We start from the raw sequence: 288,358 nt of genomic DNA on the forward strand, positions 1-288,358 counted from the left end.
CATATGGTGACATATACTTCTTATAAATTTGGAGATACTGCATATTAACAGAGCCTTCCAGGCCACCGAGTCCACATTGCCCAATTATACCCATACGTCTTTGGATTGTGGGTGGATATTGGAGCACCCAGAGGAAACCCACACAGTCACGGAGAGAATGTACAAACTCCGTACAGACAATGGCAGAATTAGCTTTCTTTGATAATAAATTTTCTTTGATATTCTTTCTGTGCTCCCAATACAAGGATGTGAGGGTTCACGCCTGAATGCTCCTTCTTCATTTAGATTGGCGATGGGCCGGAAAATCCATGTGTTAATGGAAGTGTTCTACTTCTTTAAGAAGACTATGGAAATCCTTTCCTGTGACAGGGCTTGGGGTAGTTTGTTTATTTTGGGATACTGAGGTCAAGCAAAGAGATAGAGCTTCCACCAATGACCAATTCAGACATTGGAAGTTTTGAGAAGAGGGGATTTCACTCAGGTTCACTGCCCATGTAGAAAAGGGAGCAGCAGATCGTGGCAGCATCATCGAGCTCTGACCAGTGACCAATCCGTGTTTGGGATTGATTAGCAAGAGCAGATTAAGGGAAGGCAGGTCAAGCACAGCGGCCATCATCTGAGTGGACAGAGTCAGACTGGTGATCTTGAAGCTTTAGCTCGTTGAGGCCTCAGCTCTGCGAGGCTTTAGTGAAAAGAAGCATCACCTTGAGAAAACAAAAAAAGAAAAGCTCAAGGTTAAGTTTTCTTTTTCCTTTCCCTTTTTATCTGCTCAGCTAGGACAGTAGAGATGCCAGGCAGGATAGTTGAATGCTCCTCTTGCGGGATATGGGAAGACAGGGAGACCTCTAGTGTCCCTGCTGGCTACAACTGCGAGAAGTGCATCCAGCTGCAGCTTCTAACAATCTATATTAAGGAGCTGAAGCTGGAACTGGATGAACTCCAGATCATTTGGGAGGCAGAAGGGGTGATAGGATATATAGAGAGGTAGTTACACCCAAGGTGCAGGGCACAGGAAACTGGGTGACAGTCAGGAAGGGAAAGGGGTAAGGAGCCAGTACAGAGTACCCCTGTGGCCATCCCCTCAACAATAGGTATATCACTTTGTATACTGCCGGGGCTGGGGGGTGACCTAACAGAGGAAAATCACAATAGTCAGGACTCTGGCACTGGGTCTCCATCTGTGACTCAGAAGGGAAGGCGGGGGGTGAGGAGAAGAGACACACTGTGGTGATAGGGGATTCATTATTTAGAGGAACGGTCAGGAGGTTCTGTGGGCAAGAATGAGATTCCCGGACTGCATGTTGCCTCCCGGGTGCCAGGGTATGGGACACCTCAGATTGAGTCCTCAGTATTCTTAAGTGTAAGGGTGAGCAGACAGAGGTTGTGGTCCATGTTGGTACCAATTACGTTTGTACATGGGTAGAACGGGTGACGAGGTTCTGCTTAGGGAGTTCAGGGAGTTGTACGTCAGGCAAAAGGGTAGGACCTCCAGGGTTATGATCTCAGGAATGCTACCCATGCCTCGTGCTAGTGAGACCAGAACTAGGAAGATTATACAGCTTAATACGTGGCTAAGGAGTTGGCGTAGGAGGGAGGGCATAAGATTTTTGGATCATTGGGCTTTCTTTGAGGGAAGCTGGAACCTGTACAGGAAGGTTTGTGACAAGCGGATAAGCTCAGGACATGGATCAACACCTGGAATTATGAACGTGTAGCCATTAGTGACACTTGGTTACAGGAGGGGCAGGACTGGCAGCTCAATGTTCCAGGGTTCTGTTGTTTTAGATGTAATAGAGTGGGAGGGATTATAGGAGGAGGGGTGCCGCTACTAGTCAGAGAAAATATCGCGGCTGTACTCCGTCAGGCCAGACTGAAGGATTCAACTAGAGAGGTTGTGAAGGCAGAGCTCAGACAAAGTTAGGAGCCAAAGGGTTGAGCATAGTGCAACGTGTGTCCTGACCTGAGTATATTTCAATGCAAGAAGTATCGCAGGAAAAGAGGATGAAGGTGAGGTAGCTGAGGCAATGTGTGGTGAGGAGAGTCTGATGACCAGGGCAAAATTGCAGTCAACGGGATGAGCTGCAATGTAAAATGCAGACAAAATCCAGAAGGGTGAATACAGTCCTGAAGGTGTTATATTGAATGTGCACAGTATACTGAATACAGTAGATGAACTTGCAGCACTGTTGCAAATTGGCACGTATGACGTTGTAGGTATGACTGAATCATGGCTGAAAGAAGATTGTAGCAGGGAGCTTAATGTCCAAGGATACACATTGTATCAAAAGGATAGGTAGGAAGGCAGAGGAGGTGGTGTTGATCTGTTCGTTAAAAATGAAATCAAATCATTAGAAAGAAGTGACAGGGTCGGAAGGTGTTGAATCATTCTAGTTAGAGCTAAGGAACTGCAAGGGTAAAATGAGCTTGATGGGAGTTGCATACAGACCCCAAACAGTAGTCAGGCTGTGGTCAACAAATTACAACAGGAGATAGAAAAAGCATGTCAAAAGGGCAAAGTTACAATAGTCATGGGGGATTTCAATATGCAGGTAAATTGGGAAAATCAGGTTGGTGCTGGATTCCAAGAGGCGGAATTTCTAGAATGATGGCTTTTTAGAGCAGCGTGTGGTTGAGCCCACTAGGGGATCAGCTATTCTGGATTGGGAGTTGTGCAATGAACCAGAATTGATTTGAGACCTTAAGGTAAAATAACCCTTAGGAGAAAGCAATCGGATTCACACAGAAATTTGAGAAGGAGAAGCTACAATCAGATGAGTCAGTATTACAGTGGAGTAAAGGGAATTACAGAGGCATGGAGATGATTTGGCCGAAATTGATTGGAAAAGAGCACTGGCAGGGATGATGGTAGAGCAGCAATGGCTTGAATTTCTGGAAACAATTCGGAAGGCAGAGGATATATACATCCCAAGGAGGAAGAACTATTCTAAAGGCAAGATTTCACAACCATGGCAATATCCAACATCACAAATATCAATCATCCCAGCAATATCCAACAAAGAATAAGGTATTAACAAGCAAGTAATCCTCCTTCTAGTAACATTGTTGGAAGAGCAAAAGTTGGTCACGACACCAAGGAAAGTTGCCCTGCAGATTTTATTATCTTAAACATTTACTTATGATATCAGGAAGGGTCTAATATCCCAATAACCTTGACAGTACAACATGCCCTCAGTTTAGCTTCATTGTATTGTGTTCTGGAATATCTAATTTTTATGACAATACAGCAGAGAATTAATGACTCCAATACAGTATATGCAGCATCTCAGCTCTTCAACACCTCTTATCCCAAACATAACATTTGAAATACATGAACCCATGACTTGGATGAGACTGCATCCAACAAATCATTGATATTGGGCTGGTGGACATCTCTCAAAGGTGAGATCTGTTTAAATAGATAAAGAAGTTATGAGTGGGATGCAATCAGCACCAGAGGTCACTCGTTGGTAATAGAAACATAGAAAATAGGTGCAGGAGTAGGCCATTCGGCCCTTCGAGCCTGCACCACCATTTATTATGATCATGGCTGATCATCCAACTCAGAGCCCCGCCCCAGCCTTCCCTCCATACCCCCTGACCCCCATAGCCACAAGGGCCATATCTAACTCCCTCTTAAATATAGCCAATGAACTGGCCTCAACAGTTTCCTGTGGCAGAGAATTCCACAGATTCACCACTCTCTGTGTGAAGAAGTTTTTCCTAATCTCGGTCCTAAAAGGCTTCCCCTCTATCCTCAAACTGTGGCCCCTCGTTCTGGACTTCCCCAACATCGGAAACAATCTTCCTGCATCTAGCCTGTCCAATCCCTTTAGGGTCTTATACGTTTCAATCAGATCCCCCCTCAATCTTCTAAATTCCAACGAGTACAAGCCCAGTTCATCCAGTCTTTCTTCATATGAAAGTCCTGCCATCCCAGGAATCAATCTGGTGAACCTTCTTTGTACTCCCTCTATGGCAAAGATGTCTTTCCTCAGATTAGTGGACCAAAACTGCACACAATACTCCAGGTGTGGTCTCACCAAGGCTTTGTACAACTGCAGTAGTACCTCCCTGCTCCTGTACTCGAATCCTCTCGCTATAAATGCCAGCATACCATTCGCCTTTTTCACCGCCTGCTGTACCTGCATGCCCACTTTCAATGACTGGTGTATAATGACACCCAGGTCTCGTTGCACCTCCCCTTTTCCTAATCGGCCACCATTCAGATAATAATCTGTTTTCCTATTTTTGCCACCAAAGTGGATAACTTCACATTTATCCACATTAAATTGCATCTGCCATGAATTTGCCCACTCACCCAACCTATCCAAGTCACCCTGCATCCTCTTAGCATCCTCCTCACTGCTAACACTGCCACCCAGCTTCGTGTTATCCGCAAACTTGGAGATGCTGCATTTAATTCCCTCATCCAAGTCATTAATATATATTGTAAACAACTGGGGTCCCAGCACTGAGCCTTGCGGTACCCCACTAGTCACCGCCTGCCATTCTGAAAAGGTCCCGTTTATTCCCACTCTTTGCTTCCTGTCTGTTAACCAATTCTCCACCCACACCAATACCTTACCCCCAATACCGTGTGCTTTAAGTTTGCACACTAATCTCCTGTGTGGGACCTTGTCAAAAGGTCCTGTGTGGGACCTTCTCATGTAATGCAGCATGAGGTTTAAAAAGAGCTTGAACGTTTTTGGTGGGCTGCAATTGATGCAGGGCCAATGAAAATAAGGGAGATGTAAGGGGAGTGGCCTCTGTTGGAGTGGGCTGGTGTTAGAGAGGTCAGGTGGAGATTCTAAGTAAGTTTCTAATATGTTTTTCTTTCTGTTAGTACATAGCTAATATGCTGAGAACAGGTCCAGAGGTAATGATGTGTTCTTTGTGTGAGCTAAGGGAACTCTAGGAGGCCTCCAGCTTCCCTGATAACTACAATTGCACAAAGAGCACTGAGCTGCAGCTCCTTAGAGACAGCGTTAAGGAACTGGCACTGCTGCTGGATGACGTTCGGCTCATACCAGTAACTGAGGAGGTGATAGATAGGAGCTACAGAGAGGTAGTCACCCCTAAGTTGCAGAAGGCAGGTATCTGGGTGACTGCAAGAGGAGGGAAAGGGAATAGACAGACAGTGCAGAGTAACGCTGTGGCCATTCTCCTCAACAGCAAGTATATCACTTTTGATACCATTGGGGTGGACAACCTACCAGAGGGAATCCGCAGCAACCAGGTCTCTGGCACTCTGTGTCTGACTCTGTGGCTCAGAAGGGAAGGGGGAAGAAGAGGAGTGAAGTAGTGGTAGGCGATTCCATTATTAGAGGAGCAGAAAGCAGACTCTATGGACATGAAAGAGACACCTGGATAGTATGTTGCCTCCCAGGTGCCAGGGTGAGGGGCATCTCCGTTCAGGTCTACACATTCTACAGGCCAAAGGTGAACAGCCAGAAGTTGTGGTACATTTTGGTACCAATGATATAGATAGGAAAAGGGAGGAGGTTCTGAAGAGAGAATTTAGCTAGTTAGGCAGAATGCTGAAAAGCAGGACCTCCAGGGTAGTAATCTATGGATTGCTGCCTGTGCCATGTATCAGGGAGAGTAAGAATTGGGTGACTTAGCAGATGGTGCAGATACTGCATGCAAATTAGTGCAGAGCGCAGGGTTTCAGATTTATGGATCATTGGGATCGTTTTTGGGGAAGGTATGACCTGTACAAAAAAGACAGGTTACAAAGGACCAATATCCTTGCGGGCAAGTTTGCTAGAGCTGTTGGGGAGGGTTTAAACTAATCTGGCAGGGGGATAGGACTGGCGTGATAGGGCTGAGGATAGGGCTGTTGATATATAACTAGATTCAGTGTGCAGTGAGACAGTGAGACAGTGAGGAAGGACAGGCAGATGATAGGGCAAAATTGCAGTCAGTGGGATGACTTAAAGTGTATGGGTCCAAAATCGAAAGGGTGATGAATGCAGGGCTGAAGTTGTTATCTTTGAACGCATGCAGTATACAGAATAAGGTAAGTGATCTTGTGGCTCAGTTGGAGATCAGCAAGTATGATGTTGTGGGCATCACTGAGTCGTGGCTGAAAGATGATCATAATTGGCAGCTTAACATCCAAGAATACATACGAGGGGTGATTGACAAGTTCATGGCCTAAGGTAGAAGGAGTCAATTTTAGAAAACCTAGCGCATTTATTTTTCCTACATTTACACACTTAGTCCAGCGGTCGTGGAGCATAGGGATCCCTTCGTTGTAGAAGTCAGCATCTTGGACCTCCAGAAAGTGGTCCACAGCAGAGTTATTGATAGGTTTGTGGCCTAAAGTAGAAGGAAATGAGGAGAAACTTCAAACTTTCTGCATTTTCACTCAGAGAGTTGAACTGCAAATGCATGTAACGAGAGCTGCATAACTCATCTTCTTCTACCTTAGGCCACGAACTTATCAATCACCCCTTGTATTGTGTTGAAAGGAGAGGCTTATAGACAGAGGGATAGCTCTGTTCGTAAAAAAAATTGAAATCAAATCTTTAGAAAGTGGTGACATACCAGTAGGATCAGAAAATGCAGAAGCCTTGTGGGTTGAGTTAAGAAACTGCAAAAGTAAAAAGTCCCTGATGGGCGTTATATACATACCTTGAACAGTAGCCAGGATGTGGGATATAAATTTCAATGGAAAATAGAAATGGCATGTCAAAAGGTCAATGTTGTGATAATCATGGGGGATTTTAATATGCAGGTATATTGGGAAAATCAGGTTGGTGCTGGATCCCAAGAGAGGGAATTTGTAGAATGCCTGTGAGTTGGCTTTTTAGAGCAATTTGTGGTTGAGCCCACTAGGGGATCAGCTATCCTGGATTGGATGTAACGTAATGATATAGATTTGATTAGGAAGCTTAATGTAAAGGAACATTTAGGAGACAGTGATCATAAAATGATAGAATTCACCCTGCAGTTTGAGAGGGGGAAGCTAATATCGAACATACCAGTATTACAGTGGAGTAAAGGGAATTACTCAGGCATGAGAGAGGAGATAGCCAAAGTTGATTGGAAGAGGACACTAGCAGGAATGATGGCAGAACTGTAATGGCTGGAGTTTCTGATGCAAATTCGGAAGGTGCAGGATAGAAGCAACTCAAAGATGAATAAGTATTCTATAGGGAGGACGAGGCAACCGTGGCTGATAAGGGAAGTCAAAGCAACCATAAAAGCCAAAGAGAGGGCATATAATCGAGCAAAAATTAGTGGAAAGTTAGAGGACTGGAAAGCTTTTAAAAACCAGAAGACAGAAGAGAGTTTTGTGGCTATTACTAAGGAGACGTTGCTCGCGAAGCTGAGAAGTTTGAATGTAGGTAAGTCACCTGCCCAGATAGACTACACCCCATGGTTCTGAAAGAGGTAGCTGAAGAGATTGTGGAGGCATTAGTAATGATCTTTCAAGAATCACTAGATTCTGGAATGGTGTCCGAGCACTGGAAAGTTGCAAATGTCACTCTATTCTTTATGAAGGGAGGGAGACAGAAGAAAGGAAATTGTAGGCCAGTTAGTCCGAACTTCAATGGTTTGAAAGATATTGGAGCCTATTATTAAGAAAGAGGATTTGCAGTACTTGGAGGACCAGGATAAAATGGGCCAAAGTCAGTAAGTTTTCCTTAAGGGGAAATCTTAACTGACTAATCTGTTGGAATTCTTTGGGGAAGTAATAGGCAGGATAGACAAAGGAGAGTTTGGGATGTTGGTTATTCAGAAGGCTTTTGGCAAGGTGCTGCACATGAGGTTGCTAAAGAGCCCATGGAATTACAGGACAGGTACGAGCATGGATGGAAGACTGGCTGACTGGCAGGAGGCAAAGAGTGGTAAAAATGGCTGCTTGTGTCTAGTGGTGTGCCATAGGGGTTGATGTTGGGACCACTTCTTTTCACGTCAAATGGATGAATGAATGAATTGATGGCTTTGTGGCCAAGTTTGCATACGATACAAAGATAGGTGGAGGGGCAAGAAGTGTTGAGGAAGCAGGGTGTCTGCAGAAGGACTTAGATCGAGGGAGTGGCAGACGCAATATAGTGTAGCGAAGTGTATGGTCAGTCACTTTGGCAGAAGGAATAAGGACGTGGATTATTTTCTAAATGGGGAGAAATTCAAAATCAGAGGGACTTGGGAGTCCTTGTGCAGTATTCCCTAAAGTTTAAACTACAGGTTGAGGGGTGTTAAGGAAGGCAAATACAATGTTGTCATTCATTTCGAGCGGACTAGGATACAAAAGCAAGGATGTAATGCTGAGGCTTGATAAGGCATTAGTCAGACTGCACTTAGATATCATAAGCAGTTTTGGGCCCCTTATCTAAGAAAAAATGTGTTGGCATTGGAGAGAGTCCAAAGGAGATTCACGGGAATGATCCCGGAATGAAAGGGTTAGCTTATGAGGAGTGTTTAATGGCTCTGGGCCTGCACTCACTGGAGTTTAGAAGAATGAAGGGATATCTCATTGAAACCTATCAAATACTGAGAGGTAGATAGAGTGGATGTAGAGAGAGGATATTTCCTGTAAGTGGGATCATATAGTGAGATTCTAGGATCAGAGGGCACAGCCTCAGAATTGAGAATGTGCATTTAAAACAGAGATGAGGAAAAATTTCTTTAGTCTGAGGGTAGTGTATCCGTGGAATTCAATGCCACAAAAGGCAATGCAGGCCAAGTCATTGGGTGTATTTAAGGCGGAAGTCGATAGTTTCATTATCCATCACAGCATTAAAGGTTAAGGGGGGAAAGCAGGAGAAAGGGGGTTGAGAGTGATAATAAATCAGCCAAGATGGAATGGTGGAGCAGGTTCGACGTGTTGAACGACCTAATTCTGCTCCTATGACGACTTATGGCCCTATGGTCTAAAAGGTTAGCTTTATTTGCCACATGTTACAACAATACATGCAGTGAAATGCGTCACTTGCGTTGGGGATTATGCTGGGGCAGCCCACAATTGTCACCATGCTCCCAGGACCAACAGCATTTTCACAACTTACTTACCCGAACTTGTTCATCTTTGGAACGTGGGAGGAAACCAGAGCACCCAGAGGAAACCCATGTGGTCACAGGGTGAAAGTACAAACCCCTTGCAGACAGTCGCAGATATTGAACCACAATCTGCAGCTGGCACTGTGAAGTGTTGCATTAATTGTGTGTCACTGGGCAAAATCTGACGGACTTCTACAAGACCCAGCTCGTTCCCCCTTAAGGAGACAGCGCAGCCTGCCATTGTTACTACAGGACAAGATATAAAGCAATTAAAGATTCTGCCTTGTGACTTAAACTCAACAGGCCACGCTGGGAACTGGTCGGGGGTTTCTTTATGCTTTCCAGTTTATGAGAAGCAAGCAGTTTTGCAAGAGTTGCACTGAAAGTGATATCAAAACGAAACTCTCACTGTGCTCTGAGTTGTTTGAAGAATTTTTATAGCAAATATCAAGTTTTACATCAATCCAGTAAAGAATTACTCATGCAAATTCAACCTCAACATCAGGTTTTCAACAACCTTTTAGCAAGAAGTGGTTAGAGACGTCACTGTGCTTGCTAGAATGTTGTTTCCTAACTGGCAATATATAGTAAAACGTCGGTAATCCAGCATCCTTAGGACCCTGATGATGCAGGACCAGCAGATTTTCTGCATTGTTGAATGTTGTGCCTAATGAGCCACAATTATTTCACTTTTTGAACATACTGTGTTACACAATAGCATGGTAAATTTTCCAGAGAACCCGGTGAATTTAAAGGGAGCAAGAAATATATCAACATTTGGGACCCCAGTTCTGGATGCAAACTTACTTACATTCTTAACTCTGAAGCTCCAAACCTTGACCCCACTGTGGACCCTGACCCATGTGCACTCTGAACCCTGGCTTCAGCTGCACACTCTGCTTTCTTTCTGGAGCCCAGTTCACATCCCAGACTATTGAGAGAGCCAGCTGCCAGTCTCCAGGATTTCAGAACGATGGGATGCCAGACTATCGGAGTTTCCCAGTGCAAATAAACGATTCCATTCATTATATATCTCTGCAGGGGTTGATATTCCGATAACTCATTGACACAAAGTTTCTGTAAAAAAGAAGAGCCAAAATTGTACTGGAGGAACCCAGTAGGCTGAGCAGCATCTGTGGCAGGAAAGCAAAAGTCCACGTTTCAAGTGGAAAACCTTCATCAGGACTGAAATCCTGCAACAATTCCTTCCCCCCCCGCCCCCCGCAGATGCTGCTCGGCCACTGGGTTCCTCCAGCAGGTTGTTTGTTGCTCCTGATTTCAGCATCTACAAGCCAACCTTCTACTTACCAGGATTCATCTTCTCGCGCCATCATTTCCTCCATTGCACATTCCAGATGAGCAGCTCAGATAAAACAAAGGAAGTTTTGTTTACATAGTGTCATAAAACCTTGAACAGTGCATCACAATACAGGCCATTCAGCCCACAATGTTGTGCTGACTTTTTAGCTTACTCTAACCCCTCCCTTATAGGCCTCCATTTTTTACAGCATAGAACATTACAGCACAGTACAGGCCCTTCATCCCAGGATGAAGGAGTGTAGGAATTGGGATGTAATGTTGAAATTGTATAAGGCATTGGTGAGGCCAAATTTGGAGTATTGTGTATAGTTCTGGTCATCGAATTATGGGAAAGATGTCAACAAAATAGAGAGAGTACAGAGGAGATTTACTAGAATGTTATCTGGGTTTCAGCACCTAAGTTACAGAGAAAGGTTGAACAAATTAGGTCTTTATTCTTTGCAGCATAGAAGGTTGAGGTGGAACTTGACAGAGGTATTTAAAATTATGAGGGGGATAGATAGAGTTGACATGGATAGGCTTTTTCCATTGAGAGCAGGGGAGATTCAAACAAAAGGACATGAGTTGAGAGTTAAAGGGCAAAAGTTTAGGGGTGACACGAGGGGGAACTTCTTTACTCAGAGAGTGGTAGCTGTGTGGAACGAGCTTCCAGTAGAAGTGGTAGAGGCAGGTTCGATTTTGTCATTTAAAAAAAATTGGATAGGTATATGGGCAGGAAAGGAATGGAGGGTAATGGGCTGAGTGCAGGTAGATGGGACTAGGTGAGAGTAAGAGTTCGGCATGGACTAGAAAGGCCGAGATGGCCTGTTTCCATGCTGTAATTGTTATATGGTTATATGATGCTGTGCTGACTTTTTAACCTACTCTAAGATCAATCTAAACTTTTGCCTCCCACATAGCCCTCCATTTTTCTATTGCCTATGTGCCTATCTAAGAGTTTCTTAAATGTCCCAAATATATCTGCCTCTAACAAGTCCCCTGGCAGGGCACTCCTCGCACCTACCACCCTCCAGTCACCTTAAAATTAAGCCTCCTCGTATTAGCCATTTCTGCTCTGGAAGATGTCTCTGGCTATCCACGTGATGAATGCTTCTTATTATCTTGTACACCTCAAACAAGTCACTTCTCAACCTCCTTCGCTCCAAAGAGAAAAGCCCTAGCTTACTCAGCCTACTCTAATAAGACATGCTCTCTGATCCCAGGCAGCATCCTTGAACATTTCCTCGGCACCTTCTCTACCGCTTCACAGCGTCTCCAAGCAGATTAATTTTGAATGCTGAGAAAGAGGGCACAGAATGGTACTAGAATCATTTTGGGGCTGCCCCAACATTCAGTGGTAACTCGGTCATGGGTCATCGACTGGTCCTTTTCTCTGCAGGCTGGACCCTGGAAAGTGCCCATGGATGGGGCCCTGGATATAGGGCCTACTGGGATTGGCAGCTCTCGGGCAGTTACTGCTTTCCCGGGGTGGATGCTGGAGAGGAAGGGAGGGGGTTGACTTTGTGAAGTGTGAGAGCGGGAAATGGATGGAGATACCTACATGGGGAGAGTTTTGTATTAGAGCCCAGTGTTTTGGATAGCGGAACTGGGGCTGCTGATCTGCAGGGAGGTAGGGACAGGATGTGCCAGGATCGGGGTGCACAGATTAGTGACAGAATGCCCTATGTTGTAAGTTAGTGATGGCAAGGCTAGAGTTGATCCAAGAGTCAGGGGTAGGAGACATTGACCTTGGTTCCAGGGGGGCATAGAATCTGGGTAAGATCGTTTGGGAGAGGACATAAGACTGTAGGTTAGAAGTCCTAACTGGTAGGACTTCCAAGTCAGTGCTGCAGTCAGAATCATGATTGTTCCAGGAGCATCCAACAAAGTGTTGCCTCAGGACAATGTGGACAATACACACACACACACGCACACACACAAAATGGCATCATTACCTGTGACCTTGACCAGGACTCACGCCAGTGTCACCAGGGCAGCTCATGATAGTGAGTTCCATGTGGAACTTCCCATGATCCTGAAATGGCCTTAAATGTGATGGACTCCAGTTGAGGTTCAATCTTTTAGTGTTGAAGAAACCAATGTCACTGATCAAATATCGTGGCCCTGGTTACTTTTGCAAAGAACAATGTGTGAATGAATGAGGTAGATTCCTTACACAGAGGGTGGTAGGTGTGTGGTAGAGGCAGATATATTCGGGACATTTAAGAAACTCTTAGATAGCCACATGGACGATAGAAAAATGAATGATTATGAAGGATTAGATTGATGCTAAAGTGGGTTACAAGGTTGTCACAGCATCGTGGGTTGAAGGTCCTAGACTGTTCTGTAGCGTTTTATGTTAATATTGAAATCAAACCCACATGAAACACTTCAACTGGCAGCTTGTTCCACACTCACACTATTCTCTGAATGAAGAATCTCTGTGTAGAGAACTTACCTCTGACAACCCCCAATGTATTACTCCAATCAACTTAAAATTATGCCCCTCGTATTAGCCATTTCCACCCTGGGAAGAAGTCTCTGGCTATCTATGCGATCTTTGCCTCTTATCAACTTGTGCATCTCTGTCAAGTTATCTTCTCATCCTCCTTTGCTCCAAAGTGAAAACCCTTAGAACACTTTTAAGAGAAATTTTGGTAAGTACGTGGATGAGAGGGCTATAGCAGAGGTGCAGGTTGATGAGACTAGGAAGATTAACGTTTCAGCATGGACTAGATGGGCCAAAGGGTCTGTTTCTGTGCTTGTAGTGCTCTATGACTCTATGATTCCAGGATCTTAGTTCTACAATATCTACTCATTCATTTACTTATTGTTGTTTGCCAAAGTGACCAGGGCCAACAAATTTAATCAGTGGCATAGGTTTCTTCAACACCAAATGGCTGAAACACAACTGTAGTCAGTCACGTTTAAGGCCATTTTTAGATTATGGTATCAAGAGGGAAATTTCGCAATGCGCTTACTGTCATGAGCTGCCCTGGTGATCACTGAAATGTAACCTAACATCATGCAAAGCCCAGTCACTAACCTTGTTCCAAAGTACACTCCAATCTATATCTTCAAATTTCAAAGTAAATTTATTATCAAAGTACATGTATGTCTCTACGTACAACCCTGATGTTCATTTAGTTGCAGGCATTCACAGGAAAATAAAGAAATCCAATAGAGTTTGTGAAAATCTATAAATAACATAGAATGACAAACAACCAATGTTCTTTTTTTTTGGCGTGTGCGTGCGAGTCTGTGCGTCTGCGTGCATCATCCGTGCGTGTCCATGCATGCGTGACGATGGGTTTTTCATGGCTTTTTCCAAGGCGCAGAGCCAGAGAGAGAGACTGTGTGACACGCCACTCCCCACACAGACATTTTCGCAGCATTTTCCCTTTGTTTTACGAGGTCGAGTTGTGGTCTCGACACTCAACCCGGCACGGATGGAAAGCGTGCTCGGGGTGGCGGACCCGACCAGTTTCGAAACCGGGAACCTCCGCTCCTGGGTCCGGCGCTGATGTCGTTGCGCCACCAGCCGGCCCCAGACAACCAATTTTCAAAGAAATAAATAATACTGAGCTGCAGAGTCTTTGAAAATGAGTCTGTAGGTTGTGGAGTCAGATCAGAATAGAGGTGAGTGAAGTTATCCACGCTGGTTCAGGAGCCTGACGGTTGAAGGATAATAACTGTTTCTGAACTTGGTGTTGTGGAACCTGAGGATCCTGTAGCTCCTGCCTGATGGCAGTAGCAAGAAGAGAGCGCGGCCTGGATGGTGTGGGTCTTGCTTTCTTGTAGCAGCACACCAATCATGAGGAGGGCTTTGCCTGAGATAGACTGAGCTGTGTCCACCACTTGCCATCAACTTTTCTGCTCCTGGGCATCGGTGTTTCCCAGCAATGTGCATTTCCAACTGGAGATACATGAACATTTCCAATCCGTTTTGTTAGGCCCTCATAGTCTGAGTAACATCTGATTAATAAATTATTGATAAAATTATGTCGTACATATTATATCCATGCAAAGCATGCTGCAATATACATTAATAAATGCAACAATATCTCAAGTTAAATAAGATATTACCATGTGTTTTACAACAATGCCTTTTTTCATAGAACGGAATCATACAACCTGAATTGTCTTGTCAGGCAACATCCATTTTATTGTATTTTATAGTGTAACTTTAATGTCTTAATCTTCGAAAAATGGGTAGTATGCAACATATTATACAATGTAACAAACAATATACCAACAAACTACAAAACTATGTCTTTTTATTTTTATCTGTCACTTCAAAGTCTGGAGGGCTTTATCCCTGGCTGGTTTATGGGGGTGTAAATTCCTTTGCATAACTCAGTTATTTGTTTACATACTTTGAGAGTTAAGCAGAACATGATCTATAAAATCATTACATCATGGGATGTGGCCAATTGGTCTGTCAAGTCCGTACTAACTTTTTATAGAACAATTCTGTCAGTCTCATTTCCAATGCCATTTCCCTGATCCCCACACAACTCCTTCTTTCCTCAAAGCCCTGACTGACATTATTTCTCCCAGCTGGACAGGAATCAATTCCAGATTATAACTAGCATCTGCATAAAAGAAACTTTCCCTCACGTCCTATATTTTACCCAACACCCAGGCCATGCTCTCTTCTTGCTGCTGCCATCAGGTAGAAGGCACAGGAGCCTCAGGACTTGCAGCACCAGGTTCAAGAACAGTTACTACCCCTCAACCATCAGGCTCTTGAACAAAAGAGGATAACTATACTCATTTCTATTTCTGCTGTTCCCACAATCAATGATCTCATTTTAATGACTCTTTACCTTATAATTCATTTATATTTGCCTGTGCACAGTTTGTTGTTCATTGACCCTGTTTACAGTTACTGGTCTATAGTTTTGCTAAGTATGCCCGCAGGAAAAATAATCTTAAGGTTGATGTGTAGTGACGTGTATGTACTCTGATAATAAATTTTACTTTGAACTTTTGAACTTTGATCTCTTCTAGTCCTTGAACCACACGCTGAAGGGACCAGGTTTTCTCTACTTACCCTGTCTGAACCCTTCTCTCGGTTGTCTCCTCTCGGACTTCTTTGCTAGGAGAAAATGAAGAGAAAAATTACATCTTTTCCAGAATAACCTTGGAAGTAAAACCTCCAATGAAATCCCAGGAACCATTTTAGACACTATTTCCTGTTTCCTTTCTAGGACCTTTACATCCTTCATAAGGTGTGTTAACTAAATGTGGACACAGTAATCCACTGGTGGTCTAAATATTTCAATGTGACTTTCCTGGTTTTGTATCCATGCCTCTGTGAATTGTATCTGTACTGAATAAGCAACCATGAGTAACAGGGCTGCTGTGAGGGACTCAAAATCATCTGGCCCTGCAGAGTACTTGAAGTTATTCCATTTAGTTAAGTATCCCTCTCCCTCTTTCAAAATGTATCCCTTCACATTACTACTAAATTTCAAATGCCACCTATCTGACCATTCTGCAAGCCTGCACATAACCAGCTCACTCCTGACCACATCTGCAAATTTAAAATCTCTACCCTGTACACTCACATGCCATCTATAAATTTACTGGTGGGACAATCATTGTTGGCAGAATCTCAGATGGTGATGAGAGGGCGTACAGGAGCAAGGTATACCAGCTGGTTAAATGATGTCGCAGCAACAACCTTACACTCAATGTCAGTAAGGCCAAAGAGCTGATTGTGGACTTCAGAAAGGGTAAACGAGGGAACACACACCAATCCTCTTAGAGGGATCAGAAAGTGGAGAGAGTGAGCAATTTCAAATTCCTCAGTGTTAATATCTCTGAGGACCTAACCTACTCCCAACATATTGATATAAGGAAGGCAAGACAGCAGTTATTTTTTCTTAGGAGTTAGAGGAGATTTGGAATGTCACCTAAAACTCTCAGAAATGTCTACAGATGTACCGTGGAGAGCATGCTGACTGGCTGTATCACCACCTGGTATGGGTGGGTGGGGGGAGGGGGGTGCTACTGCATGGAATCCAAGTAAGTTGCAGAGAATTACAAAACTGATCAGCTCCATCACGGGTACTAACCTCTAGAATCCAAGACACCTTCAAGGAGCGATGCCTCAGAAAGGCAGCATCCATCAGTAAGGACCCCCACCACCCAGGGCATGCCCTCTTCTCACTGTTACCATCAGGTAGGAGCCTGAAGGCACACACTCAGCAATTCAGGAACAGCTTCTTCCCCTCTGCCATCCAATTCCTAAATGGACCGAGTCTTTGGACACTACCTCATTTTTTTTAATATACTTTATTTCTGTTTTTGCACATTTTTAATATATTCAATTTATGTAATTTATTTACTTGTGTATTTATTATTAATATTTTATTTCTCTCTCTCTCTCTCTCTCTCTCTCTCTGCTAGATTATGTATTGCATTGAACTGCTGCTGCTAAGTTAACAAATTTCACATCACATGCCGGTGAAAATAAACCCAATTCTGATCCTTCGGCTTCTCCATTTTGAATTCCAACCTTACAAAATGATGATGACATGCACTGGATGGGCTGAAGGGCCTGTTTCAGTACTGTAGTGCCCTATGACCTCAAGACTATGATTCTTCCCTAGATGTTCTCCCACTAACGAGCAAAATACTGCAAACACTGAAAACCTGAGATAAAACACATAGTTGGAAATACACAACAGGTCGGGCAGTAGGTCGCCCATGGAGAGGGAAAACCGAGATAGAGCTTGTGCTATAAAAGTTTCATCAGAAGTACTTGCTTCACAAACCAGTCTTCTTCCCCAGAAGCAGATTCACCAACACTTCCATTGGTGGGCTGAAAGCACACTGTTCAAGAAAAGATTCCTGAACACATTCCAGAAATTAGTCTTCTCTTTCTTGTTACATTATTCCTGTCAATGGGGATCATTGAAGTCCATCATTCCTGAATATTTCTGTGAATTTCCTGCAGGTTTACCCCTCCATCTTCTCTCTTGCTATTTGATAGACTGCCTCAGTGGTATGGTGGACTCTTGCTACTTCTTAAATGCAGACAAATAAGATTCTGTCCTCAACCTTCTCGCTCAAGAACACGCTCTTTCCAGCATCATGGTATCTTTCTTAATCAGCACTACCACACTACCTCTACCTTTTTATCTCTGAAACTTCGCACCCAGGAGTATTGTTTGCCCAGGAGACACAAGAGCCGGCAGATGCTGGAATCTGAAGCGGCAATGATCTGCTGGAGGAACTCAAGGGTTTTGACCGGAAATGTCAATGATTTCTTTCCCCCTCACTGATGCTGTTTGGCCCATTCCGCTCTTCTAACAGATTGTTTGTTGGATTTTTCCCAGATGTGCCATTTTGAGCCATTCTTCAATTATACCTGTTATATTTTTAAATCACACACTTGTGCCTAAAGCTCATAAAACTTATTATGTGCCCTTTAAACTAATCCTCCTTCCTCTTTGGTTAACATGGCTGGCTCCCACCTATTGCTCAATAGCTTTCTACTCCAGTAGCCTCCTACACCACTCCTGTGTACACCCTATTTGTTTTTACTGATGCACGCTGGGGTCCTTCCCCTCCCCAGATTACTTGAAACACTCCCTAGTCAAGAGTATTTTGTTTTAAAGAGGGGGAAACTGTGATTTTTTTTTTGCAGAATGCTGTCACCAGGTTGAGTGAAGCCAATAACAAATAACTTGGCCCCAATTCTAGTACCACTGACAGCATCAAGTACTCTTAGGCCAAGTATAATCTGACAAGGTCAATAATAAACCATTTCCCTAATGTCAAAGTTTTCTCCATTTTCAACAGCTCGGATCCTTATTGCCCCTCCCAGCAAGATTTGTAGTTACTGTAGTTGGCTCTATATGATGTGCCTATCAGCACTAAGCAGTTGTTAATCTTGTCACAGTCGCTATGCACCAGTTAGGCCACATCTGGAGTGTTGCATGTTGATCTGGTCGCCTCACTATAGGAAGAATGTTGAGGCATTGGGGAGGGGACAGAAGAGGTTTACCAGGATGCTGCTTGGTCTAGAGGACGTGGTGCTATCATGAGAGGCTGGACAAACTTGGGTTGTTTTCTCTGAAGCGGCAGAAGCTGTGTGGAGATCTGATAGAGGTTTGCTAGATTATGAGAGGCATAGATAGAGTAGACAAGGAGTATCATAAGACCATGAGACATAGGAGCAGAATTAGGCCATTCAGCCCATGGAGTCTGCCCCACCATTCCATCATGGCTGATCTCAGATCTCACTCAACCCCATACACCTGCCTTCTCACCATATCCTTTGATGCCGTAACCAATCGGGAAACTATCAACTTCCACTTTAAATATACCCACGGACTTGACCTCCACCACAGTCTGTGGCAGAGCATTCAACAGATTCACTACTCTCTGGCAAAAAAAAAATTAAAAATTCCTCCTTACCTCTCTTCTAAAAGGTTGCCCCTCAATTTTGAGGCTGTGCCCTCTAGTTCTGGATACCCCCACCCAGGAAACATCCTCTCCACATCCACCTTATCTAGTCCTTCCAACATTCGATAGGTTTCAATGAGACTCCCCTCCTCATCCTTCTAAATTCCTGAGAGTACAGGCCCAAAGCTGCCAAATGCTCCTCGTATGTTAACCCCATTCATTCCCGGAAACATCCTCATGAACCTCCTCTGGACTCTCTCCAATAACACGTCCTTTCTGAGATATGGAGCCCAAAACTTGACAGTACTCCAAGTGCGGCCTGACTAGTGTCGTATAAAGGCTCAGCATTATTTCCTTGCTTTTATATTCTATTCCCCTTGAAGTAAATGTCAACATTGCATTTTTCTATCCTTTTCCCATGACAGAAATTTCTAATACAAGGCATGCATTGAAGGTGAGAGGGGGTAGGTGCCAAAGGGATGTGAGGGTTAAGCCTTTTTTTTTTTTACCCAGAGAGTGGTGGATGCCTCCAATGTGTTGCCTGGTATGGTGGTGGAGGCAAATATATTAGAGGCTTTTAAGAGATGTTCAGATGGGCACATGGATGTAAGGAAGATGGAGGGATATAAACCTTGTGTAGGTAGGAGGGATCTGTTTTTGGGGGGGATTGGCACAACATTGTGGGCCGAAGGGCCTGTTCCAGTGGAATATCATTCTATGTTAAATGTTAAACTAGTTAAATAGCTTGCTTATAAACCAATGACTCTAGCTCAGAAATGGTTTGACCACAAAGCATAAAAGCAGAATAAATATAAATATAAAAGCATACTTACAGAACACAAATGGCAGTGCATGAGGGGATGAAGGGTGCTGAGGGGCTGATGTGGATGTAATGATGGTGGGGCGGGTTAATGGGTAGAGATGATAATCAGCTTCACAGCTTGAGGTAAGCAACTGTTTTTGAGGCTAGTCCTGCTGCGGATTCTGCGTAGCCTCTTCCCTGATGCAAGTAGGGCAAGTAGTCCAGAAGCAGGGTGGGTGAGATCCTTCATAACTATAGATCATCATCAGAGCTAATGCAGCACAGTGCGACTGATAATCTGATGATTCTTTAAATGTTATGGTTATTTAAAAGGTTTTTTTGTAGTCAATAATTATCAGAGCTTTCTCATAGGAATGTCTGCTGAACTGATAAAAAGGCTCAAGATTAATTGAAACAGATCTGAACGTAAAAGTTACTTTTAAAATAGCGGAGGTTAATGTCATGGAAAGATAGTGTTTCAAAAATATGGGCCATAGTGTTTGATACAGTTGTTTAAAGGCTTGTGGCATGAAGTTGAACATAATTTGATGAATACAGAACCTATGTACTTTGGCTGTGAGGCAGGCAAACCCAAGGACTACTAATGGGTCCTGATGTAGGACCTTGATCTGAAACGTTGTCTGTTTATCCCTCGCTGAAGATGCTGCTTGACCTGCCGAGTTTCTCCAGCATTTTGGGTTGGTTACCATCAGGTAGAAGGTACAGAGATTTTCAGCATCTGCAAAATCTCTCGTGTTTATGGGTGGCAAAAAGGAAGAGATGAAGGTGCCCAGAACATGCCATGCTGCCTAATATCGATTAGATAAGGGAAGTTGTGCAAGGTATCTTTAATAAATTGCCACAATTAAGTTAAAACTAATGTCAGATATGTTACCTTAAGATATTACCTCACTTGAACCCCTACATATCCTTCTTGAATAATTGTAATGCCGCAATGCCAAGTAGATTGCTGGGCTACTAATTAAAGCAATATGATGTAATAAAACTCATGACTTTCAAGGTAATATGAATAAAAAGCTACTTAAGAAAACCACACATCTATTAAGTAGTAAAACTTTTATTAAATATAACAGTGGATCAGAAAGTACAAAATATTTTGCCAGCTATGTGATAGATAAACTATTGGCACAAAGTATCAAAAGCATTTGCCAAGAAGTACACTTTAAGAACATACAAAAACAAAACTTTAGTGTTTATATTTGGCTCAGCAACATTAGACATATAGTTTGAACCTAATATAAGGTTACTCAATAACCTTAAATTATTAGGATGCATCTGAATGTTACCAGTCTTCACTTTTAACTATGTACAAATCACCTTACATGAAAATGTGCTATAGATCCAAACCAAAAATGCAAAAAGAAATGTGTTCATTATTTACAAAATACAAGTTTTATAATAATAACATGTCAGTATAAACATCTTGCTGATAAGGTAATAGTCTGAAAATATTTAAGCTATGTATGGCGGTAAATGGAACAACCATATGAGGACTACACTCTGTAACTAATACAGCCACAATCACACAAACAATCTCTTAAGTGCTCGTTATGATCATTACGAGCATGGAAACCAACAAAAATAATATATCCTGATTTCACAATACTTATGATCACAGTGCTCTTTGCAAAGCTGGACCAGATGTGACCGTGGTATACCATCGACAAACATGTGCAGTTAAGTATCGAAGCTTTAATGTGTTGTTGAAATGAAAAGGCACAGCTAGTTCTTGATGTAACAGGAGGGCTGCCAGAAAACCGCATGCAATACTGAGGCATCAATTAAACATGTTTATTGTGGAACTGAAAGGAAATTATTGTAACCAAATGTTAAGTCCTCCAGAAGCAAATGTTGTAATAAGTTTAAGAAAGACTTTCTTTCAAAGTATTTGCCCATGTTTAATTTGAGGGCACTTTTAAAAGGAAAGTGAAATTTTCCAAAGCCTAAATGAGAAACAAAAGGCTGCCAAAGATTTCAAGCCAAGCTCAGGAGTTGAACAAAGAGCCAGAATTGCATTTCAACACAAATCTTATTAAAGCTTCACCAACAGCTGCAGAGGCAACAGGAGTACACTGAAGAGGCTTTATTACAAAAAAAAAGCAGAATGTTCATGGATGCCAACGTGGAATCTTGATTTCTTCCATTTTATTGTTCTGCTTCACTCTTGCCTCTTTTCAAAACTTGCCCTGTTTACTTGAGAGATTTACAGTTTAAATATTTGACAAAATGTTATGTAAAACCACAGAAAGAACCCTTACAGCTATATTTTTGTAACCTTAAATGCAAGGCGGGTGGAATCTATATATAAAATTATTTTCCTGTAATGCAGCTATTATGAATTACTATTACCTCGTCTATATACAAATCTTTAACACGTGTGGTTGCCGGGCATTTAACAAGTGAGTTTGAGACGTTGCCGCGGCAACGTTGAAAGTACGAAAACTGAATTAGAAATATTTACATTAAATTTTGAAATATTAAAATGGAGGCAAATGCATCACAAGTTATTTTGTAATTGGCTCTGCTTTTATCGATGTGAAAGTCTAGAGCTTAACAACTGTGAGAACAGCAATTATCTCCAAGGAAAAGGCGGTGGGGGGGGAGGTTGTGGAATAAGCACGGTGCACTATTACACAATGTAGAAATTAAACACCACATATGGGTTCTACGAAAGGATTCAAAAGAATCCAAACAGACATTTACAGCTGCGGAGAACTTCCTGTAGTTATTATGTCTATCCTGTTCTGGAACAAGAGCACAATTCTCAACACATCCATCATCTGACACTGTGAAAAATGCAGCAATAAGACAACCAAAGCAGCACATAGAACCTGACTACAGTTGCATAAATTAAGATGTAAATGTTTATAGTGAATATTTACACCCATTAAATGTGTCGCTATTCTACTGGTGATAGTGTTAAGTCACAGGCAAAAAGATTTATGTACAAAGAATATCATTACCACACTTAAGAAAACAAAACAAACTTTACGACTTGTAGATGATAACAACACCGAGTGTGAATGCAAGGAATACGTAAGCCAGTTGCTGGTAGCTTGCAGTCACCAAGTCTTAACAATGTAACATGGAATGTCCGGCTTATTGCTGTCTTCAGCAACGTTCACGTAATGAAATACTTATAGTTTTGTGCTGGGATGTAGAGAAGAGATTGGCGAGCTGGAATAAGCAACCTGCGGGTTCAGAGAACCCAGTGGATAAAGACTATGGTGCAAAATATCTCCATAAGTGGCCGCGACTGGGGTGGCAGCCGCAGACAGATGTCTGTACAACTGTGGGGATGCACCGGTCGAAGCCAGGATCTGTCTCTGCATCGCCGGAATCATGAAGGAATGGATCGCAAGTGGTTGCATGAGGGGAGAGAGCACAGCTTGATTCTTCAAGTATTGTAAGGGGTGGGCGTAGTCAACTGGGAAATGAGAGCTTAGGCCGTCACACATATCTTGCACCTGAGATACAAAAGCTCCAGGATACACACCCGGGAAAATTGGTGTTGGCAGCGGGAACTTGCGACCCTCCAGGAAAATCCCTGGCGGCAGGGCTTTGCTGCCTTCACCATCCAAGTCGAAAGTCTTTTCTTTCATCGTTGGGTCCTTGGAGATGGGAGACACGGCCCGGTGCTTCTTTTCTGGGCTCTCACCATTCCCGCTGTCAGTACACTCTCGGTTCCTCTTGATGGGCTTTGTGGTCCCGATGACCTGCGAGCTGGCCTTTGAACACACGATAGGCCTGACAGCCTCTTCCAGCTTCGCTGGCGACGAGGGAATAGCTTCACCGGTCTTGGCGCTGGCCACCATCGGCATTGGGGGGACTCGGCAAGCTTTGGGGTTGCAGTTGGAATGGGTTGGCTGTGTCCCCGCTGTCGTGCTTTTAGCATCCAGGGGCACTGATGAAGGAAGCGGTGTACCAGCCACATTCCTGGGCAACATCTTCTTCAACTTCGGAAGACTCAAGTCAGTGGGCTGCTCCTCTGCTGGGGATTTCACTCCAAACTTTTTTTCTGGTTGGTGCAAGTTTGAGAGATAACTTAGATATTCAGCATCCTGGTTTTTACGCTGCATAAACGATGAACTCTTATTCTTTGCGACATTGTGGTACTTTGACGTTTGGTCATTAAGGTGGTGCTCTGTGTGTTTATAAAGGTTGTGTAGGTGAGGAGAGGAATAGAAATCCACTAGAAAACTCGAGACTTGCGACGGCGGGCAACATTTCTTCTCAGAACTTTTGTTTTCATTGTCTGGAAGGTCGGAGGTGAAAGGGTAATGAGCGCCACCTTTGAACGAGTCTGAGCAATTGAGATGATGGTTGGGAAGGTAAGCGGTCTCCGAATCGGATAATTTATTCAAACTGTCATGCTTAAACGCTTCCCCTCGCTCATCTGAGCTTCTCTTGGGAACACTATGGGCGCGCTGGATGACAGACGGTCTATTAACGGCGGGCAGGTCTGATGAAGAGCCTTGTGAAAAACTACACTCAGTTTTAACCGGTTCCTCCCCGTTGTCGCCAACTTTTTTACTGCTCAGCAGTGGGGGTGGTGCTCCAATTGAATAGTTGTTGGGTAGGGTGCCACTGACTTGTGACAAGAGCTTCTTCTTGGCGAGCGGTGACATGATGCCGGGATGTCCTCGTGAGTACACTACGGGCATGTAGCTGGAGCAGGCGTCATTTTTCGTGGAAGCTAGCACCTCCTCTTTCTCTTTGTGAGGGCAAGGCGGCAGGTTTGAGTTAACTCTCTCAGGCTGCCGTGCGTGCTGTCTCTGGGCACCAGGCAGTGGGTTGCTCCCGGGACGACTTTCAGTCTCCTCCTTGCGAGACTGGTCAACTTGAACAGACAGGACTGTCTCCCCCTCTGCAGGGACTGCGTTGGCAGCCGTTTCCTCCTGGACGTCGCTCGCCGGGAGGTCGGGTGGGCACGGCGGTGGCTCGGGGTTTGGGCCGGATGTGGAGGTGTCCGTGCCCATCTGTCCCTCCTCCGGCCTTTGCACTGCTGTCGCTGCCTCCTTGCCTGAACTGGGCGTGATGCCACCATGTTTTCCGTCTGGCTGCTCGTCGCTGGCTTTGTCGTCATTGTCCTTGGGCTGCCCCGTTCTGGCATCGGCGCCTTCGGCGAGGTCACGGATCTGCTGCTCCTCCACCTCAGGGTCCAAGCTTGTCGCTACTCCTTCTGGCACAGAGACCAGCGTTTCTCTGGACACATCCATCTCCTGGGTACCTTCCGGCACTGAGGTTGCCTGGTTATTAAAGAAAAACAAAACGTCATTAATACAAAATCTATAAAAAGGAAAAGCAGATATAGATAAAAAGCTACCAGAGAAGTGAGACAAGAGCCTGAAAATAAATATTCAAAGTTTAAAAAACATCTTCTTCCCCTTCGCCATCAGATTTCTAAACTGTATGAACCTATGGAAACTACCTTACTATTTTTGCACTACTTATTTAAATTTTTTTAATATATATTTCTTATTATAATTTATATTTTGTGTATTGTCCTGCTGCAGCAAAACAGCTAACTTCATGACACACATCAGTGATAAGAACCTGATTCTGATAAAGACTAGCTTTATTTTTCACATGCACATCAAAACACACAGTAAAGTATTCCCTTTGCATCAAATTAAATCAGGGAGGATTGTGCTGGGCAGCCCGCAAGTGTCGCTACACTTCCGGTGCCAACGTAGCAGACACACGACTCTCTAACCCCATGTCTTTGGAATGTGTGAGGCAACCAGAGCAGCCAGCGGAAATCCACATAGTCACGGGGAGAGCGTACAAGCGGCGGCAGGAATCAGCTAATGTGCCGTAAAGTGCTGCTCTAGCTAGTACACTACCACACCATCCATGTACAAAGGATGGGCCCAGCAAGAACGTCCTGTGTCAGGAAAGAGAAAGAGCCATCATTTCAAGTCTGGGACCCTTTATCTGAACTGGGAAAGAAACAAATTTAAGGTGGAGGAGGGCAGCAATGAAACAAAGGGAATTTCGTTCACAGAGTGAAATAATAGCTAAGTTTACATAAATTCTTTCTTTCTGTTACAAGAAATGGCAATTTTTTGCCTGCCATCCCTTGCTGTATTTTCTACGTTTTCCTGTATAGTACTGTATACAACATTACACCGGTTAGACAACATTAGCAACAGTTTAGATTGAAGCAGTTTAATTGTGTTTCAACTACCCTAATACTTCACCCTAGGAAGGAAATTCCCTTTGTTCCATCCACTGTCCACCATTTAACTTGGTGTTCAACCTGAAATGTTAACTTTTCTCTTTCCACAAATGCTGCCTGACATGCTGGATTTTACCAGCACCTTGTTTTTATCTCAGGATCCCAGCATCTGTGATTTTTAATTTTTTTTATAGTTTAGATCAACTACTTGCATGTACACAAGAAAATCTGCAGATGCTAGGAATCTAAGCATTATTGGAAAAGAGTGAACAGTCGACGTTTCGAGCCGAAATGCTGCCTGGCCTGCTGAGTTACTCTAGCATTTCGTGTGTGTTACTGTAGTTTGAACCTTCCGCTTTGTAAAACATTTAAGAGGCTTCAAAGTTACATGAATGTTGTGAAAAATCGATAAAGAGACTTAGAAAGAAGGCAAGAAACCACAAGTGTGCTCCAAAAGGGTGGCTTTAGGGAATTGCTTTGAAAAACAAAGGGGAGCTGAGTATGGAAAAGTGTGTTCCAGAGCTTAAGCTGAAGGCAGCTTAAGGAAAAGACACTAGGTGACTTAGGAAATGGACAAGAGAGCAGTGTAGCAGGTAGGCAAAGTTTTTGTCTTGGAGGGTTGCACAGCTCTCATAATCACGCACCATCCTATTCCTCATCTTGATTAGGGAAGAGGAAAAGCTTCACTAAATTCTGTTGGATAATCCCAACACTTCAATTAAATGTACAACTCCACAATCCACAGAATCACTTTCACAGACTCATCAATCATGTTCTCATTATTTTTTGTTTTAAATTTACATGTTTTGTCTTCTTTTGCACATTGGTTATTTCAGTCTTTATTTATATACAGTTTTTTTCATAAATTCTGTTGTATTTATTTTCCTGTAAATGCCTGCAAGAAAATGAATTACAAGGTGGGTAATAAATTTACTTTGACTTCCCTTACGAACTCATGTGGCTTGTTTTTGCTAGTGACACTACCTGCCCTAAGAGCCAGCAGAAACTGTAACTTCTGTCTCAAATAGCTCAGCTGATCTTCAGTTCTTTAAAATGGAGACAAGTGTTCTGACATTTTAAAGTACACTATTTGAAATCACAGCCACATTTAAACCAGTTACTTTGCAAATAGATGGCTGAGGTCAGACATTTCAAATGAATTCTCTGTCTCAAGTACAATAGAAAGCAGAGACATAGATTTTAAACGGGTGGGACAAAAACAGAAAAACAATTAATCTGCCCAGCTGCTGGCTCATTCCCAATAACCTATTCAGAATGGTACAGCCAATATGTTGTGTGTGTTCTGGGAACCAAAAAGCACAGCAGAAGAAAAATAGATTAATATTTTTGTACAGTAACTCTGGATTACAGCCGAGTATAAATCAAAACATTAATATTTAGATATTCATGAAATATTTTACTTTCTATTTCATTTATGTTTTCATAATCCATCATCTCTAATTGCAATTTCAACATAATGGAACACTGCATTGTAAATAATTGTTGACTTTATAATATTGAAGGTTACCATGACTACAATAACCTACTTTCTTTGGCATTTTCCAAGGTTATTTAGCAGCAAAGCAGTTACTAGAACATGATATCTTCTGGCTATATCACTTCCTAGTAAACAACTGAATCTGTCCTCGTTACAATTAGTAGTTGGCAATTCTGTAGTTCTCAGCCTCTCAGTGTGAAGAATCACCAGTCAGCGGCTTCTGTCAGGGGCTAGCAGAGTGGGTGTAGAGGTCTGGCCTGGCCTCTGATGGGTCAATGTTGGGTCGTACTAATGGTTATTATACTAATATGTCATTCAGCACCATTGCCGTTGGGATAATGTCCCTACTATTCCCTGTCTCCTGATTACAAGCCCTTGCCAATTTACAAACGCCTGACTTAAACGAAGCCCACACATATTAATGAGTGTTTGGAAGAGCAGTGGCATGGATTTGCACTGATCCAAATCAGGGGGAGCTGCCCGTCACCTTCTGCCACATGGGAACTGAGATCGCAGCTGTATCTCCAACATGCAAACTCTTCAGTCCACAACCAGTTGACAGGAATGGAGTGCTGTTGTAACCTGGAGAGGGACTGTAGCAGCAATGACAATACCGACTGGCAGCTAATTAATAGAACAATACAGGCACATCAGTCCATGATGTGCTGCTGACCTCTTAACCAACTCTAAGATAAATCCAACCCTTCCCTCCCACATTGCCTTCATTTTTCTATCACCCTTATGCCGAAGAGTTTCTTAAATGCCCCTAATGTATCTGCCTCTACCATCACCCCGGCAGGGCATTCCACGCACCCACCATTCTCTGTGTAAAAAAAAAACTATCCTCTGACATCCCCCTATATTTTCCTCCAATCACCTTAAAATTATGCCCCCTCGTATTAGCCATTTCCCACCCTGGGAAAAAGTCCCTGGCTCTCCACTCAATCTATACTTCTTATCTTGTACATCTCTATCAAGCTGCCTCTCATCCTCCTTCGCTCCAAACAGAAAAGCCCTCACTCGCTCAATCTACCCCCTTTAGACTAATCCAGGCAGTATCCTGGTAAATCTCCTCTGCACTCTGTAAACCTTCCACATCCTTCCTTTGAGGCGACCAGAACTGAATCCAATATTTCAAGTGTGGTCTAACCAGAGTTTTATGGAGCTGCATCATTACTTTGTGACTCTTGAACACATCACCAGCTAGTCCTTCCTCGCAACCTAGTGCAGGAACAGTGGGAGTTACATTAAGGAATTAGGAGTTATGGGGAACAGGCACAGAAGAAGAGTGAGGTGTCGATTGAGGCCAGTGATGACTGTATTCAGCAACTGGATAGGCTTAAGTGGTCATGTGGCCTGCTCCGTTGCTATTTACTTGTAACTGAACGATAAGGTTCTATGTAATTACAAAGGTCAGAGAAGTAGCAGTTTATTATCACAATGGGATTTCCAGACAATGCAATACTTTCAAAGTGTGGGTACAACAATGTAGAAAAGAACTATTAATTTGCTGCTCACAAACAGATGCAGGGGAGGTCTACTTCATCCCTTTTCACACACTCTTCACCACCTCAATCAGATCAACTCTTCCATCTCAATTCCAGCTTCCTTACCCCAAATCCTGTGATCACCTCAGTATCCAAAGATGCACCAATTTCCATCTTGGATTGATTCAGTGGCCTGAATTTTGCTCAGTTTCATGCTGCATGTATGCCACCTGATGTGGAAATCCCAAAGCCAGATGCCAAAAGCTCCGGCTACACTTGACCATTAGGTTCAGTGTTGGGAGTCCAACACTGGACAAGAAGCTGGCTGGGATTCCCCAGCACCTAGGCTCTACAAGGCTGGTCACAATGACACCGAGCTGATTTCAACAAGGAAACACAAGACAGTTGGTCTTAGCCAACAATCCCATTTCTAGGATCTGCTCCCTGAAGATGCAGAGCTAGGAAGAAATATGATTAGTGCAAAGAACTGCTCCCACTTATTAAACCAAAGCCCAATGTTTGAGCGGCACTTTGGGATGATGTGTTTGGGGTACAAACTCCCTTAAAGATTCACAACTTTTTCTGTGGAGCAATTTCTACCATCTTAATTTTCAGGATATGGTCCTTAACTCGAGATCCCCAACTACAGGGAAACATCCTTCTTCACCTTGAGGTGAATTTTGTCGTTTATCCAGATCATCTCCCATTCTTCCACGCTTTGAGGAACATGGAGATATAGACCACTACAGTACAGAATCAGGCCCTTCGGCCCATCTAGTCCATGCCAAATTGTTATTCCACCTAGTCCATGTACTTATCAAAATTCCTCTTAAATATTGAAATCAAACCCATATCTACCACTTCCGCTGGCAGCTCGTTCCACACTCGCACGACTGAGTGAAGAAGTTCCCCAAAAGGTTTTCTTAAATATTTCACATTTCACCCATAACCTATGACTTCCCATTCTAGTCTCACCCAACTTCAAGCCTGCTTGCATTTACTCTATCTATACCCTCATAATTATCTATAGCTCTACCAAATCTACCGCATTCTCCAGATCTCCAGAGAATAAAGTCCTAACCTATTCAATTTTTCCCTACAAGTCAGGTCCTCAGATTCCAGCAACACGCTTGTGAACTTGCATTTACATGAATCCTGGAAAGCTGTATCTAACAGCAATCCAAGAGTAACAGTAGGGACTCAGTGCCCTCCATTCATAAACTCAAGAAATTCAAATTCAGCACTTGCCAGCATCACTGTAATCCCGTGAGAAAAGTAACCCAAAAAAAATCATTCCAACTTGTGCAACCAATGACAAGTACAGCTAGCAGCTGAATACATCAGTATTTGCCTATGTAGCAGAGGTTAAACGCATGTGTTTATCACGTCAATGCTGAAATGCATTCATCAGATATACAAAATAAACTCCAGCACTCTTTCTGACTTCTTCCCCCTTGCTTTCCAGTCTTGATGAAGGGGCTGGGCCCAAAATGTCAACAGTTTATTCCCCTCCATAAATGCTGACTGGCCTGCTGTGTTCTTCCAGCATTTTATGTGCGTGTTGTTCCACATATTAAAATAGAATCTACTTTCTTGATTTTGCTGTCTAACGTGACAAAAAAGGATAAGTTGACGAACAAATCAATGGAAGTACTTAAGCACAAATGAGTCAGCTCCCACTCCTAATCTTACCCTCCCGCATATCTCTTCCCCCTACATAATTTCTTCTTAATCACACCCATGCTATTTGTTCCTCTATTCTCAAGGGTAGTAAATTTCACCCTCTAACCACTCTGTGGGCATTGAATTAATTAGTGACCACATTATTTTCAAGTTAGTTGAAATATTTTCTAACTTAACAGATTATTTCATGAAATTAAAGATCTATATCAAGCCACTTCAGAGAAAGCAGCCCTGTCTATTTAGTCTTTCCTGAAAGTTATTACCTCTTGGTTCTGTTATCACAGACTTTCTGTAACAGAATGCTTGATGATCTAAGGACTGAAACCACACAAAGACTTTAGGAATCTTGGCCCCTTTCCCAACTCTTCAGTAACATTGTTTTTGATCCATTCAAACTATTGAAATCTTCACCACAGGAAAGTGTTGCAATATATTTAAAATAAAACTACCAATGACTAATTGCCTAAAACATGGCTACAGCAAACAGCAAGGATATGACTCAGGCTGTGTTCTAAAGAGGAAAAGGGCAGCACAAACTACTGAATTGCCTCATTAAATTTCAAATTAGTGTTGCACATTTTAATTAACATGTTGATAAAACAATACTTAGAATCTCCATAACCATTCTGATAACCAAATATCCTGTTATGGTATCTCATTCATTGTGGTAAGAATACTGATAAAGCTTACTATTTTTTGTTTGATAAATAAAATTGTTCCTTAGTCACCAGAGAAAACCACACGTCTTCCTGTAAAGTCCTTTTTTCTCCCCATTAAGTGACAAAAACCACAATGGCAGTTGGTCGTCATAACAACATATACAAATTTGGAGGAGAAACACTTGTCAACGTTAAAATAGAACTTCAGTGCTCATATTTGACATTTTAAGACGATGCACTTGGTCTGCCTGACTTCAGCTCAGCCTCCAGGTTCTGTTTTGACTACTCCCTTGTGATTTAATACCTCATTCAAAGCCCTCCCCTCAGTTACTGCCTCCTTATCCGCCATTCAGTGAACGCCTTAATACAACATTGGGTGTGAGGTGTCAGGGAGGGGCAGCACCTCTGGTAGGGGAACATGTTAGTCCACCTTTGGTCCCCACCTGGCACTCAGCTCTCACCTGTGGCTCCCCATAGCTGTTTTCATGTGACAGCGGCCACACCCCGGGCAACGGCTTTGACAAGCCGGCTAAACCAGGTGAGGGTAGCCAAAGGGTCTCAAACCCTCGGTGTGATAGGGAGTTGTCTAACCCAGCATGTGAAGACAGACTCCGGCGGACTGAGCGGACGAGACCAATGGAAGGTCCAACGGTCAAGAAGGCGACCTCTGCAAGCGTCGTGGAACGTGTGGGGCAGGACAAGACACAGAAGACGCCCTGGTCATCCACTGCGCCTAGTCCCATCTCCAGCCGTCTCGACTCTGTCTTGCCACTGGATCCAGATGGGAATTGGGAAGAGAGAGTGAGGCTGATGCTGCGCAACTCTCCCTCGCTTAAATCCAAATCACACGCTAGCCTCGACACCATCATAATGGTGTCGAGGTCCTCATCAACCTTGACGATGGACGAACGGTAATACAACAACAGCATTCCCACCACTTGAGTCTCAGTTACAGAGCTCACACTGGAAATGGCTCGTTGGGGGAATGGAGGTGGAAGGTCTGTGGCTTTGAATTTCTTAGTGTCAGCATATCTGAGGATCTGTCCTAGAACCAGCACATAAGTGTCATCACAAAGGCAGCACAGTAGTGCCTCCACTTTCCTAGAACTTTGTGAGGATTTGGCATGTCACCAGAAACTTTGATGATCTTCTATAAATGCTGGTTGCATCATGGCCTGGTATGGAAATAGCTCCGTCCAGGAACAGAAAAGCCTACAGAAAGTGGAGGATACAGCCCAGTGCATCACAGCCAAAGCCCTCCCCAACAATGAGTACATTTACGCGGAGCACGGGCACAGCAAAGCAGCACCCGCTATCAAGTCCCCCACCATCCAAAGCCATGCCATTTTCTCGCTACCACCATCAGGCAAGAGGCACAGAAGCCTTAGGTCTTACATAACCAGGTTCATGAGCTGTTATTACCCTACCTGAACAGGCATGGACAGCTTCGTTCACCACCTCTCTAAACAGACTCTGTGACACACAGATTCACTTCTAAGGGCTCTGCATCTCGTTCTCAAGTTTGTTTTTATCTACACAGTTTGTTTTCTTTTGCGCAATGCTCCTCTGTCAGCCTTTGTATGTCACAGTTTTTTGTAAAATTCTATTGTACTTTTTTTTCCTGTAAATGCCTGCAGGAAAATAAATCTCAAGGTTGTATATGGTAACATATCTATACTTTGACAACAAATTTACTTTGAACTTTATAGTGGAGAAGCCTGAGAGGGAACCTGATAGAGATGTGTAATATTATAGGGCAAGACATAACAATGTTTCTCTGGAGGAGAGGTTTTCTGGCCAGGGGTAAGCGGTCTAAAGTGGATACAACGACAATATTTTTAAAAAAAGAGGGTGGTTAGACTTTGGAACACACTGCCTGACAGGGTGATAGGGGTGGAACAGCGAAATATGTAGATGAGCACTTGAGTAACAAATGCATAGAAGGCTGCAATGCCAATGCTAGCTGATGGATTAGCATTGATGGATAATTGGTTAGCATGGATATGATGGGCCGAAGGGCCTGTTTCTGTGCTGCACAACCATTGGCCGGTGGGGTGCCCCAATCAGTATCCCCCACGACCAGAAGCTGGAAGTCAGGCTCCGATCGCCCGGTGTGAACGACAATCCCACAACCCTATGTTATTCCCATATGCACAAGTCCAGGTGCACAAAATCGACTCCCTGCGGCTGGTAAATTCCCTTAGAAAGGACGTGCACCTTGTAGGCCGTCTGTCTGCTGGCTGGCCTGTTAGTTGTCCCGGTTCATGGCATTTACTAAGAGAAGATATGCAAAACAGATCTACCATTTTTACTCACTGGATTGCAAAGAGAGATGAAATCAAAATCTGATTTAAAAACTACACACAAAATTGTTGGAGCTTGAAAAAGGACTGTGTTATTACAGAAAGCCCAAGATTTATAACTATTATGAATAATGTACCATACGTTTTGACCCTGAGACCTGTAACCCAAGTTGTTGTAACAGCATGCCCATGCAAATCCCAAGAGCCACAACTGTGACCTAAATACCCTGCAATGTGACTGTGAGCCAAGGTGGCACATCAGTGGTGAAGTGTACGCTAGGAGCCGGCTCCCAAGACCAGAGTAATGCATTACCTAGAACCACAGTCATAGAGTCCATTCAGCCCATCTAGTCAATGCTGACATATTAATCTGCCTCGTCCCATCAACCCGCATCTGGACCATACCCATCCACATACTTCCAAGGTTCTCTTTAAATGTTGATATCGAACCTGCATCCACTACTTCTGCTGGCAACTTGTTCCACACTCTCACCACCCTCTGAGTGAGGTATAGTCATTCCCCCTAAAACATTTCAACTTTCATCCTTATCCCGTGAGCTCGAGTTCTAGTCGCACCAAACCTCAGTGGAAAAAGCCTGCTTGCGTTTTCCCCACCTATACCACTCGTAATTTTGTATGCCTCCATCAAATCTCCCCTCATTCTCCTGTTCCACAGCTGTCTGACAGATCCTTCTGAGCTTGTCAATACGCTGCAACATGCCTTTGTGAAATCTGAATGGCAGCATTGTATAAGGACTTCATTTACTGTTGAATAAACTGTCAAATTAAGCAGCATGTTAAGACAGCCCTTTAGCTATAAGTCTGTTCAGCTTGAAATACACTTAGTAACTTCAACAGCATGTCTGAACTCTATTTTACTATTACAACTACATTCCTCCAACTCATTTATTTGCAGTTTTCCATCTCAATCCATACATTTCTTGACACTATTATGTTGAAGACCTACAACCACGAGACACGATCAATTTTCCAGTTACCTTTGCTCCTTCACACAATCTTAAAAGTTTCTTCCCCTGGTAGTTAATCTGATCAACCATTCTAGTTAGCCCCACCCCCTCTATTACCTCAGCCACTGCATTGTAAGTACATGCTAGGATTTACATACTAATGCATATTTAAGCCATATCTGTACTTTAACTTCTAACTTTATTTTTTTTGGTATAATTCTTTACTCTTTTTAATTGTTGAATGTTGTTTTCTGCTGCATATTACACCCTGACCAACACACCACAGTAAATTCCTAATACATGTAAATGTATATGGTGAATAAAGTTGATCCTTGATCTCCACCAGCTACAAGCTTCAGCAAAGTTAAATCTCTCCAAGTGGAACATTAAAGACTCAGTGACAGAGGAAGTGTCTTTAGAGGTGAGATGTTAGTATAATCAGCTGATCTCTGACATACATCAGTGAAACATTAGTAATGTCAGCTGATTTCTGACACATATGAGAGCTGGGTTCAGTCAAAGAGGTTGACTAAAGTACAGCTCTTTAAAAGGAACAGAAGGAGAAGGAATTGCAGGAAATGTAAAGTGGTGGAGAGATCAATGTGCTAACTAACCATTTAACAAGGCTCTAATATGAATGTTTCTTCCATGGCCTTAACCATCCACAAGGGAGATTGGTTATATATTGGGGGGAGGGGGGCGGGTGGTGGGAAGAGTTTTATCGATGTCCGCATAATGAAGAAAGGGTCACCTAATTTCAGACCCTGTTCTTCCCTGCTGCTTTTAAAAGACAAGAAAGGAAGAGTCTATTTGTGATTACTTTGCTCTAAAAAGTTTTATTCAATCTCTCAGGAAGTGTAGAATTGCATGAAAATACCAGGCAGATGAACAAACCATGGAAGACCAAAATATATTCTGCAGTGTTAAATGGCCAAGCTGGCTTCTGCATGCAGAACAACTCTCTCGAGGTCTGATATGAATTAAGTGAAAGCAATACAGCATGCATCTGTGTTTGAACAGGAACTAATGGTTAACATGAGGAAGTCCAGATTGGTCAGTAATGTACATTTGTATCATCTGCATTCAGGCATATCAAATGCATGTATTGTACATTCATAAAAGCCTTGAACAGTGTAGCTACAGCTGCACTGTGATCGTTTCTTAACTCAAGCTCTCTAACATGGCTTTGAGCATTAGGTCAGACATGGATGAGATTGCCTCACAGAATATGTTAGTGTTCTGGACCTCTTCAAAAGTGGCCTCTCATCTCTGAGGTACTGACAATGCCACATCCCGAAACGTCCTACCAAAGCTGCTACAGCCTTTGAATGCAAGTTTCTGGTTAAGAGAGTGAAGTGCAATTTTGCAGACTTATTCCATGCCGTGAGGCCAGACTGATACGCAGACCTCTAGGCATCATCATCGGTTCTGCACTCAAATCAGCATCATATTAAATCATTCTAAAAAAATCCTTGCAGACACCCTCCACCATGCAAACTACCTTTTCCAAAAGCTCCCTTCTGAAAAACACTATAGGGCTCTTAAAACAAAACCTTCACACCATCTTTAAAGTTTCTTCTCCCAAGCAGTTAATCTGATCAACCCTTTTAGTTAGCCACCCCTACCACCCTCACCCCATTACCCCAGTCCCCGCCCTGTAAACACTTTAAACCACTTTTTATAATGCTGTTAACAATGCAAGTACATACTGGTATTATGCACATTGTATTTCCATATCTGTACTTTAACCTCTAGCTTTATTCTTTATATAATTCTTTATAATTATTTAATGTGGTTGCACCCTGAGCAACATGCCACAGCAAATTCCTAATACAGCTAAATGTAAATAAAGCTGATCCTTGATACAAGTTGTGGATCAAAATGGAGAGAATGACAGGGCAGGAATACGACCAGTCTACAACTGCAAATGAACAGCCTACTGTTCAAACTGGCGGCAGAGGGCACTGGGTGGTGATGGGATTGTAATCCCCCTTCCTCCCCTTTGATGCTCACAACCCATCTGAGAAAACACTCTGTTCAAGGTCAACAGCTCACCCTCCAGAAGTGTCCGTGGGCTGAATTAATCTGCCAACTAGGGACGTTTGCCAGTCAGTCGCACAAGCTCCAGTTATTAAACATCTGGATCAAACAGACAGGGCTTGCACTGTCTGCCTGGCCCAGGATACAAAGGGCACGATCCTAGAGTGGGGAAGAGACACAGAGGTAGGAGATCTGCTGCAGAATGTGACGTAGCCACCAGAAGCTTAGCGGCCCCCTCCTGCTCCTATCCTGAAAGCACTCAGCGCAACTTTGGCGGGGGTTTATTGTTTTTATCAATGGCCGAGCTACCTTTGCTGAAGTGCAGCTATGAAGATGAACTTTACTTATATGTATTAGGAATGTGCTGTGGTGTGTTGGTCTTAGCATGACACACAACACAAAGCAACAACATTCAACAATTATCAAGAATTATATAAAAGTAACATTATGGGTTGAAGTACAGATATGGAATGAAATGTGCATAGATCTGTAAAAACCAGCATGTATTTACAATGTAAACAGCCTGATACAATCCTCCATATCCCTCCCATCCATGTACCTATCCAAGACTCTCTAACCCTCTACCCAGCTACATGTTCTAATACTAGTCCCAGTGACATAACCATACCGCATGGAAACAGGCCATTCAGCCCTTTGAATTCATGCCAACAATCAAGCCTCCAATGATACATTTGTCCCATTTTAGTCTACACATATTCTTTCACTCTGAGGTGGATGGCAGACTCTTGGGTGGGGTAGATTGGTAGGAACCACGGGGAGAATAAACAGCAGTGTAAAATGGTGCTTAATGGTCAGTGTAAACTTGACACGCCAAATGGCCCGTTTCCATGCGGACTCACCTGTTCACTGGAGTGTACTGACAGTGGCCAACTGGCCCAACAGCCTCACGTGACTCAGGAACGTGGGAGGGAGTGGGGGCACCCAGAAGGAACCCACACTCCTACAGAGAGAACATGCAGATTCCACGTGGACAGCAGCAATGGGAGGGATTGAACCTGGACTACTGGAGCCATGGCGGCAGCTCCACTGGCTCAACAACGCAGGAATACGACTGTACACCATTATGGTCCTGCAGCCGAACCATCCAAACACCCTCTCAGTGTTCAACGCAAGGGTCAGGGTTCTTCGTTATCAGTTCTGTGCCAAGCCACTAGGTGGGAGCATTCCACTGCTGAGAGACAAAAGCTACACTCTCTGTACACCCCTCCCTTTGAAGTACATGATCCTGATTGCAGTAGACTCTTCCCCATAAGGATTTGTACTCTGCTGCTCTGCCACTACGTTTGGAGGGGAAGTTATAACATTCATTAATGAACTCCTTGCCAGAAAGTGGAATCAGAAATTATTTCCGATCCTAGGCAGCTCACAATAAAGACATAAAAACTGGCTTCTAATAAATTGTGCAGGTACTGGAAATCTAGAAATCCAGAGTAACTAACACACACACACACACACACACACAAAGTGCTCGAGGAACTAAGCCTGTCAGGGAGCATCTGTGAAGGGGAATAAATAGTTGACATTTTGGGCTGAGACCCTTCACCAGGAATGGAAAGGAAGAGGGCAGAAGCCACAACGAGCTTCTAATACCTGTCCACACATGGAAAGACCAACAACCACTGTGACCTATAACTGCAGTGCAAACATGGCCGGTTGGCTAAACGAAACCCGTGTAGTGCCACAGGAATCCGCTGACGATGTGTGCCAAACCTCACAACAACGATGCCTAGGATAGCTGCAGAGATGGGGCAGGAACCAGAATACACGCTAAAGAGCTTGTTCAGCGGAGGCAGGCACCAAACGGAACAGCAGCGGCGTGTGTCGAGTCAGCTAGTAAACACACTCCTCAATCCATAGATCACGGATAAAACACTTCGAACCCCTCGCAGTAATAATGGCTTCAGTGGCAACTTGAAAACGGTGGGAACTTGAAAAGGAACGTTACCAAACTAAATGGAGACATGAGGGGGGATGACCAAATGAATAATTTTAAGGTAATTGGAGGAAAGTACAGGGGTGATGTCAGAGGTAAAATGTTTTCTCCCCGCACAGGGAGTGGTGAATATGGGGAACATTCTGTCAGGTTTGGTTGTTAGCGGCATTTAAGAGACTCTTAGACAGGTACATGGATAAGATATGTAGGAACAAAGAGTTACACTGATTTTATAGCTGGCTAAAATATCGCCACATGTTCTATGAAAAGGCAAGAGGCAAGCTTTTAGCAATAGTCTTGAAGATGTGTTAAAAAGAAAACCCAAAAGAGCAGGGAATTTCAAGGCAGGTTATTCCACAACTTAGGCTTACAGCTGATGTAAGCAGAGCAACTAATGAAGAAGCAACACATTGCCCAATACTGATGGCTAGTGGAAGTTGTGCACCATTTTGACTTCATTTTCTTGTTGCTGGACAATTCAGGGGTTGGCGGAGCTCAAAAAGATCAGTGAAATCGATGGGGTCGGGCCCCATGGAGGGCCTTGGAACAGAATATACTGAACTTGGAGCGAGTGCAAGGCAGCACTCTCAGGGATATTGGGTGACTAGGGCTTGGCAACTTTGTGGAGAACCAGCCCAGTCAGTTTCGCTGGAATAGTCGGGTCCAGACAACAAAGGAAGCCTGAATGGGGGAGGAGGGGTGAGGAGGAGAGGAGCAACAGCAGAAATGGCGAGAAGGGGCCGTGTTGGGCAGTTTCAGCAGTGACTGAAGCTCTAGTCAGGGTAAGTATGGTGCCAAGGCTGCAAACAGTCTGGCTTAATTGTAGATAAATGACAAACATACACGAGAGAGATCAGAATGGTGGCTGGCTGGACTGGACATCTCCAGGACAGGACAGTGCACGACTTGGAGGAAGCTTGCAGATAGCATTTCCCACCTAGCTTGCTTGACCCTACAACCATCAGGCTCCTAAAACCAGTACAGATAACTTCACTCACCTCAGCTGTGAGCTGCTTCCACAACCTGCAGACTAACTTTTGCACATTTTTGCACAGTTTTTATGCATAATTTTTCATAAATTGTCATATTCCTTTATTTTCATGAGAAAGCCTCCAGGAAGATGAATCTCAAGGTAGTATATGGTGACGTTTACGTACTTTGATAATAAATTTACTTTGACCTCTCAGTGATAGAGGTTTGAGAGATTCTGTTGGAGAGGCTGGACAGTGGATGGAACCAATTGGTAAATGATGTCGACAGCCATGAGACATAGGAGCAGAATTAGGCCATTCAGCCCATCGAGTCTGTTCTGCCATTCCTTCATGGCTGATTTATTAACCCTCTCAGTGCCATTCTCCTGCCTTCTCCCCGTAACCTTTGACACCCTGACCAATCTAGAACCCATCAACCTCCATGTTAAATATACTCATTGGCTTGGCCTCCACAGCCAGGAGACAATTACATATGAAAAATGAACCTATGTCACCTCTGGAAATCAACTCTTTGAACATGGGTCAAGTAGACCCTGTGGACCCCAAACTGAAGAGAGGTCAGGTTGCTAACAATCCATAACTCTGTCTAAAACCAGATGATAAAGGCATATAACCAAACAATGTGAAGCAGTATGCAATTGGTCACATGGATATGGTTTAATACAAATAATATAGCAACAGGTTGCATAAAGCATAAAACAATATCCTCCTAACCACATAGTGCATATGTATGTATAAGCGTGTGTGTGTGTGTGTGTGTGTGTGTGTGTGTGTGTATGTATATATAGAGATAAACAAACCATGTGACGCAAGTACACATGAAACCATGTGACCACAGTAAAACGAAAATCAGACCATGTGGCAAACACTAATGTGACCAAAGCACATTTGAATAGTACAGATTAAAGCATTTGGCAATACTACACACCAGATTACACAAGAGTTTTGCGCCAAACCAGGGAGCAACTGTGTAAATTAATAGCATGATTTGGCAAAGGCTGCACAGTTATCTACCACCCTACAACTACAGACTGGAGTAATTCCTCTCTTTGCAATGGAGTACCAATGTAAAAGTTGTAGGTTCCTTGGAAACTTATTCTTAACTGAAAGGAAAATATGGCCAAAATATCAATGCCAATAATGCTTGTGGTTAGATGAGAGTATCTGCCCAACACTTAATGAGATTGAATGGTTTCAATCCTGCCAATGCCACACCACTGCAGCTTAGCAGCCTTTGTACAAATGGCAAATTATAGAAACAAATGGGAAAGCTTCAACAAGTATCGTCTATTTCCAGCATGCTGAGCATCTCAAACTGAATACCCGGCATTTTCGAAAAGCATAGTTAACAGTGACTCACAATGTCATAACACAAAATTGTGAACAGGCACACAACAGAAAAGGGAACAACACTAACCTCACAGTTCTCTTTCACTCTCTGAGTAGTATCCTTTTCTTTTTTCCCTTTTCTGATTTGCTCATTTTTCCGTTTCGTTCCAGCTGCCTTCATCTTGCTCTCTGTCTCCTGGGGGCTGTTCTCCTGCTTCCGAGGCTTGACTGGAGGTAGAGGCTTGTCTTCTTCCCCTTTGATATATCTTTCGTATGGCAGGATCAGCCTACAACAGCCGTGAAGCACACTTGGTGAGAGAGAGGCTCAGTGCAAGCGTGCCACTGCTCTGACCTTTATTACAGAATCAAACATAATGGAAGGCTTGGGGAGAGGAGGATGCTTTCTCAGAGGATCACACCAGACTACATCGACAAGGCAGGACGTGCAAAATACTTAGCATTCTCTGTGGTTTTCCTGCATTTGGTCACCAGGAGGCAAAGTGATGGTGAAAAACCAATATCTGAGGCCACAAGGCGATTATCTGTTTGGTCAGTTACAGCCCTTGGGAACTGGGTAAAATTCAAGCACGAAAGATGGAGTGGAAGTGTGTGTGTGTGTGGAGGGGGAAGAATATGATAAAAATGTAATTTGCTATCCAAGGACTGTGATTGCTAATAAGTCAGAGGGATTAAAGTTCAACCAAAGCAATTATAAATATAACTTGCGTTTCAACAAGTCTGTCAGAAATCCGCTTTGCCTTTAAACCTTGCTCATCTTGAAACAATGATGTAATGATATATTACCATCTGGGAAGCTACTGTTCTTTTTTCTCTAACCTGCAAAAAGCTAACAATGTAATCTTGCAAATATTTTATTTCCAGAGCCTAGATATTACCAGCATGGATATTAATGCACATTCTCCTTGCAGAAGGGGGCCTGAACAAACTTTTATTGCCAAGGAAATGGCAATTTGCCAGCGATAAAGCTCCAGTTCAAGACCACGGGGTATATTTATCATTAGATGCCATTACAAGGAATGTTTAAATATCTTACAGCTGCTAAAACTGGAAAAAGTTTTTCTGAGTACTGGAAACACACACAGATACCAAAATACTGAGTATCAGCCAAATTCCTGGTCTCTGTAGTAATGTTAGAGTAACATTTATATAATGAATAACACATTAATATAGTGGATGGGAATTTAGCTCGAACTGTGTTCCAATTAAACACGAGATGAAAAAGAAACCCAAATTTATTGCGGTGATACCTGCCTCGCAGACAGCAAAAATACATCTAATGAATAAAAATCAGTGGGATATGAATGACGGCAAAGAATACAGGAGTGCGTTTGCAGCTGTGAGTAGGGGCGAACTGGGTGTGCACCTCCATTAACAGTCAACAGCACTGCAGCCTGGCATCGACCACAGCATTCATTTGATACTTTTCCCCCCAGTTTGCCCAGCCATCGGACACAATGCTTGTCACTAACTGTTCTTCCCTTTTCAATGTAGGGGAATTAACGGTCTTTTGGAAACAACAATGCTCCACATTCATAATCGGCTGCAATTTAATCAATTTGAGGTCATAAAATAAAAATTATTTTTAGGTGTGAATGTCTTTACACTGAGCAAGGTCTGAACCAGAATGGAAATCTTAAATTCATTGGGATCAGGCCTGACAAGATTAATGAGCCAACATTCTCTCTACTTTTCCATCTATGGAGATTTCTAAAAAGGTCTTTCTTTCCACCGTTTGTAATACAAGCCTATCTTCAAAATAAAAGAATAGCTCACTTTGTTTGCTAGCAAATTAGGTGCCTATGGTTACAACTTCCCTTTTAAATCTCTTTTAACAGTTCAGCTGGGACGCGAAACATTTAATTTTATTTTATTTTTCACAGAGCTCACAAAAACTGGCAATGGGACAAGGGTAAAAATACACTTAGCACAGCTGGCCTGGAGACCTCTGCCAGCTGCAGGAAATCTAGAATTAAATGTTCCTTGTATCTGTAAAGTCATGACTAAGGTAAAATTGGAATCAAAACACTAAGATTTACTTGTTCAGGGCTATCAGTTTTGCGTGGAAATCTGGATGATTCCATTGCTGCTTGTGAGAGCCAGGTCTGTCAGTAAATTAAGAGGGGAAAAAAAAACAGGCAACGGGAAAAGTCACAAAGTACAAACAAACAGAAGGCTCCTGGGATTTTTGACTTCGGGTTAAAAATTCTCATTGAACCGCTGGTCCTTAAGTGCACAAACTGCTTTCCCATATTTAGAAGGTTTGGTTAAAAAAAACAGCTAACTTTCTTCAAATATCAGAGCAAATTAATCAACTAGACCAAAAGGGAGTTTGCCTATGGATATTAATGTGCATATTACTCTAAGTGGGGGAGGATCTATTTGTGATTCGAAGGTATTCCATGCTATAACTTGAGACGCATTCTATGCCTGATCTTTTAAAGATAGGTTTTGTTTAGATTTCTAAGTGAATGTGAACATTATTTCTTTTTCCTTCTGCTAAACATTTTATCTAGGAATTGGAGGAAACAGTCTAAACACTTACTGGCAGGGTTACAATGAAAACAACAGCTGAACTTGTCAATATTCACTTTCTGCCTGTGCCTTTTCTACAGCACTCATTTGAAGGATTCGACATGGTTTTGCAATCCAACTACAGTCAGTTACAAGGAATTATCCTTCAGAGGTGCAATCATTGAGCCGAGATTGATTTCAAAGCTGATATTTGCTTGGTACAGACATGGGGTTTTATTTTAGAATGTGGTGATGGAATTTGGGGGGCGGCAGTGGAATAAACAAAACATCATTTTTTCCGGTTGTGCAGCTAACCATGACAGCAGCTGAACAAACATAATATATGACTTCACATAAATAGCACAAACACTCATTAAATTCTCCATAGTTGTAAACTTTCCCTCTGCCAGCCATTACACCAAGGATGCTGACAGTACACATCATATCATTATTTTCTTTTTTAGCTCCTGCTGAGTATCAAGAACAGAGCTCCTTTTGGTGAAAATTACTGTTCTACTGGTCCTTGCAACTGTTATTTTGTTGTTGCCTGAACTTATTACACAGCAACAGCTGTGTCCTTGTCACCTTGCACTATAATTCTCTTCTTGCATTGACATTTTGTGAATAGCAACAGTAACAGGTTCAGCACATATTACCACAGCTATAAAATTGGATGGAAATGAGTCTTTGCTGGCTGTGAAATCAATCAATTCAAGCTCTTTTTTTAAAAAAAAGCGAAGAAAATAGCTAAGAATCTCAGAGCTAGGAATTGATCGAAGTTATTTCGATACATGTTTTTAATAAGACATTATTGTATGCAAGTCTTAAAAATAAAATCAATTGCCTCACTTTATCTAATATACCAGAGGGAAATAAAATTATAGGAGATAACAGTATTATGCAAAGTGACAAAGATACGTTGCCCAGGTGGAAACAGTTGTTTGGTATAGAGATAAAAGGTGATTGCCCATAAATTCAGTGGCATATTTATACATGATCAACAGGGTGCACTTCCAGGCAATATACACTGCACAAAATTTTACTTAACTCCAATTAGTAAACACTGATTTAAGAGCCCCGTTCCAGTTCCTTCCTAACCCTGCAGCATATTCTAATTCTTCCTTATCTACCTGTCCAGTACTGTACCTATTTAAGTGCGTAGAGTCACAAAATACACTAGCACAGAAACAGGCCCTTTCATGCATCTCATCCGTTCTGAACTATTAACCTGCACAGTCCAATCGATCGGCACCCGAACCAGAGCCCTCCATCCCCCCTCCCATCTGTATATATTCAAATTTCTCTTAAATGTTGAAATCGAACCCGCATTCGCCACTTACGCTGGGAGCTTGTCCCTCATTCATGTTCCCCATAAACTTTTCACCTTCCACCCTTAACCAAGGCTGCTATTTCTCGTCTCACTCAACCTCAGTGGAAAAAAACCTGCTTGTGTTTACCCCATCCATACCCTCAATAATTCTCTTTACTTCTATCAGATCTCACTTCATGCTCCTACATCCCAGGGAGTGAAGTCCAATGTTCTCAGGCTGTGTTGTCTTCAAGTGGCAGGGAGGCCCACAATCTGGGAAAATAATTTTTGTCCATTTATATTTTTGAATTTATCTGTGACTATATTGCGTAGCTGATGGCCTCTGAGTTTGGTCTCTCCCACCTCACCTTCTCGAAGCCAGTCCTTACTAATCTCATTCACTATTTTAAATCCTGCTATTATTTTGCTCCCCTCCCCATCAAAATAGAGAAAAGGTGCTCCAGTCTGTTTCATTTTTGGCACTGCACAAGCTTAATTTGGTTTTATATCAGTCGGCGAGCTATTGTTTTGTTTAGTAAAATTACATGTTAGTGCTGGTCTCCTTTATCCTGCCATCTAATCCCATTATTAACCCTACAATGCACTGCATCATAAAACTCTCACTTCCTGTCAGTGAAATACAACTCTACAAATTACACATAGGAACGTTAAAAGGTGCAACTTCTAAAACCTACCATGAGGCTACTGATAAGCTCCAAAAAATGTGATTTAAACTTCTCATGAAATCAAGCACTAAATAATAAAAGATAAAGGGCAGGTCTAGGAATCAGAACACTATGCTCGAAGCTGATTGAATTTGGCCCTCCTGTTTTATTATGTCATGTGATCCCTCTCAGTGAATCACTGTCCAGTAATCTGCTCCCAACCACTTGCTGTACGCATAACTGACCCCACAGGACAGCATCGAATAATGCTCCTATTCCCAGGAAAAATGCCTGTTTTCTTCCATATTCTTTCTGAAATCATGGTTTGGCTCAAAATACCACATAAGTTAGGGAAAACAGAGCACATAAAACAGAGAAAAAAGGTCCACTGTGACACACAAGGGAGCAAAGTGGAAATCTGAATATGGCTTTCTATTTTGGACACTGCGACGCTTTCAAATAATTCTAGTTGACAAGCAAATGTTTGCTGGAAAGCACGAGTGCAAGATCCTGAACTCGAGGAAAATGAGTAACTCAGCGTGTTCTTCAACAGCAACGGGACAACCCTCACCACAAAGACTTCCATAAAACCAAGGAGTCCCCCTACTGCCTCCAGAGCGAGCAGGGATGTGCAATAAATGCCAGCTCTGCCAGCAACGTGCTGTGAGCTCAAACTAAACACACCAGACTTCAACGCTATACTCAGGCTGAAGAAGAAAAACATTGATTGAGGGAGACAACAGGAATTCTGCAGATGCTGGAAATTCAAGCAACACACATCAAATTTGCTGGTGAACGCAGCAGGCCAAGCAGCATCTATAGGAAGAGGCGCAGTCGACGTTTCAGGCCGAGAAGGGTCTCGGCCTGAAACGTCGACTGCGCCTCTTCCCATTGATTGAGGGAGATTTTTTTAACGTAGCCCAATAGAAACATATCAATATACCATTTGAATCTATTACCTGCAGCTTTTAGTCATCGTGACCTGATTCTATCAACCTAGACAAAACTGCATTTGCCACTTTAAACTCATGTGTAACTTTCATCTGGAGCAATCACATTTGAATCACAATTGTCTTTCTGCTCCACCTAATCAAAAATAGTTTCGTAAATTTGCAATAAAATTGAAAAATAGCAGGAAAATACCACATGATAAAATATGTATTACTGACAGGAATTCCCAAAAGAATGAACTGCGTAACGTTCCCCGTTTTTAAGTATTCTTGGATTGGGGAAAACTGATCCATCTCTTCAATAAGTGCAGGTACAAAAATGACATAGGAGCAGAAGTAGGCCATTCAGCCCATCAAATCTGTCCTGCTATTCCAGCATGGCTAATTTATTATCCTTCTCAACCCCATTCTCCTGCCTTCTCCCCATAACCTTTGATACCCTGATTAATCAAGAACTTATCAACCTCCACTTTGAATATACCCTATGTCTTGGCTGCCACAGCCATCCGTGACAATGAATTCCACAGATTCACCATATTGTAACGAAAAAAGTTTTTTCTCTTCTTTGTTCTAAAGAGATGTCCTTTGGTAGAAATGCACAATAGCTCAAATCTATAATATATTTTGCTACTTGATCCCTGCTTTATAAACAATCCATGAATCTACAAAATAAGTTTGGCCTTAGGTGTGATGACTACAACTATGATGGAACGAAGTCATAAATTACTAAGCAGAGTTTAGAATGCACTCAAGGACTTGGTCTGAATAACAATACACAAGAGTTTCACACTTTAATAGAAATATAGCACACACCATCAAAATAGAGTGTAGTGGAACAGGTCCAGGATTTATCCAATTCACAAGGACAAATGCTGAGCTCAAAAAAAAATCTTACATCAGTTAGGGAAAAAAAAGTCAAGATTAGAATATCGCACTACCTTTCTGCTGTACGAATTTGACGACTGTTAAACCTACCTGGACATTGGACACTCAACACCTGCCTTTTGATCTACAGCATGATTAGTGAAGTTATCAACTTTTCAGTAAACAAGAATCGCAGGAAACTTTCCAAAAAAAAACTCTTCATCCTTGTACGCTACATAATGCAAACTCAGCCCAATCCTCCCATAACTACAGACATGCAAAAGCCTACGAGAATAAACGACACACACCACCCGATTTTTTGAGTTGCTTCAAAAAAAAGAGTTGGTACTTTGACAATAAGTAAACTTAAGAGATTTTTCTGTGGTACATTTTTGACTCATTCCTCACAGAGCTATGGTTACTGTAATACGAGCAGAGCTGGGAGGAATGCAATGTTCTGTTTTAAATTAGTCTGAGGAACTGTTTATTGAAGCAACTTGTGTTCATCATTTTGAATTCAGTTCCTACAAAATAGCATAACTGTTGTAGTCAGCAATTCAAATTAATTTCTTGTTAGATCTTTCACTGCAGGTCTGGACTGAAATCCAACAAAATATTTTACTAGATGTAGCTGGCATTTTGCCAGTTACCATCTAATGTGTAAAAAAATCGAGCAGATGACAATGAGTAATTTACTTGCTGTTATTTGTTAACCCTTTGTCAACTTTTCCAATTCAGCAGTTTAAAAAAATATATTTTCTTGGAGAAATTATTCAATAAATCACTTAAGAATTAAAATTTATAAACTCAGCAAGTCCCAAAGCCTTTCACTGCTGTTGGAATGTATTTGAAACAAGGTTATTGCTGTAATGCAGTGAAAGGCAGTGCCAATTTCTTCATAACAAGGTCCAATAAATAGCAAACACGAAGAAATCTGCAGATGCTGGAATTTCAAGCAACACATATCAAAGTTGCAGGTGAACGAGTCCTGACGAAGAGTCTCGGCCCGAAACGTCGACTGTACCTCTTCCTAGAGATGCTGCCTGGCCTGCTGCGTTCACCAGCAACTTTTACTTGTGTTCCAATAAATAGCTATATGTTAAACGACATTATGATTTTTAAGTTACGGCTGGGTTATGAGAAAAAGTTTGTCCTGTATTTTGAATAAGCTCATGCAATCTTTTCTTCGCAAAAGGAAGATTCCACACAAAAAGAGGCATCTCCACACATGATCACCGGCTTGGTGCTAGGCTGGAATGTCAACACAGAGAATGTAATTAATTTCTCGAGCAAGTCTTCAACTCATCATCTTCTAAATTTAATTCAAAAAGGAAGTGCCGCTACACAATATAGGTAGGATCTTATCCAAAAAAAACTCAATGAACAAGATTCTGTAGATGTTGAAAATCCAGAGCTCGCGCACAGAAGATGCCAGCAGAGCCCAGCAGGTTACATATCAGCTGTGGAGAGGAAGAAGCAGCCGACATTTCAGGCCACAGCCCTTTATCGGGACTTAGTTGTAGTCCTTGGGTCTGCCTGCAACATGGCCAAAGAAACTAGGTTGTATATTCATCAAAATATCTTCAACTTTACAACACAGGTGTTTAAATTGCTGCTTCAAACAATATAGTCCATAGTGTTTGAATATTATTTTCTCAACGTTTCAAGTCTGAATGCAGCATCTCCAGAGATACTGCCTGACCTGCAGAGTTCCACCAGCATTTTTGTGTTACTCAATACTTTCCATCTGTCTACAATGGAAATTAATCCACACACAAGGTGTGAATTAACACGTATGAGGGTATAGCTCGGAATTTGCTCAGTGATCAAGTCTTCTTTAGTCTCTTGTTTTAGGAGCACAAGGACTAGGGTAGGCAAGTTAGGCCCTCAAACTTATTCCAATTTTTAGTGAGGTCCTAGCTGATCTGTGACTAAAGATTAAAGATAAACATTATTTGTCACGAGTATGGCAACTAAACAGAAAAGTCAAAGCATACAGAAAAATGTGTCATTTCATCAAATCATATCAGGTGGCACCATGGTTACAGTGCTAACATAGCATGCCCACAACTTGGTAACCCTAACTGTACATTAGAATGTGGGAGGAGGTAACCCACACGGTCACCGGGAGAACGTACAAACGCCTTACAGGCAGTGGTGAGAATCAAACCCAGATCAGTGATCACTGGCACCATAACCACTACAATGCCATAATATCCATCAAATTGCTTTCACCCCACATCCCCCCCAATACCCATAGTTAACAAAAATACATTGGTTGTCCATCGCATCCAACAATGGCAGGGGACTTGTGTGGGAAAGTTTCTAAAGTGCAAAAGCTGATGCACTGGGGCAGCTCCACTCTCTCGACCTTGGAAGTCTTGGTCCGGTGGCATGAGTAATCGTCACAACTGGGGTCTTGGTTTCCTGAATGATCATGACTTCTTCTATACCCTGTCATACCCTTCGCTCTCCAAGAAGCATTGCAGAACTTCCTTCCTGACCGTTGCATCTCATCAACCCAGTTTGGAGGAGCTGACTCCTGCTTGGACAGGCATGTCCCTATCTCACTGGGGTACGAGGCCCGCCTGCTATCCTCATCTGGTTCAGCCCGCCTGTCAAAGCGGTGTAGCAGGGTGTGGCTGCTGTCGCATGCAGACAGCTACTTGGACCCGCAGGTGAGAGCTGAGCATCCGGTGGGGAGCAAAGGTGAGTGAGGCTGCCCCAGAATGGACAAGACGAACCCCTTCGCCAGAGGTGCTGCACTCCCTGAACAACTTCAGATTTAACACATCTGAAAACACAATACTCAGTCCTCCCTAACATTTTTCATTTGTTCATTCCGCTTCCTAAAAATGACAAGCGTCCCTGCTCAATAGAATTTTTCCCACAGATACAGGGAACACTGAAGCCAGTATCTTAGGTCTGCATTACTGACTCTTGTCTCTAACCCTCTTCCTAGCAGCTGTCTGTAACTAAACCCGATTGTTCAGATACAAGAACAGAAAACTCTGGGCAACAACTGGAACATTCATTTGGTTTCTCTTTCCATAAAATATAGGAAGGATATCATAGTATTCTTTTTTTAAAAAAACACAGACAGTGGTAGGTGTGTAGAACACATGACCAGGGGTGGTGGTAGAGGCAGATACATTAGATTAGATTAGATTATGAGGACACGCAGTCCTCTTTTATTGTCATTTAGTAATGCATGCATTAAGAAATGATACAATATTCCTCCGGTGTGTTATCACGGAAACACAGGACAGACCAAGACCGAAAAACTAACAAAAACCACATAATTATAACATATAGTTACTACAGTGCAACAATACCATAACTTGATGAAGAACAGGCTATAGCACAGTAAAAAATTTCAAAGTCTCTCGAAAGTCCCACATCTCATGCAGACTGGAGAAGGAAGTAAACTCTCCCTGCCATGCCCAACCACAGTCCGACTTTGAGTCGTCCGAAAACTTCGAGCTCTGATCAGCCCTCCGACACCAAGTACTGAGCACCATCTCTGCCAAACGCTTCAACCCCAGCCTCGGTTGCCAGCAGCAGGCAAAGCCGGGGATCTTGGGGCCTTCCCTCCAGAGATTCTCCATCGCACAGTAGCAGTGGCAGCGAACTGGGCTTTTCAGAAATTTCTCCAGATGTTCCTCTGCTTCTCACATCTGTCTCCATCAAATCAGAATTGTGCATGGCATCCTACTTACAAATATGATATCACTTCACTGGAGAGCTGCACGCGCTGCGTTGTGCCATCTTCTCCTCCCGCCTTTGTCACATCAGTGACATTTAAGAAAGTCTTAGATAGGCACACGGAAGATAGAAAAATAGATGGCTATGTAGGAATGTAGGAGGGAAGAGTTAAATTGATCTTAGAGTAGGTTAAAAGGTTGGCACACATCACGGGCTGAAGGGCCTGTATTATGCTATAGAGGTCTACATTCTAAATGCTGCCTGACCTATTTCCAGCATTTTTCAGATTCGACCTCAGACTTCCAACATCTGAAGGATTTAGCTTTTCACTGAATGTTCATCACGATGGTGTTATGTTTGACGTCAGCTCGTGTTTCCCAGCTCCATCTTGAGCCATATGCTAGTTTGTCCCACTTCACCTATCTTCACGCAAACACGAAGAAATCTGCAGATGCTGGAAATTCAAGCAACACACACAAAATGCTGGTGAACACAGCAGGTCAGGCAGCACCTATAGGAAGAGGTACAGTCTATGTTTCGGGCCGAGACCCTTTGTCCTGCTGCGTTCCACCAGCGTTCTGTGTGTGTTGCTCACCTATCGTCAGCTCACCTCAAGCTGAAATTCTCATTCACATCTTTGCTCATTTACACCCATCTTATGTCAATACGTTACTTGCCAGGCTACCTTTGTCTAGACAAGTCAATGCCACACTAATTTATAAATACAAACAAGCATCAAGTTCTGTTTACTCATCACCCCTGTGCTCGTTGAACTTCAGTCACCTGGTTAACCAAAGCCCAATCTTCAAAATTCTCATCCTTGTTTTCAAACACGAGGAGGCCTGACGAAGGGTCTCGGCCCGAAATGTCGACTTTACCTCTTCCTAGAGATGCTGCCTGGCCTGCTGGGTTCACCAGCAACTTTGATGTGTGTTCCTTGTTTTCCAGTGCTTGCACATCCCTGACCTTCTCCAGATCTGTAACTTCCTTTAGAGGTAAACAACAGGAATTCTGCAGATGCTGGAAATTCAAGCAACATACATCAAAGTTGCTGGTGAACGCAGCAGGCCAAGCAGCATCTATAGGAAGAGGCGCAGTCCACGTTTCAGGCCGAGACCCTTCGTCAGGACTAACTGAAGGAAGAGTGAGTAAGGGATTTTAAAGCTGGAGGGGGAGGGGGAGATGCAAAATGATAGGAGAAGACAGGAGGGGGAGGGATAGAGCCGAGAGCTGGACAGGTGATAGGCAAAAGGGGATACGAGAGGATCATGGGACAGGAGGTCCGGGAAGAAAGACGGGGGTGGGGTGACCCAGAGGATGGGCAAGAGGTATATTCAGAGGGACAGAGGGAGAAAAAGGAGAGTGAGAGAAAGAATGTGTGCATAAAAATGAGTAACAGCTGGGGTACGAGGGGGAGGTGGGGCCTAGCGGAAGTTAGAGAAGTCAATGTTCATGCCATCAGGTTGGAGGCTACCCAGACAGAATATAAGGTGTTGTTCCTCCAACCTGAGTGTGGCTTCATCTTTACAGTAGAGGAGGCCGTGGATAGACATGTCAGAATGGGAATGGGATGTGGAATTAAAATGTGTGGCCACGGGGAGATCCTGCTTTCTCTGGCGGACAGAGCGTAGATGTTCAGCAAAGCGGCCTCCCAGTCTGCGTCGGGTCTCACCAATATATAAAAGGCCACATCGGGAGCACCGGACGCAGTATATCACCCCAGTCGACTCACAGGTGAAGTGATGCCTCACCTGGAAGGACTGTTTGGGGCCCTGAATGGTGGTAAGGGAGGAAGTGTAAGGGCATGTGTAGCACTTGTTCCGCTTACACGGATAAGTGCCAGGTGGGAGATCAGTGGGGAGGGATGGGGGGGACGAATGGACAAGGGAGTTGTGTAGGGAGCGATTCCTGCGGAATGCAGAGAGAGGGGGGGAGGGAAAGATGTGCTTAGTGGTGGGATCCCGTTGGAGGTGGCGGAAGTTACGGAGAATAATATGTTGGACCCGGAGGCTGGTGGGGTGGTAGGTGAGGACCAGGGGAACCCTATTCCTAGTGGGGTGGTGGGAGGATGGAGTGAGAGCAGATGTACGTGAAATGGAGGAGATGCGTTTAAGAGCAGAGTTGATAGTGGAGGAAGGGAAGCCCCTTTCTTTAAAAAATGAAGACATCTCCCTCGTCCTAGAATGAAAAGCCTCATCCTGAGAGCAGATGCGGCGGAGACGGAGGAATTGCGAGAAGGGGATGGCGTTTTTGCAAGAGACAGGGTAAAGGGTCTCGGCCTGAAACGTCGACTGCACCTCTTCCTATAGATGCTGCTTGGCCTGCTGCGTTCACCAGCAACTTTGATGTATGTTGCTTCCTTTAGAGGTGTCCTTTTTAATTTTGTCTCCACGTTGCCTAAGCGTGGTGAGCACAGAACTGAGGGTTATATTTACATACACACAGTATACTAAATAAGGCAGATGATCTTGAAGAACAGTTAGTGATTGGCAGGTATGACGCTGTGGGCATCACTGAGTTGGGGTTGAAAAATGATCACAGATGGGTGCTTAACATCCAATTATACACATCATATCAAAAGGATGGGCAGGTGGACACAAGGTGTGGGTGGCTTTGTTGATAAAAAAAAATGCAATCAAGTCCTCGGAACGAGGTGACATCGGATCAGAAGATGTAGAATCCTTGCTGGTACAGTTAAGAAACTGCAAGGATTTGAGAGTTATATACAGACCTCTGAAATAGTAGCCAGGATGTGGGATACAAATTACATTGGGAGATAGAAAAGGCATGTAAAAAGGGCGATGTTGTGATAGTTGTTAGGTATTTCAATATGCAGTAGACTAGGATAATTCAGGTTGGTGCTGGATCCCAAAAGAAGGAATTTGTAGAATGCCTACAAGATCGATTTTTTAAAGCAGTTCGTGGTCGACCCCACTAGGGAAAATGCAATTCTGGACTGAGTATAGTGTAATGAACCAAATTTGATAAGAGAGCTTAAGGTAAAGGAACCTTAGGAGGCTATGATCATAATATGATTAGTTTCTCCATTTCAAATTGCAGGGTGAAATCTAGTCAGATGTATCAGTATTACAGTCGGGTGTAGGGAACTACAGAGGAATGAGAGAGGAGCTGGCCATGGTTGATCAAAAAAAAACACTAGCAGGGATGATGGAAGAACAGTAATGGCTGGAGTTTTTGAGAGCAATTCAGAGATGTGGGATCCCAAAGCAGCAGCAGCATTCAAAAAGGGCGGATGAGGCAACTGTGGCCGACAAGGGAAATCAAAGACAATTTTAAAGCTGAAGAGAGAATATAAAGTATAGCAAAACTAGTGGGAAGCTAGAGGATCAGGAAGCTTTTAAAAACCAAAAAGGCAACTAAAAAAGCAATAGAGTCAGTGGATGTCATTTACTTGGATTTTCAGAAGGCCTTTGACAAGGTGCCATACAGGAGGCTGCTTAACAAGATAAGAGCCCATGATGTTACAAGAAAGACCTAGCATAGATAGAAGAATGTTTGACTGACAAGAGGCAAAGGGTGGGAGTAAAGGGGCCCTTTTCTGGTTGGCTGTCAGTGACTAATGCTGTTCTACAGGGGTCTTTGTTATGTCCACTATTTTATTGCGTTATATGTTAATGATCTGGATGACATAAATGATGGCTTTGTAACCAAGTTTGCGGATGATACAAATATAGGTGGAAGGGCAGGTAGTGATGAGGAAGGAGGGAGTCTGCAGAAGGACTTGGACAAGTTAGGAGAATGGGAAAAGAAATGGCAAATAGGGAAGTGTATGGTTATGGATTTTAGTACCAAGGAATAAAAGATGCAGACCAATTTCTAAATGGGGAGCACAGTCAAAATTTGGAGGTGCAAGGAGACGTGGGAGTCCTAGAGCAGGTTAACTTGCAGATTGAGTTGAGAGTAGGAAGGCATATGCAATGTTTACATTCTTTTCAAGAGGACTAGAATATAAAGCAAGAATATAAAATCTCTGCATACAAGGCATCAGTCAGAACATATTTGGAGTATTGGATGCAATTCTGAGTTCAATATCTAAGAAAGGGTGTGCTGGCATTGGTGAGGGTCCAGAGGAGGTTTATGAGAGTTATCCCAGGGATGAAAAGGTTAACATACGAGGAGCACTTGATGGCTCTGGGCCTGTAATTGCCAGAGTTTAGATGAATAAGAGGAAATCTCATTGAAACCTACCAAATACTGAAAGGGCTAAATACAGTGGATGTGCAGAGGATGTTTCCCATATAGAGGGGATTCTAGGACCAGAGGACACAGCCTCGGAGTAGAAGGTTGTCCCTCTGGAACACAGATAAGGAGAATGGAGTTGAGAGGGAAAATACATCAGCAATGATCAAATGGTGGAGCATGCTTGTAGGGCCAAATGGTCTAATTCTGCTATGTCTTATGGTCTTAAAATACAATGTTTATTATTTTAAGTCCAAACTCCTAACCCCACAGTTTCCATAGTCTGGCCAACTCAGATCGTACAGGTATATTAATGAACATTTTTTTCTTAATTATTTAATACTGCAACCAATACCTTCGATCTTTGCTTCACAATCCTTGCATAGACAAACAAAGCTGTTCAGAAATACTGTAAATAGTTGTGGTCCCACCTGGATTCTCATGAGGTACCATGTAGCTCAATAACTGACACCACCTAGCCTCAAGTATGCCAGTATGACCTTTCTTTTGGGGGAGAAAAGTAATTAGTGTGCCCCATTCTTTCATTTAATACATTAACATGGAAAAGTGATGAGACAAATCAATCTAACTAACCCTCTATTGTTAACCAGCTTTCCTTTCCTGGCTTTGTTAGGCTTGAATTATTTCCAAGTATCTACTGGCTGGCTGGCAAGGTGCACTTATTATCCATCTTTAACTGGCCTTGAAAAAGTGACAGCTTACAAACAGGCAGTTTGACAGGGTGGCCCACATTCTTCTATATATATTTTAAACTTCCTTTCATATATTACTAGAGTACATGTGTGCTTTACTATAACATTTCAAATTGCATATTGATAAAGGTCATCTTAGTCTCTTGAGGTAGGCTCCATTTTACTATGAGTCAATTCTGCAATACACTGCAAATCATTTTGCACGGGCAGTATATTGAAAACCAGTCTTCTTGTATTGTTTAGATTGTGGGTCATTACAAACAATGTACTCAATAGAAATATGGCAACCTCTAGCTGTGCAGGGAGAAGTATCCTATTCGTAATTTTGAGAGATTATCCTCGCACTCCAAAGGTTTTAATATTTTAAAATAAGGCTGCAAAACTAATAAGAGTCTAATTGCCGATAACAGATCCCTTGAATAGTTTGCAGATACCAATTGTCTTTTAAATTAACTCAAAAACAGATTCATGTTTCTAATCTAATTATAGGCCCGAATAAAATTAACTTTAAATACACTCTTAGCAGAAACTCACAGAGAGAATCATATCTATGCTGATTTAACAGTTAATCATCAATAATCCAACTAATTAAATTTAGAACAGCAAAGAGCCTTAGCCTAGTAGCTGGTAATTTGTATTAAATTCTGACAGTGATGGATAGTTACTGAATGAATTAAAGCTGACTAAGACATTTGCTTACAAAGCATCTGAGTTGATTTGAATGAAAACAAAGTAGATGCAGGCTTAGACCAGTTAAAGCCCGAGGGACATTAGTGAAATCATCAGCATTAAATTGTTTTCTGCTTTGCTCAAAATAAAAGCTTCCATCCAGCATGAGACTACATCACAAGGAAAAAAAAAATCAAATGAATTTACTCCGCAATGAATACAAAATAATCCACGTGAAAATAAACACTGTGCTCTGAGCATGTTCCGAAATGGAGCACAATTCATCCTGACAGCACACTGCCCCACTTAATCATCTTAAAGTGTTGTAGCAAAGCTTGAATCGGCAGTGTAAACATATTTAGTCATTGCTTTCCTGAGGGAAAAAAAAACCTCTAAATCAGGCCACTCTATCAGTATCAGCTGGGAGCTGCTTGTTTTTTAATTCTCATCGACATTGCTGCAGCTGACCGGAAGGAAAAACAATAATTAAATCTTGTTTTATACAATCAGAAAAATAGCTAATGTGAATTTGATAACTGATGATGAACTCAGAATATTCATGTTACATAAGGGTCTTATAGGAAGAAAATGGAAATAAATTTCAATATGAATTCTGGATACACTATTGTGCGTGAACCTAAGCAATGGGTTAATCATCGGTGATTAACTAGGTATAGATTGACACTCAGAATCAATCAATGCTGTGAATTGCTCAACCAAGATTAACTAGTATTATACATCATCAACCAGCTCTACAGATCAATCAAAGGGATTAACTAACACTGTCAATCTGTGGTCTGCTATTAATCAACCCAGCAGTTCATTCGCAGCATTAACCAGTACCAGGGGTTAACCACCACGATGGATCAATTGCCTGGGATTAACTAGTCTGGCACTATACCGGGGTCTGAATTAATCACCTCGATTACTACAAGGTGTCTACAAGCCATCAGGCCTCCATCATTCAACATGCTCTTCTCAAATGATCTTCTCTGCCAGTTTCCTATCGCCCTCATACCTCAGTTTTACATGGCTGGCCTCTTGGTTTAGAGGTACATCCCCGTATTTGCGGCTCTCAAAATGACAAAACTGGTCCTCCAGATCAGTTGACCCAATATAACTTCACATGGGTTTCCTCCCACAGTCCAAAGACCTACTGGTTGGTCGGTTAACTGGTCACTGTAAATTGTCCCGTGCTCAGGCTGGCGTTAAACTGGGGGATTGCTGGGCAGCACAGCTCGAAGGGCCAGAAGGGCCTATTCCTCACTAAAATAACTTCAACATAACTCACTCCAATACAACTCATGCTGTTGATCAATGACCAGGAGTTAACTAGAGCTGCAGGCTAATTGGCCAAAGTAACCAGCACTATGAATCGATTACTGTTGAAATTCCCTGGGATTAACAGGTCAGATACTGATATACAACACAGGACTGAAGGACCCCGCAAGGTAGATATCTGATCAATCCACTATCCCATTTTCACTTCCACTTTATCCAATGCAGATAAACGTTGAGCAGTTTTTATAACCAAGACAATAACAGCTACTAGTGTGAAATTTTCCAATCAGCAATTTCATGATAAATCACGCTTTACCATATGGTGAGCTGTTGTCTTGTCAAGAATCAGACTTGGATTTGTTTTTAAAAGTTCATAAGGGCTGGTTCTGACAGGCGAACTCTTACCTCTCGTAGTGTCTGCGAGTACACGTCGCTGCACTTGTGCTGCCTGGATTACCTCCTAGTTCGTCATAGATCTGCTTCCATTGTCGACGTGCTGTTATCTGCCATAATCACAGTAAGAGCCAGTGTTAGATGACGCCTGACTGTTGCCTCCCTACGAGAGGTTGTATAACCTGACATGTGAACTATCTCCATATAACACGCCCTGTTTAAACGGAATTTACCCAGCAGCCCCTGAGGTAGAACTTTAGCTCAATGAGAAACCAACGGGATAAACAGTAAAAACTGGGAAGAGTTGTTGGGAATGTAGGGAGAATGAAGTAGAATTAATGTTGGACGAAATCAGATGCACATTTGTTGGTCGCTGTGGATTCAACGGACTGGAAGGCCTTCATCTTTTCTGCATGTCTATAATAATCCTCTCTCACCAGGTGAACCCCACAATAGGTTACAATGGCACCTTAACAGTCTCCAAATGTGCTGATCTGGAATAGAGCCCTGCTGGATATTGTAGAGAGAGCTAAATCCTGCTCATCACAAGCCATTTCCTATTCCTCAGCCAACAGTATTCCTCTTTTGGTCAGGGCAGTCCAAAAATTCTGGAAACAAGGTACTGAGATGGACGCATACCAGAAATTTTAAATCTGAAGTTTATTCTGATGGAACAACTTCTTTCTCAGTTCTTTCCAAACCTCGATTTCACCCCCACCCCCCACCCACACCATCCTGGGGTGCAAGAGGGGTAGCACAGTAACACAGTGGTTAGCATTACGCTTTGAAGCCCCAGTGACCCGGTTCGGTTCCCGACTTCGTCTGTAAGGAGTTTGAATGTTTTCCACATGACCACATGGGTTTCCTCCGGGTGTTCCGGTTTCCTCCCACATTCCAAAGACATTTAGGTTAGTAGGTTAATTGGTCACATTGGTGTAATTGGTGCACAGATCCGTTCAGCTGGAAGTGCCTGTTACAATGCCCTGTCTCTAAATAAAATAAACTGAGTCTGATGATGCACCTCTACAAGAGGCCACTAGAGGGCAGACATGAGGAACTCAGTCCCTTATCACTGCGATCCATTGCAACGCACACAAACTGCTGGAACTCAGCAGGTCAGGCAGCACCCATGGGCGTGAATAGACAATCGATGTTTCAGGCCGAGATCCTTCTTCAGGACTGGAAAGGAAGGGGGAAGACATCTGAATAAAAAGGTGGGGGGGGGGAGGAGAAGAAGGAGGAGAACTAGAGGGTGATAGGTGAAGAGCGGCGGGTGGGAAAGGTAGAGGGCTGGAGAGGAAGGAATCTGATAAGAAAGGAGAGTAGACCATAGAAGAAAAGTAAGGAGGAGGGGCACCGAAGGGAGGTGATAGGCAGATGAGAAGAGGCCAGAGTGGGAAATAAAAGAAGAGGGAAGGGGGAGAGATTTTTTTAACCAGAAGGAAAAATTGATATTCATGCCATCAGTTAGAGGCTACCCAGACAGAATATAAGGTGTTGTTCCTCCATCCTGAGTGTGGGCTTCATTGTGGCACAAGAGGAGGTCATAGACTGATATGTCAGAATGAGAATGGGGAATTAAAATGTTTGGCCACTGGAAAATTCCACTTCGGAGGTGCTCAATGAAATGGCCACCTAATTTACATCAATGGGACCCATCGTAAAGGAGGCCACATCAGGAGCATTCTGATTGGCATGAATATCGATTTTTTCCAGTACAAAAAATCCCTTCTCATCTCCTCCTATTCCCCACTCTTACCTCTTCTCAGCTGTCTGTCACCTCCTCCTGGTGCCCTCCCCCTTCCTTTTCTCCTACGGTCTACTCTCCTCTCCTATCAGATTCCTTTCCCTCCAGCCCTTGACCTTTCCCATCCACTAGACTCCACCTATCAACTTCTAGCTATCCTCCTTCCCCTCCCCTCACTTTTCTATTCTGGCATCTTCCCCCTTCCTTTCCAGTCCTGAGGAAGGATTCCGGCCCGACACGTCAACAGTCTCTTCATTTCAAGGATACTGCCTGACCTCCTGAGTCCCTCCAGCATTTTGTGTATGTTGCATCTGCAGAATCTCTCAGGACTGTGATCCATCGATTATCTCCACCTGCAGCAACAAGTCAGTAACACATCCCCTGGGTATTGAATAACTGGTACAAATCAAAGTGTATGAATCTGCTGCACATTAAACATCTTTCTTATGAATGGAAAAACTAAAAGAAAGTCTTTCCACCATGCAGCATTTTAGAGAAAGCCTGACTTATATCAGTCTGACTGGAAATGGAAATGTCAAACAAAGGACACAGAAGTTTCTTTTTAAAGGAGCAATTGGCAGAATTTCTCAATTTAGACCGTAAACTGCATGGTGTTGCATGAGCACAGCCAACACAGAGGTTGCTGAATTTTACACGTGCACCGATTTGGACGCTGAAGGTGTGTTAGCATTACGTGAATTTTCAGTTCAGCCCATCAGTCAGGGTGATTTGCTCTTGAGTGATGTTAGCGTCTCTGTGAAATGGTTTTGGCTGCAGCCTGAATCCGGTGTCAGAGGCTGCCTGAATCTTCAACAGAAAATGCAGTTCAATTTTTTCGCAGAGGAGAGAGAGTTCAATCTGCTTCACTTTAAAATATCAACATTCACTCAGCATTCATGCAAGGCCATAAATGCTTTGCACCCGTAGTAAACATGGGTTTGAACGCCATGTGTATCACGTGCAAGCCTTGGTAATGCAAGGATAACTAAAAGGATGTGTAAGAACATATTGATTTTCTCTTCAGTGCCAGGATTGTGTTACAAGGCTCTCCATTTATATTTCAATTTACATCTCCTTGATATGCAATCGTATTTTACAATGCTTATTCATTTTTTTTTACAAGACATAACTATTGTGCGTGAGTTACATATTCAGAAAGGCCTCTCTAAAAGGAAACACAGCTCCATTGTAGCCTGATTTGCATAAAAGCCCTGTATGAGAACAGTGTATCATGTAGAGAAAATGGGCTTTTGCTCAGTGCAATTGTCAATGGAATTTCATTACTAAAGGCTGTAATGGAAAACCTAGGCAACAGGGGTACTGTTATTATTAAAACAAACAAAAGAGTTTGTTTTCAGAAACAATGCTGCTTCTTGCATCCATTCGTTAGCAATTACATTTTCTACTTTCTGTAAATAATATTTATAACTTTCTATTATGAAATGGGCTTTTATGCTTTGTTAACTGGTGGCTTATCAAGCTGTATGAATACACACATTATAAATTCTTGCTGGTGAGCAGAAAGCAAACATAATCTTCTTTGTGTACAATGCCACAGCTAAACATTTCATATCTGTGCCCAGAGCTGAAGCTACTTAGATTATGGCAGCCCATTCTCTATCAGATCAATATCCCGCTGAGCAGAGAAAGAAAGTGACTGTCGCAGCACCAGAAATGGAGAGGAGTGAAGAAGAGTGGCTGGAAGAAACAGAGGGGGCAGAAAGGGAACAGAAGAGGGAGCAATGCAGATTGAGCAGAGAGGGGAAAGAAAAACAGTGGCCATAGAAAGCATTATTGTCTCATGCCCAAAAATAACACAATGGAAATTTATAACCTCCTACATTTGATGTAAGCAATGAATGGTATTTATGCTTGGCTGATATTACATCTCATGATTTTTATGAAAATTTCCCTCTTGCAAGACACTTGCCGCACCCAAATAACACTAGTCATTCAGTTATCAACAATGTTAGCTCTCTTATTCCAAAGAAACAAAGCAATTTTTCTAGGTATCTGTCATTAGAATCAAAACATTATAATTCACTGGGAACTGTTTGATATCTGGAGAGATTACTATAAAAGCAAAAGACCCTTTTCCGTTGAATCAAATCCCATTCACAATCACTCACCAACTCTGAGGTCAGTAACTTTTAAAACAGCAGATATGACAGCCAATCTGTACACTACACAGTACCACTAGCAGGGTGAAGTTTTTTTTTAAAACTTCATTTACCTATTTAACCAACAAAAATTTATCATTCTCAATCACGAAAGCCCTGAATTTGGGAGGGGTCAGTGTGAATTACATTTTGTCTTCAACCCTTATGGCCCTAATTTTATTACACATTTACATTCTTCTCTTTCTCAACAGAAGAAATTATGTGAAAAACCTACTGATATTAAACACCTGAGATACACTACCTCTTGAACTCGATATGCTTTTAAATCCTTTAAAAGAGGACTTGTTTTAACACCTGACGCACAAGTTTACAGCACCATACTGAAATGCTATTCTAAATATTGTGCTTGTATTTCTGAAGCAGAACTCAAATCGACACTCTGAACTCAGTGGCGAGAGATCGACTGAATAACCTGTGTATTTGTAAGTCACTTTTAGGCAATTTCATTCCTGCACAAATAGCTAGATTATTAGTACTTTAACAGTTGGTCTAAAAATGTTAATCATTCTATATTCAGAATGCATTAATCTCCTACTGACTGACCAGACAAGCAAAGGATGTGGACGTCGTTGCTCACTGTACTGATGGTTTTTAATATTCCATATTAGCTTGTCAAAAAAAGCAACTGACAAATGGCCTTTACAATTCTTTAACAACCATTACTGACTCACTTTTCAGCCATTAATACTTTCCCATATTACAAGTGAACAGATGCCAAGTAAGCAGCCAAGTAAAAATTCCTTTCTACAGTCTTGGCTTGGCTTTATAATTGTCCCCTTTGAGAGGCAACATGGGAAAAAATTACAGAGCTCACTTCTTTTCTTGACAGAGGAGCTGTTACATGTGTTTTCCACTTGTAGCTTTTTACAATAAATCTGCTCCATTCTAAATCTGGATCTAATCTCCAGCCTCTGTGCAAAAAAAAAAGGACCTTTTAAAAATGTACTCAGAATGTCTGCAGCCATGCTAAGAATTTGTCATAGCCACCATTTATTTATACAGGCAGCTGAAAGGCAAGACTGTAAGAAGTGAAGGTACAGAGTGTGATCTTTAGTGAAGCAATAGTGGACTTACCACTTCATATCCTCCTAGATTCTGGGCTGCTTGAAACATAGTCCAAAGGTTAACTGTTTAAAGAAAAACAATAGGTGTAAGGATTATAGAAAGTAAGAGCAGGAAATGATTGTAATCATATAAAAGTTAATATTAGCCAATGATTTTTCAAACATTATGCTCTTAAATTATGAGATGTTAACTTTTGAAGGAACAACAACTGACAAAGTGTACCAATTTTTAATGTGTATACCATGATTGAAAATGTTTTGCCCAAGGTGGGCTCCACCTCTGATCACTTCTGAGAGTGATCATGCCCACTAGGGGGCTGGGCACAGCTGGCATCAGCCAGGCACTCACTGACAACACAATCCACATGCCATACATTTCTTCCACTGTCTGCAGAAACTGGTGCTTCTCTAGACAGTCTATATGGCACTCTGAAACAATACTAGGAGCACCATTGCAGGGGAATGAGGCAGCAACAAGGTTTGCACTGGAACAGTGGTATCTTGCACACCGCATCTGCTAGCCTCCAGTTTTCAACAGACAGCATCACTGATCACACTTCAATGTTCAGGTATTTCAGGCCGCAGGTAGTCGTCACCGACCCTTTAATGAGTGCGGACCTCTCAGTGGCTGTGGACCACTCATGGTCAGTTCAGTGTAGGGCTGACACTGACAAAGGCAGTCCGCAGTACGTCTTCCCTCACTCCTGAACTGTGGCTGTCATGGTCAGAGTTCTTTCAGCTCCTATTCAATTGCACTGTATGTGAGTGATGATAAACCTGATTCTGATAAGGGTAACACACACAACAAGTGCTGGTGGAATGTAGCAGGTCAGGCAGCATCTCTAGGTAGAGGTACAGTCGACATTTTGGGATGAGACCCTTCGTCAGGTCTAACCGAATGAAGAGATTGTAAGAGATTTGGAAGTGAGAGGGGGAGGGGGAGATCCGAAATGATAGGAGAAGACAGGAGGGGGAGGGATGGAGCTGAGAGCTGGAAAGTTGATTGGCAAAAGGGATACGAGGCTGGAGAAGGGAGAGGATCATGGGATGGGAGGCCTAGGGAGAAAGAAAAGGGGAGGGGAGCCCAGAGGATGGGCAAGGAGTATAGTGTGAGGGACAGAGGAAGGAAAAAAGAGGGGGGGGAAAGAGAATAAAAAACTAAATAAGGGATGGGGTACGAGGGAGAGATGGGGCATTAACGGAAGTTAGAGAAGTCAATGTTCATGCCATCAGGTTGGAGGCTACCCAGACGGAATATAAGGTGTTGTTCCTCCAACCTGAGTGTGGCTTCATCTTGACAGTAGAGGAGGCCGTGGATAGATATATCAGAATGGGAATGGGACGTGGAATTAAAATGTGTGGCCACTGGGAAATCCTGCTTTCTCTGGCAGACAGAGCGTCTCTATTGTGGACTAGGAGTGGAAAGGGAGCAGGAGAGGGGTATCGTATTTGGGGAAAAGGGGAAGGGAGAATGGAGAGACCAGGAAACACCAGAGAGACATTCTGTAATGATCAATAAACTAATGGTTTGGAATCAAATGACCTTGCCTGGTGTTCAGGTTGAGCGTGGCCTGACCTGTGCCATCACCTGCCCCGGCAGTCCTCCCCTGTCACCCGCTCCACCCACACCACTCCCCACATCTTTTGTTCCTGCCAGATTTACAAACTCGCACTCTGCTCCACATTGACAAATACAGTGCTGTACATGGTTAATGCATTTTTGATCATTGCCTCCAGGTTTTCAGGCTATCCCAGTCAGCATTAGCACTTCCTGCAGCACATGAAACAGCACAGAGCGGAGGAGATCCAGTTTACGAGATAATGTGCTTTACTTCGAAACCGGTTTCTCTGGTTATTTAATGAATGGTATTGGATCAGCAATGCCCACAATTTTAATTTGGTAATCCACACAGCAATATATAATGGGCACCCAAGCATCCCTCAGGTAAACTGAGGCTTCCTATAGCATCCACCACAATCCCGGGACATTCCAAACCACTTTTTTTTATTATTAATTTTTTATTGCAACACCAACAAATTACATTCAATACAACCAATTGCCAATTACATTTTGACTGTTTAAATTCCAAACCATTTTAAAGCATTAGCATCATTATTCTGCACCAGCAAAAGCATGCAGCTAACTCCCACAAATTTATGAGATTAGATTAACAGTTTCAGTAACGTTGGCTGATTAGTAAATATTAGTCTATGTACTGGGAGACCTCCCTGCTTTCAAAAAGCATTGCTGCATGGAAATTAAGAAAAAGCTTTACATTGCTCAGTCAAGTAGCAGCACTTCCAATAGTACAATACCCCGTCATTACACCTTTGGTATCAGACTGGGTGAAGTGCTCATGTTTCTGCAGTTCAAATCCTACCTCTGGAATCAACAAAATCCAAAATTAAGGTCTCACTTTGATGCTCGATTGGGAATAACCCTATCCAAACCACAATTCTGCAGATGGTGGAAATACAGAGCAACACATACAAAGTGCTGGAGGAACGCAGCATCTATGGAGGGGAACAAACAGTTGACATTTCGGGCTGAGACCCTTCATCCGGTCCTAATGAAGGATCCTGGCCCAAAATGTTGATTGTTTATTCCCCTCAACAGATGCTCCAAACCATGTTACCACAATGAAAGGTTTTACAGATGCACTATGGTCTAGTGATTCAGTCAAGTTTGTTGACACTGTCTGTGGCAAGGTGCATCTTCTGCTTTGTCAGGATGGTCCACTACTCCTAGTCAGACCACCACACATTGACAAAAAACAAACAAGGGATCCTGTAATCTGTGCATCAGCTACTTCATGGTGGGGGGAAAAACCCTCCATCCAATCCAAAAAGAAAAATCAGATGTGGCTTTCAAGAGGTACCAGAATAGCTCCCAGCACCCAATAAATCACCTGCTCAACCTCAGCTTACTCTTTCTATGTGTACTGCTCAAAGATCTAGTTTTCAGAAGCAAGAGCTGAGGTATCTTGTTAATGTTTCCTGGTATCCACTGCAGAAGGCACAAGGAGCTGTATTCAGTCCAACTCTGTAACAATGAATGTACTTATTCCTATCATATAGCCATTGCGTGCAAGTCTTTTTTGTCAAAGTTAAAAGTAACAGGCATCAAGGAAGTTGACTTTTCTTTTACGAGGATAGGTTGAGCGAGCTAGGGTTTTTCCTCATTGGACCGAAAGGGGATGTGAGCAGAATTGATTGAGGTGTACAAGATGATAAGAAGCATAGATTAAGTGAACAGCCAGAGATTTTCCCCGGGGAAATGGCTTATACAAGGGGGCATAATTTTAAAGTGACTGGAGGAAAGTTTGATTGAGGGATATCAGAGGTAGATTTATTTATTTACAGAGAGCATTAAGTGCGTGAAGCATGCTACCAGGAGTGGCATTACAGAAAGATGCATTACAGCCATTTAGGATGGCACATAGATGATAGAAAAATGGAGGGCTATTTCAGAGAGAGGGATTAGATTGAGCTTTGAGTAGGTTAAAAGGTCAGCACTTGCTGTAATGTTCTAACTGTTCTTAGATGCACAGAAATACAAGTACCAGGGACCAAGTACCAATCAACTACAGGAAAGAACAGGATAAAGAAATACTCAGGTCACCTCATTGTCACAGAACAGAACAGGGGAGAGTGTAGTTTTGACCCAATGATGAATCTCTCATGTCCCAAAGCCTGAACCACATTCTTTAACACCTATATTCATCAACTGCTCTATTGAACTATGAGTCAAATAACATTGGATCTGAGTTTAAAACAACGGCAGTCCATCATGGCTACCTTATATTTTTGCAAATGATCAGAGTAAGGACTGGAGACTGTTAAAGAGAGCTCTGCTGTCTCAAATACAAGGTGAAGAATCCTGCTCCTCCAATTCAACCAAGGCTAGGTCAAACAGACCTTTACTAGCAGATCCAAGATCAAAGAACTCGGATTAGGTTGAGGAATTAGTTCCACAAAGAGCTGATTTCCAGCATTTTTGAGGTTAGATGGTTCATGGTTCCACAGGAGAAGCAAATATGTGGAGCTGAGAAGTCTGCATAGATTTGACATGCCACCTAAAACTTTGTCAAACTTCTACAGATGCAGACTGGAGAACGTCCTAACTGGTTGCATCATGGCCTCATACAGAAACATCAATGCCCAGGAATGGAAAACTCAGAAGAAAGTGGTGGATACAGCCCAGTCCAGAGGAAAAGTCACCACCCCCACCCCTACCCCCGCCAGGGAGTGCATTTACATGCAGAATTGCCAGAAGGAAGCAGGATCCATCATCAAGGACCCAAACCATCCAGGTCATGCTACTGCCATCAGAAAGGAGGTACTGGACCCCTAGGTCGAGCACCTAGCGCCACCAGGTCGAGGAACTGTTATTATCCTACAACCATCAGGCTGCTGAACTGGTGTGGATAACTTCACTCACCTCAACACTGAACTGACTCCACAACACACAGACCCACTTGCAAGGATTCCACAACTCATATTCTCAGTATTATTTAATTTTTAAAAATTTATACAGAGTCTTATTTTACACTTTGGTTGTCAGACTTTTTATGTATAGTTTTTCATAAATTGTATTGTATTGCTTTATTTCCCTGTAAATGCCTGCAAGAAAAATGATAATAAATTTACTTTGACTTGACTGAGACTTTGGGCAGCCACATGCAGAAGTTGAGTTCAACCATGATATGGTGAATTTGTAAATAAGAACAAATACTTCAACCTGATTAGCTGGGAATCGTTTCTAGTATTAGGTACAGGGTTAACAGTACCTAATGCTAGACCAGCTATTGACACAAAACCTTTGGATGAATCAAACAGAATAAAGCTTGGACATCAGAGGGAAAAGATGACCAAGTCACACCTGGTGGTAATGAACACAGGTCGTGGAGGGATACAGGGTGTCTCCCTGGGCAGGTTCAAGGCAAAGAAACAGAGTTTGTTGCTCAGCTCAGGGATGAACAAAACATAGGATCGTATCTCCTTTCATTTGATCAGTCAGCAATGAATGGTCAGGGACCGGGCTCGCAGGGCAGGGGCAAAAGGGGTGGTTTACGTTTTCCTGATGTCCACTTAGGGATAAAGAAGTTAGATTCATTCACAAGCCACTCAATGCTAATACAGGGAGAAGGAAAAAGAGAGCAACTAGGAGTGAGAAAGGGGTTGCTGCAGTGACTTCAGCATCTAATTGGAAGTTGTGACCTTCCTTCTACAATTTAATTGGGGAGTTGGTTAATGTGCTGGCTGAAAAGTTGATCCGTTAACTTTGGAAGGATTCTGGAAGTGGACGATGCTAGATAAGCTGGTCGGGACAAGGACAATAGAATAACCAAGTATATTAAAGCCAATGAGCAAACTGAGAGCAAAATGATGGAATTTCATCTGCAGGGGTTACTGATGGCAACTTTGACTTGGTCTCTCAATGCTAGTAATGAAGCTATGTCGGTCTGGGGATCAACCCAACCATCGGGAAGGGGATGCGAGGGGTGAGAACCAGGCTGCTAAGGATGTATTCAAGGACCCAAAGTAGAACCAGAAGGTTAAACACGGAGAGCAGATTGGAAAGGGGGAAATCAAGTGTGAGCTTCTGATGAATTAATAGGGACTTTGACAAGAGGCAAATGACACTCTCTGCTTCCCTAGAAAGTCATCAAATGCCAAAGCATGAAAAGGAAAAATAAAGACATCTACAGATAATCATTTAAAAGCTTCAGCAGGCTCTATTACTGCAAAGCACTTGCATTATTAATTGCATTAGCAGCTGTTAAATTTTTTAAAAAGAGGATGTGTTTTGAAGAACATTTACATTTAGTTACATTTTGATGTATTTTTATTGGTCTTATCTCGATCTGAAGTCTCACTCAAATCCCATTACGCAGGAGCTTCAGTACAGCCTGCAGTAGAACAAGATATGAATGTTCTCATTTTGTTGATGAGTGAATCGCAGATACTCTCAGCAAGCTGTAAATGGTCTGATTTCTCTGGTAATACCATTCAGAGGCTCCACAGATCAAAGGTAAAACAAATTGCACTTTGCTTCCTTAATTCTTTTTGAAAGGGAGAAATCAGTGGTGATCTCAAAGCACACATTTGCACTAGAGTAATTTTCATTGCCAATTATTCAGCTGGAGCTCCTAATCTATTTACACTGTAAACTGAAACAAATTCTATTCATATGGAGACAGTATGGTGAATGGTGTACACATGACTCAGATACCGTACTTATAGGTACCAATGTGTAATGGGTATGTTACTGGTTATTGACCCAAATCACATAAGTTCAAACCTCATACTACCAGCTTGAAAATTTAAATTCAGTTTGACAAAACTGGAAAATCTAATAAATGTCCTTCATGGCATAAAGCCGGTCATCCTTACCCAATCTGGATTGAGGCCACGCTAGCCTCTTGAGTCTAAGATTGCCGCTGAAATTGACCGCGCTGGTGTTTTAATACAAAGGATGGACAGTATATGACAATGTCAATGAGATAAACACAAGAGGTCCTGTAGATGCTGGAAATCCACACAAAATGCTGGGGAATTCAGCAGGTCAGGCAGCATCTATAGAGAGGATAAACAGTCGGCGTTTTGGGCTGAGTCTCAACGAGAATATTTTTATTACTCTTGCTCACAACTCTTTTCTCCTGACTCTATTGATAGTCACCACCAAGCGAACTTTAGTTTCATCTTCCAATTCCTATTGCATAAATAGGTTCAGACAAGCTTCAAACGTGGATAGCAGAAATTCAAAGGAGAGTCCACGAGTTCTGAAATTGATTAGATCTATGGTTGTTCTAAGCTTGTGATAGTATGTTGTGTGGAGATACCCTAAATGTGATTGTGCACAGGTAGTTTATCAAAGCATTAATTTGGAGTTCAGTACACTCAAATCCCAAGGCCATGTCGATCAAAAGGCTGGGTGCAGAGGAGGACGAGTGCAGAGGGTCAGCTCATAAAACCAAGGAGCCATTTGGCCCATCGAATCTGCTCCACCATTCGTTCATGGCTGATTCATTATCCCTCTCAGCCCCATTCTCCCCATAACCTTTGATGCCCTTACTATGCAAGAAACTATCAAACTCCACTTAAAATATACTCAATGACTTAGCCTCCATAGACATCTGTGACAATAAATTCCAGTCTCACAGTTCAAAGTAAGTTTATTGTCAAAGTCCATATATGTCACCATCTACAGCCCTCAGATACATTTCTTGCAGGCATTCACAGTAAGTACAAAAAATACAATAAAATCAATGAAAGACTGCATCCAACAGGATGGGTAAACAACCAGTGTGCAAAAAACAAACTGTGTAAATACAAAAAGGAAAAATAAATAAATAAATGAATCCATGGGCTGTAGCAACACTTGAGTGATGGGAGGAGTGATGTTATCCTCCTCTAGTTCAACAGCCTGATAGTTGATGGTAATAACTGTTTCTGAACTTGGTGGTGTAAGGCCTGAGGCTCCTGTACCTTCCTCCTGATGGCAGATTGATAATGAGCACGGCCCGGATTGTGGGGAGCTTGATGATGGACGCTGCTTTCCTGTGACAGCGCTCCGTGTAGATGTGCTCAATGGTGGGGAGGGTTTTACCCATGATGTACTCTGCCGTATCCATGGCGTTTTGTAGGATTTTCCATACAAGGGCATTGGTGTTTCCATACCAGGCCGTGATACAACCAGGCAATATAGTCTCCACCACACATCTACAGAACTGTTTTTGGGGGAAAAGGCTATTTATTCATTCCAAGGACACAGAGCTGGGTAGCAGTTTACTAAATTAGAGCAACAAATCAACTCCGGCACAGTACAGGTCCTTCGGCCCACAATATTGTGCTGACATTTTAACCTATTCTAAGATCAACCTAACCCTTCCCTCCTACATAAGCACATGGATGATTAAAAAAAAATGGAGGCCCTAAGTTTTTTCTGTTTAAATGTCCTTAATGTATTTGCGTCTACCATCCACAATGCAAGACCTACGGCCAGCCCAAGACCAAGAGGCTTTCCAGGTCCGATCAATGACTTTCAAACATCCTGTATACAGATAACACTGACTCACTTCATTAAGAAACAAAGACGGACACTACAGTAGCTTGGCATCATTATTCAAGAAAAGACTTGCACAGCAGAAAAACCCTTTTGGCATTCCAGGAATTGATAACGTATCTGACATCTACAATCAGAAGTGTGCACGCATGATGGGACACGACAATAAACAAGATATACATATGATGAATTAAGAGCGCACTTTTTTTTTTAAAAGATGTGCTACAGATCTGTTATACAGGTAAGTGAAAGAAAGGTAAAAGTCAGATAACCCCTTACATCCTGAGAACACCAGCAGGTTGCCAACCACTTACCTATAACAGTCACTCTCTGGTGTTACTCAAGGCTCAACAGATGCAACTGGGCATAAAACATGGAAGGAATTTATGCTTGACAATGAGCACGCTCCTAGTCTTGTAACCTCCAGGTAAGGGTCTAGCAGATGCACACAGTACAGAAGGTGAAGGCATTGTTTGGTTGTTTGCAGTATGACAAGGTGTGTTTGAAACATACGAAGCAATGCATTCAAATTATGTAAGGAAGTAATGCTGTTCCCCACTGTGTGAAGTCCCATGCACCCCCGGGGAGGTTCTGGAAGAACTTCCAAGTTATCCATTCCTCTAAAAAACCCAGCAATAGGCTTAGGGCCACTTTGCTTACTGTAAGGACCAGGCTGAATATTTTGAGCTTGGATGAGCTATGTAATTCTGCACATTCTTCTAATGACTAGCTTTAACGAAGTCTTAATGAACAGTGAACACGTTTTGAATAGACCCTAGCAATGACCACTCAAGATTTCCACTTCTGCAGTGAAGCAGTAGGGTATCCCCAGTGATGATCTAAACACAGGGGAAAGATCTATTCATCTTACAGCAAGGGAGGGAGACTGAGAGAGACAGCGCAAGATAGCGAGAGAGAATATGTGTGTGTGTGCGTGCGTGCACACAAATTTTTCCCATTTTATTGAATAATGATGGAGCAAACCTCATTCTTCTCTACACAAGGCTTTCAAGTGTCCCCAGGTTAGGCATTTCAACAGCAACGGTATGTGCAAATGCCAGCTGATGGCCAGATACAAATACAAACCAGTGTACAAGGTCATCACATCAAACTACTTTCACTGCAGTAGCCTACTTGCTGCTAATAGTCTGCATTTGGCACAAAAGCTCCTCTGAAATAATAATACCATGCATCACCTGATCTTTCCCAGTCAGTGCATCCATTTGGTGAAATAAATTTTTACTCATTTCACATGTCATGAATTCTTGAAAGATGTCATAAAAGGGAGGGGAAAAAAAAGGTCACACCTACTTTGTTTAAATCCAAGGTATGGTATCCTCTCTATTGGAGTATTTCTTTCTTTCATATACTTGTAAAGAGCAACTAGGAAAGCCTGTTCCTCTCCTCTGCATTCACTGCTCGCTGCAACCTTTGATTTTTCATCAGCTGCGATATTTTTGCAGTTGTTGTTATTCTTGGGTTTCGCCATTGTGGTTTTGAGCTCGCATTTCGACTGCGATGGAAAATATGCACAGAATTTATAACAGCACAGTCATTAACACATCACATTTAAATCTAAAGTTTGCAAGGAACTTGAAGGCTACTGTTTCCTAAATGTTGCTAAACAAAGCACTTATGATCATTCAAAACATTTCCATTTATTCACAAGTCCTTTGGTACTTCAGGATTTTCCAGAGCACTTTACAATCAAGGAACAAATATATTTTATGCAGCGTATCTAACGAAACGTTATCAAACGAAACTTGACATGAAGAAATATTAACATGAAGGCACAAGACACTGCAGATGCTGGAACTGGAGCAAAAATACCAATCTGCTGGGGGAACTCTCCAACTGTGATAAGACTTCTTTCCAAATGTGCTAAGACTGCTGAATGGATCCTGACCCGGATCTGGGCCGTACCCTCCAAATATCCGGACCTGTCTCTCGGTTTTTTTGCACTACCTTACTTTCCCTTTTCTATTTTCTATTTATGATTTATAATTTAAATTTTTACTATTTACTATTGATTTGTACTCCAGGGAGCGCGAAGCGCAGAATCAAATATCGCTGTGAAGATTGTACGCTCTAGTATCAATTGTGTGGCGACAATAAATTAAAGTAACTCAGCGTGTCAGGCAGCATCTGTGGAGGGAAATGGACAATTAACATTTCGGGTCGAAACCCATCATTCTGACTGGGCACACACTTCCCTCTGGCACGTCAGTTTTCAACTCAATTAATATCAAGGCCGTAGCTTTCAAACAGGAAAGAGGTACCATCGAGGGAATTCCAGATATTAAGACCTTGCTGGGAAATGGCACAAAGATGATCCAGGTGTGCTCTTGTGAGCAGGATTAGAGGAGTCCAGATGCTGAGGGCATCTGAGTAACTGGCAATGGAGGCACTGCTACCCTGCAACGCCAACAACTCAGGTTCGATGCTGGTCTCCAGTGCTGCTTCTGTGGAGTCTTCAAGCTCTTCCTACTGTGCACTGGTTTTCTCCCATGTCCCAGGGGTGTACATGTTGGCTAGATGACTGGTTGCTGTGCCTCGAGTGTGTAGTGGAATAAAATGGGATTAATGTAAATAGGTGCTTGTTGGTTTCACTGACCCAGTGGGCCAAAGGATCCATTTTCGTACAACTGTGTAGTACTACAGGTAGTCAAGGATGAAGTAGATCACAGAGATATGGGCAGGAGGACCATTAGACATAGGAGCAGAAATAGGCCATTCAGCCCATCGAGTCTGCTCTGCCACTCCATCATCTAAACCCCATACAGCTGCCTTCTCGCCATATCCTTTGATGCTCTGACCGATCATGAAACAATCAACTTCCGCCTTAAGTACACCCACGGATTTGGCCTCCACTGCAGTCTGTGGCAGAGAATTCCACAGATTCACTACTCTCTGGCTAAAAAAATTCCTTCGTAGCTCTGTTGTAAATGGTCGCCCCTCTATTTTGAGGTTGTGCCCTCTAGTTCTGGATACCCCCACCATAGGAAACGTCCTCACCACATCTACCCTATCTAGTCCTTTCAACATTCGGTAGGTTTCAAAGAGATCCCCCCACAGGAGAGGATGGAAAGATTTCATGAGATTTTTAAAATCAGGTATTGCTCAGGTAGGAGCCAACATCAGCAGACACTGAAGTGATGAGTAAATGGGCTGACACATTACAGGGATGGGGTGATGCTCTGGATGATTCTGAAGTTTATGAGGTCGGAAACCACTCAGGATTGAGTTACAGAAATCATGTCCAGAAGGTAGCAAATACACAAGGTGAAAACCTCAGAAATGTGGCACAGTAGAGTAGTTGCTAGTGTAACATTATTACAGTGCCAACAACCTGGGTGGAATTCTGCCACTGTTATAGGGAGCATATACGTTCTCTCCGCAACACCCAAAATTAATGATAAGCACCATTATGTCCGGGCTGCATTCATGCACATGCAGAGATCTCAGGTCAGTGGGGTGTTTATTGCATTCATGCACATGCACACATCTCAGGTCAATGGGGTGTTTATTGCATTCATGCATATGCAGGCATCTCAGGTCAATGGTGTGTTTCTTGGTTTGCAATCAACCCCAGTCTGCAGTCCAAGAACACTGCTGTTCTGGGCTACTGTTTAAATTCAATCTACAATACACATTCAGATTTGAAGCCTGGTTGCTGTTAAAAATAATATTTGCCATATTCCATAACTCCAGAATATGGCCTAACACTCGAGTGTTCCGGTTTCCTCCTACATTCCAAAGATCTATGGGATAGCAGGTTAATTGGTCACAAGGATGTAATTGGACAGCGCCGTCTCATTGGGCGACAAGGGCCTGTTACCCTGTTGCGTCTCTAAATAAAAAGGGGTGAGGCGGAGTGCTCAACTGATTCTGCAATGGTAGAAATAGGCAATAACAACAAATTTCACATGTCAGTGAAAATAAACCTGATTCTAATTCAACCTAGATTTTATCCAACAGTCTCTGAAGGGGGGCCAGGAGCCACAATCTTTCATTTAGAGTCAGAGGCTGACTCCTTGCTGTTGATGTCAGGAAGTAAAGTGTAGGGTGGGCGAATTGGAATGAAGAGGGGTGGAAAGCCACGATCTGAAATGTACGAGCCGGAGTGATGAACTGCACCATACCTTGGGATTGCTCTTCCCATCAGAATCTTCATTGGAATCTCTCAAGCCGTTTAGAACTTGTGCATCCCGCTTTTGTGAGCAGGCCTTCTTCTTCCGAGGTCGGCCTTTGAGATTTAGTGCTAGAAAAAAAGGATTAAGAAGGGAATGATTTTTTGGAAACCGAAACAACTGCAACGAAAAACACCTACAAGATAATTTATCCCATTTATGAATCTGTACTAAATTCACTGAATATTTTTATATCAGTCAAACGAACACAAGATTAAGGCAGTTGCTTGTCTTTGATTAAGCTCTGATGTTTAGCACACCTATTGGAAGTACAGGTGTAGATTTAGTGACTGTTCCTAGTGAATTGCATAGAAACTGCAGGTTCCATAGAGACAAGTGCAAACTGCAGAGAGTGTGCCTCCGTTAGCAAGCACGTGCATTCTGTGCAGCTGTGTGACTGCTGCTATAAATAACCTGCTCTACAAAATATTGAACAAAGCACATTTTCTTCAGCTGAAATTGCAAAAGAGAAAGTTATCACATTGATGACATTTTGTTTTTAATAGTTGAAAGTCACACAAAAATAAACCACTTTGCTCACAGCAGCAACTGCTGCTTTGACAGAAAGCCAAGCAGTCTTGTCCCTCTGTTGTAAACTATAATCCCCAATCACTGCAGCATCACGTTTAAGACTATCAACATTTGGTTTCCAGTGGCAAGGAACGGCCATTTCACATTCTTTGGTCACCACCCACTGGTGTCCTTGGCTACTCTACAACCAGAGTTTAAACCGCACAGGCCTGTGAGCTCACCGAAGGTTCGTAAGCGGACACATACGTGTTGATAATGGCAGGTCTTTAATCATGTCACTAACTTTACAGCAAAACTGGCCTTGCACCACCATATAGGTGGACTTGATAATATTGTCCAGTAAAAGACAGTGGGACCCAATACAAACCTTTACACTGTGCTTCCTACCGACTGGGCCATTTGTTACTGGACTCAATACTATTAATGAGGTTATATCACCTAAAACTATGGAGATTCTGCATGCTAATTTTGATTTTGAGTAAATAATTCAACCACATGCTGAATTTCAGTGAAATGGAGTTTGGAAGGGATGTATAATCAGTGGCTGCAGAGCAGCTGCACATGGATGGATGTGTTACGACTTGAAAGGTTGTTAGATAGCGAAGGTAGAGGCTCAAAGGAGTTGCAAGGGTATGAAGGCATTACTAGGGCCTGGGTCATTGGGGTCGGAGGTCTGTGAGAATCCAAATGTTGAGGCCCAAACGTTGAACCCATGATCAGCGGGTGTTGGGGTGAAGTCCAAAATTGGAGTCCTGAGTCCGCGAGCCCGAGAACCCAGAGGCTCTGAGATGGCCTGACCTGTGTTGGAGGCCTGTCCGGGTGGGGGTGAGAGAGGCGCTTGTTTTGTTGTCGTCTTGTCTGGGCGTTGCTTGTGCTGTTCTGTGTAACACTGTGGTCAAGTTATGCTGGCACCAGAACGTATGACGACGCTTGCGGTGTGTCCCCAGCAAGTCCTTGGCTGTGCAGGCAAATGATGCATTTCACTGTATGTTTTCAATGTACGTGCTTTTAGTAAACAAATCTGAATCGGAAGTATCTGCTGCAGCTGGATTTCACTGTGACAATTCCAAGAAAACCTGGCTAGATACCAGTCACTTCCTACGGGAGGTATTTATGTGGTACCCTTCCATTTACAATCGCACAATGGATACGTTTCTGCTTTTCCAATGCAACAAAGGATCCATAAATAATCCAGCGTTGACTCTTTTGCAAAAACGTTTTTGAACTGTAAATAGATCAGTGGCGATCAGATTTATGTAAGGTTGTTATTTTAACCTCCTGTGCACACGTAACAAAAGATGAAATGCTTTGTTATAAATCAGACTAAACGTATAGTGCTCCTTCCATACCTGGAGTTCCATTGTTCAATACCAGAAAGTACCCCACTGCTGTGCTTTGCTAGTTAGCGCATTATTGTCTGGAAGGCAAATACCAGAAGGCATGCAATTAAGATGGGAGGCGAAAATTGAGGGGAGATGTGAGGGGCAAGATTTTCTTACACAGAGTGTGGTGGGCACCTGAGGTGGTGGTAGAGGCAGATACATCTGGGACTTTTAAGAGACGTTCAGACAGCCACACAACTGTGAGGGAAATGGAAGGATCTGGACATTAGAACATAGCTCGAAAGCCAAGTTCATAGAACAGTACAGGCCCTTCAGCCCACAATGTTGTGCTGAACCAATTACTAATCAAATACAGTAGCTAACTAATCTCTTCTTATATAATGTCAATATCCTTCCATTTTCCTCACATTCATGTACCTATCTAATTGCCGCTTAAAAGTCCAAGCACCAACCACTCTGTTTAAAAAAAAACTTGCCCCTCACATCTCCTTTTAAATGATCCCCTCTTACCTTAAATGCATGCCCTCTGGTACAAGATGGGATTAGTTTAATTAGCCATTTGGTTAATAATTTAATTGGACCAGCACAACACTGTGGGCTGAAGGGCCTGATCCTGTGCTGTACTGTTCTGCCTTCTGTCTAAGGACCTATCCTACCTTAAATCTCACTCCATACTTGTCTACAGAGAGCATTGTCAATGATACCTTCCTAACATACAAGCAAAGCCCCAGGACGTGCAATTTATGGTAGTCACACCAATTCCATATTCCAGGAAAGGAATTCAAACACCTTTTGCAATCTTGTGGAATACTCCAGAACTAAATAAGATCTGCCTGAAAAATGACTGTTTCAGATTGGTTTCAAGCACTTAGGCAAAACGGTTGCAAAAGATCAGAGAGATTAGTTGCCATTAAGCACATTGTTTGACAACTCAAAAGCTAAGTTCATATTTTCTTTCATATCCTACTATAAAAGGCAGCCAAGACATCAAAAGCAGCATGAAATAAGCTACAATCCTATTTAATTACTGTATATTTGTTCAGTAGCTGATGTCTGTTTTAATGACAGGGTTCAAACATTAACTGTAATGAGTAAAGAAACTCAGCAAAATAGTTGTAAAGACAAGGAGTCACTGAAAATATGGCAAAGAAACATAATCCGACCTTGGTGTTGTATGTTACCGTTTGCAAAGCAGGCGAGCATTTGTAGATTCATTGAGAACAAATACAATCCAACATGTACATGTTAGATAGTCCATGGGAGATGTATAATACCTTTATCATCCTTAATAGATACTTCGAATTATTTACCTTCATTGCAAATGTCTTACACAAGAATTTATTTGGAGCCAAAACATGCAATTGACACACTAGTCCTTAGTGGATTTGGTTTTGTAATCTTTTAGAAATGTTACTCTGTTAATTAAGTAAAGGCTCTCTGTGGTACATTACAAGTTACTGAAGCATACTTAACAAATGTGGAGGTGACCTTTAAATAGCACTGACTGAGGAAGTGATCCAATTTGAGCTGATTCAGAAATATCAGACAAACTGCAGCTCAGCTGAATATGTCCAAAAATGGATTGGGATGAAATAATTTTACCATTATTAAAACATGACGACATGCCGTATTGATTGCAGTAAAAGCGAACACAAGCCTCCTTATTGTGGGTGCCCCCCCACCCCCGCGCCGCCACACACACAAACTAGTATCATAAACTCCTTATCACCACATCAATGGCTTTTTAAAAATATTTAATTCATTTAAAACTATGGTGAGAGGCAATAGGACCCTTACTAAACATTCAACCTACATTGAGTTACAGGGTAGACTAACCAAAATTCCTTTAATGCCCCACTGACTTGACCAACACAAGTAATCACCAAATACAAAAGGAACTCGCAGAATAAACACAGAAAGTGAAAACAAAAAAAAACTGTTACCCATTTCAGATGAATTAAACAGGTCCTATCAGCTTCTGACGTTAAGATCGTAGCAAGAGGCAATATGCATCATCCCTGACACGCCGATGCTCGGTAAAGTGAACCACTTGCCAATAATCGTGCTTCCTGTCTTGTGCCCACACAGTTTTTACTTGGGCTCAAGAGAACGATTACTCAAATAACAACAGATCACTGACAAAATATGAAAAAGGGATGAACTGCCAAGCAGAATAAAAAAAAACCCTCACATACAAGCTCCAGCGCTTCAGAGCCTATTTGTTGTCATCTCGTCCCACCTCTTTCATAGTAACAATGACTGGAGTTGCTTTCCTGGGTCTAATTGCCAGCTCATTTGAAAGGCACTGCACCCGCTCACAACTCAGAGCCCAGTTACTCATAGGAATGTAGCACAGGGATGATGTGCTGGCTCGAGGTTTTATGTCATTTGATATTTATGGGACTTTCAATATTTCAGAGAGCCTGGTTCTGCTGTGAATGGTTATAGATATATTGATGCCTGCAAGCAAGCACAACGAACAAAATTTCCCATACACTTAAAAATGACTACAAAAGATAGATCAGTTTGTCGATATTTTTCAAGTGTATAAAACACTAATGTAACACAACAGCAGTTCTGCACAAACAGGGCGCAAGCAGAATTATTAGAAAGCAGGGTAAAGGTAACTTGATAGCATTTAGGTAATAAATTACCAGGCGCACTTGTGTCCTTTAAGATTCCATTATCCCATCTATGCTTATTAGTTAAGTTGAAGCTCACCACCGCGTTTAATCAATTTATTAAAATCGTTGCTTTGCAATTAACTCTGCTGGTTCATTATCGGCTGAAAACCTGACATGCCAGCAGCTATCAAAGCATGTTGCTAAACACAAACAACTTCCTTCGTCAAAAGTGCTGGAAACCATAGTCTAAAATGGACATAGATGTGAGCAATATCAAAGTCCAAAGGGCCACAGCAGGTTTTGAAACAAAGGTATTACTGCTTTGTCGTGCAAACAGCTGATGCGACCTCTTCCTAACAGGGAAGTAGTTTCAGTATTTAAATAGGCTTGCAAGTTAATTCTCTGTTTTATTTGGAAGTCAGAGTTTACAGGGCCCTTTAAATTTTTGCCTATAAAAGGAAGCACTAAACTATAAAGTTAAATCATAAGTAATTTATTGGGCTAATGTACTATATCCTCTTATAATATTAATGAACATAAAACCCCAGGTTTAAATATCAGGCATGTAAATTGAGTAGAACAGCAAACTTAACAAAGGATCATCTTACACCATGGCATAAATATAGTCTTCAACTATTAGGTTTCAAGTGCTGGTGCCAGAATGTGAACAAAACAACTTCTTAATTACTGCAAATGAAAATCCAATTTAAGTTTCACTGGAACATGATCTCATTACTTCAGTTATTATATTCCTTCTATAATTCTTTTCACAGACCAAAATACACATAATATAAACAGTTCAGTTTGAAACCATCTCCCTGTTGGGCTCCGACATCCTGCCTCATGAAGTCGACGATTAAAGAAATAACACCAGTTATTCCAAGGCATCAAAATCCTGAAATGGTATTTGCAATCCACCATTTCTCACTGCTACGATTTCTTAAAATCGTCACTGTGAGAAATGTGTTTCAAATTTAAGATGTTTTACTCAGCTTCAGCTCACATTGAGGAGACAGCTGTTTTCCTTCTGGTGTGCGCAGGAAATTGAAGCTCATAATCATGGGAATATATCACTGGGCAAGACGGTTCTGCCCACCATTCCCGTGCTAGCAATTTCAAAGAGGTATCCTGTCATTTCTCAGGTTTTGTTACATAATCCTGAAAATGGATTATGTACCTTTCACTGTGAGGCAACAGCCCTCTCATCCAGGACCAACCCCTCCCAGGATAAATCTAAGCCCCCTTTGGAAAAGTTGGGCAAAAGGGACAAGATGCTGGAGGAACTCAGCAAGTCAGGCAGCATCTACTGAGGGGTTTCCAAACTGGCCGTTGTTCGGCACGCCAAGGGTTCAGCCTCAGAGTCCGGCTCGTATCTGGAAGCCCAAGATCTCAGGGCTCTGGAGACGGGTGGATCGAGGGTCAGTGTCATGGCAGGAGACCCATGTGTCATCGGGGGGAGTCGGAAAATCTTCCACTGTGTGCCCAAAGACCCGGGATCTTTGCAATCTTCAGGCACAGAGCTTGGGGAAAAAAGCAACGTAACGGACTTTACATCGTAAACTAGCGAGCTGTTTGTTACGTCACCCCGCTCGCTGGGAAAACGGAGACACCTCCCTCTCCCTCATTAGGGAGACAGAGAACCTGTGATATGTCGAATGCCGGTGTGAAATGTGAAGTCTTTGGGGTAACTGCAAGTCTGTGTTTTTGCTATCACTTTGCTCACACTCGAGTGCGATGCTTGCTTTTATTTCCAGTGGGGGGAGCACGGATTGTTGCTCGCTGACACTTACTTGTGGGAAGAGGGAGCTGGGGGGACTTTGGGGTTTTCATATTTGGCTGTCGTTCATTCTTTGGGGCACTTCTCTGTTTTCGTAGATGTTTGCGAAGAAAAAGCATTTCAGGATGTATATTGTATACATTTCTCTGACATTAAATTGAACTTTTGAATAAACATTGAATGTTTTAGGCCAAGAACCCTTCATCGGGACTCTGTGTGTATTACTCTAGATTTCCAGCATCTGCAGCACATTGTGTCTAGAAGCTAGAATGAGAAGCCTTTTACTTACACTATCAATATCCTTTAGAGTTCTAAACATCTCAATTAAATGGTCCCTTAATCTTCTCACTTTAAAAAGTACAAGCCCGTTCCTTCCAGTTTCTCCATATACCAAGGCACTCAGTCTTGTTCAAGGTTCAAAGTAAATTTATTATCAAAGTACATATATGTCACCATATACAACCCTGAGATTCACTTACTTGTGGAGATACTCTATAACTCCACAATAGAATAACCATAAAAGAATCAATGAAAGACCGCACCAAGCTGGGCGTTCAACTAGCGTACAAAAGACAGCAAATCGTCCAAGTGAGAAGATGGCAGTGGGAGGAGAAGATGGCGGCACAACACAGCTCGCAGTGGCCACTCTGGTGACAATACCTGTTATCTGTCAAGTAGGGTGCAGTGCACAATCCTGATTTGATGGAGACGGACGTGAGAGCACAGAGTAACATCTAGTGAAACTTCTGAAATGCCTGTTTCACTGCCGCTGCTACTGTGTGATCCAGAATCTCCAGGGGAGAAGGCCCCAAGTCCTCGGCTTTGCTTGTTGCTCAGTGGCCGGGGTGGGGTCGAAGCGCTCGGCAGAGAATGGTGCTCGGTGTCAGAGGGCTGGTCGGAGGCTCGAAGTTTTCGGACGGACTCAGAGTCAGCTGCAGTCGGGTGCTTCCAATGCATCAGCAAGTTTGCAGCGCTTGGAGGTTCATGGCAGGGAGAGTTTCTCCTTCTACCATCTGCATGAGATGATGGGGTTATTGGGACTTGAGACTTTTTTTTTACCGTGCCCATGATCTACTCTTTATCAAATTACGGTATTGTTTTGCACTGTTGTAACTGTATGTTATAATTATGTGGTTTTGTCAGTTTTAGTCTTGGTTTGTACTGTTTCTGTGATATCTTTCTGGAGGAACATTGTATCATTTTTAATGCATGCATTGCTAAATGACAATAAACGAGGACTGAGTGTCCTCATAATCTAATCTAAGTACAAAAAGAATAATAATAAATAAATAAATAAATAAATATCAAGAACATGAGATGAAGAGTCCTGAAAGGTGATTCCATAGGTTATGGGAACAGTTCAATGATGGGGCAAGTGAAGTTGAGTGAAATTTTCCCCTTTGGTTCAAGAGCCTGATGGTTGAAGGGTAATATCTGTTCCTGAAACTGGTGGTGTGGGTCCTGAGGCTCCTGTACCTTCTTCCTGATAGCAACAGCGAGCGGAGAATTTGTCTTGGGTGGCCAGGGTCCCTGATGATGGATTTTGCTTCCCTGCAACAATGTTTCATGTAGATGTGCTCAGTGTCGGGGAGGGCTTTACCGGTGATGGACTGGACCATATCCATTACTTTCTGTAGGATTTTCTGTTCAAGGGCATTAGCGATTCCATACCCAACTGCGATGCAGCCAGTCAATACACTCTCCACCACACACAGCTACAGGAGTTTGTTACCATACTGTTAACAACGCTTGAACCTTCTCGATACCCTTAGTGTCATTCCTAACATGCAATGTATGGGAGGGGACAGAAAACTCCAGATCAAGTTATCCTATGATTTATTAGGTTGGGCATAACTTCAACTTGTTTTCTATGCTGTGGTTTACCAAGTTCAGGATCCTTTGAATTTTATAAAAACGTGCCTGGTGGTAAATCTCTGCCCTGAAATTATGTTCTGTAATTCTACATCCATAATGTGATCCGACTCCAGTGGAAAAAATAAATCACTAATGAAAGCTGGGAACTTCTTGTACGCTGCACAAAACCTGAACTTTTCATTCTGGGTCCTCTATGCATTCCATGCCTCACGTGGCATTGACCATCCAAATGGCAACCCCATGAATGACATCCCTGCTTCTTAAGCAATGGGCACCACGGGTACCCTAACCAATGGACCTTTAAAAGTGCCAACAAATTTCTAAGCACTTTATTTTGCTGGCACAAAGAAACAGATGACTTAATAATTTTAATTAAATTAAGTTAATGTGCACTTCCTATGAGAAAATTGATCCGAGAAGATTCACATAAAGTAGCACCTCTGCCTCAGGGGAGTGAAGAATAACTTCCATTTCTAGTTAAGTTTTTAACCTCCGTCCCATTCAAGCCCATTGTAAATTCAGAACTGATTTTGCATCCCTCATGGTTGTTGTTCCAAAATCTCTTACAAAAATTAGAGTTGCAAAAGTTAATTGCCATGTTTTGTAATATTCATGCAATGCTAGATAAGTTCAACCAATGATTCAGCCAATTTGATTGATCGCAATGAACTACTTGAACATTACAAGAGCCTAGATGGTAGTACTCGCACCTACAAATTATAAGGCAGCGTGTGAGAGGCATACAAAGATTAATTTAACCTACTCTAAGATCAATATAACTCTTCTCTTCCATTTTTCTATTATCCAAGTTTCTTAAATGTCCCTAATGTATCTGCCTCCCACCCATGAGACCAAATTCTTCAGCCATTTGCGATTTGATAACCCCCTCATCCCAGTTGTTACTTTAGTGACTGTCTTTAGGACTGCCTTCAATGCTATTATATACTCCTTCGATGAGGAAATCAAAACAATGCCCAGTACTAGAGGTGCAGCCTCACCAGTGCCCAGTACAATTACAACAAGACTTTCCCCATTTCTGAACCTCAACATGCAGTAAAGACCAGGAGGCAATTTGCCTTCCTACACACTTGTAATCAAAGACTTCTCGTGATGCATGCACAAGGACACCTAGATTCCTTATTATTTAAATTTATCCACAATTTTTCTTCATTTAAATTCCTATTCTTTAAAGTCATGACCTCCCACATTCAAGCATCAAACTCCATTTACCAACCTTTTACCCATTCAACCAGTCCATGCCCTGCTGCAGAATCTGAACAGCCCCTTTCACTACCTTTGTAGCATTGGCAATCTTCGCCCCTTCTCCACATCATTAATATTGGATCAAAGATAACTGAGGCCCAAGAATCAAATCTTGGGAAACTCCGCTACTTACAGGTGTGTGGCTAAGGCAGGTGCTGATATTCTTTTTTCCTGGGACAGGAGTGTAAAAATAGGGGAGACAGATACAAGGTGGGGGGGGTGAGATTTAAAAGTGACCCGGGATACAATTTTATCCCCCCACACGGTGGGTGGTGGGTTTTATGGAACGACCTGCCAGAGGAAGTAAAGGAGGCAGGTACAAATAAAATGTTTTAAAGACATTTGGACAGATACATGAATAGAAAAGGTTTAGCAAGGCACGGACCAAATGCAGGCGAATGGGACTAACTGAGATTGGCATAAGCACAAGAGATTCTGCAGATGCTAGAAATCCAGCGAAACAAATAAACACACACACACAAAATGCTGGACGAACTCAGGTCAGGCAGTGTCCATGCAGAGAAATAAACAGGCAACGTTTCAAGCTGAGACCCTTCATCAGTTGATCCGAAGGGCCTGTCCTATATAATAGGACTCCATCGCTCCATGATAACCTTCCAGGCTCTAATAGACCCGTTTATTCTGACAACGTCTTCTAAGCGATAATCATTCAACAATCTTGTGTGAAGACTTCCCTTTGTTAATGCACCAGTGTTTTAAGGTTCAAAGGTTCATTTATTAATGAAATATACAACTCTGAAATTCTTCAATTCTATGGGTAGCCATGAAATCAAGAAAAAAAAGAAAAGGCTGCACCTATCATCAACCCCCAAAACAAAATGAACAAAATGGATCAGGCACATCGCGACCTTGTCTTCCACCTTCCCTTGAAGATAGGCATAAAAGATCTCTTGGCACTCTGCAAAGAGCGGAGAACCAAACCTGATGCCCTCCTCAGTATTTATCTGAAAATCAGCAATAATAATAAATTAGCTGATCATTATCACTTTCCTGTTTATAGAAGATACAAGGGAGTGCAGATGCAAAAGAATCGGTGGACTGTCCTAGCAGAATGAGTGCAGCACTATGCAGGCACCAGCGACACTCGAGCTTTCTACCAATCACTACACGTAGGGCATGGTCCAAGTCGTCAGATTCAAGCCCCTTTACACTTGTCTGATGGCTCCGGCCTGCTGACAGACAAGGAAGCGATCATGAGACGATGGACAGAGCACTACCAGAGCCTTTTTGGGGATAATCGTCAATTACAAGAAGTATCCATTGAAATAATCCCCCAGCATGAGGTCAGGCTTAAGCTTGATGGCCTGCCAGCTCTGGACGAGGTCCAAGCCGCCATTTCCAAGCTGAAATGCCGCAAAGCCCCAGGCATTGATGGGATCCCAGCAGAAGTGTACAAAATGGACAGGCATATTCTCCTGAGTGAACTCACAAACCTGTTCGTACTCTGTTGGGTGAAAAGGTTCCGTCCCAAATGACCTATGCAGTGCTGTAATAGTCTCCTTGTACACGAACAAAGGGGAGAAACTGCTGTCCACCACTGGGAATATCCTCTCCAGAATTCTCTCAGACAGAATCATCCCGACCATTGCCGAAGGCAACCTCACAGAGAGTCAGTGCGGATTCAGAGCAAACAGAGGCACATCCAACATGATCTTTGTCCTGCACCAGACACAGGAGAAGTGTAGTGGACAGAACGTGGAAATGTACGTGGGTTTCATTGGCCTTTGATACAGTCAGCGACGCTGGTCTCTGGAAGATTCTGCTGAAGCTCGGCTGTCCCCTGAAATTCCTCACCATCCGGCAGCAGCTCCATGAAGGCCAAAGTGGTCAGGTTAGACACAACGGCGACCTGACAGACCCATTCCCCATCAGTACTGGCATGAAACAAGGCTGCGCTTTAGCACCAACACTCTTTGCCATCTTTTTCAGCATGATGCTACAGGAAGCTGAAGAGACCACCTCAAAGAGCACTGACGGAAATATCTTCAACCTCTGCTGCCTTCTCCCCCCGAACAGAAGACATGCAAGAGAGCCCATTCTTGAGCTACTACATGTGGACGACTGTGCTCTTCGCACGCATACCGAGGACGTGCTGCAGGCCGCAGTCACAGTTTGCCAAGGCTGCAAGGGCTTATGGGTTAATGGTCAGTCTGAGGAAAACAATGATCCTCCTTCAGAAGCCCCCCCTCATGGTATTTACAACCCACCTCCGATCACCACTGGCTACCACCCTCTCACCATGGCTGGGCAGTTCACCGGCCCTGGCAGCATCATCTCCAGCGATGCTATGGTAGTAAGGGACATTGACAATCGACTCGCAGTGCCTTCAGTCCCCTCTAGAAATGTGTGTGGAAGAACCGCCAGTTGCGTCTGTCCACAAAAATCCAGGTGTACAGGGCTGCCGTCATCACAACACTGCTTCGAAGCCTGGGCCTTGTACCACAAGCAAATCCGGTTGCTCAGGTGCTTCCATCAGCACTGCCTCCGCTCCATCATGGGTATCTGCTGGCAGGATCGTGTCTCCAACAACGAGGTCCTGGAGAAGGCTCAACTTCCAAGTGTTGAAGCCACTTTTCTGCTCGGGCAGCTCCACTGGCCAGGCCACGTGTCTCACACGGACAACTCCAGGTTACCGAAAGCAGTGCTCTATGGAGAACTCTCTCAGGGCAAAAGAGATTGTGGTCCCCCGCGCAACAGGAACAAAGACCAACTTAAGTAGCAAATATCAAGGGAAACCAGCGGCAGCAGCTGGCTTGTGACAGGGACCGCTGATCCTCGGAGCAGCCCAGAACTTTGAAGGATCCAGAAGAGCGACTGCTGAAGAGAAGAGGAGATGCAGGAAGGATCCTATTCCCCACGTCCCTACTGCTGCAGAGTCCGCAGGCCCAGAGCTGGCCTCCACAGTCACCGACAATCGTGCCATCGCTCCTGAGGACTCCTCTTCCCTCCTGATCTTCGCAAGCCAGGAACCAGCCATCATCACTTCGCTGTTTAGAGAAGATACAAGGGATTGCAGAAGCTGGGATCTGGAATGAAAACAAGCCGCTGGAATAACTCAGTGGGTCAGCCAGCATCCGTGGAGGCAAAAGGAATAGTCAACGTTGAAAATCTGCATCAGTACACACAGATCCTTGTTTCTGCCACGCTGCCGTTTCCTACAGTATAACAGTGACTTTACCCTCAAAAACTACTCATCATCTTTGGAGTGATTTGGAATATCTAAAGAACAGACACATACTTACATAGGTTCAAATTCATCTGTCACATGGACATTGAAACACAGTAAAATGTTTCGCTCGCTTAACAACCAACGGGCCCAAGGATTGCTGAAGTCAGCTGCAAGTGCCGCCACACATTCTGGCGCCAACGAAGCATTGGCGTAAAATTTATTACATAAATACAAGTCGTTTATTAGCTTACTTCATGGTATTGGATTTTGGTATTGAAGGATGAAACCAAAAAAAAGAACCCTTCAGCTACTTAAAAGCCTCATTACTGAAGTGCTACAAGTGACAGAACTCAATGGTCAAATCAGTCAACCCAGTACAATCTACAGGCTTTCCATATTGTTTACATTTACTTCAATATCAGTGGATGCTTTCCTCTGCATACTTAAACTCATCTGAAATAAATTACTGACTGGATAAAACTTGACAACAGCCAATGAAACTGTCTGTGCAAATTCTATTTAAATATTCTTTCTTGTTTTAATGTAGAACATTCAACAACTTAACATTACTTTTGCAGTTACTGAATGCTTTAATTTGCAACTCCTGGATGTGCTCAGCTTGTTAAAGGCTTACTGATAAAGATCTCCAATGAGAGATACTTAAAACCTCTAAACCAAATTCCTGCCAGCATTATTTTTTTAAGGTAGTTTAATGATTCAAGAGACTTGTACCAAAATCCACAGTGCAGTTATAGGAAAGGAAGACATTCAGCTCCATACTGGAGACACAGGAGATTCTGCAGATGCTGGAAATTTGGAGCAACATCATAAGTAGTGCTGGAGGGACTCAGCAGCTTGGGCAGCATGCATGGAGAGAAATGGACAGTGGACATTTCGAGCCAAGACTCTTTATTGGGACGTCCATATAGGATCTATGTATTAGCAGTGCAGATAGTCCCAATCCCATGCCATTTACCCCTCTGGTCTAGTTCTCTTGCTCCCTACTGAACACTACAAACAAAGCTGCATTTCAGATCCCAAACAATTATTGCATGAAGTCTCCCTCATCTCCACCTTTGATTGTCTGGCTAGCCGCATAAATCTGTGTCATACTTTCTGCCGTCATATTGAGTAATACAATTTCAAATTACAATCACCTCATGTGTATCTTCATTATTTAAGGACATCAACATCTAATTCACATTTTTTATGTTGTGTGAAACCATCTTAAATGACAGCCAAAATTTGTGCCTGGAAAGTCAGCAGTGCTCTGCTTTATTTCAAACGAAACGCCCAGTATGACTGAATTCCCCTTTTCCCTAAACCTCCCATCCTAAAGGTTGCTTCTTGTCCCCATAAATTTGGCCAGACTCTGCTGAATGCATCACTATGGGGCCTCTCCCCATCAGCAATGCAGGAGAACGCAAGCCACGCTGACCTGGGAGTAACCGTTATCGAGCTCTTCAGGGGCAACCAGGTCTTCCCCCAGTGCAGCATTTGTCTGGGATTCCTATCAGTCAGGTCCGCTACTGACCCATCACCCTGGGGTCGGAGGACTGCGCGTATGCCAGGATAGGTGGGTGGGTGGGAGAGAGGGAGGAACGGGGCTTGTTTTCCTGTTGTTGTTGTTTTGTCGCTTGGCGCGCTGCTTGCTCTGTTCTGCCAAGCATTGTGGGAATGCCATGTTGGTGCTGGAATACGTGGCAACACTTCCAGGAAGCTCCCAGCACATCCTCAGGTGTGTCGGATGTTAACGCAAATGGGTGTTTCAAAGTACATGTGATAAATAAATCGAAATCTGAAGACTCTCTCCTGTACACACTACATTAACATTCCCCACCACAGCTTCACTTCCATTCCACACCTCTCCCATTGTGGTACTGCTGCAACCCTGGATTTCTGAGACTCTATTTCTTCAGGGAAGTTTGATTATTGTTTTCAATGCCCCCAGCAGTTTGTTGTCCCACTCCACACAGGCTTTCCCCATGTTACGATGGGGTATGAACATCCAGCACTCATGAATGACATTTGGATGACCAACAGGATGGATTGGATCTGCCAGATTCTGCGGGGCTTCTGGTGGGTGGGAATGGGGTACATGCATCTTCTCAAAATCGCAGCCCCCTCCACCACCACCCAACCTCAGAAGGGGCTGGGAGCAGACTCACTTCATCACTGACGTCAGTGCAGAACAGATCGTGCAGGCTCTTTCCACGCCTGCTCACACTCCAACAGTTGTTTCTGTGATCATTTGCAACATACAAACAGTTTCCTGTTGCAAATCATTCTTGGGAACAGAACCCTATCCTAACCGGGGGGCTAGCTGTATATCAGCTGACCTAAAAGATAGAAGTATATCTTCTGGTGGTGGTGGTGGGGGGGAGGGGTGGGGAGGAATATTGTCTAGTAATTTATTTTAACCCTCAAGACAAGATATCACCAAATTTTCCAGTGTAGGCCATTAAGTCGTTCCTGGCATAATTAAGGAGAAATTAACTTTGTAGCCTGGGGAAAAACACACACGCAGGACAACTAATACATTTTCAAGTCTTAAATTCCTTTACCTGTTTTAGATGTTTTATTGCAGAAAGAGGGTATCAGAATAAAAAAAAAACAAAATAAATTTTTAAAAAACAGTTCCTGCCATTAAAACAACACGCATCAAAGTTGCTGGTGAACGCAGCAGGCCAGGCAGCATCTCTAGGAAGAGGTACAGTTGACGTTTCGGGCCGAGACCCTTCATCAGGACCTGACGAAGGGTCTGGGCCCGAAACGTCAACTGTACCTCTTCCTAGAGATGCTGCCTGGCCTGCTGCGTTCACCAGCAACTTTGATGTGTGTTGCTTGAATTTCCAGCATCTGCAGAATTCCTCATATCCTGCCATTAAAATCTCAGTTTAACTTCAGACCACAGCCTTGTTACATATGCAGTATGAAAACAACAAACAAAATATACAAAACCAATACGATAGTGGCAAATATTCGGCACACACATGCTTAACTTCCAAACACATATATGCTAGACCTTGAAGTGAGTTCTCCTCGCTCACACTGGTAGGCCAATTAAGGAACTTCGCAATCACGCTATCTAGCACTGATCAATTTACTCGCGAAAATCTTTCCTCACCTAGCCTGGGAAAAGCATTCAAGCGTCGTACTTTCTAGAACATGCAACTCTCCGTTCTGCTCCACCCAAGCGAAAAGACATCACCATTTTCTCTTAAAGGCACAGGCAGCTATTTTAGCATTACCAAGATGAATACATAAGTGCACTTCAACAATAAAAAAAATGATATTCAACAGTCACCTGGTTAAATTAAGTATATTCGAGAGTGAACAAGCCTCATCAGTGTTAGCTGGTTGGACTGAGTTTAACCTCAAAGGACTTGATATCCTGGGGTTAATTAAGGAGTCAGGTTTATTGTTGTTTTTGGTTAAGATATAAATAATAAAACAGATCCAATATAAAAAAAGTTCTATTGCACATTCTCAGGTTCATTTTAGGCAGAGTGTAAAATCCTCATTTCCAAAGCAACCTATAATCTTAGAATTCAGATCTCAATCTTGTACCATAATCACAAAACAACTCATCTAAATAATTTACTCCATGTGCTATTCTGGTCAAGATCTGCTGATGGCCAGCCAGTTCAACTCCATACCCCAATTCCCACATTGATATGCCTGTCCACAGCCCCTCCACTGCCACCAGGCTGGAGGCCAAAAGCAGATTAGAGGGAAAAGCAACTCATGTTCCATCACGATGGAATGAACATCAAATTCTCACATTTCTGGTAAGCACTCCCCCTCTCCCACCCCCTCCTATTTTTCTATTTTCCTCATTCATCCTGATCCAACTGGTCCCCATTTTCCCCTCCCCCATTTTCTCCATCTGCCCATCACCCATCAGATCCCATCCTCACTTACTTCCCTGTATTCCATATTCCACCTTCCCTTCCTATCACATTCCATCTTCAGCTCTTTGTCACCTCCAGCTTCTGAGATCACTCACACTCAGCCCCTGTCATCTGCTGGCTCTTCCTCCATCTCTTCCCTACACCTTCTTACACTATGTCTCCTTTTCCAGTCTGAATGAAGGGCCTCAACACAAACTGTCAATTGCCCATTCCTCTCCATCAATGCTGTCCGACCCATCCTGTGCCCATGTGTTCCAGACCCTTGTCTCTCTCTTTAATAATTGAATAATTAAAAAGTGAACTGGTTGACATATTTCTGAAGCCTATAGAAGCAGCTGATGCTGTCCCTGCCCAAGTAATCACATGTGCTTGCATGAGAAGAGTCTTTTAGATCATCTAATGATTTGAGTTTAGGAAAATCCAATTCAAAATTAGTTCAAAACGGAGATATATCAACTAAACACTAGACTCAAGCAAGAACCCTCTTCTCATTGTTATCCTTAGGAAGGAGGTACAGAAGCCTGAAGGCACATACTCGACAATTCAGGAACAGCTTTTTCCCTTCTACCATAGTATTCCTAAATGGACATTGAACTCATGAACCCTACCTCACTTTTTAAATATATATTATTTCTCGTTTGCACCATTTTCAATCAAACTATTTAATTATACATACATACAAGAGGGGTGATTGATACGTTTGTGGCGTAAGGTAGAAGGAGTCAATTGTAGAAAACCTAGCACATTTATTTTTCAACATAGTCCCCTCTTACATTTACACACTTAGTCCAGCGGTCACGGAACATACAGATCCCTTCTTTGTAGAAGTCAGCGTCTTGGACCTCCAGAAAGTCGTCCACAGCAGGGGTGATTGATAAGTTTGTGGCCTAAGGTAGAAGGAGATGAGTTATGCAGCTCTCGTTACATGCACGTGCAGTTCAACTCTTTGAGTGAAAATGCAGAAAGTTTGAAGTTTCTCCTCATCTCCTTCTACTTTAGGTCACGAACTTATCAATAACCTTGCTGTGGACCACTTTCTGGAAGTCCAAGATGCCAACTTCTACAAAGAAGGGCTCTACAAAGTATGCTCCACAACCGCTGGACTAAGTGTGTAAATGTAGGAAAAATAAATGTGCTAGGTTTTCTAAAATTAACTCCTTCTACCTTAGGCCATGAACTTATCAATCACCCCTCGTACTTCCTGTAATTGATTTACTTTTTTTATTTCGATATTATCATGTATTGCATTGTACTGCTGCTGCTAAGTTAAGAAATTTCATGACACATACTGGTGATAATAAGCCTGATTCTGAGAAAGACTGCTGCTAAAACATTTCAATTCTACCCATCACCAGATGATGAAATTTGACCTTGGTTGTATTGGAAAACAGGCAATAGCAAATCAGCTATCCATTTTACACTCTGCTGAGTTACACTTTCCACATTTTTTTATATTGTGCTGGACTGCAAGAGGCTTCAGATTGAAGAACAGATAAGGAATTTACCTAATTAATGATATGCAATTATACAATACAATTACCAACAGCAATTACTCCTACGGACTTCACAAAAACACAATTAGATGAAAATTTACCTTTCTCAATTTTTCATTTGTTCCATTCTCCCCGGAGTTCCCTTTGTTTACCAGATCATTTCAGAACAATCTGCAAATGGTTGGGCAGAACAGTACTTTCCAGAGCATTTTAAAGAGGAGAGAGGAATAGAAGGCATGCAATTTCAAGAAGAAACATTCAGAATCTAGTTCTGGAGCCGAGACAGCTTTCTGTGTGGCGGGTCACAAAAAACTGAGCAGGAAACACGATTGGTTTTGTTGCACAGTAAATACAATATATTGGTGTGACAAGACAACGAATGCTTCGGTGACACTATAGATATGCTGATTGTAATGTATTTCCTGTATATATTTTTTTTCAGATGAAGTTTATTTTTGAAAGTAACCAAGTGAATGGCGGTGCTATGCCAAAGTTAAAAAGAGTCAAGGACGACAATTCTACATTCATGCTTTTAGTAGACTACTGCAAGTACAGGCACATAACCATTGAATAAATTCTTTGACATAGGCCTGAAATGCAATAGACAGCTCTTTTGTTCACTACACTAAAAATAAAAGCCAAAATAAAAAAAATGTCTTCTAAAGCATCTCTTAACATTCTGGGAAAAAAAACAATTTCAGGCTGCCTCCGGGCATTTTGAAACAACAAATTGATTTTAAGAGGTTTAAGTAAACAAACATAGCCTATAATGTCACAGAGAACGATGATGAGTGGTCATTTCATTTGTTTAGATTGACCAGGATATCAGGAGAATTACTGTGAACCACATCATGGGATCTTCCACGCCAACTTAAAAAGTGTTACTTCAGTCCCGCAGTCAAGTGCCAATCACTGTGCATATCAAATCTTGGGATGGTGGTAGATTGGGTACGACAAGAGATATTGGAAGGGGGAGGGGCGCTGAAACTTAAATGCACGACCTACGGTCTCAGAGGTGACTGAAAGGTCACATCTTTTGTCAAGCCGATCAGAATTAATACCTCAAAAGATCAGGCCCCATGTTTTGTGGGCCTGGGATTTGTAGCCTGACGGTGCTTATGTTCCCTCCGACAGCTGTCACCACTTGAACCGTCATTCGCAGCATCGTGCTGCCAATAGCGAGCGATGCCGGAAGGGAGCATAGGTCGGTAAATAAGCAGTCCAGTTCTTCAGCCCTGGTTCGGTGGCAGGGTGGTGAATCAAGCCTCATAATCAAATGATGACAGAGAGGCAAGACTCGTAACTGGATGTTGTATTCCAGAAGGTTGTACCATGTGACCTCTGACTTCCTACTTCCTTACCCAGTCACATCTGCAATATTTTTTCAAATATAATGAAGCAAACGAGTGTTTCAACTTCTCTCCGTACTCAGTCACGGCAACAGCCTGAAGATTAATCTTTAATGTCCAAATTCACTCGATCGATCCTGGAAACTGGCAAATGAAATTAATGCTAATAAGTGGCTCAAGGTAGAGATAGTGGCTTGTTCCTATGAAGAGGCATCTAACAATAAATCATTAAAGTTTACTGATACTGGTTGGAATACTACAAACCTGGAATCAATTTTGAGAGAAGATTTTCTAGACACAACTCACCTATTTGAGTAAAATTGGCCACACGAAACTTCCATATTAAAATCTAGGCCTAGATTATAATTAAGCCTTTAAGGATGAGTCAAAGACCCATTTTTTTTATCCCCTCAAGACTCCACTCTTCTCAGCATCTAACACAAAGACCTAACCCACTTGACTTCTTGGGTCAATAAGGATGAATAACTAGGCAAACTTTGTCCTTGTCTTGTACTGTGCTACGAAAAAAGAAACAAAAATCATGGGATTTATATCACATGCAAGCAACCATAACACAATAAACATCAAAGTCTTTTTGTACCACCATGAAGAACAGCCCCACAACCAACATCACTGAAGCAAATCATTTGGCCATTTAGCACTTTTATCTGCAGGAGCATGCTGTGTGTAAATTGGTTTCTTTGGCACCTTTAATTACATCATTTGTTATGCGTCATAAGTTACTTCATTGGCCAGAATCCATTTTGACATTTCCTGACGGTGTTAGCTTTCCTCTACTTCCAACTGAGCATGCAACAGCCGCCTAGCTATACTGCAGTCTTCTCCACTACTAAGAGCATAAGATTTTTGTCGAGACCTCATGATAAAAATCTCCCCAGGCACAAAGCCAGATGGATACACTTGGAGCAGTCGCAGTTCAGGCAGTGTCTGCGTTGGTTCGGAGCGCATTGCGCACCAAAGCACTCAATTGCCCTCTAGTGTCAAACTTTCATCCCACACAACCAAAGAAGCCCTTGCTGGTGATTCTTTGTTATTTCAAGGATTCAGATACGCCATGGGAAAGAGGAGCATGGTTTGGCATCTGGTCAAGACTAATAAAAAAAAGTAGTAACTTCCTTAGTGACTGATTAGCAAATAGTTACTTAGAATCATAGAACCATTATAGGACAGGAGGTGGAGAAACACAGCCTTTGGAACCAAGCCAGTTCCTTAGAGTCTCACTATTCTCCTATATCTCCACTAACCTGGAATCTCTTTTTAGAACCTTCAATCTTTTTGGGTCAGAGATACAGAGTGGAAAGAGTTTCTCTGGTCCACTGAGTTTGTACGGACCAGTGACCGCCCATTTTACACTCTCCAACATTAATTTTTTCATCAGCTGCCTTTAGATTCTGCAGCTCACCAACACACTCGGGACAAATTACGGTGGCCAGCCAGGTGACCAGCACCTTCATCTGTGAGAGCTGGGAAGAAGCCAGAGCACCCAAGGGAAATCTGCACAATCACAGGCAGGACGTGCAAACTCCACACAGAGGGGTGAGGAGTGTACCTTGGCTTCTGGCGCCGTAGGGCAGATGCTCTACAAACTGCAGCTCTGCGGTGCCTGTAAATTACCTATCAAAATTCATCACAGAATCCATCACACTTCCTCAGCTCCCATCATTGTTCGTTATGTTAAAAAAAATCTTCCTCATGCCATCTCTGAATATTGTACCAATCACTTTAAATCCCTATCCCCTCATCTCAGACCCCCTATATTTACGCAGCCTACATTATTGTCAAGTAGGAAATACAGAAGATTCAATTCCTACAGCACTAGGTTCAGGAATAGTTACCTTCCTACAACCATCAGGTCTTGATACAACCAGCACCATCCTCACCCAACCACAACAATGGAACGTTAAAGACCATCTTAAACTACAATGGACTCGTCTCTGACTGGGAGGAGGGTGGGTAAACCAAGACCTTAGTACAAACAATACAGCCTCTTTTCCCTCTCGCACGCTTCAATGACTTGTATAAATTATGCGCTGTGTGTTCCATGTACCTACGTGCCAGTGAAGTTGTATGCAAGTTTTAAAATTGTATCTGTATCTACGATGTACCTTAGCATCGTACCTCACTGAACTTGTGCAGGACAAGAAAGTCGACTTGACTATGATTGTCACCTGTCAAAAATGTGTGTACCCCTCTCATATCCCTCCAATTTTCTATAGGTCCCCAATCAGACCCAAGAAGGCTGCCATATTTTTTATAAAATATGTCTTGGATGCCTTACTTTCTTTCATGCCCACCAGTGCATGCAAAGGAAATCACCTAACAGGTGAAGTTTGTAACCTCCCAGGGGAAAAAAAAGATAATTTGCACAGCCTCCTTTGCAATTCACCCAGGTCTCCATGCTCCAATGCTCCTTTGGCTTCATATCATCTTCCCTCGTTCCACTGCCAAAATTCATCTCTTTGAAATTCTCTGTATTAGGTGTCGTCTGCCACATCCTTCCACTTCACCTAGCTATGTCCGCCTGATGTTCATTATCCATCTTAAGGCTTTCCCACACCTCTAAGCTGCACATCTTCCACAAAATTCAGAAATCTTACCCTGCACACACTTGTCTAAGTTACTAACATATTAAAAAAAGAGCGATGGCTCCAGTACCAATGCCTTGGGAAGAGGACAATCTAGCTCCCTGCAGTCTGAAAAGCAATGCTTTATCATGATCTGCTGCATGTCATACCAGACAGTTTTATATTAAAGCCATCACTAATCCTTTTAGTTCATCGGCTCCAATTTTGCTAATTAGCCTTGTAGAATATTTAACTTTGCTTGTAAAAAAAACACTAATTCATTTTCCACACTCAGTAAAGAACACGGCAAGATTAATTCAAAACAAGTTTTAATATCTCACAAAATACTTGGTTTTACAATACTGGTTTCAGTCAAATGTATTTCTAAAGCCAAAGCATTTTTGCTCAATTACTGTTTTGAGAATGAAGTCCCTTTGTGTTGACCTCCTGAAGCTTCTGGACTGTCATCCCGACTAAATCAGCAGAAGTAAAATAGCCAAGAGTCCTATTGACATAATGAAAATGCCAAAAATGATTTTGGCAAGATTAACGACCTGGCATGTTGAACACAATTATAACCACTGCTTCTTTCAAGTTTGTACATTTTTCAATGAAAAGTAAACACAACTGGCTTCTTTCACATTTGTTTTCTTCCAATCAAAAAGAAACTCAAACCCCACCCTCCCTCTATTTAATCGCAATCTAAATTATAGGTTGCACACTTGAAACCCTAGTTACAGTGGAAGTATGCAAAAAAAATTATAGTTGCACTCACATGCTCTTTAGTACCACACAGACCACTGACTGCAGAGAGCTTACCAGTTGGCAGTTTGCACTGAAACTATCATGACCCGGGCAGAAAATGCAAATTTATCTCCAAGTCCAACGCTAGGCAGCAATGCAATTGAAATTATGCACTACTGTTTTCGTAACAACAATATTACACTGAGCAAATACCACATAAATATAACAATGCATCATTTTCTGAAGAAGTTGAAATGTCCAATAAGGTTAATAAAGCATATGGTTGAAAGAAACAACATATGACTTATATACTGACTTACTGGAAAATAAATTAATCAGCAATCTGTGGGTGATCTTTCCCTGATGTCACTCTCGCGTATTTTCCAGTAACCTACTGCTAGCTGCTTATACAAATGGACACATGTTGCTTCAGACTAGAACTTGTGTACAGATGGAAAAATGTTAATTATCACATCAGAAAATAATCAGAATGTGTTGCATCAACATTCTGAGAAATTCATTGTTTCAAAACTGAGTTTATTATCTATTCCTACCCTCTTTGAAAATCAAGTATTGTGTTAATCCAAGCTTTGCCAAATTAAAAAGACTACTTTATTAGTCCAGCTATTACCTTTTAATAAAATTGAATCATTTCAAACACAAATCACATGACTCAGGTTGTCATTTAAATCCACCAGAGATCTTTCTGGATTAAAAAAAGAGCCAATTTCTATTTTAAATTTATGAATTGACAGTAATACTTCAGGTTTTAATACATTTCAACAAGTGCCACCTTGACTAGTATAACTTTAATTGACTAACAGTCATTGGAAAAACAGTTGGTTCATTGGCACAGTAGCATAATATCATGAGTGTAATATGTTCGTTGGCTGGGTTAAACTCCCATTACTAGTACATTGGCCGGATTAAACATGCTTTACAGCTGCAATGTGGATGCCTGATATCAACGCAAACACAATCACATAATGGGTGAAAGACCCACTGCAAGTATTGGCATTCTTACTTGAGGATTTCCAATCAAGTTGTGAAAAAGGTTCAGAGTTTCAAATGATTTCCTCTACTTCAGCAGCGCATTGTTTTTCAATTTATGAAGAAATGGTTATTAAATACACATTTCAGTCACAAAGAAATGATTTTAACGCCTGCAGATACATGCCATGAGTGAGTAGATACTAACACAAGTCTCTCTGCTTCCAAATCCACAGCCCTTGACTCATTCCCTCTTTTTCGTATTGTGTGTGATTCAAGTGGGCAGGCATATCACAGTGCTGACTCAGTTAAGTACATAACACTGGAGCTAACATTTGCTTGCAAAAACTTCTGGTTTTAACTCGCAGAAAGTAAAATACCAGATGCCGTGATTAATATCTTTTCAAATAGGTTTTAGGTTACAATGTAAGAATTCAGCTGCTGAGCTATCTTGGGGAAAAAAAATGTGAAAAGCAGCATTTTTGCACTGACCCTGCATTAGGTCACAAAAACTATCATTTATTGCAATATACTCGAAACCCTGCAGCTGAAGGCCAGATGCAATGAAACAGCAATAGTACAACAGAAATTTATCTAATTCAATCACTTTTAAACGCCAAATGTTGTACAGGTGCCATTTATCTTCTCTGAATGTCTGCTCCTCAGTTTCTTTATCGCTGTACTGCAAAACTGAACTCAGACTGCACTAAAGCCAATCAGATGGACACAAATTCACCAAGCCCACCTCTATCTTGCACCCAGATTTATGCACTGATGTGCGTGAACAAAGTGAATGGATAAACAAACACTTACTTATAAATAGAATTTATTCCCCCCCATCTAGTCTTGATGAATACTTTATTGCATGTTATTCATTCACAGGCTGTGGGGAAAAATCGCTGGCAAGGCCAGCATTTTCTTTCGCTCATGCCTTGTTCGGCTGGCGAGGGGCTGACAACTGAAAGATCGGAAAAGCCACTTCAGATGGAAGCTCAACGGTAAGCCAGGGGCCTCCGTTGAGTGCCCCTTCATTAAGCAAATTTACAAGCATCCTTTATCAAGGACCCCCACCATCCAGGCCATGCTCTCTTCTCGCTACTACTATCGGGCAGGAGGTACAGGAGCCTTGCGTCCCACACCACCAAGTTCAGGAACAGTTATTACCCCTCAACCATCAGGCTCCTGAACCAGTGTGGATAACTTCACTCATCTCAACTCCGAACTGATTCCACAACCTACAGACTCACTTTCAAGCACTCTACACATCATATTCTCAGTATTATTTATTGACTTTATCACTCACACAACTTGTTCTATTTTGCACGTTGGATGTTTGTCAGTCTGTTATGTATAGATTTTCATAAAGAAATACAAATTATTTTCTAGCAAATGTCTGAAAGAAGGGAATCTCAAGATAGTATATGGTGACATGTACATACTTTGAAAATGAATTTACTTTGAAACAAGGATAGCACAAATTCATGAACTTTTAAAAAATTATCAGCACGTTCATCATTAGTCCAGACCTCTAGATTATTAATCCAGCATCATAACCAATGTGCTAGCACCAATTTAAGGTACAATTCTAGGGTTGCCACATTGGCCTCATTAGCCACCTCAGAAACCACAAAACCAGAGGGGAAGCAAGTCAGTCATCATCGATCTCAACGTACTGCCCCAGAAGGTAGGATAGTAGAATTGCCTGCTACATCTCGGTTTCCAGTACCCTGGTAGAATGTGTGGTAAATAGTGGGATTGCATGGTGCAAGGCGCTCTGGTTCACCCTTCAGTATTTGTCATAACAATTCCCCATCGATCTGGCTCAATGGTGTTAGCAGTAGATTAATGTCAGATTCCTGAACACCATGATACAGCAGGGTCACCAACCTTACCAAAAGGTTAGCGGAGGGCATGCTAACATTCACAGAGTGGTCAAGGGTCAGCAAAAAGAATCAAAACAGTGTCACTTTGAAAATGTTTTCATGTACTGTATTGTCAGGAAGGGTGAAGGAGCCCAGTTCAGCTTTGATACTCAAAAGAGAACTGGATTAGTTGAAATGATGGTACATGTTGTATCAGTGGGGAGAGGGTAGGGACTGGGATTAGCTGGATTGCATTTGCCCAGCATGGACTTGATGGACTGAGTGGCCTCCAGTTATGTTGCAGTCTGCAGTGCTTCAGCATTGTATGAGCTGGGCTTCAGACAAAGAGCTGAGTAGGCTTAAGGGGAAAAAAAAGTTACATTCCAAAAATAAAGGTCGATACTGAAATTTATTTCAAGAACTTTGCAAACTCTCCCCTGAATTTTCATTAACTCACCCAAATCTGGTTGTTTTGTGGTAAATACAGCTTTTTTTTAAAAAAAGAAGTGAAGTAACCACGTAAAATAGTGCTGGCACAACGAGTGAAACTAGAACAAGCACTGTTAAATTGAAAGATGAGATCATATCAGAGAAATAGAAAAAAAATCCTAAGCTACATGTATAATTAGAAAAAGCAGAATACTCATTTTCTAAGTAATTATCGAAATGCTTCAAAAAAACACAGAATCCTTTGTGATGTATTTTGCTTGGCCACGTTCCCAAGTTAACTTGATGTTGCAAAGACTAAACATCTTTGGAGCTGAAGTTTCCCTTCAAGTCTCTACAGCTTTGTAGCAAGACTATAATTAAATGCAATTCAAAAATTATTTATATAGTTTAAAAAAGCAGTACAGTTTCAGTAGCCCCTCCTGCTTTCTATATTACAAAAAATTCGAAGAGTGGTTCTTAAAGCAAACCAAGACTGGGATATTTAGTTTCAGTTTTATCCAGACTCTAGAACAGAATCTATTCTCTCTATTTAGGAGTTGTCTTATCTGCTTGTGCCTTTGATGAGTCATTGAAAGAGAAGTATAAAGTGAGATGGCAAATTACATGGAAAACATTCATTCTAATCTCAAAATATTCATTATGACTCAAATCAAATTGCACATAATGACACTGTTTAGAATTTACAGTTAAAAGATCTAAAGCAGTTATTTACTAATTCAAGGGCTTCGAAATTTAAAAAAATTCAGAGCAGAAGGTTGAAAACTGCCAGGAAATTTTTGCTTTCATTTACGTTTCAAATTATCAACACATTAGCAAGTTGCTTTTGTGAAGTTGGGTCATGTTGGTAATTCGCATTATTAGTGTCAGCAAACTATGACAATATTTCGTAACAAGTCCTGAATTGATAGTTTAAAGTGCTTCCTATTCTGGAACAACTCACCTGCCTTGTAGTTGAACAGGAAGTCTTTGCCCATCTTAAATTAAACATGCTCAGTTCCCACATCAGATGCAAAACATTCTTTTAGAGAATGCCACTAATTACATTGCTTCAAGTTCACTTTCAGTTTCCCCTGGGCAACCACCCCACCTAAAAGCAGCAGTCAAATAAAAAGCAGAGCAAGACTGACATGTGATTCAGATATTATTTTGGTCCTCTTGTGATTAAGAGACACCAAGACACCAATGATCCTAGAGTGTACAAGTTATTACTCAAAGGTGATACATCAAGCAATTTGTATCAAAAGCACAGTTAGAAATGTGGTTACTTAAAAGAAAATACCTCACATTCTGGTCACATTCTTAATTAATCCACAGCATGAGGCCTTTCACTGAATTCCTAGTCTACACTGTAACTAGGGCTAGAAGCTTGGGACTTTGAAAAAGTATTTAAATTGGTTTGGAGAAGTGGTCCTCACATGTGTTTCATTTTGTGAAGACCCTAGTACTTACTGATGTGCTTTTTTTGTGATTTAATTTTGTAAGAACTCCGGTGTACCGGCCAGACTCGACAGAGTCTAGCTTTTGTTTAAAATGGAAAGTTAAATAGCATTTTTATTGAAACTGTCATATTCTCCCCAGAACTTCCCAAGAGGCTTGAAACTCACTAAGTTATATCTTAGTTGCATTTAAACATTTTGCCTGCCTCAGCAATGCATAGTTAGGAAATTTTGTAAAAAAATTCTCTTTCATTAGTCAAAATCAGTTGCAACCCTTTTGGTATTTTGGCACCCTTCCTACAAATATTGAAAGACAGTAATTCTGTAAATAGACAATGCAAGACAATCAACAAATCCACACCTGTCAACAGGATTCTTTTTGCTTTACTCTCACCAAACATTTGGAAAAATTATCTTTTGCCCAGTGTGGCGCCTGCTTTGTAGTATTTCTGAAAAACATCTGGCGGTTGTGCCTTATTTGGTCAAAAGGTTGTGGGCGCAAAGCCTTGCTTCAGAAGTGAGGTCTAGTCTGTTGAATATGCTCCAGATTCCATTCCTTGAAACAGGCATTAAATTGTGTACCCTCACACTGAATACAAAAAATTCAGCAGTGGTAGCACAAAGAGGATCAGGGAGTTTCCCAGCAGGGCACTGGTTCACCCATCAGCAATCACACTAAACATCTCTCGATTATTTGGTTGTTATCATCTTGTTATTTATAGGACTTTGCTATGTATGAATTGGCTGCTAAACATTCAAACATTTGTCACAATTATATGGCTTTGCTTCCAAGGTAAAGCAACCTGGAATGTCACGTTTGGGGAAGGAATGGAATATAAATGAAAAAAAATAGAAAATACTAAAATGTTCAGATTTTCAGCTTAAACACCTGACAATATCACCTTAAAAACACATTCTGGAATTCCTACATAACTGTTCCACTCAAATCTACCTCTTACACGTTATAAAATTCTGACAAAGCTGAATCATTAATTGTTGCTTGTTCTCTGATCTGCTGAGAGCTTCTAACATGTTCAGGTGTGGGGTGGCACAGTAGCACAGTGATTACCATGTTCTACAGTACCAGCAACCTTGGTTCAATTCCCGCCAGTGCTTGTAAGGTGTTTTTGTACGTTCTCCTCTTGATTGCTTGGGTCTCCTCTAGGTGCTCTGGTTTCCTCCCGCAGTCTAAAGACCGGTAGGTTAATTAGTTATTGTAAATTGTCTGGTGATTAGGCTCGGGTTAAACTGGGGGATTGCTGGGAATTGTGGCTCGAACGGCCTATTCCATACTGCATCTCAGTAAGTAAATAAATATTAAGCCCCCTTTGACTGAACACGTTATCATATTGCCAATCATCGTTTTTGCTTACATTGGCCAATTTGGAATCGTGTAGCAGCTTGGAAGGTAATAACAAAAGGCAAATTATTGTCCACGTGCACCACAGGGAAAGGGACGAGGATCTGATTTAACTTCTCTGCCAAACAACATCACTTTGCAAACTCAAGCTCTCCTTACCTTGATATATCAGTGTCAGTCTTCGTGTTGGAGGCATGGATACAAAATGCTGGAGGAAGGTACCAGCTATGCAGGGGGATAAGGCATCTATGGAAGCCCTCATTTATCACCTGCTGGGTTGTACCCCTTCCCCTCACTCTCCCCCTCCCCAAATTCTGGCTTCTTCTCCCTTCCTTTCCGGTCTTAGTCCGAAACATCGGATGTTTATTCCCCTCCGTTGATGCTGCCAGACCTGCCAAGTTCCTGCAGCATTTTGTACATTGCTTGGATTTCCAGCACCTGCAGAATCTCTTGTAGGTGAACGTGAATAAGGAGAGGTCTTTGAGCGAAAGGTCCCAAAACCAAGAGTTAAAATTAGTTGCAAGATATTTCTACGTCCATGGACACTGTACCTTCATGCCCAATCTTCTTTCAAGGTGATTCTTTGGAACCGGGGAGGGGCAGGCTCCATTACGGCTTCGCCGGTTGTGAAGTGGTTGGTGACCGTTGGAAGGACGCACTCTTCCATCACTGGGGCGGCTGGAGGCCAACAGGGCAAGGAGGTGGGTGGTTTGCGAGGGCGTGCACTCCTTTCACTGGTTAGGCAGGGTCTCCGCGTGCACATCCTGAATGGACCGGAGTTTCTCAGCGCCATCCCGAAGGCTGCTTCCCCTCTTTGAGCAGGCATGGACGAAAGATTAGCCAGAGCTCTGGGGGATGTCACAGCTTGTGAAGCAGCCTGTTACGTGCAAGTGAGAACAGCACTTTGAAAGTTTGGAAGCAATTTAATCAGGAAGGTAAACTTGTTAAAAACATGTGATGAGTTAGTTCTAGCAAATCTAGCCACACGGGGAGATGGTGGAAACCAAGTCTGCTAAGAAATAATCTGAAAACCAGAGCAATGAGACCACTTCAGAAGTGAAGCTAGGAAGCACAGCTTCCAAACACAAGGCAGAAGAAGTCTGGCACTCCCTCTCCAAAAGTCTGTGGATGGCAGGGGACAACTAGAACTTCCAAGACTAATTGAAATAGATACTTGTTTGGAAAAGACACGTGGACTAGCTGTGAACGCAGATAATGTCCACGCCAGCAGCTACGTTTCAATTAGGAGCTCGAGGAGATTTGGTACATCAAAGGCGGTAGCAAATTTCTACAGCTGTGTTGCGGAGAGCATTCTAACAGGTTGCATCACTGTCTGGTATGGAGGGACCACTGCACGGATCACTGAAAGCTGCAGTTCTAAACTTAGCCAGCTCCATCTCCTCCCCCGCAAGGTGACGCCTCAGAAAGGTGGCATCCGTCATTAAGGACCCCCATCATCCAGGATATGCCTTCCTCTCAATGTTACCAGAGAGGAGGTACTGAAGAGACACACACAACATTTTAGGAACAGCTCCTTTCTCTTCGCCATCAGATTCCTGAACAGACAACAAAACTATTAACATCACCTCACTATTGTTGCACAAATATGACAAGAGATAATAAACCCAATTCCATTTCTGGTAAAAGGAATTAATTCAGCCATGGTGGAACAGGCCTGATGGCCAACTGGCTACGTCCTTTCTTCTGGTAGCAACGTTAAGGTGCTGCTAAGCATGGTTTACAGAGAACTATTCAGTGACCAAAAATGGACCATGTGTATCATTAAATTTCCAGCAAAATTTAATAGTTTTATATGATAAGATGCAGGACAATAAGGCACAGAAGCATAATTAGACCATTTGCCCACTGTGTCTGCTCCACCATTCCATCAGGGCTGAGTTGTCATCCCTCTCAACCCCATTCCGTCTTCTCCTTCCTACCTATGACTCCCTTACTAATCAAGAACCTATCAACCTCTACTTTAAATATACCCAATGACTCGGCTTCTACAGCCGTCTGTGGCAATGAATTCCACAGATTCACCATCCTCTGGCTAAAGAAATTACTCACCTCTGTTTCAAGGAGACGTCCATCTATTCGGAGGCAGTGCCCTCTCGCCCTAGACTCGCCCTCTACAGGAAACATCCTCACAACGCCCACTAATAGATACCTGCCCCATTCTCCTAAATTCCAGCGGATACAGGCCCAGAGCCTCAAATGTTAACCCCTTCATTCCCAGGATCATTCTTGTGAACCTCCTCTGGACCTTCCCCAACTCCAGCACAGCCTTTCTTGGATAAGGGGCCCAAAGCTGCTCACCATACTCCAAATGGGGTCTGACCAATGCCTTATAAAGCCTCAGCATTACACCCGTGCTTTTATATCCTAGAATCTCAAAACAAATGCTAACATTGCACTTATTTTAGATTTGCTTCACCATTCCCTGCATTCGCCGTAACCACCCCACCCCCCACCGCCGTGCAGCCAATGTGCCTTCACCACCCTGTCTGAATTATTAAAAGTTGAGTTATAAAACATGTGGACAGCTGAAGGTCTATTAAAACAGCAAAAGGACAGAACATCAAACAATAGTCTATTATTTCAGCTTGAATGTCACTGTAACACACTGAACCAACAAACCCGGCAACCCCACGACTAAATGTGATTATGGAGCATTGTTCAATTTGTTACAGGCATACAAATTCAGCTAGACCGAGCAGAACACAAGCTAATTTTAGGGGGTGGAATTTTATACTGCAAATGAACCTGGACAAATATTTCTGTGTGCAGTTATCAGGAAGTGCTCCCTTAATTTGCGTTTGTGTTTCTCTTAAATACAGCTCGGTGAACAATTTAGTGCTCCGCACTAGCAAAAGGTAAACATGCCCTCTCTGGTGTCTACAAAGGCTATAATGAGTAGCTGACAGATGTCCTATTTCAACTGCTTCACACTGCCATCTATTTTTAAGTCAAAAGTTTCAACTGCTTTGTGCAAAATACCTGGGTCGAATTCTGCAATGAATTGTCTAGTACAAACAAACATGCTGAATTCCAGGAATACGGAAATGTGACAAGGACTTTCTGGACTGACACTCTCCTCTAATCTTTTATTGTGTCATCTCTGGCCTGCTGGAAAGGAAACTGTTTTCGAGCTTTAAAGTACTGCAAGAGGCAATTTAGATATCTGGTATACACTCCCACCTTGTAAACACAATAAAGCAATTACACCTTGTGCCAAAAAATCATTACCAAAAGTTTCATTTGGAGCCACTAATTTCTTTTTAAGTAGATGTGCTATTATTCACAAACAGAATTGATTTTATTCCCCAGAGGAAAAGGACAAACATTGTTTTAAATGGGTTATTTTATGTGTGCTTTTTGTGTTTCTATAAATAGCACAGTAATCTCTTTATAATGCATTTCAGCATTGTACCACAAAGAAATGATCTTTTATTTTTTCTGAGAACTGAATAGCTTTGTATCAAAGCCTAAATCAATGTTTGTGCACAGTTAATAGCTGAATGCCAAATAACCAAAGAAAATCTACAACATATGGTGCATGTAACATAAAACATAAAAAAGTGATTTTCCCAATTAAAACTTCGCTAAATAACAACAGAATAACACATTCCTCCTGTGTATACAAAATAAGACACCAAGTACTGTACACCGAGTACACACACAACCTTACATCTTTTCTTTTTTTAGAAAATAATTCATTAAGTTCCAAAGGTAAGAGAATGCAACTCCCTTCTATAGTTCCTCACCCTCCCCAAACACTCTGGATTAAAGCAAACTTAAATAGAATCAGAAACTTCTCCAGTACGTTGTCAATATTTCTGCAGGATGAATTAGATGATTGGATTGTGAAGATAACTTCACTTGACCATGAATTGACTTTCATTGGAATTTCTGGAAGTGCTGGAAAAGTTCATATTTTGCTTCTTTGAACTTGTGCCTGAGCATGTGACAGTCCCATGATCTGAATGCTGTGCCAGTAGAAAGGATTGAGTAGATGCTGGCTTGACCTGTCTAAATAGCTTACCCCTTAATTAAAGTACCTGGCGTGTGTTTGTACTCCAAGGCCCAATCAGTCAGTTGCACTTATCCACGGCTGTGTATGATTAATAACATTTCAAAATAAAGAGATATGAAGATTTGAAGATAAAGATTAGCTTTTTTTTTGCCACGTGGTACACTGAAACGTCCAATTTAATGCGCCAGTCGCACCAAATCAAATCAGCGAGGATTGTGCTAGGCAGCAAATGCTGCCATGGTTTTGGCACCCACAGAGCAGGCCCGCAACCCGTAGGTCTTTGGAATGTGGGAGGAAACCAGAGCACCTGGGGGAGACCCACATGGTCATGGGGTGAACAGACAAACCTCTTTACAGAGGTGGTCGAAAGGAAAACCCATAGGTCTTCAGGTGCTTTCAAACAAAGTTCAACACTTGAAGATGAAGAAATAAACATACCTTAATTTGTCACACGTACAGTGAAACACAGAGTGAAGTGTGCCATTCGCATCAAATCAAATCAGTGAGCATTGTGCCAGGCAGCCCGCAAGTGCGGCGTGCTTCCAGTGCCAGCAACGCATGCCCATTAACTCAGAGTCTAACCTGGAACGTGGGAGGAAGCCACAGCGGTGGCAATTGACCCCTGAACTTACACCTGGTGCTGTAACAGTGTCACACTAACCGTTATGCTACCGTGCCGCACTCGGTTAGCCTGAGGTACGTGCTGCTTATACTAGATTGCACACAGACAGGGCAATATACGTGGAAAGGTATGGAGATTTTTCAAGCATCCCATTCCATCTTTTATATTTATTAGGGGGAAATACTTCCAGTCACTTACACAGCACCTTTCACAACAGCCTGTGTTCAGAGCCCAAGTACTTACGGAATGCTGTGGTTATCATTTTAAAGCCAGAGTACGCATTGCAAACCCTTACACTGCAAACATTGCAAAGTGATACATAACCAGATAAAGAACCAGAAATTGAATTGCTAAAGAGCCTTTGCGCAACACACCACAACCACCATTCCAGAGACACGACGGCCAGTGACATTGGTATTGGTTTATTGTTGTCACATTGTACAGTGGCAGAGATACAGTGACAAGATTTTCTTGCACACCGTTTATGGGGATCAAATCATTACACAGCGCGCCAAGACAGAACAAGGTGAAACAGTAACAACACGGAATGAAGTGTAACGGCCACAGAGAAAGTGCAGCGCAGGTAAACGATTAAAGGGAATAACATAACAAGGGAAGTCGAACAGTAGGTTCGAATTCATTTTTGAGCCTGACCATGATGGGGTCACAGCCAAAGAGCAAGCCAGGCGCTCCCAATAATCTGTTGCACACTTTGCCTCACGCACTCTGTAGTGACACAATGCTACTGCAGTTAGTCTCCTTCTCTCACAGTTCCAGCGACCTGGAGTGTGACTGCGACCTGTGGTGCATTCTGCATGGAGTATCCTCACTGTGACCCTGGGGCTTCTCCTCTTCCTTCCCACATCCCAAACTCTCTGGCTGGATAGGTCGACTAGGTAACACACACACACACACACACACAAAAAATGCTGGAGGAACTCAGCAGGCCAGGCAGCATCTACGGAAAAAGAGCAAACAGTCAACATTTTGGGCTAAGACTCTTCATCATCAGGACCCCTCACAAGCCCTGACGAAGGGTCCTGGTCCCGAAATGTCGACTGTTCGCTCTTTTCCGTAGACGCTGCCCCCGCCTGACGAGCTCCTCCAGCATCTTCTGTGTGTCGCTCTGGATTTCCAGCATCTGCAGATCCTCTTGTGCTTTAGGTTAACCAGGGGCTGCAAATTGCTCTCAGTGTAGGTGAGTGGTGGGAGAATGTGGAGGGTGTGAGTAGCCGTGTGACAGAGGAGCAGTATCAGATAGGGAGCACTTGCTAGTTGGAGAGGTGGAGATTAGGGGGATATGGGATTAGCAGGGTGGGCACTGTGGTTAGCATGGACCCGATGGGCCGAAGCTCCTGTATCTATACTGTATTGCTCTATGAAGAACAAAGTGGGGGCGAATAGGATTACTCTGTAAGAACAGGAATCAACTCAAAGGACTAAACCGTCTGCCTTCATGCTGCAAGGAGATTTGACATCCAGAACTAGAGCTGAGTTACAAAGGATTTTAGGGTAGACAGGGAGAGGGTCTCATGTTTGGCAGTTCAGCCGAGGCTTGGTGGATGAAGGGCACATTTCCTGGCGATTAGGGTTTATAGTGACGTTGGGAGGAAGAGGGGTGTGACTGCACCACTGTGGGATGAATGATCTACAGATTGGAGCCTTTGAGGTGATAGTGGGGGGAGGGAAGGAAACAAGATTGTCCAGAGATCAGCTCAGAAGTGCGACTGCCTTAGAGGAATGGGTGTGAGTAGTTGCAGGGGTTGGATCTGGGCTGGGAAACAGCTAAGTAAGAAACACTTAGCTGAACTGGGTTCTTACAGTAATAGCATTGCTTCAGAGATCAGCCTACGTGCTTATTTAGAAGCAACAAGTAATGGGCAAACCAACTGCCATCCCAATCCTGCACGGGGATCTCATATCAGCCTGGGTGCAACTAATGTGGAAACCCCCAACACTGGCAGAAGGACAAGTCTCTCCTTTGTAGGAACACACACAAAATGCTGGAGGAACTCCTCAGCACGGGCAGCATCTACGGAGGACAATGAATAGTTGGTACTCTGGGCCGAGACACTTCACCAGGGTAGGGAAGGGAGTATAAACCAGATCAAGGCCGGGGGTGGGGGGTGGGGGGGAGGTGAAGTACAAGCTGGCAAGTGATAGGTGGAAGAGGTAAAGGACTGACAAAGAAGGAATCGAATATGAGAGGACAGTGGACCATGGAAAAAAGGCAAGGAAGTGGAGAACCAGTGGGAGGTGATGGGCAGGTCATGAGCATGGGTGAGGAGAAAAGGGGGCAAGATCATTGAGACGGCAACCAGAATGGGGAATAGAAAACATGAAGTTAGAGATGTTCATGCCATTGGGTTGGATGCTACCCAGATAGAATATGAGGTGTTGCCCATCCAACCTGAGTTTGGCTACATCGCAGCAGTACAGGAGGGCCACAGACCGACATGTCGGTATGGGAATGGGAAATCGAACAGAAATGCGTGGCCTCTGGAAGATCCTGACATTTGCACCAGAAAGAGCGAAGGCGGTCAGCAGAGCGGTGTTCAAATCTGCATCCGGTCTTACCGACGTAGAGGAGACCGCACCAGATACAATAGATGAACGCGACAGACTTGTAGGTGAAACGTCGCCTCACCTGGAAGGACTGTTTTGGGCCCTAACTGATAGCGAGGGAGTATGAGGCATTGCTTAGTCATTGTCAGATTGGTAACTGGTAAAGGGTCACAATTACATTCTGCTCTGAAAATAAGTGAACTTAATGGCAGGCTGCATCAAACAAATTATTTTGTGAATCCATTCTTCTTAAGTGCTGAACGCCATAAGATCTTGTACATGCAACTAAGAAGGAAAAGTCCGATTTAGATCTATCACATACATTGAGATAGACAGTGAAATGTGTCATTTACATCAACAACTACTAGACCTGCAAGTGTTGCCACACATTCTGGCACCAATATAACACACCCATCATGCTCAGAACACAACAAAACAGAACGTACCAAGCGACAAAGCAACAACAGCAAAACAAGCCCCGATCCCCTCTCCTACCCACCCACGCACGCACATACAAAGTTATTGTAACCCCAGCACAGGCCAAACTCAGCTTCGCAGATTCGACTTCCCCAGCTTCGCAGATTCGACTTCCCCAGCGGACTTGCAGGGACTCGCAGACTTGGGGGTCCAGCTATCAGGGCTTGACTTTGGGACTTCCAACTGGCCTGCGAGCCTTGGTCCTCGCTAAACGACAACAAATTGGGTCCGTGAACGAGAACCTGAACTCCAGGCCCCGATTTCTGCACTTGCCGATGACAGGGCTGCGAGCGCCCTCGCTGGTCTGCCAGCCCAACATCCGACCACGTCCACATCACGGGCCTTAGAAGGTGGAGCAGGGGCTTCAACCCCAGCCATCTTTGTCCTTAAACCCTATCCTGACCACTAACCTCTCCTTCTATTCCCAAAGCATCCCTACGATCGTAAAAAAAACAACTAAATCTGACCTGCAACCTCAACAGAGACCACAGCTCGGTGTCATCTTGACGCATTTGGTTCAATGTTTCATCCAAAATACTTTGGTCACCTGTGCTAAGTGTGTAAGAAATACACACTGTTGGTCACACTCCACTTGTTCAATTTATTAGAAATCAATGCAGGTGGCGGCGTGGGATCATTTACGGTGAAATCAATGCAGGTGGCGGCGTGGGATCATTTACGGTGAAATCAATGCAGGTGGCGGCGTGGTATCATTTACGGTGAAATCAATGCAGGTGGCGGCGTGGGATCATTTACGGTGAAATCAATGCAGGTGGCGGCGTGGGATCATTTACTGTGAAATCAATGCAGGTGGTGGTGTGGGATCATTTACGGTGAAATCAATGCAGGTGGCGACGTGGGATCATTTATGGTGAAATCAATGCAGGTGGCAGCGTGGGATCGTTTGCGTTGAGTGTGACGGTCTCCTAAGGGGTTGTCTATTAGTGGATCTCCGAGTGGCTGTAGAGGCCGAGCCGTGATCCACATATTCTAGGATGTCGGGGTGGATTCCCGTAACGGAGAATGGCTGTTTAACGTGGGGAGGCCGATGCTGCCAGGGTGTTTGAGAGGTTAGCGTTAGAATCTTGTGGCATGGAACGCAAGATAACCGGGGACCCTTCGCTTCTGCAGCCTTCCTCAGCGCCCAGCACCGCTGTGACATCATCGTCTTCCTGCAGCTCCACCACTGAGGTCTGGAGGACTGCGGCCTCCTTATTGCGCCTTTAGCACGCCGCAAATTGCCTACCCTAACACCGCCAGCAGTGCTGGAATAGCAGCCTGTGGTTCTGAGCTTAACTCTCTTAAATTAAACCTGAAGCCACGAGCTTTACTCGTGCACGGTTGACCAAGCCAAAGGCTGACATCTAATGCTTACCTCATAAGAAATACTGGCACTGGAAGTGCTTTGGACTTTCATTCTGAAAAGTTAAGGATTAAACCCAGTCCCCCTGTGCATGTTCCGACCTCACTTGCCAAGACCATTAAATGCTCTCCCACTTGAAGTAAAAGTGCACCAAATGGGACAGGGTCAGACCTTGGGACAGTCTTGATGTCCATGTGTCAAGATTGGAAAGACAGCTCCAAATAATGAATCTGCCCCATAGAATGCACTCATATGCCATCTGGAAGTATGTCAAATGTTCCGCACCTCAACCCCCCACCCTCCCAACCCAGCAGCGATTCTAACCCACTTTAAACACAACCCAAGATTTATTCAGTCTCAAGGAAACATTTCAGAAATATTATGTTCGGAGCTCTGAATTAAACTACCCAGATTTGCCTATAATTGTTTCCTGGCCCATTTTTAAGCTGTATAAATAAGCATGGAGTTTAATCATCTCAAGGACAAACTGAGCTGTGGTGCAATGAGATACAAGCAATAAATAAAATGGCATTTTGCAGCATATGATACATGCTTCACCACATAATTCAATTTAATAAGGAGTTTTACATGATTTTTATATTAAAATTGTGATGAATAAAATTTTAATTAATTATTAGACACAACATGCCTATTCCCTTTGCTGTGAATAACATGATAGAATCACTTACATTCTGATGCTGATAATTTGCCTCCTTTGCTCATTTATTAAATCAACCACTTGTGGACCATCAATTCATTGTTCAGCTTGCTAAAGTCCACAATTTCTGCAATCTATTCCCAGGCGTGCAAAAACCAGCAGGTTCTGCTTGGAAAATTCCTATAGATAGTGCCTTACTTACTAAATTATGACATCCATCAGTACCAGCGAGGGAGGGAAAAAAAAACATGCAAGCTTTGCCAAGACAGTGAAAGCATGCCTGAACAAAATCATTCTTCCTAAAAATCATAATTTGTTTTCACACAGAAAAAAAATCCTTAAGCAGAGTGTTCCACTTTTGGAACAAGTAATGACACGCAGACTGCAATGAGTTAGTGTATGTGTCTGAGTAAGAATATCACAATACTACAGCACCATTGTCATTAATATTCCCCAAAGCAAAATGTATTATATGTTCAGAGCACAGAGTAGCCAAAGGCAAGATTTTTTCCCCCTTATAAAGTAACCCAATTACTTCTAGCCAAATGGAATTTTTATTAGTTTTGCAATGTCAGAAAGGAATGTAATTAATAGTTTGATTTAAATCCATTTTCTTTCTCCAACTCCCTCCTCTCCCCCCCCCCCCACACTCCACATTAGAAATCATGGGATTTCTAAAATTATCCAAGGAAATGTATAACACACATTGGACACAAAGAGCTTACAGAGTCTTGCTTGAAAACAGCTGTAAATAAATTTACTGTGATATGTCAATGCTGTGCATAAATGTAATTAAAATATAGAACATCACACTTTAAATGCTCAGTTGGTGTTAAGTTTGTTGGAAACACTGGGGAAAATTCCCTCTGTCCTCATTGGTACAAATAAATTATCACACACTAATTTATTGAATTCAAATCAAAAATGCTCTCACTTAAATGCAATAGTGTGAATTAATTAAATTACTAAATGCATTAATTCAATATTATTTCAGTTGCCATCCTGCTTTATGAATTAACATGTAACATTACACCAATAAAACATATGCAGTTAACCATTTTAAACTGAAAGCATTTAAATTGATGCCTAAAAATTTTGGAAAATCCTCTCTTCACCTCTCCCTCACGTCCTAAAGTCTCACATCCCTGGTTCCGAATATTAGGACAGTGGTGCTCATTTTTATAATATGAAACATTGTTGGTTAGTTACATGTCATAAATGGCATAAAATTGAGTTCAATAGCTCAACGATAATGACCGATGTTCTCACTGACCCACAAAAACAAACCAACACGGAAATCAGGAACACATTAACCCAAATTAAAAATACAAACTGTCGGAAGTACTTGGGCCAGGCAGCATCCCTGGAAAGGGGAGCAGGGTTAACGATGGAAGTTCATTGCCCTGATACAGGACTTGGAGCTCTGAAAAACCATCCACCCAATATGACAACTGCTTCTCTTCACACCGGCTGAGGACTTCCAGCACACTCTGCCTGCGTTTTACACTGACCTACATCAGTACAAAGGGCTTCTGAGTCTCCGTGTAGAAGTGTTATTCTTATATTTAATTTTTTGAAGAAATGATTCTATGTATTGCCTCAATGCAAAACTTCTGCAAATGACCACATTTGGGAAAATTAATTGTGAAGGTCACCGCAAATGATTTTTTAACATTTTATTGATACACAGTACGGAATAGGCCCTTCTGGCCCTTCGAGCTACGCAACCCAGCGATCCCCCGATTTACTCCTAGCCTAGTCACAGGACAGCTTGCAATGACCAATTAACCTACCAACCGGGTGCGTCTTTGGAATGTGGGAGGAAACCCATGCGGTGACGGGGAGAACGTACAAACTCCCCGGCGGAATTGAACCCGGATTGCTGGCACAGTGAACCGTTGTGTCGGCCACTATGCTACCGTGCCACCTTTGGCAGACACACTGACCATTGCAATTTGGTCGCTTGCCAGGGCGGTGGGGGGGGGGGGAGGAGGGGGCGGAGGGAAGAAACAGATTCACCCAGCCCAAGGCTTTAATGAAAAAGTAAATTGTGACGAAGTGCTTGTTGACATAGGTTATTTAGCTTACAGAGTTGGCGCAAGAGAGTAAAACTGGCTCACAACTTGCAGCGCACTTCACTTCCTGGAACACAATGGGAGCGGATTAGGATAAATTTACAGATCTGACATGAAAGGAGATGTAAATTTATGGACACCGTTCTCCATAAACACAGCATGGCAAAACAGAATTCAGAGTTGCAATTTGGCCATACACAATAAGCCATTTGTGTAACATTTGCAAGGGTTAATTCTGAATCTTCAAAATTGTATTATTCCCTGTTTAAACCTTAATTTTGCGATGGAGCAATTTCAATGCACACAGTGCCAGCATATTTATCCTGCACTATGAATTATACAGGCACTAATTACCATGCTAAATAAATCAAAAGCACTGGGGAGTAAATCTGATGCAGTGCAAGATAAACAGTGCATGGAAAATATTAAAATGTTTTTTTATTGCAGTGTATGCATAATTCGAAGGTATGATCAATTGAAAGCACAGTCTATTTTAATTGCTAATAGTAAGAGCTGGTTTTACAGCATGCCAGAATCAAGGGCACTTTGTGAGTGCTTCCAACTTGTGCTTTTGCTTTGAAGTGTTGCGTATATCCAGGGGTATAAAACCTTGCAGAACACAGGAATATTAAGCGTCAAGTTGATGAGACGGAGAGAGCGTTAAGAGGGTGCAAGGACGTGTATTGGGATAGCACCCCAAAGCACAAATGAAACCAATCCAAACAGACTGCATTGGTCAAGCAAACTGAAATTGCCACCTTCTCAAAGGCAAGTAGTTAACAAATGCCCCCAACTCTCAGTGCATCACTGCAAAAAAAAAATCGCTATTTGCATTTTACAAAATGCAACATTCTCATACTTCACTGAAGGGATTACTGACAAGGGATAGATATTAGGACAAGAAACCAACATCTTAGTAACTAGGATTATTTAGGGAACATCTTAATAAAGCAGAAGGAGATGGAGAGGGTATGAACTTCACAGACGCAGTCCTCAAGAAAGGGAATGTTGACTGCAAATGAAGCAGTAGCTGGAAGAACAGAGGACTTCTGCAGAAGTTTAAAGAAACAAGGGAGAACAAGGTCATGGAGGGTCTAAGACAGCTTCAGAATACAAGGACGTCCCTTTAGAACAGGGATGAGGAGGAATTTCATTAGCCAGAGAGTGGTGAGTCTGTGGAATTCATTGCCACAGATGGCTGTGGAGGCCGAGACATTGGGTATATTTAAAGCAGAAGTTGATAGATTCTTGATTTTCTTTTATTTATTGAGATACAGTGTGGAATAGGCCCTTCTGGCCCTTCAAGCTATGCCGCCCAGCAACCCCCAGTATAATCCTAGTCTAATCACAGGACAATTTACCAATTAACCTCCTAACCAGTACATCTATGGGAGGAAACCGGAGCACCCAGAGGAAACCCACATGGTCACAGAGAGAGCATACAAACTCCTTACAGACAGCAGCAGGAATTGAGCCTGCGTCGCCAGTACTGTAAAGCGCTGTGCTGACCGCTAAGCTAACGTGGCATCAAAGGTTACGGAGAGAAGGTGGGAGAATGGGGTTGAGAGGGAAAACGTGATCAAATGGCGGAGGAGACCCACTGGTCTGAATAGCCTAATTCTGCACAGTGCTTATGATCTAAAACATGGAGAGAACGCAACACCAAAGCATTGCTGGACCTGGTTCAATATAGCTTAGCAGGGCACTTTGAGAAGAATCTCACCCATGTTGAAGAACAGCAGCACTGTGAAATGAAAAACCTAACCTTTTTTGAACAACCAAGATCAGCTCTGCAAAATCTTTCTCAGGCCTTCCAGCCCCTCATGCTCTGCTGTTCAGTTACATTACAGCAGAAGTGCAGCCAAATCTCTTGGGAACTATTTTATGTGGAGCTGCCTCCAAGCCTCATTAATATTCCTTGCAGATTCATCAGAATATCATTTAATTGTATTTTTTTGCTGCCATGAACAACCTAGCATCCCTGAAGTATGCGGAGAGATAGTATTTTGTTTCAGTCAAGTGCTGAGATACATTTCACAAAGCTTTGAGTCAAAAAACCATACATCATAGTTGATGCAAAGTGGGCAAGGGTTAAAAAGTGGCCGAGGGAGAGGGATGTTGATACACTTCCACGCTGAAATTCATTTTAAGAATGGAGTACAGTGGATTCCAGATAATTGGACCATCAGTTAATCAGGGTAGACATTTATTTAGGTCAACTCTTAAAGAACAAAAACTAAAATCGAGAAAGTAGCTAGAATTCTCTTCATTTATTGGGACACTGTGGCACTTAAAATTGAGGCAGGAGACTGTTGCTGAAGAGTTTGTAACAAGTGCAAAGCGGGTGCACTTGCATAGCCATTAGACACTACACACCAGTTGCCTGTGTGTGTTCAGAATGCACTAATTCTTGTCGCTAACAGTTGGTGAGAAATAAATAGTAAGACGACTCAGAATGCTTTTGCTCACTGCAGTTTCAAACACTCGGGCTTGGAAATGCCAGAAACGGCCAGGAGTGAAAATGAAGTGATCTTACTACCTCAATGAGTTCGAAATTATGAAGAACTTGAAGGCATCTTGAATGTTTTAATAAAAATGAAGATTTGGAAGATTGTATGAAGGCAGCCCATTATCTGAACTAGGTGTCTGCGCTGATTTTGCTCACTTACAGTCAATCACAAGAACACGCAGATGAATTTCTCAATCAATAACTATTAGGAAGTAAAGTTTTATAGTACTGTAAAGGTACTGGTAGCATTATAATTTGTTCTGTATTTCATTTAAATACACACAATGTTACTTAGTTAAACGATAGTTTGTCTTTTTTTAAATATACATTTTAACTAATACATGAAATGTTGGCTAATTGGAGTAACTGCTTAATTGGGCCAAAATGCACTGGTCTTAATGTGTCCCAATTAACCGGAATCCACTATAGTATTAATGCACGCATGTGCACCTACACCTATCTGCCCAGAAAGCTAAATAGATTAGGTAACATTCAGTTCAGTTCACAGCCTGGGCTGAGATAGTTGAACTTGGGTGGAATGGTTGTACTTTGGTTGCTATGTTGTGGAGAAGAAAATTACGCTGGTACAGCAGATTGGAGGCTGCTGCCTTAGACACAACTTCGAATGTCCTCAGGACAAGCCATCTGATATTGTTTACAGACCAGAAGACAGAAGCAAATTAGGCCATTCAGTCCATCAAGTCTGTTCAGACATTCAATCATGGCCGATTTATTTTTCCTCTTATCCCTATTTTCATCTGTAACCTTTGACACCCTTACTAGTCTCGAACCTATCAACACCTGCTTGAAATGCACTCAGTGGCCACATTATTAGGTACTTCCTGTACCTAACAGAATGGCCACAGAGTGTATGCCCATGCTCTTCTGCATCAAGGTTCAGTGTGTTGTGCATTCAGAGGTGCTTCTCTGCACACCACTATTGAATCACATGGTTATTTGAGTTACCGTCAGTTTGAAACAGTCAGACTATTCTCCTCTAACCTCTCTCATCAACAAAACATTTTCTGCCACAGAACGGCTCACTGGATGGCTTTCGTGTTTTTTTTTTAAACACCTTCTCTGTAAACTCTGGAGACTGTGCGTGAAAATCCCAGGAGATCAACAGTTTCTGAGATACCCAAACTAATGCCACTGGTACCAACAATCATTCCACGGTCAAAGTCACTTAAGATGACATTGCTTCTCCATTCTGATTTTGGTCTGAACTACAACTGAACCTCTTGACCATGTCTGCATGCTTTAACGTATTGAGTTGCTGCCTCATGATTGGCTGATTAGATAATTTACATTCCCAAGTGTACAGGTGTACCTAATTAATTGGCCACTGAATTATATCCAAGGACCTCACATCCACAGCTACATATGGCAATGAATTTCACAGATTCCCCACCCTTTGGCGAAAGAAATTCATCCCCATCTCTGTTCTGAAGGGACACATTTCTATCCTGAGGCTGTGCCCTCTGGTCCTAAACTCTCCCACTACTAGAAACATCCTATGTCCACTCTATCCAGGCCTTTCAATATTCCATAGGTTTCAATGAGATCTCCCTTCATTCTTCTAACCTCCAGTGCGTACAGGCCCAGAGCCATCAAACACTCGTATGTTAACCATTTCATTCCCAGATCATCCACGTGAACTTCCTCTGGTCAAGATTCATGCAAAGAGACCAGCAAGCATGTATATCACATTCCAGAAAAGCAGCCACACTGTGAGAACTGGGGAAAGGGACTGAAATAGGAACACAAACAAAAGCTCAGTAGTATCATTAATAATACCACTTATTGCTGCCCATTACAAGGCTCTCGGTGGGCGGAGACTCACACTCATCCTGTTCTGCTGGCAGAGAGCCCCAGACATGTATTAGCCAGAAAATATACAAATAGGAATTGTTAGGTAATCTCAAGACCATATGAGGGGTCCTCAGATAAACCTGATGAGATAGTCACACGTTCTATAAGTGAGATAAGATTTGTTGAGGTACAGTCCAGAGCTTACTGTTAACCGCAACTCTAAACAGAGAGCTAAATACATTTAAAGCCTAACAAGATTTATCTCTGTATAATGTCATATCCATTTTAACCTTGATTCAGAAATAATTTCAAGTGATATATTACCTAGAATGTATTTCAGGTTTAGACGGTTCTGGTTCCGAGCCACGCAAGTAGATACAGAGGGGTCCTATCCCTCACGCTCTATATCTGTGTGCATTATCAGACACAAAATAATTTTCTTAAAAATAGACTACTGTCATATAAATAGTTGCTTGCATTCTTTTAGGCTATGTAATATACCCATCAATTTTAATCATAGCTAAAGCTTTCGTGGTTAATAATAGCAGCGAAGCTCGTTGGTAAGGAAATGTTGATGGAAAACAGAATACAAATGCTCCAACCCCCAAAAGAGAAAAATAAAATGACCTGGGACTTCTGACTGATATAAATACATCACACCTTGTACAAGACTGCGGCTGCATTATGGCTTTCACTAATTCAAGGGATGGATTACCTACTTCACATGATATTTTCACTCCATACCTCATCCAGTGAAGGAAAGGGAAGGAAGGTTTCAAGCACATTATACTGTGCTGGAGTATTCTAAATTCTTCAGTGGATGGACTGAACTACTGGAACCATGCAGCTTTTATAAAAGACCTGAAGTAATGAGAAGGACAGTTCAACATCCACTTCCGTTTCTTATAGCCATGGGTTCAATTTCAATTAAAGTATGAATCTCTTTTGGACCTCAGACACCCATTTGATGAAACTATTCCAAAGTCTCCAAAAATGTAATCGGAGAGACAAAGTCAGGCAGAGAGGCAGAGACAAAAAAAAACACTAACCGATTTAGTACTTGAAGCAGATGTGTGGAAGAAACCAAAACAAAGCTATTAATATTTGCATTGTAAAGTCATTTAATATATTCCAAGCAAGTTAATTATTTATATTAAATAATGTATTGATTGCTGAAACTGTTTGTGGTTAAGGACTTGCTTACAGAAAGCAATTATCCCTGACAGCTTTACCATGGTAACCTGGTTAAAGCAGTCTACTTTTCAGTCTATAGGACTTCATCTAGCCTTTTCTCATTGTATAAGTGACACATATTCGTCATCACTTTAATTATATTTCAGCTTAAAAAAATCTAGATACATTTTTGATTGTTGGGCAGTTAAGTCTGTTGTTTAAAGTTAATGCACTGACAGATAAAATAATAAGCATTTTTCAAAAGGAAAATGTAAACTAATTTAGAAATGTTATGTACATATGCCCACAGTGAGATGCAGATAAATGTTTTCATCCTTTGTAATTCTGAAATGTCTTTTATTACAAAGAATTCAAAGTAAATGTTTTAAAGTAAACTTGAACTGAAACCATTTAAACAGATTAAAGATAAGATTTATTTGTCACACGTACATTGAAACATTGTAAAATGTGCCATTTGCTTCAAATCAAATCAGTGAGGATTGTGCTGGGCAGCCCGCAAGCATCGGCGTGCTTCCGGTGCTAACACAGCATGCCCACAACTTACTATCCCCAACCTGTACGTCTTGGGACTGTGGGAAGAAACCGGAGCACCTGGAGGAAACCCACAGGGTCACAGGGAGAACGTACAAACTCCTTACAGGCAGAGGTGGGAATTGAACCCCGATCTTACATCTGACTTAGTAATAGCACCATACTGACCACAATGCTACCGTGCCATCAATTCGTTTCACTGTTGTCTGAAACGCAAGTTTTTGCAGACTGTGGGGTGCTAGATTGAACCGCATTCAGAAGCGCTCAGCATAAATTAGCTGGCATTTCTCTGTTTCACTTAATGTTATTCTGCACCTGCAGAAACAAAAGTGGAAGGTATTTGGCATGTGAAGAGTGATCAAAGGGTGCAACCCTGCGCCCTATTCAGGAAGAAAAACATATTCCTAGGTTAGTTCTGAAGCAGGCTGAAAAAACAGGCAGGTAGACAAATAGATATTAATAGATGCTTGGGTGCAGTCACAAGGCTATCAACTAAATGCAGAAGTTATATGATATTATAAGCTTCAATCTTGTAGCTTAAGTACGTTTACAAATAACTGAACATACCCAAGTATAGGTTACAGCTGTCAAATAGTGTCCTGGTGTTTATCTATTATTTCTTTGACATATACTGTAAATGCAATTTTATATTACACCACTAAAGTATTATTGTCACAGTGCCAGGACTGGAGTGCTTTTCTCAATGTCAGTGTAATGCAAAATGGCATTCATCATGTTATGTGATTACTACATTAGAAAGGAATTCCAACAGTCTTTAGGAGAATTCCATTTAGATTATGAGTATATATTAAACCTATCATTCACCAAAAATTCAACACTGAAGCATGTACGATAATAACTGATGCTAATAATCCCATCAATAGTTACTTGCACACTGTGGTCATAAAACACATAATCTGAACAAAATGAGTCAGTCTATTGTGTAATTTTTCCACTTGGCCTGCCCAGAATGACAGATATTCAATGCATTTTTAAAAAATTTTCCTTTGAGTTTTCAAAATCAAAGTGAAACAGAAGCAAGTTTAAATTTATAGTTACAGACATTGATAACAATCTGCAAAGAAACTAATTAAAGTAATTTGATAATCTAAAGGCAGCTGGGCGAGAGAATTCCAGAGCTCAAAAGTTCAAGGTTAGTATTTCCAAATAAAGGAACGACAGCCAATATTACCAACTGCATTTTGTCAGTGTTACTCACTTCTGGCAACAGTCCAACTGAATGTAATTTTTCAGCAGAAATACCTGCTCTGAATCAATAACCCAACCCTTCACAAGACTGCTATCATGTTTACTTAGTCCTATAAAAGCTCTAGAATTTTACAATCTCCAACTTGAATCTGACTGGCTTCCTCAATCCAATGCAGAATACAGGCTCTTCTCATTTCGCTGGTTTTCAGTCAAGATTTAACCAAATTAGCCTTGAGGCAATCAACAATCACAACAAGGCCACTTTGCTTTTCCTCTGCACGACTCTGGCATTTGGGATCAGGTATCCACATTCTAAAGCAAGATGAACTAGATAATAGCATTTGTATTTTTTAAATCTTTTCTTCCAATGTCATCCAGCTTAACCCCCTGAAATTTCCATCTCACTCCAAGACCTCATGTAATTCCCACACTTTGTAATGAAGAGACCTCAAACAATGAAATTATTATCCTCCACCTCACTCCTCCTTCAAGACATGCTGTAAAACCCCATCTCTTCTGCAAAGCTTTTGATCGTTTATCTTAACATCTTTCTTTGACTGGGCATTAATTAGCCTTTTACTATGTACCTATGAAGGTGTGTAGAACATTTTATGATGTTAAAGGCCACATATAAAAAACAAATTCAAATGCAATATTCTGTAATGTTTTGCATATATACCAGGTACAAATGTTGAACAACTCACAACCATTTATTCCAAATTCCAAAATAGTTTTTGGACATATTTCCCATATTTTTATAAATTAATTTCTTTGCATGAGAGTAAAAGATAACTATCATGGTAGAAATGCTGATAATCTGAATATACTCTTTCAATAATCAAATACACATCTCTTAGATTTGCATATTCCAACTATATTAAAATATTCACTATAGTTTGTGTTGTTGGGCTAGAACCATGACATTCATTGCAGGGTGCAAAAAAACTTTACGCATCTCATTGTTGGCTGCTTGAAGGTAGGTAGTTTTTTTGTTGGTGGGGAAGAGATTTAAACGCTGCCTAGAATTTGCTTAGCACAAACACAGGAGATTGTGCAGATGCTGCAAATCTTGAACAACATGTACAAGATGCTGGTAGAACTCAGCAGGTCAGGCGGTACCTATGCAGGGAAATAAATGGTCGACATTTCGGGCCGAAACCCTTCATAAAAACCGGAGAACTTGCTTAAAAGCCGCAAAGATGCCAGTGCTAGCGGGTTGGGGACAGCATCTCATGCTTGGTGATTTGTGACTGAGTCGGGGGGTTGTACAAGGTGACTGGTGGATGGAGATTTGGGCAGGGGAGAAAGGAGGGTGTGGGTCAGCATCATGAAGCAAACTGCTGACACGGGCCAAAAAGAGAGCAGAAAACAAATAATTTTGAACAAAGGGCCCAGCAACAAGCTGTGACCAGCTGAAGAAAGTCTCCTTTAAACCACACAACTTAACATGGAACATAACAGCGCTCTACAATAGGCAAGCCACAGTGTTATGCCGATGGCTTAACCTATTCTGAAATCAATCTAACCCTTCCTTCCCATAGAGCCCTCTATTTTTCTAACATCCATATGCCTATATAAGTCTCTTAAAAGTCCTTAAATTATCTGCCTTTCCCACCACCCCTGGCAACAAGTATTATGCACTCACCACACTGTGTAAAAAAAACTTACATCCCTCCATACTTTACTCCAATGAACTTCGTATTATTTTAAGCTGATTAGACAAAAGTATAGGGGAAACAGTAGAGGTGGAAGAGGCCTTTCCGAAGGCTATTTTCACCTTGGAACGTCTCTGGCTGTTCACTTAATCTACCCCTCTTATCATGTTGGATTTTTCACATCCAATGACAGATAAGCTTTGAATCATTTGGACCTGACTTCTCCCAGCAATATTTTATTATATACTGACCTGTTGTGGAAAATAGCTCATTCAAACAACTGTAATTTGCTATGGGGAATGCCTTTTCACAAAATTTTCTCTGGGGGGTTTTGTCGTAGACTGAGAAACACTGACTTATGCCTATAGTGCTGAGCGAGGGAGTGCTACATAATCAAAGACATGTGGTGATGCAGCAGAGAAATGGGCACACAGTAGCGCAGCGATTAGTGGGCTGCTCTATAGCACCAGCTGTAAGACTGGGAGTTCGATTCCCACCACTGTAAGAAGTTTGTATGTTCTCCCTGTGACTGTGCGAACATTCCTCTAGCTGCTCTGGTTTCCTCCCACATTCCAAAGACGGACAGGTTAGCTGTGGGTGTGCTATGTTGGCGGCAGAAGTGTGGAAACCCAGTGCAATCACTGCCGACTTGATTTGACGCAAATGTTGCTTTTCACCGCATGTTTCGAAGTAGATGTGACAAATAAAACTAATCATCTTCTTCGGCCCACAATATCCAAGTTGGCATTTCTGCTCCACCTACAATTACCTTATTTGCCACATTAGGACTGTATCCATCTGTGGCTTGAATATTTATTACCCAAATTTCCCCTACACATAGTAATTGGACCCAACTCCACATTTCCTATAGCAGCATACTCCAGATATCAACCACTCTGTTTTAAAATACCTCTCAAATCCCCATCAGAACTTCTACCTCTCATCTTAAACCTATACCCCCTTGTTTCTGATACCTCTACCATGGGAAGGTAATCAAACTTCTATGGTTGTGTACATCTTAAAGTATCATGGTGTAACTTCAGTTTGAAGTGTACTTGATTTGACACCAAACTATGCAAATATAAACTGTGTGTGCTCTCAATATTATTTATCATTATTTATTTTTGAACTTGGAACTGATTTTGAAGCACATCTCACACCATCTTGTTCTGGCATCAGACTGGGTGGAATTCAGGTTGCTTTTAAGTATAACAGATTTGTCTAAAATGAGAACTTTAAGTTGCCAACAATTCAATGGCAGCAAAAATCCTGCCTTGGCAAAAATCAGCCCAGCTGGCCACTGCTGCCATTTGTTCAGCCTTCATTCACAAAACATTTCCTACCAATAACAAATTCAATTTTTTTGTTTTTCAGTCAACTGTTTGCCTCTAACAACACACAAAGATTGAACATTACTTCTGCTAGTTCTTTATGGTTACCTCTCAAAATCTCTACTTTAGAATATTAATGACCCTTCCGCTTTCCAATAACGTCAAACCCAGTTTCTAAAGAATTTGACAAAGAAAAACACCATGAAGAAATTATCAACTTGGATTTCTTCATCGTTTAAGTATTCAAAATTTAGTACAGTCCTTGGATCCCAACTGATTTTGGCATCTTTGAAGTCTGCAGATACGCAATCCAGCAGTTAAAATTCTGAAATTTTACTGCATCTAGTGTTTCAACCATGCTGTTTAGCTGCGGTTACCGTTTTACAATGAGAAGGAAGATACTTACCAAGCTCATCGCAGACGCTCTCACTCTCAATCAGAGTTGGATAGTCAAACGTGTCACGACAATACAGGATGCGGGTACTTTCATTAAGGATTGCAATTCCACCCAATGCCATCACGAACTGGTCAACCAGCCAGGAGGACGATCGGTTCTGAATCCTCTTCAGCATAGTACGATAACGGCAGTACTGTGGGTAACTGAGGACAATGATTTTGGTGTTGTCAGTGTTATCGCCACCTTTGTCATCATCGTCTTCGGCACCTGTGGGGAAAGGCAAGCACTGCAGGCATTACTGAAGAACATTAATGGTACTGAATGGCACATGGGCATATCCTGTTACTATTGACAACTGCCAGCTGTCTCAGCTTTGTGTTACAGTGCAAATTGAACAGACTTCAAATTAATATGGGACAGGATATAGTCAGAAATGTTAAATATTTTTCCCATTATCACCCAAAGTAGCAAGAGAAATGTCACAAACTATTAATGACACTATACATGAAACTGCCTTGAAAGCTTGTTGATATCAATCTGGGGAAAAGCAAAAGTACATCTTGTGGGATGGAAACCTACTTGTTGGCTGTTTAAATGTTTCACTGAAAGACTGAATGAAAAACATGTCCATAATTAATGCATAACAAATCTGTCTGAAAACAGATATTTTTAAAAAAGTCTTCTGCTATATACTGGGAGCTAGGTTGCTACCTAAAACAGGAACTAGCACAATGGTGGCTAATAGACTCATTATCCTGCACTAACTTAGGCTGTCAGACACCACACCTAGGCTAATGACATGTGTACAGCAATTCATCACGTTACCAAGTAGGGAGGTCTAAATAGCACTACTTAGCTAACAGCTTCACTGCCTTGCTGGCCATTCTAAATCTGGACACACCAGCAAATAATACTGTTCTAGAATTCAAAGAACTTCTTGGAAATGCAGCCTAGAAAGAAAAAAAATATTAACTGCTTAGGAATGCTGGAGTAACACACACACAAAATGCAGGAGGAACTCAGTAGGTCAGGCAGCATCTACGGAAATGAATAAACAATCAACATTTTGGGCCGAGACCCTTCACCAGGACACCTTAAGAATTTTGAGGTGCAGCTGAGGTGGTTTCCCACCACATTGTTTTGACAGGTGAATGAATAAATTAGTTTGATTATACAGACCAACAAGCTAAAGTGCTAAAGTCTGGTCCATACTGAATCAAGTGATTTCAGCTGCAGAGACATCCAATTCTACACCTCAAAACATGCTGTGGAAAACTGACCAAATCCCCACTTGTCTTTGATTCCTTGTGATGTGCAACTGTGATTTGATACTTATTTAAGACTGGCCTGAACATTCATGTTAGCACATTGAAATTCTGTCTTTGGGTTTGTTGGGAACACTCAAAATTACCACTACTTAGTAGTCCCAGTGGAGTTAAGTGTTTCAAACATATGGTACAACTTGTATCCCCCTGTTCAAAGTAAAATTTATTTTCAGAGTACATACATGTCACCACATACAACCCTGAGATTCTTTTTCTGCGGGCATACTTGGCAAATCTATAGACAGTAACTGTAAACAGGTTCAATGGACAAACTGTGTAAATGCAGATATAAATAAATAGCCATAAATAATGAACATTAAATAATATAACCGAGTTCTTAAATGAGTGTAACTATCCCCCTTTGTTCACGAGGCTGATGGTTGAGGGATAGTAACTGTTCTTGAACCTGGTGGGTGGCAGTCCTGAGGCTCCTGTACCTTCTACCTGATGGCAGCAGTGAGAAAAGAGCATGGCCTGGGTGGTGAGGATCTTTGATAATTGCTTTTCTATGGCAATGTTTCATGTAGATTTGCTCAGTTGTTAGGAGGCTTTTACCCGTGATGTACTGGGCCGAGCCCACTCAAAGCCATTCTAGGCCGTAATGCAGCCAGTCACACATCTATAGAAGTCTGCCAAGGTTTTTGATGTCATGCCAAATCTCTGCAGACTCCTGGGGAAGTAGAGGCGCTGTCGTGCTTTCTTTGTAATTATATTTATATGATGGGCACAGAACAGGTCCTCTGAGATAATGACAGCCAGGAATTTAAAGTTACTGACCCTCTCTACCTCCGATCCTCCGATGATTATTGGCTCATGGGCCTCTGGCTTCTCTGTTCTGAAGTCGACATTTGGTTCCTTGGTCTTGCTGACATTGAGTGAGAGGTTGTTGCTATGACACCCCTCAGCCAAATTTTCAACCTCCCTCCTGTATGCTGATTCATCACCAGCTTTGATTCAGCCCACAACAGTGGCGTCATCAAACTAGCATATGGTGTTGGAGCTGTACTTGGCCACAAAGTCATAGGTGTAAAGCCAGTGGAGCAGGGGGCTCAGTGCACATCCCTGTGGTGCTGAGGGAGATTGTGGAAGACTGGCTGGGTAAAGGGAATGGGACAAGTCCCTTTAACCAAATGTGCTTTTCAACCCTTTAAATTTAATCTCTGGAGTTAAGGTGGAATAAAAAATTATTTTGTAAGCGAGGTGCCATTAACCACAGCAGAAGTGGATTTTGTTACAAATCAAAATAGACATTATTTATAATAAAATGTTATTTATAAGAATAAGCTGCATAATCCCTTTTCATTGTTACTTTCATGGTCAATGTGTTAAGTAGTGTTCCATTACATTCCTTAAAACTAACAGGACTGTTGCCACTTAAATGCCCCCCCCCCCCAGGGGAGGGGTGGTACTCTACTACAATAATTGGGGGTTTCTTCACCCAACCGGACCCTTCCCTGTCCAGTAGTGGAAGAACCCTATACCGTGGTCCCTCCCCACTGAAGTTCAAACCTGTTTCTGTGACGTGATTGGCCAGTGCGTTCAACTGTTGGCCGAAAGGTTGGTGGTTTCAGTCTACCCAGGGACAAAGAGTTACAGTACGAAGTACCAGAAGCCGAATACACAGGGGAAAAAAAATCTGATAATCTGCTATCAAACAATTCAGAAATCCCAGCAATGATGTTTGCTGAACTCCTTTTAACTCGGTGTAACCCGATTCCTGCATTCCCTTCAAACTAACCCGGGCTCCATTTCCTGTACTTTTAAACATGCTGGATTTGCTGGAAAGTTTTTTTTTGAAGCTGTTGGCACAGCATTAAAATAAAGTGAATTAGAAGTATTTTTAGGTATTAGTCGGAATAGCACCTAATAGGCCAGAAAATCTGCAAGTCCAGCATGACCAAAGTCCCAACTGTGTCAGATTAACAGAGTTTTACTGTAGCTGGAGATCTGCTACAGGTCATTTGATATGTTATTCAATCTTTGAGGAACATGAAGGCGCATAGTGTAAATTCATGGAGCTATAAGGAAGTCAACAAACCCAATTTAATCTGTATTGCGTATATTGAATTAATTCTAATCTCCTGCTCTTTTCCTATTACTCACTAGTATTGGTAGCAAATGCACTTGCATACCAGAACCAAATTTTTAACAGCTGCCTTAAAAAAATAAAACATGTATTTATGTAGTACTATTTACCACCTGAGGTCAATTTAGTGCTTTACACCTCATGAAATGCCCTTGAAGAATAATCTCCGTAACATAGGATGAAGCAGGGAAAGAGCTGACAGACAGGAAAATATTCTACCTTCAAACAGTGACTGGACGGGCCCTGGATGTGGGCCAAATAAACCCTGGTTAGGTCCCAGCACTCGAGCTGTAGGATCTCTAGGACGTGGAGGGAGTGTTGAGGGTGGAGAGGTGGGGAGTTCGGGGTTGCCTACATCTAGTTAAGGAGCTCTGGCCTTCACAAGTGTGGGGTGAGCTGGGACAGGCAATTAGCCTTTTCCTGAACATCACTTTGGTGTGTTTATTAACTCTAATAAAATAGCCGTGCCTCATTTAAAAGGCTGTGGTTTGCTCTGCTCATTGCCACCAACTAGAAATTTGAATGTAAAACATCTTAACTTTCCTCCCAAGCTGCCAATATCACCTTCAACTTCCAAGATGTTTCAAATGGAAATACACAAATTCTAAACTACTGTCTGGTACATTTATTTGTTCCACACCTGGATAATAAGAAGTGTTATGTGATGCCCTATAAATAAAATATCAACCAAATTCGAATTAAAATGGTATATCGCTCTCTCTAAATGGACACAGAGGCATGAAACATCTGTACATTCAGAGCCTCTTTATTAGGTACACCTGACACCTGCTAATTAATGCAAACATCTAATCAACCAATCATGGGGCAGCAACTCGATGCATAAAAGCATGCAGGCACGGTCAAGAGGTCCATTTGTTGTTGGGGCCAAACATCGGAATGAGGAAGAAATAGGATGCAAGTAACTTTGAGCATGAGATGATTGGAGGTGCCTGAGGAGCTGGTTTGAGTATCTCAAAAACTGCTGCTCTCTACATCTTCTAAATGATGACTCCCACCTTTCCCTTACGGAAAAAACACGCAAGTCTGGCTGGCAGCCCTGACTGCAGCTAAGATTATAGTCCAGCGTTGGAAACCTCCCCATGATATTTCAAATACTCACTGGCTTCAGAGCTTTTAGGACATTTCTTACCTGGAACTTTCATCAACAACAGTAAATGATGCACGACCAAATACAATCATAATGTGGACAAATTTGATATCTAACTTAAAAGATCTTTTGTTAAAATAGGAATGTTTTGTCTGTGTATACGCTACTATTCAGTTGGCTGGTGGAGGGGAGAGTGAGGGGTGGAGGGGGGATGGTGATGAAGGTTGGGGGGTGGCTGGGTTTAACAGTCAAAATGTAATTGGCAACTGATTGTATTGAATGTAATTTGGTGGTGTTGCAATAAAAAATTAATTTTAAAAAACTGCTGCTGCCTGGGGATTTCACACACAACAGTCTCTAGCGTTTACAAAGAATGGTGCAATAAGCCAAAAAAGATTCAGTGAGTGGCAGCTCTGTTAATGCGAGGGGTCAGAGGAGAATGGCCAGACTGGTTCAAGCTGACAGCATGGCAGCAGTAACTCAGGTAACCACACATTACAACACTGGTGTGCAGAAGAGCATCTCTGAACGCACAACACATTGAACCTTGACTACAGCAACAAAGACCACAGAGACTCAGCGGCCAAGTCATTAGGTACCTCCTGTACCTAATAAAGTGGCCACTCAACGTATATCGGAAAACAGCTTCTGAAAGAAAGGAGCTTTCGTTCCAATGTACAACTGCTACTTTCTTGCAATAATGGAGAAAATATCGAAATATTAGGCCCACACAACATGCTTCAGAGAAAAGTTAGTCGAATTGGCACCATATTCAAAGAGATTAAAAATGTATAATCAGATGCACATTACAACACATGTCCCAAACATGCTACCGTTTAAAACGAGCACAGGCTACAAGTGTTGTTTTTCATGGGGGTGGGGGAAGATTTCAAAACAAAATGGCATGACTCTAAAACTCACAACTCGAACGTGATGCTAGAAAACACTTCAGCAAGCAGCAAGTATGGAATTCCCACGCCCAAGAAGTTCATTAATTCAAATGAAGCCTTCAAAACTGCAGGATAAAATTTTGGCAACACACATCACAGTTGCTGGTGAACGCAGCAGGCCAGGCAGCATCTCTAGGAAGAGGTGCAGTCGACGTTTCAGGCCGAGACCCTTCGTCAGGACTAACTGAAGGAACAGTGAGTAAGGGATTTGAAAGTGGGAGGGGGAGGGGGAGGGGGGGATCCAAAATGATAGGAGAAGACAGGAGGAGGAGGGATGGAGCCAAGAGCTGGACAGGTGATAGGCAAAAGGGATACGAGAGGATCATGGGACAGGAGGTCCGGGAAGAAAGACAGGGGGGGGGGTGACCCAGAGGATGGGCAAGAGGTATATTCAGAGGGACAGAGGGAGAAAAAGGAGAGTGAGAGAAAGAATGTGTGCATAAAAATAAGTAACAGCTGGGGTACGAGGGGGAGGTGGGGCCTAGCGGAAGTTTGAGAAGTCAATGTTCATGCCATCAGGTTGGAGGCTACCCAGACGGAATATAAGGTGTTGTTCCTCCAACCTGAGTGTGGCTTCATCTTTACAGTAGAGGAGGCCGTGGATAGACATGTCAGAATGGGAATGGGATGTGGAATTAAAATGTGTGGCCACTGGGAGATCCTGCTTTCTCTGGCGGACAGAGCGTAGATGTTCAGCAAAGCGGTCTCCCAGTCTGTGTCGGGTCTCGCCAATATATAGAAGGCCACATCGGGAGCACCAGATGCAGTATATCACCCCAGTCGACTCACAGGTGAAGTGTTGCCTCACCTGGAAGGACTGTTTGGGGCCCTGAATGGTGGTAAGGGAGGAAGTATAAGGGCATGTGTAGCACTTGTTCCGCTTACACGGATAAGTGCCAGGAGGGAGATCAGTGGGGAGGGATGGGGGGGACGAATGGACAAGGGAGTTGCGTAGGGAGCGATCCCTGCAGAATGCGGGGGGGGGGAGGGAAAGATGTGCTTAGTGGTGGGATCCCGTTGGAGGTGGCGGAAGTTACAGAGAATAATATGTTGGACCCGGAGGCTGGTGGGGTGGTAGGTGAGGACCAGGGGAACCCTATTCCTAGTGGGGTGGCGGGAGGATGGAGTGAGAGCAGATGTACGTGAAATGGGGGAGATGCGTTTAAGAGCAGAGGATAAAATTTTGGTTAGGTTGGGATCAAAGAATTTGGAACCAGGGTGGGTAAACTCATTCAGCTGAATGGTAGAACAGACTAGATGGGTAAAACATGATTCAAGTAAGCATTATACCCCAGGGCAAATGTTGAGTCTTTTGCTTTCAAAAGGCAAACCTTTTTGCATTAAATTTGCTACAGTGTAAATGTAATCTGAGTGGCGAGCTGCCGAAATAATTAACACTGCAGTGTGACTCCAAGGCAGAGGGAGAGTCTTATTCTGCTTTGTATTGCATTTCATTGCTCAGCTGGTTGTACAGGTAAACACATGAGATGAAGCTGTGACAGGCATTTCTTTACTGGGAGAATTTTAACTCGATCAGTCAACCGAAGGATATGTGGGTCTTTAGTACTGTCCAAATTGCATCAGCTGTCTGTCCATCTGAACACACAGTACCTCACCAGCGGTGACTAAAGTTGACAAGACCTGCAGTTGAGCAGTAAACACAACATGGCAAATGGACAATGGTAGTCCAGTCACTGTCCATCTGTGGCACTGAAATTGGAATACTTTTCATAACCTTGAAAAATAATGTAAAACTTAATACTGGAGTGAAATGGACCAAGTATCGTATCTTTGTGCCAAAACAGATATAGTCAGTCAGCATACAGAGTATAAAATAAATAACAAAATAGATCTTTGAATTCTTCGCCTTGTAATAATGAACCATTTGATAATTAAATAGCACACTACCATAACGATAGTTGTGAGTGTGTTGTTCCTCTCCGCACCTTGTGGGATGTCAGGCGTCAACCTTACTGTTTCTTTAGCATTTGTCCGTTTTTTAAAAAATGAGACCGAGTTGCAAGTTCAACACTCAACTCAGCACAAACAGAAGGCATGCAAGAGGCTGGCTGGATTTAAACCTGGGACCACTCGGGCCTCAAAGTCTGCTTCGGGTACCACTATAACCACTGGCCGGCCGATATTTGTGAGCAATGGAGATTGATTTCCATTACTGTTACCAATCTCTATATATAAATACAAGTTTTAAACAGATAGCATTTATAAACCAAAATTAAAGTAGTAGAAGCATTTCAAAGCACATCACAGGATCATAAAAAAAATTCACATGGATATTTGACTCGTGACTTGAGAAATTAGTTCAATTGGTAGATTAGATGAAGAACCGGATTGGTTGTAAGGGAGTAGAATAAATGGTATTTAAAATGCAAGTGTGCAAAAAAAACCAATTCTAATATTGTCGCTGAGAAAGCATTAATTCTTTACATGCTTAAGTAAATTCAAATGAAATCCTACTACATGTAATAGGTAATCCTGCAATTTAGCGCAAAGGACAATCATACGAACATTGCTTGGAGAGGTGTCACAAACCGGCTGAGTTGCAGTGCAGAAATGTAGCCCAACCTAATTCTACAGTAAGACATCAAGAAAACTTCCAGGAAGCGAAAATGAAAACAATTAACTTGTGCCTCAGGACATCAAAGTACTCTGCAACTAATGAAAACCTCTGAAGATACCTCTGTTGTGATACAGGAAAACCTGTTAGCAAATTCCCACAAACAGCAACCCAGATCACTTACTTGATTTAATGTAGGGCCAATCATATTCAGGAGATTGGGAGAAATTCCCTGCTACTCTAATTTTATAAATATATGTTATTAAAGGTATAGCAAACACAATTAGTGCATATCCTTCTTGACACTCATTGTAAGTTTTCTTACAATGCATTATTACCAATGTTCCCTCAAGAAATACAGGTCTAGAAACAATATCGTGAGTTCTGCCTTTTACATCCACTCGAGAGGACAGGCAGAGGTTCGTCTTTATCAAAAGATGGCATTGTCAAAGTGAAGGATCCACTATGAGCTGCATTGAAATACTAGCCTAGAGTTCATACTTAAATCCCCAAAATGTGGATGAACCCTCAGTCTGATTTAGAGAACTATGTTTCATGGGGGTGTGGGGAACATAGATTGTGTTGTTCAACTTTGAAATCTCACATTGCAAATCAAGGATAGATGACGAACATTTTCACAATTTGCTTGAACTCTAGGAAATTTTTCTGAATATTAATTCATTAAAAATTCTTCAAGCCCCACTCTCCAGACTTGTTGTTAAGAGATGGTGTAGGTGAAACTAAAGCGTATCCACCTCACTCTGAGGTGCAAATGCACGACTACAGGCCTGAAACTGATCACTTCACCAGGTGTTGTAATAACTAACCCGATAAGATGCATAACTGGAGTCATTTTGCAAGACATCAAGGTATGACACAGGATTCTTCAACAGGCAGTAATTTCACTTAATTAAACCATCTCCCTGTAAATCAACCACAAATTCACTAATATTTTATGTACATCTGATTGTGCTACAAATTGAGCATTTTGAAATATTCAGATTTAGTGGGACCCAGCTATCAGTTTATCACTGATGAGCCAAAATGAGTTATTATTAAAACAATGCCAAAAGAAAATCTGACCGTGTCTGTGTAATTTACATTGAGGGCAGGGGCAGATTAACATTAAATATAGAACACTACAGGCACTTTGTCCCACAATGTAATGCCAATCTTTAAATCATACTCTAAAGTTAATCTAACCCTTCCCTCCTACCTAGTCCCCCATTTTTCTACCACTACCTTAAAATTATACCTCCTCTCCCCCATATTAGCCATTTCCGCCCTGGGAAAACAATCTCTACTCAATTTATGCCTCATCATCTTGTACACCTTTATCAAGACACCTCTTATCCTCCTTCACTCCAAAAAGAAGTCCTAACTCGCTGAACCTATCCTCATATGTCATGCTCTCTAATCCAGGCAGCAACCTGATTCTAGGGATGAAGCACCTTGCTTTGAATTACCAGTCCACAGTGGGCCAAGAATGGCCAGCCAATTTGTTATTCATTAAAGTCCATAACCAACTTCATCCCTACCAAATCTCCTCAATTCAATTCATGTAAAATAAATGCTTATGACGATCTTCTATTGAAATCAAGAACAGATAATATGTTTCAAAGTTCAACTATTCATTCATCATGGCCAGAAGTAAATAATGAATGCTTTAGTAGCTAGGTGAGGGTTAATTCCAGCTGACCTAAAGACTATAACTCCATTGCAAATTCTCTGCAAACATTTTTAAAAAAATCAAAGTAAATAATATTTCTGACAGAAGAGCACTCGAAGATTTGAAGTGCATGTCGACCCTGGAGAATATCCTCTTTACCTCACCAGAAGCTTTACCATAACCCTAGAAAGATGGCTTGCAGTACAAAGGCAGAAGAAATGCCTTTTACATAAGAACTTCCTGACTCTATTTTGATGCTCCCCTGTTTATTTCGCCGCAAGTTAAACAGGTGAAGGAATGAGATTCCAGTATGGCGAGTGACACCAGTGACCGAGGCAGCGGACACACAACTGAAACAAGCCCTTCGGCCCATCCAGTCTGTGCCAACCTATTTACCCGCCGAGTCCCATTGACCTGCACTTGGACCATAGCCCTCCATACACTCTCCCATCCATATATCTCTTAAAATGTCAAAATCGAACCCGCATCCACCACTCCCACTGACAGCTCATTCCACACTCTCACCAAACTGAGTGAAGGTCCCACTCATGTTCCCCTTAAACATTTCACCTTTCACCCTTAACCTTCTTGTTCTAGTCTCACTCAGCCTCAGTGGAAAAAGGCCATTTACATTTACCTCATCTATACCTCTTATAATTTTGTATGTACCTCTATCAAATCACCCTTCATTCTTCCACACTCCAGGGAATAGATTCTAACCTATTCGACCTTCCCCTGTAACACAGATCCTCAAGTCCCAGCAACGTTCTTGTAAATTTTCTCTGAAGTGTTCCATTATTGACATATTTCCTGTAGGTAAGTGACAAAACTGCATACAGTACTCCAAACTAAGCCTCAACAATGTCTTATTCAATTTCAACATAACATCCCAACTCCTGTACTCAATACTTTGATTGATGAAGACCAGTGCACCAAAAGCTTTCTTTACCATCCTAGCTACCTGTGATGCCACTTTCAAGCAATTATGAATATAGTATATAGTTTTAAAAAAATAAACAGACAAATACTTGAACTAATGCCAGTAAACCAGCAGCAGGAAATGATGGGTGTTTGACCTGCTATTCATCTTCTATTCTCCATTCCAATGTACGCAGCTGTAGAGAAAGTCGGCGATGACTTGCCCAGAAGAAAGTGGCCAAATGCTTTCTACAGTATTGCTGACCAGAGGTAAATACAGAACTTTTCAGGCCACTAAAATATAGTCCAAGACATTTCCCATGTCTACAGTTCCTCAAGAAGGGATCAGAATTCCAACTTGGCATCATGAAACAGAAAACTCACTCCAAACCGAACTTATTTCATGCGGCACACATCACCACAACATCTGCCCATTCACCTCAACTTGAAACATACATTTAAACTGGGAAATGCAATTTTCATTCAATGCAATTTGCGCACTCCAGGGGTGAAATTGACCTGTTTGGGCAACAAATGTAACAACCGTTAATGTCAGGCCAAGCAAAAATATTAGCTGATGTTTCTGGTCTAAATCAACAGGAGGTAAATCACCACTTAATTCAACTGTAAGTGTCAAATGAATTACATGCAAGCATCACTTAGGGTCACACAGGCTAATCAGAGGCTACTCAACCTATCATATCTGTACTATATTTGTGAAAGAGCAAGCCAAAAATCTCCATTTCATTGCTCTTTTCCCCACAGCCTTCTAAAAATTACTCCTTTAGTGAACATGCATTTTAAATGTATGAGTGAATCTGCTTACACCACCCTCTCAAGTATTGCATTCTACATCACAATTTGATGCATTAAAAAATTCTCTTTATCTTTGTTATTTTTGTCAGTCATTTTAAAGCTCTCTCCTCGGGTTATCAATCCTTCAGACACAAGAAACAATTTTCTTGCATCAGCTCTTTCAAAACACCTCAACTTTGAATGCCTCCATTAAATATTTATTAACAAAAATAGGCAATTTAAAAGCAACTTAGCAGACGCAGATACCTACCATCATCATAAAAGTTAAATTACTTCAGTGAAAAATACAGGAACCAATAATTCTCGTGTTTTTCAGAGAAGTTAAATAAAGACTGCATCTTGGTTTAAAAATAATTTCATTCTCCTCAACTCTGAACTGATTCCATAACCTATGGATTAACTTTCAAAGGCTCTACAACTCATGCCTTGGTATTAATTATTTGTTTATTTACTTCACTGTTTATTTATTTATTATTTGCACTGTTTCTCGTTTTCGCATTGGCTGTTCGAGAGTTTTTGTGTGCAGTTTTTCATCCACTATTTTATTTCTGTGTTCTACTGTTGTAAATGCCTGCAATAAAACTAATCTCAGGGTTGTAAATGGTGACATATTAGCACTTTAATAAATTTACTTTGAAACAGAGTATTCCTATATTCAATAAAATTGGGAGCAAGGCAATTAGATGCAATATAATGATAAAATAAACAATATTTCAATTTGATAAACAGCATTAATATCAATTCCAATCACATTCAATTTCATTGCACAAGCCTCTACCCGTGGCGTGTAGAGGTTGAAGGGATGGCCTGCCATATAATCTCTATAAAGAACAAGAGATTAGCATTTTGATGGAATTGCCCACGTTCCAAAAAAAAGCACTTCTGAAAGCCGCAAAGTAAACAGGACAGTGTCAGAAAACAAGTGGGGAGTGGAGATATCCATTCCCACTCTCAATATCCATTTAACACAAGGAAATTCTATTTGCTGCACCAGTACACTGCCTGGGGTAGGTGGGGCAGTGAGCATCAAGTGTTATTTAAAGTTAATCCACACTGAAAGACAGCCTGCTTCTAAATCATCTTTTAACCCCGAAGGGACTGGCTGCCAACATCGCGCTGGAAATATTGGTGCAAGAGGTGCAACGACAGGAGAGATCTCATATTTGCAGTGTGCCAAGAGGTATTCTGTGCAATTTAACCCCCTGTCTCATACAAAGCTTGAAGCCCCTAGTACAGAAGTAGTCAGCAACTTCACCAGAAGATCCCTGGATCCAGTCACAAGCTGGTGTTTAGTAGCCGAATTCTCATACAGAGGCTGCATCTCAAACTGCTGTCATCAGGGCTTTGATCACAAGGAATGCTGGGCGTCACAGCGGGCCAGCAGCTTACCCTAGGATTGGCAAGTGACCCTCCTCTCGGGTTAACAGTATTCCTGCTCACAACTTCATGCCTGTACACCCCAGCCCAGGTTCTCGAGTCGGTTTTAGCCTCCTCCGTTGGAAGGCAACGCCTTTTTAGGAGGTACCCTGCAGCCACTGCATATTACGCACAGGTGCGGGCAGGGGAACAAAGGTCAAGTACTGAAGAACACAGGGGACGTATAGTTGACTTGTGTTCCACTTGATATCTTTCTGATGGAAAAATTTGTTTGGGAATATTTATTTTGGAATGGACTTTGATTTGGACATCGTTTCAATGTAGTCATTGTGATGGGCAGGAGCAGTGGAATGGGTGGGCAGCTGACAATGCAGCTGGAGAGCTCCTGGCCTGATGAGAGAGGATGGAAACAATGGATGAATGGTAAATTGCAGCTGAATTTATTATCAGTCAGAGGTGTTATTGTGAAAAGGCAAACAGAAAGAAACTATGTGACAGCTTTGCTTCAACTTCTGGCTTAAAGACATGCCGCTTACTGTAAACTGCCACAAATCTTTGAGAGAAAATGAAAAGTACTTGGAATAGTGACCTAACCTGCAACTATGCACTGGAAATCCAATGTCTAGCCATAGCCAGAAGTTGCCATATGATTGGTTGTGAATAGTTCATGACCAAGTTCACCATGACAGCCAATTGCGGATAGATCTTCAGTCTAGTGGTACACACAAAATGCTGGAGGAGCTCAGCAGGTCCTGCCCAAGGGTCTCGGCCCAAAACGTCAACTGTACCTTTCTCCACTGATGCTGCCTGGCCTGCTGAGCTCCTCCAGCATTGTGTGTGTGTTGCTCGGATCTCCAGCGCCTGCAGATTTCCTCTTGCTTGCGTTCAGACCAGCTGTGGCAGATTTCAGTAACAACATCACATCAGCAGCACGGACGCCTTGTGCACCGTTACTCTGTGATCACGGGGGAAGTACTCCCTTACTGCTCTGTGGAAGCGGAAGGCAGGCCAGAAATCCGTCTCTCAGCCTCAGGCTGGGTGTTCACCAAGAGGGAAGTTCACATTACGATGATCAGATGGAGTCCAGTGAAGTCTATCTTCAGCCTGTAGGTTTTTAATTAAGTAACATAGTTCCTAGCTTGTCTCGTATGGTGAAGAGAAATGAGCAACAGAAATACCCGTCAGCAATTTAAGGCTGGAGAAGATATCCTACAAACTGCAAGTTCATATTCCAAATAATTTCACTTAGCATCGACCAACAGAACAAGCAACAAATGGCCGGGTCAAAATGATGAATGGCTTCTAATACACTGCTATGAAATTATTTTATTACATTTAGCAAATGGCCACTAAATCAGTTCTGATGACAATCGGTACTTGCAGTTGAAAAAAAATTAGTCCAGCATGCATTCCTTCCAAAAAAAAGGCTTATGAAGGGAAATCAGTGATTAATGACTATTCAAAGTATTTTAAAACTACAAACAACTGACAGATCAAGTAAAATGGGAAACTACATTTACTGTTTCCAAAACAACCCATGCCACAGTATAAATCAGCAGACTAACTCGGTACTGTTTAATTTTGTCCCTCGAAAACCACTAAAGGGCTAATTTGAATCTGTCTTAGAAACCGTTCAAGAGCAGCACCCCTGAAAAGCTAAACATTTTTACAAAACTGCATATGATGAAAATCTGAAATTCAAAAAACATAAAATACAGAGCCTGGGGGGGAGGGGTCTCTGACCTGAAACCTTCATATAGTTTCTATTTCTGCAGACACTGTCTGATCCATTGAAGTGCCTGTTAGATAATAAAAAGTCAATAAATGTAATAGACTAACATGGATTGGCTAATCACACTTTAAATGGAACAAATTCCTTGTCCTTTTAAAGCTTGTTCCTTTTCCAAACTTGATGCCATAATGTTTCATTTCACTTCCATCATCTCTCATCCAATACATTCATCTCTCATCTCTATTCACACGCAGTTGAGTCGCGAAACGTGCATAGATTATGACATCATTCTAAAATATTTTGCTGTTTAATATACATGCCATTATCGATTTAATAAAACTTGTAAAACAGAATTAAGTGGTCACAAAATGCTCATGAACTTAGTTAATTAAGAATAGTTATGAAGCACAAGTCAGATTTGTTTTCCTGTGATGGTCAAATGGCTCAGATTTCACTCCAGAATATTAAAGAGAATGCATTGTGCTTTCAGATGCTGAACACTGGGGCTATTGGGGCTGCTTATAATAGCCCTAAGACCATAGACATATGTAGGCCATTAAGCCCATCAAGTCAGGGATAGGACAGAGGGCTCTGGTGAGCTACTTTCAAAATATACCCCAGTAAGGGTAAGTAATTAGCATCAAGAAAACATGATCAAACAGGTAAACAACCCTAATAGGAGATCATTTACAAAGATAGCACTGGAAAAAAAAAAGAATCCATCGCCAATAATAAATTGAAAGACTACGGGAATCATTTTAAAGAAAAAGGAGCGTAAGATTAAACAGAGTGGCACTAACAGCAAACTTCAGAGCTAAGAAGAAATGGTGATAATGGAGTAGGGTACATAGAAAGAACATTATAAGCACAAGACATTCTGCAGATGATGGAAATCCAGAGCAATGTTATCTTGTTGAAGGGCTGGAGGAACTCAACAGGTCAGGCCGCATCTATGGAAAGGAATAAACAGTTGACATTTTGGGCAGAGACCCTTTCTGGGTTCTTCCTCCTTCCTTTTCAGTCCATTTCAACTGGTTATTCCTCTCCAAAGATGCTGCCTGACTTGAAGGATGAACATTACACTAAACTTATGCACTTGGGGATGCAAGAGCATGGAGTATCTGGGTGATCAAATAGGAAGTGAAAGAATTAGAAGTCAACATCCTGGGAAACATAACAACGCTGTGCAAAAGTCTGAGTCAGGCACCCTAGATTTTTTTTAAATATGAATTTTGTTTTAGATGCTTATTTTTTGTCTTCTGCATTAGTGTCTCAGTACAAAAGAGCAAATTTTCGATTTCCAAACATACATTTCCCAAAAAATTAAACGTTGCAGAGAAATTTTTGTAACATATTAAGTAATAGACTACTTTTCAAATAAAAACGATTACCTTGTAGGTATACAGCCCAGTGCGTGATTAAACAAAGATAACAAACAGGATGCTAAGGATCAATTGCATAATGAGTTGAATGAACTAAACTGATTAACTGAAACAGAAATGGGTGTAGAAGTTATGAAATAGGGTGAAGGACAACTAAATTAAAAAGCAGGGGTGTGTCAGATGTGACAGTTAATCGTTAATTCACCATGGCAAGAGTCAGAATAGCAACAGGACACAAGATGGTCATCCTGCATCACCAAGCAGAAATTTTACAGCAGACAGGAGTTTTAAGGTGTGCTGTTCAAGCTCTTCTGAAAAGCACAAAAATATGGGCAAGGTTGCAGACCAGAAACGCAGTGGTCAGCTACAGAAACTGAGGGCAGCAGATGAAAAATACATCGAACTGATGTCCCTTCTAAATCAGAAGTAGTCCAGTACGTCTACCAACTCTGAACTCACAGAAACGACTGGAACCCAAGTACACCCCTCTCTCTACAGTCTAGAGAAGTCTTATCAGAAGTGGTCCTCATGGAAGAGATGCTGCCAAAAAACCATTCCTCCGAAGTGAAAACAAACCTAAGAGACTCACCTACACACAAAAACACAAGGACTGGGGTGCTGAACAATGGCAGCAAGGATCAAGAAGTAAATCAGTCATGTTTTGACGTTACTCATTTTGCTCCAACACTAGGGATCTACGCAGGAGATACCAATCAAACTGGGGTCTTTTGGTCAGGAGACTGCCAACCCAGGAAGATCCCCAAGACAAATTCACAAGCTGTTTACCTGGATTTGTACTAGGGTCAGAGTAGGACCTTTTGTCCCCATTCAAGGAGGAAGATACTGTGATAGACTAAGACAACTGCACTGCTCCAAAGACCGCTATATGAGGTCATTCTTACCCTCGGCCATTAGGCTCTATGAGTCAATCTATAGCCAGGGAAGTGATGACCCCCCCCCCCCCGCCCGTTAGACTATTTGAGGTAACTTATTTATTTTTTTAAATACCTTCTTACTTTTCTTCTAATATTTGTATACACATGCACTTGTAATGCTATTGTGACACAGCAATTTCCTTTGGGATCAATAAAGTATCTAAACCTCACATTTCTAGTTGTAAAAACATCATCCAATGCTCAGGTGTGAGAACACAACACAGTCCTTAACATTTCATTCCGCAGTCACAGTCGTACTTTAAAACAACTTGTACTTCATCTCACAACTGAAAATGACTGACCAATACGCGATCCTTAAAACATACCCCAGTATATCCTAGTTTTAACAGGCTTAGATTCAACTGTTGTGTGAGTGCTCTAAGTCTAGCCAGCGTATTGTACCTAACGATACAAGGGCAGGTAGACAAGGAAAGCGGGATAGCATAGACAACCAAATGGCGATACTTCCAAACCATAGTGGACTGCAGGCATACCCCAGTCCAACACTGCTAGTTAAGCCAATCTCCTCTCGATTTATAATGGGTAGGTTCATATATACAGCTATTCAAAGCATTAGGTTCACAGAATATTTAATCAAAATACCATACCAGACAGCTTATCAGAAAAGCAGGAACATGACTGCAAAACAACCGATTACTGAAGATAAAACAAATAAAATCTTTTGAGGCCTATTTCATTTGTGCCATGAGTCATATTAATAAACCACATTGTTGTTTCAGTCACAGAAACAGGACACACAATACAACTATTCATTTCCTAAAAGGTCACCCTGGGAGAAGCACATATTGTTTCATAACCTATCAGTGTAACTATTATTCAGCAGATGAAATAAAATATTAAAACAAGTACATTGTAAAGTCCTGATGTGTTCATTATGGGAACCAGGGAGGGGAAAAAAAACAATTTACTGAGCAAAATCTGAAGAGAATTAATCACTCGCTTGTTTTACTTAATTTTCAAATCTGTTTACATTTTTCTAACTACAAATGCATTTTTCATGCGCCAGCTCACAATTTACATCATAGAGTCAGATTGCTGGCATCGTGCCAAATTCCAGTCATGAGGAAACTAACTGCACATGAACTGATTCAGTGTTTCATAATGGATAAAGGAACATGTAAATTTTTAGTATGTCAGCAAATGTAAAAAAAGTCACAGCATGTACTGCATACAAAGCAATTTGGAAAATAATGGGCCAAAAATGTAGATAAAGGAGAAACTGAGAATAATTTCCAACAGACAGTGCAGGACTCATTCTAAGCTCAACAAGGAGTCTGATGAAGGAAGAGAAATTGTCACTGGCACAGAGCATAATGGAGAAATAATTAGGATAGATAGAAAAAGTAGGGGAACATCTGAGAAATAACACTTACTTTTATTTCGAGCTACAGCACAGCAGCAGAACCTTCCAGTCCAACGAGCCAGCACTGCCCAATTACCCCCATGTGTCCAATTTACCTACCTTGGAATGTGGGAGGAAACCAGAGCACCCGGAGGAAACCTATGCAGACCCAGAAATGGCCACACTCCTTACAGACAGCGACAGAATTGAACCCAGGTCGTTTTACAGCAGGGGTCCCCGACCTGGGTTCCATGGACCCCTTGATTAGTGGTATTGGTCCATGGCATAAAAAAGCTGGGAGCCCCTGTGATTCACTTAGTGCTCTGCTATCAGGCTGCTTCTCAGGTAATATTTGAGAATGATGTAAATGCAATTAAGACCAAAGTAAGAGATGGGAGAAAAGCTGGCTTTGAGTTGAGACGAGAGTGCACAACACAAATGTACCAGCTGAGTGTGATAGAAAGGGGAACACCAAATCCCTGAGGCATCAATCTTAATACAACCGGTCTCTATTTAGACTCATCACTTAATCTGGAGCCAGAATGTCTAAATTGTGGATAGCACCTAACTGGAGGCGGTCAATGCTGCAGAAGGCTTTAACAAATTAGAAGCTGTTAAACAGATACATATTAGGTATACAACTGACAAGTACATTTCAAATTACGGAACGAAAAATAAGATCACATATAAAATAAGAATGCCAAGATATAGAGGGACTTTCAAAAGCGATTTACAATCACCAAGTAGCGGCAAACTGAGCAAAAATAAGAGAGGATCAAAGAACCAGTGTTTATGCTGGACAGAGTAGTGCAGAAAAATAGCAAGATACTTGTAAGCTGATTAGCACACAGAGAAGCATTGGGTTTAACTCCAGTTGCTATGTCGTCATGAAAAAAGATACGGAGAGATTAAAGAAGCAACAAATATGACGACTAGTAGCTGAAATGGTGGGTCATCCTGATTGGGACTGGACAGCAGATTGGGAGAAGGTTATACCAACTGGGACTGGACAGCAGGCTGGGAGAAGGCCAAGGCATGACCACTCAAAGCCTCTACAATGATCAAAAACAGACCTATAATTTCAAAATACATTTCATGACCTCAGGTTGCCCCAAAGCATCTTGCAGCCAACAAAGTACTTTTGAAGTGCTGTAACTTAGAAAATTATGATATATTTGCAAACTACGGAGAACGTTCCCACTTGCAGGAAAACACAGAATCAGAGGCTAGCAGATGGTCACCTGGTCACCAAGAAATCAAACGAGAGATTCAGAGGAATTAAACAAATACTTTAACTGGTGTTGGATCCTGATACTTTGCCAATCCAAAGGTTCTTCAGAAGTCAAGCATGAGGCACGTAACTTACCGCTTACGACCGTTCTATTAAGTGTTACAAGAGCAAAGAAGTGTCGAGAAAACAGAAAAAAAGTAGCTATGGTCTTCTCACCATATAACAGAAATTCTGTGAAAACCAATAAAATAGCCAGGTTCAGGTACAATGACACCTGTTACTGTAGCTCTAAAAAAATACAGAAGTGACTATACTGCAATTACTGGAAAATTCCCCACACGTACATGGATGATTATATAAAAATGCAAGTACAGGAAAGTTAAACTACAAGAAAAATCAACAATTCTACACTCCAATCCAACACTGGTCGCTGGAACATGCCATCAATGTGAGAAAATAGTACAAACGTCTTGCAAGTCTGGGAGTACCTTGGGAAAAAGGAATACATGTTATATCCAATAAAGCAAGGCGGCAGCCAAGATATGGGCCAAATACAGCATGAACATCAAACACAGACTGATTGGAGCAAATAGCCAGTTGCTGCACTATAACTTCATTGTAATTCTTTAACTATAGTTTCTAAACATATAATACAATCCAACATGAATGCATTCAAAATAGCTCCAAGTATAATCACAACATTCCACTGCACCCTGTAATTTATCTTTTTTTCTTTCTAGGATTTGCTAATTCTTTTTTTTGTTTTTAAACTTTGGGCTCTTGTGTATATACAACCAATAAAACCGTACACGCCAAAGAGTACCCTTTCAAAGCATTAGAAGCCAAAAGGGCACCATGCCAAATAGGGGCTGCAGATTAATCACTCTTCATTCCTTTCTGTTCCACACAAGCTTGCAGCAAGCACATAGGATACCCATGCAAGTGTCATCAATCACTGGAGGATGAAACAAAAAGCCAGAAATTTAGACCTATATAGCCGAGGTGACTAGAACCTATTCCGGACAAAGAAAATTAAGTTTCCAGCTAAAATAAAATTAATTACATCCCAAGACCTTAGCTACTCAACTAGAAACAAATGCAGAGCCCAATCGCATTACATCCTTGTAAAATGAGATGGCAACTTCAAAACAGAAAAGAATAATAGGCTTCGTTTCCAAATTACTTTTGAATCAGAAGACTGGAAGATTTAGTGGTTTCCTGTTTCAGCTTGCAAAGTAAAAAGTATAGATACCACATAATTAGCTCAGGCCTTTTTCCACAGCAGTTTTCAATCTGTTCTAAAAATGACAACATAATCTAACCCTCTTTAATATGATTCAATTAAGGTACAACACTGCTTGTTTCAGAATAGTCAAGCAAAATATCCTCATATACTCACAGATATTGTACTGCTCATATTTGAACTAAGAGCATTGTAATTTTGATTTTCAAACTTATTGCAACAGATATACTGTTTGATTTTATGATGTACAAGTATTGTGTAATGTGCATATTAAGCAATACATTTCAAAAGCCTGGGGCAAATATCTTTCTGTATCAGTGTCATAACAAAAAGAACATCACAAATGTTTAAAATGTTATTCATTTTTAAGTGGGTTTGCAGGAAGGAGTTTGAAGGGAGCATTTTAAGGAAGATATTGCACTGAATGGGGACTACACAGCTGAAGACAGATCTGCCAATAAGAAAATGGAAACCATGCATTCAAGATCCTTTGACACAGTTAGAACTCCAGAGCCTCTTTGGAGAACTAACGGATGCAGCCATCCTTGATGCACTTAGGAGCAGGCAAGATTTCTATGCGGACTTCCTGCACATATCCCCCAGTGTGCAAGTGCCAATTCAGAGGTAGATTAACAAGTGAATTGAATGAGGCCCCAAATCAGAAGATAAACTTCAAAACTGGAAAAATGGAAGCCACTTGATGCTCTCAAATGAGCAACTAAACTGTTATCAGAACTATCTTCCATGTCTGCACAGCATAAAAACCAAATCAGCCAGAACACAAGTATTTATTTCAACTAAGTGTGTGCCTCACCCTCATATTATGGCCCTGAAAATGGATTTTGGCAGCAATCATCTCATTTTTAGCTTCACTTAGAACTGTATATTAAGGCGAGGCCTGATCAAGGTGACTGAAGTTGATCAAAGGAATTGAAAGTATAAAGCCAGCAAAACTATTTCCTTGGAAAGAACCCAGGCAGGGTACGTAAATCTTAATATTAGAACCAGGCTATCGAGAAGCATCTTAATTTAAGTGCCTTCCTCTAAAAGCTGCTGAGGCTTTTGGTGGGGGGGATTTTAATAAACAATATCAGCAATTTAGATTGATTAACTGCTGGTCAAGTGAAGTAAAAGCTTTCAAACCCAGGAAATAAATAGTGTTAAGATGTGGTCACAACCTAAATAAGTATTGCAACAGGACTGGCCTGCTTCTGTTCTAGTTTGTTTCTACATTACTATTTTTAAAGTATTGTATATATGGTATTTCACAATGGAAAAAGGATGATTTGGCAATAACAGCTCATAATATGAAAAGTTGATGGTGCAAGCTGCTTTTCAGAAGTTCTATTTTGTCCCAAGGCAACACTGCTGCTAAAGCAATTGGAACACATTTTAAAAAAATACAGGCACCCATTGCTTCATAGAGTTTATGCAATAATCACAATCACTTATCTAATTACTGTACCAGTTTGCAAAAACAACTGGATCAGAAATAGTTTTGAAACACTAGTGACATTACCTCAACCAAAAAATTTGCATTAACCATTGTATTTGCAAATTGGTTTAAAAATGATTAATCATAGCTTTCAACATTGGTTCTATTTAGGCTTACAGATAAGGAAAGATGTTTATATAAAGAATATATTACCAAGATGTGATAAGGCAATTATCCTAATGCACTGTGGAAACTAAGTGTAGATTTCACAAAGAGAATGCTAATTGCTATGTAAAGAAATAGTTAGAGAATTAAGGACAATGTCACAGTAAGAGTCAAACTGCTCTGTAAGGGAGTTTTGGTATCAAACTGTAAATCAGTTTCCATCCTATAACATTAAATCTGTAAGAATATCAAAGTGGTTTCCTGATTTGACAATAGCTATGCACAATGATGAAACTACCATTGTAAATGAATTCTTGAGGAATTTTGTCAGAAGACCTTTGAATTCTGATAAGAGCTTTCAACAATAATGACATCAAGTTTGCTCACTGACTGTGTAACAGAAAGAGGGCAGAAACCTATTCTGATTTGGGACTTTCCATAAACCAGGCACTTAAGTATTATGAGGGCATGCTGAAATATGCAAAAATACCCTACAGAATCAAGATGTTTAAATCTGCCTTATTTTTCAATGTTTCTCAAGAATCGAAACAGACTATAATGTGGCATCATTGCTATTTACCGATGTAATCTTCAAATAGGGCATCTGCCAATATCTTTATTATGCAGTCAGATTTTGGGGGTGGGGGGGGGGAGGATGTGGAGAAGGGGAAGGATGCATTCCTAGAAAGGAGACCATACTTGCAATTTTCCATAACATGGGGCCGTGTCATCAACATGGGCATCAAGAAAGTCAATAAAGAAATTGTAAACAAGAGAAAGTCTGCACGTGCTGGAAATCCAAGCAACACACACAAAATGCAGGAGGAACTCAGCAGGCCAGACAGCATCTAGGGAAAAAGAGTACAGTCGACGTTTTGGTCCTCTAGCATTTTGTGTGTGTTGTCTTAATAAAGAAATTGTGTTTCTCCCCACTCTCCCCCCCCCCCCCAGTTACTATGCCTCAGGCTAACATCCAGCAGATTCACAGGCCTGTGACCTGCAACTTCACATCCGAGGAGCTGGGCACGAGTGGATCTGGTTTACACAACAAAGCACCTCTCTTTCACACAACCTTCCCAAAATACTGGCGGTGGAACAGAAAGGCTTAAACGCATGGGGTCTGTATTAGGTGAGGTTATCCAAAGTGCGATGGCTAATCAATACATTTATACAGGACTTATCCAATTCTGGGACTGGAAAATACATCACTGTACACATAGTAGAACTGACTACCCTACAACAGACATACTTCAAAGGCGAGGCATTTGAGTTCAAATGTCAGAAGGTTATAACATAACTTTATATAAAACTCTGGTTCGGCCACATCTAGAGTATTCTGCACCGTTCTGGTCGCCCCGCTGTAGGATGGATGTTGAGGCTTTGGAGAGGGTGCAGGAGAGGTTTACCAGGATGCTGCCTGGATTAGAGGGCGTGTGCCATCACGAGAGGCTGGACAAACTCGGGTCGCTTTCTCTGGAGCGTCAGAGGCTGAGAGGAAATCCAACTGAGGTTTACAAGATTACGAGAGGCCTAGACAGAGTGGACAGAGAGCATCTCTTTTCCTAGAGTTGACATGTCTAATACCAGAGGACAAGCACTGAAGCTGGGGGGGGGGGGGGTTCAAGCGCATGTGAGGGGTGTTTTTTAAAAAATGCCGAGAATGGTGGATGCCTGGAATGCGCTGCCTGGTATGGTGGTAGAGATAAATACACTATAGGCTTTTAAGAGATGTTTGGATAGACACAAGGAAGATGGAGAGATATGGACATGGTGTAGGTAGGAGGGATTAGCCGTTAGGTATTTTTGATTTGCTTTTTAGCTGGTTCAGCACAAGGTTGTGGGGCCGAAGGGCCTCTTCCTGAGCTCTACTCTTCTATGTAAATCAGGGCTCAGTTCATCTGGCAATGCAGTAAATGAGTACTGCACAGGGAAATGGCTATGTTAATGCAGAAAACAGCCAACGCAGTTTGTGACAAGAAGCGTCCATCTGAATTCCCATTCTTGTATGACCCAGCTTGAATGCTGGCAAAGCATTCTGGAAAAAGTTGATTCTCACATGCGCAGTTTTAGGGGGCTGAATTTTTAAGCACTTATGTTTATGCTTATAATGGAAATAGCCTATGCCACAATAAGAAAATGCCCTTCATTTTCAAAAGCTACACTCGATTCCCTGCAAGAAAGTGTTCCTGACAGACCTATGGTTTATGACATGTGACATTTGTGCTGCAGAACATTTACTCCTCACCTGAGATTCACCTCATTCGAAACCCTGCTACCCATATTCCACATGATAAGGCACTAAGAACCACCTATCGGTGTTGAACCGCCAGGAATTTCCTTGGGTCAGTGGAGACGAGAGAATCTCAGTTAGTTGCCAACAACATCACAAGATCTCCCCCAATTTTTATTTGAGTTGCACCAACCAATTGTGATCATCCTCTCAAGGAGATCCACTGGCAAACAAGCTGTTGCAACCAGGCCTTTTCGACCCGCATTTATTTGCAGCTCAAATTAAAGCAAGCTCAATATTGCAATTCTGCAAAATGACAATACCTTTAGAATTTAATTTGTGAAGGAGGGGGGGAAATGACAAACGCAGAGACATTTTGACTATCTAGTCCCAAATTCTCAGCATCAGAGTGCAGACAGCTGGGCCTTTATTGTATTTTCACTTCGACAATATATTTTGTTCTTCGTGTGGACTAGATATAAATTAACGGAGAACTGAATTTGATACGAGGCACACTCAAGTGTAGCTGAGAGCAAACTGCTGGAGGAGCTCAGCGTGGCAGACAACATCTGTAAAGGGATTTGGACAGATGACATTCCGGGTCGAGAGCCTTCATCTGGACTGGAGCACTCAAGTATCAGGTTATACTTAGAATTTGAACTCAGAATTAATACATAGCGTGCACCAAGTCAGCACTGCGACAGCAGTGTATTCACTTACTGACGTAGCAACGGGTTTGCCTCTATTTTCTTAATTAAGACAATTAGGTGTGATGCTTTCAATGAAACAATGAAACACTAGATGCAAAATTTTCAAGTATATACGAGCAGGTCTCCCCGGGTACTGCTCAAATACAGTTTGGGACCCGAGGTATGGTTGTTCCGCTTAACAACTAATCAGTTTTTTTGTGTTTAAGGTCAATGTTCAATTACTTCATGCTAATTACAGTTGGCTATAAATTACCCAGGTCAACTTAGAGGTCAGTAAACTGCTCAGAAATTTCAGTTACTGAGTTAATCACTAGCTTTCTTTATTACTATTAGGATCACTTTCTAGCAAAACCTAATACACAAATTCAAAATTTCCTGCTGGGTGTGTATGGTTATATTCACATGTAAGGGGTGGGGGGGGGGGGTCAATGGGAAGAAGAGATTACCCATTGATTTTGGCAGGGGGCAGGTAGCATGAACTTAAAGCCAAACCCCTTACTCAAGGACTCTTCATCATTTGCCACAATGCTTTCCAATTTTGAAGGAAAGCTATGGGCCCATTTTCCTGATGTAAACTGCTCCATCAAAGCAGCACCCACAAGGATATTGGCCAACCCAGAAACTCCTTCCCCTTCTCCATGCCCTCCACCAGACCAGAAAGAACTTCCAAGTGAACAGCTAATATAGAGGCGCCATGGTAACGTAGAGGTTAGTGCAGAGCTATTACAGCTCGGAGCTTTGGAGTTCAGAGCTCCGTTCCACCATCCTCTCTAATCAAGTCTGTACGCTCCTTCTCATGACCACGGGAGCTTGCTCCAAGTGCTCCAGCTTCCTCCCACAGCCCAGGGACATACCAGTCCGTAGGTTAATTGGCCATCGTAAACTGTCCCGTGATTAGGCGAGGTTAGATGGGGGGGGGGGTTTGCTGGGCACGTGGATCAAAGAACGGAAGGGTCTGTTCTGTGCTAGATCCCTAAAATAAAAAAACAATAAAATTTGCAGCGCCAGGTGTAAAATTGGGGTTCAATTCCTGCCACTGTCTGTAAGGGTTGGGGTCCAATTCCTGCCCCTGTCTGTAAGAATTGAGGTCCAATTCCTGCCACTGTCTTACGGAATCTGCACATTATTTTATTTAAAAATACACTGCAGAGTAGAACCTTCTGGCCCTTTAGCCAGTACCACCCGAGCAACCCCATTTTTACCCTAAACTAATCACGGGACAAGTTACAATGACCAATTAACCTACCCAGTAGGTCTTTGGACTGTGGGAGGAAACTGAAGGACTTGGGGAAAACTCATACGTTCCACAAGGAGGACTGCAGTCTCCTTGCAGAGGACGCTAGCATTGAACTCTGACACTGAGCTGTAACTGCGCCACACTAACGGTTATCCCCGGGACCTCACGGATGTCCTTGGGGTGCTCCGGTTCCCACCCACATTCCAAAGATGCATGGTTAAGGTTAGGGAGCTGTGGGCACGCTATGTTGGCACCAGGTGCGCGGCAGCACTTGTGGACTGCCCAGCACAATCCTGACTGATTTGGCTTGATGCAAGTGACACACTTCGCTATAGGTTTCAATGTACACGTGACAAATAAAGCGAATCTTTTAAAAATCACTGGTCGTTACTAGGACAGGGAGGAGGGAGTACATTTCTCCCCCCACCCCACCTCCACAGCCAGGGGTGAAAAGGTACCCCGCGTCCCTATTCCAGTACAACCATTGAAAGTAGAGGATGCAAAGGGCACTAGTTCACCCCCCGGCTAGAAACCACACCCTGGTTTGCTATGGATAATACCCTGCACTCTGAATAACATTCCTGCATTCCTAAGGCAATACATCTTTAAGTTACTGTTTCGAGTACCATACAGAAGTAGGCAAACATTCCCTTTGTACTGTATTCACACCCAAGTTTCTTGCACAGGTTTTCAAAAATATTTTTTCACAAAACCAAACACAAGATGCAGGGTGTCTGTCTCCTCTAAAATAGCCTCTACATGAACTAAACGTTCAAGCGACAGCAATTAAACCTCGTAGGCTGAAATGGTCACACCTACGTTTACATGAGATGATGTCCAATCTTACAAAACGGAGAATCCTCTGATTCACAGTTGGTAGTTCTGATAATATTACCCACGAGATTGTTCACAGTCTACTGGAGAGTATATCCTGTTTCTAATGGGGGGGGAGGTATTATTTCATTGAATGTATTATTTTTCTAAGGAGAAGCAATACCCCTTAAAGCAGCAAAGTGTAATAACACTCCTTTCCCCAAGTTACGAGTCCCCAGGACTCAATGCCCTTAGCAAAACCTTGGCATAATTAGAAATTGGTTTTCCTTCCCTCTGTAATGCATGTAAGTGCTCAAGTGGGAAATATTTTCTGCTGCTAGGCAGATTTTTTCTGCGAACACTGAAAAGTAATGGCTCTTGGCCTTGCTTAATTTTTTTTCGAGAAACCAAACATATCCACTAACACATGCAGCTTTTCAGGAAAGTTTACTGGCTAGCAAATTCCTGGAAATCCCAGCTCTCCTGGGCTCGGGTGAAAGGAAACAAATTGGAACTGACTGGACTTCAATTTCTTTTTTAAATTAAAAAGCTAATGGTAGATAACAGAGGCAGCTCAAAATTAAAATAGACATCCATAGACCGACCATTTATGGCATGCTGTTTATGAACACCCCTGTAGTCTCAAAGGTTTAAATATTAGATGTAACAACAATCATTGATATGGTTTCAAACTAAGCTCACGCCTCTACCTCCTCAGGAGGAGAAAGAAATCTGTCACATCCCCATCGTTCCTTACCAATTTTTAATAGAAAACATCCTAGCTAGATGCATCATGGTTGTGTATGGTAATTGATCTGCCCATGACTATGAGAAGCTGTAGAGTTGTGTACATAGCTCGGCCTAGCATGAAAACCAGCCTCTCCTCCGTGGTAGTTGATCTCAGTAAAGCAGCCAGCACAAATAAAGACTCCACTCACCTAGACATTCTCTCTTCTCCCATCAACCAGAAGATACAAAACCCAGAAAGCATGTACCACCAGGATCAAGGACAGTTTCTACCTCACTGCTCTAAACCTACTGAATGGTTCCCTCGTACGAAAAGATGGCCTCCTGACTTCAGAATCTATCTTATTATGATCTTGTATTTAATTATCTGCCCTGCACTTTCTGTAGCTGTTGAAACTTAATTCTGCATTGTTATTGCACTATCTCAATGCAATGTGTAATGAACTGATCCATTATGAGCAGTATGCAAGTTTTTCCACTGTACCTCAGTATGCAATAATAAACCAGTTCCAATGAAAAAACACAGAAATTCCACTTAAAACTAATACTGTATTCTACTTCTCTGAACTACTCATTCAGTTTCCAAGGAACTGCACAGAGGATTGGTCATGCACTTCCTATCCAAAATTGATTTACTCTGTCACACTTTTTGAAACTGGTTTTGCTAGTACAACAAAGACTCATTTGTACATTGAGCAAATATAAACCAACTTGTGTGGCAGCTCATCAAAACAGCAATTTAATTGATGGACCCTGACTTTAAACACCATTATATCACCGGTTGTAGAATCAGAACACAAGCTGATACACTACTCTAAATGGGCCATTTCAGCTCACTGTATTGTCTTACAAGATATTCAAGATTGTTTAATGTCATTTCCAGTACACAACTGTAAAGGAGAACAAAATAATAGTCACTCCGGATTTGACACAGCACCAAACAAAAAATCACAATAATAAAAAAAAACACATAATATACATAGATTGATTACATGCCCATAAAGTGACATAATGCACTGAAGTGTCAGTACATAAGGAGATTCTGACAGGGAATGTTAAAGTAGTGGTGGAGGGCAGGAGGTGTTGATGAGCCTTAAGGCTGATTTATACTTGTGCATACGGGCTAGCCGTAAGCCTGATTTATACTACTGCGTGGCCCTACGCCGTAGTGAGCACGTGTAGTTGTGTCTGCGTTGCTCTGCAATTCACCGCCAAAACGCTAGTTTGCAGTGTGGTTTCTATGCCACTGTGTTGAGTTTCTTCGTGAGAGACATGGACGAGAAAATGCACTTCAAATATTTTTGGATGTCAGCAGGTAGATTTGACGATTTGGTTCATCATCTCCAACCATTTATTTCGCATCAGTGTACAGACATGGCGGAGAAAAGCAACCGGAAATGCGTTGGAGGAAATGTGATGCTACCAAGCAGACCAATCACAGTTGTTGTGGTCTGCGTCGCCGCGACATGCGAGTTACATTTTTGGGGAGGTGCACGTCACCCTACGGCGTAGGGTACGCGGTACCTACGGCGTACATTTGACACACAAGTATAAAGCAGCCTTCACTGTTTGGGGAAAGTAACTGCTTTTGAAGTCTGATGGTGCTGGTGTGAATGCCATGTAGCCTCCACCCTGATGGAAGAAGGGCAAACACTCCAAGAGCAGGGAGGGCAAAATCCTTTATGATGTTGCTGGCCTTTTTCCAGCACCTCAGCTTTGTCACAAGATAGGCCTCCACCTTGAGTATGGACTGGTAGAGGTATTGAAGTAAAACATAAAATCATTATTGACAGCATCCAGTGCCACACAAAAGAGTAATATCAGCAAAAGGAAGGAAGGAATAATAATAAATTTTAAAGATGTTTTGGCCAACCTTTTCTTAAACATTGTTGCCTATTTGGGCTCATTTGCAGAGGGTCATTATTTAGGGTGATTGGGAAGAGGCATACAGCATCTTTACTGTGAATGTCAAATATACCTCTCTAAAAGATGATACAAAATCCTTGCAGCCCTACGCTTTCGATATGCCCCTCCAGGCTCCACACACACACATTTACTTTTCACAGGCTATACGTTAATAATGCTGACTTCTGCCTGTTTGAGGATTGAAAGCAGCCAGCCAAAACCTTAATCCCTCTTAATTCTTGCTCATTATCAGGTGGGTTACAAATGATGTATGTACCTTTAATTTCTTCATAATCTGCAAATGACTAAATGGCGAAGATTTGTTTTCCCCAAAGACTTATCTAATCTTCAGTGTTTTTCTGACAAAATATACAGGGTAAAAATCACTTACTTTAGAACATAGAAATCTACAGCACATTACAGGCCCTTCGGCCCACATTGTTGCACTGACCATGTAACCTACTCTAGAAAATGCCTAGAATTTTCCTAATGCAGAGCCCTCTATTTTTCTAAGCTCCATGTACCTATCCAAGAGTCTCTTAGAGGACCCTATTGTATCCACCTCTACCACCATCGCTGGCAGTGCATTCCACGCACCCATTACTCCGGAAAAACTTACCTCTGACATCCCCCCTGCACCTACTTCCAAGCACCTTAAAACTACGGCCCCTCATGTTAGTCATTATAGCCCTTTAAAGGGCAATTAATCAGACTCGTTTCACTGTATGAATTTGGCATCTTTATTTCCTATTGTTTTTTTAAAAATTGGAGAATGTTATGACATGAAGAGTACGAGAAGGCAGGAGAATGGGGTTGAGGGGAGATAATAAATCAGCCATGATGGAATAGCGGAGCAATCTCAATGGGCTGAATGGCCTAATTCTACTCCTATGTCTTATTTTCTTACAAGTTGTTAAAACACAACTTTATTAAAGAGTCAGCTCGAAATATTAACTGTTTGTTTATTTCCATAGGTGCTGCCTGGCCTGCTGGAGTTCCTGCAGCATTTTGCGTTTGTTGCTCTAGTTTTTCAACATCCAAGAATCCCTTGTATTGTTTAAAAACTCAATTGTTTTATCGTGTATTTTAAACTGTACCACCAGAGACGGCAAATCAGTGAACAAAAGCAGTATTATTTCAAGCAGCTCGCTCTCCAAATTAAAATGTAATAGCTGCAACGGGAGAGATTGGTTCAAAATGAACATTAGTGATTTGTCCACGGTGAGCCCAAACTCTCTATTCTTTTTTTCTCCCCCCCCCCCCCACCCAGTGCAAGATGTCAAAAAGAGTTGGTAGAAACTTTGGAGTTGTACTCCCTGGAGACACCTGCTGAACACTATATTGCATTACACGTGAGAGTTGACATAGCAAACCTGAAGGATAAATGTTGACAGAAAAGCAGGGCCAAAAAGGTAAAAGAGAGATATACAGTCGCAGATTCAAATGGATAACATTTTTGATACTGAGCGATGATTTTATAAAACCGGAAATATCAAATACTTTAAAGGATGACTTTCACATTTATATTTCCTAGCATGTCTAATAATGCCTAGCCTGCAACTCTAAAGCAGAACATCAACGACACAAAACATCATAAATGTCATAACAGTTGAAAATAGCCAAAGCCAAATTGCAAGCCATTAAATTCCACTAGAGACTCGGCAACTTCAATGAGAAAATAACACATCTGTTCAGTATCAACTGAACCTAAAATGGAATCAAAAGATAATAGGAATAAAGAGCTTTCAAATTAGAATTTTGAGCTCAAACAAAAGGCAATGTAAATAAAATAATTACCAAGGTCAGCCTTCTCTTTTAACACATCCTTGAAACTGAGGCCACTGTTGAGGGTACATTGTCTGTAGTGATGCAAAGTTTCCTTTTGTCCATTGATCCTCAGCTCCTTTCTCTTTGAGGGTTTCAGTGACACAGCCCCGAGGCCCCGTGTCCACGTGCTGAAATCTGAGCATGTCCATTTCATCAGGTCATCCAGCTTCACGATTACTTTCTCTGAAACAGCTACAACTTCATCCTGTAAACAGTACCAGAATATTCAACACTAAGACGTTGCTGATCTTTGAAGGCTTTCATTACATTTCAGACTATCGAGTTTTCAATTTCAATTTGTAGCACATCACAACTCTCATCTAAATGAATCTATAGTTGACTTAATATTTTTAAAATCACTATCCAACTGTATCATTAAATAGGAACATGGGATCAAACTGCACAGGGACCATTCACTTTGTCAGGTTTGACTCAAGAGAAAAAGATTGTTAAACTGCCCTGCCAATAGCCCAGCACATTTTTCCTTCTAAATATTTATTCTTTTTCAAAAGTTACTGTTCAATTTATTTACACCACCCTTTGAAGCAATGCATTCCACATCATGACAATTTACTCCAAATGTTAAAACAAAAAAGTTGCTTTATCTCCTTCCTGGTTGTCATTTCAATTACATTAAACCTGTGCCTGGTTGTTAACAACACTTCAGCTAACAGAATACACAAGTAGCCTGCTTTCAGATATATGTAAATAGAATCAGTACTAAGCTATCCAAAAGTTTACTGAAGCAACTTTAATGACTTTCCTTCCAATCTGTCTATTCCTCTAGAAAACCACAACACTGCTGACCACAGAGGCAAGAAGTATGATATCACTGAAGTTTAATCTATTGACTGAAGACACTATGCCACAATGGTACATAATCAATTGTGCTAGGTCTTTCATTCTGCATTATTGGTTCACTAGGAATATCATTTGTGGGGGAAATAGGCCTGGTAAAACTGAAAGGTAAATGGCTCCAAATGAATATTTTGTGAATTACCTGAAAATCAGAAGGATAAAATTTTACTGACTGACTTTAAGAAGAAATGCAAACACTTACACAAGTTTCAACTAATTAATGTCATTAATATTTGCAGTCTTAGTGGTGTAGCTTGAATTTTGCATTGATATGAAGATGCTTTAAAGAGACATGCACCAAGATTTTAAGGATTTCAAATAACGGTCTTGTTATTTTTGTTTAAACTAGAGATCCTTTCTGATCTTGTGACTTAATTCTTTTCTTTCAAGCAGCATAAATCATCTTCCATAAATTTCTAACATACCTTTTTGATTATAAAGCTGAACTAGAAAAACATTGAAAGGAACATACTCCACATTGAATATTTCAATAACAAATGCCTAAGTTATTTCAACTATAATTTGTAGTGCTGCCACTACAAACAGCAAGATGGTCAAATGGAACTTTAAATTCACTTGAAATTTTAGCTTCTTCAAATCATTATGTTCCCACCTCCCCCCCTCCAAATATTCCATATTCTCTTTCTGATAATGAGATACACAGTTGAGTGTGCTGCAAATTATATTAAACCCTCTTGTTGTTAAGAAACTAAAACTCTAAGTACAGAATTATTGGCAATGAAACAACGCCAGCATTAGTTTGGGAATATGTTGTCCGCTTTATAAAGTCCAAATGGAGGAAACAAAGGCATTTTACAGTTTTCGTAATCCACTTTGAATGTTCTGTTGTTGGGTGACTTGCTTGAATTCCCTTTTATACATAGTGCCTTGATGAACACATCTGTTAGCTATGTGGCAAAGATGCTGTAATATGAGAACGTGAAAACAATCACTTTCCAAAGTTCATCAAATCAAGTTTAATGCCAGAATTTCCAGATGCTTGCTCAAATATGATTTAGGATCATACAGAATATTAAGCTTCTATCCGGAGAGTATCTCATGCCAAAAATCAGAGTTTACTTTACCCCCACAATTATCTAGATGGTGTAGTATAAAATTATGAAATCCTCAGATACAAAGAAGGAAACAAAAATAACAGAATCTAAAGATTTATTAGAGGCTGTAAACTCCAAGGTTGAAGCGATTGCTTGATATAACAGATCTTACTAGAGGAGACTTCTAAAATAAAATCACCAAACAGTAATTTGCTATTTTTAGTGAAAGCATCCAATATTCATCTTTAGAAAAAGCAATAAAGTAATTATTTAGCATAATTTATAATTTTCAAGTTATATTACAGGAAACTGTCATAAAAATAAGTAAACTGTGCAATAAATTGCTGCTTACAGTTAGCAGTGAAATTGTATGCAATCATCCATATAATAATCTTAGTTAATATATGGTTTGGTCTGCTCAACCCTTTGATAAAACAGCTACCAAAAGAAAGAAAATCTGTCATGCTGGGAATGTTTCAGTCTGTTGCCTCATGAGGTCAAAGAAAGAATTCCTCAGGTCAAAACAGATTAGTACACCTGCTTTGCTGTCTATTGAATTACTGACCTCGCAACATGAGAAATGATGCCTATAGGAATGAGAAAGCCCTTTATGTAAAGTGGCTATCTAGTAATTCATGTCCTTTAAAAAGGAGACCTTCAGATTTTTAATTTTGTTCTTGTTCTAACTTTAATTAACAGAAAGCTTGAAGAAGAAATGTTTAGGAACAGCTTCTTCCCTCTCCCATCAGATTTCTGAATGAACAATGAACCCATGAACACTACCTCACTGTTTTTGCATTACTTAATCTTTTTAATTTTTTTAATGTATTACACTGTAATGCTGCCACAAAATTTCACAAATGCCAGTGATAATAAACCTGACGTTATAAATTCACGTTAACATTTAAATTCTAATACTAGTGTTACACCAAGCATAAAGAACAAATATGCATTTGAAAATGTAAATTGTACCACTCACTTTATGAATAATCCTAAAATGCACTCTCATTCCCATAAATTGTTTATTTTTGGCTGCAATAAGATTGCAATTTTCTTCTGTCTTGATTGCACAATGTATTCTGAAAATTGTCACTTTTAGAACAAAGAGCATGGTGAAAATTTAAGAACAGACAAAAAGAAATGAAAATACATTTATCGTTGTATCTTCTTTTCATCTCCACTTGTCTCCCGACAGCATTTTCACCCAATTATCCACATCACCACTTCACTCCCCATCATACAGTATAATTACACTTCAGATACACTCTATGAAGTTCTGATAGACATTATTCCATTTTCATACTGGACAATGAATGATAGTGCACTACTCAGCCAAAGGAGACATCAGCACCAAGTCTGCTCTTGATCTCACCCAACATAGCAGGGCGACCGTTGATACTAAGTGCCAAAACATCCTTCTCCTCTCTAGTCTAGTGATGAAGGCCAGGAACCTCCAACTAGCTGATTCAGGACAGACCAAGAGGTAAAAAATTCTATACCATTTCATTTTACAAAACTCTAATCTTCTTATGAACTTGCCTCCTCTTTCATTTGCAAAGCTGTCACAACTGCTCAAGTGACAAGAACTTTAAGGTACACGAGAAGGGTTTTTCAGGGCACTGGGCTTCGGAAGAGCACTTCTCTATGCAAATATCAACATTTCAGCCAGCACTGCATCTGTATCTTAAACTGGTAGTGCTGGAGAATGGAACAGTCTAAACGTCAGCCATACTACAATGACCAGTGAACCTCGAGGCCAGATACATAAACTCACTCTCAATGATATTTTATCTAACCTGATTTGCAGATACTAACAGACCTTAGCCTTTTTTGGATTTAGAATTTCTATTCTAGCCTTTTCCAAACCTCCTGTGCAAGGATTCAAAAGGAAGAGATGCTGGGCTGTGAGAGTTCCAAGTTGGTTGTAATTTGGACAAGTGTGGTGTTGGACTTGTTTTATCATGCTCCTGAAGCTTCTGAGTTCTGATGAAGAGTCCCCGACCTGAGATATCAACTTTCTGCAGCTGCTACGTGTCCTACTGAATTTTTCCAGCATTTCTTGTTTTTATTTCAAATTTTCAGCAGAAGAATTTGAAAATCAAAATAAACTGCACATTAATCTTTGGTATTTGTGTCATGTACCTCCTTGTTTACGACCTACTTTCATCAGTTCAGCAATTAAAGACTGATAATGCTGCCCCAACTAAAACCACTCATCACCGCGGCACCAATGTTACATTCTGCTCTTTTCATTTACAATGAGTTAATAACCACAATATAAACCTTGCACTGGCCACCTACATAATCCTTGCATCTTTACATGCAAATGTGGAAACTTACCAAAATTCTGACTTTACTCTGGATTGATGCCAAAAGAATTTTTTTTAATTGCTATTATATAAAATACTGCACTCTTAAAAGAACATTGTGTAACCTTTGAAACCCACTCATCTCACTGTTAAAGCCGGCGATGAACTTCTAAAAGTAATTAGAGTCCTGCTATTGAATTCACATTACCAATAGAGGACAGAATAACTAAAGAGTATTTGGTAACTGGAACCCAATTTAAAGAAGTCAGATGCTTGGCACTAAAGTTTTACTTTCCCTGATGTGCACCCCATGACCACCACTTATTTTTCAGAATAATCACTTCACTTCTTTTTCTGAAAGCAAGCTTTTAAGACATCTTCAAATTAGCCAAGCCAGCAGCAGAGTTAGGAAAAACATTTTTAACAAATGTTAAGATTCATTCCAAGTTATTTATTTTCCTGACACTTTAAGCAGGCCAACTTAGTCATAAAATATTACGATGCTACCCTACAGCTTTCATTTATGTCATTATTTCCTCTCCTACATTAGATTTAAAAATTGTTTAAACATCTTTAGTTACTGCCTGAACAGTGACTGACCCACTTTAAAAATCAGCCTTGCCATGCAGGCAATGTTGCTTGCTGGATTTGAATTTTGAAGAAGTGACTCTTGGGGGTGGGGTGGGGGGGGGGGAAGAGAAAGGATATTGCTGTTTTCCTATTACTATATTCAAAACAGATGACATTATTCAAATAATTGGCACATTAAATGAAAAAGCCCATGATGCTATCAGCATCAGAACATAAGAAATGCAAAACTTAGAAAAAATGTTGCCAAAAATATACTGCAGCGTTATTTCACGGATTTGCATAATTGTATTCATTATATCTGATCCCTCTGGGGAGTGAGACATTAATATACTGTACAGTGAAGATGAACCACAATTTATTCAGCTTTACTGGAATAGTTTGCCATTATTGCTGCATATTTATGCCAAATTTAATACGCAGGCACAATTAGCATCTTATGATTCACGGCACAGCAACAAAAAAGGTGGATTAGAGTTGAAATAGAAGGTAATTGTTCTGTGACAAATAGTCTTTTTAAAAAAAATCTGAAAAGGAGCACACAACTGCAATCTATTAGAGAATCTTACTGTGTAGGAGTCCATTCATCCCCTAATGCATGCGCAAGCTCTTTCAGAAATATCCATTTCATTTCACATTGCCTTCTCTTTCCTGACATCCTTTTTTAAAAAAAACTTTACCAAGCATATACCTCATTTACTTGTCAAAGTTATTAATCAGCCTCTGTCCCACCTTTTCAAGAAGGCTGTTCCAAATTATAACAATATTCTTATTAAAAGACATGTTTTGTTCTCTACCCCGCTGACCCTAATGATTGCTAGTTTGATGGCTCTGGGCCTGTACGTGCTGCAGCTTAAACGTATAAAGGGGCATCTCACTGGAACCTACCGAATATTGAAAGGCTTTGATAGAGTGGATGTGGAGGGGATATTTCCTACAGTGGATGAGTCTGGGACCAGAGGGCACAGCCCTCTGCAAGGGTTTCCTGTTAGAACAGAGATGAGGAGGAAACTCTCTAGCCTGGGGATGGTGAATCTTTGGAGTTCATTGCCACAAGATGGCTGTGGGAGCCAAGTCATTGGATCTATTTAGAGTGGAAGTTGATAGGTTCTTGATTAGTAGGGGTGTCAAAGGTTACAGGGAGAAGCGAGGAGAATGGGTTGAAAGGGATAATAAATCAGCCATGATGGAATGGTGGAGCAAACTTGATGGGCCGAATGGCCTAATTCTGCTCCTATGTCTTACGGTCTCAAGATTCTGTAGTGTAACAGCTTCACTCTACACCCTTGTACTTCTCACTCCCATTTTATTTATGAGGCATCATCCCGTGTTGTAATAGCTTTTAGGATGGTTGTTTGTTTCATTAGATTATAGGGCCTGATCTATTTGCCATCAATTGTTTGATTTGGATTTACCTGACAGTCTGAAGCCATAAATGAAAAAGTTAAAAATCCACAAAGATCCAGTGTTGAGATGCTAATTTGTTGAACACTCACTATTGACACTGTACCATAAAACCTAGAAAGCACGAGCTTGTGCAGTGTCTAACAGCATATGTTTTTACATGGTACATATTACACATGCAGTGCAGTGCATATAATATATACCAGTTGCTCATAAATTTGCGAGATAGTTCATCTACTATTGAAATAAGTTAGCATTCATATAAATTATTTCTGTTCCAATATAACCCAAACCTTTTACGGGGAAACGTCCATTTATGATACAGGATGAAAAGGGTCACTGTTTTGTGGTATAGGACGAACAAAATTTTGGTAACTGACATCTTCGAAATTTTTTTTTAAATGGGCAATAATGGATTTCCTGTGGGGCGTTTCTAAATTTAGAAATTAATATGAAATGATAGGTCAATTAACTTGCAATTCCCATTCCCTAAACAGAAAGCTGGTGTAATGTATAGGAGAATACAATGCGAGATGGACGATAACCATCAATTCTGACAAGAACCGTATGTACACAACACACCTATTAATATGTGACAACTGCGTTAACATATTAATGGGAGTCTCATATTGAGCTCACTAGAGCTTGGTGTAAGTTTCTCTGGGCAACTTGCCAACGCTCAGGATCAGTGTGTGCGCGCTCGTTGCCGTTTCTGCTGCTGTTCTCTTTACTAATGAATGACTAACTCTGGCCAGAAGGGAAATGACATCAGCTGCCGCGAAGTAAGGACTGCATCTGGAAACTACAACCTGCTCCTGCCCTCGCCCGTGTTATTTAAAGTACACAAGATATTTGCATAATTTCAGGTCTGTCCGAGAAAGAGTTAACTTCTAGTTTACAGCACTTTAACAGATGACACCGAGGTTTTCCGGGCGATATTAACCAGGTTAATGATTAACAACAGTACTTTGCTCCTTGACTCCGATATCAGAAATAGCAGATCAGCACAATTAACCGCAATATAAAAATCACAGTGCAATATATACAAATTCATGTTAAAATAGATGTTTACAATTTATTTAAAATTACAACACGCCTCCCTTCAATTTAGCTGAATAAACATAATTATTAACCAGCAGGTTCACGGTGAGAAAAACTATGCACAATGAGGTCCGCTTGCCTGCATTCAGCTCGGAAGATGCAAATAAACGCTATTAAATTGTGGTATTCGCAGATATTCCACCCTACATAATAAACTAATCGCTTTCAACTGCTTTACATATGGGAGGGGGGAGGGGTCAGAATTAGCCTGAAGTGTCACGGCTCCGTTTCGTTATTTATTTTATTCCTTTTTTTCCAGATCACTTAACCGCGTCAAGTAATAAATTTCAAAAGCAAATAATAAGGGGGGGGTGCGAAGGGAGACAGCTGCACAGGAAAATTTAGACGGGGGAGGGGTGACAGAACTCTAGAGAAAGGTCATTAAGTGTTTTCAATAGTTTTTTTTAAACTGGGCAATTAATTTTCTAATTATCGATCTGGAAAGAGAAATGAAGTAGATAAACAGGTCGAATATAATTAGACTGGAGAGCAACAGTAACAGAGTGGTTAAAAGTATTTTTGCTAACGTGTTCGGGGAAAAAAAGTAATACGGGGGATTAACTGCTTCTAAACCTGTTGCAAGATATGAAAAGGTAATTTGACACGCCAGTCTTTCAGAATGCACAATTAACTCCGACATGCAGACAAGAGCTGTTTTCATGAGCACAACTAGTTGCTTGTAGTGTTTACAATCTATACTCTCTCGCCCCTATCAGGATACTGTAAAACGCAATTTAAAAGCTCTGCTATTTACACGTCACGCTAACCAGCACTTCAGCGCGCAACTGTTCATCATTGATTTTCACACACATCACTGCTATATTACAGACCAATCCAGTCCCTACTGTCCGCTTGATGTATTTATATGGTAACTGAATCAGATTTCAGCTTTTTAATAAAAAAGTTATTTAAAGATTTGCGTCATTGCATGGAAAATTGCGCGAGGCCAGTTTCCTTGGCACGCTAGATATTTTTCTCTCTCATCCGAATGTGCTGTTTGGATGTTTACATGGAAAGAATCGGTTTTCACTACACACTGTAGAAACACGTCACACGCTGACAATCAAAAAAAAAGACTCGCCGCATCACATCTCCTGTGCGGAGAGAGCTCAACAGAGACACGGCTTCTCACTGTATTATTGTACCTGTCCCCTTTCAGCCGGTTTCACGCTTTCATAGTACAGCTTTGATCTCACCCCGTTTCGTAATTTCCGCCTTTTAGTTCACGCTAAATATTTTTAATCACATAGACCCCCCTCCCTTCAAGCCCAAGACAAATAGCTGAACATTACCCAACCGAACTACAGGGGGAGGGTACAAATATCCTTTCCTTTTACTTTACACTATGCAAATAGATTCTATAAATATTCTTATTTTCTATAAAGTTCACGTACAGCAAATGCTAGTTTATAAGCGACAAAGTGCACAGCTCATATTTCATAAAAGGCAGCAACTAAAATATTGCAGTCAATTAAAACCGAATCAAACAAGAAAGTGGGGGTCATCACCTCTCCGTGCCCGATCGACCTTCCTTCGGGTGTATCTTCGGGGAGAAAATAGAGTTTGGAACTCGACAAAAGTTGCTTGTTGTTTCTCTCTTCCCACAACAACTGGAGTTCTGCTATGCAAATCGGAGCTCCTGGCTTACATCTTACAAAGAAAAAGTCTCCGAGGGAGAGGATTCTTGCTCTGCCTTCAAGACTGAATTTGAAAGCTTTGTAGAAAATGTAGGCTCCGTGTAAACCGCACGGAGAACCAACCCACTGCGAGGGAAAAACATACACAACATAATTAATAATATATATTAAAAATGAAACATATGGGAGATTTTGACTGGAACCGAATTTTTTTCTTTTTAAAAAGAAAAACAATCTAAATATGTTTGGAACAATTTCTGAAGAGCTGTATGTCAGCTTTTTAAAATTATTTTTGAACTTTTACACCCTATTCACAAGTCAGTTGAAGTCAGGCGAAGGGAAGGATGCAGGCGGTGGAGAGGTTTGAAGGGCAGTGTGAGAATAATAGCAGAGAGCAGTTTAATACCTTGATTGAGTCCGTCTCCATATCGCCCTTCTCAATTGATTGAAGTCTACATTCTCCTCCAAAGTTGGCTTGAATGAATGTGCGAGGTCCTGGCAGCTCCAAGAATATTTCGTAAAAGGGTGCAGCGATGGTGCAATATGAAATTCATTTCTCTTCACCCAGTCAAATCCAATATGATCGCAATCCGCACCTAATTATTGCCCCTCCCCCTAACTTTTCATACCTCCTCCCCAAACTGCACCAAATGCCTGAAAATCCTATTGTTTTTCTTCTGCAAAGTGATTTGCAACAGCGTCCTTCCAACCTAAACGCGCTAGGAATTGCGATGCTCGCAGCTTTCGGTACGGCCATAAAAACAACCACTGCAGCGAACGGGAGCAGGCGACTATTCGGATCACCCCTAGCCTGGCTGTACCCGAATTTGAGGCGGAATTTCATTTTTCGCTAAGGTTTTTGTGAGCACTGGCCTCTACCGTCCTGCCAGGACCTGCGGCATGACGTCAGCGTGTGTATATGAGAGAAAAGAGAGAGCGAGAGATTTCCTGCAGCGGTCCCGGGTCCGCGCGCCCGCAGCCGCGTGCACGCGCGCCGCTGGCAGCCAGGGACGCCGAGTCGAGGACGGTGCTAGCAAGGTCTAGTGCATGTGCACAAACCATGCACCTCTAGTCGGGGGGGGGGGGAATCACGGCGGCGGGGACGCGCATTGCCGCTTCTCCCCCCGGAACAATTTGCAAATAAAACTGCAAATTGGCGAAGCTTGTGGGAGCTCTGGGTGCTGCATATATTGCATTAACGGCTCAGGTGCTTAGCCCCGGACAATGTCAGAGCTGGGAAGTCTCCGTTGCATGGCTCCAAATGCTGGGGTACACGTACAGCATCGCATATTCCCAGGCGCAGACAGTTCTGGGTGCATGCTTTGCATTGTATGGCCCCAGTCGGTACCGATACTTGGGTGAATATATTGCACAGCTTGTTTCTGGATTCTGCATTGCATTGCATTTCACTACTCTTGGTGGCACTGGTTCAAGGGTGCATGTAACCTGAAAAGTTAACCAGCCGCAGGTCTCGACCAGAGTCTGCTACCTATTGCTAGGCAGCCGGTCTTCCCGCTTGCTTTTAATATTCACAACTCTGAAAAGTCTGCTGCGCACATTGGATTTGCGTAACCCTGATTCGATGCAGAACTCGGTTAATAATTAATTATTTTCATTTTTCCCCTCGGGTTATGGCAAGTTGTAGAAAACAGGAGTCGGGGGCCCGGGGATTCTGTAAGAGAAGACGCGTACAATCTATATTTGCAATGCTGCGCGATAACTGCAGTAAAACATCACGGTGCCTGCAGTGTAAATAGCTCGTTGATGTTGCAGTCTATTTGAGTACACGAAAGCAGTGTTGTTATAACACAGGTATACAGTACACTCTAGAAGCATTTTCTCAAGCTTCCAAAGGGTTAATTTCGTGTATCTTTTATACTCCAATTTCTGGATTGTTTTAATGACGTTTCGTAGAATAATAAAACAAGCGATTTTCTTCCAACTTGTGTATATGCATTTTTTTTGTTGGGTAGGGAATTTCCCAGTACGTATTCTGAGCTTTCACAAACGTCTTTACAGAAATAATCACAGCTCGATGTAGAGATTCTATGCTCTAGTATGCTCAGTCTTAACTCTCAGATCCATTCTGGGCCAGTTTAGACAGTAAGGGGGCAGTAATGAGAAGTTTATTTAAACTTTATGTAAAGTGTCCAATTTCAAACATGCAGACAAACATATCTAAAAATACATGAAAAGGCCCCAAGGAAATTTGTTACATTTACCTAAATACTCAAAATGAAATTGTAATCGCGGATTACAATAAAAGGAAATGAATTTTGCAGTAAGTGGCCGCTGATCACAAGTCAGGCGTTTCGTGTGCGTTCCTTACAGGGGTTTAGTTGGCGAAAGTAAAATAGTTACAATTTTTACAGCTCCCACTATACCAGGCATCCCGGGGCGAGGAGGGTCTTGAATACGCTCGGCTAGAAAATAGGGAAATTTAAAATGTTGCCAAATCAAACGAAAACAAACCACGGTCAATATCACTGGATGACGAACGCACCGAAACTCGAACCAATTACAAGATCTGTGGAAATTGCGTTAAATAAACAAGATAGTTGGAAACTGACTATTTTTAGTTAACTCGAGGAGTGTTTGATGTATGATTGAAGCACGTGATGGCACTCGGTAGTTAAAACTTCAAAAGGTAAGTATTATTAGCAATGTGCAAACAATTACGAAGAGTCCTCGTGACCCGTGAAGCGTAGTGCAGAATTAACAATGGTTTCAGCGCAGTTAGTGGGCAGAGTGGATAACGAGATATTATTTATTTCATAATGCCCTGTCACGATGTATATTTCTCCTTGTGCGTTTAATTTATTATATAGTATTAAAATCTTGAGCGAGCTTGCACTTCCAGCTCATCTTTTCTGCTTTCACCAATAATTATTCCTGCCAACTCGAAGTTTAACGTTTGGAATGAGAAAAGGGTAGTTGTTGAAACTCACGACTAACGTGAGTTTAATAACGCTGACGATCAAAATCTATGAAATCGGCTGCTACTTTCTGTAGGAGGCTCCTATTTATAATGCGTTTAAACACACATCTTCTGTGAGATGTGTACGGTCTGCTCACAATCCGTCCTTTAACAGCATAATTGAATTATTTTTATTCCTTTATAGAAGGTGGGTGTTGCTGGCAAGATTCAGTTTATTTATCACTTGTACTGTACATCGAAACATGCAGGGAAATGTGTTGTTTGCATTAACAACCAACGCACCCGAGGGTGTGCTGGGGTCAGCTCGCCACATAACGTGCCCACAATGCTGGGCAGAGCAACATCGAACACAACCCCTTTCCTTACTCCCACCCGCGCACCTACACAGTCCTTTAACCCCAGGGCGGTTTTTTTTTCAGACTCCAGTCACCAGCGGACTTGGACTTGAGGTTCTACTTCTCCAGCGGATTTGCAGACTCGGCTCCGGCCAACAGGACTCAACTTCCGATCGACCATTGGGCCTCGATCCCTGGACACGCTGATCATTGTACACCAGGTCTCGAACTCCGGACTCACTAATGACAGGACCCTAAACACTAGGCCTCAAACTCTGATCTCATCCATTCTTGAACGCAGGACGTCATTGGGACTCGTTCCACCTGTCCACGCATAGGTCCAACTCCGGAACCCTGTAGACAATTCAGTAGAACAACATGTATTGCCCAGTCTTAATTATCATTCAGAAGATGGTGCTGAGCTGCCTTTCTGATGTGCTGTCATCCTGCATTTGTGTTAATACTTATAATCATGACAGCAATTATCAAGGACACTGTTATGTAAGCAATGCCTTGTCACAATGTAGTTCTGGCCTTTTCTGCATCAGTGAGACCTGAGGTAGATTGGTGGACTGCTTTGGTGAGCACCTTTGCTTCGTCCACTACAAAAGGTGGGATTTTCCAGTGCCTATCTATTTGAGTTTGACTTCCCATTCCCATTCCAATGTGTTGATCCATGGCCTCGTCTCCTGCCACAATGAGACCACTCTCAAATTGTAGGAACTTGAACCCCTCACATTTTGTCCAAACTGGTGGTATGATATTGACTTCTCTAACCTCTAGTAATTTCTACAACCTCCCCTTCTCTATATTTTCCATTTCCCATTCTGACTCCCCTCCTACCTCTTCAACTCATCTACCCATCACCTCCTTGTGGTGCCCCTTCCCATTCCCTTTCCCCCATGGTCCACTCTCTTCTTCTATCAAATTCCTCCTTCTTCAGCCTTTTCTCTATTCTACTTATTACCTCCCAACTTACTTCGTCCCTCACCTCCCCTACCCACCCACCTTTCCCCTCACTTGGTCTGACTTCTAACACCTGCCAGCTCACATTCCTTTCCCTCCTCGAGTCACCTAATTCTGGCCTTCTCCCCCCTCCTCTCTAGTCCTGGTGAAGGTTCTCGGTCCAAAATTGCTCGCAATACTCCAAATGTGGTCTGACCAACACCTTATAAAGCCTCAGCATTACTTTCTTGCTTTTATATTCTAAGCCCCATGAAATGAATGCTATCATTGCACTTAACTTCCTTACTACCAACTCAACCTCCAAGTTAACCTTTAGGGAAACCTGCACAAGGGCTCCCAAGTCTGACTTCTGAGTTCTTTCCCTATTTAGAATATAGTCTATACCTTTACTCTTTCTCGGAAAGTGCATGATCATACACTTCCCTACATTGTATTCCATCTGCCATTTCTTTGTCCTAGTCCTTCTGCAGACTCCCAGCTTCCTCAACACTACCTGCCCCTCCACCTATTGTTGTATCATCTGCAAACTTCACCACAATCCATCAATTCTGTCATCCAGGTCATTAACGTGAAGAGTAGCGGACCCAATACTGACCCCGGTAGAACACGACTAATCACTGGCAGCCAACCAGAAAAGGCCCCTTTATTCCAATTCTTTCCCTTCTGCCAGTTAGCCAATCTTCTGTCTTATACTAATACCTTTCCTGTCATACCATAGGCTCCTATATTGCTTAGAAGCCTCGTGTGCGTCAGTTTGTCAACAGCCTTCTGAAAGTACAAGTAAACAACAAATTATTTGCTCCTCTCTAGAGCAAATACAATGGAAGTAGAGCAATTGGGAGAACAGGGTGGAGTTCTTACAGCAGGCAGGGTTGGCAGGGTGTACTGTATAGTCTCTGTAGGCTTGTAGTGGAGGGTTATCACTAGCCTATTCCCTGAGAAGGAGAAAGAGAAATCAAAAAAGAGAAGCAGTGTGTTTTGGACGTCATGAAAGTGAGAGCAGAGTGGAAACTGACAAAAAAATGTCATGAAATCTTCAATTTCTGTAAGAGCGCACGAAGCAGTTCCAATGAAGTTGCTGATATACCAGTTAGAGAGTTCAGGGAGGGGGCACGGGCAGACCTGAAACAAAGACAGTAACACAGAAATACACAGCAACAAACACAAAATGCTGGAGGAACTCAGCAGATCAGGCAGCATCTATGCAGAGGAGTAATTCGTCGACGATTCCACTCAGAAATAGACAGGCGTAGCTCGAGCCTTTGTGAGCTACTGTAGCTACACACCTGACCTGGAGAAAAGGCACAAGTGGACTTGAAATACAAGTTATTCAATGTGAAGATGGGTCCAGCCAGGGGAATGGGTCTCCTGCAGAGAACTAGTTAGGCCTTTGTGAATTACAGAATTATTTTCTTCCCTCTCCAGCACCTCCACCCTAGCAACAACTCTCTCTCTTCGCTGATTCTTGGCTCACCCCATTCATATACCTTTTTCCTCCAGCTGCATGATGGTGCCTCAATACTATTTAGTATTCAACCCGCTGTGATAATTTGTCTGCACTATCAGATTCAGATTTATTTTTCATATGTACATCAAAACATATGTTCAATGAAATGCATCATTCAGGTTAACATCCAACATACCCAATGATGTACTGCGGGCAGCCTCAACTGTTGCCACACATTTCAGCACCAACATAGCATGCCTACAATGTTCTGCAGACAACGCAGATCACAACAAAACAGCACCGAAACATTAACAGCAAAGTAAGTTCCTTTCCTCCCCCCACCCCCAGTCCCTTCCATCCACCCACAAACAAGTCAGTCTTCCAGTGTCCAGGCTTCGGGCTCTGATCTTTGGTATCGACCTCCGGTGGACCAGCTTATGTTGGGGCCTCAAACTCCAAACTCCACTGCTAAATAACCGGCCCTTGTGCCTCCTTACATGGACCTGGGACAGCCCGACAACCACGAATATCCTTCAACACCTGTCCAAACTGGCCTCTGAGTGTAGGGAAGAGACATAGTCTCCCAACCTCCATGTTGCTGACCTATGGGAGCAGAGCAAAGCGGCGATGTCCTTGTCACTGACTTTCGAACGCAAAGCAGTCAGCTCGAGTCTGGATGTCCTTCGTCACCCGCTACCCATTTCACTCTAACGCTGGTCCTGCTCCAATATCTTTAACCACAACTACTTTCTGGGCCATCTGCTGTGCCTGCAGCCGATTTCAACCTCATTCTTATCTTCCCTCCTATCTTTGGGTCTTGTACCCTAGGTCGAAGTTGCAGGGGGAATGTTTCCTCTGGCTGAAGATTCCAGAAAAAAGAATCTTAATTTCATAAGTGGTAGGCTCTTTAAGAGTGAGGAGGTGAGAAATGTCTTCACTCAAGGGTTGATCTTCCTATGGAATTCCCTATTCCGGCAGGTTCTGGAGGCACACTCCTTAAGTTCACTCGAAATACAGATTGGTAGATTTCTAGATGTTAAGGGAATCAAGGGAAATCAGAATGGTGTAGGAAATGGAGCTGAGGTAGGACAATATTCATGATCTTGATGAATGATGGAACAGATTAGAAGGGCAAAATGGCTTACACCTCCTCCTATTACATTATTTCTTACAAAGAAATATTGTGGATGCTGAAAATCTAAAATAACAACAGAAAACACTATCATGTCCTACATCACTTTAAATTGATAGGAGTACAATAGGCTGCAACTTCACCCAGAAACGATTTCAGAATTTTTTATGCCCAGTTTGCCGTTTTGTGATGTTATTCCCTCTGCACTGGGAACAGCAAAGCACAGACTGCATAACCACTTTGTGGAACCCACTCCAGCCCAAGTGTGTGACTGTAAATTTCCAGTCCTCTGCCCTTGGACCTCCGCACTCTTCTAATAAAACCTAGCATAAACATAAGGAATGACATCTCAGCTTCTAATTACGCAAATTAGACCATAAGACATGGGAGCAGAATTAGGCCATTTGGCCCTTCAAGTCTATTCTGCCATTCCATCATGGCAGATATATTTTCCCACTCAACCCCACTCTTCTGCCTTCTCCTTGTAACCTTTGACACCCTTCCTAATCAAGAACCTATCAACCTCCACTTTAATGACTTGGCCTCCACAGCCATCTTTGTGGCAATGAATTCATAGATTTACCACACTCTGGCTAAAGAAATTCCTCCTCAGCTTTGTTCTAAAGGGACATCCTTATATTCTGAGGCTCTTGACTTCTGGTCCTAGACTCACCCACCACAGGAAACATCCTCTCACGTCCTCTCCAGCTAGGCCATTCAATATTCCATAGGTTTCGATGAGATCCCACCTCTTCCTTCTAAACTCCAGCGAATATAGGCCCAGAGCCATCAAATGTTCCTTACATATTAACCATTTTCTCCCGGGATCATTCTTGTCAACCTCCTCTGGGCCCTCTCATCCTTTCTTAGAAAGAAGGCCCAGAACTGCACACAGTACTCCCAAGTGCAGTCTCACCAAATCCTTATAAAGCCTCAGCACATCAGAGCCTTCCAGACTCAACAATTCAAAATGTTGAATATTTCCTGCATTTTCTGCTTTTATTTCATATTTCCAACACCCACAGCATTTTTAGTAATGATGTAAATGTGATTTTGTTTCCTGCATTTACATTCCATTAGACTGATATTTGTACCGTTATCACTCTTTCATTATGATGTCATTTAATCACTCCTGACAGCCACCTTTTCACTTCTGTTTCCTCCTCTCCTCATCTTAATCATTCCTGATGTCCACCTTGTTTCCTCCTGTCCTTACCACTTCCTCTGCATTTTAAGATCAGCTTATCCCTATCTCTCCTTTGCAATGCTGTTCGGCTTGGTGTCTTTTTCTTTATTGTTCCCTGAGCCTTGTTGTAGGGGCTTACACCAGGTCAGCTTTATTCATTATTCATTATGATGAAGGGTTTTTGACGTGAAGCGTTCACCCTGTTTCTCTTTCCACAGGTGCTGCCTGACCTGCTGAGTGTTCCCTACATTTGCTGCTCTTAATTCCACTACATTAGTTAACTTATTCTGTCTTCCTGCACAGTTTATGTGTTCGCTTAGAGAAAAATAACAAGTTAAGTACACCAGAGTGGATATGGGAGTTTTTATAGCCTAGAGATTCCTTTGCGCAACACCCTAGCACTCTTTTTTAAAGTGTCAGAAAGAACTATCTTCATTTGCAAAGTTTGCAAAGTACAGGAGTGAGATAGATTGGCTAGTTAAGCTTGTCGCAACAACCTTGCACTAATATCACTAAGAGTAAGGAATCGATTGTGGAGTTCAGAAAGGGGAAGTCGAGGGAACACACACCAGTCCTCATCGGGGGATCAGCAGTGGAAAGGGTGAGCAGTTTCAAGTTCCTGGGTGTCAACGTCTCTGAAGGTCTATCCTGGGCCCAACATATTGGTGCATTTATGAAAAAGACATGCCAGTGGCTACATTTTGTTCGGGGTCTGAGGAGATTTGACATGTCAGCAACGATTCTAGCAAATTTCTAAGATGTACCATGGAGAGCATTCTAACCGGTGGCATCACTGTCTGGCGTGGAGGGACCGCTGCGCAGGATCAGTAAGAGCTGCAGAGGTTGTAAACTCAGCCAGCTCCATCATGGGCACTAGCCTCCCCAGCATCGAGGACATCTTCATAGGGCAATGCCTCAAAAAGGCAATATCTATGGTTAAGGACCCTCACCACACAGGACTTGCCCTGTTCTCAGAGAGGAGATACAGGAACCTGAGGTATATCAGGAACAGCTTCTTCCCCTCTGCCATCAGATTTCCAAATGGACACTTAACTCATGAACCCTCACAATTTTTACTCTCTCTTTACTTATTTCATTGTTTTGTGTATATTTCTTAGTGTAATTTATAGTACATTTTGCACTGTACTGCTGCCACAAAACAACAAATTTCACAACATACAGTATGTCAGTGAAAATAACCTGATTCTGATAACAGTGTACCATGCCAGTTTCAGCTTGTGCAGCAGTGCTAAACTACAAGTTCTTGCATCTGCCAGCACTCACCCTTGCAGCTATGACGAATGCAGCCTACCCTTCACACACATCATAAGCAGCGCTTTCCCAACTCCTGTTGAGTACTTCAAGAATGGCATGAAGGCAGAAGGAAGGGAGGGCATTTCCGATGGATCAGAGGCACTTGGACACCAGTACCCAGAAGGGGAATGACTGTTCTTTGTGTAAGAAGGCATAGAGACCCACCAGAGCTAATGTGAGCTGCTCTTGGGGAGATGCACTAGGGGGGTCTCAGTAAGAAGTATCACTGCCTGATGAAGAAGCCTGCAGTAGTAGGCTGAGGTGGGCATTCCCAGAAAATGGCCATATCATGATTTTCTTTAACATGAAGACGTGTTATCTGCACGTGCATCAAGAAACATGAGTTGAAAACAAATTTATTTTGATCTATATTTACATTTTTCACACAGATTCTGAAGTTACTGTGATGTTAACCTCCTTGGACAAAACAGTCCAGACCTACTTGTGAACCTTTAGTCTGACATTACAGATTTCAGTGAGGACAGTCTTGGTGAAGTTTAAGTATGAGCATGGAGCTCTATACTTTATTAATTTTTTAATTAGAGATACAGCATGCTAACAGGCCTTCCAGCCCATGTGACCAATGACCTACTAACCCATACATCTTCAGAATGTGGGAGGAAACCAGAGCACCCTGAGGAAACTCACACAGTCAATGTACAAACACCTTACAGACAGAGGTGGGAATTGAACCCAAGTCACTAGCGCTGTAACAGGGTTACGCTACGTACTGCGCAGTGGTTTTTCTGCTAGATGATTCCTGATGGATAAGATGTTGAGTAATGAGACCTCCCTCTCCCCCAACCTCACCATCACACACACCTCATTCTAAATAGTCCTTGTAGCTGCCCCTGACACCTGCAGTCCATTTCTGTGCCATGCAGCAAGTGAAGCATGGGGGGAGGAGGAGGAGGAGATGGCGACGCGACGCAGCGCGCGCGGCCACTTTGGTGGTGATGTCTGTTATTTGCCAAGTAGGGGACCGTGCACAATTCTGATTTGATGGAGACAGACGTGAGAGTACAGAGGAACATCTGGAGAGACTTCTGAAATGCCCGCTTCGCTGCCGCTGTTACTGTGTGGTCTGGCATCTCCATAGAAAAAGGCCCCGAATCCTCAGCTTTGCTTGTTTCGGCGGCTGGGACGAGGTCGAAGGCGCTCAGGAGGCTGTATCGGAGGGGCTGGTCGGAGGCTCGAAGTTTTTGGATGGATGGACTCAGTGTTGGCTGTTGTCGGGTGCTTCCAATGCATCGGCAGTTGTCGGTGCCTGGAGGTTTATGGCAGGGAGTTTCTCTGCCGCCTACTATCGGGGACTCAGGAGTCAATCGACTTGGGACTTTGAGACTTTTTTTTACAGTGCCCATGGTCTGTCCTTTATCAAATTATGGTATTGCTTTGCACTGCTGTAACTATATGTTATAATTATGTGGTTCTGTCAGTGTTAGTCATTGGTTTGTCCTGTTTTTCTGTGATATCACTCTGGAGGAACATTGTATCATTTCCTAATGCATGCATGCATTTCTAAATGACAATAAACGAGGACTGAGTGTCCTCATAATCTAAAAAAAAGTGAAACGTGATAAGCTGGCAGCTTAGGATACAGAAAAATCATTGAAGAAGGAAGGAAGAGTAAAGTATAAATAATAACTAAAGAAAGCAAAGAGACTGTGGAGTGTCACCGAGCAGCCTAGCAAAGAACACAGGTTACGTAATTTCCCGTTACATGAGTGGCTTTTGTTGATAAAGCTGGTTATTCTGTCAGTAGATGAGAACTATCATTTTTAAAACCAATGAACTTGCCAATCATACTGGAAATGAATTTTGGACATTGCACTATTGTTTTAGCTTGGAGAAACAATAAAAATCCTGATGCAATGTCTGGGATAAAATTTCCATCCGGATGCTTGGAGGCCTGGAAATGGGTGCCATACTACTCCATGCTAGCATAGGACGAATCTTATTTGCACGTTTTGACATTGTAAGAAGGAAGTTGAAGTTACAGGCCAGAGTGCATTATTGACTGTCATGATATTGCAGAAAAGTAGTGAATTATGATTAGATGTAATTTCTCAGTGAAGTAGGCCCTAATTCAGTGCTACACCAGTTATTTAGTTTGCAGGTTGAAGTAAAATGTTCTGAACCCATTTATTGTAAGATCAATGGACACGTTAAATATGCCCTCGCTTAAGAAAGAGCAGGGAATCCCCCGAGTATCTTGAGAAAACAGAAGTCCAAGCACTTGAATAGTCCTCTGTACTCCCCACCTCCTCATGCACCCTCCATTTTAATAATCTGAAACTTACGACACAACAGTGGAAAGTCAATTGTAGCGTAGTGAAGAAACCTCGCTGAGGCGTCTTAAACAGCACCTCACAAACCAATGACCTCAACCACCTAAAAGGACAAAATCATCAGGCCCAAGGGATGTGTCATCATCCACATGTTTCAAACAAAGCTACGCATCCAATGTCCTTGGGCACCGACTGCCATCTTTTCACTGTACAAGGGGTCAAAAATCCTGGAAGGCCTTACTCAACAGCATTACCTGCACCAAATAATTTGTAGCGGTTCAGGAATGACCATGTTAATCTTATAGAAAAAGACAAATATTACCATGTCCACTGTACTGTGCTCACTGCGGTTACAGGATGTTTAATAGCCAGGTCATTTCACAGTGAGTTCCCTTCAGCATTGATGAGATCAGGACCAGGAACAGATCCTCTCCAGGTCACAAACACAAGACGATCTGCAGATGCTGAAAATCCAGACCCATACACACAAAAGACTAGCTGTTTATTCCCTTCATAGATGCTGCTTGACCTGCTGAATTCCTGCAGCATTTTGTATGTGTTGCTCCCCAGATCACCACAGGATTCAGTTCCCCAGAAGATCCTTGCGGAGGTGGATTGTCCCATTAGAATAGACAGACTGGAGAAGCACTTTAAATTTTAATTTGCCATTCTTAATTGTAAAGTTGATGTTAACAAATTTAGCCCAAGCCTATCTCGTGCTAATAATGATTTTCTTTTCAAAGATTTTACTGCAGGCCAGATTTTACACTACACTGCACTGTAAACACAAAGTCACTTTTTGTAAGGCTGTTTATATTGTAGATACATACTTATTTATGAATTTATACCCATTCCATATCCGTACTTTAACCTCTAACTTTATATTTTATATAGTTCTTTATTCATTATAATTGTTGAATGTTGTTTTTTTGTTACATGTTGCACCAACACACCACAGCAAATTCCTAATACTTGTAAATTTATAGGGTCATTGATCCTTTAAGTGCTGTGGATGTTTTTAAAAAGGGTACTACTGCTTGTCAAGGTGGCAAGTTGCCAGACAGAATTGGCAAAGTGGATATCACCATGTTGAGCAGAATGTATTCTTCTTGGGTTCGAGCTAGCAAAATTCCAGCAGATGTCAAGAACAGTGACCTGTCACCTGCAATACCCCAGCAGTCAGCATATTCACCCCCCTACCCCAGGTCTCTGTAAGATCATATGTATGGGCTGGGCAGAAGTTGGGTATGCGTAAGCTGGTCTTCCGTTACATTGAATGGGTTAAAGATTTAATACTGAACTGGGAATTTGGAAAGATCCCCTGATGCAGAATTTTGTCCTTGATCGTCTTTCTCATCCCCTGAGCAGAATAAATGCTGCTCGACCTGCTGAGTTCACACAGCAAACTATTTGTAGCTTCACCCTGCAGCATATGCAGTCTCTTGTGTCTCCAAAGATCCCTGGCTGTTGTCCTGATCAATATTTATTTCCAACAATCCCCATTAATGAATACCACTACAATGAATACTTCTTGTGGAAGTTTTCTGCATGCCAATTAGTGCCTTTATTCACCATTATTGCAATAGTAAAGCATGTGTCATTTTTAAAATCTTTTTCCAGGTATGTGGATTTTAATTGAACATCTCATCTGATTTATTTTTTAAAAGAAGTATTGTCACTTATGTTGAAACGAATTTCGCGGCAATGCCATTGCCTATTAATTGGCTAAATATGCAATTTTAACAATGTTGTATCCTGACTGACATTATAAAATTAATCAGGTTTGACCATCGCCACTCCCTACTTCCCCAGTAGCATTTAAGAAGCTCCTAGATAGGCATGTGAATGATAGAGAAATGGAGGGCTATAAGGGAGAAAGGGGTTAGATTGATTTTAGAGTAGGTTAAAAGATTGGCACAATATCATGGGCTAACAGGCCTGTTCTGTGCCGTAACGTTCTATGTTCTAAGTTACTGCTAGAAATTAATAATGGGTTCTGACTGATTTTAGAGACTTTTGAGGCAGGGAAAAGTCCCATCAAAATGCAGCGATTCCCCATAAGTATTACATTAATGTTATATAAATGAAGGGTCTCGACTCCAAACATTGGATCTTTATTTCGTTGCATGGATGCTCCCCGACCCGCATTTTGTGGATGTTATATAGGGTTTGTTTCCTTGACTCGACTTCTGGGAAACCAAACCAAGAACTAGTAATACCACATTGTGGAAAGTGCATCTGAAAGTACAACATTGCACAATGGCCACAACCTTTACTTTCCATTTCATTGGCATATCTGCGTTGTATTCAACGTTGCGTAATCTTTCCCTTCTCCATTTAGAAAATGGGTGTGGAAACTAATGATGCATTACAAGTAAAAATAAAAAATGGCATTGACATTAAGAACTTTGTTAGCTCAGCATTGTTGACATTTTCAAAATACTCAGTGTTTACACTTGCAAGGTGCTGGCTCTCATCTGTGTGGGACGCTCCAACTCATGATCTCAGTATTACTTTACTTAATTATTTGCACAGTGTGTCTTCTTTTGGTTGCCTGTCAGTCCTTGTGTGTGGTTTTTATTGATTCTATTGTATTTCTTAGTTCTACCAAGAATACTGGCAAGAAAATGAATCTCAATGTAGTATAAGGTGACATATACATGTAAGTGCTTTGATAATAAATTTACCTTGAACTTTGAATTTTTAAATTCTGCTCTTCCTCACCATATGCAAAGCAATATCATTATCCAAGCAATGCAGGCAATAATTATTCTCACTAAGGCCCTTAATGCTGGAACTTTATTCATCTGCTAAATTTGTATATAAAAAAAGTTCTTAGGTCCATGTTAGAGTGATATTATATATATATATAATTGTTGAGTGCAGAAGCAGCTCACTAGGTTTTATACCAACAATTCAGTACCACTGTAAAGCTATCAGGGACACAAGGAGACAATAGCAGTTGAAATCGAGACCCAGATCAGACATTAGTTTGTGGCAGGTCTTACATGCTGTAACCAACTTCAAAACAAAGTCCGGCAGCATCACTGACAACAGCACATCCCTTTCCAATGAGCTCAACGCATTGTATATGCATTTTGAACAGAAGGGGATTTGAATGTCACTATCTATCCCATAGCGTCCAAAGCATCTGAATCCACACTCAATGTTGGAAATCAGTCTTCCAGAGGGCGGACTTTCCGGAAGCCACAAACCCAGATGGTGTCCCTGGCAGCCTCCTTGGACCCCGTACAAGTCAGCTGGCGGGGTTATTTGCAGACATTTGTAACATCTCACTACTCCAGTCTGAGCTTCCCATCTGCTTTAAGAAGACCAGTATCATGTCAGTGCCTAAGGAAAAGCATAGTCTGGTGGCTCTGACATCTGTCATCATGAAGTGCTTCAAGAAACTCATCACGCCACACATTAACACCAGCCTTCCAAACAGCATCAACCCACTGCAATTATGGTCTTATGGTCTAATTCACCTGAACCAGGTCTACAGAGGATGTCATTTCCCTGGCCCTACACCCATCACTGGAGCATCTGGACAGTAAAGATACCCATGTTAGAATATTGTTTATTGACTACAGCCCAGCTTTCAATATTATAATTCTGAGCAAACGTCTCACCGAACTCCTTACCTGGGATCAGCGCCTCCCTTTGCAACTGGATCCTTGACTTCCTGACCAACAGACCATAGACAGCAACATCTCCGACGTTATTATTCTCAACATTGGTGCTCCACGAGGTTACGTCGTCAGCCCCTAACTCTACTCCCTGCGCCCTGTGCGACCAGATTCTGCTGTGACTCCTTCTACAGGATTGCAGTGGATGCCACCATAGTGGACCATATCTCTAATAACTTGTCGTGGCTATCCCTTGAGGTCGAGGATGATGGTCTTCATTCTGAAGAATTGGCCCACAGAGCAAAGATGCCTGTGCGTGTATTTGTTTAACGTGTACTTGACGTTGCACTCCAAGAAGCACACGATACTTCGCAAATCAACCAAATGATTCCAATGGCATGGAAACCACGACGACTGGAGCTGACGGATTTGTTGCAGCCTTCATCTGCCTTCACAGCTGTTGAGTTCGAAGTAACTTCGTCCACCTGTTCCACCGTTAAGGTCTTGGCTGGATTGATCTTTGTCAGGGACCTCACCCTCGACCTTACCGCCATGGGTGACCCTACCAGGAGCATAGCTCCAGACGGCATTGCTCTCAGGATCTCAGGACCACACAAGCTTTTCCACCACGACAAGGTGACAATCCATGGAGAAGCTCTAATAACTATAAGTCTGAGTACAGGAAGGGGATAGAGATACATGGTATCCTGATGACAACCTTTCCCTAATGACAGCAAAACAGAGGAGCTGGACATTGTCTTCAGGAAGGGGTGGGGTGCTGCACATGTTGTTTACATCAATGGTGCTGAGGTGAAGAGGTCTGAGAGTTTCAAGTTTCTAGAAGCGGGCATCTCAGATAGCCTGTCCTGGTCCAACCCACATTGATGTCACAGCCAAGAAAGCTTACCACAGCCTCTACTTTCTCAGGAGGCTGAAGAGATTTGGCATGTTCCCCTTTGACCCGCTCCAATTTTTATCGCTGCAGCATAGAAAGCATCCTATCTAGATGCATCATGGTTTGGTATGGCAATTGCTTTATCCAAAACTGCAAGAAACTGCAGAGAGTTGTAAACACATCACAGAAACCAGCCTCCCCTCCATGGAGTCGATCCACACTTCCTGCTGCCTCAGTAAAGCAGCAAACATTATCCATTCTCTTTTCTCCCCCCTCCCAAGGGCAGAAGATACAAAGGCTTGAAAGCACGTACCACCAGGCTTACGGACAGCTTCCATAGTATTGGATCTAGTAGCATAAAATGGACATGACCTCACAATCTCGTCATGAATATGTATATTTAGTTTACCTGCAGTGCAGTTTCTCCGTATTGTGACACTTCATTCTGCCTTATTTTGTGCTGTGAGATTCGTTTTCTTGCGGGCATTCACAGCAAATATAATCAATGCACACAAAGATGGACAAACAACCAATGTGCAAAAGTCAACGAATTATACAAATACAAAAAAGAAAAAAATATATAATAAATATTGAGAACACAAGTTACAGAGTCATTGACAGTGAGTCCATAGGTTGTGGAATTAATTCAGTGGTGGGATGAGTGAAGTTATCCACGCTGGTTGAGCAGTAATAACTGTTCCTGAACCTGGTGGTGGTGGACGTAGGGCCTCCTGACAGAAGCAGTAAGAAGAGAGCACGGCCCAGATGCTGGAGGTTCTTGATGACGGACGCTGCTTTCCTGCAACAGCGCTCCTTGTCGATGTGCACAATGACAGGGAGGTCTTTCCCTGTGAAGGACTGGAAGGAAAGCAAAGCAGCAGGTAGAAACACACACGACACTCACAGGGAGGTACAGCAAACTCTACACAGACAAAACTGAACATCAGGATTGAACCCAGGTTGCTGGAGTTCTGGGGCACCAGCCCTACTACCATGCCATCCCAATGGTTTACAGGCACCCTACATCAGGGAGGAAGTAAAATCTTTAGATTCAATACAGACACATTTATAAAAGTGGTACCAGCAATAAAAGGCAAGGAGAGACCATAGAAACTGTGGCTGCTCCCTTTAGAATAGCAAAGGTTAAGAAGAGATTCATTAGAGGGTCTCAAAATCATGAAGGCTTTCGATAAAGTAATAAGCAGAAGCTGTTCCCAGTTGTCAGTGACCTGGCAACATGGGTTTAAGGTCATCGAGAAAAGACCCACAGGGAGTCTGAGAGAGAAAAGAAATTACACAGTGAATTGCTGTGAATTGTAATCCAATAGCTGAAAACAATGCTGGAGGCAGAGTATAGGGTAAATTTTAAAAGGGAGTTGATGAATATTTGATGTGGGAAAAAAATGCAAAACCCTGGGGAAATTCCAGGCAATGGAAATCATTGGATAGCTCTTTCAAAGTACTGGGTTCTAGTCAAGATGGCGCTGAGCTACGATCTCCATTGAGGTTGCAGCTCCTGAGATGGTTTTGGAGAGGGGAGTTAGGGGTCAGGGTGAGGTTTAGGTAGAGGGATGTGGAGGAATTAAAGGACAGGCTGGAGCCAAAGCCTCCACAATGCATTCAAAGGCCAGCAACATGGACATGTTGAATGTTGTACTGTGAGGACGAGGGAACCTAGATGCAAGGGTTGGTGAGGGCCGAGTTCAAAGCTTAGTGTTCAGGGTCTTGTCATCGTCAAGACTGGAGCTCGAGGCTTGGGGTGCAGGTCATCATTCAGAGCCATTGGAGAGTCCTGGGCCAATACCGAAGGTTGAAGCCCGAATGTCAATTAAAAGTCCTGAAGTCAAAGGTCAATCGGGAAGTCCAGAAGATGAAGCCCAAGAGCCGGAGCACCGAGACCGTGAATCTCTGAGTCTGCTGGGGAAGTGGAAAGCTGCTGGAGGCTGGAAGCTTAAAATGGCCTGTCCTGGGGTTAAAGCGCTGTGTATGTGCGTGGGAGGGAGGAACAGTGCGTGTTTTGCTTTTGCTGCGTTGTCGCCCAGAATGTTCCGTTTTGTGCTGCCGAACATGGCGGGCATACTACATTGGCACCGGAATGCCCCCATCACATGCTTGGATGAGCTGGTTGTAAACACAAACAACGCGTTTCTCTGTATGCTTCGATGATGTACGTGTGACAAGTGAATCTGAATGTGGATTTTAAGGCAAACTGAGTGGCCCGATGTGTGATCATCCCTGTTATTTTGTCCGTGTACAACGGTGACAGATAATGTGCATGTCCTCCGACTCTTCACCTGCGGTGACTGGGATGCAAGAATTCAGCAAGCAAGATGATAGCAGGTGCACCACACAGGAACAGAAAAGTTCAAATCTAGGCTTTAGCAAGGCAGTGCAAAAAGGCGAAGGATTATTGGAGCATGATGCACAGATTTATTTCAGTTCCACTTTAAAGGAGTACATCTCATTCTTATTTTTATACTTTTCCATTATTAGTTCCGCTATTGATCTCTATCAAGCAAGTTGAGATTATGTACTCATTATGCTCCTATCAGTACTGACAGCATAGGAATTTATTAGGGAGCCTTAGCTATTACAGCTCAGGGCGCCAGAGTTCAGAGTTCAAATCCATCGTCCTCTGTGCATTCTGCTTCCTCCAGGTGTTCCGGTTTCCTCCCACAGTCCAAAGACGTATTGATTAGTAAGTTAACTAGACATAGTAAATTCTGCAGTGATTAGACAAGGGTTAAATAGGTGGGTTGCCGGGCAGTGTGACTTGGAGTAGGGCCTGTTCTGTGCTGTAACTCTAAATAAATAATTAAACAAACACAAGAGATCCTGCAGATGTTGGAAGTTCAGAGTAACACACACAAAACTCTGGACAAACTCAGCATTTCATTTGGACATCTCTGCTCCTGTGTGATGCATGTGCGCATCTTAGATAGGGATGGTTATCATCCTGCTTGCAGAGTCCTCACACCCCAGTCACTGCAAATGAAGATTCAGCAGACACACACAATATGGCTTCCCTCTTACCCTCTCTCTTCTCCCCACCTGCCCTTCACCACTCCCTGTTGGCGCTCCTCTTTCTCTTTCACCCATGGTCTACTGCCCCCTCCAATCAGATTCCTTCTTCTTCAGCCCATTACCTTTTCCACCTATCATCTCCCAGCTTCCCCCCTTCCCAACCCACCTGACAGTCACCTATCACCTTCTACCTTATATTCCACTTTATATTCCATCTGGGTAGCCTCCAACCTGATGGCATGAACATTGACTTCTCTAACCTCCGTTAATGACCCACTTCCCCTTTGTACCCCATCCCTTATTTATCTATCTATTTATTTATTTACTCACTCACTCTTTTTTCCTCCCTCTGTCCCTCTCACTATAACTCCTTGCCCATCCTCTGGGCTCCCCCCTCCCCTTTCTTTCTCCCTAGGCCTCCCGTCCCATGATCCTCTCTCTTCTCCAGCCTCTTATCCCTTTTGCCAATCAACTTTCCAGCTCTCAGCTCCATCCCTCCCTCCTGTCTTCTCCTATCATTTCAGATCTCCCCCTCCCCCTCCCACTTTCAAATCTCTTTCTAGCTCTTCTTTCAGTTAGTCCTGTCGAAGGGTCTCGTCCAGAAACATCGACTGTACCTCTTCCTAGAGATGCTGCATCCACCAGCATTCTGTGTGGGTTTACCTTCTAGTTTATACTCCTTCCCCTCCCCCCTTCTGGTTTCTTCTCCCTTCCCTTCCAGCCCTATTTATTCCTCTCCATAGATGTCACCTGACCTGCTGAGTCCCTCCAGCATTTCGTGTCTGTTACTTAAGTATTTATATTGAAAAAGCTGACAGCAAATTTTTAAAAACATAAATTAATGTGTCTCCTGTGTGAAGTACCGGAAAATCTTATCATCCAGAGAGCAAATAAGGATCAGGCTTGGCCATGTAACTACTCTAAATTTTGGAGGTTTTAATCATCGGTAGGAGTTCAAATAGTATGGGATAGATTATAGCATGGAATACCCAAATCTTTCCTATAGATCCCATGGGTGGGTACCTGTTTCCTCAGTCTCACAGAGAAAGAAAATTCAAAGTTTGACACCATACCAATTTTCTGACCCAGATTGGAACTAACCTTGGGAGGCAAACTTCCAGGAATGTTACATAGACTCCAGAAATCAAACACTAAATTACTTCACCAAGCTGCAAATAACCCAAACAAAAGATAAAGACCAATTCAAATAAATTTCTTTTTATAATCAGTTGATGTTTTAAATATAGAAATGGGAAAAAGGCTGTTTGACATCCAGTTAAGAATAATCTGACTGAGTATTGCAAGTCAGTCGACTTGGAAGGCAGTGCCTTATTGTGATGGATGTATCAAATGAGCAAGGAAAAGGGTGGGAGTCAGAATGCTTGGAGAATGGGAGTCTCGTAATAGACTCTCCAATGCCTCTTTACTGCTAAGTTATTCTGGTAGGAAACAGATCCACCAATCTTACCAAGATAAAGTCTCACCTGCTGCTGATGACATCTTTGGGACCTGATATAAGTTTATAAGCAACGTTTCCAGCTTTGGCTAGATGTTCTTGTTACGTGCTCATGAAAGCAGGTCGAAATTTGCACTTTTTCCATATTCTCAACCTAACAGAGAAGGAGGTAATTCGGTCCATCAAGTAAAGACCAGCTCACAAAGCAATCCCAATTATCCCAATCCCCCAGCGTCTCCCTCCGATGGATCATCTCCCATCAACTCCGGCAGGATTTTCCTAACTCCTACCTACCCACCAGGGGTAAATTTCAGTGGCCAATTAACCTATCAACCTGCATGACTTTTGGATGAAGGAGGAAACGTATGTGGTCTTAGGGAGAATGTGCAGACACCACGAGAACAGGACCGAAGGTCAGTGTGAGTCTAGGGTTCTATAAGCTCTGAGGCAGCAGCACAAACTGCTACACCACTGTGCCAGCTGCTGTCAGCTTTGATGCTATTATGTAGTTTGCTTTATTAATTTTTTTTTGTTTTAAAAATAGAGTTGGGGAAATTTTGACATCCAGTCTCAAATGATAAAGGGCTGACATTGAATGGGTAGCCAGAGATTTTTCCCAGGCCAGAAATGGCCAGTATGAGGGGGCATAATTTTAAAGTGATTAGAGGAAAGTATAGAGGGGATGGCAGTGGTGAGTTTTTTTGCACAGAGAGTAGTGGGCACATGGAATGCCCTGCCAGGGATGGTGGTGGAGGCAGATACATCTGGGGCATTTAAGAAACTCTTAGATGGGCACATGCATGACAGAAAAATTGAGGGCTACATAGGAAGGAAGAGTTAGATTGATCTTAGAGTAGCTCGAAAGGTTGGCACAACATTGTGGGCTGTACTGTGCTGTAATGTTGTATGTTCTAAATCAACCAAGCAGGTAATGACAGTCTGTGATTGGCCAGCTTACTTGAGAAACGGGCAGTGCCTTGCTGAGACGGGCTTGTCAGATGATTGCAAGACAAGGGAGTGAGGCCAGATGTCAACCCATCCGTTCTGTGGAAAGATTAACCCACCCCCCCCCCTTTTTTTGTTATAAGTTTACCTAAAATGGGGAATGGTGTCAGGGTTAAGAACCCAAGTTACCAAATCCTGTGTAATAATGTTTAGTTCAGCTTTCTCAGTATTGAAATGATCACTAAGTGTAGACTACATGTGAATATCATCGGCACAGGCACATTCATTATGAAAGTCTAAAACAAAGAAAATATGTATCTCTCTTTTACACAAAAACAAGGCGGCAATAATATTCAAACAATGGGCTGTTTGTCCAGAAGTAATTTTCACTGGAGATAAATATCTGCTGCCTTGCTGGAAACATTTCTGGGTTCCTTTTACTTTGGAACAATAATTTCAGTACATGTATCAATAAAATTAAATTGAAAATGTGAACACAAATAGAGTAACATTATCCCCTCTGGGTACTTTCCACTGATTCCAAGTTTATATTGCATTCAAAAAAAGGAAGTAACAGCTAGAAAATTGCTTTGTTTCTCTGATCTGGATTCAAGTTTTTCCAATAAAATATTACTCATATCTTGCCCAAGGAAAATTGAGTAAAGCACGGAATGGAAGTTGATTCTACAATGCTCTTCAGTAAGTCTGCCACCAAACTGACAATGCCAAAGCAGTTAATAACTTAATTAAATAAAAGGATGTTAAAAACCTGACATGCATTAAACTGCACATTTTACAACCCCGGGACATCATAATAGGCATTACAGACATAGAAAGAGAGTCACTGTGTCATATGGGAGAGTCAGCAACAAACAGGCAAGAATCGTAAATTAAAAAGCTGAACTGTTGAATCACAGATTTCAGATTTAGCTGTTTTTTAATTGCTTAATTTTTTATTTTTTAATCGTTAAGATTTGTTTTGGAGACAGAGAGGGGAGTTAGGACTATAAAACATAGGAACAGAATTAGGCCATTCAGCCCATTGAGTCTGCTCCACCATTTCAACATGGCTGATATATTTCCTCCTCAGCCTCATTCTCCTGCCTTCTCCCCATAACCTTTCATATTAGGGTTCAGAAACAGGGATGTGGGGAATTCGAGATTAGGCCAGAGTTTAAGGCTCCATGTTCAAAGACCAACAACATGGACGTGGGGCATCTGTGGTCAGATGTTGGACCTGTAGAGAATGGACAAGGGCATCCCCAGATTAGCGAGTTGTTGGTAGGTTCTGGAGTTGGAGTTCCATGTGGGCAGGAGGAATGAGTTCCGATGACCCCCTGGGTTCACAAATTGGAAAGACTGGAGTTCGAGACCTGATGTTCAGTTTCTCATGATTGGCAATTCCAGGTTTCGAGCCGTGGTGCTTGATGATAGGCATGTCCTGGGATTGTTGCTGAGGGCTGAAGTCCGAGGGTCGAATTGGAAATCCAGAAGTCGAGTCTGCGAATCTCTGCAAATCCACCGGGGAGGTCGAAGCTGGTGTCTACAGGCCTGAGTCCTTGCTGCTGGAGGCTTGTACTGGGGTTAAAAGACTGTGTATTTGCACGGGTGGGAGGGAGGAACAGGGCTCACTTTTGTTGTCTCTGTTGTCCAATGTGGACATGTTATGTTGGCACCGGAATGTGGGGCAACACTTGCGGGCTGCCCCCAGCACACTCTCGGGTGTGTGGTTGTTAATACAAATGATGTACTTCACAGTATATTTTGATGTACATTTAATAAATAACTTTGAATCTTATTATTGGAAAGAGTATGAAGATGGAAAGGGAAATTATTGCCATTACTTCTTGCTTTTCAGAGGACAACGCAGAGCATCAAGCTTCCTGATTTATGAACTTGTTTCATGTGTGAGCTGGTCAGTCAAGTCAAATCCGGGTGGATCTGGCACAGGATTAAAAACCCAGATAAAGCAAAGGTGACAGAGAATTCTGACCTTCCTCAGAGCAGCTTCTCTCATCACCTGTCCTGATGAGTTGTGGGAAGCATTACAGGTATCCTGATCTTGCAGGCCACCAATAGCCACCTAGACTCTCAAATGGGAGGAACTAAAACGAATGAAGAATTTTCAAGATCAAGTTCAGTTTACTGTTGTTCAACCGTACACATGTATAGTGCCAAACGAAACAACGTTCCTCTAGACCAAGGTGCACAACGCAGTAGTTTATGACAGAACAGAAAACGTTGGAAGCACTCAGTAGGTAAGGTAGCATCTGTCAAGATAGTGTTAATGTGTCATACCAATAGAAAGTCCAAAGTTCTATGTAGATTTATTATCAAAGTTCTATGTATATGTACTATACACTACTCTGAGATTCATTTTCTTGCGTGCATTCAGTTGTAGGATAGAATGGTCGTCAATCCAAACCACTTAATTTGTTTCTACTTCCATGCATTTGGTCTGACCTGCTGAGAGTCACACATTCACTCTGTGTAAGATCAGGCCTTTCAGCCCACCATCTCCATGCTATCCAACTTACCTACACTTGGTCTCTGGCCTTCAAAATGCTCATCTGGATGCTTCTTATGTGTTGTGAGAGTCTCCAGTATATTGCATTCGGTTGTGGATTCCCCATTATAGGGAGAGGGTGCAGAAGAGGTTTATTGGGATTAGAGGGCACGTGCTACAAGGAGAGGCTGGACAAACCTGTGTTGTTTTCTCCGGAGTGATGGAGGCTGAGGGGAGATCTGATAGAGGTTTATAAGATTATGAGAGGCATAGATAGAGCAGACAGCTGGTATCTTGTTTTCCCATGATCGAAATGTCCCATACCAGCGGAGCCCATTTAGGGGAAGAGGGGATAAGTTCAAAGGAGATGTGTGGGGCAAGTTTTTTTTTATGTGGAGAACCCGGAATATGCTGCCAGGACTGATATGGGAATCAAATAAAATAGACATAGAATACGGCAAGTCCGGTTCACTGGTTCATTGACCAGATCAACGATGGGGGAGCTGCTTTGCCTTAGTTGTGGCAAGGATTAGGCTGAGGCCATGGGTCACCTGTTGCAACTGGCCAGGTGGTGTGTGCGAGCACCTGCGGGGTAGGCTGGAATCCTTACTTGGGTTGGGGGCTGGCCAGTCCCATCAGTGCTGCCCCCACACCCAGTGTTTGCTCAGTGCTGCCCCCCAGTGTTCACTCAGTGCTGCCCCCAGTATTCGCTCAGTGCTGCCCCCCAGTGTTCGCTCAGTGCTGCCTCCAGCGTTCGCTCAGTGCTGCTGCCCCCAGTGTTCACTCAGTGCTGCCTCTCAGTGTTGGAAGGACAAGCTGGACCAGGACAAATTCCCATCAGTTCTACAGTTATGCCAGTCAGGGACTTAGGCTATATATTTTTCCTTTGCTACTGTAGGTTTTTCTGAAATCATAACCATATGTGCTATTTGCGATATGTAGGGTGCTTTCAGCCGTTGGTATTTGTTGTATATTTAATATTTTGGTAATATTTGAGTAATATTGTAAATATATTGTTTGATTAGGCATCCTTTGTTGTTTACATAATGCATAAAATTAAGGTGTTGTACTTAAATGCACGCAGCATAAGAAATAAGGTGGATGATCTTGTTGTACGGCTACAGATTGGCAGGTATGATATTGTGGCCATCACTGAGACATGGCTAAAGGATGCATGTCTCTGGGAGCTGAACGTCCAAGGATACACGGTGTATCGGAAGGATAGGAAGGTAGGCAGAGGGGGAGGCGTGGCTTTATTGGTAAGAAATGATATTAAATCATTAGAAAGAGGTGATATAGGATCGAAAGGTGCAGAATCTTTATGGGTTGAGCTAAGGAATAGCAGGGGTAAAAGTACCCTGATGGCAGTTATTTATAGGCCTCCAAACAGCTGCAGGGATGTGGACTACAAATAACAACTGGAAATAGAAAAGGCTTGTCAGAAGGGCAGTGTTATGATAATTGTGGGGGATTTTAACATGCGAGTAGATTAGAAAAATCAGATCGGCACTGGATCTCAAGAGAGAGAATTTGTAGAATGTCTGCGAGATGGCTTTTTAGAACAGCTTGTTGTTGAGCCCACTAGGGGATCAGCTGTACTGGATTGGGTATTGTGTAATGAACTGGAGGTGATTGGAGAGATTGAGGTGAAGGAACCCTTAGGAGGCAGTGATCATAACATGATTGAGTTCACTGTGAAATTAGAAAAAGAGAAGCCGAAATCTGATATGTCGGTGTTTCAGTGGAGTAAAGGAAACTACAGTGGCATGAGAGAGGAACTGGCCAAAGTTGACTGGAAAGAGACACTGGCGGGAAAGACAGCAGAGCAGCAGTGGCTGGAGTTTATGCGAGAAATGAGGAATGTGCAAGACAGGTATATTCCAAAAAAGAAGAAATTTTCAAGTGGAAAAAGGATGCAACTGTGGTTGACAAGAGAAGTCAAAGCCAAAGTTAAAGCTAAGGAGAGGGCATACAAGGAAGCAAAAATTAGTAGGAAGACAGAGGATTGGGAAGTCTTTAAAACCTTACAAAAGGAAACCAAGAAGGTCATTAAGAGAGAAAAGATTAAGTATGAAAGGAAACTAGCAAATAATATCGAAGAGGATACTAAAAGCTTTTTCAAGTATATAAAGAGTAAAAGACAGGTGAGAGTAGATATAGGACCGATAGAAAATGATACTGGAGGAATTGTAATGGGAGATGAGGAGATGGCAGAGGAACTGAACAAGTATTTTGCATCAGTCTTCACTGGGGAAAACAGCAGGATACCGGACACTCAAGGGCGGCAGGGAAGAGAAGTGTGCGCAGTCACAATTACGACAGAGAAAGTACTCAGGAAGCTGAATAGGCTAAAGGTCGATAAATCTCCTGGACCAGATGGAATGCACCCTCGTGTTCTGAAGGAAGTAGTTGTGGAGATTACGGAGGCATTAGCGATGATCTTTCAAAAGTCGATAGATTCTGGCATGGTTCCGGAGGACTGGAAGATTGCAAATGTCACTCCGCTATTTAAGAAGGGGGCAAGGAAGCAAAAAGGAAATTATAGACCTGTTAGCTTGACGTCGGTGGTTGGGAAGTTGTTGGAGTCGATTGTCAAGGATGAGGTTACAGAGTACCTGGAGGCATATGACAAGATAGGCAGAACTCAGCATGGATTCCTTAAAGGAAAATCCTGCCTGACAAACCTATTACAATTTTTTTAGGAAATTGCCAGTAGGCTAGACTAGGGAGATGCAGTGGATGTTGTATATTTGGATTTTCAGAAGGCCTTTGACAAGGTGCCACACATGAGGCTGCCTAACAAGATAAGAGCCCATGGAATTACAGGAAAGTTACATACGTGGATAGAGCGTTGGCTGATTGGCAGGAAACAGAGAGTGGGAATAAAGGGATCCTATTCTGGTTGGCTGCCGGTTACCAGTGGTGTTCCACAGGGATCAGTGTTGGGGCCGCTTCTTTTTACATTGTACATCAACGATTTGGATTATGGAATAGGTGGCTTTGTGGCTAAGTTTGCTGACGATACGAAGATAGGTGGAGGGGCCGGTAGTGCTGAGGAAACGGAGAGTCTGCAGAGAGACTTGGATAGATTGGAAGAATGGGCAGAGAAGTGGCAAATGAAGTACAATGTTGGAAAGTGTATGGTTATGCGCTTTGGCAGAAAAAATAAACGGGCAGACTATTATTTAAATGGGGAAAGAATTCAAAGTTCTGAGATGCAACGGGATTTGGGAGTCCTCGTACAGGATTCCCTTAAAGTTAACCTCCAGGTTGAGTCGGTAGTGAAGAAGGCGAATGCAATGTTGGCATTCATTTCTAGAGGAATAGAGTATAGGAGCAGGGATGTGATGTTGAGGCTCTATAAGGCGCTGGTGAGACCTCACTTGGAGTACTGTGGGCAGTTTTGGTCTCCTTATTTAAGAAAGGATGTGCTGACATTGGAGAGGTACAGAGAAGATTCACTAGAATGATTCCAGGAATGAAAAGGTTAACATATGAGGAACGTTTGTCCGCTCTTGGACTGTATTCCTTGGAGTTTAGAAGAATGAGGGGAGACCTCATAGAAACATTTCGAATGTTAAAAGGCATGGACAGAGTGGATGTGGCAAAGTTGTTTCCCATGATGGGGGAGTCTAGTACGAGAGGGCATGACCTCAGAATTGAAGGGCGCCCTTTCAGAACAGAAATGCGAAAAAATTTTTTTAGTCAGAGGGTGGTGAATCTATGGAATTTGTTGCTACGGGCAGCAGTGGAGGCCAAGTCATTGGGTATCTTTAAGGCAGAGATTGATAGGTATCTGAGTAGCCAGGGCATCAAAGGTTATGGTGAGAAGGCGGGGCAGTGGGACTAAATAGGATAAAATGGATCAGCTCATGATAAAATAGCTGAGCAGACTCGATGGGCCGAATGGCCTACTTCTGCTCCTTTGTCTTATGGTCTTATAATGGGTTATATACAAAAGTACGTAAATGGCATACATCATCACAGCACCACGTGACATACACACGCCTCGGTTAAAGTAAAAACAAAGTTAGATTTGCATCTTGGGCTCCCTTGTTTTTCTTGCAATTAGTTTTATTGTTTGGAGTTACAGAACATACTAGTACTATATTTTCCACCTTGGCCCTGAAGGAATGTTGTTTCATTTGGCTACACAGGTGAAGCACCCTTATCCGAAAATCCAAAATCCAAAAAACTCTGAAATGTGAAGTTTTTTTGAGCGCTGACATGATGTCACAGATGGAAAATTCCACAAGGCCCTGGGAAGGTTCCCAGGCAACACGCAGGTCTCTGCGCATCACAGACAGTTCTGAGAAATGACCTCACATGCCCTAAGTAGGGCCCTGTTGGCGTCAGTTTGTTGAAGATGATGTTGAAAATGTCCAAAAAAAAAGTCTGCAGTTACCCGTATGGGTAATAGTGAAAAGACAAAGGAAGCATTTATGTTTATTTATATCACAGAAAGTCAAATTGTTTGAAAACTTTGACAGCGGTGTAAATATGAAACATCTGACAGAAGACCACCATCTATGACCTGAAGGTCCAGAAGGACAAACTGCTGAAGTTCTATGCTGAAAGTAATGAACAGAAGTTACCAAAAAATAGAAAAATGCTGCATAAAGTGAAAAATGAAGATCTCGATAGTGTATTGAAAGAGTGGATTTATCAGAGTATGCAGTTTAACGGTATGTCGATCGTGAAACAAGCAAAGAACTATCATGACAAACTGAAAATTGAAGGTAATTGTGCTTATTCAGCAGGGTGATTGCACAAATTTAAGAAAAGGTATGGCATTAAATCTTTAAAGATTTGTGGTGATAAAGCACCTGCTGCTCACAAAGCGGGAGAGAAATTCATTGATGGGTTTGCCAAGATCATCAGTGATAGTCTACAATGCTGATGAGACATTGTTTTGCTGGTGTAATTGCCCCAGGAGGACACTGATTATAGCTGATGAGGAAACCACTACAGGAATAAGGATACCACGGACAGAATAACTGTCCTCTGAAAGTTCAATGTACACATTGTTTCATGAACCAAATAATTAAAATTATTACATAAAACTGCCTTCAGGATAAATGTATAAGCTGTATACGTAATGTAAATGGAGGTATGGATTTCCATTTCGACTTGCGTCCCATCTTCAAGCTATCTCATTTTCTAGATGAAAAATATTCCAAAATCCAAAATAAATCTCAAATCTAAAATGCTTCCGGACCCAAAGCATTTCAGATAAGGAGTGCTCAACCCATTTTCATGTATGGTTGAATGATAATTAAACTTGATTCAAAGAGTCTTAGATAGGTCTATGAACGTGCAGAGAATGGAGGGATATGGACATAGTGTAGGCAGAAGAGATTAGATATGCGTTTAATTACTAGTTTAATCAGTCACTGTGGGCAAAGAGCCTGTTCCTGTGCTGTACTGTTCTATGTTCTGTCTGCTTCACCACTCACTTAGTCAGTGTATCCTTACCATCTTTTGTTGAATCACTCTTAAAGTATGCTGTTTCACTCAAAAATGTTATTTGTCTGCTTCTGTATGATAATGTTTGTCTGACTACATGCCCACATAGTGCCTTGGAATGTGACTTCACTGAAGGTACCAAACAGTAATCAAACAAACTTGCATTTCTATGACATCTTTAATATAGTAAAGCATGGGGAGTTGGGATGTGGAGGTGAACAGCGTCAGAGGAACATGGAACTGTAAGAGTATTGTCGAGATGTAGGAGGTTACAGGGATAGGAAGGTATACCAAGCTGGAATTTGAACATAAGGATAGGAACTATAAATCTGGGACATTAGGGACTGGGAACCAATGCATTTTAAGGCTAAAGAGTAACAGCTCTAAGATAAGGTTAAGGCAGCAGAGATTTGGAGAAACACATGCTAACAAGGAGTAGAAGGTGCAAGGGCAATTTGAACATTCAGGTCGAGAGAATAAAGCTGTGGTTAAAATTTTAAGCAAGTATGGGCACTAATGTAACATTTTAGTTGATGGGTAAATAAGCAGATTTTGACTGTCCAAAAACAGTAAATGTACTGTTTATGAGTGGTGTGTGAGTCATAAAGTGAAGATAAGTAATACTGGCATTAATAGATAATTTGTAATTCATTTCAGCAACCAGTTTCTATTCATTTCATTCTGATAGTCACATAATTCAGTTACTTGAAATACCAAATCTGCAGAACATCAGACATATTATATTGTTCCCAGATGTGATTACAAAACTATTTCTACAGACATGCAAAACCACAATTAAAAATTTGTAAAGAGAAATGTCATTGCATCATGTAAGAAGAATTACAGCAAATTAGGAATTTTATTGTTTGTGTATGGAACATATAATATATTCCAAAGGAATATATTATATAATATATTCCAAAGGAAGGGGGACATAAGCATGGTGAACGTTGCACCCTGGGGTGCTGGTGTGACATTGTGTTTAAAGGAGGAGTGAGCAAGATGTGCAAGCAATGCAATGTTGAGCTCCTGTTGGGCGTGGTACTTTGCAGGAATTACCAAGAGAAAAAAAAGAAGAAGGACCTCACCTTTCACTCAACCTCATTCTAGCCAGTGTTGTATGTTTGGTGTTACAATGCAGCTGCCAATTTCATAAAACATAGAACCATACAGCACAGTACAGGTCCTTCGGCCCACAGTATTGTGCTGACCCTTTAACCTACTCTTAAGATCAATCTAACCCTTCCCTCCTCCATAACACCCCATTTTTCTATCATCCATGTGCCTTTCTAAGAGTTTCTCAATGTATCTGCCACAACCCCCACTTCTTGCAGGACATTCCACACACCCTCCATCTCTGGCAACTCCTTTTACTTTCCTTCAATCACCTTAAAATTATGTCCTCCTCATATCAGCCATTTCTACTCCGGAGAGAAGTCTCTGGCTGTCCACTCGACCTATGTCTCTAATCACACCTCTCATCCTCCTTCTCTCCAATGAGGAAAACCCTAACTCACTCTACATATCCTCGTAAGACATGCTCTCTAATCCAGGCAGCATCCTGGTAAACCTCCTCTGTGCTCTCTCTAAAGCTTCCACACTTCCTATAATGAGGTGACCAGATCTGGTCTGACAGAGATTTATAGAGCTGCAATATTACTTCACGATATTTGAAATCAATCCCCTGACTAATGAAGGCCAACTCACCATATGGCTTCTTAGCTACCCTATCAACTTTTGTGGCAACTTTGAGGGATCTATAAGTGTGAACCCCAAGATCCCTCTGGTCCTCCACATTAACCCTGTATTCTGTCTTTAAAACCAACCTTCCAAAGGAAATTACTTCACACTTTTAGGGTATGATCCCCTAATTGAGAATGTGATGGTAATCAGACAATCTATTTCAGTGGCATTGGACATTGGATAGTTACCAGCCAGCACTGGATAATTTTCTTGTGGTAACTGGTGTCACTGAGTCAAGGAGGTAGGTGTGAATGGGCTCCATCAGACAATCACACAACTCTCATGCAACTTATTGTTCATCTTACAGAGCCGAAGGACGATATCCCAGTTACTCTCCTCTCCACTAACCACTTACCACTCCTCTGCTTTGAAATTCTTCTTCTCTCTCACAGGAGGTAACCAGACGAGAATTCTGCAGTGACACTGAGAGTCATGTTCCAGTATATTTGTTTCAAGGATTGGGATGGTCGTCTATTTTTGTTTATTACTGTGTTCCAGTGTCCATCAAAGGTCTGGTGTAAAGTACTTGTCCTCAGGGTCCTTAATGAGCCCAAAGCCTCAACGCAATTGAACAGAATGTCTTGGATTTGGGCCAGAGATTGAACTGAGTGATAAAATGGCTGGCAATTATAATCTCAATTGGTAATAGTGGTTATAGGAAGGAACAGGGCTGTGCCTGTAGGGACGGGGATTGGCAGGGTTGGTATAAGAAGGATCACCATCAGGGAGGTGAACCAGGATTGGGTCTGCTGAATTATGGTGGTATTTAAGTAAGTGGTGAGAGGTTAGCTTGGTGATCCACACTTTCATTGAATTCCTTAGGGCATCGCATGATTAGGGACGCATGGAGTTTGTAGAGTTGGGACACTGAGGCCAGAGTTGAGATGAAAAAGAAGACAATCAGAAGATCACAAGGTCAAAGGGTCAGGACCTAATTTTCTATCATGCCTGACCCCTTGAGACCCTTTATCTGGACTAAAAGATAGAGGGGAGATGGTGGCAGTCCTTTGGATTCGAAGAAGACACTTTTGAAACCTGGGCGTGATGGAGTTTTAAGCAGAACAGCCATTGCGCAGGGGCAATCCCACTCTCTCAGCAGAAGAGACCTTGATCTAGTGGCACAGACAACCGTTAAGGCTGGAGACCTCTCCTGCTGCAGTGGATGACCAGGACGTCTAAGTGTCTTGTCGTGCTCTTAGCGCTCCACAACACCTGCTGGGCCTGCCTTCTTGACCGTTGGACCATTAATCGCTCTCCTCCGCTCAGTCTGCCAGGGCCAGACAGGGCCAGACTTCACACGCTGGGATAGACAGATCCCCTACCTCACCGAGGGTCAAAGACCCGGCGGCTACCCTCAATTGGTTTGGCCCATCTGCCGAGACGGTTTACCGGGGTGTGGCCGCTGCGCATGTTACAGCTACTTGGAGCCACAGGTGAGAGCTGAGCGCCAGGTGGGGACCAAAGGAGGACAAGCTGCCTTGAAAAGGGCACTGCAGGCCCCCCCACCAGAGGTGCTACCCCTTCCTAGTCACCCCATACACCCCTAGAGGGGAGATAGCCAACAGGCTACTAGATACTTCCTCTCTTTCTTTCAGTCCAGATGAAGTGTCTTGACCGATTGTCCATGTCCCTCCATAGAAGCCGCCTGACTCACTGTGTTGCTCCAACGCTTTGTGTCTAGGACCTCATGAAGTGCCCAGCTGAACGTTGTCAGACAATTTAGAAATGTCCGTTACTGCATTCCATTCCAGGAAAAGTCGATTTTCTAATAGTGAAATAATGAATGTTAATGAGGTTGTCTACATCAGTACGTTTATTGACATTGTGCCTACTGATGGCTTATAGCTCCCTCTAGTGCAGAGACGTGGGAGATGACTGATTCTCACACCAGCGCTGCTCTTGGATATCCGACATCTGCAAGATTTCAGTACAAATAACATGTAAAAATAAATAAAGTACAAACATACATTGCAGGATTTCAAATACAATAGAAAAAATTAGGGTCAGGCCCACAACTAATTAATTTAATGAAACCCAGTACTTGCATCCAGTGGAGTGGAATAAACAGTCAACATTTCCGGCCAAGACTCAGCCAAAAACATCAACTGTTTATTCCTCTCCATAGATGCTGCTTGACTCGCTGAGCTCCTCCAGCATTTTGTGTGCGTTGCTCTAGATTTCCAGCATCTGCAGAACCTTTTGTGTTTAGAAAATCTACTTCCACTATATGCAAATACTGGGTCTCATTAAGTACCTTGACGAGTACTGAAGACCTGTGCTGATCAACCGGCTGGAGTAGTCACTGAGATCTTTAACCTCTCGCTTTGGTAGACTGAGGTACCATCCAATAGCACTTACATCCACTGCAACGAGGTGCTGAGAGACTGGTAACAAAACATGTCAACTGCTGCCTGAGAAGTGACTTGAATCTGCTCCAATTTGCCTATCATCACACCAGATCAAAGCAGATGCCATTTCATTGCCTCTTCACTCAACTCTGGAACATCTGGACAGTGAAGAAGCATACATCAGGATGCTCTTCATTAACTACAGCTCAGCATTCAATACTATCAGCCCTACAACACTAATCAATAAGCTCCAAGACTTATGACTCAGTACCCCCTTGTGCACATAGATCCTTGATTTCCTTACTTGCAGACCCCAATCAATTCAGGTTGGCAACATCACCTGCTTCACTATCACCATCAGCACTGGTGCACCACAAGGCTGTCTACTTGGCTCTCTGCTCTACTCACTTTATACTTATGACTGCGAGGCTAAGCACAACTTATTATTTTTTATTTTTTTAAAAATTAAATGCAATCGTGAACAATAGCCAGATCAGAAATGCTGATCAAGTCAACTAGTTCCCAAAGAGAAATCTGATAGGCCAATCAGATGGTTCGCTGCTGCTCAGCGATAGAACACAAAACAGGCACAAGGGTCGCTCACCCCTGTACCCCAGAAACACACCTGAGCAGTGCAGCGGAGGTTATGTGCTGTGCATGACTGATCTGAAAGCATCATGTTGACTCATAACAGATCGTGTTCACGGTGGAACAGCGTAGTCAAGGATGGGGTGATCAGCACAGATGGACAAATTATACCTCCACTACCTCAACTTTAATGCCATATTTAAGTTTGCTGACAATACCACTGTCATTGGGCGAATCAAAAGTGGTGACGAATCAGCATAGAGGAGGGATATTGAAACTCTGGCTGACAGCAACCTCTCGCTCAATGACAATAGAACAAGGATCTGACTATTGCCCATAGGAAGACAAAGCCAGACCTCCATGAGCCAGTCCTCATTGGGGATGGAGATGAAAGGTCAGCAACTTTAAACTCTTCAGTTATCATTTCAAAGTATCTGTCCTGAGTCCAATACGTAAATGTCATTGCAAAGGAAGTATGGCATTGTCTTTACTTTCTTAGAAGTTAACATGTCATTTACAATTTTGACAAACTTCTATGGTGGAGAGCATACTGAATGGTTGTATCACGGCCTGGCATGGAAACACCAATGCCCTTGTGTGGAAAAGCCCACAGAAATTCATGAATACGCCTCAGTACATCACGGGAAAAGCCCTTCCCACCACTGAGCACATATATATGGAGCGCTGTCGCAGGAAAGCAGCATCCATCATCAAGGACCCCCACAATCCAGGCTATGTTCTTTTCTCGTTACTGCCATCAGGAGGAAGGTACAGGAGCCTCAGGACCCACACCACTAGATTCAGGAACAGTTATTACCCTTCAACCATCACGCCCTTGAACTAGAGAGAATTAATTCACTCACCCCATTACTGATCTGTTCCCACAACCTATGGACTCCCTTTCAAGGATTCTTCATCTCATGTTCTTGATATTTATTGCTTATTAATTAATTATTATTATTTCTTTCTTTTTGTGTTTGTACAGATTGTTGGCTCTTGCACACTAGTTGTTTCTACATCTTGTTTTGTGCACGTTTTATCGATTCTTTTGTGTTTCTTTGTATTTACTGTGAATGCCTGCAAGAAAATTAATCTCATGGTTTATATGGTAACATTTATGTCCTGTACTCCGATAAGAAAGTCACTTTGAACTTTGAGTAAAATAGCTGTTTTTGTGTGGATTACATTTTCTGTCCTGAAGGTTATCTTCGTGAAACAACAGTGTTTATTGAAAAGATCGTACATATGGAAAACCGACTGGGTGGCAGTGCCTAAGTCCATACGTAACATGTAAGAGGGGTCAAGCATGAAAGAGACTGTTCAGTTTGGTTGCCACTGTTTGTAACCAACCTCCAGGCAGAATACACTCACGTTACCACCACCCTCTGAGTTCTATGGGTGAGCTAATTCTGAATCCACACAGTCCAAATTCCCTGGATCCTCGGCCTCCTTTCTTTCTAAATGACCCTACCATGGAGGGCCTAGTCAAATGCTTCACTAACATCCATATACACTACATCCACTGCTCTACCTTCATCAATTTGTTTTGTCACCTCCTTGAAGAATTCACTCAGGTTTGTGAGGTACGACCTGCCTCCCACAAAGCCATGCTATCTCTAATCAGACTATGCTTCTCAGTGCTTTGAAACCCCTTCTCTAAGAATCCTCTCCAATAGCTGGTCCACCACTGAAGTTAGGCTCACCAGTCTATAATTCCCAGGGTTATCCCTATTGTCTTTTCTTGAACAATGGAATAACATTTGCCACCTTCCAATCTTCTGGTACTACTCCTGTGGCTAGTGAACGCAAAGATCTTTGTCAAAGCTGCAGTAATCCCTTCCCTCGCTTCCCTGGGGTATATTCCATCTGGCCTCAGGACTTATCTATCCTAAAGTTTTTCAGAAGTTGCAGCACATCCTCTTTCTTAGCATCGACATGTTCCAGCATATTAGATGGTTCTATGCTGCCCTTACATTCATTAAGGTCCATCTCACTGGTGAATACTAAAGCAAAGTATTCATTAAGGACCCCCACTACCTCCTCAGATTCCAGGCACATTTTCCCTTTCATCCCTGATTCGGTCCTACCCTCACTTTAGTTATCCTGCTGCTCATCATGTGTTTGTAGCATGACTTGATGCTTGGTTTAATTCTACTCACCAAGGCTTTCTCATGCCCACTCCTAGCTCTCCTGTCCATTCTTAACTTCCTTCCTTGCTACCTCGTAACTACCTAAAGCCCTGTCTGATCCTGTTTCCTAAACCTTCTTCCTCTTGACTAGCAGTTCCACAACTCTTGTCAAACGTGGTTCCTTCACCCTACCATCCTTTCCCTGCTTCAATGGGATGGAAATATCCAGAACTCCATGAAAGTGCTCCCTAAACAACCTCCACAGTTCCATTGTGCATTTCCCTGAGTACATCTGTTTCCAATTTACGCTCCCAAGTTCCTGCCTAATAGCATCATTAATTCAATAATTTTCCAATTACTTCAGTTTTAAATGTCCCTGAGTGGAACTGGAATTGGAATTGGTTTATTAATGTCACATGTACGGAGATATAGTGAAAAACTTGGTTTGCGTACTGTTTTTTCAGATCAGGTATTATGCAGCGCATTGAGGTAGAAGAAGATAAAATGGTAACGGTGCCGAATACAGTGTAACAGCTACAGAAAAAGTGTAGTGCAGGTAAACAATAAAGTCCACTTTGATTGTGATGTCAAGAGTCCAACTTATTGTACTGGGGAGCTATTTAATTGTCTTATAATTGTGGGGTAGAAGCTGTTCTTGAGTACGTGTTTTCAGACGTTTGCACCTTCTGCCCAGTAAAAGAGGGGAGAAGAGAGAGTATCCAATGTGAGATTTTTATAAGTCAATCACTGGTCTCAGGCCATTGGTCCCCATTAAACTCTCTGACCCTTTCTGCCATCACCGCTTCCACTCCTTGGCACAGGGGTTCCTTGGGTGCGTCGCTAATAACTTTCCGACTCCAGCCTCCAAACAGAGTACAGGGCACCACATGTTTGGTGCAACAGGTCTCACAGCTTCTCAGATTCTGGTCAATGATAAAATGGTCAGATCTCTACTACATCGTGAGTACCTCTTAAAATTTGTGGGCATAAGCACTATCCTTTGCCTTCAGTGTAGGGTATTACTTAGGTCCCTATAATATGAGATAATGTTACAAGAAGTGAAGAAATATGTGCTAATAAGAGCTAGTCAGTACCGATTTATTGAAGGACCAAGATCTAATAGAAAGCGTACATAGGTGGGCTGCTGAATTCATTGTATGACAACATGGAACATTTTGAATATAAGAATATGGAATGAATGTATCTTAAATGATAAAATAATTAAAGGAGTAGAAATCAGTGGAATCTCAAGGTACAAATTAAAGTGGAAATCTTATATAATATGGCCATAAAATAGCAAATGGAATCTGGTTTTGCAGCTACAGAATACAAAGAACAAATGTTGAAATGATACGTTTCCTTTGGTCTGGACTGCATAGTTTAAGGTATCTGATTGTAGGGAGGATAATGGCAATCAGGGGTTCCCAACTTTTTCTATGCCATGGACCAATATCGTTCGGCAAGGGGTCCGCAATCTCCCCCAGGTTGGGAACTCCTGATGGCGACGGAGATCACGTGGCACATATTCTTAGGATGTTGTTGGAGACAAGAGATTCATTTGTTAAGGAAGACTTAGGTTTATTTTTCAGTGTCTGAGAAGGCTTAAAGCTAACTTGCTTGGGATCTTCCAGATTCTGATTTCAATTGAAAGCAAGGGGGCACAAATTTAAGGGATTTATATAGAAACTAAGTGATGTTAAACGTTTTAACACTGCAGCAGAACTATGATAAATCATTGTTGAAGTTGAGCCTACGAATTACCTTTAAAGAGAAATATTAAAGGGGGAGAGTGGATGCAACCTAGGTAGTTCCAACATAGAGAAATGCTGGCACAGGCTTCTGGGGCATTCTATATTCTCAGACTTTATTCCTTGGAGTGTGGAAGATTGAGAGGAGATTTGATGGAGGTGTGCAAAATTGTGAGGGGCGGGGGTGGATGGGGTGGATGCGAGCAGGCCTTTTCCACTGGGGATTGGATGAGACTACAACTGGAGGTTGTGGGTTTGGGAGTGAAAGGTGAAAAATTTAAGGGGAACGTGAGGGGAAACTTCTTCACTCAGAGGGTTGTGAGAGTGTGGAACGAGCTGCTAGTGCAAGTGGTGCATGCAAGTTCGATTCCAAGTTTGGATAGGCAAATGGGCGGTCGAGATATGGAAGACTATGGTCTGAGTGCAGGTTGATGGGAGTAGGCAATTTAAATGGCTTGGCACAGACTAGATGGCTGAAAGGCCTGTTTCAGAGCTGTACATTTCTATGACTCCATGGCTATAATTTTAATCTAGTAGAAGCTAGTGATTGAGCACTTCGAAGAACTCTTGGCATCTTGCAAAAGATTTTTTGACTAGCTTTTGCAATATGTCTGAGTAGTCCCCATCAATTTCAAGAATGATAAAAAAAATCATTTCCAACTTTTTGTTTCTCCAGCTGTCTTCCCTAATTCACTTGCTTGGAACAGGTCACTTATAGCACTGTGATTCTATTTGTTACAGGATCTAGTCGGGTCACTTCTAGATCCGCAGTTCTATTTGTTATGGAATCCAGTTTCCATACAAAAAATGATGTATGAATGAAACTATTACAGAGACTAGCTGTATGTTCCCTATATTGCAGATTTATTCAATTCATTTGAATTTCCTTTTGTTGGCCCCTCGAACAAAGCATTTGTTAGTCCACAATGCTGTCGACATGTCCTTGCAGACACCAACAAACTTTGAGAATATAACAGAAAATATCTAGGCTAGATTTGTAAATGAGGAAAATTACAGCCATGCAGAAAAGCTTTGTTTCTTTTGGGTCATTTTATTTAAGGGAGTTATTTTCAAAGCTTGCTTGATATTTTAGGGCACACCTCACAAAGGCAATCAGACCTTTCTTCTGGTTTCTTCCTATGAATTGACCCGCTAAACCTTTGTTGCACTGCCTTAGAGCAATATTTTCTAAAATCAGAACCGTACATTTCTCTCCAGTTGTGCTGTCAATAACCCCTGTTATAAACATAACTGGTATCTGCATTTCTTTTATAAGAGTTCCAGCTCTTTTGCCACAGGTCCAGAAGGTTCCCACCCATGGCAGCAAGAATGGCCCCCTGAGATGGCACGTCAATGTAACAGTTAGCACAGTGCTTTACAACACTGGCTGGAAGATTGCTGTTCAGTTCTCACCACTGTTTGTAAGGAGTTTGCACATTCTCCCTGTGATCGCGTGGGTTTTCTCCAGGTGATCTGCTTTCCTCCCACATTCCAATGATGTACATTAGCGAGTTGTGGGCACGCTATGTTGGCATGCGACATTTGCCGGCTGGACCCAGCAAAATCCTCACTGATTTGATCTGACGGTAAGGATGCATTTCAATGCATGCTTCAATGTACCCGCGACAGATACTGCAAAACTGATGTCTAATTTCGCTCAAAAACTTCCTTGATCTTTTCATTTCTTCATTCATAAAATGGCAATTTCATTGACAACATCGGTGTTCATTGTCTATCCCAAATTATCCTTCAACTGATAGGGATAGTTAAGCGCTAATCACAGTGATGGGTTTAGCATCGCAAGTATTCCCACCGGGTCAGGAGGCCAAATCTGCAGTGGAGGCCAAGTCACTGGGTCTATTTAAAGCAGAGATTGACAGGTTCTTGATTATTAGGGGTGTCAAAGGTCACGTGGAGACAGCTGGAGAATGGGACTGAGAAGGATTTTAAGTCAGCCATGATAGAATTGTGGAGTAGACTCAACGGGCCAAATGGCCGAATTCGGCTCCTATGTCTTACGGTTTTACGGGATGGCAAATTTCACCTGCTGGAAGACATCAGGGAGTGGGTTTTTATGACAATCTATTAGTGTAATAGTTATATTTACAGAAACCAACTATGTTTTTATTCCAGATTTATTTAATCAATTAAAGTTAATTACCCAGCTGCCATGTGAATTTCTGTTCTGGAGCAGAGGAACAGAAACCTGGTTGCAAGTGCAGTAACTTAACCCATATTTCATTCCAAGCACCTCGCAATGAAAAGGTATTGCTTTAATACTCCTGAGTTGTTTTCTTTACCTGCATATTAACACCCCTGTGATTCAAACGTGAGAGCATCCATATCTCTGGGAACACCAACATTTGATGGAGATCTGAGAGATTCTGCAGATGATGGCAATCTTGAACAACACACTCAAATTGCTGGGGGACCTCAGCAGGTCAGACAGCAGCTATAGAAGTGAATAAACAGTCAACGGTTCGGGCCCAGACTGGAAAGGAAGGGAGGGAAACAGTGACGGAATACAAAGATGGGGTTGGCGAAGGAGGACAAGCTAGAAGGTGATAGGTGAAGCTAACTGGATAGGGGAGAGGGGATGAAGTAAGAAGCTGGGAGGTGATAGCTCGAAAAGGCAAAGGACTGAAGAAGGAGAAATCTGATAGGAGAGGAGAGTGGACCATGGGATAAAGGGAAGGAGGAGGGTCACCAGGTGACAGGTGAGGAGACGAGGTAAGAGGCAAGAATGGAGAATAGAAGAAGAGGGAAGGGGAAGGGACAAAAAAATTACCAGAAGAAGAAATTGATGGCTCACGCCATCAGGTTGGAGCTACTGTACCTAGACAGAATATAAGGTGTTGCTCCTCCATCCTGACAGTTACCTCTACATGGACCGACATGTTGGAACAGGAATGTTGATAGGAATTAAAGTAGTTGGCCACCAGGATTCCACTTTTTGCTCAACAAAGTTTACGCTGGGCTTCTCCAACGTAGGGAGGCCACACTTTGAGCACCGGATACGGTAGATGACCCCTACAGATGCACAGGTGAAGTGCTGCCTCACCTGGACCCTGAATGGAGGGGAGGGAGGAAGTGAATGCAAGTGCTGCATTTCTGTCACTTGCAGGGATGTATGTGCCAGGAGGGAGACGAGTGGTCAGCGACGAATGGACAAAAGAATCACAGAGGGAGCGATCCCTATGGAAAACGGAGTGGGGCGGGGAGGGGTAGGCAAAGATGTGTTTGGTGCTAGGATCCCGCTGAAGATGGGGGAAGTTGTGAAGAATGATGTGTTGGATGTGGAGGCTCATGGGGTGGTAGGTGAGGACAAGAGGAACTCTATCCCTGTTCAGTCAGAGGAAAGATGGAGTGAGAATGAATGTCCGGGAGATGGAGGAGATGAGGGTGAGGGCAGCATCAGTGGTGGAAGAAGGGAAACCCCGTTCAGGACGTCTCTGATGCAGTGGAAACAAAGGAACTGACGAAGGGAACACACACAAAAGGGAACTGAGAGGGTGAGGCAGCACCTATGAAGGGAAATGAACAGTCGCCATTTCAGGCCAAGATCTTTCAGGCCCGACCCTCTGAGCTCGCCCCAGTATTTTGTGTGTGTTGGCCAACATTTGATGGTTGCTTTTCATTGAAAAACTGGTCCAGTTACTGGCTGAAATAGAAGTAAGTGCCAATTTTCCACGCATGCATACCGGTGTATGTGGGCCGCCTGCATCTGTAGTGTCTCCCAAGGAGGCCAGAGGCCTCAAGGCCATTCGCCTCACATTACACTCCAGCTACCATCTTGTTGCTTCCTCATTTTCCCTCCTTACCCACATGTCCATATCCTCCTGCAGCCTCTTGTCCTTCTCACTGCTTACTCTGCAGGGTATAGTATTGATTCTGGCTTAGAGCAGTTTGGCAAAATGTTCTGATTCTGAGGTGTATATTTTAGGTATCTCTTTACTCGGTGTACCAGCAGAATGAGGTATGAGGTATAACATTTCATAAAGAGTCATAGAAAACTGTAGCACAGAAATGAGGCCCTTCAGCCCATCTAGTCTGTGCCAAACTTATTTTGCCCAGCCCCATTGACCCACATTGGAACCTTGGACCTCCATACCCCTTCCATTCATGTACTTCTCTTAAATGTTGAAATCAAATCTGCATCCACCACATCTGCAGACTACACGTTCTGCACTGTCACCACCCTCTGAGTGAAGGAGTTCCCCTCAGGTTTCCCTTAAACATTTCACCTTTAACTCTTAACCTATGACCTCTGGTTCTAGTCACACCCAACCTCAGCGAAAAAAAGCCTCTTTGCCCTATCTATCTATACCCCTCATAGTTTTGTATGCCCTCATTATCTACCCTTCCCTTTATCACTGCTGCAGTTGAGATGCTGAATTGATAAAACATCACTGGAAGCAGCAAACATCCATCGTTATTTTATTCAAGCATAATCTGGATAAATGAATGCAAGGATGTGTATTACTCTGTGGAAATGGCTTTATGCATATGGTAATCAAATTCTAAAATTGCCTGAACAAATTGAAGTAAGACAGCAGCCAACGATAATGTGTTCACATCAACATCCTGGCTCCACCAGAGCTAGAGAGCCAGAGTGCACCGCATTGAATCCTACCCACTCCACACAACCACAGATCCAACACTCCAGAACAAGACCCCTCATACCCTAAAACCAGCACCGTAAACCCCAGCACCACCCCCTTACTCCCAGTACTGCAACAGTGCAGTAGCAGCCAGCCTTAATAATAATGTCTGAAGCAGCAGGAAGGTCCTAGAAATTCATCTGGTTCACTTATGTTCAGAGAAAGTATCTGGCCATCCTTACTTGGTCTTGCCTGTGTGTGATTCCAGGCAGAACCAACCACCCTCCCCCCACCACTCCCATGTGGATTACGATAAATTGTCCTCTGAAATGCTTTGGTAAACCACTCAGCTCTAGGGCGGTTAGGGATGGCTAATAAATGCTGGTCTTATAATGATGCCCAGATCCTAAAAAATGAATAAATTATAAATTAAAACATTAAATAGGTTGCTGTAAATTTAGTGAAAAAGGAAAAAGAAGCATATCAAGCAACACACATCAAAGTTGCTGGTGAACGCAGCAGGCCAGGCAGCATCTCCAGAAGAGGTGCAGTCGACGTTTCAGGCCGAGACCCTTCGTCAGGACTAACTGAAGGAAGAGTGAGTAAGGGATTTGAAAGTTGGAGGGGGAGGGGGAGATCCAAAATGATAGGAGAAGACAGGAGGGGGAGGGATGGAGCCAAGAGCTGGACAGGTGATAGGCAAAAGGGATACGAGAGGATCATGGGACAGGAGGTCCGGGAAGAAAGACAACGGAGGGGGGAACCCAGAGGATGGGCAAGAGGCATATTCAGAGGGACAGAGGGAGAAAAAGGAGAGAGAGAAAGAATGTGTGTATAAAAATAAATAACAGATGGGGTACGAGGGGGAGGTGGGGCATTACTGGAAGTTAGAGAAGTCGATGTTCATGCCATCAGGTTGGAGGCTACCCAGACGGAATATAAGGTGTTGTTCCTCCAACCTGAGTGTGGCTTCATCTTTACAGTAGAGGAGGCCGTGGATTGACACGTCAGAATGGGAATGGGATGTGGAATTAAAATGTGTGGCCACTGGGAGATCCTGCTTTCTCTGGCGGACAGAGCGTAGGTGTTCAGCAAAACGGTCTCCCAGTCTGCGTCAGGTCTCACCAATATATAAAAGGCTACATCGGGAGCACCGGACGCAGCATATCACCCCAGTCGACTCACAGGTGAAGTGATGCCTCACCTGGAAGGACTGTTTGGGGCCCTGAATGGTGGTAAGGGAGGAAGTATAAGGGCATGTGTAGCACTTGTTCCGCTTACAAGGATAAGTGCCAGGAGGGAGATCAGTGGGGAGGGATGGGGGGGACGAATGGACAAGGGAGTCGCGTAGGGAGTGATCCCTGCGGAAAGCAGAGAGAGGTGGGGAGGGAAAGATGTGCCTAGTGGTGGGATCCCGTTGGAGGTGGCGGAAGTTACAGAGAATAATATGTTGGACCCGGAGGCTGGTGGGGTGGTAGGTGAGGACCAGGGGAACCCTATTCCTAGTGGGGTGGCGGGAGGATGGAGTGAGAGCAGATGTACGTGAAATGGGGGAGATGCGTTTAAGAGCAGAGTTGATAGTGGAGGAAGGGAAGCCCCTTTCTTTAAAAAAGGAGGACATCTCCCTCGTCCTAGAATGAAGTGTATCAAGGACAGTACGATAAGATGGAGTCCTGACCTCACAATATATCTCATTATGATCTTGCACCTTACTGTCTGCCTGCACTGCCCTCTCTCTGTAACTGTAACAGTTTACTCTGCACTCTGTTATTGTTCTCTCTTGTACTACCTGAGGTGGCACGGTTGTGTTAGGCTACTACAGTGCCAGTGACTTGGGTTCAATTCCCACCACTGTCTGTAATCAGTTTGCACGTTCTCCCCATGACTGTGTGGGTTTCCTCCCACATTCTAAAGATGTATGGGTTAGTAGGTTAATTGGCCACATGGGTCTAATTGAGTGGCCCGGACTTGTTGGGCCAGAAGAGCCTGTTACCATGCTGGATCTCTAAATAAAAAAATAAAAGCTACCTCGATGCACTGTTGTAATGAAATGATTGGATTGGATAGTGTGCAAAGGAAAGTTTCTCACTGTACCCGAGTGCATGTGAATAATAAACCAGCCTACCAATGTAAGGCTCAGGAATGAGCCCTCAAGGAATATAAAGGAAGGACAAAGAGTTTAAACGGGGGATCAGAAGGTCTAAGTGTGTGTGACACGTAGATTTAAGAAAAATCCCAAGGCATTTTATACATACATTAGAGACAAGAGGATAAATAGGGACTACTCAAAGATGAACAAGGGGATAAAGTCTGAAACCAGAGGAAGTGGGTGAGGTACTAAGTGAGAACTTTGCATTGGTATTTACCACGGAAAACCTCCAAGAGGACCACAACCTTGTCATGGCTTGGAGGCTTGTGGGCCTCAATGGAGGTTTATGCTGGCTGGAATCAGGGTATTATGCTTTGGCTCGTGTTGGGGTCAGGAATGCCAAATAGTCAAAGGGTAGAAGCCAGAGTAAGAATGGTTCACCAGTCCTCCAGGTTTGGGGATTCAGCTCAGGGCCAAGTAAGACTGTTACATAAACAGCAATGAAGAATCCTTCTACATTTGTGTGTGATGGCATTCCTGAGTCTGCACCCAGGACTTGCATGGGTGACGGTAGTGAAAACTTAAGAGGAAGCTACTGGCATGATGAAGGAATCCCTGAACACCACCAAGACCAAAATTGGCCAAGGACAGAGAGAGGTGGAGGACCTTTGTTGCTGCTCTAAACACCAGCAGGCATAATAGGCAGTCAGTAATTAAGTCACAGAAGAGGAGATACAAGATACAAGTTCAGTGCATGAAGATATCAAGAAGGAAGAGGTGTTAGATGATAGAACACAGAACATTTACAGCACATTACAGGCCTTTCGGCCCACATTGTGCGCCGACCATGTAACCTACTCTAGAAACTGCCGAGTATTACCACGTAGCCCTCTATTTTTCTGAGCTACATGTACCTATCTAAGAGTCTCTTAAAAGACCCTATTGTATCCGCCTCCACCACCATGGCTGGCAGTGCATTCCACACACCCACCACTCTCTGTGTTAAAAACTTACCTCTGATATCCCCCTTGTACCTACTTCCAAGCACCTTAAAGCTATGTCCCCTCGTGTTAGCCATTTCAGCCCTGGGGAAAAGCCTCTGGCTATCCACATGATCAATGCTTCTCACCATCTTATACACCTCTACCAGGTCACCTCTCATTCTCCGTCAATCCAAGGAGTAAAGGGTAAACCTATTCTCAAAAGGCACACTCTCCAATCCTTGTAAATCTCCTCTGCACTCTCTCTATAGTATTCACTTGAAGAAGGTGGATAGCTCCCTAGAGCCTGTTGGAATCTTTCCCAGATTATTAAGTGAGGCAGAAGCTGAGGTTTTTGGGGCCTTGACAGAGATCTTTGTATCATCTTTAGCCACAGATGAGTTCCTAGAGGACTGGAGAGTGACCAATGTTGTCTATTTGTTTAAGAAGGGCAATAAGTATAAGCTTCCAAATCATAGAACAGTTAGCCTCATGTCAGTGGTAGAGAAATTACTGAAGTCTCGGAGGGATAGGAGTTAATCACATTTGGAGAAGCATGGATTTAGGGATAGTCAACATGGCTTTGTACAAACCTGGCTGAGATTTTTGAGGTGGTGATGAAGATGATTGATGCCTAGGGTGGTGGATGTTGTCTACATGGACATTAATAAAGGTATCTCATGATAGACTGATCCAGAAGATATAAGATCTTGGTAGGTTGGATTCAGAATTGGTTTGGCCATAAAAGACAGAGAATATTGGTGGAAGGATATAATTCTGACTATAAGCTTGTGACCAGTGGTGGGTTTGTAAGGATCAGTGCTGGGATCTCTGTTGTTTGTGATACATTGGATGAAGATGTAAATGAGCTGATGAGAATGTTTGCAGGCAACGTGAAAATTGACAGAGTTGTGGATAGTGAGGAAGGTTATCAAAGGATACAGCAGGATGGAGATCAGGTTGAAGTATGGAGAAACAGCCGATGAAATTTAATCCAGACAAGTGTGAAGTGTTGAATTTGGCAGGTACACGGTAAATGGCAGCACCTTTAGGAGCACTGATATACAGAGGGATGTTGGAGTGCAAGCCTATAACTCCCTGAAAGTGATAACACAAGTGGTAAGGATGGTGTATGGCATGCCCCCCCACCCTTCGTTGAATGAGTCAGTGAATAGTAAACTAGGGAAATCATATTGCAGCTATACAAAATGCTTGGATTAGACCACATTTAGAGAACTATGAGCAGTTCAGGTCGTCACACAATGGGAAGGCTTTGCAGAGGATGCAGAAGAGGTCACAAGAATGTTGCCGGGATTAGGGAGTATTCATTATAAGGTTGGACAAACTTGAATTGTTTTCTCTCAAGCAGAGGTTCCTGACCCTTTTAATACCAGGGTCCAATACCCTCAGGCAAGGGGTCCGTGAACCCCAGGTTGGGAACCCCTGCTCTAGGCTGAGGAGTGACCCGGAACAACTCCGGGAGGCATAAAAATGGTTCAAATGTCAGATATCAGAGGACACGGGTTTAAAGGTGAGAGGGGAAAAGTTTGAAGGAGATGTATGAGCCAAGATAATTTACACTGACAGTGACCAGTGTCTGGATTGTGCTGTTGGTGGAAGAGTAGAAGCAACATTTAAGAGGCACTTAGAAGTCATATGCACAGTCAGGGAATGTTGAGATATAGATCAAGTGCAGGCGGATGGGATTAGTTGAACTTGGTGTCATGATTAGCGCAGACATTGTAGGCCAAAGGGCTGGTCCCTCTGCTGCAGTGTTCTGTTTTATGTTCTAAAGGCAGTACAGCTGTCATCATAAGCCTGGCCAGCATAAGTGGCCTCACACTCCAGCAACACCAGCCTTTCGTCGCCTCAACCATCTAGTCAAACGAGTGAGCCATTAGTTTTCTTTCAGATGGAGACTTTAAGGATCCGTCGTTGCTGCTTGCTTTGTGATGAACATCTGCGTCGAGCACCTTCTCTCTGTCCACCACAACAGATGGGATTTCCAGGTGGCCGTGCATTTTAATTCTACTTCCTATTCCCATTCAAACATGTTGGTCTATGGCCTCTCTACTGTGACGATGAGGTTACTCTCAGCTTGGAGGAGTAAAACCTCATATCCTGTCTGGATAACCTCCTACAAGACAGCAAGAACATCGTTTTCTCTAACTTCTGGTAATTTCTCTCCCCTCCCCCTTCTCTCTTTTTCCATTCACAATTCTGGCTCCCCTCTTACCCCTTCCCTTCTCACCTGCCCATCACCACACTTTGGTGCCATTCCTCCCTCCCCTTCTCCCATGGTCCATGATCCTCTCCTATCAGATACCTTCTTCTTCAGCCCTTTATCTCTTCCACCAATCACCTCCCAGCTACTCACTTCATCCCTCCCACCACCCACCCACCTTCCCCCTCAACTGGTTTCACCTATCATTTGGCAGCTTGTGCTCCTTCCCCTGCTCCCAGCTTCTTATTCTGCCATCTTCCCTCTTCCTTTCCAGTCCCAATGAAGTGCCTTGGCCCAGAACGTCGACTGTTTATTCCTCTCTGTAGATGCTGCCTGACCTGCTGAGTTTTGTGTGTGGAGCTTTGTGATGAGTTGTATCTTATCTGTACAAAGGGCCTGGGCCTATCTGTTGCCTTTGTGCCCTTGACATTAATGCATTTAGCACCCACAGCACCAGAGACCAGAAAATAAGAATGGTTTGCATTTTCCTGATGTCATTAGCACGGCAGACAGCAACAGAGTGGGGAAGCAGGAGAGAGAATTAATCTGTGCCATGCATTTGTTTCCACGTCATGCACCTCTGTCTTATTCTGTTCTCACACCTGTTGCTTGTACTGCAATAAATTGCTGCTGGGCCGACCGACAAATATAAGAAGGATCAGTCCTGATGCAGAATTTTGACTGAAAGCATTGGCAATTTCTTCCCTCCCACAGATGCTCACCGACCCACTGAGATCTCCAGCAGATTGCTGATTGTTTATTTTTAAATACCATCGTCTCATCACTGAAACATTTGAAATTTGAAGCCGTGACTTAATTTCTCTTAACTTAATTCAGAGACGCTCTAGATTAGGTATCAGGTGGATGATATGCTGACCACAGACAGTGAATCTGTTTATCTCTTCATATGTCCTGCCTGGTCAGCTGTGCATTACAACTAGTTTCTGTTTTTAATAGGAACATAGGAATTAGAAACAGCCGAAAGCGATTTAGCTCCATGAGCCAGCTCTCATTCAATAAGGTCATACCTAACCTGCTTCCTGCCAGATCCTCAAACCATCTGAACCACTTAGCATCCACAATATCTATCAGACTCAGTCCTGAATATAATCAATGAGTATCCATGTCCTTTGGGGAGAGAGTTCCAAAGATTTACATTTCCTGGTATAAAAATTTCTCCTCACCTCTGGTATGAAATTGGCTGTCCCATTATCCTTTATGTTGATCCCCTCATTCTGAATTCTGCTAACCTGAGGAAATGGCCTCTTAACGTTGACCCTATAATTTCCTCTCAGTATTATGTAGTTTTCGATGAGATGCTTTTTATTTTGACAAACTTAAGTAATAAATCAACCTTACAAATTCTCTCTCAGTAGGTCGATCCCCTCATTCTGGGTCCTCTGCCTGTGAACCTTGTCAATTTATTTTACAACAGCTCCAAGGTTATTATATCCTTTCCTGCATATTGAGACCAAAACTGCACACAGTTTTATCTCAGATTTCAAGTAAGGAAAGTATTTTCCTTTGCTATTAATTTACTGGCTTCCTCTCAAGACCCTGTACAATGTTGACTTGCTGAAACCAGGGCCCTAACTGGCAAATAACACATCTGCAGTTGCCTACAACTGTAAAGAATGGTTGTCTATGGACTTAACTAGGGAGATTGACAAGAGCTTACAAACTGCAAAGTAATTTGGCAATCTGAAAATAAGGAACTTCTTATTATGACAAAGAGGAAGGCCATTCAGCCCATCAGATTAATGCCAGCAACATTCACTTTGCGCTACAATGAACATTTATTTGTCGTAATTGTTTTCTTCCTGGTAACATTTCAAGTTCAAATTCAAGTTCAGGATTATTGTTATTCAACCATACACACGTGTACAGCTAAACAAAATATTGTCCTTCTGGGGCCAAGGTGCAGAACACACAATGTTCAAAGTCCAAAGTAAATTTATTATCAAAGTACATATATGTGACCATTTTCTTGCGGGCATTCACAGTAAATACACAAAACACAGTAGAATCACTGAAAGATGGCATCCAACAGGACAAGCAACCATTGTGCAAAAGACACCAAACTGCAAATACAAAAAGAAAAAAAACAAATTAATAATAATAAATAAATAAGCAACATGAGACGAAGAGTCCTTGAAAGTGAGTCCATAGGTTGTGGGAACAGTTTGGTGATGGGGTGAGTGAAGTTATCCCCTTTGGTTCAAGAGCCTGATGGTGAGGGGTAATATCTGTTCCTGAACCTGGTGGTGTGGGTCATGAGACTCCTGCACCTTCTTCCCGATGGCAGCAAAAAGAAGAGAGCATGGCCTGGGTTTTGGGGCTCCTTGATGATAAATGCTGCTTTCCTGCAACACGGTTCCATGAGGACTTTACCTGTGATGGACTGGGCCATATCCACTGTTTTTAAGTGGATTTTCCCTTCAAGTGCAGTGGCATTTCCATACCAGGCTGTGATGCAGCCAGTCAGTATACTCTCTACCACATGTCTATAGAAGTTTGTCAAAGTTTTGGATGACATGCCAAATCTTCACAAACTTCTTAGAAGGTAGAAGTGCTGCTGTGGTTTCTTCATGATGTTACTTACCTGCTCGACCCAGGACATCTCCCCTGGAATGATAACACCAAGGAATTTAAATTTGCTGACCCTCTCCATCTCTGATCTCCTGCTGAGGACATTCTTGTGGACCTTCGGTTTCCTCCTCCTGTAGTAAATAATCAGCTCTTTGTTCTATTGATATTGAGCCAGGGGTTATTACTGTTGCATCACTCAGCCAAATTTTCAATCTCCCTCCTATATGCTGATTCATCACCACCGTCACTGCCAACAACAGTGGTGTCGTCAGCAAACTTGGCATTGGAGCTGTGCTTAGCCTCACAGTCATAAGTATAAAGCGAATAGAGCAGCGGGCTAAGCTCACAGCTTTGTGGTGCATCTATAGTTGTGATCCTGCACAGAGAGTCACAAAATAGCATTAGCACAGGGCCAGAAGACTGACAGGTTGACATAAAGTGCGAGGTTCATGTTTATGTAAGACAGTATCATGTTATTTGGACTATTATAATTAAACATGTGAACTAATAATATTTGTAAATAATTCATGTTTCACATGTTTCCCTTATGAATGCTGTTTATCTGATGTTGCAATATCACAAGCACATAGCAAGTTAAGTTTACGGAACGCCTGTGCATATATGTATAATAAACTTGCTTTGACTTTGATTCTATTAATTCCATTCCCTCTTATTTTCCCAGTTTTCCTGCAACTTGTTCTCTGTCATGCGCCAATCAATTGCCCCCCTCACCCCCCACCGATCCTTTAGCCACTTACTGACAGGGAGAATCTGAGGAAGCACACCACTGGCATAGGGAAGGAACTGGAACACCCGGCCAGAATCTCATGTGGTCACAAGGAGAGCATGCAAGCTCTACACAACCATCACCATAGGTCAGGATTGAAGCTGGGCTGTGGAGCTGGGAGGCATGGTTGTCTCACAGACCATCGAGTAGGGTTGGCAACTGTCCAGGACTGATCAGGAGTTTCCAGAAATGAAAGGACAGTTTTTCTGAATATGAACACAAGATGTGCAGGTGCTGGAAATCCAGAGCAACACACAAAATGTCTGAGGAACGCAGCATGTCAGGCAGCATCTATGCAGAGGAATAAATAGTCAACATTTCAGGCCGAGAGCCTTCATTGTGAATATGCCTGTGAATTACAGTATTTAGTCAGCTTTTCAGTTATCTTCCAATGTTTCTCAGAAATGCTAATAGACAACATTTGAAATAATAGAAATAAGGCATGAGTGTTTAAAAATATAGATTTAATGAAGAAGAAGACAAAGCTGTCCTTCTTGTTGGGAAGAAAATCAGTCCTGGAGATCTGGAGGTTGGTACACCAAGAGAAAGACCCAAGGAAGACTTAAAATATATACTTCAGCTTTTAAATTTTAAAAATTCCATCTTCGTCTAATGAGTTAGAAAGACATTGAAATTGAGGGAAATTTTGAATGAACAGGATGACTAAGTACAAAGATAGTGGAAGGGCAGGTAGTGTTCCAGAAGCTGGAAGTCTGCAGAAGGACTTGGGCAGACTGGAAGAACGAGCAAAGAAATAGCAGATGGAGTACAGTGCAGGGAAGTGTTTGGTCATGCACTTTGGTAGAAGGAATAAAGGCGTAGACTATTTTATAAATGGAGAGAAAGTTCAGAAATCTGAGGTGCAAAGAGATTTGGGAGTCCTCATGCAGGATTCCCTGAAGGTTACCTTGCAGGTTGAGTGGGTGGTAAAGAAGGTAATTGCAATATTAGCATTCATTTCCAGAGGACTACAATAAGAAAAAGCAAAGATGTAATGCTAAGGCATTGGTCAGGCTGTACTGGAGTATTGTGAGCAGTTTTGGGCTTCTTATCTGAGAAAGGATGTGCTAGCATTGGAGAAGGTCTAGAGGAGGTTCACAAGAATGATCCCAGGAATGAAAGGGTTAAAGTATGGTGAGCGCTTGATGTCTCTGGGCCTGTACTCGCTGGAATTTAGAAGAATGGGGGGGGGGCCGTGATCTCATTGAAACCTATCAAATATTGAACGACCTAGATAGAGTGGAGATGGAGAGAATGTTTCCCATAGTGGGGGAAGTCCAGGACCGGATAGCGTAGCCTCAGAATAGAAGGAAGTCCATTTAGAACAGAGATATGGAGGAATTTCTTTAGCTAGAAGGTGTTGAATCTGTAGAATTCATCGACACCTTCGGCTGTGGAGGCCAACTTATTGGGTACATTTAAAGCAGAGATTGATAGCTTCTTGATTAGTAAGGATGTGAGGAGAAGGCAGGAGAATGGGGTTGAGAATGATAACTAGTCAACCATGATGGAATGGCAGAGAATACTCAATGCACCCAATGGCCTAATTCCATTACCAGGTCTTATGGAAGCAGGAAATTCTATGAAGAAATCTCGAGATATGGGTGATCAGCTGGAAGGTCACAAAATCACTGCCATTCTGAAGCTCCTCTTACTATTACCAAACCTAGTTTAACTTTAAAATCAACACGATGAGCTCACATTAATACTTCAATACATTGAATCAGAGTCAAGTTTATTATCATATGCTGTGCAATTTACTGTTGCTTGGGAAGCAAAATGTTATCCACTAGAGCCTTGCGCTCAAGAATTGGTGGATTTATTCTACAAAAGATTGATAATATTTTAATAATTTATCATGTGATAATTCTGATGTATCAACTTTCAATTTCATGCATAAAATTGTGGCAAAACCAACTACCAGGATCAAAATGTAAACAACTTTCTTCTAATGAATGAAACACTTTTGTAATTCACACAAAAAACAGTTTTGTGAATCATTCACCACTTTAAAAGTTTCTTCCCTCAGGTAGTTAATCTGATCAACCATTCTAATTAGCCACCCCCAGCCCTACCTATTACTAGATGAATTACATTATAGGTCGGGAGCATCTTCGCGAGGACAGGAGTTGTCAATGTTTTCAGTCAACATTCTGCACCAAGACTGATTTTTCTTGTATTTGTCAGTCGGCCCAGTAGCCATTTGGGCAGAGAGATTATAAGCAGTACAACCAACAGGTGTAAGAACAGAATCAGTCTTTGAGTATCGAAGGTGCACGAGGTGGGGGCGAATGCATATCTATTACCTCAGTCACCGCACTGCACTGTAACACGTTAACTATATTTTATAATGCCATTTACATCGTAAATACATGCTGGTATTTATGTATTTATGCACATTTTATTCCATATTTGTGCTTTAACCTTTAAGTTTACTTTTATATAATTATTTATTCTTATAACTGTTTAATGCTGTTTTTGTTCATGTCGTGCCAACACACTACAGCGATTTCCTAATACATGTAAATGTATATGATGAATAAAGTTGATCCTTGTTTAATGATCTTAGTGCTGGTTCCCAGAAGTCATGGCATTTAAATCTAGAAAGAATAGAAACATATCACATGCGGCGTTGTGAAAGAAAAATACTGACTACTAACACCCTTACACTGTTCAGATTCTGGGACTCAGCATTTAAAAGGGAAATTGATGCGTTCACAACAAAAATGCCTTTGAAAACAACTGCCTTAAAATGCACGTGACCACCAGTGAACAATAGAGGATTGTCTTCCAAACACATTACATTTTAATTGACAAATCCATTAAATTCACCATGGTTTCAATAGAAATGTAATCTCGTACATCAGGAAGAAGCTAGTCCAGTGTCTGCTATATTAATTAGCAGCGCAGAGTGAGGGAGAGATGGGCTAATGTGTGTGGGGGATGTGAAAGCAAAGGTCAGCCTTTACAATCAGTCAATTGTTCACTGTATAAAATACAAAATTTCATGAATGAACAATTATACCACTAACAAAACAGACTTTCATTTCAATGGAGTGATTAAGAACATATGCATACCAAATAAAATTAAGCACATCATTATGTTTATACCCATAAAACTAAGATAACTTGGTCAATTACCAAACAAAGGGTAGGAGTGAAACATATTACAATAAAATGTATGACCATTTGGTAATTCTGTGATAATCTCCTATCTGTATAATTCCTAAAATAATGTGAAATTCTAAATCAGAAATCTAAGACTTGGTTCCAAATAGTAATATGCTAATACTAATTTATGAACATTACATTTCAAAATGAGGGTGCTATGATCTCGTAGAGGTTCACGTGATGCTGTTACAGCTGGGGGGGGGGAGCGTTGGAGTTCGGAGTTCGGAGTTCAATTTTGACACCATTTGTGAAAAGTTTGTACAACCTTCCCTTGAGCGCATTGTTTTCCTCCGGGTGCTCCGGTTTCCTCTCACAGTCCAAAGACATAAGATTAGCAGGTTAGTTCGTCATTGTAAATTATCCTGTGGTTAGATAGGTGGTTGCTGGGCTGTGCAGCTCTGGGGGCCAGAAGGGCCTATTCCACACTCTTTCTCTAAATAAATAAATCAATGAGTTTGTTGGAAATTGTCAGCCTTGCGCAGGATAATGAAACAAAGAAGAAGATATTTCAATTGTGCCTTCCACCTTTATGCGATCTTTAAGCGTGCGGATACCAGGCAAGTTTGAGAAGTTAAGACAATGAGAGCCGCATTCCCATTGATTGGTGGTTATAATAAAGGGGGCAGCAGACTCTGGGTTGTTAACAAGGGAGAGGACGGGGAAGTTAATAGAGAAGGTGATATTTTCATTCCTTGTACTTTAGTAAACATTCTCTGTTCCCAGGGTGTTGTGAGAAGGAGAAGGTAGAGACCTAACAAAGAAATAAAAGAAACTACTTGTATTCAGATAAATCCTTTCACTCTCTCAAGAAGACGTAGAGTCACTTAAGCCAATGAAATACTTCGAAGGCGTTGTCACTGTTGCATTTTTGGGAATGCTGCTGCAGCTCATTTACAGACACCAAATTCCCAAAAACTGAATTGTAATAAACAGTCAGAAAGCCGAGCTCAGAAATGTGGGTTGTGGGATAAACAATTCAGGCAGAATTGTCTCAACTGTGCTGTGTGATCCTTTATACCTGCCTAAGAAATCAACCAAACAATGAATTGGTGCAGAGCAGCACTGCAGTGAGGTAAAAGCCCGGTTCTTCACACAGGACTCAGGGGTTAACTCACACCCATGGCCTTTGCACTCAGGTGAAATTACTCTGCTGATACTTCCCTCATTTTTTTCTCTCCTAAATTATGACTTATACATAATTTGATTTAAACACAGAGCGAGCCTGGTTTAGTAGTTCCTTTTCCAAGAAATTCCTGAAATTTTACAGGAAGCTGGAATTTGATTAACTCAATTATATTAGAAATGTTTATTGAATTCCAGGAAAGCTCTTTAGACCCATGACACACGCTGAGAGCAGTTCAGAACTGACTGCCCAATCATACCCAGCCGGAGGCAAGACAATGATGATTAAGGCATCGTCTGTTTTTTATTTAAAGCAGTTCCAATTTATTTTAAATTAAAATTACTGTCATGGTGATCAAACATATTTTTATGTTAACACAGTAAAAGATTTCAGTTGATATGACTTCATTAAGCTACAGACAATCTAATCTGTGAGGAGTCTTCTACTCGAATGACATGATACTCTACATAATCATAATCTTTTCTGTATAATGAAAAGGATAAATTTGCTTCTATTGTGACGACTTTTGTAAAAGAATAAACCACTGAGAGGCACTGTCAGCAAGATTTTAATGCTAATTCTCTACTGATCACTGGTTAAACCTCGGCAGGAGAATCGCTGCAGTTCCACACATCCTATTTCAGCAAGGATTATCGGGTGATGGAGAGGATGGAGAAAAGTGACATTAGTTTATGGAGGGGCATAATAAGTGAGGAGTGCGAGGAAACTTGAAAGTGGTGTTTAAGATTATTGAGGTAGCAAACAGTATAGAGCATAAAAAGGATAGAGTTACTCAGAGTAACACACACAAAATGATGGAGGAACTTGGTAGGTCCGGCAGCTACAGGAGAATAAGCAGTCGATGCTTCAGTCTCTCAGCCCGGAACACCCATTATTTATTCCTCGTCGTGGATGCTGCCTGGCCTGCTGGGCTCCTCGTGCATTTTGTGTGTTTTACTCTGCATTTCCAGCATCTGCAGAATCTTTTGTGTTTAGAGTTACTCAGCCAAGTCAGATAAGTGTCTGTGGAGACAGAAACAGCGATGATAGTTCAGCAGTTTAAAAATGGGTGAGAAACTGTTTCAACAAACAACCTGCTGGGAGAGCTCAGCTGATCAAGCAACATCTGCAGGAGGAAAGGAATTGCCAATGTTTCGGGTTGAAACCCTGCACCAGGACTGGGAATGGAGAGGTGAGATGTCTAGTGTTGCATAGCAGTTATAGGCAGGATAGCACTTCCTTTCCCAGTGGGGAATAAGAAAGCAGCTGTGAGCTTTGAGTGTTTGATCTTTATCTAACTTACTTTTAACAAGTCCCTGAACTGATATCCTTTACCCTCTTTGGCCTCAACAGCATGCCTCACGAAGGTAGGATTATATGTCTATGTGCTGTCAAACATTCAATAAAAATGTTATTTCAAATTCTACGTTAAAATATCTATATGGCTATCCACATGTAGCTGCCCTGGACTCACAGTCTGCTCCTATCTCTTGTGATTTTGTGAATTAGTCTAGTTCAAGTACTAGATTACAAGAGATAGGAGTAGAATTAGGCAATTCAGCCCATCGAGTCTGCTCAGCCATTCAATCATGGCTGGTTTTCACCAATCCATTTTCCCGCCTGCTCCCTGTATTGCCTTTACTAACCATGAACCCATCAATCTCTGACTTAAATACACTGAATAAATTCACTTCCTCTGCTCTCTGTGGCAACAAATTCACCATCATCTGGTTGAAGAAATTTCTTCTCATCTCAGATTTCAGGGGACGTCCTTTAAGTCTGAGGCTGTGCACACCACTCGATCCAGGCCTTTCAGTATCCATCTGGTTGTGTGAGATTCCCTCATTCTTCTGAACTCCATCCAGCACAGGCCTAGACCTTTCAAGCCCCTATGGCATCCTATTTTTCAATCATGTCCTCTATCACTTGAGTTCTCCAGAGCACAGCTTTTAGGAGAGCGAGGGACGGTTTAAAGCAAACTTGCACGGCAAGTTTTTTTTTACACAGCAAGTGGTTGGTCCCTGGAAGGGGCTGCCAGGAATGGTGGTGGAAACAGATAAAATAGCATTTAGACAGCACATGAACATGCAGGGAGTGGAGGGATATGGATCATGAGCTGGCAGATGGGTTTTGTTTTATTCAGCATTGTGGTCAGCACAGTTATAGTGGGCCAAAGTGTATGTTACTCCGTTATAGCTTTCTGTATTGGCCTGTGGTGTCTTGTGGTTACTGCACATCTGCCTTGTTTGCTATTGTGAAATTGGCTCATTATATTAGATATTGCAATTCAGTTCATCAACAGCAGAGTTTTTTTTAAGCCAATTCAGTACAAGCCTTCTCACATCTAACAGCTGTGGAAATGTTCTGTGGCCACGGAGGTGTCATTTTCTCTTAACAAAACTGCTAAGTATTTCTGTTGAACAAATCTAAGACATATGGAAATGGTGGTGGGGTGGAGGCATAATCACAGTTAATTGGAAAACTTAAAGTGAAACATAAAATGAAAATAAAACATCTAGAGTTCAGACATATAATTGCTGTAATTAAGTCTCCTATTTTGTTTAATCAGGCCTAAATCTGGAAGCCAATTACTGTACTACATTTCCCAGTATTCACAGCAGGCCATTATTTAGTAAGAGGGAGAAGAAGAAAATGCTGAGCTGATGTAATCTGATTATTTGGATAAGGTTCAACAATTTGCAGGCTAGGTTGCAAATACAGTTCCATTTTATTAACTGATATTACACATTTGTAATTTAAATCTCGCATTTTGAAGTGGTTCCAGAATGCAATTTTTTTTTGGATAACAAGATCACAGGCTAATTATAGATAAGGAAGATCTTCCTGACCAACTTGACTGGTCTATTCAGAAACACACTAACACTTGTCAAAGTGCTATATAATTGTTTATAAATATTTCCCATAATTTTGCCTGAAGTTGTAAATCTGAAATATTTTTCCCATTCTCTATATGAATAATGTCCTTGCAAGAACTTTTTTGAAAAATAATATCCCAATTTTATTTATTTTGTTTTATTTAGAGATAGAGCATGGTAACTAGTCCTTCTGGCCCATCGAGCTCATGGTGCCCAATTACACCCATGTGACCAATTAACCTACTAACCCATACATTCACCTTTGGAATGTGGAAGGAAACTGGAGCACCTGGAGGAAACACACAAAGTCACAGAGAGAACGGCCAAACTCATTATAGATAGCAGGAGGAATTGAACCCAGGACAGTGTTACACTAACCGCTACACTATCGTACTGCCCCTAGAAGTGAAATGATCATTAATGAATTCAGTGGGGAACTCTAGAGAAGTCTTTCTTTTACCTAGCTTGTATCACATAGAATCCATTTCTCAGGCACTAAACATGCAAATTTGGTTTTACAAGGAGTTGATCATGTTAGTAAACATTACTGGGTAAGGCCACACAATCACAAGATTCAACAAGATGCCTCTTTGTGTGATTACAGTGGGCATATCTTAACTCTTTCTACCTGCAGTCATGCATTGTATGATGTTACCAGTTAAGTATTTCTGTTGACATTAATTGGAGTCCAAAATGTCAGATTATAATGTTGTGGAACGATATTATCAGAACTGAGTGGGTAATGTGCTCATCTCTTGATTCATTTCAGTTTGATATACCCTGATATTGACATCAGAACTGATCAGGTAACTTAAGAACTTGCTGCAGGCTTTTCAAACACTTAGAAAACCTGAACGTAGTTCACCTGAGTGCATGGTTTAATCAGAGAGCTCTAGGTAGAAGGAGGAGCCCCTGGAAGCAGCCTCTTCACAGATGGGGACGTGTTTGCCTTCTGCTCAACGTGTCCAACTCATACTGTGTGGCCATTGAGATCCAACTGTGATCAAAGAACTATTTATCAGATGATGAGGCTCTGAATGAAACTCCCTTGTATTTTCCTCAAACACTGGCAATACATTGTTTAACTCCCTGACCAATCTTTCCAAGTTTATCTTTTCTTGTGGTTCCCTCCCACACCTCAAAACCCAACATTAATAAATAAAAACAGGACATTGAAAACTGCTGGAAATGTTCGTGAAATGTTTATCAGCCATCAAATGCCAATCGTTACAAAATAATCACAGAAAGAATTATTACCCATATCAAGTGGGATCCTGAAGTTATTCAGTGCTAACACACTTTAGAGTAACTCTACAGAAAGATGAAATATAACATACTGATGAAAGGTTGTCAATCTGATGTGTGAATTTTGTTTCTCTCCACAGGCTGCTGGAGGGTGTACAATGTACTATATTTGAAGTATACTCATTGTTGTAATGTAGGAGATCAGGGAACCGATTTTTATCATGTGGGCATAGTAGGCAGTGCTGCTGCTTCACAGCTCCAGCCATCTGCACACTCTCCCGATCACAGGGCTTTCTTCTGGATAGTCCCACATCCTAAAATGTGCGGGTTGGTAAATTAACTGGTTATTGTTGATTGCCCCTAATATCAAAGTTAATTTACTATCAAAGTACATATATGTCATCATGTATTAAGAATCATTTTTTGCAAGCTTTTACAGGAAAAAGAAATACAATAGAATTTATGGAAATCTATACATAAATACTGACATACAACCAATGTGCAAAAGAAGATAATTTGAGCAAATTTAAAAAATACTGAGAACATGAGTTATTGAGTCCTTGAAAGTGAGTCTATAGATTATGGAATCAGTTCAGAGTTGAGGTGAGTGAAGTTATCCATGATGTTTCAGGAGCCTCATGGTTGGAGGGTAATATCTATTCCTGAACCCGGTACTGTATGAACTAAGGTTCCTGTACCTCCTGCCTGATGGTAGTAGGGAGATAAGAGGGTCCTTAATAATGTGAGAGGATGGTAGAAAAGACGGGGTAATAAGGCATGTGACAACATGTGATAAAATGTTTCAGGGAAGTAAGTAAGGGAAGAGAATTGTTGGAAAACTCTGCAATGGCTCCCTATATTTTAAGGATATATGAGAAAATATCCAATGAACAACAATGTGATCATGATGAAATAAACTGTTGAGTGAGGGATGGGTATCGATGCAGATCCTGGAGAGAACTTCCTAGCTATATGAGATAGGAGCTAGTGAGCACACCAACAGTTTTCATCAGAGCTGTCAACTTCAGTCAGCATGGTTTACCCCATTATATATAACTGGCCTTTGGTGGAATGAGATGGATCTTTCTTCTTCTTTAACATACATCTATGTGGCAAGACTAGGAAGCAGCTTGAATGCCAGCTACAAAGATATGCAGTTCCAACCTTCTAGGCTAAATACAGTTGCATGGGATTAAACAGCCTGGTATAAAAAATGAGTAGTGTACAATTCTGCCTTTTATAAAATAAAATTACCTGGTAATATAAAACATTTTTGGTTTAATTAAAATGTCTAATCCAGATATATGCACAAAATCAAATATTTTCAACAGATGAATTTAAAATTATAGCTGAGGTTCAGAGTGATAATCTGCAAATATTTATGCTATTCATTTTCTCATCACTGCAATTATCAAATTGAACAGGAGAGGGCAAGATTACAGCACCTTCATGAAGGAATTGAGAAATGGCATTGCACTCTTGCCAGGGTCACCTTATCAAAAAATGACTAACTGGGAGTTAATCACAATGATGCAGCCAGTTCAGAGGTGTTTTGCAGATAGCTGCAAAACAACTCTGTAAATTTGTAACTAATAAACAATTACCAGCATTTTTTAAATGTCTTCACTGCAGTCAACCACAGTTTGGTAATCCCTGTCATTAAGTCTCCAACCCCAGCCCACTGAGCATTTCTGATTTTCTTCCCCACCACAAATTGCCAAACCTTCAGCAGCCCCAGCCACAAACTCTGTCTGAACCTCTTAATATCTTTTTCCATCTTTTAAGATGCTTCTTAAAACCCATCGCTTTATCAGCCTTGTTTATCGGCTCAGTGTTAATGATGCTACATAAGTACAAGTTGTTGCTGAGAATTTGTAATGCCACTCTATTGTAATCTGTGAAAAGCAATGTGCACAGCAGGAACCATCCAGTCGCAAACAGGTTACCTGTGTACAGAGCAGCAAAGGTTTGAATTTGTGAACAGCACACAAGATGCTGGGGAAACTCAGCAGGTTATGCAGCATCTATGGAGAGAAATGGACAGTTCAAGTTTTGGGTTGTGAACCTTCATGTGAACTCACATCTGGATTTCAATCTGTGAATGTGGGAACTTCCATCACACTCATTAATCTCATTTTAGTTGCATTTTATTTTTATAATTCATCTTAGGAAAATAAACACTCAATCACACAACTTTGTTGATTAACGTGTTGCAGGCTATAATTTTTGAGGTTGTAGTATAATCTCAGAATCATAAGGATTTAAAAACTGATCACTCCCTCTCAAAGCTGCACATCAATAATCACAGGCACATGCATGAGCAATCATGTTATTGTCCATTGTGTAGTTCAGCTGATTATGTCTAAGATGTGAGTACAAACTTGAACATTTACTTTCCATCACCTGAAACCCATGGAGTCACCAGGACAAGATGGACTACACCCCACAGTTCTGAAAGAGGTAACTGAAATAATTGTGGAGGCGTAAGTCAAGATCTTTCAAGAATCACTAGTCAGGAATGGTTCCAGGCTACTGGGAAATTACAGATGTCACTCCACTCTTAAAAAGTGAGGTAGGCAAAAGGCAAGAAATTATAGGCCAGTTAGTCTGACTTCAGTGGTGATAAGATTTTATAGTCCATTATTAAGAATTCCTGCTTTACTACTAGTAGGTGAAGATAGGGAGAAAGAATGTATATTGTGGATTATAGTTCTATTAAATGTAAATAGATTTAAATAATAAAAAATTTTGTGCATAATTTTCAAAGTAAGTTAAGTAGTGGTTACATTGCTAAGTAACAGTGGTTTTGACCATTGGTTTATAAAATGTGAATTCACAGTGGTTGTTTGAGAATGGCAGCTTAAATTTTAAGGATACAATCTCAGTAAAATTTATCATGAAGCATATGGGTGATAGGAGGTGTTTCCTATCCTGTGAAGCAGGATAATTGCTATCATTAATTGGTCTGATTCACATTCCACAACAATATCTGGCTCTTAGTAACAACTGGGCAAAAAAACTCAGTTAAATCTCACTTCATTCTTTCTCCTCCTCACCTCAGTTCACCTCTCACCTTCCAGTTTATACTCCTTCCGTGCCCCCGCACCCCCCACATCCAGTCTGCACAAGCAGGGACGACTCAGTCTCCATCCAGCTAACAGGAGTCATCTGCCACTTGTTTCTAACATATCACCTGCATCCTATTTAAACCCAGCTCTTAGGCACAGTGCTTGTTCACCCACTGAAACAGCCAGCCTCAACCTGTTGCTCAAGCCTTCAGTTACCTAGAGTTTAGTATCTGTTCTCTCTTGTTTTGTGGCCCCTTGTAGCTTGTTATTTTGAAACTGAATATTAAAGCTGATGTTCACCACCAAATCATCTCTGCTGCTGTGCTTTTGGGTCAAACCTCCCCTGTGTTTACTGACAACCACCTTATTTTGGCTTCTTCCCTCTTCCTTTCTAGTCCTGATGAAGGTTATTGGCTTGAAATGTTGACTACTTTTTCCTCTCCATAGATGCTGCTGACCTGCTGTGTTCCTCCAGCATTTTGTGTGTGTTACCTTTAAATCTAACAGAATGGACTATTTTTGCTGCCTTTGCACAAACCAGTGATAAATGTTTATTTTCTTTGTCTTTATTCTTTCTACAGGAATCACGCCTCTCTAGTTCCTCTCCCTTCCTCTTCATTCAGTTGTTTCCTCTTCATTGTAAGTTAGTCTGAGACTGTGCTCTGGAGGCAGGGCATCAGCCTGTTCTCTCAGCTAGCGCTGGTGTGCGCAGTGGAGTACGCAACAAAATAATTTCCACTGAATATAGTTAAACTAAGATTATTAATATCTATAACTGAGCAATGAACGAGATAGCTATGGACTATAATCCTACCAGGAAATGTGATTGGCATCATCTTGAGGATCTTTGATATAGTTTCTTGTAAACATACACTACATAAGGAGACAAAACACAAGGCAATAAAATGTTGAATGCTTTTTCATGAAAGCAAGGAACACTTTTGAGATCTGTCCTCACAATCGCCTACTTTCCAATGGAATAATTATCTTAGCAAGCAGCAACACCTATGGGGCTGTTGTTTCCTGGAGAAATCCAGCAGCTGCTCCAATCTCAATGCTCACAACTTTTTCAGTTTATTGATCCTTGCAGTGAAGGCCTCTTCTTGCTTTTGCAGCTTTTCGCTTATCTCGCTCTGTGGAGATGACAGGATAGGGTTAATGAAGAAACTGTTGTCTGTCAATTATAGGTTTGTACTTGGCTAATGATGGTTGGCAACAGTTGTGCTCCCTCCTTCCTGTTTTTCATAAATGGAGGAGATATCCCTGACTACGTGTGATAACTGTTTATCTTATAGTTTACAACATTGCCCATCCAGCCCTCCCAATATGTATTATATCTACGATGAACAGAAGGTGTGAGGAAGTGTATATTCTGATTAATTATTACTCAGATTGAAAATAAGAGATATACTCATTTGCTGAAAAGGCCTGAAAGCTCAGTTAACAGATTACTAAATAGTTATAGCTGATGTGTTCAAATGCAATTTAACTGGATAAGAGATAGATACAAGTATTATATGCTGAGTGCATGTATTTCACATTCATGGCAAGAGCCATAATTTTAGTTTTAAGTTGTTTACTTCAAGCTATTTAATTGAAGAGGAACAGCATAATGGCTCTCAAGTGCTAGTCTATACCCTAACAACAGGAAATTAGACATTTTTAAAAATATCACAAAATACTTTTTGCACCAGAACCACATCCCTCTTGCTTTTTAAAGAAGGAGTCGAGCATAGAGATTGCCCAAGAGAATCAGTGATGGGCAATGGGATGAGAATGCATGTTTATCTGGTGCACATTGAAGTGGATATCAGAGAGATGATAGTTGTGTGAACTAGATGTAGTTCTCCAGAGGTACAAACCTCTGTATAATTGTATTGGCTTTGCATCTAACTGAATATGTGCACAAACCATCTAATATACTAAGCAAATGCAGTATATAAGACTACCAGCCACTTGGCCTTCTAATTCTCCAAATTAAACTATTGAGACTTCTCTGAGTATTTTCCAAATCTAATTGTTTATTACGGGACCCAGGTGACTTGCTGAAGCTTTCAACACCGGATACTAAAAGTCAATAAGTGCTGTGCTGGAATTTGACAAGGTCCAACCATGCAGCCTTTCTTATAAGGGTAATGGGACCTGGCCCCCTTTAACGAGGACTCCAGTAGACCTACTTGGTTCAAGTATCAAATGATTTGTCAGTCATTCAGGATCAAATCAGTACAATATGTAAACATTTACGTATTACTAATCAGTACAATTTTACATATTTTTATATATTATATATTTGTAATGTATAAATATACTTCAAAGAACATTAGTCAACAGGAATTAGTGATTATAAGGAACTATTTTGAAAGAAAAATAACAATGATAAATGTAGGTATGTATTTTAATTGGTATTTAAATCACCCTATATCCTGTACTGAACTACACTCCCATCGAACTTCTTTCATCCAATGTTGGCAATGCTCTCTAACATTAAAAAAACATACATGTTGGCTTTGTTATCTAAACCCAGGATGAAAGTAATTTAAACTTACCCCCAGCATGGTGTATTGGTAATATTGCCCATTTAATCCATTTGTACTGACTGCATCGGCCACTTTCGAACTGGCAAGGCCTACTTAGTCATAGTCATAGTCATACTTTATTAATCCCAGGGGAAATTGGTTTTCATTACAGTTGCTCCATAAATAATAAATAGTAATAGAACTATAAATAGTTAAATAGTAATATGTAAATTATGCCAGTAAATTATGAAATAAGTCCAGGACCAGCCTATTGGCTCAGGATGTCTGCCCCTCCAAGGGAGGAGTTGTAAAGTTTGATGGCCACAGGCAGGAATGACTTCCTATGATGCTCAGTGCTGCATCTCGGTGGAATGAGTCTCTGGCTGAATGTACTCCTGTGCCCACCCAGTACATTATGTAGTGGATGGGAGATATTGACCAAGATGGCATGCAACTTAGACAGCATCCTCTTTTCAGACACCACCGTCAGAGAGTCTCTGTCTCAATCCCTCCAGCTTCATTTAAATACTTCCTCAAAGCATCAATGCCTTAGCTTTGTTGTGATTCCTCTAAATCTTCCTTTTAAAATGATATCCTTTTTTCCCTTACAATTCCATGAAGTTCTTAGAATAATTTTTTTCAATCTTAAAGGTGTAACACACATGCAAATCACTTAGATACACCAGTGTTAGGGAATCAAACCACAAAGGAGTGCAGGTTGGAGATCCAAATTTAGTACTGCAGTGCCCATTCTACAGCCTTAGTTCCCTTATAATGGTGCCCTGATCAGGATTAGAATTCTGATGAATTTTGCCTGATCCAATAAGTACAACTACAATTTTACTCACTTATTGTAAAATGGCAAAAGCACTTCATAAACTCATCTATCTATTGTAAAGTACCAGTGAAGCAATAGAAAATGGTGTTGACAGTGCAGCAAAAGTTGCAATTTCCAATTACTTGATCACCAACACCAGCTGGGTTCCACAAGCACTACCTGCCTACACACTTCATCCCAGACTTGGTTCAATCATGAACAATGAGCTGAATTAGAGAGGCAAGATAAAAATGGTCAACTTTGAAGTTATGCTAATGTTTGACTGAGTGATATCAAGGAGTCCTAATAAAGTTGACATCAATGGGAATTAAAGTGCAGACTCTTGTCCAGCTGGCACTACACCCAATCCAAAGGATCTTTGGAAGTCAAGAACGAGGCATAAAACTTGTTGCTAATGGCCATTTTATTAAACGTTACACGAACAAAAAATAAATGTGAGAGGATCCAAGAGAACAAAGGAAAGAAAAAAGAAAGAGCAGTTGTGGATGTCTCATACTCAGACTAGAGATAACAAAAATTCTTGTAATAACAATTAACCTGTAAAGTAGCCAGATTCAAGTGACATAGTTACTGGAAAATTCACTGAAAAATTACATATATATAGGTGATGATGTAAAGATACAAACAAGCATAGGAAAGTTAAACTACAAGTAAAATAACAAGTCTACTCCCCAATAAGCAGGATGTGTGATTTTTTTGAAACCAATCATCTCAGCCTGAGGAAATCAATGCAGGCCATCAGATCTTCAGCTGCATTTTCAGTGACCTTACTGAGGAGGTCAGAATGGTAATATTTGTTGATACAGCAGGGCCTCAATAACATTTAAGCCTGAACCAATAAGTAGCATGTAATACATGTGCAAGGCAATGACCATCTTCAAAAAGGTAGTGATTTCACAATAGCGTTCCTAGCTGACTTTTGTCCATCTTGATTTTTCCTTAAGAAAGTGGTTTAAAGATCAGCTTAGGGCTTCTTATTGAATTAATAATTAAATGTTGTATGTTATTTACATACACATGTAAAAATACAGGCTTGAAATTCCCCAACTCTCAATTTACAACAATTATCTTAAGGATTTTGTTCCTTTAATTTCATCTGATCGTAAATTTTCCATTTCAATTCACAAAAGCCACAAATTTTCAGCAGAGAACAAGATGTGACTAGGGTTCTTGCAGGCTTCAAACTTACAAAATAACCCACCAACCTTTTGCACACTGCTCTTAGGTCATCTGGTGTTGGTCTCCAGTTTGTGCTTTTGCAATTTTCTCTACAGTAAGTTTTTCTTTCTTAGCAATCCACCTATGTCACTTTGATTCCAGATCAAAACTGCAGAAAAGCTATTGTTTTCTCACTCATATTTTGGTTCTGCATATCATCAGCAAGGTCAGTATCAATTGTCTATTCACTGCCCTTGGACCAGTGGTGGTGAATTGCTACAGTCTTTCAAATGAAGGTACTCCCACAGTTGTTTCATGATATCATGAGGAGTGAATTGGAATGATTGAAGTTAGGCTTCTCTTATGGAGATTTCTGGAGATAGCAAGATGGATCATCTGCTCAGTATTTCTGGTTGAATGTGAATGTTAATGCTTCAAGCTTGTCTTTAGTACTCAAATGCCAGGCTGTGTCCTTGTTGTGGATAAATGTATTCCTGGAGCCTCTTCCTCACATTACCGCTTTGATTGTCCACCATCACTTATGACTAGCCGTGTCAAGAGTGCAGAGCTTTGATCTAATCCAAGGGTTCCCAACCTGGGGTCCATAGACTCCTTGCTTAATGGTATTGATCCATGGCATAAAAAAAGGTTAGGAACCTCTGAAATCCATTGGTTGTGGAATTACTTAGCCAGAGTTGATTGAGGGTTAGAACAGCCAACAACATTGTGGAGTTCGACATTACTGCTGTGTTTCATGGTCTACAGCATCTCACGGATACCAGTTTTGACCTGCTAAACCTGTTCTGGGTTTGTCCCATGTAGCACAATTGTGAAACACATGGTGTTGGGAGAAAGGAGAATGCTTGCCTAAGTAAGGATTGTGCAGTGGTTACTTCTACCAGTGCTATCAAGGACAGCTGAAGGTGCCACATGAACCTGGTGAGGAAGAGATCATGTACAGTGCCTATAAAAAGTATTCACCACCCTTGGAAGTTTTCATGCTTTACTTCATCACAGTGGATTAAGCTTGGCTTTTTTGACACTGATCAACAGAAAAAGACTCTTTTGTGTCAAAGTGAAAATAGATCTCTACAAAGTGATCTAAATTAATTACAAATATAAAATATAAAATAATTGATTGGATAAGTATTCATCCCCTTTAATATGACACACCAAATCATCATTGGTGCAGTCAATTAGTTTCAGAAGTCACATAATTAGTTAAATGGAGATCACCTGTGTGCAGTCCAGATGTTTCACTTGATTGTAGTAAAATTACACCTGTATCTGGAAGGTCCAACTGCTTGCAAATAAATGGGTTTTTAAGCTTTTAGTAGCTAAAACACAAGTTATATGTTTTACAAAGAGGATCAATAGACCTGCACTTAATTTGAAATTATATAGTCAAACTCTTGAAGAAGTGCATAGGTAGGATTTCTTGGCATGTGTCTGGATAATAAACTGACATGGAAGCACCATATCAGTAAGATGATTGACAAATGTAAAGGGGTATTAAATATCCTTAGGTGTCTATGTGGGTATACTTGGGGGGGCTACACACAAATCTCTGTTAATGATTAACATTTGTTTAATTAGATCTGTATTTGATTATGGCTGTGTGGTTTATGGATCAGCTTTATCTTCAGATTTACAATGTTTGGATGTGATACAAGCACAGGCTTTAAGACCATGTTGTAGTGTGATAAGGTCATCTCGTTTCAGCTTTACTGGTTGAAATAGGACAATTATCCCCTACAGTCGCAGAGGTTGAAGTTGTTAACATACTGGATTAATTTGAGGGGGCAGAGGAATGATCACCGTGCTAAAAGTGTATTGGAAGACTATTGGGAACATCATAAGAAGAGTAATTTTAGTTTTGGGTGCTGGGTTCTTATCACACTAGGAATATGGGTTTGTTGGATTATGCAATATGTCCCACTGTAGCTCTTCTGGTAACCCCACCGTGTTTTTTCCCAATGACTTTAGTTGATTTTAGGTTGAATGATTTAATGGAGTACAACAATCCTGATATGCCTGAAAGTCTGTTGGTTTATCAATATGTTAAGGAAATTATTGTGATATGTAACCATTTTTACTGACGGATCAAAAGGTAATTTAACAGGGAATGTCAGTGTGGCTGTTTCGTGTCTGAATTACAGTTAACAATAAAGAAATGTCTTTCCAACCATTTATCAGTATATACTGCAGAGCTGGTTGCTATCATTTTGAGCTTACAGTGGGTAGAGGAAATCTGTCCTTGCGAAGTTATAATTTGTTCAAATTTTTTTCTGGTTTTGACTAGTCTTAAAATAGGTAATTCTAGCAGGAGGTCAGATTTACTGCTGGAAGCTCTTCAAATTTCATTTAATATTCAAAGTACTGGTCTTCATGTCTCCTTCTTATGGGTCACTGTGCATAGACGTGTTGAGGGAAATGTGCCAGTTGATTGTTTGGCCAAAAAAGCTGCTAAAAGGTCACTTATAGATATAGACTTCCCACTTAGCAAATGAGAAAGTAAGAGATTGGTGGGGCTAAGAATTAGGAGATTATGGCAAGACTTGTGGGATAATGGGCAGAAGGGACATACCTTTACAGAACATATAAGTCTGTTGGATTGATGGGAAAATGGGGAAAGAATTATATTGTCTCAATGTAGAATTGGGCATAATATGCCTAGTTATTCCTTGTATCTTGTTGGAAAACATCACACTGGGTCATGTAGATTTTGTAATCATTGTGAAACAATTGAACACATTATTTTACAATTTGAAGCAAAAAAGGTTGAAAAAAAGCAAATGCAGACTGCACTACTGGCTTTGGGGGTTGACTGTTTTCATTAAAAAATTTACTAAGTTATGGAAGCCATTTTAATTTAATTCACAATATTGTCTTTCATTATTCACAATCAAAAAGGGCTCTTTGGGGTAATTAAGTTTTTTTTAAACAAAATATACTTTATTCACAAAAATTATTTACAATAAACCATTCAACAACTCTGAATACTTTACAGACATTACCATTACATTCTATACAGTTCAACAATTTCAGCCACTCACATAGCACTCTGCTGATTCGTATTATATAACCATTGTTGAGGGGTATACTCCCCACCACCCAACCCTTCCCACTCCCACGGGAGAAGAACCCTATACCGTGGTCCTTCCCCACCGGGTCCTTGCAGTTGCTGCAACCAAGTTTCAGCGCGTCCCTTAGAACGTACTCCTGCAGCCGAGAATGTGCCAGTCAGCAGCATTCTCCCACGGACATCTCCGTGTGCTGGTAGATCATCAAGTTTCGGGCCACCCAAAGAGCGTCTTTCACCGAGTTGATGATCTGCCAGTAGCACCGGATGTTGGTCTCCGCGTGCATCCCCAGGAACAGCCCGTAGATCAGAGAGTCCTCTGTTACACAGCTGTAGGGGATGAAGCGTGACATCAGCCCTTTCATCCTCCTCCACACCTTCTCCGCGAACCTACAGTGTGAAAGGAGGTAAGTTATTGATTCCTCCCCACTGCAGTCCTCCTGTGGGCAGCGGCGGGATGTGGAGTCGATATTCTGGGCGTACAGGAGGGAATTGACTGGGAGGGCCCCTCTCACCGCCAGCCAGGCGAGGTCTTAGTGCCTGTTGGAGAGGTCTGATGATGAGGCATTTTGCCAGATGACCTGGACAGTCTGCTCAGGGAACCACCCCACTGTGACTATCATGCCTTTCTCCTGCAGTGTCTGCAGAACATTCCATGTCGACCACTGCCTGATGGCCTTGTGGTCAAAGGCGTTGTCCTGGAAGAACTTCTCCATGAAGGACAGGTAGTGTGGCAACATCCAGCTGACTGGGGCGTTGTGCGGGAATGGGGCCAGACCCATCCTTTGTAGCCAGGGCGACAGGTAGAACCTGGGCACGTGGTGGTACTTGGTGCCCACATATCTGGGTTCCACACACGGAGCTGGCCATCAGGATGAGGGCGACATTGAGAACGTTTTTGCCATTGCCCAGTGACTTGTGTATGGTGACCAGTCTGACCCACTCCATCTTGGATCCCCAGACGAATCTGAAGATGGCTCGGGTGATTTCCAAGCTGCAGGAGTGGGGGATGGGCCACACTTTCACCAAGTGCAGCAGCCCTGAGAGCACCTCACACCTGATGACCAGGTCCTTCCCTGTTTTCGATAGGGAGCACCCTCCCCACAGTCCCAGTTTCTGCTTTACCTTGGCAGTCCACTCCAGTCAGTTCTTATTGCTTGCCTTGGCCCCCCCAGAACCAGATCCCCAACTCATTCATGTAATCTGACCTGATGGTGAAGGGAACACTGCATCGGTCAGGCCAGTTGCTGAACAGCATGGCTTCACTCTTCGTGCGGTTGACCCTGGCCCTTGACGCCAGCTCAAACTGGTCACAGAAGCTAATCAGCCTGTGGACTGATCTCAGATCACAGCAGAAGATGGTGATGTCGTCCGTGTACAGGGAGGTTTTCACTTGGGACCATCTGCTGCCTGGCAGCGTCACCCCTCTTATGCCCTCATCCTTCCTGATGGCTTTGGCAAAGGGTTCTATGCAGCACACGAACAAGACCAGGGGAGAGAGGGCAGCCATGCCCGACTCCAGACTTGATGGGGAAGCTATATGTTTCCCACCTGTTGACTTCGACTGCATGACAGATGTCTCCGTAAAGCAGTTTAATCCAATTCCCGATTCCCTCCCCAAACCCCATTTTGGAGAGTACGTCCACCATGTACGTGTGTGATATCCTGTCGAAGGCTTTCTCCTGGTCCAATCTGACCAGGCAGGCATCTACTCCCCTGTCCTGCACATAGGCGATGGTGTCCCTCAGCAGTGCGAGGCTGTCCGAGATCTTTCTGCCCGGTACAGCACAGGTTTGGTCCGGCTGGATCACCTGTCCTAGAGTAGACTTGACCCTGTTGGCGATAGCCTTGGACAGGATCCTGTAGTCCACGTTCAGGAGTGATATGGGTCTCCAATTTTTAATATCATCGCTTTCTCCCTTCTGCTTGTAGATGAGGGTAATAATGCCCTTCCTCATGGATTCTGACATGCTGCCAGCTAGAAGCATAGCGTTGTACACTTCCAGCAGGTCTGGGCCCATCCAATTCCACAGAGCCGAGTACAACTCAACCGGTAAGTCTTCGCTTCTGGGAATCTTACTCGACTCAAAGGAACGGATGGAGCCTGTCAGCTCATCCAGTGTCAGTGGCTGGTCCTGACTTTCCTGCTTGCCGTCGTCTAAGACCTGCGTAGTAGATGACAGGAAGTTCTGGGAGGCTGTGGTGTCCGTGGCCTTTCTATCATACATACTGGCATAGGACCTACAGATCCTCAATATGTCTGTCTGCGAGGACACAACTGAGCTGTCCTCTTCCTCAAGGTTGTGGATCACAGAGCTCCCTCTGTGCACCTTTTGGAAGAAGAAGTGTGAGCATGTCTTGTCCTGTTCCACTGTTTGGACGCTTGATCGGAAGATGATCTTGGAGGATTCGATGCCAAAGTGCTGGGCTTGCCGACCCTTCACCTCTCATAATTCCTCCCTGACATCTACCCTCTTTTGACAGCAGAAGGAAAAGTTGCTGCAACTCTGTCTGGAGTTTTTGCAGTTCCCTCTGCCCCTGGTTGCTTTCTGGATCCCCTTGTGGATGAAGAACCTCTTGATGTTCTCCTTGGTGGCTTCCCACCAGTGAACAGGGGAATTAAAGAGGGCTTTCAAGGTTCTCCAACCTGTGTACTCCCTCTCTAGTTCCTTAATGTTCTCTGGGGTCAGCAGCTTAACATTCAGCTTCCACGTCCTCTTGCCTGCTTTCTGGTCCTCCCGCGGGCGACGGGTGGCTCACGGAAGGCAGTGGTCAGAGAAGAACACCGGCGTGACGTCGGTGGATCTGACCGTGACAGACTCTGAGTGGAAGAGGAAGTCAATCCGGGAGTGGGTTGAGCCATCCGATCGTGTCCATGTGGCTTGTGGCTGTGCTCCTCCAGTGGGGTGCCAAAGGTGTTGCGCAGCTTGGCTGTTCTGACCGTTTCCATCAGGAGTCTGGAGATACTATCCAGCCTGCAGTCGGCGCTGCCAGATCATCCAGCCACATCAATCAGGGAGCGGGAGCTATTTGATGTCGGCTACCAGGAGGCACCCCGCAGCCACCTCTTTAACTTGGGTGATTGAGAAGTTGCCTCCCCGCAGCAGAATCCCTTAGTTGTCATTTGATAAGGAACTAGCAGGGGTTTTATTTCCCAACTCTGAACCACTCTCCAGTCCAGTTGGCGGTGGTAAGGCACCTTAAGTTGGAAGAGGAAGAGGAAGAAGATCCAACTGCTGGTAAGTCAGTATTCTGGCAAAAACTACACCATGAAGACAAAAGAACACTCCAAGCAACTCCATCTAAAGATTATTAAAAAGCACGAGTCAGGAGATGGATACAAGAAAATTTCACTAAATATCCCTTGGAGTAGAATTAAGTCAATCATCAAGAAATGGAAAGAATATAGCAGAGTTATAAATCTGCCTAGAGCAGGCTGTCCCCAAAAAATATGTGGTAACTTCTACTTTGAAAAAGGACCACTCAACAACTTCATACCGAAAAAAACAACTTTATCTGGGACGGCAAAACCAATACAGGTTTCCCCTGCTTTCCGAAGGTAGAGTGTTCCTATGAAATGGTTCGTAAGCCGGAATGTCGTAAAGTGAATAAGCAATTACCATTTATTAATATGGGAAAAATTTTTGAGCGTTCCCAGACCCAAAAAAAACTTACAAAATCATGCCAAATAACACATAAAACCTAAAATAACAGTAACATATAGTAAAAGCAGGAATGATATGATAAATACACAGCCTATATAAAGTAGAAATACTTTTCTGCAGCACTGTCTAGCGCAGCGAAAATCTCGCAGAAGTGCTCTCGGCAGAAACACTCTCTCCAGTAACCTTTAAGCTATGAAGCTGCCAAATCATACCAAATAATCATAAAAATACACAGCCTATATAAAACAGAAATAATGTATATACAGTGTAGTTTCACCTACCGGAATTGGGAAGACTCCAATAAATTGCAGTTTTGTCACAGTTAAACACTTGCTTATACGAATAACCACCTGACGCAATCAGCAATCGCCTCTGATCTGGGCTGACAATTACGTGCCGGGTGGCACCTAATTAATTAGCTTGTTTATTTCGGCTTTTTTCTTAAAGATGTGCTGGGTGCATTCCGACTACCGCTGTACCACTGCATTCTTCGCGGCAATGTATTGGTCCGCGGCCCGAGCTTGGGGACCACTGCTTAAACTATGAAGCTGCCCTCGCCTCAGAAACTGATCATACCTCCCATGACTACCTTTAAATTCCACTTTCACAACACTTTCATCACCATCATCCAGTACTTTCTGTTTCAGCTTATTAAAAAGACTGACTGATTTCTCCTTAAGTATAAGAAAACTTAACGGAACACCACGCTTTGTACACCCATCAATCCACTCAAGCAATAGACTTTCCATTTTATCCATTATTGGATGCCGACTAAGAGAGACCACTTTGCTACGAGCAGAACCAACAGTAACATCGGCAGCTTTCAAAATTCTTTCTCTCTGCATATAAATAGTGCGAATGGTGGACGCAGGCAAGTTCAACGCACAGACAATGTCCTTACTTTGTTCAACGCGATCGAAATGCTTAATTATGTCTAGTTTTACACTAAGTGTAACACCCTTACGAGCCCTTTTAGGCTTTTCTGATACCTTAGAACTCATCTTGCTAAAGGATGCACAAAATAAATTGAGATAAAGCACGTGCTTAAGCAATGGCAGCTAGAATGCAGTTCCGGGGGAGGAGCTTGGCTGTTCGGGCGTGCGCTGCCTTTTTTCGTAACAGTGAAAACATCTTCTGTTAGCGAAAACAGGTAACTAATGTAGGCCTTTCATAACAGCGAGGTGTCGTACAGCGAACGTTCGGAAAACGGGGGCCACCTGTATTTACATACAGAGGCTTTCACTGAACCGTACTGCGTGGCAGAGAAACTATATACATGCACACCGGAGAAAAACGGAAATAAAACCTCCTCAACCCCGGAACCAGCCTCTCTTTACAAACAGCTTCCCCTAGCAGGAATATTGCTATATTACCATTATCCTGATTAGTACTAACTTATTTTTATAATGCTCACATTACAACACTTCTCCCCCTTTAAATTCCAACATTCCCCAACTGTAAAAGAACTGGGAAACAAAAATAGTGGTGTCATTAATTTGCGTACCCCTGAAACTTATACTATACTCTCAGCAAACAGTTTACCAACACAAAACACATGAAGATCATAGCAGATTCAACATTCAGTCCAACAAAGAAAACTGTCCAGTCAAACATTCAACCTGTCAGGAGGTTTGCGAGTGTGCTGTGATCTGCGTACTACCCCCGGTGACCCAGCAGGCACTGCTGGTGAGGGTGCTTTGGGTGGATCTGGTGTTGGGGGCATGAGAGGGGTCTGTGTATCCGTGTGAGAATGTCCATCCTCTTCAGGGGACCCCGATCCCTCTGCCAGCGTCTCTCTCTCTCTCTGGCAAAGTCACTGGTGGACATGCTCCCACAGTAGTCTGTCTCACCATTGGAAACTCCGTGGAACTGTCTGCCTCTGAGCCTGTATCATGACGCAGGTGCACATGGTCCTGACGTCTGCAGAAAACATGTTCGTCAGTCAGCTTAACAACATAGGAGACTGGACCACTCTGCTCGTATACAGGAACGAGATAGATCAGCTGGTTGAGTGCTGTCGCAACAACCTTGCACTCAACGTCAGTAAGACCAAGAAATTGATTGTGGACTTCAGGAAAGTGAAGTTCAGGGAACACACACCAGTCATCATCGAGGGATCAGAAGTGGAAAGGATGAGCAGTTTTCAGTTCCTGGGTGTCAACATTTCTGAAGATCTATTCTAGGTCCAATAAATTGAGGGCATGACAGCAGCTATATTTCATTGGCAGTTTGAGGAGAGTTGGTATGTCACCAAAGACACTTGCCAATTTCTACAGATGTACAATGACAGCATTCTAGCTGGTTGAATCAAAGTTTAGTATGGAGGGGCCATGCACAGAATCGGAAAAGAAGCTGCAGGAAGTTGTAAACTCAGACAGCTCCATCATGAGCATTAATCTCCCCAGCAGTGAGGACACCTTCAAGAGGTGATACCTCAAAAAGGCAGCATCCATTATTAATAACCTCCATTACCCAGGACCTGCCTTCTTCTCATTCCTACCATCAAGGAGGTACAGCAGCCTGAAGACACACGCTTAACATTTCAGGAACAGCTTGTTCCCTTCTGCAATCAGATTTCTGAATGGACAATGAACCCATGAACACGACCTCACAATTTTCTTTCCCTCTATTTTCTTTCACTCCCTCTGTTTTCACACTAGTTTCTAAATATCAAAAGAATTACTATAAAGATCAGTAAACAGTAAAAAATGGAATTAAATCAATATTTGGTGTGACCACCCTTTGCCTTTAAAACTGCACCAGTTCTCTTAGGTACACTGTCATGCAGTCTTGTCAGAAAATTGGCTGATAGGTTGTTCCAAGCATCCTGGAAACTTGCCACAGTTCTTCTGCAAACTTTGGCTGTCTCACTTGCTTCTGTTTCTCCAGGTAATCCCAGACATCCTTGATGATGTTGAGATCAGGGCTCTCTGGAGGCTATACCATTGAAAACCATTAAAAAAAAATCGAGGGTGCCTCAGACTTTTACATAGTAATGTATATATATAATACTTACTTTTGTAATTTATAGATTTTATATTATGTATTACAATATACGTCTGCCATAAAAGAACAATTTTCACAACATACGCAGGTGATATTAATCCTGACTCTTGATTTTGAAACTTCTGATAAAGATGCACTAATCATTCCATAGTTTGATGTCTTTTAAACAACCTAATGCATATCCTGTCTTTTTCTCTATAACTCTGATTCATTCATTAACAGATCTGTGGCACTCTATCAAATGCAAGTTGAAAAATGTATATTAAGTGATGTTAAGCATATTGGATTGAAGTGTGTGCAGTTTAATGCCAGAGGTAGTATGGGTAAGGGTGAGGTACATGGAACTACAATGCTGTGGATACTTAGTTGAGGGAGGAACATGAAGGGATACTTTAGAAAAGGTAGGGAAGGCATTGGGGTTTCGTGGGGTGGTCACAGAGGGATGTTGCACTATTAATCAGGGATAATATCACAGTTGCATTCAGAGGGAACATAACAGAGGGCTCATAACTGTCTATATGGGTAGAACTCAAAAATAAACAAGGTGCAATCACTTTAATGGGATTATACTACAGACCCTTCAATAGACATTGGGTTACTGAGGAACAGGTATGCAGGCAGGTTAGGGAAAGGTGTTAAAACACCAAGGTTATTTCAGTGGGTGACTTCTGCTTCCCTGATAGAGACTGGGACCTCCTTAGTGCAAGTTTTGGATGGAGCATAATTTGTTAAATGCATCTAGGAGGGTTTCCTAAATCAATACTTAGCTAGTCCAACAAGAGGAGGGGCCATACTGGACCTGGTGTTGAATAATGAGCTTGGCCAAGTGACTGACCTTTCAGTGGAGAGCAGTTGGGGAATAAGGAAGCTATAGAAATAAGGTGCTTGGTGGAAGAGTATTAAATTGGACTACAGCAAACTGCGAGAGAATTAAGCAGGAACTAGGAAAGTTAATTGGGACAACACATAGGAAGTGCTGGTGGAACGCAGCAGGCCAGGCAGCATCTATAGGAATAAGTACAGTTGACGTTTCGGGCCGAGACCCTTCGTCAGGACTAACTGAAAGAAGAGATAGTAAAAGATTTTAAAGTGGGAGGGGGAGGGGAAGGGGGAGATCCAAAATGATAGGAGAAGACTGGAGGGGGAAGGATGAAGCTAAGAGCTGGAAAGTTGATTGGCAAAAGGGATACAAGGCTGGAGAAGGGAGAGGGTCATGGGACGGGAGGCCTAGGGAGAAAGAAAGAGGGAGGGGAGTACCAGAGGAAGATGGAGAGCAGGCAAGGAGTTATTGTGAGAGGGACAGAGAGAGAAAAAAGAGAGAGAGAAAAAAAAGGGGGAATAAATAAATAAGGGATGGGGTAAGAAGGAGAGGAGGGGCATTAACGGAAGTTAGAGAAGTCAATGTTTATGCCATCAGGTTGGAGGCTACCCAGATGGAATATAAGGTGTTGTTCCTCCAACCTGAGTGTGGCTTCATCTTGACAGTAGAGGAGGCCATGGACAGACATATCAGAATGGGAATGGGATGTGGAATTAAAAGTTAATTGGGAACAGTTGTTTTATGGCAAATCTACACCTGACATATGGAGGGTCTTTAAAGACCAATTGTACAGAGTACAGGACAGGATGTTCCAATAAAAAGGAAGGACAAGGAGAGCAAGGTACTTTGGATGAAGAGAGAGGACTGTTCTATGTTCTGTGTTAGTACATCCCCAATATCAATACATTGCTTCCTGAGAGTACTGTAAAGTGCTTTTGGAAATTATATGCTTTTTACAAATCATCACTGATTGTCCTTAACTAAACTATGTAGTTCTACTGGACACTAATTTTTACCTCATCTTATTGAAGTTGGCAGTTCCTCTGGCACAAGTTCTACATTCGAGGGTGTTTTAAAAATTGTGTTCAGATCAGAGCCTTGCTATTTCCTGCTAGATTTTTCTTCAGAGTGCAGAGGTGCATGCCAACAGAATCTGGCTCTCTTTCCAGGCTGAGTCCCACTGACAGTTTTGTATAATTGCCCTGTGTAACTGTTCCAATTTCACTTGTATTCTTCATACCCACTATCACCCTCATTCAGTGAATACCAAAGCTATTCGGGAGCTCTAACATTCTGATGTCCTCATTAAGAATCGCTTCTTATTTATAAAATCCTTCACTCATTCCCCTTATTTGACACACCAGTTTTCTTTTCTATGTCCTTTTGGCCTTTCTAGTTTTTTTTGTTGGTTTGCCCTTTATTTTCGTTATTAGTCCTATTTATTTTAACTTTTCTCAAATTTGGAACTGCAGTTTTTTTCTACCTGTGCTCACATTTCTCAGTCCATGTAGAGTCCATATAAAACTTCTGTATTGTATTGACTACTTTTTCATTCTCTATGCACTATTTAAAGAAAACTGGGCATCTCCTGGTATCCTAACTATGTTCTTCCATCATTCGATGTAATGAAGAATAAAATCACTTTGTTGTTTGTGAAACTGCACACAGCTTTGGTGCTGTAGTTTTTAACTTGATCTTGGACTGTAAGCAATAATTATTGCCAGCAAGGACTGCCTACTGAAAGCACAATTTAACTATGTGGTATAGACTAGAGCCATCTACAGGCCAGACTAGGTAAAGATGGGATTATTTCCTCTGAAAAACTTTAATGAACACAAGATTTTACAAGGGGATAATCACCAAAGCACAAAAGACCATTTATCCTGAATTCAATTCATATTTATCATAATGAGATCCTGAACCTGTGCCGACCAGCTGGTTGGAATGTTCAAGGAAATCTTCAATCTCTCACGACTGCATTCAGAGGTTCCCATCCGCTTCAAAAGGGCATCAATCATACTGGTGCGCAGGAAGAGCAGTGTGAGCTGCCTATAACAATTATCGCCCAATCGTGCTCAAATCTACTGTGATGAAGTGCTTTGAGTGGTTGGCCATGGCCATGTGCCTAAGCAAGTACCACAACAGCTCTATAGTAAATGCATAGTAAATCTCACTGGCTCTTCATTTAGCCTTGGACCACCTGGACTATAGCAATACCTACATAAGGCTGCTAGTTATTGATTACAGCTCAGCATTCAACATTCTTATCCCCTCAATACTAATCAATAAGCTTCAAAGCCTGGAACCCTCTGCAACTGGATCCTTGACTTCCTCATTGAAAGACCATTGTCAGTGAAGATTGGAAATAACCATCCCCTTGCTGACAATCAACACAAGTGCACCTCAAGGATGCCTGCTAAGCCCGCTGCTCTGCTCTCTCTACAGCCAGGATTATGTGGCGAGGCACAGCACAAATACCATCCATAAACTTGCTGAAGACAAAGCTGTGTCAGCTGAATCTCAGATGGTGATGAGGAGGTGTACAGGGTTGAGATAGGCTGGTTGAGTGTTGTTCCAACAACAATCCTGCACTCAATGAGAAAGTTGAAGGAACAAACACTAGTCCTCATCATGGGGTCAGCAGTGGAAAGGGTGATTAATTTCAAATTGCTGGGTGTCACCACCCAGGACATGGGCTCTTCTCATTATTATTTTTTTATTACTACCTCATTATTTATACTTTTTTTACTACTATTTATATGTAATGTTCTGGTTAAGATTTTTACTGCTATGCCGTAGGTATTTCATTTTAGTAGTTCTGTACAAGCAGTGTGTTCTGCTTTTAGGATGTTTTGGTTTCAGCTAAAATATAAGAGGCTATGATGTTCAACTTAGGAATCAAGATGGCAGAATCAGGAGAACGTTTGAGAGAGAAGGGCAGAGAGAGATTTGTGATGGACAGTGTGGTTCGGGGTTTTTTTTTTGGTGGGAGCTGCAGAGAGGACAGAAGAGAAGATGGTTGAGAGCGTCCCTTTTGCACGAAGTGTTTTGTGCGGATAAACGCCTCCAAGTGGTTCAAGATGGATTTTGATTGAAGTTCAGAACGTGGTGTGTGTTTTCACACAGACCTTGGGTCCAGCACATGAGTAAAAAGGACACCTTAAAAATGAGCTCCAACTTTATGTGCACATTTGGACTAGGTTAACTGTAATGGGCCCTTTTATTTATCTTTTTTCTTTTCTTTTTCCTACTAACTGTTCCATAATGCTGAAATTTGTAAATATACTTTCTTTAAAATTTTATGTAGTGTACGATCTGTTATTTCGTGCCAACTGACAATTGTGTATGCGCAGTATTTACACAGCATTAGCTCAAATCAAGGTTTCTTTAATCAGATCATCACAACGTTCCTGTTTGGCTGAACCCCAAATCATATCAACTCTAGACGTGTATTGTTTTCGAAAAATGGCCTTCTCACTGCTGAGTCCTGTAGTTGTTAGCAAAGTCGGCTAAAGGACCAAGTTTGCCCTTTGAGGGGTTTTTATATATATTTCTTATTGTAATTTATAGTGTATTTTATATATTGCACTGTACTGCTATCGCAAAACAAATTTCACGACATATGATTCTAAACTTGTATCTAACACTGTAATGGATTCATTAATTACAGTTGCCACTCCTCTTCCTTTAAAATCCTATTTCCTGAATATTTCATTAGAAATATTTCATAAGAAATACTTTGTTTTAGTTCTGCCCAGGCACAAGGTATACATCTGCGAGTAGCTATTATATCACTTCCAAATCAACTGACTAATTTTATGCAGAATATTTGTGCTTTTGCACTTATAAAGCACCTTCACAAAATAAACTGTCCTGCTGCACTTCATTGAGATTATGTTCAGAAGGACAGTTGATTTTGTTAAGGTGCTTTTTAAGTTCAAGTTACTGTTGAAATGGAAGAAACATTAATTTTAGGAAACAAAAAGGAAAATAACTAAAAAATAAGTAATGTTATAAAGACAGGCATTTAGTTTATCAGCAGGAGGAGCAGATAACACTAGAATTTATTTTGTGTAAAGGGAGGATGCAGAAGATTTGGATAGAATACAGAAGAAGTTTACCAGATTTAGAAGGCATGAGCTATGAAGTGGTGTTGGACCTGATAGAAGTTTATAACATTATGAGAGCTGTACGTTGGGTATACAGTCAGAATCTCTTTTTCCCAATACTAGGGGACATATATATAGTGTGTGAGGGAAAAAATTTAAGGGAGCTGTGCAGGGCAGGGGTTTTTACACATAGTGGTGGGTGCCTGGAACAGGCTGCTAGGGCTAATAGTGGAAGCCAATATTATGATGGTGTTTAAGAGACTCTGAAATGAACACATGAATATGGAGGCATATGGATCATATACAGGAAGAAAGATATTAGTTTAATTTGGCGTCATGTTCATCATGGGTCAAAGGGCCACGTCATGTACTGGACTGTTCTAGGTTCAACGTTCTCTGTTCTATGGTTGTAATACTGCAACAAGTTTGCTCATAAAGGTAAACAGCAGTTAGTCAAAGATTTAAATAGTAAGATTTAAAAAAAAAATAAGGATTTAGAAAGAATTACAATCTGAGGAACCAACAACTAGAAGTTGTTATTAAAGCTCGATGAAGGGGATACTGAATGGAGATGGACTTGTAGAGCTCCAGTGTTCCATGCTTACTCTATAATTCACCTCATTGGATTTTATTTCTATGTTTTCCCTCACTATGCATGCACTGTACAAATACAAGTTACCAATGAATCTACTTTTAATTTTTAAAATCGAAAAACTGCAAACCTGAATATTGGCAAGCACTTCGCCTGTTACTTGATTCAGCACTGATTTGACATCATCTATGCTATAACATGCCAAAGGACCTTCGGTTGTGAGGGCTTTAACTTGCATATTCTCTTCAGTCTCTGCCTCAACCTGGAAAAAGATGTCAGCCAGTGGATAATTTATCTAAACATGAGAATATGTGCACATATTCTTGATTAACCATAAGCTTAGAAAACTAGATAATACCTCAGCCTCTGGTTCCTCTGTTGACTGCAGTAGGACGAAGGATGAGTAGATATCCCAAGTTAAACTCTCTTCCAATGGTGGAGGGAATGGATCTGCTGACTTGATTACTTCAACCTCAAGCTTAAAACAAGGAGAAATATATTCTGAATTCAGACACTATGTCCAGTTCTCCGTGTTATCATAAACATAGAAAAGATAAAGTTCATCAAACAAAACAAGTAACTAAACTTATCGGGATATGAAAATGAAAAGAAAAGAAACTTGCATAAGCTCTAAATCTCAAAGCTGGAAGCACTCAGCAGGTCAGGCAACATCTCTGGAAGCAGAAACAAACTTAACATTTCAGATTAGAGACTTTTTCTAGAACTTTTTTCTAGGGGAGACTTCTCTTTCTCAGTTCTGATGAAGGGTCTTGAACCTGAAACATGAATTCTGTTCCTTTTTCAATAGATGCTACCTGATATACTGAGTGTTTCTACTAAACACATCACTTCCTTACTTGAATGAATCATGAAATGTTTAAAATAACTTGTGCCTACAAAGGCTTGCTTCTCTTATGGAGACTCTGCTTTTCCTACGTTTCTGCATCCAAGATATTTTCTATAGGATTACCTACCAGATTGTTCAAATACAATGAGTTCCATTCATGTTCCAACTCCTGGCTACTATATGCCCAGACTCCTCTATAGAGCCACAGCTTTTTCCTGCATGCATATATTCAAAATTTTCAACTCTCTGTACTCCATTGCTGTCCTTTGGACTCCATTTTCAGGTCCTAATTTTTCCACTGCATTCACACCTCTTCAATTCTTTTCTCCGAAAACATCTTCCAGAATGCTAGCCCTTATAATTTAATGAGAAGGAATACAGAAGAGACAGTTTAAAATCTGTCCAGATATATGCTGGGCAAGAAAACTAGGCAGCACAGTGGTGCAGCAAATAGAGCCACTATGTCGCAGCACCAGAGACCTGGGTCCAATCCTGACCTCAACTGCTGTGTGCAGAAGCTTGTATGTTCTCCCTGTTTTAACCGGGAGCTCTGGTTTCCTCTCTCATCCCAAAGATATGCAGGCTGGTAGGTTAATCAGACACTGTAAATTGTGCCTAGTGTGTCAGAGAATGGTTGAATCTTCGGGGGGGGGTGGCGGGGTGGAGGTGTTAAAGGAAATATGAGTAAAATAATAAAATGGTATTACTGTACAATTAATGTAAATGGATGACTGATGGCTGACATGGACTGCTAGTCCAAAAGGCCTGTCTCTGTGCTGTGTTTCTCTGACTCTTAGATGCAAGTTATTTTAATACTTACCACCAATGTTTATCTACAGCCTTCAAAGAACTAAGGTTCATTTATTATCAAAGTATACAACTCTGAAATTCTTCTTCTCCAGATAGCCATGAAATCAAGAAATTAAAGTATGGCAGGACAATCATCAACCCCCAAACCCCTCCTTCCTACACACAAAAACAGAACAGGCACACTGACCCCCCAAATCCCCCTTCCCCACACACAAAAAAAATGAAAAAGATCGGGCAAAAAAAACAGAATATAAAAAACATAAGACTGAGAAAAAATGTCTACAGTCCCAGTCCATATCAAAAATGCAGAAAACCTGGGTAACGTTCTCCATGCACAGTGGCAGGCCTTCCCTCTCTGGCAGCAGAGCAATCTCACCAGCGATCAAAAGGCAGTCATCCCTTTCTCCAGTAGCAGAGTGATCCCCCAGTGATCAAAATGCAGTCTCCCTCTCTCCAGCAGCAAATGATCTCATCAGCAGTCAAAAGGCAGTCATCCCTCTCCAGTAGCAGAGCAATCCTGCCCGTGATCAAAAGACAGTCTCCCCTCTCCAGCAGCAGAGCGATCCCCCAGTCATCAAAAGGCAGTCTCCCCTCTCTTTTAGCAGAGTGATCCTCCAGTCATCAAAAGACAGTCTCCCCTCTCCAGCAGCAGAGCGATCCACCAGTCATCAAAAGGCAGTCTCCCCTCTCCAGCAGCAGAGTGATCCTCCAGTCATCAAAACGCAGTCTCCCTCTCTCTGGCAGCAGAGCAATCTCACCAGCGATCAAAAGGCAGTCATCCTTCTCCAGTAGCAGAGTGATCCCCCAGTGATCAAAAGGCAGTCTCTGCTCTCCAGTAGCAGAGTGATCCCCCAGTGATCAAAAGGCAGCCTCCCTCTCTCTGGCAGCAGAGCGATCTCACCAACGATCAAAAGACAGTCTCCCCTCTCCAGTAGCAGAGCGATCCCCTAGTGATCAAAAGGCAGTCTCCCCTCTCCTTTAGCAGAGTGATCTCACCAGCGATCAAAAGAAAGTCTCCCCTCTCCAGTAGCAGAGCTATCTCACCAGTGATCAAAAGGCAGTCGTCCTTCTCCAGTAGCACAGCGATCTCATCAGCCATCAAGAGGCAGTCTCTCCTCTCTTTTAGCAGAGTGATCCCCCAGTGATCAAAAGGCAGTCTCCCCTCTCCAGTAGCGGAATGATCTCACCAGTGATCAAAAGGCAGTCTCCCCTCTCCTTTAGCAGAGTGATCCCGCAGTGATCAAAATACAGTCTCCCCTCTCCAGTAGCAGAGCGATCTCACCAGTGATCAAAAGGCAGTCTCCCTCTCTCCCTCTCTCCAGCAGCAGAGCGATCTCACCAGTGATCAAAATGCAGTCTCCCTCTCTCCGGCAGCAGCGCGATCTCACCAGTGATCAAAAGGCAGTCTCCCTCTCTCCAGCAGCAGAGCGATCTCACCAGTGATCAAAAGGCAGTCTCTCTCTCTCTCTCTCTGGCAGCAGAGCAATCTCATCAGCAATCAAAAGGCAGTCTCCCTCTCTCTGGCAGCAGAGTGATCCCCCAGTGATCAAAAGGCAGTCTCCCTCTCTCCGGCAGCAGAGTGATCCCCCAGTGATCAAAAGGCAGTCTCCCTCTCTCCGGCAGCAGCGCGATCTCACCAGTGATCAAAAGGCAGTCTCCCTCTCTCTGGCAGCAGAGCAATCTCATCAGCAATCAAAAGGCAGTCTCCCTCTCTCTGGCAGCAGAGTGATCCCCCAGTGATCAAAAGGCAGTCTCCCTCTCTCCGGCAGCAGAGCGATCTCACTACTGATCAAAACGCAGTCTCCCTCTCTCTGACAGCAGAGCGATCTCACCAGTGATCAAAAGGCAGTCTCCCTCTCTCCAGCAGCAGAGCGATCTCACCAGTGATCAAAAGGCAGTCTCCCTCTCTCTGGCAGCAGAGCAATCTCATCAGCAATCAAAAGGCAGTCTCCCTCTCTCTGGCAGCAGAGTGATCCCCCAGTGATCAGAAGGCAGTCTCTCCTCTCTCTGGCAGCAGAGTGATCCCCCAGTGATCAAAAGGCAGTCTCTCCTCTCTCTGGCAGCAGAGTGATCCCCCAGTGATCAAAAGGCAGTCTCCCTCTCTCCGGCAGCAGCGCGATCTCACCAGTGATCAAAAGGCAGTCTCCCTCTCTCTGGCAGCAGAGCAATCTCATCAGCAATCAAAAGGCAGTCTCTCCTCTCTCTGGCAGCAGAGTGATCCCCCAGTGATCAAAAGGCAGTCTCCCTCTCTCCGGCAGCAGCGCGATCTCACCAGTGATCAAAAGGCAGTCTCCCTCTCTCTGGCAGCAGAGCAATCTCATCAGCAATCAAAAGGCAGTCTCCCTCTCTCTGGCAGCAGAGTGATCCCCCAGTGATCAAAAGGCAGTCTCCCTCTCTCCGGCAGCAGAGCGATCTCACTACTGATCAAAACGCAGTCTCCCTCTCTCTGACAGCAGAGCGATCTCACCAGTGATCAAAATGCAGTCTCCCTCTCTCCGGCAGCAGAGCGATCTCACCAGTGATCAAAAGGCAGTCTCCCTCTCTCCAGCAGCAGAGCGATCTCACCAGTGATCAAAAGGCAGTCTCCCTCTCTCTGGCAGCAGAGCAATCTCATCAGCAATCAAAAGGCAGTCTCCCTCTCTCTGGCAGCAGAGTGATCCCCCAGTGATCAGAAGGCAGTCTCTCCTCTCTCTGGCAGCAGAGTGATCCCCCAGTGATCAAAATGCAGTCTCCCTCTCTCCGGCAGCAGAGCGATCTCACCAATGATCAAAAGGCAGTCTCCCTCTCTCCAGCAGCAGAGCGATCTCACCAGTGATCAAAATGCAGTCTCCCTCTCTCCGGCAGCAGAGTGATCTCACCAGTGATCAAAATGCAGTCTCCCTCTCTCCGGCAGCAGAGTGATCCCCCAGTGATCAAAATGCAGTCTCCCTCTCTCTGACAGCAGAGCGATCTCACCAGTGATCAAAATGCAGTCTCCCTCTCTCCGGCAGCAGAGCGATCTCACCGGTGATCAAAAGGCAGTCTCCCTCTCTCCCTCTCTCCAGCAGCAGAGCGATCTCACCAGTGATCAAAATGCAGTCTCCCTCTCTCCGGCAGCAGAGTGATCCCCCAGTGATCAAAATGCAGTCTCCCTCTCTCCGGCAGCAGAGCGATCTCACCAGTGATCAAAAGGCAGTCTCCCTCTCTCCAGCAGCAGAGCGATCTCACCAGTGATCAAAAGGCAGTCTCCCTCTCTCTGGCAGCAGAGCAATCTCATCAGCAATCAAAAGGCAGTCTCCCTCTCTCTGGCAGCAGAGTGATCCCCCAGTGATCAGAAGGCAGTCTCTCCTCTCTCTGGCAGCAGAGTGATCCCCCAGTGATCAAAATGCAGTCTCCCTCTCTCCGGCAGCAGAGCGATCTCACCAATGATCAAAAGGCAGTCTCCCTCTCTCCAGCAGCAGAGCGATCTCACCAGTGATCAAAAGGCAGTCTCCCTCTCTCCGGCAGCAGAGTGATCCCCCAGTGATCAAAATGCAGTCTCCCTCTCTCCAGCAGCAGAGTGATCTCACCAGTGATCAAAATGCAGTCTCCCTCTCTCCGGCAGCAGAGCGATCTCACCAGTGATCAAAAGGCAGTCTCCCTCTCTCTGGCAGCAGAGTGATCCCCCAGTGATCAAAAGGCAGTCTCCCTCTCTCTGGCAGCAGAGTGATCTCACCAGCAATCAAAAGGCAGTCTCACTCTCTCTGGCAGCAGAGCGATCTCACCAGTGATCAAAAGGCAGTTTCTCCTCTCCAGTAGCAGAGTGATCCCCCCACTGATCAAAAGGCAGTGTCCCTCTCTCTGGTAGCAGAGCGATCTCACCAGTGATCAAAATGCAGTCTCCCTCTCTCTGGCAGCAGAGTGATCCTCCAGTGATCAAAAGACAGTCTCTCCTCTCTCTGGCAGCAGAGTGATCCCCCAGTGATCAAAAGGCAGTCTCCCTCTCTCCAGCAGCAGAGCGATCTCACCAGCAATCAAAAGGCAGTCTCCCTCTCTCTGGCAGCAGAGTGATCCCCCAGCAATCAAAAGGCAGTCTCCCTCTCTCTGGCAGCAGAGTGATCCCCCAGTGATCAAAAGGCAGTCTCCCCTCTCCAGTAGCAGAGCGATCCCCTAGCGATCAAAAGGCAGTCTCCCCTCTCCTTTAGCAGAGTAATCTCACCAGCGATCAAAAGACAGTCTCCCCTCTCCAGTAGCAGAACGATCTCACCAGTGATCAAAAGGCAGTCATCCTTCTCCAGTAGCACAGCGATCTCATCAGCCATCAAGAGGCAGATTCTCCTCTCTTTTAGCAGAGTGATCCCCCAGTGATCAAAAGGCAGTCTCCCCTCTCCAGTAGCGGAATGATCTCACCAGTGATCAAAAGGCAGTCTCCCTCTCTCCAGCAGCAGAGCGATCTCACCAGTGATCAAAAGGCAGTCTCCCTCTCCCTGGCAGCAGAGTGATCCCCCAGTGATCAAAAGGCAGTGTCCCTCTCTCCAGCAGCAGAGCGATCTCACCAGCAATCAAAAGGCAGTCTCCCTCTCTCTGGCAGCAGAGCGATCTCACCAGCGATCAAAAGGCAGTCTCGCTCTCTCTGGCAGCAGCGCGATCTCACCAGTGATCAAAATGCAGTCTCCCTCTCTCCGGCAGCAGCGCGATCTCACCAGTGATCAAAAGGCAGTGTCCCTCTCTCTGGTAGCAGAGTGATCTCACCAGTGATCAAAAGGCAGTCTCCCTCTCTCTGGCAGCAGAGTGATCCCCCAGTGATCAAAAGGCAGCTTCCCTCTCTCTGGCAGCAGAGCAATCTCACCAGTGATCAAAAGACAGTCTCCCCTCTCCAGTAGCAGAGCGATCCCCCAGTGATCAAAAGGCAGTCTCCCCTCTCCTTTAGCAGAGTAATCTCACCAGCAATCAAAAGACAGTCTCCCCTCTCCAGTAGCAGAGCGATCTCACCAGTGATCAAAAGGCAGTCATCCTTCTCCAGTAGCACAGCGATCTCATCAGCCATTAAGAGGCAGTCTCTCCTCTCTTTTAGCAGAGTGATCCCCCAGTGATCAAAAGGCAGTCTCCCCTCTCCAGTAGCGGAATGATCTCACCAGTGATCAAAAGGCAGTCTCCCTCTCTCCAGCAGCAGAGCGATCTCACCAGTGATCAAAAGGCAGTCTCCCTCGCTCTGGCAGCAGAGCGATCTCACCAGTGATCAAAAGGCAGTCTCCCTCTCTCTGGCAGCAGAGCAATCTCATCAGCAATCAAAAGGCAGTCTCCCTCTCTCTGACAGCAGAGTGATCCCCCAGTGATCAAAATGCAGTCTCCCTCTCTCTGGCAGCAGAGTGATCTCACTAGTGATCAAAATGCAGTCTCCCTCTCTCCAGCAGCGAGCGATCTCACCAATGATCAAAAGGCAGTCTCCCTCTCTCTGGCAGCAGAGCAATCTCATCAGCAATCAAAAGGCAGTCTCCCTCTCTCTGGCAGCAGAGTGATCCCCCAGTGATCAAAAGGCAGTCTCTCCTCTCTCTGGCAGCAGAGTGATCCCCCAGTGATCAAAAAGCAGTCTCCCTCTCTCTGGCAGCAGAGTGATCCCCCAGTGATCAAAAGGTAGTCTCTCCTCTCTCTGGCAGCAGAGTGATCCCCCAGTGATCAAAAGGCAGTCTCTCCTCTCTCTGGCAGCAGAGTGATCCCCCAGTGATCAAAAGGCAGTCTCCCTCTCTCCAGCAATCACAAGGCAGTCTCCCTCTCTCTGGCAGCAGAGCGATCTCACCAGTGATCAAAATGCAGTCTCGCTCTCTCTGGCAGCAGAGCGATCTCACCAGTGATCAAAAGGCAGGCAGCCAGCACTCACCCTCAGCATTCACCTCAATGTTTCAATCTCCCTCATCACTTTAATTGGCGAACAATGGCAGCTAATCAGTAAAATGGAGTCGAATATCAGCTTGCGCCCTGCCCTGTATCCTTCTCACCATGAGATTCCCACACGCTGCCTCTGCCTCCCGGAATCTTCTTGGAGATTGCAGAGTGCTGAAACACCCAAACAATCTCCAAACTGCAAATCACAGGCTCCAACAGTTCCAGAACCACATTCAAGACAAAAAAACACAAATGGAAAAGACATGAAAGACATGATCTATCCAGAAGGTGTCGACTGAAGGATCATTATGTGCAAGCGCTATCTTGACCCGAAGTCATGAATAATCCTAAATACAGGTAATCTGAAATTTGATAATGTTTTGTTCATGTAAACCCATTGTTGTTCAAAGAGCCCTTATCCTTACATACTGTGGTTCTCCATTGTTGAAACTATTCCAAACCCTGCATTTTGCAGCTTGCTCTTCAGTAGGCACTTTGGTCTGACTGTTCCACTTAATCAGAATTGCACAAGCCTTTCATTCTACCCCAACTTCCTTCCTTCTTCAATACATACCTCTGTAACCCTCTTTTGCCCTCCCTTTAGTACCATTACCATTTAACCCTCTTTTCCCTTCTGCAGAAAAAGAGATGCATTTATGCTGGTTGATGAGAACCAAAACCACTGTTCCTGATAAATTAGTATGAAAGCATGACACTGTTAGGAAACGTAGCAACAAACTTGCTTACAGTAAATGCCCACATCCAACAATGTGATAATAAATAGATAGTCTGATTCAGTGATGTTGGACATATTAGCCAGGACACCAAGAGAACACCTTTATTCTTTCGTGAGCTCTTTTATTTTTGTCTGACAGAGCAGGTGGGTTGTCTGTCATAGCAAGGCTGCATTTATGACAGTGTTGTGCTCACTCTATACACCATGGGATCTTGAAACAGGACTTGAAAAGATAATTTAACAAAATATGTGTTCAGATCTTTAAAACAGAATTTGAACCCAAAATGTGTGGCTCTGTTAGTTAAGTTTATAAATTTAGATGTATGTACATATCTAACAGTTTATTCTTACATTGTACATTTCCCTACTGATTACTTCAAAATTACTTTCAGATATTGATTGTTTTCTTCTCCATTCCATAAGTGAATATGATAGTCTACAAGATGGAATTTTTACCCAAGTGGTGTGGTACTGGTGTCACTGGATGACCAGGGATTTGGTATCATTACAAATATCTAGGCATACTTTTTTATACTAATGGGCTCAGCAAAGCTGCTGCTATTCAGTTGATGTTTGAAAGAGAGCCACTTGCTAGACGCTGAGTGTAGGTCAGTTTACTCCTGCTAAATGTGCTAGTCCACTGCAGCACAAAGATCAAGTGCACCTGACCTATGTACTGGGTACAGAGTGGAACATATTTTTGTTTTGTGCTGTGGGCCCAGGTACACTTAGGCCCTCAGCCTCGCACCTATTCACAGTGAAAGTCCTACCCTCATTTGTCTTTCCAAAGCAACTACTTGCACTTATCCAAATTAAACTCCACACCCTTCCTATAATGGGTGACCAGAACTGAATTCAATACTCCAAGGTGCGAACTAATTCGAGTTTTATAAAGCTGGAACATAACTTCCTGACTCCTGAACTCAGTTCCTTGACTGATAAAGGCAAGCATGCCACGTGCCTTCTTGAGTAAAACAGTTATGAATTATCTTGCTGCTTATTTCTCATCAACTATCAGTGACAATAATCACTACTTTTTGAACACAAACACACTCAACTGACTATATTCACTCTCAACTAAAAATGGCGGGAGGAGAAGATGGTGACGCGACACAGCGTGCATGGCCTCTCCGGTGATGAATATCTGTTATCTGTCAAGTAGGAGGCAGTGCACAATTCTGATTTGATGGAGGCAGACGTGAGAAGCACAGAGGAACATCTGGTGAATCTTCTGAAATGCCTGTTCGCTGCTGCCACCACTGTGTGATCCAAAATCTCCAGAGAGGAAGGCCCCGAATCCTTGGCTTTGCCTGTTGCTTGGCGGCCGGGGCCAGGGTCGAAGTGCTCGGCAGAGATGGTGCTCGGTGTTGGAGAGCCGGTTGGAGGCATGAAGTTTTCGGACGGACTCAGAGTCAGACTGTGGTCGGGTGCTTCCAGGATGTTTCATCGGCAAGCTTGCGGCGCTGGAAGCTCATGGCAGGGAGAGTTTCTCCCTTCTACCGTCTGCGTGAAATGTTGGGGCTATTGGGACTTTGAGACTTTTTTTACCGTGCCCATGGTCTGCTCTTATCAAATTACAGTATTGCTTTGCACTGTTGTAACTATATGTTATAATTATGTGGTTTTTGTCAGTTTTAGTCTTGGTCTGTCTTGTGTTTCTGTGATATCATACTGGAGGAACATTGTATCATATTTTAATGCATGCATTTCTAAATGACAATAAATGAGGACTGAGTGTCCTCATAATCTAAATCTAAATATTTTAAAACTTTTTTTCTCTAAGCATGGTGTAGTGTCCAGCAGCTGATGCTAGTTAGAAACTGTACGGCAACAGTCTCCTGCCCCATTTAAGTGGTATAGTGTCCAAAATAAACAAAGAGAATCCCAGCTATTTTCTTGATTAGTTTTTGTTAACTTTAAGATCTGTCTCAAATAAGTGGCTGCCCCAATTAAACGATGGCCCAATTAACTGGAATCCATTGTATTTTCATTAGGGACCTCAGTTTTGCCTCCTTTCTGGGGAATGGAATGGAACAGAAGTCCCATATGCTATTATGGTATGTGCTTTGATAATTCAGTTTCCTCCAATTTCCCAATGTACAGTATTCCTGGATGATTAGTGAATGGGGCAGCAAACAGGTGTCCAGCATCATTGTTTTAATATATGGTTTATAATTTTAAAATAATCTTAAATTATAACTGGAGGAGGAAAGCTTAACTGTCAGTTGGATCGTACATGTTTATTGAGAGCTTTGTGATTTAAAATCAATTTAACTCATTGGCAATTCTAAGTACTTCGAAATTTATATGTGTTTCCATTTATAAAATCATCTGCAGAGGAATATTTAAACCATACTCTGTATATCATGTAAAATTAATGCCTTATGAATATGGTATTAATTTTACATCGAAATAGTTGTTCACCATTGGACAGCTGATTGCACCTTGATGTTTGACTCCTCATTAAGTTCAACATAGGAGTGAGAACTGGAACATGCCCAGACCTGATCAGGTCTTCTTGAAGAATCCTGCACCAAATTGCATAAGAGGAATTGTTTTCTTCTTATTGTTTTAAGTGAAACAGAATGAGAATCTCAAGTGCAAGTGCTTTTCACATAGAGTCTTTTAGTGTTAAAACTGCACTTATAACCTTTTAAGTTTTTTAACGTATACTTAAACTATATAAATTAAAAAAGCACAAGCAGTTATGACCCTTGTTTCACATTTTCCGCATTTAGTTGATTTCTTTGTCCTACAGTACACAAAGCTTTACTGCTCTTTTTCAAATGATTTGATGAGGGCAGGGGTTAGACTTGGTCTACTCGAACATCAGCAAGCCTTCGTTAAGCTTTCATATGGTAGATTGCTATGGAATGTTAGATCGCATGGAGAGCTTGCTAATTGTATACAGAAATGGCAGAAAGCAGATGATGATGGTAGAAGGTTATTTTATGGATTGGAGGCCATGGCAAATGGTATTCCCCAAGGCTTGAAGTTAGGCTCATTGCTATTTGTAATATCTATATCAATGATTTGGATGTGATATAGTTAATAAGTTTAATTATGTGTGCAAGACATAGTTAATAGGTTTGCAGATGACACTAAAACAGGTGGTGTTGTTGTCAGTGAGGATGGTTATAAGGATTTAGAGATTTCAGCTGGTTAAGTGGTCCAAGGAATGGAAAATGGAATTTAATTTGAATAAGTGCAAGATGTTGCACTTTGGAAAGTCAAATGGACGGCAGGACTTTCACAGTGAACAGAAAGATCCTGTGGTGTGTTATAGAACAGAGGGACCTAGGAGTATAGGTACCTAGTTCCTTGAAAGTGGTATCACATGCAGATAGAGTGGTGAAGAAGACTTTTGGCACACTGCCCTTAATCAGCCAGGACACTGAGTACAGAAGTTGGGGTATTATGTTGCAATTGTACAAAACGTCAGTATGGTCACATTTGGAATATTGTGTTCAGTTTCAGTCACCCTTTATAGAAAAATGCCAATAAGCTGAAGGAGTGCACAGGGGACTTAGAAAGATGTCGTTCAGACTCAAGGGACTGGGTTACAGAGAGAGTTTGTATAGGTTGGGACCTTTTTTTCCATTGGAGAATGGGAAAATGAGGGGTTATCTTATAAGACTGTATAAAATTATGTAGGATATAGGTAGGCTGAATGGTCACAGTCTTTTTCCTAAGACTGGGAAATCAAGAACTAGAAGGCAGGTTTAAGGTGAGAGAAAAGAAATTTAATACAAACTTGGGAGGGTTAATTTATCATCCAGACAGTTGTCAGTATATGAAATGAGCTGCTAGGGAAAATGGTAGAAGCATGTATATTAACAACATTGTATACTAACATACTTGGACAGGTACGTCGATAGGATGGGCAAATGGGATTAGCTGAGGTGGGAATCTTGGTTGACATAGACCAGTTGGGCTGAACAGCATATTTCCATGTTCTACAACTCTATGATTCCATTGCCAGTTCTCCCTGTTCTCCATCCAACTACAGACCTAACATTTTGTTCTGTCTCTACCTCCTTCCATCCTTCTCTGCAACATACAAAATTAATTCATTTGTAGCCTTTCCCAGTTCTGATGGGAGTATTTTCTCTGGAGCTGCTGCCCAACTGACTCAGCTTTCCAGCATTTTTGTTATTATATTTTAAAATAACCAATAATTTGAGAAAAAGGAAATATTAACTAGAAATATTATTTTAAAGCATTTAAATATTAATAATTGAGATTTAAATAAAAATAAAGGTTATGAAGTGCACTTTTTACAGTAAAAGACTTTACATGATAAACACTCACCTGAGACTTTCATTCTGTTCCACTTAAGCCAAAATGAAAAAACAATTGTTCTCATCTGATTCAATATTCTTCAAGAAGTCCTGATCATAAGTGTAAAGAGTAAAGTGCTAAGATGCAGTCAGTTATTCAATGATGAGCTGTTGACTGCAACTTCCAGATTTACATGTTAGCATACATATCTCCATGCTTACAAGATACTGTGCAGAGTATGGTTTAAATATTCCACTGCAGATGATTTCACATGTTGAGTTCCTTAGTCAGTTAATTTTATTTTATTATCTACTTCTCTTAAATAGCTATAGATAGTAGAAAAATAGTTTAATTTGGTCATGATATTTTTAAAGTACACACAGCAAAATGATGGCAAAACCCCAGATACCTGATCTAATCACAGTAAAATGTCCTAGTCTGAGATTACCTTGCTGTGGAACTGTGCTTGTTGAAATAGGGTATGGTTATATGCCACTTTGGGTCATCTTCAGTTTATCACCATCACCTACCCCATCCCACATGCCAAATTTGAGTCTAATGAAATTATTTCTGAACCAGATATACTAAAATGAACCCTAATAAAGCTATCCTGAAATAAATACAATCTGCACTTGGTAGATATTTCATTTCAATCTTGGTATTGTTATAGTAAAGCACATGAGTAACAGGCATGATTTGTCTTCATTTCCATGTATTTCAGTGTATTTAACATTCACTGTGTATTGATCTACAAGCTGAGGTGGAGATGAATGAAAGAAAATCATGTTGAAACAAATCGATGGGTTAAAGCTAAATGTCATGTAGGTATTTTCATTTAAAAAATCATCAATTTCACTGAACAGTTCAATGAAATTCAGTATCTTCATAAATATGATGTATTGCTCTTTAATCTTTTGAAGTTTCCAATGCAATTTGTGTACGATATTCATTCTGTCTAATATTTGTTAAAATCTTTCAATAAAATTGAAACAACATTCTTCATTTATGTATTTGTCAAATGCAATTAGATAATCAGTGGTTACCAAATCAACTATCAAATCCTCTGTTCTCAAAATTAAATATCCAGCTGACAACTAACATTTCACAATTTTAATTGGACAATAATCCAGTTAACAGTGTATTTATTTTTAATTGTCAAATTGCTTTCAGAGTTAATAAATGAACTTTTGTCAAAAGTTTTAAATAACATATTGACTATTTTATCAGATTCAGATCCATGTATTCATCACATGTACATGGAAACTCACAAAATTTGCAGCAAGTAAAATTTTCAGGGAAATATTACAAGGGACAAATGGAATATCTGTTAAGTTAATCAATTTAAACCAGGATGTAAATGGCTTATGCGTTCATAAACTTAGATTGAAACAAAAACAGGAAAGAGTCTGGACTTCATCCAGAGTTTAATGCCCTTCTTTAAATTATCAGACTATTTCCTTGAACTTCAGAAAGGCTGATTTCACGCACCATGTGCTAGCGCCTCACTATCATCAAAGGAAAATTGTTATCTGAAAACTAAACCAACGTGGATGCCTGTAGACGATAATTAAGATGTATTTCAATCAAAATAACATAGAAAAATGGTTTCTCAAAATATTTTTCTTGAAGAGAAGTTAAGTTTAAAAACAACAGGAAGCTTCCCACCAAACACACAGATTTTGTGAGTTGCATCACTGTTACTGAAATAAGTCTGAATATATATTGCAAAAATAGGATTAGGAGAAATGGTTAACTTTCCTACTATTATAAATGTTTCTAAAAAGAATTCCATAAAATAAAACCGTATCATGCTAACAATGCTGACCGCTAGATGCCCCTGCCCATCTTCATTTAACTCTGTCACAATAGCGTTTTAATCTTATTTTACCACTTAGGCTTTCTAGCTTCATTTTAAATGCATCCTCATTAGTTGTGTTACCCAAATCCAACAGCAGCAAATTGCATATTTACACTATACTTTAGGTGAAAGAGGTTTCTTTACAATTCTTGTTTCTTAAGACAATCTGATACAATAACTTAATCATATAATACTACTTTTTTACCATTATACAGTTGAAAATTAGCAGTAACAGGGGAATCTATTGTTAGGGGGTCAGACAGGTGATTCTGTGGACGCAAGAAAGAAAGATGGATGGTTGTTTGCTTCCCAGATGCCAGGGTCCGGGGTGTTTCTGATTGCGTCCATGATATCCTGAAGTGGGATGGTGAACAGCCAGAGTCCGTGGTATATATTGGTACCAATGACATGGGAGGAGGTCCTGAAAAAAGACTACAGGGAGTTAGAAAGGAAGTTGAGAAGCAGGACCTCAAAGGTAGTAATCTCGGGATTACTGCTTGTGCCACACGACAGTGAGTATAGGAATAGAGTGAGGTGGAGGATAAATGTGTGGCTGAGGGATTGGAGCAGGGGGCAAGGATTCAGAGTTCTGGATCATTGGGACCTCTTTTGGGGCAGATGTGACCTAAACAAAAAGGAGGGGTTGCACTTGAATCCCAGGGGGACCAATATCCTGGCAGGGAGGTTTGCTAAGTCTATTGGGGAGAGTTTAAACTAGAATCGCTGGGGGATGGGAACTGAACTGAAGTGACGGAGGAAGGGGCGGTTGGCTCACATATAGAGAAAGCTTGGAGACAGTGCGAGAAGGAGGATAGGCAGGTGACAGAGAAGGGATACGCTCAGACCAATGGTTTGCGATGTGTCTATTTAATGCAAGAAGCATCATGAACAAAGCAGATGAGCTTAGAGCGTGAATCAGTACTTGGAGCTATGATGTTGTGGCCATTACAGAGACTTGAATGGCTCAGGGGCAGCAATAGTTACTTCGAGTGCCAGGCTTTAGATGTTTCAGAAAGGACAGGGAGGGAGGAAAAAGAGGTGGGGCATGGCACTGGTGATCACAGATAGTGTCACAGCTGCAGAAAAGAAGGACGTTATGGAGGGATTGCCTACTGCGTCTCTGTGGGTGGAAGTTAGAAACAGGAAGGGGTCAATAACTCTACTGGGTGTTTTTTATAGACCACCCAGTAGTAACAGGGACACTGAGGAGCAGATACGGAGACAGATTCTGGAAAGGTGTAATAATAACAGGGTTGTTATGGTGGGAGATATTAATTTCCCAAATATTGATTGGCATCTCCTTAGAGCAAGGGGTTTGGGTGGGGTGAAATTTGTTAGGTGTGTTCAGGAAGGTTTCCTGAAACAGTATGTAGATAAGCCTACAAGAGGAGGGGCTGTACTTGATCTAATATTGGGAAATGAACCTGATCAGGTGTCAGGTCTCTCAGTGGGAGAGCATTTTGGAGATAGTGATCACAATTCTATCTCTTTTACCATAGCATTGGAGAGGAATAGGCACAGACAAGTTAGGAAAGCGTTTAATTGGATATCGGAGTAAGGGGAAATATGACGCTATCAGGCAGGAACTTGGAAGCATAAATTGGGCACGTATGTTCTCAGGGAAATGTATGGCAGAAATATAGCAAATGTTCAGGGATTATTCGCATGGCATTCTGCATTGGTACATTCCAATAAGACAGGGAAAGAATGGTAGGGTACAGGAACAGTGGTGTACAAAGACTGTTGTAAATCTAGTCAAGAGGAAAAGAAGAGCTTACGAAAGGTTCAAAAACTAGGTAATGACAGAGAGCTAGAAGATTATAAAGCTAGCAGGAAGGAGTTTAAGAATGAAATTAGGAGAGCCAGAAGGGGCCATGAGAAGGGCTTGGTGAGCAGGATTAACGAAAACTCCAAGGCATTCTACAAGTACGTGAAGAGCAGGAGGAAAAGACATGAGAATAGGACCAATCAAGTGTGATAGGGGAAAAGTGTGGATGGAACCAGAGGAGATAGCAGAGATACCTAACAGATAATTTGCTTCAGTATTCACTATGGAAAAGGACCTTGGTGATTGTTGGGATGACTTACAGCGGATTGAAAAACTTGAGCATATAGACATTAAGAAAGAGGACGTGCTGGAACTTTCGGAAAGCATCAAGTTGGATAAGTCTCTGGGACCAGTTGTGATGTATCCCAGGCTACTGTGGGAGGCGAGGGAGGAGATTGCTGAGCCTCTGGCAACAATCTTTGCATCATCAATGGGGAAGGGAGAGGTTCCGGAGGATTGGAGAGTTGCAGATGCTGTTCCGTTATTCAAGAAAGGGAGTAGAGATAACCCAGGAAATTATAGACCAGTGAGTCTTACTTCAGTGGTTGGTAAGTTGATTGAAAAGATCCTGAGAGGCAGGATTTATGAACATTTGTAGAGGCATAATATGATTAGGAATAGTCAACATGTCTTTGTCAAAGGCAGGTCATGCCTTACGAGACTGATTGAATTTTTTGAGGATGTGACTAAACATATTGTTGAAGGAAGGGCAGTAGATGTAGTGTATATGGATTTTCAGCAAGGCATTTGATAAGGTACCCCATGCAAGGCTTATTGAGAAAGTAAGGAGGCATGGGATCCAAGGGGACCTTGCTTTGTGGATCCAGAATTGGCTTGTCCACAGAAGGCAAAGAGTGGTTGTAGATGGGTCATATTAAGCATGGACGTCTGGGACCCCTTCTCTTCATGATTTTTATAAATGACCTGGATGAGGAAGTGGAGGGATGGGTTAGTAAATTTGCTGTTGACACAAAGGTTGGGGGTGTTGTGGATAGTGTGGAGGGCCGTCAGAGGTTACAGCGGGACATTAACAGGATGCAAAATTGGGCTGAGAAGTGGCAGATAGAGTTCAACTCAGATAAATGTGAGGTGGTTCATTTTGGTAGGTCAAATATGATGGCAGAATATAGTATTAATGGTAAGACTCTTGGCAGTGTGGAGGATCAGAGGGATATTGGGGTATGAGTCCATAGGACACTCAAAGCTGTTGCGCAGTTGACTTTTTGGTTAAGAAGGCATACGGTGCATTGGCCTTCATCAATCGTGGGATTGAGTTTAGGAGATGAGAGGTAATGTTGCAGCTATAAAGGGCCCTGGTCAGACCCCACTTGGAGTACTGCACTCAGTTCTGGTCACCTCACTACAGAAAGGATGTGGAAACTATAGAAAGGGTGCAGAGGAGATTTACAAGGATGTTGCCTGGATTGGGGAGCATGCCTTATGAGAATAGATTGAGTGAACTCGACCTTTTCTCCTTGGAGCAGCGGAGGATGAGAGGTGACCTTATAGAGGTGTATAAGATGATGAGAGACATTCATCATGTGGATAGTCAGAGGGTTTTTCCCAGGGATGAAATGGCTAACACAAAAGGGCACAGTTTTAAGGTGCTTGGAAGTAGGTACAGAAGAGATGTCACGGGTAAGTTTTTTATACAGAGAGTGGTGAGTGCGTGGAATTGGCTGCCAGCAATGGTGGTGGAGGCGGATACGATAGGGTCTTTTAAGAGACTCCTGGATAGGTACATGGAGCTTAGAAAAATAGATGGCTATGGGTAACCCTAGGTAATTTCTAAAGTAAATACATGTTTGGCACAGCATTGTGGACTGAAGGGCCTATGAAGGTTTTCTATGTTTCTAAAATCAAAATAAAAATGCACATGTTGGAAATCTGAAATAAAAACAGAAGATGCTGGAAACACAAAATTTTGGATTGAAAAAGATCCCTGTCAGAACTAGAAAAGAGGGAATACAGAGTTAGTTTTAAGTTTTCAGATTAACAGGATAAAAGATGAAGATGGGATAAGACAAAGGGAATATCGGGGTCAATGGGGTCAATTAGAGAGTGATTAAAATATATAACAAAGGTTAGTGTTTAGCAAATAGCAGGGCTATGAGTCATACCAACAGGCCAGACTTTACTGATGGAAGATAAAATCTGAGAAAAAATGTATGTGGAAAATCACATCTTATGAATTTGATTCAGTTTTTTGAAGAGGTGACAAAGACTGATGAAGACATTGTTTACATGGTCTTTTGCAAGGCTTCTGAAAATTTTCATCTGGTAGGCTGGACTGGGAAGGTTGGAATACACGGGGTCCAGGGTGAACTAGCCAGCTGCATACGAAGTTGGCTGAGTAGAAGGAGACAGAGACTGGTAGGGTTGTTTTCTAATTTGGAGGCCTATGACTGATGGTGCTGCATTTCCTTGTAGTGTCTCCTGTTACTTGCTACATGCATGAATGATTTGAATGGGAGTGTACGTAGCATAATTAGTAAGTTTGAAGATTCCATGGTGATATAGTGGACAGTGAATAAGGTTGTCAAAGATTACAAAAGGGTATAGATAAATTGAGAAAATGGGCAAGAGAATGGCAGACACAATTTAACTCAGGCAAGTGCAGAGTGATTCATCCTAGGAAGTTTAACCAGGGCAGTGCATGGCATGGCTCTGGCAAGTGTTGTTGCACAGAGAGACCCTGGGATACAAGAACATATGTAGTTCCCTGAAAATGGCAACACAGGTAGACAAGGTAGTGAATAAAGCATAAGACATGCTTACTTTCAATGACTGAGGCACTGAGTATAAGAATTAGTACATTGTGTTGCTGTTGTGAGAACATCATTCAGGGCTCACTTGAGAGTTTTGAGTACAGTTCTGGTTGCCACACTCAATGAAAACTGTGATTAAGCTAGAGAAGGCTCAGAAAAGACTCACAATAATGTTGCCCGGAGTTATGAGGATAGATTGGATAAGGGATTATCTTGAAGCTAAGTAGCTTGTGAGTTAACCTGAGGTATATAAATTTAGGAAAAGCTGTTTCCTATGACAGGGGTGTCTAAAACTAGACAGCATAGATTTAAGGTTAGAGGAAGATAACTTAAAGGGTACCTGAGGAGTAAATTTATAAAATGTTCACAATAAAAGTAGCTAGTATCTAGACTGCACCTCTTCCTATAGATGCTGCTTGGCCTGCTGCATTCACCAGCAACTTTGATGTATGTTTCTAGAATGAGCTGTCAGAGAAAGCAATGAGGCAAGAAAAGCATTTAAGAAGCATCAGGATAGGTACTTGAATGAGCAGAGCAAAGAGGGATATAAAATTAATGCGTGTGAGTGGGATTAGTGTAAATAGGCCGGATGGTCAGCCAAAGAGCATATTTCCATGCTATACACTTACATGATTACTGCACCATCCCCACCCCAAACTTCCCTTCCTAGCCGCAATCTATTTGTCATTCCTCACTTTTAATTCTTGTCTTTTAGATATTACACAGTATTATAGTAAAATTTTCAATAAACTCAGTAAGTTCAGAGGGAGTGCAGGAACCAGGGCCCTAACGGTTTAAATGGAAGCATAGAAACTAGAGCTTCTGCAAGTTGAAGGGGAATGTGGGAACTGGGGCTCAGGTGAGTTGAATGAGAGTGCATCAAACGTTAGCTGGTGAGCTGGACGCTGAAATATTAGGATTAGCCGATAGTGAGGTAGTGGATTATTGAAGTTTTACATATTAACTGTGATTTTGTTTCTCTAAAACACAGAATTCTGTCAGTTGAACAAAATCATTTTAAGGCATTAAGTCTATTTCTATTTGTATAAAGCTGCTGCAAAATAAATGGATTTTCTTTACCACACAGTTCTTCATAATTTATAAATAAAATTTACCGAACTATGTCAGTTAAAGTCCATTTTGAATCCACAATTATTGTATTTTTCTTAAGGTTTCTGAGCAATTTTTTATGACATATTTATGTTAAATTAAACTCCCTCAAGGCTGAATAGAGATATTCACTGAACAACTAAGCCTTATAATGCTAGACAATTTGTTTAGATTTCCAGTCTATGAGAAAGAGTTTATCTCATTTAGGCTCACAGTACGAGACCTACATTAATCTCAATATCCCAAAATTGATATAGAGTTTTTTAAAGTTATGCATTACTGACCTTAGTGTCCAGAACCCCTAGGTCAGGAGTATGATGGAAAAGGAACTCATATAATCCATAATGCTGAAATACACTAAGAAATAAACACAGTTAATGTGAAATAGCCTAAGGCTTTCTAAAATAAAATCATACATTATGCAATATTTAGAAATGAAATGATATTAAATGTACATGAAATATAGCCCAACTGCCAAAACCTGTCTGTCAAAGACAAGTAATAAAACGGTATGGTTTTCAGAAATATGACACAAAAGCAAGACTTCATTAATCAATGACATGCCCTGAAGTGATTGATCTTGCTTGTTAACCAGAATATGCAAACCTGAATTTTAAGGTAATGCATAACTGAACTTTGAGACTAGAAATACTGTAGTTACAGGTCAAATCGACTCTGCTAAATACAGTTAGAGGCATAGCTAAGGCCTAAGAATTGATTACAGTTGTTTATCATCCTCTTTCCTGATCATTGCTCATAGATTCATGATCTGAGAATCCTAACACACCAGGACAGGATGGAGTTTATTATGATGTGCTCTACAGCTTAATCACATTTCATACTTGGTTATTTAGGATCTTGAATGGAGGATCAACATTTGCATAGGGAACTATCATTCTACCCTGGTGGTTATTTTTGATGTACCGTGAATCACACTTCATTTGGAATTCAGTTTCCTATTAACAGGAAGTCTGAAAGGTTCATTTTTTCATGGAAATTACACAATATCCACCACACACCTTTACTTGGTAATATCTATACTCTTTGTTTATGGACTTCTTTCTTCAGTGGACATAATTCCAATTCTCTTACAATGAAATTAAATGAAAAGTGACAAGAATAAAATTGAACAAAGCACAAGGACTTTCAGGAAAGAAGAGAGCAAAAGGAGAATGCCAGTAAAAAAAAACTTATAAAATAAAATAAATACATAAATACCATCTTGTCTCAAGCCCAAATTATGCAAACACTACAAATAGGAGCACTAAGGGTTAAAAAGAGTTGTAATTTAATATAATTATGGGGATATTGATAATAGGTATTGAATAGGTACTGCAGCATAAAAGCCAGGATCAACAGGCTCCAGAACAACGTCTTCTACAACGCCATCAGACTGATTAATTCATGCTGATACAATTGTATTTCTATGTTATATTGACTGTTCTATATACTATTTATTACAAATTAATATAAATTGCACATTTAGACAGAATTTTTGCTCCTCATGTATGCGAAGGATGTAAGTAATAAAGTCAATTCATTCAATTCAATTAATTAGATTCAATGGGAATCTAGATTGGGGAACTTTCATTCTTTCAAACACAGACACAAAAGAAATTCTGCAGATGCTGGAAAGCTTGAGCAACACACACAAGAACTGCAGGAGGAACTTAGCAAGTCAGGCAGCATCTATGGAGGGAAATAAACAGCGAAAGGTGGTGCCAGAAGGCCATTTTTCCAAACCCATCAGTGAAACAGTTTTAATTCTTCTTCTTCTAATGCTTCTTTTCTTCCTTTTCAAGGTGGCTGGGGTTTTGTCGGAGTCCATGATCTACAGCTGCACTCAAACTGCAGCGTTCCCATTCTTGGAGCTCACTGACCTGCTGCATTTTTGTATCTCCAGAAGTGGCTTGGAAAATGGCACCTTCAGGGTGCAGCCTTACCCGGACCTGTGGACCTGATTTCTCGCCGGTGTCATGAACTGAAGTGTTGCAGGGAGCCGGGACAGGTGTGGTTGTCAGAGGCCTCTGCACTCGGGTGATCGCGCTCTCTCTCTCTCTCTCTCTCTCTCTCTCTCTATGGTGAATGAGAATGTGCAGCCGATTCTCGACCCGGGGGAAACTCAAAATAAAAGCAGAGCTATGAATGCAGTAAGCTGTTTGTCTGCCTCTCCCTGTGGAAGGGGTGATATCTTTCTCTCCCTTGTTTGTAAGAGAGAGAACCTGTGGGATGTCAAACTGTTGGGATGACCAGTAGTTTTTGATAGACCATGGTCTGTCTTTGGGGCTTTGCTGGTGCTTGCATGGAGGCTGACACTATCTGCTGGAATAAATGGGGGGTGGGGAGAGGGTCGCTGCTTGCTGCTGCTTGTGCATGGGAGGGAGCAGGAGGCTTTGGGGTTCTTATGTTTTTTCTGTCATTCGTTCCTTTGAGGTTTTTTCTTCTGTTTTGAGCATGTCTGCAGAGATTACGCATTTCAGGTTGTGTATTGTATACATTCTCTTTATTAAATGGAACCATTGAACCTCTGAAGTTTCAAGCCAGGTCCTTTCATCAGGATTGTAAAGGAAGGGATAGACTGTTTATTTCCCTCCATAGATGCTGCCTGACCTACTAAGAGTTCCTCCAACATTTACGTGTGCTGCTTCTTTTAGACACATCTGGATCTTTGAATTTTGCTGGAAAAGTAAGAATTATTGACAGCATTGAGGTAAGAACATGTTAAATATTCTAAAAAAAAATTGCTCCAGCTATTCCTCCCCTCAAATAAATTAGTTTATAAGTTACAAACAGCAAGAAATTAACTTGGGAACTAGCAGAAACCAGATTATTTCTATCAATCACTATTTGGGTCTCAAACAGGCAGTCCAGGTCAGGATGAGTTAAAGCAAATTAGATAAACTCCATATTTGAGGGAAAATGATCAGATATCACAGGCATACGAAAGGAATATATTCTGATTGAAGTAAGGTATTTTTAAAACAAGTTTTACATAAAAACAAAATAAATAAGGCCTTCAACTGTGAAGGATTTGGAAAAGCAATCTAAGTGAAAATACAGAATATTAGCATCATGGCCTGGTATGGAAATACCAATGCCCTTGTACAGAAAAGCCTACAAAAAGTAATGGATACAGACTAGTCCATCACGGGTAAAGCTCTCCCCAGCACTGAGCACATCTACATGGAGCGCCGCCGCAGAAAAGCAGCATTCATCACCTAGGCAGTGCTTTCTTCTAGCTGCTGCCATCAGGAAGGTGGTCCAGAAGGCTCAGGGCTTGCACTACCAGATTCAGGGACAGTTACTACTATCAGGCTCTTGAACCAGAGAGGATAACTTCACTCATTCATCACTGAATATTCACACAACCTATGGATCCATTTTAAAGGACTGTTTATTTCATGTTCTTGATAGTTATTACTTCATTATTTATTAGTGTTTTTTCTTTTGCTTTCTCTTTCTTTTTGTATTTGCATAGTTTGTTGTTTTTTTTGGACACTGCTTATTTGTCTGTGGTCTTTTATTGATTCTATTGTGTTTGTTGGATTTACTATGATTGCCTGCAAGAAAATGAATCTTATGGTTATATATGATGACATATATATACACTCTGATAATAAATTTCCTTTGAACTTTGCACCATTTTCTACTGTTCACTAAATCTAAACAGAGAAAGGATCAACAATGTTGTCCATGTGATTACTGACTCTCTGCAATTAAATAATCTACTGTTCACTCTCAAATGATCATTTCCAAAGTGAAGACATAGTTGCTAGATCTGCTTTTTATATGTGGCTAACCCACAAATTTGCACATGTAGTTATCTCATTTCCCCTTAAATCATTTTTTTCTGGACTCTAATCTAGTAATTGTTATGCCATTAATGAGACATTCCCAAGAGATCTGTTCACTCTCTATCACTATTTCTTCTTCATATCAATGACATTTTGCACTCATATCCCACTTTAATAAGAGGCTAGTGTAGAACATTAAACGTCATGGGATTGGGGTTTATATAGTGGCATGGAAAAAACACCTCTTTTTCCCTCTCCCCCCCCCCCCCACCCCACCCCACCCCACAGCTATCAGTGCTTGGGACCCAGCTATTTGCAATGTGTAACAATGATTTGGATAAGGAAACTAAATATAACATCCATATGTTTACTGACAACGCAAAGTTGTGAGAGAATGTGGGCTGTGAAGAAATTACAAAAAGGCTCCAATGTGATTTAAACAAGTTGGGTAAGGAAAATAAATGGCAGATGCATCTCAATTTGGATAAATGTGAGGTTTTTATCCTGTCCCTGAGTCATGATCAGGTTCTGTTTTTATAAATGTTAAGTAAATTTTATCCATAAATCAGAAAATACATAAAATCAATAAATATTGTAATGAGTGAGTATAGGTTCAGTGCTGACTGGCATCTCCTGCAACACTGCTGGTACTAAACTGTACTGGTCTCTGCTGTTCCTTCGGGTTCATCAGAGGGGGAGCTTTTTACACGGGCAACAGCTTGCTCTCTATATCGTACTGCCCAGACTTGCGCATCTAGACAGTTAGGATGCAATATCCATGGTCAACTCTGACCGATGGAGGCTTCAGATGTTGATAAGAGTCAACTAACAACGTTTATTTATTGTCTTCCCTTGCTTAATTATCATGGTACAGAATCAGGTTATCCGACATTAACTGGCTGGTTTTGATGTCTTTGAAGTATCAGTGCATGTTACAATGTTTAACAGAGTATGATTACACAACTATCAACAGAGCAACTGCTTGTCAATTTCAAAGCAAATGTGTGAAATGGCCTCTTGGCAGCCAATGTCTTTTAGAGATAATAGTATCTGATGATTGATGTTACATGTAAAGTTTTTTCCAAGACTGGCCTTCATTTGAATTTAGTAAAATTCAGGGGAGCATGCTCGTATATACTGTAGGATATCCGCAAGTTGGGCATTTATAACCTGGGAAGGGCCAGCATTGTCTTGCAATAAGTGAATTTTCAGGCATTGATCAATGGGCAAATACACAGTAAAATATACATATCTGAAAAAGATATAATGAGGTAGACCCTCAAGGTGTTGCTACTGAAGACAGCCGACAACTTACTGGCGGCTCATTAAGCAAGAAATACAAATTAATACTTTATTAATAACAATTTTTCCGTGGAAAATTGTAGTAAATGATCACCGCAAATAATGAAGAGGTGAGAGAAGGCAAGGCTGACTTGGTGGTCGAGGTGTGTGCATACAATTCAAAGTTGGAGCGAGGTCGAGGCATGTTTAAGAAGAAGTGGTTGGAGTGAGGATGAGACAAGGTCGAGATGGAAAAAAAGTTGGAGCGAAGGAGTTTTGGAGCCTATCCACCTAAACTGAGAGTGAGGTCTGATCGATCTAAGCACCAGGCCAATTTGGAAAGGTTGGGTACGGGCAGAAATGTGGCAGCTTGGTCCAGGCCCAGAGCATATCGATGTGACAGGGCCCAAGTCCTAGTGTGGGAAACAGCCCAGTGTTTGCAGCCAGATGGATTGAAAAGGCAGGGCGTCAGGACAAGAGGCGATGGTCAGGCCAATTCTGTTTGCTGCTCCACAATGTTTGCTCCGTTACATCGAGGCTAGGGCTGTGGGCCTGCACTGGGCTTTGTGTCTGCGAGCTCCGCTGTGTGATGAACTGAGGCTGAGGCTGGGGCTGTGGGCCTGCACCGAGCTTTGTGTCTGCGAGCTCTGCTGTGTGTAGGGTTGCCAACTGTCCTGTATTAGCCGGGACATCCCGTATATTGGGCTACATTGGTTTGTCCCATACAGGACCGCCCTTGTCCCGTATTTGACTGCTACTACACTGTAATCACCAGAGGGCACGCTTACAGACAGATCCTAGATCTGATACAACAGCGTGCGTGTGTGTTGCATGTGCTGTTGACGCCACGCACGAGTGATTCACCTGTCATCCAATCACAGGCCCCCTTATGCGCATCAGCTGTGTGCTATATTTTGCCAATTCCTGCCAAAACAAAAAGTTTCATTAACATCTGCTGTTGTTCGGTCAGTTTGGCATGTGCAAATATGGATAAACCTGCAAAAAAGAAAACACTGCAGTTATAACAGGCAATGGGAAGCAAATAAGACATGGGTTAAGCCTGTCCGCGGTGACTGGACGTCGACAAAGGCCTTCTGTACTTTATGCCATTGGGAATTCTCAGTTGGCCATGGAGGTGAGAATGACCTAACTCAGCATGCTTCCACAGAAGTGCACAAGAATGCCACACCAGCTAAAGGTACAAGCAATACTGGTGCCTTCGTCGTGAAATCTACTGCGGAAAATGACAAAATCGCGGCAAGTGAAGCCTCAACAGCACCGACTGTCTTGCTAAGCTCAACAATGCTTTGTTTAATGACTCAAATGTTGTGAAGAAGATGCACTTGAGAAGAACGAAAGCTGAGGTGATTACAATGAATGTTTTAGGACCAAAGACTGTGCGGGATATTGTGGATGATCTGTCCCTGACCGAAGAAGGTGAGCCTGCGGAGCCCGCGTATTTCTCAGTTGCCACTGATGCCTTAAACAAGGGAGATAGAGAAATGTTTCCAGTGTGCGTGAGTTATTTCTCTGTGTCTGATGGAGTGCAGTGTAAGTTACTTGACTTTTATGAAGACAGTGATGAAACTGCAAATGACATACATCAAACTCTGATGAGCTGTCTGGAAAAGTATGAACTGGATATTAGACACGTCACAGCCTATGCAGCAGATAATGCCAATGTACACTTTGGAAAACATCATTTAGTTTACCAGTTATTGAGCAGTGCCAACAACCGCATTCTGAAAGCTAATTGCCCAGCTCACATAGCTCATAACGCCTGCAAGCACGCCTGTGATCAGCTGTCAGTGGATATTGAGACAATTGTTCAAGGTCTACAGTCACTTCTCAATATCTGCTTCCCAAAGAGAGGAACCGCGTTCATTTTTTGCCTTTGTTGACATTGAGTGGCGTGAAATTCTGCATCATGTTTGCACATGATGGCTCTCTCTTCATCCAGCTGTCGAATGTCTCCTGCAAAGCTGGCCAGTTCTTACATCATACTTCAGGTCCCTTGAGACCTGTCCTGTGGCACTGAAGAGGATTTTTGAGGATGAAGAAAAAACTGGAGCTACTGAAATTTATCTGTGCTTTTTCCACAACGTGGGGTGTGTTTCTGACCAACTCGTAAAAAAGCTGGAGGAAACAAAGCTCTGCATCACAGATGTTTAAGAGGAAGTCCAAAAGTTCAAAATGAAGATGCTTCAGCAGAGACAGGACAGCTTTTTTGGATACCAGACCAAGCAGCTGATGGACAAACAAGTGCCAGCACAAAGGTCCAAGCAGCAACAGGACTTTGTGAAGTTCTATGACTCTGTCATTACATACATTGACAAGTGCTTTGATTTCTCACCAGAAAATGTAATGATGAATCTGAAACCGATCAGCCTCTATGAGAAGCTCTCTTTCACTGACCTGGAGCAGCTGGTGGCTGCCCTCAAAATGACAGAGACAGTCCAAATGGACCAACTCTATGAAGAGTTTTGTGCTAGCTGGGAGGAAATACAGAAAGCCAGACAGGATACCACAAAATCCACCAGTGAGAAGTGGGTGGCAGTTTTCCAAAACAAAGGGAAAGCCAACTTGATCAACATGTTCAGGATTGTCTCATTTGTCCTCAGTGTGCCAGGCTCAAATGCCTTTGTAGAGAGGATCTTCTCTCTGATGACCATAAAATGGTCAGACTCAAGAAACAGATGCAGCAAAGAGCTGATCAAAAATTAACTTCAAATATCTGTGAACTGTGACTGATCATGTAAGGACTTCTCTCTGGCTGTGCAAAAGGACAAAGGACTGTTTGAATCAGTCAAGAGCAGCAAGAAATATCCATGGAAAAAGTAGACTTGGTGAGTTCCCCCTCTTTTCCTCTTTGGCAGTGATTCTATGTCTACTCTATAGGCACATACAGATAGGGTTATTTGGTGTTATTTCATGTCTGACTGGTAGTCAGATTATGCTCTGTTATAATTTGGTGTTACATTTCATATATAACACTGAAGATATGTATACATGGTTCATATAATGGATTTGTTTACCTATTCAGGGTCGTTTTTTTTTCTCTCTTTTGAAAAAGGTCCCTGTTACCATCTACTAACTGCCAGCCCCCTCAGTCACTTCATCCCGGGCCTGCACCATACCCACACCGCCGCAGCACGCCACCTTTTGTCCCTTATTTGGGAGTGAGAAAGTTGGCAACCCTAGCTGTGTGATGAACTGAGGCTGTGGGCCTGCGCCGGGCTTCGTGACTTTGTGTTGATGCTTGCCCTCATTGTTTGCACTGCATTTTTTCTCTCTCTGTTCATTTGGTGTTGGCTGGTCTTTTTTAAGTGGGTTCTTTTAGGAGCCAATGTCTTTTAGAGATAATAGTATCTGATTACTGATGGGTAAACATGTTACATGTAAACAGTTTTTTCCAAGATAGGCTTTCATTTAAATTTAGTAAAATTCATGGGAGAGAGAGAGGGGGAGAGGGGAGGGGGGAGAGGGGAGAGGGGAGAGGGGGAGAGGGGAGAGGGGGAGAGGGGGAAAGGGGGAGGGGGAAGGGGAGAGAGGGGAGGGGGAGAGAGGGGAGGGGGAGAGAGGGGGGGAGGGGAAGGGGGGAGAGAGGGAGAATTTTTTTTGTGGGAGCGGGGTCATCATTATTGACGCTTCAAGTCAAGACCCTGTATCAAGACTGAGAGTGGAGAGGGAACATAATCAGTATAAAGAGGAGAGGGGGAGAGGTGAGACTGGGGCTAGTTGGCGATAAATGGACAAGAAAGGGTGAGGGATGATGGGCAGGAGCCAGGTGAAAGGTGATGGAGCAGTGGAACTGGATGACAGAGGCGGGTGGGTGATAGGTCCATCTCCTCCAATTTCATCTACTGTATATGGTGTTCCAATTTGGCCTCCTCTACATCAATGAGATCAAGTACAGACTAGACAACCAGTTTGTTCGAGAAGCTGTGCTCTGTGTCCAATGCCATTTCTAGCTCCTGGTTGTGCATCATTTCATTCCCCTTCCCACCTTCAATACAGAATTTTTATGCTGTAATTTCTATGTTTATTTTTAATCAGCATTTCAGTTTGAAGTATTTTGAAAGGAATCATAATTGACATTAGGTCATGTTATTGACTGTGAAATGAGTACATTACAGAATTAGAACTGTGCTTACTTAGAGCAGAAAAGGAGAGATACTGGCTGTATTATAACTGCAACCTTGCTGCCTTCAGAGGGGAAATAAAAACAGAAAATGCTGTAAATACTCAGCAGCTGAGGACACTGTGTGTGCATGTGTGTGTGTGTGTGTGTGTGTGTGTGTGTGTGTGTGTGTGTGTTGTGGGGGGGAAATCAGTGTGAATGATTCCGATTGAAGACCCCTCATCAGAACACTGAAATGAGGCCCGACCTGCTGAGTATTTCCAGCATTTTCTGTTTTTATTTCAGATCTGTTGTTTTAATTATTTTGACTTACTTTCAAAGGTGTTTTCCCTTTACAAGGCCAACTATGCAGCATAATTAGTATACATGAAAATATTAGAACTGTCAGATATAATGTAGAATGCCATGTGTACCACAAGTATGTCCAAACATTATTTTATAATTTAATGCGTAATACAATAGCATAAATTGGGAACAGGCAGAAAGGAATCCTTTGGGGATTGATCATAACGTGATTTAGTTTTAAACTGCTTTTGAATGAGATGTATTTAAGACAAAAACTAGACATAAGCTTAAATAAAACGAATTGCATTGGTATTAGGAATGAATTGGTGAAGATACTGCAGCTGGAAAATATATTAAAAAGTATGATAACCAACAGCAAATAGAAAACTATTTTATAATACTCCACTCATATCACCATGTCTACAAAATACAATTGGGGGATACATAATTTTCTTGGCTAGCTAAAAATATTAAAGGCTTAAAACTAGTAAGAAAAATGGCAAGTCTAAAGATCCATCAAATGATGACTATAATATTGACAGAGATAAATAGTAGAATATGCAGTAAACTAACAGAAAATACAAAACAGATAGTATGAGATTCTACAAATATGTACGGTGAATAGAAATGCTGGGCTTTTCAGGGAAGAGAAATTTTAAATGGAGTTAAAAAGAAAACACTGTGGATTAAACAACAATCTCATTCTGTAGTCACAGCAGAAGAGAAAAACAATTATCAGAAACATGGGGAAAAGGTAATTCTAATAGCAATAAAGAACTTAGAGTATTTCATAAGAGCAAAAAATGTGCAAGTAATTAAAATGGTAAAAAAATTAACAGATCTCCCTGAAGATAGTCTATATTCAATTTAAACACAAAACCTTCTACGTTATATTTCTTTTTATCAATTAGTACTGGTGTTGGTATTGCACTGACTTGAATTGGTTTCTGTTAACATAGTCTGCCAATTACCTACACTGACAGTAAATTGCAATACAATTATTTCAGGTGTTTAAAATTCTAAATAAATTGTGTTAGTAATGAGTATAATTTTCACTTGAAAATATTCACCATGTAAGGAAGAAAAAACACAACAGACCAGGATAATTGGATATGGCAGAGCATCAGTTCAAGCTCTTTCTACTTGGAAGATGTACCTAATAATTGCAAGATTTTACTAAACTCCAGAAATCAAATGCTGCATAAAGCAAAGACAAAATGTAAACTAAGCCAATAGGTTCATACAGAAACACAAATTAGATGGGAAGACAAAAAGCAAAGCTTTAGAATGCTGATGTGAGTAATAATACAAATATGAATTAACAGTGAACAAATCCTTTAGCCCAACAAGTATGGCTCACCATGATGACAATGTAATCACGTTTGTCTGCTTGTGCACTAAATTGCTCTACTCCCTGCCTGCCCATGTGCCAATCTGAAGACCTCTTAAACGTTAGTACTGTATCTGCTTCTACCACTTCCACTGGCAGCATGCTCTTGGTACCTACCACTCTGGACTAAAATGTCTGCCTTGCACATCTCTTAAAATGTTCCCCTTCTCACTTAAGTTCATGCCCACTAATATTTGATATTTCTACTTTGGGAAAAAGACCATGACCATCTTTGCTTTTCATAATTTTATATACAGCACTGGGCAGGCATCGGACCTGAACAGTGATCACTTGTGATGTAAAATAATTACCATGTCATCTTAGGCATATATCTCAAGCTAGGGAGTCTAAGACTTTTGCACAGTACTGTATTTGTCAATGTGGAGTGGAGAGTGAGTTTCTAAATCTCACGGGAGCAAGGGATGTTGGGAATGGTGAGGGTCGAGTGCTGTGAGAGGTGTGTGGGACAGGTGGCAGAGGAGTGCCAAGGTAACACGGGTGCAGCCACGCCCAGCCCTGAGACACCAGGAAAGGTCATTTGATTCCAAACGATTGGTTTATTGATGACTAGAGAATATCTCTCAGATGTTTCCCACTCCCTCCCCTCTCCCTTCTCCTTTTCCCAACCATGATTCCCCTCTCCCTCTTTTACTCTCAGTCCACAATAGAGACTCATATTTATCAGCACTCACATACGTCATGAAATTAGTTTTTTAGGCTGCAGCAGTACAGTGCAATACATAAAATTACTACCGTTCTGTGCAAAAGTCTATGGCACCCTAGCTACATATATACTGTATATATGCCTAAGATTTTAGTACAGAACTATACTTCTAGCAGATTGTCCCTCAGGGTTTGATGCTCCAGTGAAAGCAGTCCAAATTTGTCCAATCCATCCTTGTAGCTAATACACTTCAATTCAGGCAACATTCTACCAAACCTCTTCTGTACCCTCCCTAAAACCTCCACACCCTTCCTTCCAATGTAGCATGTCCACAACTTACTAATCCTAACCTGTCCACCTTTATAATGTGGGAGGAAACCAGAGCACCCAGAGAAAACCCAGTAGTCACAGAAGAATATACAAGCTTCTTACGGATAGTGGCAGGTATCGGACCGGAATGGTGATCACTTGTGATGTAAAATAATTGTACTAACTGCAATGTTACTGTGCCATCTTGACGAAAACAAATTAATAGAAGGAAGGAAGATTTATGACAGATAGATTGGTAGAGAACACTGAAGAAAGGCAGTCAAATTATAAAGAGTGAAATGTTAAATTGGGAAAGAATAAACAGCAAGAAAAAGGCTTAGTGATAATATAAAAGGGAATACAAAAATATCTTATCTACACACAGCAAGCAAAAATTAAAGCAAATCCTTCTGTGTAAGCAAAAGGTATGGCTGATATTTTGAATGAACGTCTTGCATGTGTTTTCATTAAAAAAGACAAAGCTGATGTTTTGGTAGAGGACGGGGAGTAAGAAGAGAATACCTGACACTTCAGTGTTTGATACTTGTCATAAATCTTTTACTAGTTAATTGTAGACCTTCATATGCTTGATTAAAAAATGTCATGTTATTTTTGACGCATTTTCCTCTGTTTCTAAAAGATTTAATTGGAAGTAGAATTTCCAACTAAATATAGATGATACCATAAAGGTGCAAGTGACTGAAGTACTTTTGAAGAGATCAATAAGTAAAAATGATGAGCAAATAACTAAATCAATGTCAATAAGTGAAATGTTTTTTATTTCCAAAGAAAGTACTATTTATCTAAATCCCATAGAAATAGTGCTTCCAGCCTTCATTGTAATGAGCTGAATGATCCAGTGCAAGTCCTGGGTGGAAACACAGGAATACCATTGCACACAGATGTAGAAGGATTCTTCATTGCTGTTTCTGTAACAGTTTTGTTTGACCAATCAGGGTTGTTAGCCCTAAGGTGAACCCCTGAACCCGGAAGATCAGTGGATCACTCTGTCTGGCCTCTACCCTTTGACCTGTGTGGCATGGGTGACCCTACCAAGAGCCAAAGCATAAAGCCCTGACTCCAGCCAGCATTAACTCTCCAGATCATTGAGGCACACAAGCCTCCAAACCATGGCAAGATTGTGGTCTACTTGGAGGGATTAGTAAGAGTGTCAGAGGTTAAGGGAGAAAGCAGAAGAATGGGGTTGAGAAGGAAAATAAGTCCCTATGATTGAATGGCAGAGTAGACTCGATGGTCCAAATAGCCTAATTCTGCTCCTATGTCTTACAGTCTTATAGTTTAACTGATCAAGATCCTGCTCTAAACTACGATGCCCTTCTAAAAGTGTCGCCTCACCTGGAAGGACTGGTCACCCCACTAGGAATAGGGTACCCCTGGTCCTCACCTACCACCCCACCAGCCTCCGGGTCCAACATATTATTCTCCGTAACTTCCGCCACCTCCAACGGGATCCCACCACTAAGCACATCTTTCTCTCCCCCCCTGGCTTTCCGCAGGAATCGCTCCCTACACGACTCCCTTGTCCATTCGTTCCCCCCCATCCCTCCCCACTGATCTCCCTCCTGGCACTTATCCTTGTAAGCGGAACAAGTGCTACACATGCCCTTACACTTCCCCCCTCACTACCATTCAGGGCCCCAGACAGTCCTTCCAGCTGAGGCGATGCTTCACCTGTGAGTTGGCTGGGGTGATATACTGCGTCCGGTGCTCCCGATGTGGCCTTCTATATATTGGTGAGACCCGACGCAGACTGGGAGATCATTTCGCTGAACACCTACGCTCTGTCTGCCCGAGAAAGCAGGATCTCCCAGTGGCCACGCATTTTAATTCCACATCCCATTCCCATTCTGATATGTCTATCCATGGTCCCCTCTACTGTAAAGATGAAGCCACACTCAGGTTGGAGGAACAACACCTTATATTCCATCTGGGCAGCCTCCAACCTGATAGCATGAACATTGACTTCTCAAACTTCCGCTAATGCCCCACCTTCCCCTCATACCGTATCTGTTATTTATTTATATACACACATTCTTTCTCTCTCTCTCCTTTTTCTCCCTCTGTCCCTCTGACTATACCCCTTGCCCATCCTCTGGGGTTTCCCCCCCTCCCCCTTTTCCTTCTCCCTGGGCCTCTATCCCATGATGCTCTCATATCCTTTTTGCCAATCACCTGTCCAGCTCTTGGCTCCATCCCTCCCCCTCCTGTCTTCTCCTATCATTTTGGATCTCTCCCTCCCCCTCCCACTTTCAAATCTCTTACTAGCTCTTCCTTCAGTTAGTCCTGATGAAGGGTCTCGGCCTGAAACGTCGACTGTACCTCTTCCTAGAGATGCTGCCTGGCCTGCTGCGTTCACCAGCAACTTTGATGTGTGTTGCAAAAATACACATAAGCTACTTTGGCAAAGTATTTTAACAGATGTATGAATATTACTCAAAAGTGAAAACAGATTAAAAATATCTCAGAAAGTATCAATAGGCTTGTTCTTTAAACTAGTTAAAAACCATGGTCAAATTCAACTTTTTATCAATCATCATGTATTGGAAAAGGGGCATCTGGCCAGATTTCCTCTCATTAAATGTTACTTAGAGATCAATGTTGATGCGCTTGGATGGAGATATATTTGACTTGATAAAATGAAACCTCACAGTCAACACAAAAGATGAGGAACAGCTAAATGTATGGACTTACTTGTAAAACTGTATCCAGCATTAAGACTTCCAGAAAGCTGGAGGTATGGCAGAATACACAAACAGGACGTTGAAAAGGTAGAAAGTTGACACCTAAACACACATGTTGAATTATAGTAAAATTACAGGACTGGAGAAAACATAAAGTCTATGGCATTTTAAGACTTATATAAAAAGAAATCCTTATAGGCCCACACCCTTATTGTTTCACCAGAGCTGAAATAGATCTTTCTTTTCAAGTGTATAATGCAATTTCCTACTGAAAGTAATGAGTAAAATATTTTCTACCACTCTCTTCAGCAATATTTATTGTATTAAAAAATCCTTCTCAACATCTTACAAAATACAGAAATTATGCACACAACAGGCATCATAGGTGCCAAAGTTATCAACAAAACCCATATGTGTAAGACTTTTACTTCTCTGCAGACAATTGATTTCCACATTCTAATCTATTTTTCACTATGTCACTCACAGATTAATTAATTCAATGACAGTGTTTACATAGTTTGCATGAATCTTATATCTTCTTGAGAAATAAGTTAAGAAAATCACTTTCACTAATTATTTTTCCCACGTATGATTTCAACCCATTGTGGGTTTTTTTTTAATCGAGTGCCAGAATCCTGCCTACATAACAAAATAACAGAATTTGGTATGCAAGATTAGTTCCCTTGGGCTGGTCAATGAGACTGTGTGTTTCTGTTAGGAAATAAGATAAAGGGAACATGGTAAGGAAACTAAAATAACAAAGACTGGTTTTGCTATCAAGCCACTTCCACACTTCATAGTGCAACTGAATAATATGACATCAGTCATCCCTATCTTGCTATTCAGTCATGTAATCTCGTGGAAAAGGCAAAAAGGAAATCTGAGAATAATCTGAGCCCCTTGGGTAACTAAGCAGAGGGTCAAAGAAATTAGGAGACTCCTCTCTGTTTTCTTGAGAACTCCGGAAGCTCTCACTGACATTGAAAATCGTGTGATTAAAATCCACTCAGCTTTAGCATACTGTAGTATCAGTCCTGGAACATAAATTGCCTGGATTTCTTCTGTATGTCTTGCCCTATCACATTTAATGAAAAGCATGATCCACTCATGGCTAACCAAAAATATTAAGGTGGGTGTCAAACTGAGGCATACACCCAGAAATATGTTCAAAATTGCTGTACTCAATGTCAATCCAGATTTGAAGAACATGGAACCATCTTCTTAATAGATAAAGAAAAGGGATAAATAAGTGGGCAGAAATTTAGCAGAAGGGAGTATGAAGTGGGAAAAGTTTATCCACTTTAGTTAAGAGGAAAATAGAATATTGCTTAAATGCAGTAAGACTACAGAATGCCTTTGCTCACAAGAACAGAATATCCTTAAGAAGTAGAGAAAGTTACCACACAAATAATTTGAAAAAGAAATCGAAAATTAGCCTTAATCACATGGGGGCTAGAAGATAAACATAGGTGAGTCTTATTAAAAGCTACTTTTTAATCAGGGCAATTATTAAAATTTTCAAGGCATAGTTTTGCGGCAGTTTTTCTGAGTTGAGGAGCAACTAATCAACAAGAGGGATTCATTAGAAAGGGCCAATAAAAATAACTCAAGTGCCAATGGAGCGGCTATTTTTGTGACTGTGCCACTGCTGGGCGAGGTAAACTATCTGGTAAGTTTCTCTCTTTCTCTTGCTATTTGTTCATTCTTCATCTGTAATGGCATAGTAGTGTAGTCAGAATGGCTCCAGGGCAGTGTTTTGTACTCTGATTGGGAGGTGGGAAGTCTGGGAGACCTTCACTCTCCCAGACAAACACATCTGCACCAGGTGCACCGAGTTGCAGCTCCTGAGATAACATTTTAATGAACTGGAGCTGTAGGTCAATGACTTTCGATACATACAGGAGAATGAGGAGGTGATAGACACGAGCCGCAGGGAGGTATTCACCCCTAGATTGGGGGTGACAGGAAACTAGGTGACTGTCAGGAGGAAAAGTGCAGAGAACACCTGTGGCCGTTCCCTCAATTAATAATTATACAACTTTGGATAATGTTGAGGGGAACGGCCTACCAGTGGGGAACCACAGTGACCGGGTCTCTGGCACTGAGTCTGGTGCTGTGGCTCAGAAGAGCAGAGAGGTGAAAAGGACTTCAGGGTTGATAGGAGATTCCTTAGTCAGGGGGACAGAGAGGCATCCGGATGGTATGTTGCCTCCCTGGTGCCAGGATCGGGAATGCCTTGGATCAGGTTCATGGCATTCTCAAGGGTGAGGGTAAGTAGCCAGAAGCCTTTCCCCTAGTAGACTCAACCACAAACTACTCTTAAAAACCATCTCATAGGCATTCTACAAATGACCTCTGTTGGAATCCAGCACCAACCTGATTTTTCCAAGTATACTTGCGTTCTGAAATTCCCCATGACCATTGTAACGCTGCCCATATTACACGCCTTTTCTATTTCCCATTGAAATTTATTTCTCACACCCTGCTTACTATTCAAGAGCCTGTACATAACTTCTATCAGGCTCTTTTCACTCTTGTAGTTCTTTGATTTTACCCACAAGAATTCTACATCTTCCCATCCTATGTCACCTCTTTCTAAGGATTTGATTTCATTTTCTACTAACAGAGCCACCCCACCCTCTCTGCCTACCTGCCTATTCTTTCGATAACAGGTGTATCCTTGGCCGTTAAGCTCCCCAACTATGATCTACTTTCAGCCATGGCTCAGTGATACCCACAACGTCATACCTGCCAATCTCTAACTGCGCTACAAGATCATCTACTATATTCTGTATACTGTGTGCATTCAAATGTAATGCCTTCAGTCCTCTATTCATCATCCTTTTCAAATTTGCCACCATGTTACACTTCAACTCATTCCACTGAATATCACTATTTGTGGGCAAAGGTGAATCAGATTAGCGGAATAAGGTGAATAAGTCAACAACAAGAAAGGGAGAGCACTGAAGACAGAGCAATAAACAATGATTTAATAACATTAAAAGAGGAAAATATGTTGTGAAAGCATATCATACTTTGCTGTGATTTCCTATGCACAGAAGTAGATTGGTTCCCAAGATATTATTTTTCAATTAGGTTACATTATCTGATGACTTCAGTTGTGATGACATCATAAATGTCCATGGTAACTACAAAACAACTCTTTCTAGGCTCCATATGTTTTAAGACATGCCAAGGTATTTTAAGTTTAGTTGGTTCATAAGAAGAATAAGGAAACTAAGGAAAGCAAGAAAAAGTTCATCTTTTTCATCTTTATTCCAATTTCTAAGAAAGAAAATGCAAAATGCCCCCGAATATGAAAGATTAAATGACTTTGATCTTGAAGAAAAGCCTCTCACTGTGGCTGAACAACTACAACTTGGGCGCTACTAATGCTGAGGAAGATAGAGAACTAGTACCTGATCTTCATGTAATCAATAATGGCCTTGGCTTGGTCGACAGTGAAGAATTCCACGCCACGACTCTTATCTGAACTTGACTGACTGACTTCAGTCATGAGTTTTGTGAGCTCTCTTAAATTATCAAGCAATGGCAAGTGTTTGTCTGCAATAAAACATAACACCAACTGAGTGAACCTCAGAAGATATTCTGATTTGTGTAAAATTATAAAGCAATAAGCAGAGTAACAAAATAAATTTGAAAACTTGTTTTATCTACCATTAAAGAAATAATCTTTCATACGTATACATGTTGTATCAAAATTTTTACTTTCAATTTGTAAGGTTAATGTGAATTTAACCATTTTAGAAATCATAATATTTTCTTCTGTTATGAGGTTTCTTTGCCTTTGGAGATAAGACCCATAAAAAAATGTATGCATCGTTACTCACCAATGACAATCCAGAGATTTGTTCAGACACACAAGCAAAATATTTCTTTGGTTATTCCCTTCCCTTTTTCTTGTAAACTTCCTGTACCCCAGCTATCCCAGAATGTAGGT

General features: G+C 42.0%; 2 protein-coding genes and 1 long non-coding RNA gene across 5 annotated transcripts in view; 1 reads left to right on the forward strand and 2 right to left on the reverse strand.

The window, feature by feature from the left end:
- Nucleotides 1-20,610: 20,610 nt before the first annotated feature.
- Nucleotides 20,611-167,609, reverse strand: arid5b (AT-rich interaction domain 5B). Of its 3 annotated transcripts, XM_063071559.1 has the most exons (10): nucleotides 167,534-167,609; nucleotides 166,999-167,253; nucleotides 158,146-158,380; nucleotides 126,406-126,663; nucleotides 75,129-75,247; nucleotides 72,298-72,499; nucleotides 62,929-62,981; nucleotides 57,940-58,037; nucleotides 40,735-40,933; nucleotides 20,611-24,801 (listed from the first exon to the last, which is right to left on the reverse strand). In XM_063071559.1, the coding sequence occupies exons 1-10, from the start codon at nucleotides 167,552-167,554 to the stop codon at nucleotides 22,690-22,692; spliced, it is 3,552 nt and encodes a 1,183-aa protein (XP_062927629.1). In that variant the 5' UTR covers nucleotides 167,555-167,609; the 3' UTR covers nucleotides 20,611-22,689. The 3 variants fall into 3 exon arrangements, with proteins under 3 accessions (XP_062927629.1, XP_062927630.1, XP_062927631.1); XM_063071560.1 differs by lacking the exon at nucleotides 126,406-126,663; XM_063071561.1 differs by lacking the exons at nucleotides 166,999-167,253; nucleotides 167,534-167,609 and adding an exon at nucleotides 166,636-166,689.
- A 2,083-nt stretch (nucleotides 167,610-169,692) lies between these two features.
- Nucleotides 169,693-176,082, forward strand: LOC134358703 (uncharacterized). Its single transcript, XR_010020926.1, has 3 exons — nucleotides 169,693-169,774; nucleotides 170,485-171,011; nucleotides 175,350-176,082. It is a non-coding gene; the product is annotated as an uncharacterized LOC134358703 (long non-coding RNA).
- Nucleotides 176,083-220,955: 44,873 nt separating this feature from the next.
- cabcoco1 (ciliary associated calcium binding coiled-coil 1) overlaps nucleotides 220,956-288,358 on the reverse strand; it is a 111,291-nt gene continuing 43,888 nt past the window's right edge. The window contains exons 4-8 of the mRNA XM_063071162.1: nucleotides 287,817-287,961; nucleotides 270,116-270,188; nucleotides 250,111-250,230; nucleotides 249,883-250,014; nucleotides 220,956-221,083 (exon numbers count right to left, since the gene is read on the reverse strand). Of these exons, the coding sequence (XP_062927232.1) occupies nucleotides 221,078-221,083; nucleotides 249,883-250,014; nucleotides 250,111-250,230; nucleotides 270,116-270,188; nucleotides 287,817-287,961 (476 nt within the window). The 3' untranslated portion in view covers nucleotides 220,956-221,077. The remainder of the gene's footprint in view (nucleotides 221,084-249,882; nucleotides 250,015-250,110; nucleotides 250,231-270,115; nucleotides 270,189-287,816; nucleotides 287,962-288,358) is intronic.

This window comes from Mobula hypostoma, chromosome 19, assembly GCF_963921235.1.
Source record: "Mobula hypostoma chromosome 19, sMobHyp1.1, whole genome shotgun sequence".
In the NCBI taxonomy this organism is placed as follows: Eukaryota; Metazoa; Chordata; class Chondrichthyes; order Myliobatiformes; family Myliobatidae; genus Mobula; species Mobula hypostoma.

Bases quoted from the DNA above. Each gene is read 5' to 3' on its own strand.
- arid5b (XM_063071559.1), bottom strand. From the start codon at position 167,554: ATGGAGACGGACTCAATCAAG. The intron at 167,254-167,533 runs GTATTAAACTGC...TTTCCCTCGCAG, and splicing joins TGGAGACGGACTCAATCAAG to TGGGTTGGTTCTCCGTGCGG. The intron at 126,664-158,145 runs GTAATTATTTTA...CTTTCCCCACAG, and splicing joins AAAAGAGAAGGCTGACCTTG to GTGCCGAAGACGATGATGAC.